This window comes from Carcharodon carcharias, chromosome 19 (assembly GCF_017639515.1).
Source record: "Carcharodon carcharias isolate sCarCar2 chromosome 19, sCarCar2.pri, whole genome shotgun sequence".
In the NCBI taxonomy this organism is placed as follows: domain Eukaryota; kingdom Metazoa; phylum Chordata; class Chondrichthyes; order Lamniformes; family Lamnidae; genus Carcharodon; species Carcharodon carcharias.
In genome coordinates, this window is record NC_054485.1 from 12,984,468 (window position 1) to 13,272,825 (window position 288,358).

General features: G+C 41.8%; 5 protein-coding genes across 20 annotated transcripts; 2 read left to right on the top strand and 3 right to left on the bottom strand.

The window, feature by feature from the left end:
- Window positions 1-36,921: 36,921 nt before the first annotated feature.
- mtfr1l (mitochondrial fission regulator 1-like) lies at window positions 36,922-61,033 on the bottom strand. Of its 7 annotated transcripts, none has more exons than XM_041213684.1 (8): window positions 60,962-61,033; window positions 56,383-56,543; window positions 52,418-52,522; window positions 43,108-43,232; window positions 42,323-42,549; window positions 40,908-41,241; window positions 38,530-38,682; window positions 36,922-37,679 (listed from the first exon to the last, which is right to left on the bottom strand). In XM_041213684.1, the coding sequence occupies exons 2-7, from the start codon at window positions 56,395-56,397 to the stop codon at window positions 38,568-38,570; spliced, it is 921 nt and encodes a 306-aa protein (XP_041069618.1). In that variant the 5' UTR covers window positions 56,398-56,543; window positions 60,962-61,033; the 3' UTR covers window positions 36,922-37,679; window positions 38,530-38,567. The 7 variants fall into 7 exon arrangements, with proteins under 7 accessions (XP_041069618.1, XP_041069616.1, XP_041069615.1 ...); XM_041213682.1 differs by having other exon boundaries at window positions 60,890-61,019; XM_041213681.1 differs by having other exon boundaries at window positions 60,764-61,019.
- Window positions 61,034-61,155: 122 nt separating this feature from the next.
- Window positions 61,156-147,005, top strand: si:ch211-15d5.11 (nuclear receptor coactivator 7). 8 transcript variants are annotated; one of them, XM_041212762.1, is made up of 17 exons: window positions 61,170-61,625; window positions 63,193-63,231; window positions 72,392-72,480; window positions 81,172-81,356; window positions 89,486-89,556; window positions 89,640-89,747; window positions 96,637-96,750; window positions 99,106-99,237; window positions 100,045-100,229; window positions 103,515-104,260; window positions 118,798-118,966; window positions 134,510-134,669; window positions 141,321-141,443; window positions 142,083-142,235; window positions 142,328-142,423; window positions 144,573-144,646; window positions 146,127-147,005. In XM_041212762.1, the coding sequence occupies exons 3-17, from the start codon at window positions 72,464-72,466 to the stop codon at window positions 146,257-146,259; spliced, it is 2,466 nt and encodes an 821-aa protein (XP_041068696.1). In that variant the 5' UTR covers window positions 61,170-61,625; window positions 63,193-63,231; window positions 72,392-72,463; the 3' UTR covers window positions 146,260-147,005. The 8 variants fall into 8 exon arrangements, with proteins under 8 accessions (XP_041068700.1, XP_041068696.1, XP_041068698.1 ...); XM_041212764.1 differs by having other exon boundaries at window positions 61,170-61,563; XM_041212763.1 differs by having other exon boundaries at window positions 61,170-61,443.
- A 3,467-nt stretch (window positions 147,006-150,472) lies between these two features.
- selenon (selenoprotein N) lies at window positions 150,473-171,578 on the bottom strand. The gene is made up of 12 exons (XM_041212176.1): window positions 171,197-171,578; window positions 169,814-169,931; window positions 169,478-169,608; window positions 164,001-164,213; window positions 161,891-162,015; window positions 159,703-159,840; window positions 157,649-157,730; window positions 156,172-156,360; window positions 155,936-156,041; window positions 154,271-154,383; window positions 152,509-152,610; window positions 150,473-151,379 (listed from the first exon to the last, which is right to left on the bottom strand). Exons 1-12 carry the CDS (start codon window positions 171,398-171,400, stop codon window positions 151,209-151,211), a joined length of 1,692 nt encoding a protein of 563 aa, XP_041068110.1. The 5' UTR covers window positions 171,401-171,578; the 3' UTR covers window positions 150,473-151,208.
- Window positions 171,579-189,949: 18,371 nt separating this feature from the next.
- Window positions 189,950-193,553, bottom strand: znf593 (zinc finger protein 593). Its single transcript, XM_041213166.1, has 4 exons — window positions 193,491-193,553; window positions 192,307-192,519; window positions 191,523-191,585; window positions 189,950-190,342 (listed from the first exon to the last, which is right to left on the bottom strand). The coding sequence occupies exons 2-4, from the start codon at window positions 192,504-192,506 to the stop codon at window positions 190,210-190,212; spliced, it is 396 nt and encodes a 131-aa protein (XP_041069100.1). The 5' UTR covers window positions 192,507-192,519; window positions 193,491-193,553; the 3' UTR covers window positions 189,950-190,209.
- A 32,624-nt stretch (window positions 193,554-226,177) lies between these two features.
- rlf (RLF zinc finger) lies at window positions 226,178-281,574 on the top strand. Of its 3 annotated transcripts, XM_041212642.1 has the most exons (9): window positions 226,178-226,313; window positions 259,701-259,855; window positions 260,499-260,580; window positions 262,774-262,909; window positions 270,847-271,049; window positions 271,850-271,986; window positions 273,890-274,031; window positions 275,207-276,890; window positions 276,987-281,574. In XM_041212642.1, the coding sequence occupies exons 1-9, from the start codon at window positions 226,185-226,187 to the stop codon at window positions 280,871-280,873; spliced, it is 6,555 nt and encodes a 2,184-aa protein (XP_041068576.1). In that variant the 5' UTR covers window positions 226,178-226,184; the 3' UTR covers window positions 280,874-281,574. The 3 variants fall into 3 exon arrangements, with proteins under 3 accessions (XP_041068576.1, XP_041068575.1, XP_041068577.1); XM_041212641.1 differs by having other exon boundaries at window positions 275,207-281,574; XM_041212643.1 differs by lacking the exons at window positions 226,178-226,313; window positions 259,701-259,855; window positions 260,499-260,580; window positions 262,774-262,909 and adding an exon at window positions 269,573-269,667 and having other exon boundaries at window positions 275,207-281,574.
- The last annotated feature ends 6,784 nt before the right edge of the window (window positions 281,575-288,358 follow it).

Genomic DNA, 288,358 nt, shown 5'->3' on the forward strand with positions numbered 1-288,358 from the left:
AGTGACAAAACATGAGGTATCCATCCACGCAAACGATAAAGAACATTTGTTTCCAAGACAGTGAATCAACAATCTTTCTTCCCGAGGGCAATCCCACAATGGGATGAGGAAATAGTCACAGCCCCACCACTGGAAACGTTCAAGGCCCATCTTTAGATTATTCCCATTTAAAAGTTTTCATAATCAGCAGTACTGTTATGACCGGTCCCAATCGGGACCCCAATTTTGTTATGTTCCTGGGTGAGAAGGAATGAGCTGGCTCCCCTTCTTCATTCAACCCCCTCAGTTGGTCACAACAAGGTTGATTGAAAAGGGATCCCTTCCCCCGTGGATACCTTTTCCCAGTCCAAATGTATTTATATTTTAGAAGGAGCCAATTTAACAAGGCATCCTTTAATCAAAGGAAGAGTAAGTTTAGTAGTTATTAAAAAAACCCCAAAAAATAATAAAATCACAACACACATACAGACAGATCAGAAATGAGAAGTTAAGAGTCCAAATAAAAGTTTAAAAAGACATACAAATCAGTCTTTGGCTTGTCCGTGGGGCATAGATGGTGAAACATTGTGGCTGTTAAGTTGGGTGATTCCGGTAGAGCTGGCTTTAGCAGTTGGTTTGGAAACACTTGGTGCTGCAGGTTGGCTGAAGAAGCTGTCCTATTTCCTTTTTGATTGTGTCTTTCCTGAGCCTTGCCTCCAACAAGAGACAGAGAGACTTCACCTGCAACTGCAGGGATGACTAGTTGGTCTTCCTGTGCTGTCACTCTCACAGCACACTAAAACACTAGCACTGCTCTGCAGCTAGCTTTTTAATCCATTTTCCCCTGTGTATTCCTGTAAGGGAAAAAAACCATGTCTTGCGCCAAGACTCCTTTTTCTTCAATCCTCTGCTTAAAGAAGGCCATGACACCTTTGCAGGTACGACATTCCATGGTCTCTCAGAACTGGTCTGTCAGTATAATCCACATAGGAATTTTTCCGGAAAGTGGTCACTTTACATTATCAGCCATCTTTTGCTCAGTGTCCTTGCTTGTACTTCTTAAAAACACACTCATCTTCCTTTTGTCAGTAATTCACGGCTGTAATCGGCTTTTCGTGACATTACCATCTCAGTAGGTCATGCCTGGTTTAGCTAGCGCTAACCATATAAATATTGGAGGAATGTGGATATTAGACTGTGATACTGACACAATTAAAGCAGAGACAGAAGTATTTTTAAAGTGTTGTCACTATTGTAATATAGGAAATGAGGCAGCCAATTTTCACACAGCAAGCTCCCACAAACAGCAATGTGTGACCCAATAATCTTGCGATGTTGATTGCGGGATGAATATTGGCCAGGGCACCAGATAACTCCCCTGCGCTTCTTTGAATGAGCGCCATGGAATCCTTTGCATTCATTACAGAGGCAGACCGTGATTTGACGTCTCGCCCAAAAGCTGGTGCAGCACTCCCTCAGTAGTGCGCTGGAGTGTCAGCTTGGATTTCACGCTCAAGTCCTGAAGTTCCCAGAGGAATGCTAACTCCAAAATCTCCCCTTACTTAAAAGTCAGGTCACTCAACACAAAAGATTCTGCAGATCTGAGGGGTAGAAAGGTCAGGGTCTTACTTTTATGGCAATTTCCTGACATCTTGCGTGAACAATTCGCCGTTTTAGAGAAAGCCTTTTTAAAAATAAATATTTCTCTCTGGATTGTTAAGTTCAGGTGCTTCAACTGAAACCAGCCAGTTGCTGTTAAGCATTGATTTTTCCATTGTGCCCTCCTGATTGCTGACGTCAGATGGTAAATTGGCTGCAGATGTTCACACAGACCAAATCTTACTGACCATGAGAGCTCCAAAAACAGCTGGCGCTTTGGAAATAAACACCCAAGTTTACAAAAAACATCAGGGCCTGGAATTTTGGGCTCGTTGGGCGGGCGCGCTCGACCGGCCCGGAAGCTGACACGAAATGCGCTTCCGCCTGCAATTGGCCCCTGACGGCGATCTTACTCCGGCTGGCCAATTAACGGCCAGCCAAGGCGAAACGCGCCCGGAGAAAGGCTCAGCGCTGCCGTTGAGGGCGGGAAGAGGGCGGGCGTTGACTCCGCTGCGAGTGCCGCTGGGCGCTTCCAGTGAGCTCCCTGAAGGCAGAGAGACGCCTCGGGGAGCTGTAAACCTCCAAATAATGAAAGAAAGCCCAAAAATGCTGCAAAAAAAATGTCCATGCAGCACCACCAAGCACCTGAAGGCAGATCTCATTAAAAAAGCGGTCCCCAGATATTTATTTCTGTTTCAAATCCTAACATCCCGCCCTTGGATGAGGTTTCATCAAAAATGTAGAGCCTGCCCGGCCGATTGGCCTGTCCGCCAACTGTAAGGTTGGGCAGGCCATGAAAAGCTGCTGACAATTGGGTTGTTAATGGGCTTAGTTGCCCACTTGATTGTTGGCGGGCGCTCTTCCGGCTTTTGCTTGTGCCCGCCGAACAAAATGTCACTCGATGACGTTGGGATGCTTGCCTGACATCACCTCACGTGATTTCATGCCTATTCAGATCAGGCGCCCGCCCAGGGGACATAAAATTGTGGCCCAGGAAAACGGACCCCTCTTGAAATTCTCCTGATGAGACCGTTTCTGTCTTAAGATCAATTTATTTTTCAGACAGTATCTGGGTCAGTGTTTTTCTCTCAAACAACATCCTACGCGAAACAGCGATCACCGTTGGATTGTCGCTCCGCCCGGACTTTTCCATGCCTAGATGCTTCTCCACCTTTCTTGCCTGGTCTGCAAATGCCTGGCTTCTCCAGAAATGCGGGCTGCAGCGTCCCTCGAAGAACTCAACAAACAGAGGCGGCTGCGCTGGCTCGGACACGTCCGCAGAATGGAAGACGGCCGCCTACCCAAGGACTTCCTGCACGGTGGGGTAGCTGGAGCCAGATGACCGGTCGGACGCTCAAAGCTCCGCTTCAAGGATGTTTGCATGAGTGACATGAGGACCCTAGTCATCGATTATCACACCTGGGAGTCTCAAGCTGATGACAGAGGAAAATGGTGGCACCTCCTGTAGGCTGGTGCGCACCACCACAATGACCTGTGGCTACAGCAGCCTGGCAACAGGGGCCAATGCCAAAAGCAACAACCCACAGCAACACTCAGTAGCTTCATGTGCGGCACCTGTGGCAGAACCTGCCTCTCGAGGTTGGCCTCTTCAGCCATCAGCCCCGTCTGAAGACCCCCCCACCTGAAGGTGGGATTGTTTGCTGTGTGTCCATCGCCTTTCATAGGTGGAAGGATGCCGATTGTGTTGGTCAAGAAAGGAATGTCGTTGTGGACACCAGCAGAAATTCCCTCATTGTTAACTGTTTTAAAGAGTTCTTCATATAACTTGTATAATCAGTTCCTTGTTATTTGATGATCTGATCTGTACACCATCCATATAAACGTATGAATTAGGAGGAGGAATAGGCCATTTGGCCCCTCAGGCCTGCTCCACATTCAATGAGATTATGGCTGATCTGATTTTAACCTCAACACCACATTCCCACATACCCCCAATTACCTTTCACCCCCTTGCTTATCAAGAATCTATCTAACTCTGCTTTAAAAATCTTCAAAGGCTCTGCTTCCGCCACCTTTTGAGGAAGAGAGGTCTAAAGACTCACTACCCTCAATGAGAAAAAAATTTCTCCTCATCTCTGTCTTAAATGGGTGAACCCTTATTTTTAAATAGTGACCCCTGGTTCACGATTCTCCCACAACAGGAAACATCCTTTCCACATCCAACCAGTCAAGACCCCTCAGGATCTTAAAGATTGCCTCTTACTCTTCTAAACTCCAGTAGACACAAGACTAACCTGTCCAACCTTTCCTCATATGACAGCCTGCCCATTGTATTAGTCTAGTAAACCTTCTCTGAACTACTTCCAACACAGTTACATCCTTCCTTAAATAAGGAGACCAATACTGTACACAACACTCTAGATGTGGTCTCACCAATGTTCTGTATAAATGAAGCATAACCTCCCTACTTTTGTATTCAATTCCCCTCACAATAAACAATAACATTCTATTAGTTTTCCTGATTACTTGCTGCACCTGCATCCACCACCTAAAAGAGACATTCGTGCCACACAAGTGCCAAGCAATGACCATCGCCAAAGTGAGAGAATCTACCCATCACCCCTTGGCATTCAACTGAATTATCATTGCTGAATCCCCCACCACCAACATCCTGGGGGTTACCATTGACCAGAAACTTCACTGCCATCTAAATACTGTAGCTACAAGAGCAGCTCAGAGGCTGGGAATTCTGTTGCACGCAACTCACCTCCTGACTCTCAAAGCCTGTCCACCACCTACAACACACAAGTTGGGAGTGTTATGGAATACCTTCAACTTGCCTGGATGAGTGCAACTTCAATAAGAAGCTTGACACCATCTAGGACAAAGCAGCCCGCTTGATCAACACTCCATCCACACCTTAAACATTCAATCCCTCCATCATGAATGTAGCAGCGGCAGCAGTGTGCACCATCAAGAAGCAGTACAGCAACTTGCTAAGACTCCTTCTGCAGCACTCTTCAAACCTGAGACCTCTAACACCTAGAAGGACAAGGACAGCAGAAGCATGGGAACACCACCGCCTACAAATTCCCCTCCAAGTCATGTACGATCCTGACTTGGAACTATATTGCCCTTCCTTCACTGTCACTGGGTCAAAATCCTGGAACAATGGCCCTAACAGCACTGTGGGTGTTACCCCAAAAGGATGTCAGAGGTTCAAGAAGGCGGCTCACCACCACTTTCTCAAGAGCACTTAGGGATGGGTAATAAATGCTGGCCTTGCCATTAAAACTCACACCTATGAATGAATAAATTTTAAAAAAGCAATATTTTATTCACTAAATAGTTTTGATTTGGCCTGGGAAACACAATCCTAAACTATGCCATGGACTATGTCTTCCAAAACCAAGTCAATCCTAATATAAATCTAGGGAGCAGAGACTGTACAATGGATAAAATGAAGTGGCCATGTTTGGGCACAGGTATTTTGCTCCTCTGCAGATGAGCTTTGCCATTTCTAAAGGGGACATCTTAAACCACCCAAATTGAGTGCAATTTGGGAAGTTAAGTCTGGAAATCAATCCCCAATCAACATAATATGGGGAAACACATTGCATGGAAGTGGAAATGACAATGTACATGTACACAGAGAAGATAAGACTTTTTTAAAGGCCAACACAAGTACAAAACTGGCAAAGTCCAGCTAAACATAATTAATTCTGGATAGACTTTGGTTAGGAACATAGGAACATTAAAGAACAGGAGTAGGCCATTCAGCCCCTCAGGCCTTCTCTGGTATTCAATTGACTCATGTCATGGCTGATCTGTTAGCTCAACTCCATTTTCCCACCTTTGCTCCACATCCCTTGATAGTCTTGCCTCACGAAAAACTATCACTCTCATTCTTGAAAGCTCCACCTGCCATCCACAATCTGTTCAGGGAGAGAATTCCAGATTTCTACGACCCTCTGTGTGAAAAAAGTGCTTCCTGGTTTCACTCCTGAATGGTCTAGCTCTAACTTTAAGATTATGTCCCTTTTATGCCGTCACCAGAGGAAATAATTTCTTAGTATGTACTCCAACAAATGTTTTAAGCATTTTAAGCACCTCAGTCAGTTTACTCTTCAATCTTCGATACTCACGGGAATACAAACTATGATTATGCAAGTTGTCCTTAGAATTTAACCCACTAAGCCCCAGAATATTTGGATCTCATTATATTTGGCTTGCAAAGGTAAGTGTTTCTTTGGCCTATTTCTATCACATTCCCTTTCTGATGTTACCCATTGCTCGTGACAGAGCCTGGGAAAGACACTGCACCCACAGAAGAATCTCAGACGGGAAAGGTTGTCTTTTCATGCCTATTCGCAGAATTTATCTCATAAAAATGCCGCAGAGGTCTGGTAACAGCCTCCTTTGTGTTTACACAATAGAAGGGAGTTGCTTTTCCAAAGAACAATAGAGGATCATCCTGGTTCTCATCATTATTGTAAGAAACAACATCGGCATCATCAAATATGAGAGGGTGAGAATTTTTTTGTTGATGAATGTGTTTCTTTTTAATTCAATGATAAAGGTGAGGCAGGGTCTCGTAACGCAAGTTTAGCCTGTGAACGCACTTTTGTGCTTGGCCATGTAATTGTCAACCTTTTCTTTGTACTGCTACTTCTTGTTTACTGCTTGGTTTCTTGTTTACTATCGCTTTATGTTTTGAGTTGTTTTTTCTTCAACCACCTCACAACCTCAGGTTTTAAAGGGAAACTGGAGTTCACTTTGTGAAACTGTCTGATGGTCACCTCCCTTCTTGCTGTGCTCGCTGACCCACGTTGGCATCTGATGCGGTAACTTCTGGATTTTAAAATTTTCATTCTTGTTTTCATATCCTTTTCTTTTTAGTTTCATCCCTCCGTAAATCTCCTCCGGCCCTGTGACCCTCCTGGATATCTGTGCCCCTCCCTAAATTTCATTGCTCTGCTGTTGATGATCATACCTTCAACTACCTAAGCTTAAGGTCTGAAATTCTCTCCCCAAACCTCTCCACCTCAATACCTCTCTCCTCCCGTAAGACTCTCCATACCTCTTTGACCAAGCTTTATGACCCCCTGTCCTAATACCTGCTTGATGTATATTTAGTTTGATAATGTTCTTGTGAACAGTCTTAGGACATTTTACTTCATTAAAGGCACTGTATAAATACAGGTCAATTTTTAAAGTTTATTCATGAGATGTGGGCATCGCTGGATAAGCCAGCATTTATTTCCCATCCCTAATTGCCCTTAAGAAGGTGGTGATGAGCTGCCTTTTTGAACCGCTGCAGTCCAAGTTGTGTAGGTACACCCACGTGCTGTTAGGAAGGGAGTTCCAAGATTCTGACCCAGCAACAGTGAGGGAACGGCAATATATTTCCAAGTCACGATGGTGAGTGGCTTGGAGGGGAACTTCCAGGTGGTGGTGGTGTTCCCATGTGTCTGCTGCCCTTGTCCTTCTAGATGATAGCGATCATAGGTTTGCAAGATGCTGACCAGGGAGTCTTGGTGAATTCCTGCAGTGCATCTTGTAGATGGTACACACTGCTGCCACTGTGCGTCAGTGGTGGAGTGAATGTTTCTGGATGGGGTGCCAATCAAGTGCGCTGCTTTGTCCTGGATGGTGTACAGCTTCTTGAGTGTTGTTGGAGCTGCATTCATCCAGGCAAGTGGAGAATATTGCATCACATTCCTGACCTGTGCCTTGTAGATGGTGGACAGGCTTTGTGGAGTCAGGAGGTGAGTTACTCACCACAGGATTCCTAGCCTCTGTCCTGCTCTTGTAGCCACAGTATTTATATGGCTGGTCCAGTTCAGTTTCTGGTCAATGGTAACCCCCAGGATGATGATAGTGGACGATTCAGCGATGGTAAGCCATTGAGGAACTCCTGCAGTGATGTTCTAAGACTAAGATGATTGACCTCCAACAACCACAACCATCTTCATTTGCGCTAGGTATGACTCCAACCAATGGAGAGTTTTCCCCCTGATTTCCAATGACTCCAGTTTTGTTAGGACTTCTTGATGCCACACTCGGTCAAATGCTGCCTTGATGTCAAGGGCAGTCACTCTCACCTCACCACTGGAGTTCAGCTCTTTTATCCATGTTTGAACCAGCTGATGTAACTTATCAGCATTTGTCAGCCAATTTTTAAACCTGGAAATTTTATCATGCATAATATTAGTGTGTGAACACTTAAATACATTTTATTGGAGGTATTAACCCATTTAAAGTGAAATTATAAATGCCTGTACATGATTTAGTCAATCCTATGTGGTTTTGCCTACAGGAAGTCACAATCAAGTGCAGATTTCAGGTGTAGAAGACAGATTTAATTGTTTCAGGATGTACAAATGTAATTAGTTTCCATTTTTAAGGCATACATAAGAAATAAAGATAAATAGGATCAGAGGGAGGATATGGTCCATGGAGCCTGCTCCACCATATGTTTAAGATCATGGCCATATAGTTCCATCTATTTTCAATTTTCTCACCCTTTCCCCATTTCCCTCAGTGTCCAAAACTCTATCAATTGCATATTCTCAACAATTGAGCAGCCTCTGCTCTCCAGAGTGGATAATTCCAAAGATTCACAATCCTCTCAGTGAAGACGTTTTTTCTCCTCTCAGTCCTAAAGGAACAAACCCTTACGCTAAGATTATGACTCCTCATTCTAGATTCATTAGCCTAGGGCAACAGCCTCTCAGCATCTATCGTTTCAAGTCCCTTAGAACTCTATATGTTTTAATGAGATCATCTCTCATTCTTCTAAGCTCCTGAGGACATAGGCTCATTCTACACAATCTCTCCTAATAGTACAGCCTCTTGCCCCAGGAATCGATCTAGTGAACCTTCTTTACACTTTGTGTAATACAAGAATATCCTTGAAATACTAAGATAAGCAAGGAGACCAAAACTGTACACAGTATTCCAGGTGTGATCTCACCAAAATCCTATCTAGAGTTCCTTACTTTTATACTCCAAACCCCTTACAATAAAGGCTAGCATACTATTTTCACCCATTTTTCAGTTTGCATGGCTCATCTCTGACTCTTCCCTACCCTTCCTTGACTTCTCTGTCCCCATTTCTGGTGATAGGCTATCAACTAGGTAACTAGACTTGCTTACATAGCACCTTCCAAACCCACAACCGCTACCACCTACAAGGACAAAGGCAGCAGACACATGGGAACATCACCACCTGGAAGTTCCCCTCCAAGCCACGCACCATCTTGACTTGGAACTATATTGCCGTTCCCTCACTGTTGCTGGGTCAAAATCCTGGAAATTCCTCCCTAACAGCACTGTGGGCAGTGGTGGATTTAGAGTTAGTGGAGGCCTGTGAACAGCTTCATTTTCACACCCACCGCTACCAGCCCCCCAGACTAGATTAAAAATATCTCATACCAAATTAGCAGACATTAATAAGCATTTCAAACCAAATGAGGATTGGAAAATGAAACTACATATGACAATGGGTGTATCTACACCACATGGACTGCAGCGGTTCAAGAAGGCAGCTCACCACCTCCTTCTCAAGAGCAATTAGGAATGGGTAATAAATTCTGGCCTAGCAAGCAACGCCCACATCCCGTGAATATTCATTATAAGCCCAGTGACTCCCACACCTACCTTGACTACACTTCCTCGCACTTCCTACACCCCATAAGGACACTATTCCATTTTCCCAGTTTCTCCATATCAATCTCATCTGTCTGATGATGCAACCTTCCGTAACACTGCTTCTGAGATGTCTTCTTTTCCTCAGCCAAGGATTTCCCCCTCAGGGCCCTCGACCATGTCTGCCACATTTCCAGCATCTCTGCTCCCACCCCTTCCCCTTCCTCCCAGAAGCACGATAACAGAGTTGTCCTTGTGCTCACCTTCCATCTCACCTTCCTCCGTATTCAACGATCATTTTCTGCCATTTCTGCCACCTTCAGCGTGATGCCACCACCAAACAACCCTTCCCCTCCCCTTTCAGCATTCCAAAAGGGCCGTTCCCTCTGTGATACCCGAGTCCACTCCTCAGTCACCCCCCCAACTTCCCAGCCCCTTCCACGGCACCTTTCCATACAAACTCAGGAGATGTAACATCTGCCCTTTTATCTCCTTTCTCCTCACCGTCCAAGGCCACAAAAACTCCTTCCCGGTGAAGCAGAGATTGTGTGTACTTCTTTCAAGCTAGTATTTGCTGCTGACAATATGGTCTCTGCTACGCTGGATTGGGTGACCTCTTTGAGGAACACCTGCGTTCAGTCCATAACCATGACCCCAAGCTTCCGGTGGCCTGCCATTTTAATTCTCCACTTTGCTCTCACGCTGACATCTCTATCCTTAGCCTGCTGCATTGTTCCATTGAGACTCAAGATAAGCTTCAGGAACAGCACCTCATTTTTCAATTAGGTACTTTACAGACTACTGGACTCAACATTGAGTGAACAATTTCAGACCGTAAACTCTGTCCCCCATTTTGTTTCTTTCTTTTGCTTGTTTTGGTTTTTTTTCCCCAGGCAGCAGCACAACTGCTCTAGGCACATCTTTTGTTTCTTTATATCTTTTCGTGCCTTATCACCATTCCCTTTAGCCCTGGAGGACTATGTTTTCTGTCATTCTTTCCTGTCTTCCACCCTATCACAGAGCTTCTTTTTGTCCTTGATCAAACCTATTAGGCTCTGATGAAAGGTCACAGATCTGGGACATTAACCCTGTTTCTCTTTCCACAAGATGCTGCCTAACCTGCTGAGTTTATTAGTTTCTCACCTTTTAAAAAAATTCTGCTTTTCCATTCTTCCTACGTAGTGGATAATTGCATATTTCCTCACATTATCCTCCATCTGCCACCCTCTTGCCCAATCACTTAACCTGTATGTATCCCTCTGCAGCCTCTTTGTGTCCTCCTCACAGCTTACTTTCCCACCTAATGTTGTATGGTCAGCAAACTTGGATATATTACACTCGGCCCCATTACTCAAGCCATTGATATGGATACATTCTGGTTAATCTTATATAATATGATTTTATATTGGTTTTAATTGTTAAATAGCAAAACAGGGTCATTTGGGGAATAGAGTTGATTGAAAAGTAGGATGTTCTTTACAGTAGAAGCTGTGAAGCTAGGAGATGCACAACAGTGGTGCTACAGAGCCACCAGTGGTAGAAAAGTGCAATTACATCACGATAAGTTGATAAATTGTGGACACAGAAATGTATAATATAAAAGACTGGGCTCAAAAATATGACCAAATATAACAAAAAATAATATTTTGCATGCCTTGCAGACATGAGACCTTTAATATGTTATACAGATAAATGTCGCACATTTATTTCTAGCTACATCCCCTATTCCAGAAGTGAAATAAAACAGGAAACAATATAAAGGAGCAGGTTAACATTATTTTTTCTCTCGTACTTCTAATATTCTCCTCTCAAAGCACGAACTTGTGCTAGGGTACGGACATCCTCCAATACCATACACAAGTGGTCATTCTTCACAGGTAAGCCTCACTAAAGAGTGTTATTTGGGCTCTTTAACAATGGAGGCCATCACCTGCTTCTTCACCGGTTGGTGGGGGTCACTAGATCGGGAACCTTGGCTGGCTTTTCATCTCCCAACCCAGAATTTGTACAAAAGCTGCTGATGTGAAAGAATTGTGCTGGGTATCAGACTTGGGGAGTGGTATTTGTATGGTTGTAGCCAAAGGTTATTGCAATCATCAATGAAATCACAGGTAAAATGATCACACAGTCCAATATGGAACAGAGGACTGCAGGCATGAATGGGATAAAGTCAATAAAGTATTGAAAACATTCATTGGCCTCCTTTGGAATCAGCATGACAGACGACTGTAGATAAACTTTAGTGATCTGGACAGTATCTTTTTGGAAGTTTTCACTTTGGTTTTAACCTCTACTAGAAATTTGAACAACCTATAAACAGGATTCCCTAAGTGCATCAGTATTGCATTTTTGAATAGTACAATTTGTTGGGAGGGTGTTGGTTGTAGAACAGTGTCTTAAAGGAGTCTCCATAGCCTTCAGTAGGTTAACTGCAAGTCTTTATTAACAAGTAGAACTATTTACACATGCACAGTAAAGGGTACAGGCAAGGAGCTATCTCCATGCTTAGGTCTTTATCCATCTCTGCTCAGCACCGCGCTGAACCCTGGGTCTAGGTCATGTGCCTTTTTACATCGGTATGTGGGCGGTACTGTACTCAGTCCTACATTAACCACATATGTGCCAGAACATTCTACCACACAAATCATTAGAGCATGTAATTTGTGATTGCGCAGGTCCATACTGCCTCCAGGGACTTCTTATAAAGAAACTCTTGTATTTATATGGCGCCTTTCACAACCTCAGGATGTCTCACAGCACTTTGCAGCCAATGAGGTTTCATCACTGTTGTAATGTAGAAAACAGTTTTGTAGTTTTTGCTCATTGTTTTTGTTCACATACCCCCTTCCCCTCTGCTGTCCAATTTGCTACCCGAATCTGAGATTCTCTGAAGATGCTAAATAAGCTTTTTAAAATCCTTAAATGCCCCTTTTACAATGCTTTTATTACATATTATTATTACATATCTCTCACACATGTTACATTGAGAGCAATATTCAGAGTAGCAGTAAAATTTGTAGTATCAGGACTGAAAGGGTTAATGTGGGACTGGGGAACCAGAACTGTGAAAATGTAAAGGGAGTCACAGGACTAGTCGTAGTCTGAATGAAGATAGCTCATGACTTGGACTGAAGAATCCTACTGTCTTGTAATATCTGTACAATATACAAGATATATTGTATATAGTTATGTTTGACAATAAATAGTTACTGCTCAGACTCAATGCCTTTAAACCTCTTCCTTAGATAACCGCAACAATATGGCTTCTAGCCAAGCTGTTCCAGTACAGCTACAACACTGGCATCTACCCAGCTATGTGGAAAATTGCCCAGGTATGTCCTGTACACAAAAAGCAGGACAAATCCAACCCGGCCAATTACTGTCCCATCAGTCTATTCTCCATCATCATTAAAGTAATGGAAGGGGTCATCAACAGTGCTATCAAGTGACACTTACTTAGCAATAACCTGCTCACTACGTCCAGTTTGAGTTCTGCCACTGCCACTAAGCTCCTGTTCTCATTACAGCCTTGATTCAAACATGGACAGAAGAGCTGAACTCTCGAGGTGAGGTGAGAGTAACTGCCCTTCACATCAAGGCAGCATTTGACAGAGTGTGGCATCAAGAAGCCCTTGCAAAGCAGGAGTCATTGGGAATCAGGGGGAAAACTCTGCGCTAGCGGGAGTCATATCTAACACAAAGGAAGATGGATGTGGTTGTTGGAGGTCAGCTCCAGGATATCACTGTGGGAGTTCCTCAGGGTTGTGTCCTCGGCCCAACCATCTTCAGCTGCTTCATCAATGACCTTCCTTCCATCATAAGGTCAGAAGTGGGGATGTTCACTGATGATCGTACAATGCTCAGCACCATTCGCAATTCCTCAGATACTGAAGCAGTCCATGGCCAAATGCAGCAAGACCTGGGCTATATCCAGGCTTGGGCTAACAAGTGGCAAGTAACATTCACACCACACAAGTGTCAGGCAATGACCATCTCCAACAAGAGAGAATCCAACCATTGCCCCTTGATGCTCAATGGCATTACCATCATGGAATCCCCCACTATCAACATCCTGGGGGTTACCATTGACCACAAGCTGAACTGGACCAGCCATATAAATACTGTGGCTACAAGAGCAGGTCAGAGACTAGGAATCCTGCGACGAGTAACTCACCTCCTGACTCCCCAAAGCCTGTTCACCAGTCAGGAGCATGATGGAATACTCCCCACTTGCCTGGATGAGTGCAGGTCCCAGAACACTCAAGAAGCTTGACACCAGCCAGGTCAAAGCAGCCCGCTTGATTGGCACCACATCCACAAACACTTACTCTCTCCATCGCTGACACACAGTAGCAGCAGTGTGCACTATCTATAAGATGCACTTCAGGAATTCACCAAGGCTCCTTTGACAGCACCTTCCAGGACCACTACCATCTAGAAGGACAAGGGCAGCAGATAGATGGGAACACCACCACCTGGAAGCTCGCCTCCAAGTCACTCACCATCCTGACTTGGAAACATATCGCCGTTCCTTCACTGTCGCTGGGTCAATAACCTGGAACTCCCTTCCTAATAGCACTGTGGGTGTACCTACACCACATGGACTGCAGCGGTTCAAAAAGGCAGCTCACCACCACCTTCTCAAGGGCAACTAGGAATGGGCAATATATGCTGACCCAGCCAACAACGCTCACATCCCATGAATGAATAAAAAAAATACAACAGCATTGATTATTTTTCCCCTGGATCACTTGGGATAGATCATGCCCACCTTGTGATGTGGGTCAGTAAACCGCTGGGACACAGGAGACAGGGAATGGGGATTGATGGTTGCTTCTCGAAATGATAAATGCTGTCCCACAGGAATTTGTACTGAGCCTCAGCATTTCACTGCAAATATTGGGCCTGAACTTCTGCAGAGTGACAATCAAAGTCATATTTCCATGCCGCTCGACTCCCTTACCTTGGTATTTTTTTGATCCTGTTGTTTTGCTTGACCTTCCAACTTAGGCTGGGCGAGAACTGTGGAGGGCAGTGTGATCTTGAGGCCTTCAGTCGAATGTTGCTGCATCAGAGGGAAGGATGCCATGCCTCACACCTTAAAGGTCCAGCCAGCTTATAGGTCCTTAACATGCCAGCGATAAGGTAAGTGGGTAGGATTTGGTGGGTCGGCGGGGGCAGGGAGGTGGGGGGTGGGAAATCCCCATAAGGGTGGGGGGGGTGTCCCTGTGGAGGCGGTGGAGAAAGAGTCCCATTGAGGTGGAGACACCGGTGGGGGTGGTGTGGGGGGAAAGTCCCCATGGGGAGGGGGAAGAGTCCCAAGGTGGGGGTAGTCAGGGGGTGCAGGAAGTTCTAAAACAAGAACAGAATTACCTGGAAAAACTCAGCAGGTCTGGCAGCATCGGCGGAGAAGAAAAGAGTTGACGTTTCGAGTCCTCATGAACCTTCGACAGAACTTGAGTGAATCCAAGAAAGGGGTGAAATATAAGCTGGTTTAAGGTATGTGTGGCGGGGGTGGGGCGGGGGGGGAGAGAGAGAGAGAGAGACGTGGAGGAAGTGGAGGGGGTTGGTGTGGTTGTAGGGACAAACAAGCAGTGATACAAGCAGATCATCAAAAGATGTCACAGACAACAGAACAAAAGAACTCATAGGTGTTAAAGTTGGTGATATTATCTAAACGAATGCGCTAATTAAGAATGGATGGTAGGGCGCTCAAGGTATAGCTCTAGTGGGGGTGGGGGGAGCATACAAGATTTTAAAATATTTAAAAATAATGGAAATAGGTGAGAAAAGAAAAATCTATATAATTTATTGGAAAAAAAACAAAAGGAAGGAGGAAGAAACAGAAAGGGGGTGGGGATGGAGGAGGGAGCTCACGACCTAAAGTTGTTGAATTCAATATTCAGTCCGGAAGGCTGTAAAGTGCCTAGTCGGAAGATGAGGTGCTGTTCCTCCAGTTTGCGTTGGGCTTCACTGGAACAATGCAGCAAGACAAGGACAGACATGTGGGCAAGAGAGCAGGGTGGAGTGTTAAAATGGCAGGTGTTAAAAGGTGCAGGAAGTTCTGTTGGGGAGCAATCCCCAAGGTGCATGAAGTTCCTGTGGGGGGGGGAAGGGTGGGATGCGGGGCAGTCAGGGACTGGGGGTAGTCTTGTAGGAGGTGGTAGTCAGGGGGTGTTGTGGGGGGAGTCCCCTGGGTGTTTGGGGCTGTGGGGGAGTTCCGTGGGTGGTTGGTGGGGGTCAGTACAATAGTTACCCAGAAGTTAGAAGTGTTTTTAATTCTTCCAACTTTTACTGGGTAACTATTAATGTAACGCAGTCAGAATCATCCGAAGTTTGTGATTTAAATTGCATTTTGGATGGCAATTGCCCAGGGGAAGTTTGCACATCCTGAGCGATTGCCATGCAAACCTTACCTGGGAACCTGTGAGGTGGGGGGAGGGTGGGGGTAGTCCCCAGCAGATCTTTGGGGGACTCCCCCAGTTACATTGCATTGGAACATGGAGGTTACAGCCCATTAATGACTTAGAAGTGTTGAGTTTTATATCCAAGTTGGTGGATGACGTTGCATTGGTAGGCACACGAAGTTGTGTGGATAGTCACAAGTTACAAAGGGATATGGATAGATTTACTTGGGCTAAGCTACAGCAGCTGGATTTCAATGTGGAGACATTTGAGGTCATTTACATTTAGATCTGAGAACGATAATTCAGAATATTTTTTAATAGTGAGAGACTAGGAGCTGTGGAGGAGCTACGAAATCTAGGTGTCTATGTACACGACCCACCAAAGTCTGGTGCACAGTTACAAAAAGTAATCAAAAAGGCTAATGGATTGTTAGCTTTTACATAGGTGTTGAATTCAAAAATAAAGAAATGATGCTTCATTTGTACAACACCTTGGTCAACCCCATCTGGAGTACGTTGTTCAGTTTTGGTCATTAGACCTCAGGAAAGATGTATTGTCCTTGGAAGGGACACAATGCTGATTGACTAGGATTGTACCAGGGCTTAACGGGTTAAATTATGAGGATGGGTAGTACAAACTAGACTGACATTCCTTTGAGTATAAAAGGTTTAGAAGGGGGTGATTTAATTAAGACATTTAAAATGATAAAGGGACTCGATAAGTTAAATACTATTTCCTCGTGTGGAATCTGGAACAAGGGGACAAAATTGTAAATTGAGAGCTATAAGCCATTTAGGAGTGAAATCAGGAAGAACCTAATCGCACAAATGGAATTGGAAATCTAGAACTCACTCCCCAAAAAAGACTATGGATGGTGAGTCAATTGAAATTTGCAAGACTGAGATTGATAGATTTTGGTTGGAAGAGTACTGAGGGATCTGGAAAAAAGGCAGGCAAATGGAATTGAGGTACAGATCAGCTGTGATCCAACTGAATGGTAGAGCAGGCTGGAGGGGCTGAATGGCCTCCTGCTCCTATCTACTTTAACACCCACAGGCAAATATGCTTCACAGGTATTTCATTATAAAGTGCTAAATTTGCCTTTTCGCTAATTTTATTCAGTCACCTTGCACAATTCTCACTAATTAATTTGAAGCGTTCCAGATTTATTTTTTCTGTAAAATTTACTACTGTAATGTTCCTTCTGTCGGGTTGCTTTGCTCAGCGAACACGGTTGCAAGCCTATCTACTGGTGAGTTTTTTTTTCAAATTGATTCACAGGATGTGGGCTTCACTAGCTGGGCCAGTATTTATTGCCCATTCCTAGTTGTCCTTGAGAAGATGGTTGGGAGCTGCCTTCTTGAACCGCTGCAGTCCATGTGGTGTAGGTACATCCACAGTGCTGTTAGGAAGGGAGTTCCAGGCTTTTCATCCAGCGAGAGTGAAGGAATGGTGATATATTTCCATGTCAGGATGGTGAGTGGCTTGGAGGGGAACTTACAGGTGGTGGTATTACCATCTATCTGCTGCCCTTGTCCTTCTAGATGGTAGCGGTCATGGGTTTGGAAGGTGCTGTCGAAGGAGCCTTGGTAAATTCCTGCAGTGCATCTTGTAGATGGTACACATTGCTGCTACTGTGCATCGGTGGTGGAGGGAGTGAATGTTTTTGCATGTGGTGCCAATCAAGCAGACTGCTTTGTCCTGGACAGTGTCAAGCTTCTTGAGTGTTATGGGAGCTGTACTCATCCAGGCAAGTGGGAGTATTCCATCACACTCCTGACTTGTGCCTTGTAGATAGTGGACAAGCTGTGGGGAGTCAGGAGGTGAGTTACTCGTCACACAATTTCTAGCTTCTGACCTGTTCTTGTAGCCACATGGCTAGTCCAGTTCAGTTTCTGGTCAATGGTAACCCCCAGGATGTTGATTGTGGGCTACTTAGTAATGGTAATGTCATTGAGCATCAAGGGGCGATGGTTGGATTCTCTCTTGTTGGAGATGGTCATGGCCTGACACTTGAGTGGTGCGAATGTTACTTGCCACTTGTCAGCCCAAGCCTGGATATTGTCCTGGTCTTGCTGCATTTGGCCATGGACTGCTTCAGTATCTGAGGAGTCATGAATGGTGCTGAACATTGTGCAATCATCAGCAAACATCCCCATTTTTGATCTTACGATGGTTGGAAGATCATTGATGAAGCAGCTAATGGTTGGGCCGAGGACACTACCCTGAGGAACTCCCGCAGTGATGTCTTGGAGCTGAAATGACTGACCTCCAACAACCACAGCCATCTTCCTTTGTTCTAGGTATGACCCCAACCAGCGCAGAGTTTTTCCCCATATTCCCATTGACTCCAGTTTTGCTAGGTCTTCTTGATGCCACACTCAGTCAAATGCTGCCTTGATGTCAAGGGCAGTCACTCTCCCTCACCCATTTGTCCATGTTTGAACCAAAGCTGTAACGAGGTCAGGAACTGAGTGCCCTGGCAGAACCCAAACTGGGCAGCAGTAAGCAGGTTATTGCTAAGCAAGTGCCACTTGATAGCGCTGTTGATGACCCCTTCAATTACTTTACTGTTGATGGAGAGTAGGCTGATGAGGCGGTAATTGGCCGGGTGGGATTTGCCCTGCTTTTTGTGTACAGGACATATCTGGACAATTTTCCACATAGCCGGGTAGATGCCAGTGTTGTAGCTATACTGGAACAGCTTGGCCAGGGGCACAGCAAGGTCTGGAGCTCAAGTCTTCAGTAATATTGCTGGAATATTGTCAGGGCCCATAGTCTTTGCAGTATCCAGTGCCTTTAGCCGTTTCTTGATATCATGTGGAGTGAATCGAATTGGCAGAAGCCTGGCAGCTGTGACAGTGGGGACCTCCAGAGGAGGAGGCCAAGATGGATCATCCACTTCTGGCTGAAGATTGTAGCAAGTGCTTCAGCCTTATCTTTTGCGCTGATGTGCTCCTCCATCATTAAGGATGGGGGTATTTGTGGACCCTCTTCCTCCAGTCAGTTGTTTAATTGTCCACCACCATTCACAACTGGATGTGGCAGGACCATAGAGCTTAGATCTGATCCGTTGGTTGTGGGGTCGCTTAGCTCTGTCTATCACTTGCTGCTTTTGCTTTTTGGCACACAAGTAGTCCTGTGTTATAGCTTCACCAGGTTGACACCTCATTTTTAGGTATGCCTGGTGCTGCTCCTGGGATGCCCTCCTGCACTCTTCATTGAACCAGAGTTGATCCCCTGACTTGATGGTAATGGTAGAGTGGGGGATATGCTGGGCCATGAGGTTACAGATTGTGTTTGAGTACAATTCTACTGCTGCTGATGGCCCACAGCACCTCATGGATGCCCAGTATTGGTAAACAATAGAGTTGGTAAACAATATACTGCAGACGCAGAGACCAATGTAAGATGAAGTACATGCTGTTTATTAACACAACAGACCACTAACAAATGTATGCTTCTCCAACCAGGCTCTATTCTAAGCTACTGGTTAACATTGTAGGACGCGCTACACAGCAATTGGGCAATACAGTCACGAGGTCAATCTGCTCACATTCTCTTAAAGGTGCATTGCACCTCAAATTACCACAGCTACCTTATTCCTGATTTCAATTAAATGTTATAAATTAGGAAACTAGTATAAATTGGAATGGCATTATTGATGCTCACACACTCAGTCACATCAGACGGGCTGATTCTATGGTTACTCAGCAATATATTGATTTTGTTGTTAACATGATGTTCTGTCTGATTAACAATACAGGAGTGCATAATTCAATTCATATTTTACAAATTGTCAGAGATAAGTCTTGGTATACTAAATCATTAATTGCATTAGGAGTGTACTATACAATGTCCCTGAAAAGTATGCCACTTGCATGTACAAGATTGTATCATTGTAATTTAGAACTAATGCAATTTTCTATAATGAGCAATGTTGTCGTGCTGAATAATTTTCAGGGAGGTTGAATGACTTGCTGTGAATTATCCACAGTGATATATATACCTTGGCTGGTTTGCATTGGGACAGACATTCTACTGGGAATCTTGTGAGACTCCATGCACAGGATGGAGCAGCAAGGATGGGTCAGTGGGTCAGAGATAAGTCAATTTTCCAATCTGTGCTCCCGCCTAATGAGGCTCCAGGGCAGGAAAGAAACTTCAGAAAATGATTCATCATTTCTGATGCACTACAAGCTTTCTCACCACAGCCGTTAGTTTATTTCTTAGTTTCAACATGAATGAAAATGATAATTATAGTAACAGTTGCAGATGATGGCATTGACATCATTGGTGTCCCTGTAAATTCAAAACTTATTGAATTCTAATCTGTGTAGGAATAGAGACTGAAATTAAACACATCAGAAATCTCATCAGGACTTGGGCACAGGGAAGTTGGATGCTGCATGGGTCTAAATAGAATCGTATAACCTACAGGAGGCCATTCAGTCCATCGTGTCTCTGCCGGCTCTTTGAATGATCCAATTAGTCTCATTTTACCGCCCTTTCCTCAAAGCCCTGTAATTTTCTCCCTTCCGAATAAATATCCAAGTTCCTTTTGAAAGTTACTGTTGAATCGGTTTCCACTATCCTTTCAGGCTGTGCATTCAGGTCATAATAAAAATTCTCATCTCCCTTCGGGCTCCTTATCAATTTTCTTAAATCTGTAGTTGCTGGTTACCAATGATTTTGCCACTGAAAACAGTTCTTCCTCATTTATTTTATCAAAACCCTTCATGATTTCTAACGCCTCCGTTAAATCTCCATTTAACCTTTTCTGCTGTGAGGAGAATAATCACAATTTCTTTAGTGTCTCCACCTAACTGAAGTCCCTCATCCTTGGTACTATTCTAGTAAATCTCCAAAGCGTTGAAAAGTTTCCGAAGGCATGACAAACAATACTTCTGGAAGCATCTACCAGTAAATCCATCTCCCCCACCTCAGTGGGCCTGAGATTCATCCCCTGAAATAAGTTAACACTTTTCAAAGGTCATGGTCAAACAGGAGTTTTAAAACAAAGGATCAAAGCTCTGTGAAACTTTGATCTCTGGCGAATGTGCGATGTTCTTCCAGAGAATACATGAAATACAGTACCCATAAATGGGCAAACTATTTATTGTGAATCAAAATAGAAAATCTAATTAAAGAGGGATTATCCTTTTTCCAGTCCTACCAGTTGGTTATAAATTCACAAGTATTGGCATTTGTCTCTAATCAGACTGCCATAGAATTGTTACATTACATAAAATCTTACACCATAGAAAAAGGCCATTTGGCCCAACTAGTCTATGATTGTGCTTATGTTCCACCTAAGTCTCCTCCCATCTTACTTCAGTTCATTTTATCAACAAACCCTGTTATTCCTTTCCTCATCTAGCTTCCTATTAAGTGCATCTGTTCTATTTGTCTCAATTATTGCATATGGTAACGATTTCCACATTCTCACGACACAATTAGAGAAGAACTTTCTCCTGAGTTGTGTATTAGACAGTAAGTGATGACAATCATTAAATGGTGTTAAGTTTTATTTCACCTGATTTTTGTGCTGCTGTTTTGAGAGACTTCTACTCCCAAACATCAGCCTTCTGCTAGATTCCATGAGAGCTGTTGCAAAGAATACATTGAGTTGATTTCCGTTCATTTTACTTGTAACCAAGTGTTTTATGATGATTAAAATTGCTTTTCATGTTGGATCAAACATGATGCACGCACTTAATGGAATAATTCATCCTCAACGGGTTTTTATTAATGTTTTCATGGGATGTGATAGCCACTGCGAAGGCCAGCATTTGTTGCCAATCCCTAATTCGCCTTGGGAAGTTGATGGCAAGCCACTTTCTTGAACTGTTGAAGTCCTTGTAATGTAAGTACACCCACAGTGCTGTTAGCAAGGGAGTTCCAGGATTTCAACTCAGCAAGCGTGAAGAAATGGCAGTATAATTCAAGTCAGGATGCTATGTGACTTGGAGGGGAACTTGCAGTTGGCGATATTGTCATATGCCTGCTGCCCTTGTCCTTCCAGTTGGTAGAGATCAAAGATTTGAAAGGTGCTGTCGAAGGAGCCCTGGCAAGTTGCTGCAGTGCATCTTACAATAGTACATACTACTGCCACGGAGTGCCAGTGGTTGAGGGAGTGAATGCTTACAATGGTAGAAGGGATGCCAATAAAGTGGGCTGCTTTATCCTGTATGGTGTCAGGCTCCTTGAGTGTTATTGGAACTGCACTCATTCAGGCAAGTGGAGACTATTCCATCGCACTACTGACTTGTGCTTTGTAGATGGTGGACAGGCTTTGGGTGGTGGTGGGGTGTGGGGGGTTTGCTGGTTATTCACCGCAGAATTCCCAGCCTCTGACCTGCTTTTGTTGCCATAGTATTTATGTGGCTAGTCCGGTTCAGTTTCCTTTAACCCCCAGAATGTTGATGATAGGGTATTCGACAATGCTACTGCAGTTGAATGTCAAGGACAGATGGTTAGATTCTGTCTTGTCAGAGATGATCATTGCCTGGCACTTGTATGGTGTAAATGTTACATGTCACATATCAGACTAAGCCTGAATTTTGCAAGGTCTTGCTGCATGCAAGCACAGGCTGCATCAGTGTCTGAAGAGTTGTGAATGATACTCAACTCTGTGCAATCCATCAGCAAACCTCCCCAATTCTATCCTTCTGTTGGATGGAAGGACTTGGTGAAGTATTTGAAGATGATTGGGCCTAGGACACTACCTTGAGGAACTCCTGCAGCTGAAATGATTGGCTTCCAAAATCGCAACCACCTTCCTCTGTGCTGCCAACCCATGGAGAGTTTACCTCCAATTCCGATTAACTTCAGTTCTTACTTCAGACATTCACTATACATGGAGTCATAGAATCTTTGAGTCATTGGCACTGAACTGCTGTGGAGTTGCAGAGTCAGGTCTATTAACCTACCTGGAAATTCAGGCGATCCTTTCTTGCCTGACCTTCCAAGTCAGGCTGGGGAAAACCTTGTAGGGCAGTGCGCTCCTGAGGCCTTCAGTCGAGGGCTGGAGAGTTGGAGTTAAGGAAGCCATGCTCCCCTTTTTATGGCACTAGCTGGTATAAAGCAGGTGAGTTTAAAGGTCCAGCCACTTTCAAACCAGGGAATAGGTCATTTGTAAAGTAAGTGGGTACGGCGGTGGTCAGTGTTCAGGGAAGTCCCATGGTGGGGGTCAGTACTATAGTTAACCAGAGTGAGAAGTGGTTTTAATTCATAAGAACAAGGAGCAGGAGTAGGCAATTCAGCCCCTCCATTCAATATAGTCATGGCTGATCTCATTTCGGCCTCAACTCCAATTTCCCGCCCTCTTCCCATAATCTTTCAACCAGTTACTAATTAAAAATCTGTCTATCTCCTCCTTAAAAATTTACTTAGCGTCCCGGCATCTACTGCACTCCGAGGTAGTGAATTCCATAGATTCATGACCCTTTGAAAAAAATAATTCCTCCTCATCTCTGATTTAAATCTACCACCCCTTAGCCTAAAACTATGGCATCTCATTCTAGAATGCCCCACAAGGGGAAACAACCCTAACCCTACCTTGTCTAACCCCTTTAGCATCTTAGATACCTCAACTAGATCTCCTCTTACCGTTCTAAACTCTAGTGAGTATTGGCCTAAACTGCTCAATTTCTCCTCATAAGACAAGCCCCACATCTTTGGAATCAATCTAGTGAACCTCCTCTGAACCACCTCCAATGCAACTACATCCTTCCTCAAATACGAGACCAAAACCATGCACAGTACTCCTGATGCAGTCTCACCAATGCCTTGTACAGTTGCAACAACACTTCCCTATTCCTTTAGCTAACTTTTCCTGGTAACTATTACTTTAAGACAATCAGAACCAAGTTTGAACTTCCTGGGCAACCCTTTCCTGGGAACTTATGGCGGGGGTTTTGCTAGTGTATCTTTGGTTACGACTCCCAGAAGCTACAGGCCATTACTGTGAGGAGGAGGCCATTTGGCCCATTGAGTCGATGGTGGAATGTTTAATGTAACTGGCCTATTAAGTTTGGTCATTCAAATTTTTATTATAATGTAACATGTATATAGTATCACATTCAGGCAGTCACAAATAGGTTCATAGTGATCAATGGTTTTAGACAAATTTTAGCTTTTAGGCAATCTGCCAGTAGCTAGTAAGAAAAATATAGTTTATCTTGGCATTGATCAAATAGGGGAGTACTGTTAATTTGCAGTGTTAAATCTTCATTGACCCCAGTAGAATTTATTTGGATCAAAGTAAAGAGAAGCTTGGCATGTTTTGACTGTATTTAACAGACCATGTAGGGTTGTTCTAGCCCTTGAAATATTTCTGTAATGACACAACTCTTCAGATTGAGATTCTCCTCATTTAACGCTTTGTGCATCTCTGAATTTCCAATGTACAGTCACGAACAACCAAGGGCCTTTGGGTCTTAAGACATATTTAATAATCCTTCACATGATCGTTTCCATGATCCACCAGCTATTTTCTATTTGCAGCAGTGAAAGGGTTGTGTTTACCACGAAGGCATAAGTCACGACCACAAACCAAAATGCAGTGCTTCTTGGTAATTTCTAACGCAAGGTCATCAACCTGAAACATCTGTTCCTCTCGCACAGGGGCTGCCAAACCCACTGACTACCACCACCATTTTCTTTTTTTATTTCTTGGATTGCTGTTTTTAAGGGTCACTAGTTATGTTATTTTTTCTTTCATGGGATTATAGGCATCACTGGCAAAGCTGGCATTTGTTGCCCATCCTTAATTGCCCTTGTACTGAACATTTCAGAAGGCAGTTAAGGGTCAACCACATTGTTGCGGGTCTGGAGTCACATGTAGGCCGGACCAGGTAAGGACAGCAGATTTCCTTCTCTAGTGGACCAGATGGGTCTTTACGACATTCAGTGATAGCTGTCTTGGGCACCATCACTGATTATTAGCTTTATATTCCAGATGTTTTAAACTGAGTTTAAATTCCACCAGCTGCCATGGTGGGATTTGGACCCATGTCCTCAGAGCATTAGCATGGGCCTTTGGATTACTAGTTCAGTGACATTCCCACTATGCCACCATCTTCCCTTTAGTTCAAGGTTGGTGATGAAAGAGTCTAAAGGCATTTTATTTTGGTAAAGTACCATTAGTTGCAGGTGCAAGATACATCAAACCAAAATATAAATCTGGAAGCATGGAATGACAAAGAATTTACAGAACAGAAACCAGTCCAACTGGTCCACGCCAGTGTTTGTGCTCTACATGAGTGTCCTCTCGCCCTATCAGCATATCCTTCTATTCCATTCTCTTTCATGTACATATCTAGCTTCCCGTTAAAGGCACCCATGCCATTCACCTCAATCACTACATGATAGCGAGTTCCACATTCTCACTACTCTCTGCGTAAAGATGTTGCTCCTTAATTCCCTATTGAATTTATTCATGACCATCTTATATTTGTTCATGACTAGTTAAGATTTGCCCACCAGTGGAAATATTTTCTCTCCATCCACCCTATCAATCCCCGTCATGATTTCAGGTTACCCTCCAACCATCTCTTTTATAAAAGATCCCATGGATAAAAAATATTTATTTTATTTATATAAATTAAGTGTCAAAATGAGAGAGACATCATTGTCGAGTCCTGATTGAGTATTTACTGCAGAAATAAATTTGAAAGATGAAGCAAAAACATTTAAAGAAAAGTGCAACTAAACAGTTAAGTGTGTATAGATTTAACTGCCTGCCAGATTGCTGATGCTATTTGCTCTTGCAGAATCAACCCATTAATTAGCTAGCCATTTGACAGCTCTCCGAATTCCCCAGGAAAAGCCCAGCCTTACAGGAACTAGCCCTCATTATAAAGCATTCTGTTGGATAAAAATATCAGGCTTTTGTTATCCATTATAAGACAATGGTGATGAGTAGGAACTAAGACTCCGCTTTCTTTCTTTGTGCTTGTGAACCGAGTACTAAATTTAGCATTCTGGATTTTGATGATTTGCACAACATGCATCAGGAACTGAAATGCACAGAAATAAATCAATGGGCTTCAAGTTATCCCCTTGAGTAAGTGTTTATTACGATATCTCACTTACAATGTATTTATGGCTATCCAACTTACTCTTTATGCATTAGTACAAAAATGAAAGATAAACCTTATAATACACTGTAGAGTAGTACAAGTGCACATTATAATGGCCGTAGTGTTTTTTTTCCCCTCAACATTACAATGGAATTCACTCATGATTGCTGTCAGTTAGATAGATAGATCAAGTCCAGTCAGACAAACGTAATCATGTACAACATATTTTTACCCCTGCATCTATACTGGTCAGTTAGTTACACTGAATAGCCTGTCCTGGGAAGAAGAAATTATCCTTCAGAGAGAAGGAAGGCCAAAAACATCAAAGTTATATTCATGTAATGAATTACCTGCCCTCAGCAATGCTCACTCTCACTTTTAAACAGCTGAGCAGTGTTGAGAGCAGTCGCGCTCGATTTAACTTTTAGGCATTCTTCCTCCTCCTTTAACGATATTCATATTTTCTACAGGGAGGATGCACTATTAGTCTGGTCACGCAACTGTCATCTTAGGATGCAGTAACGATTTGATCAGAGTGATCATTCAAACCCCTCAATGTAGTTTCCAGCAGGGGTCCCCTGGTCAGCAATAGGGAATGGGCACCCCAGCCAATTATCCTGCTTAAGCTTGGGCCACTGAGGACCATGGCCCCAGATGACTCGAGAGTCATTCCTTCACAGGAGGCTTCCATTCACCCCATAGGGTTTATGCTGGCTCAGTCCAATCAATCCTAATCTTTCTACCTCTGCAAGTTTCCCTCGAGTCTCCATGCAATTTCCTACTGAAGTCATCATCATCTCCACTTCCACCCACCCTCATAGGTAGCAAATTGTATGTCATTATCACTCACTGTGAGAGGATGTTCTTCCTCATGTTGTTGCTATTCCTTTTAGTTCTTTCCCCCCACCATGTTACATAGGGTCGCCATAATGCTGGTAGATCACATTCATATCAATCATTTTTAGATTTCCCAGGTGATTTTTACTACCAGGTGGCCTTCCAGCATTAACCCTCCCCCCCATTTATCCAGGCTGGGCGGTGGGGGCCCAGCGCCAATACACACTGGCTTGCCTGTTCCTGTGGCTGGGTTCTTTTCGTAGCCAAAAAGTCCTGGAGTGGAGCTTAAACCCAAGGCCTTCCAGCTCAGAGGCTGGAGAGTTACTCCACCGCCTTACCCCCTTAGTTTATTTTTAAATTATTTTTAATATTACAGTGCAATAACCATATAAAATCTGGACAGGTTAGAGAAAACATATAACACAAAAACAGAATTACCTGGAAAAACTCAGCAGGTCTGGCAGCATGGGCGGAGAAGGAAAAAAAAAGAGAAAATATATCCCTATTTCAAGTTTGCAAACTCTTGCTGAACGTATTCCTGCAGAATTCTATCACAACATCCTACTTCCAACATCCCTAACAGCCTTCACTTGTCTCCAATATTTCCAGGACTGACTGACTAAATTATATGTTTAATTTATTCATGCAGCAGTTCAAGTAGACAAGGTTGTAAAGAAGGCATATGGAATGCTCTCCTTCACTGGCAGAGGTATAGAATATAAAAGTAAGGATATAATATTGGAATTGTATAAAACACTGGTGAAGCCACAACTGGAATATTGTGTGCAATTCTGGTCACCACATTACAGGAAGGATGTAATAGCTCTGGAGAGAGTGCAGAAGAGGTTTACAAGAATGTTTCCAAGGTTAGAAAAGTGTAGCTACGAGGAGAGATTGGATAGGTTGGGGTTATTTTCCTTTGAACAAAGGAGGCTGAGAGGTGACTTGATTGAGGTGTACAAAATTATAAGGGGAATAGATAGAGTGGACAGGATCAAATTGTTTCCTTTGGTGGAGAATTCTAGAACCAGGGGACATGAAAAGATTCAAAGTAAGTGGCAGAAGGTGTAGGGGGGATGTGAGGAAGAACCTTTTTTTACGCAGACGGTAGTGGGTGTCTGGAATTCGCTGCCCAAGTTGGTGGTAGAGGCAGAAACTCTAAACTCTTTTAAAAAGTACCTGGATCTGCACCTTAAGTGCTGTAAGCTGCAGGGCAATGGGCCGGGTGCAGGAAGGTGGGATTAGAAAGGGTGTCCTCGGGTTAGCATGGAAAAATGGGCCGAATGGCCTCCTTCTGTGTTGTAACTTTTGTACAGTTGTGTGTGTTGAGTGAGGAGAAACTTGCTGCTGCTTATCCTCACGGCTGGGTGAGTTTACAAACCATGTGACGCACCATGTTTATAGGCTTGAATGCACAAAACACGTGATGCAAATCTCTCATGTTTCCTTTTTTTTTAAAAAAAGAAAACTAACCTACATCAGGTTTGTACTAGGTCTAGGCAGCCTCTAAAATCCTGGAAGAGTTTAAAGCATTGACTTGAAGTGATTAGGAACATTGATTGAAGCTATAATATTTGCAGCACCAACAAGTGCAAGCTTAACACTAAGTTCAAGCCTGCTGCAATTACAATTTGTGACTGGAAGCATTGTAGCTAAAGGAAAATTATCTTAAGTCATTTTTCCCTCCTTCGAGAATGATGCAGCACAGGAGGCCGCCATTTGGCCCATCATACCTGTGCCATTTCTTACATAGAGCAATCCAATTGGTCCCACTCCCCTGCTCTTGCTCCATAATCCTACAAACTTTTCCTTCAATCGAATGGAAAGTTACTATTGAATCAGTTTCCACCACCCTTTCAGGCAGTGTGTTCCAGATCACAACTCGCTGCCTAAAAGTAAAAATTCATGTCACCTCGGATTTTTTTAACCAGTGACCTCAAAGAAGTGTCCTTTGATTACCATCAGAAAGAGTTTCTCCTTACTTATACTATCAAAACCATTCATGATTTTGAAAACCGCTATCAAATCTCTTCGTAACCTTCACCGCACCAAGGGGAACAACCCCAGCTACATAACTGAAGTCCCTTAACCCCAGTACTATTCTGCTGAATTTAAAAAATAAATAAATCAGTATATAATTTGAGTTCAGTGCAAGGGTTATCAGGGTCAAGTGTTTTCTTGGCTAATAAGCAAGAAAGGAAATGACAACATTTGCTGGATCTACTCCAGTGTCCATTCCTGGTTTCTATTGAGCTGTTTGGCCTTAGCAAGGGTCTCACCACTTTTTGGTCAACAAAGGAAGGGTTGAAAGAAAATCAACCAATGGTCCTGCTGGAAGGGAGCATGCATGAATGCTAGGTAAAGGGAATTGGGCCAGGTTGTGATGTTCTCTCTTAGGCACAAATATCTGTTGGTGCCCACTGCACAAGCACTGTATACGAACAACCACTTGTGTGAGGTGTCCAAGTGATGTGCTGGTGCACCACTGAGAGCAACAGGAAAAGTTGATACTTAAAAAAAATTATTAAAAAAGAGACTTCCTGCAGTCATTGGAAGGAAAAGATTAAATTGATGTTTATTAGGATATCTGGTTATTATGTTGCTCAATTAAGTGGAAAGAGAAGCTACAGAAATAAAAGATTTAATCGGTTTCAGTAAATTACTAAAGGAAATCTAGTAGGATACTAAATCACATGTATTTCAATGTTCTACGATCTCATTTTTCCAAAACATAGCCGACTATAAAATAAAGTTAACTTGAGTGCTAAATTTACCACTTTAAATAGAAGCAAAGAGGATTATGAATTAAAATACCTTTGATGATTTATGTGCAATTTTGTTTTATAAGATTCCAAGAACAATTGAGACTCCATGAGGTGACTAGCAAACATTACTCAGTGTAAGGTAATCCTTCGGAGAACAAAAATAATCTTTTTCCATCCTGTGATGTACTAAGTAGTTTATGATTAAACAGAATGAAACAGTCCCTTTGGTCAGTATAATGCTGACCGAACACAGCTCAGAAATGACCATTTGGTCCGACTAGTCTCTGCTACTGTTTATGCTTCATATGAGCCTGCTCCTATTTCTCTTCAGCATAGACTTGTATTCCATTTTCCGTTGAGTGTTTATCTAACTTCAGGTTATTTCTCTCTGTGCTTTTTGCCTCAGCCACTCTTTGGTGGCCAATTCTTAGGCAAATTGGTGGAGGAGAGTATTGCTTCCAAGAGGGCTGGTGGGGTCCAACACAGTACTTTCCAATTTTTCAGTATATTTACAAAAAAAAATTAAACACCTGTTAAAGCCAGGACACTGAAATTAATGCCATAATAGTAAAACATTTCTTGGGGACAAAAAATAGAAAACGCTGCAGACACTTGGCAGGTCAGGCACAATCTGCTGAGAGAAAAAACACGAGTTGGTGATGTTTCACGTATGAACCCTACCTCAAAACTAAAACATGCTGAACAGCAAATTAGGGAGGAAAGCTGGGTGTGGGAATAAAATACACAATGATCCAGAATGACCTGTAAAATGCTCTGGTGGGCATCAAGAAAATGGTCAAAGAGCATAAACAATATATATAGGAGACAAAAAAAAAAGTGGGGAGTGAAGTATCAGTAACCCTGACTTACAGTGCCATCCATGGAGCTCAAAGAACAAGTATAAATGAAAACAAAACTCTAGACAGAATCCATATTTACACAGAAAATACACCAGTAAGCAGGATTAAGGTCAAAAGCTGGAGTGAAAACTTTACCACTTAATAACTGAATGCTTTTTCTAGGAGAGTGTGAAGCATTATAGAACCAATTAGCATCAATACAGAAAACATGGAGGAGGAGGAGGAGGCAGCAAGGAGGATACTGAAACAGCATTTTAGTCTCCCCAATCAATCACTCGTAAAGGTAAAGAGTAGCTGGTTGAATCTCTGATCTGTACTTAAGTAGCAGATATCAGCTGGAAACAGGAACACTATAGGGGTCTTCAGGGCCCCGAGATGATAGCAGGAGGATTGGGGAGGCACATGAAGAGCTGGTGGGGACTAGTTTCCATTCGACTTGCGCTTCTGATAGCGGGCAAATGGACAGCTGTCTAGACTTACATAGGAAAAGCCTTGCATTTATATAGCGTTTTTCATGATCACCAGACATTCCAAAGTAGATTGCAAGCAATGAAGTACTTCTGGAGTGTGGTCACTGTCATAACGAAGGAAAGGCAGCAGCAAACACCCATAAACAGTAGTTTGATAATGACCAGATAATCTGTTTTTGTGATATTGATTGAGGGATAAATATTGGCCAGGACATCGGGGATAGTTCCCCTCTACTTCTTTGAAGTAGTACCATGGGATCTTTTACATTCATCTGAAAGACGTCACCACCCCCACCCCCCCAACCAAAAGCGTAGCACTCCCTCAGAACCACACAAACGTCAGCCTTGACTTCTATTCTCAAGTCCTGGAGTGGGACTTGAACTTAGTATCTTGTGACTCAGAGGCAGGAACACTACCAATTGAGTCACAGCTGGAAGTTACCTGGTACCAACTAAAACGTACCCTAGCAAAAAAAAAGTACAGTGCCAACAGGACAGAAAATTAGCAGGGGAAAAATGTTTGCAGGTGAAATAAGAGCCCAGGAAAGAAAGTATTTTCAGCAAGAGGTTCACTCAGATTCAGATAATTTTTAAAATTAACAAGCAAAAAAATTGACTGAAAAGATCTTGGTGAATAGATATTCAAGTGAACACACAAAGGACAGATTCCTTTTAAAGGAACTTTAAGCAAAGAATTTCAATGGATCTTCACTGGGGAACTAGTTAAATACTACAAAATATTGTTGCTTTAATTAGCCACAGCACCAATGTGATGCTTTGCCAATTTTTGCCCCAACTACTGTAAAATACTACCCTCAGCTGGCACACACACGTTACTGCAGTTTTAAATTAAAAATTCTGTCACATATTAATAATACTAACTCCTGACGCTCAAAATTAAACATTTTATTTCAATGGGGTATGGTCCGAGAAACCCAATTTTAATTTGCTATGGAAATGGTTAGCTGCAATAGGTTTTCAAATCAACATCTTGGGAAAATGAATCTCAAAAATGAATAATAGCTGAACTAGCAGAGACCCCAAAACATTTACTGTGAAATTATCTTTATCACAACAGAGCTTATTTAAACACATAATTATTCTTTCAAAGTCTTCAACAGAATCAGAACATCTCACTCTAGGAAAAGCTACATAGTGTAAAACAAGTTTAGGAATATAAACTTTATCAAAAGTCTGGCCTTGTGACTTGTTTAGTCACAGAATATCAAAGTTTAATTGGGATCTGTTTTCTCCCGAGTTGAAAAGGCAGGTTTAAATCTGATGGGCTCAATATTATTTGCGGAATAAAAGCTCTCTTTCCCCCAAGTCTGCCTGTTATAAAAGCTTTTGATGTGTAAAAACAGGGCTAGGAAAATAAATGTGAACTTTGTCAAGCGTCTAGCCTTGCTGTGTGCTGACTCCACTAACATAGCCCCCAGCACCGCCACCAGCCGTTTGCACTCAACACACAGCAGAAATTTTATCAGCGCCATTTGACTGAAATCAAGCATCCTCCTCCTCCTCTCCTCTCCACCCCCCACCCCCTCTCCCCCCTCCCATGCTGTACCACAACATGCCTGGCTTTTATTGTAGGCAGGTAGGTTAATGGCTGAATTTGAGTGTTTACTAAACTCACTTCTCTCTCATGCCACCCCTCAAGTGCATATTAAACTGATCTCTGACTGTGTGTACGTGTGAAAAACTCAAATATATTCACTGTATACCTGATCATTCTTTTGGAGCCAAATCTAAACAAAAATGAATTTGTATTTCCACAACTAACCCCCGTCGGTGAAAAGTGGCACCAATAAACTTTCTGCTGGCTCTGTCCATCAATTCAATCCACTGACCAATCAGAAGAGTGCAGACAGACAAAAGTGAACTATTATTATAGATACGGCAATGTTCTAGAGGAAAAAGTTCTCTTTAAATTAAGTTTTATTTTACACACAGAACTTACACTGCATCCTAAGAAGGATTGGCAGCAATTTTTTTTATAGTTGTTCTTAAAACTATAAGTCACCACTATACTGAATAGAGTTATCAAAATGCAGGCGGGGGGGGGGGGGAAGAGAACAGAGTTTGAGAGACCACATTATACACAAAGTAACTGCCCTAAAGAGTCTGAAAACTAGCCTGTCTATTTATAAAGTTGAACAAAGCACATTCTATGGCTGAAGATATAGCAGAACAGATTATTAAAGGTCCATCACCATTATTGAGTTTTCTAGTTATGTAATGGGTGTATGCATGTATAACACATTTTTAAGTTGAAGCAGTTGGTCAGTTAATGCTAGGTAATTGAAAGAAAGCTCGCTCAGTGGTCAGCTGTGGGGTTTACTTCCCCCTTCTAGTCACCCCCCCCTCCAAACACACATCTCTCTTAGGACACTAAATCATCAATGCCCGTAGAGTTATAAAAGTGGCCATTAGTTATGTGTACTGACTTCCAGGGAGGTCTTGTGATGCAGTGGGTGGTGTGTCTGCCTCTGAGCCAGGAGCACCAGGTACAAAGTCCCAATCCAGGACTTGATGTCCAAGGAATGTTTAATGCAGCCAAACAGGTCGAGAGTCAACCTGTAAATCCTTCAAACACACAACAGTGGCAGGCAATAAGAGGAGGGGTTCCTGGTCAGCCACTTGATGGGAAGAAAATTGGATTCTCCACCATCCCTATCCATATCGTGTGCACCACAGCTGCATGTAAAAAGTGCATGTTGCCACAGCAACTCAGACTCCCCAAATGAAAGTAACACACCATCACAGGCTTCCAGAGGTCACTGCAATAATTAAAAACCCAATGCCAGTTTTCTCTACTGTGACTAGAGGTGCCAAGGTCAATTGTAGCTCTCCCGCTCTCATCTCAGCAAGTTTCAGCTAAGTCAGTAGCTTCCTGGAATGTGTACCCTGACTGCTCACTGGATAAGCTTGCTGGTCACTGAGGAAGCAGACTTTACTCAGAAATATTCCCCATACCTCTTCCAGGCAAACTGCGCTGTAGAAACCTTACCAATCTCAGAGATTCAAAGTCAGAGTGTTCTGGAACAGTGGCCAAAAGAACCAGTCAAGTGATAAGGAGATAGGGTTGCTAAATACTTATGCCATAACAATATACAAGTTCAGAGTCCACAGAAATCTCAAAAATGCTTTTGTATATTTTTTTATTGGTGTTATTTTCAGAAGTATCAGAAATGAACAAGAAAGTTAAACTTTAAAAACATTTCATTCATAGGCCGAAAACCGTTAATAGATCTCTCTCACATAAATGTAATAAATAGTCAACTAATTATGCATGCACAATCTGATATGTTATTGCTTTCAAATATTCACTTCACTCGAAATAAGCAGCTCCAGGACAACATATAGAAAAGCAGTTTATCAAGTTTAACTACTATAATTTATCTGAATAATATGCTAATTCCCACTCATCATCCCTTTTAAAGAGAGGCCTGAAGTATTGTAGGCATGCAGGATAGGTCTGAGGTTGCACCAACAAGCCCCATCAAGGCTATAAACTCTCAAGACTCAATACATTTTTAATTAGGATCTGAAGTATTTACTACAAAGAATCAGTTGTCAGATTTCTTGCCCCACCGACTCTGACCCTGGCAAAAATGAGCACTAAAATTTAGAATACTGTTTCTAAAAAAAGGCTTTGCAGTTAGAGAAAAACTTGGATGGGAGTGGGGGCAGTAGGGAGATGGGGCAGGCATTTCTCTTGTCGCTGTGTGCAGTAACACCATAAAGACTTTGATAAAGAACCAGTTTACAAGTTAATGTCGGGGGGTCACCTGCCAAAGTCTTCGAATCGATGAATGAAATGCAAGTTTTGCTGATAGGGTTAGATGAAGTAGTGCAAGGAGTATAAAAAAAAAGTATTAGACAGGTTGGGCTGAATGACCTATTTCTGTTTTGCAAGTTTATGTAATTGCTTAACTTAAAAAGGTAGCGTAACAGAAGAAAGCAATTATGTAACTTTAATTGCATTTTGTTGCTTATCATGGGTAGTGATGGCAGGTGCTGGAGGAGGGACCCTCCTTCCCTTTTTTTTAAGCAAAAACCAACATCAAGCAATGCTGAAGTATGCCACAAGGCTAATTCAGCTTCCACTCCAGGCCCCTTGTGCCAAATTGCTACGGTGTGGTCCTTCACTGAGATGTGCTCAATGGGCCCAGAGTGATTCATTTCATGTAGGGCTTTTGAGCCATTGGAGCACTGGGACCTTCGTCTATCATTTGAACTCAGGTCACAGAATTGAAAGGGCAGCCTTGTGACTCACTGCACCAATCATCATAGTATCTATTGTTCAAAGATTCAATCCTATAATGCTGCAGTGACAGATGTCAAGGGTGCAAACATTTTCAGCAAATGTGAACAAACATACCATTATATAATCATTAGATAATGGTATACTTGAGCAGTGGAGCAGTTGAGGGAGGACTCTTCAAAAGGAAAAGTGGACATACATGAAGTAGAGAAAGATGCAAAACCATGGGAACAAAATAAGCATAGTAGTGAGATTAATTTTGAATTAAGAGCTAGTAAAGACACAATGGGCCAAATGGCATCCTTCTGTGCTGTAACCACATATGGTCTCAAATTGTTAAAATTGCCCACAAAATGTAACACTTTGTTCATGTCTCAAAGTTTTGAAATTGGGACTGGGAATGAGGGGAACACCCTTCAAAGTTCTGAAAACCTGTTAGCCTGGAAGTACCTATGGATTACATGGCAGCAATAAGACAATTCTTAAGTGCTGATTTAGTGCTCTTTTCCTAAGGCCTGAGCAAGATTGGTAACCCCCACCCCAGTGACAAATTTCCTTATTGATTGTAGGAACAGTTTAAACATCTGTTACAAAACTGGAAAAAGACAGGTATCCTGACGCTTAAGTTTTTAAAATGGGAGCTGGTTATGGGATTTGAATCGGCAATTTTCATAGTGATTCAAACAACTCGGTAATAAGTCAATGGACCAATTTCAAAAGGAATGCTTTCTGATACCTCAAATCTAAATAATCCCAATACATTTAAGTGCGAGGAGGGGGAGAGGGAGAAAGGAAGGGGTAAAAGAATATATATCATACTTAAACAAAAACAAAAAGCTTATTTGACTTTAGACTGCTGTGGCTGAGCAATCAAAAGCACCTAAAATGATGAGGCATGTTTGCCCAGCCTTCCACAACACTGCTTTTATTTCTTGGTTCAAGAGTAAATGCAGACATTAAATCACTAAATTGTTTTTCTGTGCCAATCTCAATTATATCCCATGTTTTAAATGATTTCACAAATGTACCATGCAGTTACTGTATTACAACTGGCCACAGCAACACTTTGTTCTTTAATCTTATTGAAAAAAAAAGTCACATTGAAGCTTTTTGTCTTGCACTCATTAGGACACTTTGCAAGAATATCAAAATAAGGGGGAAAACAACAATTTATACTGTCTAAGTATGCTGATTGGTTGGCAAGGTGTTGCCATGGAGAATGCACTAGTGATGGTGACTGACAGTTAACTGCCAAGCATTGTTTAAAATTTAAACCAGCCAGCTTGACCCTGATTCAGGGCAGACAAATCAAGATCAAGCTGGCTGGTTTAAATTTCAAACAATGCTTGGCAGTTAACTGCCAGTCATCATCACTGGTTTATTCTCCATGGCAATGCCTTGCCAACCAATCAGCACTCTCTTCTCATTAGTATAAATTGTTGTTTTCCCCTTATAGTGGTATTCTTGTGAAGCATCCTGATCAGTGCAAGACGAAAAGCATTGACATGTCTCTTTTTTGTACTCAAGTTCTGTATTACCAAACGACTGAAACATATAAAGTACTGAGCTGCTAATCGAGAGTATGTCAAGCATGTGACCTTATGTAAACTACTAAAACTGTAACTACTGCATTACCATTTGCATCTTCAGATGTGCTTTCACTCTCATACAGGCAACTATTTACACATCAATATCACAAAACCTTGACAATGTAACAAATTGAATCCTATGGTTCCAGGCCAGCTACAGTAAAAATAGACCAACAGCAACCGGCACAGGAATTTAGTAGGTCCACAAAATATCTCCTTCAATAAAGATTAAAATCAGAATTGGTCCACAAAGTGTGGATAGCATATGGTCCATCAGCATCAAATTTTTTAGATTGCTAATCAAGCCGCATAACAGCTGTTAATGTAATATACAGGAGCGATACTATCGCTCTCTATCTATGATTGACATTCAGTTAAGGGACTCCTTAAAACTTCTAAACTGACTGGAACTTTTCTGTTCTTCTGTGCAGGTGAGGGAATGAACAATTAATAAAAGAAAATACTGATTTAATTACAGCTTTTGCTACAACTTCAGCTTTTCAATGAGAAAAAGGAAAATTATACAAAATTTTTCAAGCATAAATCTGCACTGCTGCAATCCAATCACAACAAGGATGCTATTATGTGATTCAGAGACAATTTGCCTAATTTTAGCGTATAGGGCAGTTGGGGTTTGGGGAAGCAAAAGACATTAAGAAACTGAAAAAGGATCACAAGAGCTGTTTTGCCCATCTGAATGCAAAACCAACAGTGGTGAAAAGAGATACCAACCATTGTTTTAAAACATTAAAAGAAAACAACTGAACCTTCCACTAATGTATGTGAAGCCTGTTTCAGGGCATACAAATGTCAGCAGGGAGAAGCAAAATGAAGTGGCAAAAAGAATAATTAGCGCTAAGTATTCATTAATCAAATGGTAAATCCTCAGTCTATCTTTTGCCACTGAACCCTACCCCCAAACCAACTCATTCCTTGTAACAGAACTAAACAAATAGAATCTGAGGTAAGGGAGGCTTTACTCCACATTAATTTTTTAAATGCAAGGCACAAATACAAACTTGCCTCACCTATAAATTTGTATCCACAACCTGTAATACTGCAGTGCAAAAAGTGTGCAGAAGGTGTCCTGATCAGCACATCATGTTTGTTCCAAGTAGCAGAGTCCACAGAGTGTACTGAACTGGCTGAGAATACAGAAGTCCCTTCCAAGTAACTCAGTTTCCCACCAACTCAATCCTGGTTTTAAATCTAGTGAAAAGGGAAATTAAGAACAGATCAAAAAACGATTTAAAAAATAAAAAAAGGCACCAATCTGTCAAACATAGAAAATAAAAATTGAACAAAACTTGTTTATGTTTGTTCAATAAACTGGAATGAGAAATGTGCATGCTGGATAGTGACATCTTCCCACCATTTGCTAATGTCGGCATCATGACTCCTTGGTCAGGAACTGAGAAACACGGGCGGGTCTCCATTATTTCAAATTGAAAAAAAAGTGTGCCATTAGTTGTCTTCCATCAATTGCTGCCCATGATGGGATTTCACAACTTACAACCTTAATTCAAATTCACTCCCACAATGCTCTTCTTTCAGAGCTCTTTTCCCCCCTTGACACTGATCATCTTCATCTGCTTGCATCTGACCAACTTTTTTTTTAAACTACTACTCAGATAACAAAAAGCATGTCAGCAGCAGGAGCAGATGCCCATTTGCCTCTCAGGCAAACTACTGCAATGCCTTCAGGAAATATCACCCACCAGTCTGACCGAAAGCTTCTGAATTCCTCCTAAGTACTCTAGCCATATTTGAGGAACAGAAGTTTAACTTGTTACCGGCATAACATAATTCATTCATTTCAGCAATCTAGCACAATTTCACCTCCTAGTACCGTGTGAAGGTCAGAGGTGTGGGTGAAATAAAAAAATAGAGGATAAGATGAGAGAGAGAGGAAGATCAATTTTAATTCATAATATATAACATAAACACACACCTTTTAATTTTGGAAACTATGCTTGAATTATTATTCAAGAAATGGAATATGTTGCATACCAATGGCCCGAAATCTCAGGCACGCAATATATAAGCAATAGAGACATACTTGCAGAGGGGTTACTACTGGATGAAGATCTTATTTGATCAGTCTTCCTTCTTGAAAATACAGCTGTCCTGAACAGTAAACTTGCGTTTCAATGCTTCCGATATTAGCACTGAAGGGTCATTCTCTCTCAAAAGCTGAGAACCTCTCCTGGACCTACAGTAATAATAGTTTCAGCAATTAAGACTTGATCAAGCCCATCAAGTTTTAGCTTTCTCTTGTAATGTACTGTCTGGTAAACATTGAAGGCATCGCCTGAAATCTGCAACAAAACTGTGACAGAAATTATTGAGGTGTACATGACAAATTGGAAAGGACTAACTGCTGTTCTGTTGGATACGCACCAGTTTCGTTTTGTTAGCCTATTTAGACATTTGCAGTAGGAGGACATCTATTGATATTGTACTAAGATGTTTGTGGTGGGAGGTTTGTTGGTAATGTCTAAGTTCAGAATTACCCACTGGTGACCCTGCTTCTCATGTCCTAAGAAGTGGCAGTGATACAGAAATGCTTTTGCTGCTATCCAAATGAAAGACAGAATAAACATTGGATATGTAAAAACACAATGCTCCTTATCTTGAACTAAAATGTTTATCAAGTGATGCATTCCATTTGATAAAGATGTCCATGCAGGACATGCTGAGATATACATATAACATAGATTCCAATTTTAAAAATAGATTTTCTGGGCTTCCCTTTGGTTTACGTTTTGGGGGTTGATGCAGGACAAGCTATAGAAGTTTATAAACATGTGGAAGCAACAGGATTGTGGAGTAAATGATTTCCCTTTGTTATTCCTTTAAAATAGACAGTCTTGAAAGAGCACAAGAAGTGTTTTCGAGTAAATAAGGAGAAACTGATCCCAGAAATGGCTGTAACTAGAGAACACAGATTAATTGCCAAAGAACAAAAGAGGTGAGGAAATTTTTAAAAAAACATAAGCAAGCTGTGATCTGGAATGTGCTGTCTGAAAGGGTGGTGAAAGCAGATTCAACAGTACTTTCAAAAGAGAATTTGCAGGACAATGGAGAAAGGGCAGGGGAATGGGTCTATTGAACAGCTCTTTTAAAGAGCCAACTTTGGTGTGATGAGCCAAATGGTCTCTTTCAGTACTATAAGATTCTATAAAAGAGCTTTTCAGATTTCCTGCATTTGCATTTTCCCCTTTATTTCAATAGTAACATTTTTTTTTTTAAAGTTTGGCTCATCAAGGTAAAGTCTATACCTAGACTTCAGGAGCTAAGGTCTGAACCTAAAACAGGAAGAATCAAACATTTGTACTCCAAAGCTACACATTCTAAAGCAATTAACAGGCCTAGTAGGCATAAGTGTGACAAAAGCTCATGTTGCTTGATAAGCAAGTCACCAGGTTCAACTTTCATACACATTTTAAAGGGCATTGCAGCTTAAGCCTGATCAAAATAAACTTATCAAAACACATGTGAAGACTGCTATGCAACGAACTAGTATGGCAAGATTCCCTACTGAAACCTGGCATGCATTTCGCAGATACTAAAACATCAAGATAATTTGTCTTTTTTGTTACAAGCTTTAACAAACAACATAAACCACATGCTGTTGAGATTGGTTGGGGGGGGGGTGGAATACATCTTGTTATGCAGGTTTTCAGCACTGTGGGTTGTCATAATAAAAGCCTGCCTGTGTCAATGCTATAAAATAGCAGAATTCTAGCTAATAAGTGTTGTGGGGGTGGGGCAGGAGAAATGGGGGAAAAGCACTGGAAGAATCCTTTGATCACAGAAGCAGAAACCAAGGGTGCCATGCACCATACCACATCATGATGTTCATTCCAGTGTTTGACAATTAGAGATTGTGACCCTCAGGGAGCACTAATCCAAATTTGGAAAAAATTGCTTTCTCTTCCTCTCTGGACTGAAAGAAAAGTCATCAAGCCCTAGATCCCAGTATACTAATGGTACTTAGCACAAGAGCTTCTTCTTTGATCTTGGCATTTGTGATTTAAGCTGGCCAGCAAACATATCCCTTTCAAAACTCAAAATAACAACTTCAGGTGACTTCCCCTCCCCTTCTATGTCTCCCACCCAACCACTTCTTCCTCCTAGGTTCAGGGACACCAAAGTTAAACCTGACTGACTCAGATAAATTAACTCAGTGTAGACCAGGAATTAAAACCAGAAACTTCTGGCATGTAGAGCTCATTATTACACTGGCCAATGCCTTTTGATTACATTTTCACAAGTTTGCCACTGGGTTGACCTGATGCACAACGAGAGACGTTCCTCTATCAGTCTGAAGCATTAGTCTCCATGAATATTTTGATATTTTACACTGTTATCAGTTAAAAAGTATTCACAGCATTACAATATTACTTACTGAAGTTATATTCATTTCCAACTCACCCCTGTAATGAGTTTAATTTGACCCTATTCATATCTTTCAGAATATCCATCATGTCCGCAAAGCTTGTGGATTTTGAAAGACAGGAGGTTTCGTCATCACCCTCATCGTTGATTGTTAAATCCTGCCCTTTACTTTCAAAATCAAAGTCAAAGTTTGATGAAGCAGCAATGGAAAAAGATGTAAGGCTTAAAGGTTCAGGTTCATCTGTCTCGGGAATGTCATCATTTATGGTAAATGATGCTAATGGAGGGTATGCTGATTCAAAATCTGGTAAAGAGCAGGCAATGCTGGATGTATCAGGAGAACAAAGTTCTGGCGTAAGAGGAGCAGATGCTGAAAAATAAAAAGGAAATGAATTAAAGATTCACTTTTCATCCAGCACAGGTTATTTATATAATAAAGTGTGTTCAGGATACTAATTGTGTAGCACCTATAAGATAATGCTGTAAACATAACTCTGTGACAGTTAATTACAATGAAGTTGCACCTAATATTAGGTAATATATCTCCCAAAGGATTACAAAAAAATAACGAGGATCAGCCACTTTGCTGGCAGTTATCCCCCACACTGAGCAAGAATTTTGCCCAGATGAAAAATGTTTCAGTTCCACCGTCCACTTGTAAGGAAGGAGCTTTCATAGCTGGGTGAAATTAGACAGTTACTGTTAGATCCCACTGAAGGGTTGTCAATAACCCAACCCTCACTGACTACAGTTGTTCCTCATAGACCATCTCTATCCCCTACTTAATTTTCCTTTTCACAGTAACCCCACCAATTGAATTCCTCATTCACTGCACCCTACAGCTCTCTGATGTAATAAATTCTTAGCTTTGCAACCTCCACACACTCTACGTTCCCTGCGTACATCCTTTATCCTTCCAACTCTGGTTTGCTAAGTGATCGTTCCTCCTTACACTTCCAACATTGATGTCAGAACCTTCAGCCATCTGTAAATTCTGAATTCTCTCTCCAAACCTTTCCTACCATAAAGTTTCAATATCTACCTATTCGACCAATTTTGCCCACCTTCCCAACTTACCCTTACAGCTGCTTGGGTCTGATCCAAAATTTGGGTCATGTTGCTGCAGTAAAAAGTCCTGTCTTAATATGTAAATGTAGAGAGGACATGCAGCATCAGCAAAGTCATACTCCAGCCAGGGCAGTAGTTAATTGCTGGGCAGAGGGGGAAAGAGGAGATGAAGAAAAAGAAAAGAGAAACTGACAAATCCAAATACCTCATTAAGTTTAGTTTGTCTTTAGACTGCTTATGACAAGGTGCCACATTCTTAATTACAAACTGAACAGACAACACATTCAATATTGCACAAGATTTTTTTTTTTTAAAAACTTGCTCTGTAATTAAAGTTAAACATCTTTATATAGAGACGAGTTATAATATTTTCAAAAACTCACTGGTGTCCATTTTGGTCTCTGGCACAGCAACTATTTTTGCAATCTGCTCTCGCAAACGGCTAAGTTCGTCTTGAAGTGCAACTGTGTGGTTCAGAGCAGTTAAACCTGGCTTCTTCAGGCTTTCATGTTTCCTCCCTTCCTTTCGGAAGTTAGGGACTGATGAATTTCTATGCATTATAAGTAGTGGCGTAGGGTGCCATTCTTCCCTGTACGGTCTGGCGTCAGCTCTAAGGACAAAAACAAAATCCGCCTGTTTCTAAAGAGTTGCCTCTCCAAATGATGTGTGGTATTTAAAAAAAAATTAAATTGACAGAGACCCATCTATTGCAGCCACACTTAATTCAGATTTAACTACTAAGTTCATGGTTCATTTGTCACCAAAAATCGTGACATAACATCTGCACTATTTGTTTGGGACTAACTGTGTTAGTTCCAGCCATAGGAACTCAGATTATGCTTTGTTTTTAAAATGGAAATGTCAGGCATGCTAAAAACCAAAGACTGGATAACGAAGTTACAATGTTTAGAATAAATTACCAGTAGCATATTTGATATGAACACAGTGTATAAAAGCTATAAACAAAAAGAGGCAATGAGAATGGTTATTTTCAATATCCCACCCCTAGGTCATACATTATTGTATCCACAAGACTAGGGAGATTAGAAGCACACATCCCTGGGAAAAAATGAAGTGTACCATGGCACCATACAATTCAGTCCTACACCAGGAGGTGCCAATATCACCTAACTACTTAATGTCAACTACAACATAATTTGGCAATCACCTCATCCTGGTGAAAGCTTCTCCTTCATCTGCAGCTATCCACGCAATGTCTGCCAAAGTTGGTACAGCCGGTCTATCTCCATGCATAGGATTCAGGGACTCAGCTGCAGTGAGCCCTGGAACAAGCTGTGGGGAAACAAAAACTTAAGGTTGCATTAACAAGAAGATAAACTTTTTGTCAGTTCAAATGAGCCAAAGTAAATTGAACTTTTTTTTAAAAAAAAATGATGGTTTTCCAGTATTAATAGTTACAGTTTTGAGCCGCCACTATTACTTTACACAAATTATAAAGATTCTTTAAATACAAAAACTACCTAAAAGTAATTCAGAGACTGGAGTTAAGATACCACAAGGAGGGTTCAAAGTGTAGCAGTCATCAGAACAGTCCAAAAAGATTAATTAAAAGCTATGAATTTCATCAGATCCAGGGTATTTTCCACACTTCATTCCGTATAGTAGCCATCACACTCTTTACACAATTAGGCATAAAGTAAGCTATGACATTCCATATACACATTCCTCAAATTAGTATTTACTTCTTCCTAAATATGAAGGCACTACTGTAACCACACAAATCATTCAATTAGACAAGAACCACCTTTAGAAATGGCTAACGCTAACACACCAAATGGGATTGCTAATTAAAATTGTTAAAAATTTGAGTAGAAGATATTCTCAAATGCTCAAATATTAGGGTGGTGGTGGGTCCTTTCTTTGGCACAATGAAGAGGAAAACGTTACAAAAATCAAACAGAATCAGAAAAACCAGATGTACAACATGGATTATCAAAAAAAATCATGTTTGCATCCATGGTCAGGTCAACTTAATTTTGGTTAGCACTGTACAATAAATTTTCCTGCATGTCAATGCTAAGTGTCTCCAAACCAAATTACTGTGAAGTCCAATATGAAGTATAGACATTCCCTGCATAGGGATATACTCCTAAAGTTGGAGAATTTAGGCATAGGTTGGAAAGCTACATGGCTTGGAGCTTATCCTCATCCTCCAGTATACACTGCTGTGCTGCCATAGTTTTACGAGCTTAAGCCTTGCAGCTTGCCAGATTAATTACAGCCTCTTCTCAAAACAGTTGTTAAAAGTCTGTTCTTACAAATTAGCTGTGAAGGAAGGCTCGTTTGTAGACAAGTAATTAAACATGCACCCAGAGCGATTATTTTATGAACAAGTGAATCACAGCTGCAGAAGAATTTTAAATTGCTTCCCCCTTAGAAGCAAACATTCTGTTAATTAATAACTGCTAAGCAGAAGCTGCCACACAAAAGTTGAGTTTACTCTATTTTAGTTGAAACTCTGAGAAAATTTAAGTCAAGAAAATGTAAAGGCCTAGAAATTTACCCCACCTCATCTTCATTTTGTGCACAAAATGGTTTCTCAAGCTTTAAGAATGAAGACAGACCACCCAGCATCGACCTAGGCACCGGAAATGACAACGGCAATCTCAGCCCTGTCGACCTTGCAAAGTCCTCCTAGGGGCTTGTGCCAAAATTGGGAGAGCTGTCTCAGACTAGTCAAACTTGACACAGTCATCCTCACGGAATCATACCTTACAGATAATGTCCCAGACACCACCATCACCATCCCTGGTTATGTCCTGTCTCACCAGCAGGACAGACCCAGCAGAGTTGGCAGCACAGTGGTATACAGTCGAGAGGGAGTTGCCCTGGGAGTCCTCAACATCGACTCCGGACCCCATGACGTCTCATGGCATCAGGTCAAACATGGGCAAGGAAACCTTCTGCTGATTACCATGTACTGTCCTCCCTCAGCTGATGAATCAGTGCTCCTCTATGTTGAACACCACTTGGAGCAAGCACTAAGGGTGGAAAGGGCGCAGAATGTACTCTGGGTGGGGGACGTCAATGTCCACCACCAAGAAAGGCTCAGTAGCACCACTACTGACCGAGTCCTAAATGACACAGTTGCTAGACTGGGTCTGTGGCAGGTGGTGAGCAAACCAACAAGAGGGAAAACATACTTGACCTAATCCTCACCAACCTACCAGCTGTCCACGACAGTGTCGGTAGGAGTGGCCACTGCACAGTCGCTGTGGAGACGAAGTCCTGGCTTCACAGTGAGGACATCCTCCATTGTGTTATGTGGCACTGCCACTGTGCTAAAAGGCATAGATTTCAAACAGGTCCAGCAACTCAAGACTGGGCGTCCATGAGGCGCTGTAGGCCATCAGCAGTAGCAGAATTGTACTCAAACACAATCTTTAACTTCATGGTCCTACATATCCCCCACTCTACCATTACCATCAAGCCAGGGGATAAATGCTGGTTTCAATGAAGAGTGCAGGAGAGCATGCCAGGAGCAACACCAGGCATACCTAAAAATGGGGTGTCAACCTGGTGAAGCTATAACACAGGACTACTTGCGCGCCAAACAGCATAAGCAGCAAGTGATAAACAGAGCTAAGCAATCCCACAACCAACAGATCAAGTCTAAGCTCTGTAGTCCTGCCACATGGTATTGGACATTAAACAACTCACTGGAGGACAAATATCCCCATCCTCAACGAAGAAGGAGCCCAGCACATCAGTACAAAAGATAAGGTGGAAGCATTTGCTTCAATATTCAGCCAGAAGTGCCGAGTGGATGATCCATCTCAGCCTCCTCTGGAGGTCCCCAGCATCACATTTGCCAGTCTTCAGCCAATTCAATTCACTCCATGTGATATCAAGAAACAGCTGAAGGCACTGGATACTGCAAAGGCTATAGGCCCTGACAAATTCTGTCAATAGTACTGAAGACTGTTCTCCAGAACTTGCCATGTTCCCTAGCCAAGCTGTTCCAGTACAGCTACAACACTGACATCTACCTGGCTACGTGGAAAGTTGTCCAGGTATGTCCTGTATACAAAAAGCAGGACAAATCCAACCCGTCCAATTACCACACCATCAATCTACTCTCCATCATCAGTAAAGTAATGGAAGGGGTCATCAACAGTGAAATTAAGTGTCATCTGCTTAGCAATAACCTGCTCACTGATGCCCAGTTTGGGTTCTGCCAGGGCCACTCAGCTCCTGACCTCATTACAGCCTGGGTTCAAACATAGACAAAAGAGCTGAACACCCGAGGTGAGAATGACTGCCCTTGACATCGAGACAGCATTTGACAGAGTGTGACATCAAGTCCTAGTAAAACTGGAGTCAATGGGAATCAGGGGGAAAACTCACCACTGGTTGGAGTCATACCTGGCACAAAGGAAGATGGTTGTGCTTCAAAAACAAAAATTGCTGGAAAAACTCAGCAGGTCTGACAGCATCTGTGGAGAGAAGGACAGAGTTAACATTTCGAGTTCGCATGACTCTTCAGAAAAAGAATCATACGAACTTGAAATGTTAACTCTGTCTTTCTCTCCACAGATGCTGTCAGACCTGCTGAGTTTTTCCAGCAATTTTTGTTTTTGTTTCAGATTTCCAGCATCCGCAGTATTTTGCTTTTATCTTAGATGGTTGTGCTTGCTGGAGGTCAGTCATCTCAGCTCCAGGACATCACTGCAGGAGTTCCTCAGGTAGCGTCCTGCGCCCAACCATCTTCAGCTGCTTCATCAATGACCTTCCTTCCATCATAAGGTCAGAAGTGGGGATGTTTGCTGATGATTGCACAATGTTCAGCACCATTTGCGACTCCTCAGATACTGAAGCAGTCCATGGCCAAATGCAGCAAGACCTGGACAATATCCAGGCTTGGGCTGACAAGTGGCAAGTAACATTCACACCACAGAAGTGTCAGACAATGACCATCTCCAATAAGAAAGAATCCAACCAACGCTGCTTGATGTTCAATGGCATCACCATCACTGAATTCCCCCACTATCAACATCCTGGGTGTTGCCATTGACCAAAAACTGAACTGAACTAGCCATATAAATACTGTGGCTACAAGAGCAGGTCAGAGACTAGGAATAGTGCGACAAGTAACCCACCTCCTGACTCCCCAAAGCCCATCAACCATCTACAAGGCATAAGTCAAAGTGTGATGGAATACTCCCCACTTGCCTGGATGAGTGCAGCTCCTACAACACTCAAGAAGCTTGACACCATCCAGGACAAAGCAGCCCACTTGATTGGAACCACATCCACTCACTCCCTCCACCACCAACGCACAGCAGTAGCAGTGTGTACCATCTACAAGATGCACTGCAGGAATTTACCAAGGCTCCTTCGACAGCACCTTCCAAACCCACAACCACTTCCATCTAGATGGAAAAGAGCAGCAGATAGATGGGAAAACCACCACCTGGAAATTCCCCTCCAAGTCACTCACCATCCTGACTTGGAAATATATCACCGTTCCTTCAATGTCGCTGGATCAAAACCCTGGAACTCCCTTCCCAACATCACTGTGGGTGTACCTACACCACATGGAGTGCACCGGTTCAAGAAGGCAGCTCACAACCACCCTCTCAAGGGCAACTAGGGATGGGCAATAAATGCTGGCCCAGCCAGCGAAGCCCACATTTCATGAATGAATAAAAAAAAATTGAAATTCCTTGATTAGTTTGGAATTGGTAAATCTTGAGGTTATGAGTATGAGAAGCACTTTGAATTCAGGAGTTTGTGTGAGGGATTTTAAGTGGCGAGACTGCAATATGGCTTTGGCAGTTGCTAAGGCCTGTCTGGGAGCTGAAGATATAACTTTGGCTGGTATACAAAAGGTAACTAAAGTTAACTTAATGGAATTAGCAGGTAAGTTACAATTGGGATTACCTGCAGGGGCAAAAAAAGCAGATATAATTGAAGGTATAGCACAGCATTTAAAGTTGGAAGTGATACCTGACACTACTGAGTTACAGCTAGAGGTAGTGAAACTTTGGTTACAAATGAAGAAACTTGAATTTGAACAAGCAATGGAAATGAAAAAACTTGAGCCAGAAGCAGCAGAAACAGGAAAGGAAAAAGGAATGGAATTTCAAAGGGAATAGGCAGTAGGGCAGGAGAGAGAAAGAAAACAAGAAAGGGAATTAGAATTAGAAAAAGAGGAAAGAGGAAAAAAGAGAAAAAGAGAGAGAATTCCAGTTCAAATGCTGGCAGTTAAAAAAGAAACACCAGAGGTGAGGAAGGATGTATTTCCAGATCAGAACCCAGTGGGGAGATGTTTAAATTTGTACAAGCTCTTCCGAAGTTTGAGGAAAGAGATGTTGAAGAGATCATTACTTCATTTGAGAAGATAGCTAAATGGATGAAATGGCCACAGGAAAACTGGACATTGTTGTTACAATCCAGGTTGGTGGGTGGGGCACATGAGCTTTATGCTTCAGTCAGAAGAAATGTTAGTGAACTATGATGTGGTAAAAAAAAAAGGCTATATTGAGCGCACGTGAATTCGTCCTAGAGGTGAAATTTAGGAATATGAGAAAACAGCCTGGGCAAACTTATATTGAGTTTGAGTAAAACAAAGTAATTTTGACCATTGGATAAAGGCATTAAAGATAGAGACAACATATACAGCTCTTAGAGAGGTAATTCTTTTGGAAGAATTTAAAGATTAAATTGCTTTGTAGTGGACTCATGTGGAGGAACCGAGGGTTGAAATGGTAAAAGCAGTAGAGGTAGCTGATGATTATGAGTTAGTTCATAGATGTAAACCTTTTATCCATCACCCTTTTAAATCAGAAAAGGATAGGAAGTAAGAAGGAGAAAGGAAGGTGGGTAATCAGGGAAGAGAAATAGGAGGTGGAAATTCACAGGAAGTTTTTTCTCAGAATAAAAAGGTGCTGAGGGTAGAAGTGACATTTGAAAATTGAGGTGTTTTCACTGTAATAAAGTTGGACACACAACGTCAGTGTGTTGGAAATTGCAGGGAAAATCTATTGGGATTACTGGGGTACAGAAAAGTTCTGGAAGTAAAAGTATGTGGATTCTGAGGTTCAGGCACAGGAAAAAAACAGTGGTTTGTGTACAGGTAAAACAGGCAGAATCAGTGATAGGTAAAGAAGTTGGAATGTGTTCATAATTTATCCAAGAGAATTGAGCAGGTTGCAGAAATGTTTAAAGATTGTGTATGTGAAGGGAAAGTCTTTCCATGTGTACAGGGTGGAGTAGGTAAAGATGTTAAAATTTTAAGAGACACAGGGGCTAGTCAATCCTGAATGTTGTGGGATAGTGACATTTGTTGTTCAGAGGGAGTATTGCAGGAACAGATGATAATAAATAGGGTTCATGGAGATGCTAAACCTATGTCATTGGGGAAGGCAAATTTAAAGAGTAAGTGGAAAACAGGTAAAGGGATTGTTGGAGTAGTGGAAAAATTGCCCATTGTAGAGGTTCAATTTATTCTGGGTAATGATATAGCTGGATCACAGATGTGGGTGATGCCTATGGTAGCTGAGCAGCCTGTAGACATGTTTTCAACAGAAGTGTTGCAGAGACAGCATCCTGGATTGTTTCCAGATTGTGCGATAATGACGTCACAGGTTCATAAGTTGAAACAAGAACAGCAGAGTTCAAAGGCAGGGAGAAGCTGTGGAAGTCCAATTAATTGACACTGTTTGGTAACATTGTTCAGGAAGAAAGAACAGAGGGCAATTCAGCTGAAGGCGGTTAGTGGAGTTACAGAAAAAGGATTCACAAATAAAACAGTTATACCAGACAGCTTACTCAGAAACAGAGGCAAAATGTGTTCCAGAATGTTATTAGCTTATGAGTAATGTTTAAATGAAAAAAACGGAGGCCACGTCATACTTCAGCAAATGAAGGCTGGAGGGAGGTGCGTCAGATTGTAATACCATTAGGATATCGAGGGTAGCTCATGAAATTCAAATGGGGGGACATTTAGTAATTAGAAAGACACAGGTGAAAATACAAAAACATTTTTATTGGCCTGGAATCCATAAGGATGTAGTCAGGTTCACGTCAGATGATAGGGTAACCACAAGCAGTGATTAAGCTGGCACCTTTAATTCCCATTCCAGCATTTGAAGAACCTTTTACAAGGGCCAAATACCATTATCGGAGAGAGAAAAGGAGATATCAGCTTTTGTGACGCCAGGTGGACTATATCAGTTTAAAGCCATATCGTTTGGTACAAAAAATGTGCCTGTAACATTTCAAAGACTGACAAACAAAGTAATTGCAGGTCTGAGCAATTGTGCTGTTTATATTGATGACTTGATAGTTTTCAGTCAGATGTGGGAGGAGCATTTACAACATCTGGAAGCATTATTTACTCAATTACAAGTAGCTAATTTTATGTTGAACTTGGCTAAAAGCAAATTTGCAAAAGTGCAAGTTGTGTGTCTAGGCCATACCATTGGACATTGTGAGGTGGCTCCGAGAGATGTGAAAGTCAAGGCTATCGTGGATTTCCCTGTGCATACAACAAAACAAGAAGTTTTGAGGTTTCTGGGCATGAGTGAGTTTTACCAGAAATTTGTCCCAAATTTTAGCAGCGTGGTGGCTCCTTTGATTGAACTATTAAAAAAGAACAAGAAGTTTCAATGGGCACAAGAGTGTCAGAAGGCATTTGACAGTTTGAAAACTGCATTAACTAAACCACCAGTTCTGGCAGTACCCAATTACGCCAAGCAATTAAGTTGGCCATTGACACAAGTGATATAGGCATTGGGACCAAAGTGTTACAAGATGGCGGCACTGGAATTGAAAAACCGATGGGGTATTTTTCACGAAGTTGAATGTACAACAGAGAAGATATTCAACGATCAAAAAGGAGACTTTGCGTTTGGTGTTAGAGTTGCAGCATTTTGAGATTTATGTTCCAAATAATTCATCAGAAACAATTGTTTATATAGGCCACAATCCTTTAAAGTTTCTGGACAAATTTTGAGACAGAAGTGCAAGTGGAGTTCAAGTGGATGCTATTAGTGCAACCATTTAATCTACAGATTATACATGTGACGGGACAAGAAAATCTGATTGCAGATGCATTGTCAAGAGTTTGAAGCTTGAAGGGAAAATCAATCTTTAAAAACCTGGATACTGGACTGGAATGAGTTCTGTTGATACCAAGGATTTGTAGACATATTGTTATCTTAATGCATGCATCTGGTAATGTAATAGAGTATTAAGTCTAGGAGGTAATGCAAGATGGGTTCAGAAAATGAAGCCATCTTTTTAATTTATGACAGTTTATTTTTTAATAGGGAGTGGGTTGTCAGAAAGATATAATTAAATTCCAATAACATTATGAAAATGTTGTTAAATAGAATAATAGTGAGGTCTGTGTGTTTGACTATGTGTGATTTAATTGAATTAAAGGCAGCTGGTCTAAAGGCTTTAATGTATCAGAAGATAAACTAGGTTTGAAATGTTAAGTGGGTCAACATGGGGGAAGTTTTAGAATGTAAGGTGTAATGGGAACATTTGCATTTTAAATAAACCAGGCTAGCTTGAATTCAAAGGAGGGGTGAAATGTTTCGCCTAGCCAGAAGGAGTTAAGAAACAGTGGGTTTATTTTTCCCCATAGATTACTGGTAAAATTGGTACTTTGAGAGATTTTTATTATTAGAGAGGTAAAGTCCAAAGACATAGTGAAACAATGGGAATTTTCATTCAAAGGGAAAAATATGTATAAAAGGAGAGAAGGCTGCGTATATGGGGAAGGCATTTTAAGATCTTTGCCTGGGTCTTTTATATCCTGTGTGTCTTACTGTTGCCTTAACGAAAGTGTAACTGGGAGCCAGATTAAGTAGGGGACTTAGATGTTATTGTAGTAGTAATTTGTACACATATGTATGTGCTTAAGAATCATTTTTCTTGTTAATAAATGCTTAATCTAGTTTTGTAAAACCTATAAGGCTCGGTGGTCTTATTACTACTGAATTTAAGGCGTGCATCTCGAAATTTATACGAGCTGCAAAACAGTTGTGGCAGTTGTTTCAAGTTTCCCTTTGGGATTTGAGCAGCTCAGCATTTATCATCAGCTGTCATAACAAAAGGAGAAGGCTTTTTAAATTAGTATTAAAAAAAACTGCACTCATGGCATGCAATGTACCCAGTCCAACAGAGATAGGCATTTGATGACGTTTGAGGTTTTATAAGTGGCTCCATATGGTTCCCAGAAAGGAGTTTGATTTATATGCTAAGAAGCATTGTTCAAACATACCCAAGGACTGAAACAGAGTAACCTGGGAACAAGGTTTCAGCAGCTTCAAAGCCAACATGCAAAGTAAACAAAAAAAAGTATTTTCAAATGAGGTAAAAACTTATTGACAGGGATTGTGCATTTTAGCCCAATTATTGAAACAATTTCAAAGTATACTCCAGTGCTAAAGGTTTTCAAAATCACACATCTAGAAGTTTAATATTTAAATAGCATTTGCTACCTGAAAACAAACACGAGGACATGGTTTCAAAGGGAGGTTTGATCCGATCATTCGAACAACACTGCGAGAAGATCCATAAGGTTTATTCTGCCATATTGGAATCATCTGCAAGGTGAAACATGCCACATAAATAGTAGAAAATCTTAAACAACACACAATTTTATGCAAAAGCCTAAATTCAGGTTAGTGACAGCCAAGCATTGGGAAAGAGGCAGTAGACACCTAAAACTGAATATGCAATCATAGAAGAATTTAATGCATCAAATGATGGCTGTAAACAGATTACTTGAGCATTCATGCTACAAAGTCTTCGTCACCTACAAAAAAAATCTGGGCACAGTCCAATTATGGGGAAGAAAGTGCATACATATAAACATCACTTCAAAAAATTGAAAAACATAAAAGCTCCATTAGCCCACTGACATTTTATTTAAAACACATCTAGAAAGCCAAGTATTAATTTAATAAAACAATGTTTTTCTTCAATAACATCAACTGTTTATCATGACAGAACTAAGTACGCTAAATGCATGGGTGTCTGTTAAAAGTATGTCTGAAACATGAATGTTGTCATGAAAATATGACTTTAATATAATAGTGATTTATTGTAAAGGTAGGTTAATAGTGAGGTTTGAATTAGTTTCTGTGTGGAGTTGTCTGTGGGGGTTTTGAGACAAAAACAGAAAATGCTGAAAAAACACAGCAGGTTTAACAGTATCTGTAGAGAGAAAAAAAAGTTAACATTTTTGAGTCCTTATGACTCTTGAGTCACAAGGGCTTGAAATGTTAATTTTTTTTCTCTCCACAGATGCTGTTAGACCTGCTGAGTTTTTCCAGCATTTTCTGTTTTTGTTTCAGATTTCCAACATCTGCAGTATTTTGCTTTTATCAGGGTTTGAATTGAATTGCAGACAGCTAGTCTGGAGCTTTTGAGTTATCAAAAGGGAAGCCAGGTTTGAAATGCTAAATACATAAACATGGCTGCAGTTTTAGAATGTGGGGCATGAGGAATATTTGCATTTTTAGATAAACCAGAGTTGTGAATTCAAAGAGATGATAAGATGTTACACCTAGTCAAGAGAAGCTAAGCCAAACAGTGTGTTTATTTTTCACCAAATATTGCTGATAATACAAGTACTATGGAAGATATATATTATGGAAAAAGTAAAGTTGCAAAGACATATTGGAACAAAGAAATTTACATTAAAAAGGGAGAAAAAGGAGATGAGGTTATACATAAGGAGAAGGAATTCTAAGATCTAACAAGTGTGAAAGCCTCCAGCCTGTATGCATCAAGTTGCTGTCTATAGGAACTGAAGATAATAAAATTCACTGTGAATATCACTGTCCAGGGTATTGTGTGCTTTGCTCTGTTGAAATCTATTTTGTTTTACTGTTGCCTTAATGGAGGTATAACTGGGAGTCAGGTTAATTAGGGGGTATAGGAGTTATTATAATAGTAATTTGTATACCTATGTATGTGTTTAAACATTTTTCTATTAATAAATGTTTAATTTAGTTTTGTAAAAAACCTCTAAGACTTGGTGGACTTAATACTACTGAATTCAAGGGATGCATATCGAAATACAAATTGCAAAACAGTTGTGGAGCTGTTTCAAGTTTCCCTCTGGGATTTGAGCAGCTCAGCATTTACCATCCACTGTGCCATAACAATGTACAAAGCAAAATATAATGCTCGTACAATGGCTCAGGAGGAAAGGACACTACCAAGGTGAGGAAATGAGCCATAGAGAGCACAAGACAGTGCAGTATTTGATCCCTGTGTTGAATTTGTTGCTCTCAGATGACACAGAAAATACCCCTGGGCTTTAATGCAGAGGAAGGGAATGCCAGACCCACTTTCTACTAATTCCTACTAGAACGTGGACATCATATAACTCCACGATGATAGGGCTTGGGTTTGATCTTCAATGATCCACCCTCCTCAGTGGCTCAGTAATCAGGAAAGATTGGATAAAGTGCTGGAGGAAAGTCAAAGCTCACAGAACCATATACCAGCATGAATAAACAAACAATCAAACAAAACTTTATTTGAGTGAAAATAACAAAGCACATCTATGAAAAAAGAAGCAAACTTTGGAAACTGTCTTTATAGCAAGTTTGGTACAGCAATAGTACCAAGGAAGTTAACCCTAATGCATCTATATTAAGTGCATTCAAGGGTAAGGTTAATACTAACATGGGAGAGAAGTGAGTCAAGACTCTAATTTTATGCATAAGGAAGAGAGTGATTAGGGGATTGTACAATGTAGGGCCATTTAAAGCAAGCAAGGAGAACAAAACCACTTGTAAAAGCAAGAGATAGAAGCTTGGGACATGGGTAAGAAAGCAAAGAAAAATTCAGGGTTATGATATGGTTGTCTACTATGGTATGGCTTTTCTGGTCTTCAGTGTAGTCTAAAGTGATTTCTGCTTAAATATCAGGGGCTGAGTCTTTGCTAAAAGTACATGGGGTGTGAGGTTTCAATGTTTTACAAGATACACAGATTCACATCCAGTTTCTAATACACCCATTTTCAAACTTCTGTATTCAAAGCGACGAATAACAGAACTAAAAATTAAAATGTTTGCATCTAACAGCTTGTTTGCTACAAGTACGTACTTTTGAGTTCTTTATATATATATCAAACACATGCCTTTACTTTAACTTCGAAAGACCATCAATGTGCAGTGCCAGTTTCAGATGTCTACTGTAGCCATCTTTACATCCTCAGTCAAAATGCTAATTAACATTGCAGTTTTTGATTTTAGGCAGGTCTCCCAGAATTTTGTATGCAAAGATAGCATACCGGGAAAAAAAAAACAGGCACACACACCAGTTTGTAATACTATACAAAATAATTCTAATGTTGTAAAGAACAAAAATGCTTAACAGATTTGCAGCATGATTTATAACTATCGAGTTCAAAATACAGAGCCACCATTTCCAGTGACAAGAATGGTACCTAAAATGCAAACAAACATACACAAATTGCTCTATTTATATTTTTAAAATAGGACATCTTTCCAATGCTTTTTAAAAAATGCAAAATAGGTATAGACTCAAGTCAAGTTGTCTGCTCTGAATTGTGGGAAGCTTTGTTCCTTTTTCTGGCAAAAAAAAAACATAAATTGAACAAAAACAGGAAAAGCTGAAAGTACACAGCAAGTCTTTCAGTTGGAAAGAACAGTCGATATTTTAGGCTTGTACCATTTCAGAAATTAAAAAAAGACCGGTGCTTTAATAGAATCATGAAAAGCAAATACAGGGAAACCAGAAAGAGAAGAGAAAACACCTGTGCAATGACTGTTAGATGATGCAATAGGGTCAATATATCATTCAATCATTATTCCACTAGTAATTTCTCTCCGCATTTATCATATTTGTTTCCTTTTCTACACTCCACTGTTTTAATGATTCTATTAATTGGGTTGTTCATCTCTTACTTATCACTGCCTGTGCTCTCTATAGATGCTGCATTTCAAGCTTTTCCTTTTTTTCCACCTTTGAACTGTGCTATCACATTCATTAAGAATCTGACGTCAAGCACACCCAGGCACTAAAAATTAGAACACATCAAAATTTAGTTCTGTACGTGAAAAAGTTTGAGTTATGTTCATCTTAGCTGAATTTCAATCCTGGTTCAAAATCGAGGAAAAGATTCAGCTAATCCATTAAACGAGTTCTCAGTGAAACATACTCATTTCCAAAATTCATCAAATGGTATAGCTTCCAAACAAAAATACCATTTACAGTTTTAAATCATGCAGATCAAATATTAGTATTCATAAAATGCAAGCTGCAAGTAATTTAATAGTTTGTTTATCCATCAATTTTGATTTGTCAACTTCAAGGTGGAAAAGTTACTGATAAACTACGTGACCAATTTATTTCATTACTGGTTCCATCGTACAGTGTTCAATGTTTATAAAATTTTCCCCCCCAAATAGTATACGCTACTTACAGTATCCGTCTCCATCTTAAAATTGCACTGAAGGATTCCAAGCTGGTACAGTTCAATGAAACAAGAATACTGTGGCTCTGAAGCAGACAAATTTGGAAAGAATACTACTGGAACCAAATTTCACCTATCCATACGCATCAAAGTGGATCAGCAAACTCTTTCTGCAAATTAAACAGTTATTTTATCAGTGCTTTATCAAGTTCTTTACATGTTATTCTTCTTTGAGAACATAAGAGAAAGTCCCGAGCAGAGAAGTTAATGGGCCATAACTTCCTCAGAGTGGCAATTAGCGTTGGATTGCCACTCCGTGTCCACTTACCTACGCCAAATTCCTTCCATAACTGTCTTGCCTGACTTTCCAACTCAGGCCAGGCAAGATGCGAGTAGCGCAGCCATCTCCGAAGTTCAGCACCATGGAATTGTAGGAGGACTAACGCCACTAGCTGCCGTAAAGCAGGTAAGTTTAAAGGTTCTGTTGAAATTGACAGGTCAGGGAGAAGGTAAGTGCCTAACTTAAGTGAAAAGGATTTGGAGGGTGGGGGTGCTCAGAAGTTGGTTGGGGGCAGACATTCGGGCGAGTGTGGGTTGGACATTAGTGGTGGATGGGGGTTGGGTTGGGGGTCGGGTCAGGTCCTGTGCAGGTGGGGGGAATCCCATGGGGAGTCGGCGGGTGGGAAGTACTGTGGGGAGGGTGGTTAGTCAGGCGTGGGTGGGGAGCCCCCTGGGGGAGAGGGGGTGAAAGAGTGCCATGGGGGTGAGCAGGATCAGTCTTTACGATAGCTACCTGGAAGTTAGAAGAGGTTTTAATTCTTTTAACTTTTTCTGGGTAGCTATTGGTATAATCCCAAAGGAACCATCCGAAATTTGCAATTTAGATCATATTTCCCAGCGCAGCGCAATTGTCCAGAGGAAGTGTGCACTACTGAGCAATTGTCGTGCAAACCCTTCCTTGGAACTTCCCAGAGGGATTCCATAGCGCATCTTTGGGGTGCCTCCGACACTGGGGAGCTCGGAAGTTATGGCCCAATGTGCCCATCAAGCCTGCATCTTCTATACAGCATGTAAAAAATCTAGCCTCATGTGGATATTAGCTCATCCATTCAATTTTCTGAGCTTGAGAGCCAGAAAGTAGAAAATGCAGCACAGCCTTATTTAAACTTATAATGTTATAGATTCAGCGAGTGCAAGACATTTAACAATTGCATACAAATAACACTGAAGTTGCACTTTGTGATAATAGTGCCTGAATGTTAATATATTGGTCTGAAATTCCCCTCTCTATAATTTTGGCCAACATGTTAAACTGCTTAAACTAAAATGGGTCAGCAATTCTTCATAGACTAGTGTCCCAAGGGATAAATTTATCACCACAGAGAATAATCAGAGCAAAATAGCCTCACAGTGGCCGAGGTAATATATCAACAGAAAAGTCTGGAGATGTAGGCCGGGGTTTTCCAGTCCCACTGAAGTGAATGGAAGTACGAATGGCCCGCTGCATCCAACATGGCAGAACCGTGTCAAAGCCAGAAAATCCCGCACGTAGTATTATTCTATACAGGATACGCAAATAAACAAAGCAGAAATTCACACAATTCAAAGGTAGAAACAAAAGAGCTACTTTGAGTAATAGCAGAGGTAAAATATAAAAATCGCATTTATTTCAAACAAATGTAAAGGGCACCAGGTAGAGCACACGTCAACCATGCTGTGTTAATTCAATGTTATTACAAATATGCAGCTCTTCCTTGAGGCTGTTCCATGCGTGGTTAGTGCTCTGTAACTACAAAGCTGAAAAAAGAAATCTTTTTATTAAGAGCACCCATCTTACTGAGGAGGCTTCAAGCCAATCCACATCCAACAACCTGCTCTGAAAACTCTGTTTACATTTTATTAGATCAGCTGTGACAAATTGCACCACAGCAGTTGAGACAATCCACAACATTCTAAAACAATCAATAATATTCAATATAAAACAACCCACAACATTCTAAAAAATCAATTCATCCCATCTTCTAATGTTAACAGATCCTTTAAAAAAATTCCGGGATTCAGGCCTGCACTTTTGCCAAAAAACGAATCAGCTCTTCCTTGGGCCATACCCTGTGTACCATGTTTCATTGAAATCTGTTAATTAGTTTTTGAGATATATTGCTTACTGAAAAACAGACTAACAAACAGGGGTGAATAAAGTACCTCTGCCAACTTTCAATGGCAAAGATAACGAACAGCTTTGCAAACTAAAACCCAAGCTGCTTTGCTAAAAGGTTGAATATCAATTGTTTCCACAGTATAGAATTCCTACTTAATTCTTCCAGCTTGATATCTTAAAATGCCAGTAAATATTCATAACCCTGCTTCAAATGCTATTTTGTTAATCACTAAAGAATCACACTGATCTCGATAGTTTTAGCTCAAAGTAAAAATTTCCCTAGCAATCTAAGACTTGAAACAAAAAGGAGGCACTTTTCTAACTACTTCTCGAGGGTTATAATCTCAGAGTAAGAGGATGCCATTTAAAACAGAGATGAGGAGGAATTTCTTCTCTCAGAGGGTAGTCAATCTGTGGAATTCTTTACTGCAGAGGGCTGTAGAGACTGGGTCGTTAAGTATACTCAAGGCTGAGATAGACAGTTTTTTTAATCAGTAAGGGAATCAAGGGGTATGGGGAAAAGGCAGGAAAAGTGGAGTGGAGGATTATCAGATCAGCCATGATATCATTGAATGGCAGAGCAGGCTTGATGGGCCAAATGACCAACTTCTGCTCCTACGTCTTACAGTCTTATGGATCTTGATTGTGATTTCAAAAATAATGAAAATTAAACATCTGAACAATGGTGCACTGCAATAAGCCACCATCACATCTGATGCAACAAGTGATTTTTTTAAAAAAACTTATTAACAAAACTAGGTATCAATAAACATCAAACTTGAAGAAGGGATGAGAAAAATAAGTGATTACGTAATGCCAGATTTGAGCTTTAACAGCCTGTAAACTATTAGGGGAAAATTAAGGATTTCCTTAGCATTGAAGTCCAGGGAAAGAATTGTTTATGAGTACACTAAGAATTTTAAGTTCAGTGTGTGGACAAGGAGAATGAAGACCACTTGAGATATCACATTGACTACAACACTAACAAAATTGAGACAAGATAGGCTGCAACACAAATGTTAAGAGATTTTAAATGACAAGCTTTTGTTATCATGCTTAGGCATGCAAGCGGCACAAGAAGAGACTCTCAGACATGGGGCTGCTATTCAAGTTTGTTGCAGACTTGACGTTAAAGTTTAAAATCGTCAAGCTCAGAAACAGTGTACAACATAAAATAGAAAAATAAGCTTCCTAGATGCAACTTTAATTAACAATGTGGGAAACATGAAATTTAATGAAGATCAGAGGATATAGTAAGGTCAAGGGCTTAGGATGGAGCCATCAAAGATATATGGTCTCTTGGTAACAAAGCTCAACAGTTTTTATCAAATTGAGGATATTTAATAGTGTGGATGGTAATGAAATTGAGAAAAATATACTTTTTTGTTAAAAAAAAGTTCTACTTATTTCAAATGTTAGCAATCTATAAAATCATTGTTTTCCTAAACAAACATTTTACACCATTTTTGAACCGTGTGACCTTGATAATACTAGATTCAAATATAATTTGGACATAAAAAGTTTCTTTCAGTAAAAATTGGATAACTTTGTACACTATCATTTTTCCCCTAATAAACAAGTTTTGACGAATCAATGCAACACATTTCAAACTTGCATTACGAAGTCCTCTAGAAGCTTTTCCCCCAGACCACCCAAAAATGCCATCCATCCTCAATTTACCACCAAAAATTTAAATTGACTAATGTCGAATGTTTTGGGTCAGCAGTTAGCATTTCTATAAAAAAAAGTTGTTACTAATATAAATCAGTTGGCCTTGACAAAAATAATCCATATTTTGAACAGTCTAGCATTAATAATGCTATATTGTCATTTAGACAGAAGCGGCTCTGAGCTCTGGTATTCAGGCCCTTGCAACTCAGACAATGTTGTCCTATTTATAGTTATTATTTGTTGGTTTGACCCAGTTGGAATTTTGTGGGCCTGGAGAAGCCCGATTCCAGCACTGTTGCCTAACTGGTGGTTAAATCAGAAATGTCAAGGGCAACCAGCTACTTGAGAAATTTGCGAACGAATGGAGTTTAAACTTTTCGTGTAGCTCCTATGTTCACAGCCCTGAGACAAAAGATGGTAGATCCCCCGAATGAGACCATTTAAATTTTACTACATGCCAGCTAAGGTCATTGTCCCAATAGGGCCCATTCCCCAGTTTTCTAAAACAAAGTTTTTTTTAACACATTAATTATTAACTAGAAATGAAAAGGCTAAACTCACTTTAGAGGTCAACATCGCATCAAAGTAAAAACAACAGCCTTTTGTATTTGGTTAGGACATTTGGTCCAAATCTCTAGGCCCGGTGTTCACTGCGCATAAAGGCTCCGTGCAAAGTCATAAATGTACCTTATAGTCAAAGAAAGGGAAGCCCTTTCTACATTAAATGCGCCAACACATTCGGATAATAAAAAAACTAACCCCGTCCCCCTCGCAGCTTCAGGCTCTAACAGGCCCTGCGGTGGGAGGGAAGGGCTCGTTTCCATGGGCCTTTTAACAAGCTCGCCGCCCATTGGCTGCGTGGCCGGCCGGCAGCCAATCGCCTTTACGGGATGGGGGTATGTGGGGGGGGGGGGGGGTTGCGTTGCGGCCTAGCCCTCGGTGCCAGAGCCTGCCCCTTTTCCAGCTGGAGTGAGAGGCAGCACCGCCCTCTTGCAGAGCTTGGCCAATCTGCAGCAAAAGCAATGCACCAGCATATATTATTTGCACTAAATGCTGATGAGTGTTTTTAGTGCGATATTATGCGGAATACGATTTCAATTCCAATGTTTACTTCCTTTTGGTCCATCTTTAATTTGTGACTGCCTGTCTTGTCTGGGGTCTGCACCTTCTATCAATGGATGGGGTTGGGTGGTACAAGGGATGGAAACCTATTGAAGATTTGGGGCGAAGGATTTGTTCTGGTAGGTGATTTGCTGTTGCTCAGATCCGGTATTTTCTCTTCCTCTGGGACTGTCCTTTCTGCAAAAGGTGCTAATGAGAAAATGGTGCGACAGATCGTCAAACTCAGGATCTGTTGAGAGGTCAGCCGTGCCAAATCATCTCAAATTCAAAATCTTAATAACTGATATATGATAAGACACAAGTAAGTGCAAACAAAGACTTCTGATTTGGAAATCATCTTTTTGTGTCCTATAAAGTGTATTGGATATAGCTTGTAACGTCATGTGTAAATGCAATATAAGATGTATTAGATATGGCTTTTTAATAAAAAAAAATAGACTGTCGTTCAAAAACTGACAGGTGAGGGCTGTTTTTTTGTGTGGGAAGGCAGGTTGATAGGTGAGCTCAGAATCTGATAAATATTAGACAAATGCAATCCATCAAATCTTTGGTGTTTAGAGTCACTGTCTAATTCTACCAACCGTGGCTGAATGGGAAGCATGCCAGTCTCTGAAACAGAAGGTTACAGGTTCAAGTCCTACTCTAGAGACAAAATTGAGGGTGTGTACTCCCTTGTAGATGTTTGTCAAGTTAACGTTCAGTACTCAGAGATCGACAGGGAACTTTAGTGTCCAAGGCCGATACATCCCTCAGCCAACATAAGGAAAGAATGGTTATCTGGTCATTATCACATTTCTGCTTGTGGGAACTTACTGTGCATAATTCAGCTGTCACACTTCCAACATTACAACAGAGTGACTACGCATCAAAAGTACTTCATTGGCTTTGGGACATCCTGAGGTTGTATAAGGTGTTATTCCTACCCTTTCAATATTCTTATTCAGGCAAATGTTTAATTCCCTTTCTAAAATAATTTTAACCTCTGCTGCAGCAATGTTTTTTTAGTAGAAAATTCCACATTCTAACCATCCTCTGTAAAGACATCTAAACCTTAAATTTGTGCCCTCTCATTACCATCTTTCTGACCAAGGAATATCTTTCATTACTCCACTATAATCATTAATAATCTTGAAGACCTCCATCCAGTAACCCCTCAATCTTCTAAACTCTAGCGACAAAAGCCCTGACTTCTCAAGTCTCTCATCAAAATTGTAATCCTCAGTCTAGTAACATCTTATTAGCGAGTGTCAGCTGGTTTTTTTTATAGAGTGGATCAAAGCTGGGCCCAATTTTGTACTATATGATGTCCATGCATACCCTTTCTTGGGGGGGAGGGGGGGGGGTGCTGGCGGTTAACATTTTAGGAATGCCAACTATTCTATTTAATGCAGATGTGTGCTGTAATATTCTATGATCTCTGATAAATAAAACTATTATACTTTCTGACATTAAACTTCTACCTGTATTGGAAGAGAAAGGTTCAGTTACCAAAAATTAGGGCTGAGGCGTCAGTGCAGTACTGAGAGAGCTTTGCACTATTAGAGGTGCCATCTTTTGGATGACATGATTTAACCGAGGCCCGATCTGCCTGCTTGGTAGATGTCAAAGATCCTGTGGCACTATTTCGAGGAATAGGGGAGTTATATCCCATGTGCTGGTCAATATTTATTCCTTAATCAACATCACAAAAAACAAGAGTATCTGCTCATTATCGCATTGCTGTTTGTGGGAATTTGCTGAGCGCAAATTAGCTGTTATATTTCCTACATTCCAACAGTGACTTCACTTTATTGGCTGTAAAAAGTGCTTTGAGACATCCGGTGGTAATGAAAAGTGCTATTTAAATGCAAGTCTTTCTTTTCTTTAAGGTGAAAAGAATAGAAGACAACAGCAGAAGTCATATTCAGGTGATTCCAAAGTTTTAATATTGTATGTGGAAGGAAAGAGAGCGGGCAATAAGAAATTTTGACGTGACGGGAAGCGATGTGTTAAGGAGATGCGCAATGGGTATTAAGTTCCCCACAGTGAAGATGTAGGGAGGAGAATAGGCATGTTAGAATGTTTATCTGAAATTTAGAAGAAACACAAGGGTTAAATTTTGGAGGAACAATAACTATAGCTGCTTTGATTAAATAGAGAAAGAAGAGAAACATTGTGATAAATGGCAACCAGAATTTAAGTAGCAAAACACCCCAAACCTTTCACAGTTGTGGGAGTTTGGACTCAAACAAAACAGGAGCGAAGTTATAGGAATTATCAATGGTAAATTTTAAGGAGACGAGGATGATGATGATAAAGATGGATGATGAGGCAGATGAGTTTAGAGAGAATATCCAGCGTGTGGGGTAAGAGATGACTTTTGGGGCTTCCAGCAAAATAGAAGGAGGTGGTATTGCACAGTCGACCAGAAATGAAACAGTGAAGCATGTTTGCAAAGGCAAAAGTCTGGAGGAAGTTGCAAATCTCTCCACAGCCTTGCCTCTAACATGTGCTCTAATGACATGTTGCTGTGCATACTCACTGTTGCTCTATTATTTCATGCTGCCTGCTCCATCACTGGTAACTATTCAGCAGCCACTACCCTATAAAGTGCCCCAGTAGCTTTAGCAATAATTCCAAGAGCCTATACAACTTTGTTCCCATGACTTAACATAGCATTGGTTGCTTCGCCTTCCTTTGGAAAGCTCCTGTAGATCACTTGGGATCTCAATGGTAAACCTCTGTCCATTGATGTGGTATCCATTTCCTTTTGAATCATCTCTTTCCTGGGTGGAGACACCTTACAAGTCGACAGCTATTTTTGGACTAGGACTAGTTGAATGTCGCCCTTGTTATTCTGGGAAACTTTCTCATTCATCTAAGTCTCACATTCTGAAATATGCATGTATGTAGATTGTATAAAACGTTGATCTTTGAATATCTCTCTGTCTCTTTCATCTTCAACTGACATCTAGACTTTCACCACATCTTATCACTCCATCCAAGCCCCCACTTTCATACCCAGTCAGCAGCACCGCCTCCTCTGGTGTTTTTCTTTCTCATCTCCAAATGTTTTGGTGACTGCATGTCTAGCTGTTTCTGCAGTCCATACGACAATATGTTAATACTGTTTCTCCCACTGAGATCAGTCAGTACAAAACAGCTTGGGTTTTGTTTTACATAATTTTTTGGAATGCAAGATACTGGAGAAGAATTTACTGGGGAAGTTCATTACCAGCCAACAGAACAACAGCCATCATTTGATGTGATATGAAAATAACCCTTGCTGTGATATAAAAGGCGTAAAAATCATAATTTCCACTTGCATTGCTTTAAGAAGCATTCTACAAGAAATGCAATTGCATTTGCAAGAGCATAGTGACTTCTATGTATAGTGTTCAGGCAAGATCTACAATTTCAGATGACACAAAAAACGTAAAAATATTCATCACCAATGAAAAGCAGATACAAAAAGGAATGCAATGTTGAAACAAATTGAATTTGATGTTATTCTTAATCACGAGCTCAAAAAAAGACTGCGGACGAACGAGTGATTTAGATATCAGACAATCCACGCAAGCTGAAGAAGAGACTAAAACATGACAAAATATGGGCTGGATTTGACTTATGACTGCTTCCTCGTGTAGGCAATAAAAATACTTTCAGTTCATTACTTTCACTCCAACATGTTGGGGAAAGATCTTTCTAAAATTAGCAAAATACTGTTCCATAAACTATTAAAATTGCAGATTATTTCTTGTCAATACCTGTCCATCTTAAACCTCCAAATAATGTATTCCAGTACAGTAAGGCACATTAACCTTTTAACTAGCCTTTGAGACTGGTGTCCCCCAGTAGCTCAGTCAGTAGGTGCACCTCTTGGTGTGGCTGAGGCTAGCCAGATACCAGATTCGATCCTTCGGCCGGAACCTTGTGCTGCCGCTGGGGGCGAGCTTGGAAGCGGGAATGGCATTGACTTAGGCGGGATGCGCGGTGTTCTGGAATCCCCCCTGCCAGACTTCAGAACTGGTCGGGGAGGTCCATGGTCCACCGTCAGTTGCCTGGTATTAACCCAGCTGCAGGCGGACCTGTCACGATGCGATGGGTAAAGGCTATGCAGCCAGCTTGACACTTCCTGGGTTGGGGGGGCGGGGGGGAAGCGGGGACAGTGGAGTGCTTCCTTGATCACTCAGGACATCGGGAAGTGGTGGGGGGGGGGGGGGGGGGGGTGGTTTCTGAAAGCTACCCCCTCTTCCCCACAACCTCCACCTTCCCCCGGCCACCCACATCGCTTATCAATGGCCTGGGCTGCTCCGCAATCCCGGAACTCCGGCGCCGCCTGTCCTTCCAGCAGCGGCCACTGCCTCCCTGATGGCACTGCAGAGCCCAAGAGATATGCCGGCCTCTGATTGGCCAATAGGTTTCAGTAGGGGTGGGACTTCTGGCTTGGGGAGGGGTCTTGATTCCTCAGCACTTCCTCACTGGCTTGCTGAGGCCAGGCTAGGTGGGCTTTCCTCTCGAGGCAAGTCCGCGGGTCTCTCACTGGCTCTCCTGCTGGCAAGCGGCCCCCCCCCCCTCCTCAACAAGGGGGTTCTGCCCCTTGTTTGTGTTGTCAGCTCAAATAAAATGCTGGGGCAGCACAATTTGCTTGTCCTTGGCCTATTATGAAAAAAAAAGCATCAGTGAGGATGACTGCTCTTGATCACTCTCTGCACTCGCCATTCCTAGCAGCAGTGTTCAGAGTTGGGGCTGCTGCCTGCTTCTCCCAACACTCCCGGAACCATAAATCAGTTTCCTGGACAAAAACAGAATTACCTGGAAAAACTCAGCAGGTCTGGCAGCATCGGCGGAGAAGAAAAGAGTTGACGTTTCGAGTCCTTATGACCCTTCGACAGAACTGAACTGTTCTGTAGAAGGGTCATGAGGACTCGAAACGTCAACTCTTTTCTTCTCCGCCGATGCTGCCAGACCTGCTGAGTTTTTCCAGGTAATTCTGTTTTTGTTTTGTATTTCCAGCATCCGCAGTTTTTTGTTTTTTGTTCTTATATCAGTTTCCTGGGTCAGGATCATTTGGTCTCCTAGGTAGGCTCCTGGCAGGATTCCTGCTACCCTGCAGAACAGGACAATTCTGCCTGCGCTGCGGTTGAATCACCACAGGCGAGCTGGGAACACACACACACACACACACACACAGGCAGGAAACAATTCCCCCACCCAAAGATTAGAATGGATCTCCCACTATTAGCCTCAGCCAAGACAGTGGCCTTCAGAAGGAAGGTATGTGAACACAGAAGAAGCTGACGCAAGGCTCTCTCCTTCCATCCAGGTACCTCAAGATCATTACTACTGCTTCCTCAATCATGCAGTCATGTGGGTCCAAGAAATGGAAACCAGACCTACACCAATATCTATCCCTACACCCCCACCACCACCACCGCCCCCCCCATTGCCATTTGCATTAGCAGGTGAGCAAGGAAAGGCCACTAGCATACTTGGTACCGATGGAGGAAAGGAAATATAGGTTGATGTTGAGGAGATAATTAGCCTCACCACTCAAGTTTTCCCTCTTTTTTTTCTGCTGCTTTCCTGCCCAATTTCTGATGGCTTCATCGAAGATAATCTAACCAAATAAATCTTGGTGTGATACCCTCAAAGTTGAAGAACTTGTCAAGACTCTATATCAGGACACGTAAGAATTGCCATTTGAACAAGATAAGACCATAAGACATAGGAGCAGAAATTAGGCCATTCAGCCCATCAAGTCTGTTCCGCCATTCAAGTATGGCTGATAAGTTTCTCAACCCCGTTCTCCCGCCTTCTCCCGGTAACATTTGATTCCCTTACCAATCAAGAACCTATCTATCTCGGTCTTAAATACACTCAATGACCTGGCCTCCACAGCCTTCCATGGCAATGAGTTCCATAGATTCACCACTCTCTGGCTATAGAAGTTTCTCCTCATCTTTGTTCTAAAAGGTCTTCCTTTTACTCTGAGGCTGTGCCCTCGAGTCCTAGTCTCTCCTACTAATGGAAATATCTTCCCCATGTCCACTCTATCTAGGCCTTTCAGTATTCTATAAGTTTCAATCAGATCCCCCCTCATCTTTCATCATCCTTCTAAACTCCATCAGGTATAGACCCAGATAAACAAAAAAGAAACTTGTATTTACATTATGCCTTTCACAATCTCAGGTTAAGCTGGTGTTTAAAGCAAGTGAAGTACTTCTGAGCTGCATTGTCATGTAGGAAAATACAAAATTGTGTCCTTGCCCTCACTGCTTCCTTGCAGTAAATTGGAATTTCCTCACTCTATAATACACTATGCTTCAGCAATTTGGCACAATGGATATCTGGCCTCGCCTTCACAGGGAGAAAGGGAAAAGATTGGAAGTGTTTGGTATTATTTTTTCCATGGACAAGTTACAAAGGCTCCACACCAAAGCAGAGAACCATAATGTTTTGGCAATGAGTTTTTATTTTAAACCATATTTTCATGCACTTTTTTTTCCTCTTTGGGGAATAATGGGGAGGTGGTGGAAGGATTCCTAGGTTGACTATCAGCCCTTTGAACCACATTATGAACACTCCTTCTGTGGCCAAGAAGTCTTGTTGTGAAACTTGAACACAGAGATTCTGGCCTAGAGGTAGAGACACTACCACCACACCTCAAGACCTGATCCTTCAGGCTTTACTCATCCCTGCCCCACATTCTTTTTCACTGACAAGTTGTGCTTCCTCTCTTTCAGCCCCATCACCACCACTGCCAGCGCTGCCCCACCCAAGCAGAAACCCAATATATGCCATTATTATACATGCCCATTTATGTAGATGGTCAGATCCTGATGGATCAGGCTGTCTTCCCACCAGTGGGATGCAATTCCTGATCTTTTCTTTTTATTCATTCACTCAACAGTATAACTGAGAGTTATTAATTCATCGTAGACCAGGGATCAAATCTGAAATTTTTCGAGATGAGACATGGGTCCCTAATATCTGTGATTCCCGTTTTGTCGCTGGGTCAAAATCCTGGAACTGCTTTCCTAACAGCACTGTGGGTGAACCTACACCACATGGACTGCAGCGGTTCAAGAAGGCAGATCACCGCCATCTCAAGGGCAACTAGGGATGGGCAATAAATGCTGGCCCAGCCAGCGAAGCTCACATCCCATGAATGAATTTTTAAAAATCCATAATGAGGCTCAACTGCCATATGCTCATGGTTGAACAGCCTATCCCAACACTCAATCTCCAGGCTCCCAGGTGAAGAATGGCCACTGAATCATTGCTTTCATGGGAGGAAGGGAGAAAACTGAGATAGAGCAAGTGGATACAGTGATAGCCATTAGACTTTGGATAAATTATATCATTATTTGAAGTGGTCCTGCTGGATATCATTACTTTTCCTGCAACAACAGTGCATGATTGATTATTAGCATATCACAGATAATTAACTGTTCCATTAAGCAGTATAGAAGTGTTAATGAAATTATTTAATTTTTCCAAAAGTACTTGACCATATGACTTATTAATGTCACTCCACATATTTGGAAATTTGACTGTAATCAATTCTCAATTGTCATTATCAGAATAATAGACGTAAAGGGCCCAATTTTAACTCACTCAAAACACATTCACTTAGACAATTAAAATTAGACCATATGTTCCTTTTGGACGCTCTATTTTTTATTTAATTTTTTTTTTGTTTTCCTCTATGACGTAGTTCTCCTTTCAGTTATGCACAAGTCAGCGCAGTCACATGGCTATTTCCTCTATTATTAAGTAAGTGTTCTACTGAAGACAGAAGTGAAATTCTCTAATGTCTAAAATAAAGTAACTTCATGGCCCTGTAATATCAACATAACCATGGATCCCAATGAACAGAGGAAGGAGAAACGGCAAGATTATTTTTCTGATGTGAAGACAAAGTAGGTAGTCAACTTTAACAAAGTAAACATTAGAACCCTGATAAAGTGGCAAAGGAATGACAAACAAATGAATTTGACTTGCTGCAACATTTCAGGGATGCAGACAAATCATTTAAAATGATTTTTAGCATCAAATTCAGTTGTCTGTACCCTCAGCTGAAACAGAAATTGGTAAAACTGCCTCTTAAGTACTTAAGGGGAATTGAAATTCATAGAGTAAGCATACGTTAATTCCATGAGTAATAATTCTAAGTGGAGAGAAAATACTTGTAATGAAAGGAAAATAGTCTTGCATTTATGTAGCACATTATCATGTTTCTTAGAGGCATCCCAAAGTGCTTAATGTGAATTATTTTGAACCGTAACTTTGGCAAATATGGCAACTGTTTTGCGCACAACAATGTCTCACAAAGACTTGCTGTTCCCCAAATTTGCTTTTATTTGTGGCAACGCTGGCAAGGTGGTATTCATTGCCCATCCCTGATTGCCTTGTGAGTCAGCCATATAATTTGAGACTAAAGTCACAGGTAGACCAGACCGGGCAGGGCTGGTAGGTTCCCATCCTGAAGGACAGGAGTGAATCAGTTGGAATTTTACAACAAACGAGCAGTTTTCATGGTCAGTTTCTGGTCGCTGCCCATAAATTGTTAGATTTATTGAATTTATTTTCCCAGTGAGATTGCATGCAAAACTCTCTCTCTCTCTTTCTCTCTTTCTCTCTCCCTTCTCTCTTTCTCTGTGAGTCCAGTACCATAATGACTGTGCCACAGGCTCTTTAATATGCTTACGGACAGGCAGAAATTGCCTCAGTTTAGTAGCTCTGCTGTAGGGAAGAACCTCTGGCAATACAAGGGGGCAGACTGTAAGGTACAGCAAGGAGCAAGTGATATCAGCATAACCACGCAAAAGATTGTGGAATTTTAAGCTCGAATTGCGTTCATCACAGCTTGAGTTTCTGCAATTTTTTTTGCAATAGTTTAAAAAATATTGGGCTAAAAGATGGCTCTGCCACAAAACTGGTCACACTCTCAGGGTAAATTTATCACCATTGACAGTTTGTGCTAATTGCATTTGTTTGTAAGCCTTCATGGGGGCTTTCCAAACTTAAACCGTATCTCTTGGATGGAAGGACGCTAATTGGTATGTTTTGAAAGGTTTTGAATGTTTTTTTTAATTTACTAAGAAACTCACTACACATAACTAGAAAATAATGTATATTTTTTAAACATTATTATCGGCAATCTTAAAATGGAGTTGGTGGATTGACACTGATCTTAAAGTGCTTATTTTTTTAGATTAACCCATTTTCGGATGCACTAATCAAGCTGCACTGATTCAGTACTCTTAAGAATATCGAGGAATGTGCTTTAAAGTAAAATATTTTAAAAATAAATCATGTTTCAAAATGTTAACCAGTTGTACTGGTTCATGGCAGATTTTGCATTCGACGATACACAATTGTGTTTGAACAGAAACTCTGAGGAAAAAATACACTTTTCAAAACGAATGCAATTTTGGGCACAACGGAGCAAGAATCACTGATTGTGTCCAAAGCAAAAACTCTACCACAACATATTCAGAAATTTATTTTGGAGCACTTATATGTCCGTCATTTCTCATCTGTATTTTAGTTTACCTGTTTGACACTGTCAAGGATAAGATGTCACTATTATTGTGGACAAAGCAGTCAGTAATTACACCATAATGCTCCCAGTGAAATACAAATGAATGTTTTTAAGATTCCCTTCTTTGTTCACTCCTAACTTTAACCAAGAAAATTTTAGCCTTTCAAAATAACCTAATTTTCCAGCCCCAAAACTCGTGCTTTTGTACGTGCTCATTGTATGAGTCAACCCCCATTTTTGGAATAATTTTTGGAGGCTTCAAAGTCAATTTACATGCTAACCTCTACGGTATTTCTATTTTCTTTTTTTCGCTAAATATATTTGCCCTTGGCACCTGAACACTGTAAATTCCGTATGCAAACCTAAAGGCTAAGGATTTTTAAAGCCACGCGGAATTAAAGCACAGTGAGGACAGGCATTCATTCAAGAATCAACTGAGGACAACTAAAATGGACATCATTCTGAGGCAGCTGATCTCAGCCAAAGTAGGAGTGGACCAGTCAGGGTGTAGAAATACCTTGGTATCCCTGTTATGTTCATTATCCACCAATCCCTGCTGTTAAATATTGGATAAGCAAAATGGGCTCACGATTGAATATCCTACTGACACCTAGGTTGGCACATTACTAATGGCATCTTTACTGATGTCCCGAAGGACTTCAAGCAGTTCATAATGGCATCTCAGTGTGAATTACTATACAAGTCACAATGCTCAGGGTAATGGAAGAATACACATTCAAAAGTATATCTGAACCTACAGGAGCAACTTAATGCTGTAATCTAATCTCACAATTCAAATGACACATATGAACTACTTAGTTTATATCAATTAAAACTTCTTGATTAGATTACTGCCATATAATTACTCCTCGCTGTTTACTTTCTTGTATTTAGTTTGCGGTTTAACATTCAGAAAGTAAATGTGAATACTAAACAGGAACCTTGCACTTACTTTTTGTTTTGGTCGAATTAGTGCACAGAGGAACATGCAGCCCATAGCAAGGTAACCAAGTGGATAAAAGAATGTACATAACAGAAACAGTGCTTTGTATTATCATTACAAACAATACATTACATTGGCAGGGCTGAGTGAGGAGGGTCAAAAATGCGTTTTCATAAATGTCTCGTCAGTATTTGAGCAAACAAATCTTTTCCAGCTAACCCTCAGCAATGCTTGACATTCACAAAAGCAGCAACAGGGCACAGTGTGTGCTTTCTGGCCACAATAGCGTGGGGATTACAAAGGAATTTCACATTGTAAAGGAATGATCAAGTAATGCTTTCTTCCCTAATCAAAATGCAGTATTACATTCAATGATTTATGTCATCTGAATTGGGTTATGAATCTGGTTCAACCACTTGCCAAAAATCAATATATTTTTTTTTTAAATTGTGAGCTTTGTTGAACTATTTTCAAGTGCTTCAATTCTTGCATTTACTTTCCTTTCTGAAATATTTCAGTAAGTTAATTTTGTGGTAAGTAGACTGATCAAAAATAGTACCCATTTATTTTTTACTGCTGTGACCCATGTCTTCAGGATTTTATTAGATGGAGTTGATACAGTTCGCCAAAGGCCAGTGTTACTCCAGGTGACTTAGGACATGGTGTGATGCCACCAACAGCGAGGTAAAAAAGAAGCTGCATTGATATAGCACCTTTCAGCATGACTAAAATGCTTCACAGCCAACTAAATACTTTTGAAGTAATTGTTGTATAAGCAACTGTAACTGAAACTGTGTGCACAGCAAGCTCCCACAAATAGCAAATTCGATAATTGACCAGTTAATCTGTTTTTGGTGATAATGTTTGGGAGATAAAAGTTGGCCAGGACATCAGGAGAGCTCAAAAGAAAAACTGCGGATGCTGGAAATCCAAAACAAAAACAGAATTACCTGGAAAAACTCAGCAGGTCTGGCAGCATCGGCGGAGAAGAAAAGAGTTGACGTTTCGAGTCCTCATGACACTTCATCAGGAGAGCTCACTGCTCTTCGTCAAAACATGCCATAGGATCAGTTATGTCCACACAAGCAAGCAGACAGGGCCTTAGCTTAACATCCAATCTGACACCTCTGAGAATGCAACACTCTCTTGGTGCTGCACTAAAGAGTCAGTCTACATTTTATATGGTCAAGTGCTGACATGAAACCATAGAACCATAGAAAAGTTACGGTGCAGAAAGAGGCCATTCAGCCCATCGTGTCTGTGCCGGCCAAAAAGAGAAAAAAGAAACTAGCTGCTCATTTTAAACCCAATTTCCAGCATCTGATCTGTAGCCTTTCAGGTTACAGCACTTCAGATGCAGATGAAGTTTGAATGCACAATTCAAGTGGCTACTTGTGGTTCTTTCTCTGCTGAATTCTTAATTTCAGCTAGACCTAGGCTGGGTTGGGGGTGGTGCAGGGGAGGTCAAAGAATTCAATCGATCCCTTAAAGGAAACATCGCCACCCCCAAGCAGGGGAACTGATGGTGTAGTGGTAATGTCACTGGACTAGTAATTCAGAGGCCCAGGCTAATGCCCTGGGACAATGGCAGCTGGTGGAACTTAAATTCAATTAATTCATAAAAACCTGGAATTGAGAACAATGTCAATTATGGTGACCATGGAACTATCATCGATTGTCGTAAAAACCCATTTTGTTCACTAATGTCCTTTAGGAAAGGAAATTTGCTAGCCTTGCCTGCTCCGGCCTACATGTGACTCCAGACCTACAGCAACGTTAACTGCCCTCTGAGTTGGCCCAGCAAGCCACCCTGTTGTACCAAACCATGATAGAAAGACTACAGTGGTTCAAGAAGGTGATTCACAATCACCACCTTCTTAAGGGCAATGAGTGATGGGCAACAAATACAGCCTTGCCAGCAGCACTCACATCCCACAAAAAGAATTTTAAAAAATTAATGATGTAAACATTTGAATGTTAATTCTGTTTCCCCCCAACCCGCTCCCCACAGCATGTTCTCACTTTAAAAAAAGGAAATGTACGCCAATGCAGAAAGGGGGAACTAATTCCAAAATTCCACAATGGATGATGATCATGTGAGCAGAACCCCTGATGGGGTGGGATGAGGTATCCAACAGTAATTTTTAAAAAAATAAAAATTTTCGGCATCATTTTTAATATGTCCCTGTTCATGTGACTGAGTCATATGTGTAATATGAGTCATATTAAAAATGTCTCTCTCATTTTGAAAATCTTTATTTTTGTTTCAACAATTCTTCAGCTCCCTGAGGCAGCTCTGTGCCTTCAGGGAGTTTTCAGTGCACGCTCCCCGGCGCATGCATTGACTTTTGTGCTTGCATTCCTCCCAGCTCCCCCACCCCGGCAGTGCTGAGCTTCTCAACGCACCCTTCACGCTGGCCGGCCATTAATTGGCCAGCCAATGTGAAATCGCAGTGGGGGGCTGACTGCGGGCAGTGGAGCGTTTCCCGGCCACTCGCGGGCCTGCCCGATAGCCGGAAAGTCCTGCCCTAAATGTCAGGTTGCTCTTAAAAATTAAAAAAAGATTGACAGTAACAGTGCCATCTTGCGCAGTTTTCAAAGGCCTATTCAAACGGGATTCTGTGCCTCACAGCAGGAACTGTGATGCATGGATTTGCTTTGTTCTGGTGGTGGTGACAGTTGTGGATGTCTGAGCTGGAGCTGGAGTTCGGTGGTGTTGGTTTGAGCAGCTAACGCAGCTCCGGTAGGTTCATGCTTTCTGGACAAATCATCCGTGGAATCTGTGGCTGCTAAGAACCATCACTAAAATTGCTTCCTACAAGTGCGTCACCTTGTGTCAGCTCCACCCACATCTTTGCTTCACTAGTAAGCCAGTGAGTTGCAACCTTTGAGCTAGATGCTTGTTAATATAGCCAGTTGGACACAGTGCCTGCATCTCCATTATAATGGCCTGAGTCACAGCTTTTGGTGTTGCTGAAGGCTGAATCTATTGCTAAGAAGGATGAATGAGTTTGAGAAAAGTAACCAATTCTGACCCTGAATTAAGTCCAGCATCAGAGAAGCAGAGAAAGGTAGAGAAGGAGGGAGAACAGGTGACGAGGTCCACAAGGCCTTTGATAAGAACAATCGCTACTTGCAGCTGCTGGGGGAAATAAGAAGTACAAGTTGAAATGAAGTCATGAATATACTTGATTTTGATCAACAAGAGGTTGGTTGTCTTCTTATGTGAGAGAAAAAAATTGCAAAATCTTCTGGCCTTCAGCTAGAGCCACTGTTACACAAGGTGGAAACCCAAACTGAGTGCTTGTGGAGGACGTACCAATGAATTTATCAAGAGAGGCTTGGAAGGGAATCCCCTGAAAAAGTTGGGAACTATTGTTGTGATGCACCATCTGAGTCAGGATGTTCAGACTGAAGCCCATGCAAACCTCCAAGCTCTGGATTTCTGGCCCCACAGTCCTATTCTTATATTTCCTATTCACTGGTTTGTCCTGTTTTAATTTCGAGATTCTGGAAGTTTGGAAAGGGCTCTTGCCTCATTGATGGATAAATCCGAAATCAAAATACTTTGCTCAGCAACTTTATGTATGTGTAAAGAAATTAATGGAACACTGATTTAAACTTTGGACGTGACCCTGACGTGACCTTTGGACGTGATCCATGGCACCTCTGTAACCAACGAAGACAGTAAGCTTGGATAAACTTCTGATCTAAGGGCAGAATCGTCCCAGATTTACACTAAGTGCAATAGCAGACATGAAAAAAGACAATTTACCCGTTGGCAGACTTTTGCATCATATCATCCCCTCCCCGCCTCATAAATTATGTTGGCACGGAAAACACACTGGATCGCTGTTGGCCGGCCACCTTCACATCTCCATCTGGCCTCATCTGCTCTGGAGATCACCTCATCATCCCATCCATGGCTCCACTCAGCACATAGGCACACCTGGCATCCTTCTCATTTGGCTTGACATGCGCCTCCTCACACTCTCTCCATCTGTCTTTATGCAAGACAGGATCATGCACAATCAACAGGAGAGGCCCTGGACTGGGGCTGCAATGTCGGACAGCAAGGTCCTCACTCCATTTGAGAGTTGCGCATTGGAGCTGGCCGGAGAGGACGTTCCTGCGACGACGGTGAGATCAGTGGCAAGCATCCACATGAGGATCCTGCACCATATCATCCCTCTGTGAATGCTGCACTTCTCAGATTGCAAGGGACGATGGAGGAGTCCATCCGCCTTCAGTCTGAGGTGATAGCGTTGGCATGCTGACGCACCAAGGTCAAATCTGGCAGGATGGCAGCCGCCATGAAGACCTTGATCCAGGACATTGGTCCTGCACTGCTGGATGGACTGAATTCCTTTGCTGCTGCCATAGTTGGCCTCCAACAGTGTCAACACGAGAGGGGCGCAGGGCAGTTCGCTCTCACCCCAGCTTCCCTTTCTCCTCAAGGAGTCAGCCAAGAGCTGTCAGGCACCCGTAGGGAGGAGGACCAGCACTTGACACCCTGGGGGCATCCACCCAAGTGACCTGGAATGTCCGGCCGATCCAAATCCCCTCTTCCTGTGAATCCATCATCGCCAGCCCCTCAGACCGAGGAGGGTGCAGGATACCCAAAGTAGACTGGGGCCTTCCAGGTCTCGGCCCTCCAGTGGATGCCCATCAAAGTCATCACAGACAACAGGGCGTAGCAGTCGGCAGGCTGTGGATGTTGGGGGAGCACCAAGATGTAGCAGCCGGGTTAGGAAGGTTAAGAAGATGAGTCGCACTGTCTGAGCACAGGTGTTAATCACTTGGACATAATGTTCACTATTGTAAATAAACTCCCGAATGTCTCCTTGTCTGTGGCTCCTTGTTATGATGAGCAGTGTTCATGTCAGTCAGATGTGAAACATTGGTAGCTGCACAAGATAAAGGCAAATGTCTCAGTCCAGGGCCTCTTCCCTTTGCGGTGTGTAACCTTCAGGGCAAAGTGATGGTCCAGCTTCACATTCACTGGACACATCAGTGATGCCTGCACCTCGATGGTGTTTGTCATTGCTGCCAGAATGTCATTGGCACAGAGTCCTGTCATTCTATGTGCTTTCAGCACCTTTGAAGTGGGGCTGGACCCCCCATCTCTTCAGCATCTGTGTCTGGTGACAGTGTGGTCCTGAAGGGGACAGATGCTGAAGGCTGCCAAAGGATCAGGTGCATTTAAAGTTTCAAGCCTCCATGATTTGACCCTGATCACAGAGCCCAAGTGAGCTGCCCTTAGCCACACAGGAATCAGACGTTCACAGAGGCAATTTGAAGATCTATGGAGTATCCTCACTGCATGTTGGCATCATTCCTCTGGAATCTTGGGACTATTAGGGTCTCCGTTGTGTCTCTATGTCATGAGCCTGATCACAGAGGGCATGTGCGCTGCCAACAGCCACACAGGAGTCAAACGTTCACAGATGCAAGGTGAGGATGTCAGGACTGTCCTCACTGCATCTCGTAATCAACCCCCATGAATCTTGCAGCTATTAAGGCCTCACGATCGCGCCTTCTTCCTCTGGCCAGTGCGATCACCTCATCACCTTGAGGACCTCATCCCCTTCAAAATCCTCCTCATCAGAGGAGACATGCAGCTCTTCCATCTCCTCCTCAGCCAGGTCCTCCCTCTGTTGCAGTGGCCGGCTGTGCTGCACACAGCAAGCTACAATGATGAGCAACACCCTCTGGGGACTGTATTGCAGTGCTCTATCAGACCTGTCAAGGCACCGGAACCTTATTTTCATGATGCCTATCGTTTGTTCAACCAAGGTCCACGTTGCAGCATGAGCCTCGTAATGCCGTCGCTCTGCTGCAGTCTGAGGCTGCTGCATGGGTGTCATTAGCCACGTTCTGTGTGGGTAACCCTTGTCCTTGAGGATCCAACCCTGCAACTTCTGTGGACCCTGGAAGATATCAGAGATCAGCTAAGGATGTGGGAGTCAAGGACACTCCCTGGGAATCGTGTGCAGACCTGTAGAGTACATTTGTGGTGATCGTAGACCAGCTGAACATTCAGCGAGTGGAAGGCCTTGTGGTTGACATTGTTGACTGCTTGTTGCCACGGAGATCTAATCGCCACATGAGTGCAGCCGATTGCACCCTGCACCTGTGGAAAATTAGAGATCGTCGCAATTCCCAGCGCTCTTGCTTCCTGGCTTGCCTGATCACGGTCGAAATGCACAAAAGTTCTGTGCCATCACAAAGATGGTGTCCGTGACCTCCTGGATGCACTTGTGGGTGGAGCTTTCCAGATGCCGCACAAGTTAACCTGTAGAACCCTGGAAGGAGCCACTGGTGTAAAAATTGAATGCCACAGTCACTTTCACAGCACTGGCAGTGGACGCATTCCATGTCCCCATGGGGCCAAATCCAACACAGGTGGCATACGTGACCGACCAGTTCCCTAGACATTTTCAGTCTTCAGCGACACTAGTTCTCAGTCTTCTGCAGGAATGACAAGTGCCTTCTATAGACCCTGGGTCTAGCGAGGCGCCTATGAGCGACAGCTCACTGTGGATCTTCAGCTGCGTGTGCAGGATGCTCTGCCACACCTTCATCTTGAGGGTGGTGTTCCTCCCATTGGCGAGTCAGGCACCTCCGTCTCACTATTTTTCTTCTCTGCTCCCTGTAAGCCCTGAAGCATACAGCTACATTACCAGGTGCCGTGATCCTGATGTTCTCCTCCTGCAGGATCAAAGAGAGAGATGCATGGGTTAGCATATGTGCCCAAATGACCTCTCTTTGGTTAAGTGTAAAGGCCCCCTCACACATGCTGGACAGTGCTGGCCACCAGTTGGATGGCCAGTGTGTAGTGTGCTCATTGGCTGTCTGAAACCCCACCCACCTCCACCCCACTCCACTTGAACAATTGGCGGCAGCTTCCCCCAGTGGACTGCATGCTGTGCTCTCAGCTCAGGCACAGGCATTCTCCTAGCCCACACTGCAAGGCTGCACTGTTAGCTTGAACCATCAGGGTTACAGGTCCAAACCTGAATAAAGACATTGCAAGAGGCTGGGAGTGCCCCCACCAGTGACTGCGCCATGGCCACTTTTCTCAAGGGGATTCTACAGCTTGCCCAGTTGTCCAATTGTTCTGCAACCCCCTAAAACACACATTAATTTGCAGTCTGCACCCAAAGGGTGAAAAGATCTGGAGCATTAGTGGCATATTCATGCTTTTGCGTTGCTTGAGTGGGCAAAAATGCTTCAGAGGCCCGACTCCAAGCATGTCAACGGAGCTGCTGCTGAACAGTCTCAGCTGCGGAAGAATGCACACTTTACCAAGTGTGTGGCCGCTTCCCTCACCCTCCAGCCCCTCTCCTCCCCCACCCCGGAATGTGCTTGTGAACTTCCTTCACTCTGTGCTGCCTTTCCCACCACCACCCCAGCCCCACCCACACGAGTCCTTGACCTGGCACTGCACTGAAAGCCAGCTGGGAAAAAAATGACTTGCCTGTGCACCACACCCCCCCCCCCCCCCCCGCTTACCCGAATGCGTAGCACCTCTTCCTTGATGTCCTACAGGCGATCCTTGCGATCACTGCACAAGTTTGTGTGCACTCACCTCCGAGTTCCCCTCGAAGTTCTGCTCGCCAGGCGCACGCCTTTTAAAGGCAGTCGTAACTCACTCTGTTCTGAAGTCGGGCCAGCGTGGGAGGTAAATGAGATGTGGAGGGATGATTTTGGCATGCAGCCACAATGATGAGATCTAAATGCATTAAAATTAAGCTCCTGATGTTGGATGGCAGGAAATGTGGCCCGCCACTGACGGACGGAGCGAACGATCACAAACTGGTTTCACAACGGTGTAACACCAATTTTTGGCCTCCTCGCCATATTGTCCATTCACGCTCACCATGACCCCCGCCACCAGCAGGAGTGGAATATTCCGGCCTAAGATTCTTTAACTTACTTCATTGTATTGCAGCTTAAGATCCAACCTTTATACAGTGGAAGCCTGTTTAAAAATAAAATACAAATTTAAAAGTAGGTTTAAAAAAAAGGGAATTACAATAATGGAGTGGAAGCACTTTATTCTCTTAGTTTAACAATGATTCTAGAGCTTTCTAGCTGTATTTTGAACTATTTGTCAGCTAACTTATTGCATCATCTTCATTGAGACCATTTGCTTAACTATTTTCCTTTCATAGAGCAACAGAAATTCCCGTGGAGCACAAAACGCTGATTGAATCATGTGACCATTTAGAGAGTCAGATATTATCTGCTCAATATGTCACATTTTTCTCACAGATGTGTCAGATAAGTATTTTCACATTGAAAATAATGGAGGAAGATTTCCTCGGTGCGCTTTGGAGCTGACGCAGTGCTCCCAGAGGGGAGCACATCTAGGGAGATCATGCTTGCCCTTGATTTTCCAAGCCGTGTTCCGACTGGAATGGCTGGAGAATGGGATTATCTGCTACATATAGCGAAATCTCAGGCCTTTAATGAAGAACAAATTTAGGATTGTGGTGCACAGCCTGCCCTTGTGAAAGCTTAGGGGGTAAACGATAGTGTAGTGGTAAATGCTACTGGATTGATAACATCAAGACTGAGACTTGTGCTCTGGGGACATGGGTTCAAATCCTACCATGGCAGCTGGTGTAATTTGAATTCAGTTAATAAATCTGGAATGTAGAGCTGGTCTCAGTAATGATGACCACGACAGCCATCATTGATTGTCATAAAAACCCAGCTTGTTCACTAATGTACCTCAGGGAAGGAAATCTGCCATCCTTATCTGGTTTGGCCTACATGTGACTCCAGACCCACACCAATGTGGTTGATAGTTGACTCTTAACTGCCCTCTGAAATGGCCTAACAAGCTACTTGTTCAAGGACAACTAAGGATGGGCAACAAAGGCTGGCTTTGCCAGGGATGCCCACATCCCATGAAATAATTTTTAATAAGCTAGTAGGTGTACAGAAATAATCCTCCTGAGGCAGAATGGCCTTAATACCTTTCATTCCAATTATTGTCAACTTGAAGGACTTTCTGTAAGAATCAAGTGTTTGTATTTCCAAGAATAAGAAAGGTAAAGTAATTTTATGTCCTCCATTCCAGGCCCCAGCCCTTCTGTGACAGAGTTACATTCCCAAGCAGCAAGAACACATTGTCACCACATGGTGTCCTTACTGCTCAAAACAGCAGAGCCCAACAAAACAGCAGCTTTATAGAATGACAGTGGGTGAATCTTTTTAAGTTTCCTTCATGGAATCAGAACTTGTAAAATCCCTTTATGGAATGTCTTTATCTCATTGACAGGCTAGGATTTGGAGAGTTGAGCAGTAGAATTATGTGGGCAATGATTGTCATAAGAATTTAATAGCATAATTTGCTTTCTCAAGGTTAAAGAAAAAATTTAAACAGACTAAAGCCATCTCAATAAAGTCTCCAGGGAATGAGCATAAAAACAACAAGATGGCCTCCTCTAGAAAGAATGCAACTGTGTTAAATGCTGCGCATTCTCCATCAATAATAAATCCATCAGGAAGAATACGGAATACTGATCTTCAACAATACTATTCAATGGGTAAATATTATTGTTTAATTTTATAAATGTGTCTGTGTGTTTATTATATCTGTGCCATATACTACAGCATCTTTTTCCTTTTTTAATAAGGGCAATATTTTTATCTGCCAAGCTTCCATCTCATCTTTTCTGAAGGCATTCACGTCAGTACCTGTTCAACACTCCAGCTCCTCCAGGTCCCTTAAGAAAACTGTTTTTTGAATTTACCTTGCTGGGTTTCTGTGGCCGGTCCTGGCTTCTGTTTCCAGTAGGTTTGGCTGGACAGCAAAGCCACTTGTTCTCCTTCAGTCAAGCCTTTGGTTGGATGATGAATGACACAATTGGAGCCCAACCTGCATGTTTAAAGGCTCCGCTAGCTTGGGGCAGGTATCAGGAAGGGAAAAGAATGGGCTAAATTCCCTGCTAAATTATAACAGCCATCATCCTCACCCCTCCCACCTCACTCTCCACCAGGCTGGAAGAATTAAAATTAACCCCTTAGATCACATAGGCTTTCCCAATGACTTAGCAATTTTATCTTATCAATAGCCGAGATGCACATGTCAGGGAAGTTCCCAGTTCATTCCCTAGTCTGTGGCAGTGATCTCAACTAGGGCAGAAGAAGGGTATTACAGTTGCTTTTAGTTCCCTGGGATGGGCAGGGGAGTGGGTGGGGCAACTGTCCTGCACCTGAACGCTACAGTGCATGGACATTGGTTGAGAATAGGATCAGGCTTGGATACCCTTCTCATTTGAGTAGCTTATTGATGCTCAGTGTTAAGTTTCCTACATGACTAATGCCGACCCGCATAAAGTAATGGGGAGTAACAAGTGCTGATGAAACCGTATCTTAATAAGGAGTCATTTCCTTTACAGGAGAAGTGAAAAAAACTGATGAGCTTTTTAAAAAATTGTGAATTGGTAATGGTTGAGATGTTTCTGGATGTTGCTTCTCATATGTCAGGAGGCTTTATCTTTTTTTTATTCTTTCATGGGACATGAGCCTTGCTGGCTAGGCCAGCATTTTTATTGCCCATCCCTAATTGCTCTTCAGAAGGTGGTGGTGAGCTGCCTTCTTGAACCACTGCAGTCCATTTTCTCTGCTTTGTCCTTCTGAAAATTCTGTTTGCAGCCTGCAGGAATCTACAAATCCACAGTACCAGTGATCTAGGGTCATTCACTTATTATTCTGTGTTTTATCAGTGTAAGATTACAGCTCACAATCTGATAATTAGTCTCAGTCAGAACAATAATAAAATGGAGAACCTGCTTGCACTTAAACTAATGCTGCTTTAAAAGTATATGAGCCATTTGCTAATGTCACAATTTCCAATGTGCAGTGTGCTATCAAAACCAAAATGGAGATTAGCTAAGTTCATGTACCAGAAAGACTCAGCAGATAAAACAAATGTTCTTGTCTCTGGCCTTGCAAATCTAGCTGGTTTAGTTGCAGTTGCTGCTGGCTGCACAAGACTCATGTGTCAGGAATCATTAGAACTAGAATAACATGTAATCTAATATAAAAACCACTTTAAGGAATGTTATTTTTTATGAATTAATTTACCAGCCAGTATACCATAAACTGCTGCCTATGTGTAATCCTGCATTCCAAAGCTTGTAACGGGTTACAAAAATATATTACATGATATTTTCACAGGATATTTGAACATTGAGTGAAACTAGGCAAAACCAAGGCAAACCAAGTTAACTGTGGTCCAAACATACACCTGCACCAAACTCAGTTTTAGATTTCTTTAAAACCCCATGGGCTAAAAATTGGTTATGGCCTATTTGCTGGGGCAGGGATCATGATGCACCATTATCCCATGCCCAATCAAAGCGATGCAGTCACCAAGCAATCTTCATTCTGCCTGCTCACCTCCATGATTATGGCTTGCAGCCCAGTGCTAAACAGGCTGCTGACTGACTGCATGCTTAGCAGGGGACCCAGGATCATGTGAGCAGGGCACAAGCTCAAGCACTTCTTAAAGGGAAAGTGCATTCTGGCTTCAGCAGGTGTTAGAACAGTTTCTGAAACCGTGTGAGCTCCACCAACAACACAGTACTTCCACTGGATCTGCAGCAACAAAAGAAAGGCAGAAGCACCAGGAAGTTCCAGAACAAAAACAAAAATACCTGGAAAAACTCAGCAGGTCTAACAGCATCTGTGGAGAGGAACACAGTTAACGTTTTGAGTCTGTATGATGAAGGGTCATACGGACTCGAAACGTCAACTGTATTCCTCTCCGCAGATGCTGTCAGACCTGCTGAGTTTTTCCAGGTGTTTTTGTTCTAGATATCCAGCATCCACAGTGTTTTGCTTTTAACCAGGAAGTTCCAGGCTGCTGCCTTTAAATAGCACTAGTCCCTTGTGCAGCTGTACTCTTGACCAGCTGTGTGTATTTAAGAGAGGGAATTAACAGGACCTATGAGATCTGAAATGGTAGATTGACAGCCAAGTTAGCATTAGGCGCTTACTGACATCACAATCTCTGTGTGCTTCTGGTGCATGCACGGTACACCTGCACTATCGCCCTTCCAAACATTCTGATCAGCAGTGGTCCCCCGCCATTATTATCCTCTCCAGGCTCACATACAGACTCACATTTTACAGCTCGTGTTTTTTTTCTAGTTATCGCTCCAAGATCCTAGCATCGATGGAGAGAATGGCTTATGTGTTACTGCTCACATTTTAAGCTTTCCTACATTGTAGACAGCATGTGGGAGAAATTGCTTCCTTGAGGGCTAATTAGATTATTGAGCTTGAAACAGTAAAGGAGTACTTTAAAATGACATTTTATGATTGTTTTCTCCTAAAGGTTCCTCAGCTATAACCCCTGTCCTGACTCAAACTCAGCTGGAAAAACTACATCCTGATTTTTAAGAATCTGAAAACAGAAGAGGGGGATCAGGAATGTTTGGGATATGAGGCTAGCACTGATGTATCAGCATGAGCAAATATCAAATTTCCACTTGTAAGTAATCAGATTATCCCTGGAAGTGAAAGGCTGCTGAGCTTCCATTGGCCACACTTCAGGTGGCCTTGGAAGGCAACCTCAAGCATTTCGGGGCCTAGAAAATCCGATTACAGACTGCATCATTTCAGTTTAGGCTGCAGCAGTTTGGGCCAGCTGGCTGAATGATACTAGAAGATGCACTGACAGAGAAGTGGCACAGGCAGAGTGGCTGGCCAGGGAGCAGGCATACTGTCATCCGTAGAGAGGACAAAAGGTGCCTCTGCTATGGATCCAAAGCACTCTCCTGGAACAACACGAGGATGCTGCTGGAGAACAGAACGCTGGAGTGATCTGACGCCTTGGGAATCCCTTCCAACACTGGTCCCCAAAGCCCAGATGGTAGCTGTCTGACCTTTCATGCCAGCAATGTGAGCTACCAGACGAGCCCAATTAGCTTCCATGGCTGCAGCCCGTGCTCACATGAAAGCTGTCAGAGTTGTCGAGGTGGATTCCACTGCGGTGCTGATGGAGTTGACCACTCGATTCATGGTGGGTAGAACAGTCTCCACATTCTGCATGAAATCTTGAGATAAATTGGAGCTTGACTTCTCCACGCATTGTATGCAGGCTTCCTGGTGGGCTGACCAGGCATTTCCGTATGAGCCTTCTTTGGTAGCTTAGGCCCTTGAAGTCCTCTGTAGCAGAACTAATATGCGATCTCGCCCTCTGCTGAGCTGGAATTGGTGCCATCCTAACCTCCAACCCAGCGTCTGTGCACTTGTATCCAGTTATCACCATGTGTAGATCTGTCCTCTAGCCTAGCTTCAAATGTCTACGCGATACCTTTGCGATACCATTATCTGAGTTGGTGCTTGCAAGATGAAGATTGAGTGACACTGGCACATCTTCCCTGGCACTGCACTGCCTTTCCTCCATTGGCTGAAGGGCATCAGCAGCTGAAATGAAAGAAAGGGACAAAGGGTTAGTTTGTGATGTGACGAAGAACAGAAAGAAAGAAGTGAGTGTAGAAAGCATCTGAAACTTGTCAAGCAAAGCATGTAGGGTGAGGGAGAGGTCAAAAGAGACAGAGTAGATATAAAGGAACCCCACCCGGTGTGTCCAGTGCCGCCACTCCTCCTTCCCATGATGGTCAAGATGCTTTATTCAAGGAACAGAGGGTGTGTAAAGTGGCTTTTTCTCTTCCAGTGGAAGACCATTGTTTGCTGTCGTGTGCCAATTTCTCATGCAAGAAAGAGTAAGTGAAAGGTCTAAAGAATATGACAGTCACAGTGGAGCAACCAAGGCTGGAATGTTCCATTCTGGAGTTTAAATTTGGTGACAGGGGCAAAAGTGGAAGTGATTTCCGCTTGGGAGGTGCAGGGAGGAACAGCTAACCACGTGCAACCTTGTGCTGTTCAGCTCATCACATTGGCATCTGCGATTCTGGCGTCTGAGACAGGCAGGAAGTTGCTGACTACCACCACTCCCCCACCCCCGACCAAAGCCCTGTTACCTAATAGGGTCGAAGGTCCAGGTGCCATATTTAAAGGGCACCCGGATAGCCTGCACTATCTCTTCCATCTTTGCCCAGCCACTGCTCCACTCTACCCTGCTAACCCTTCCTCCCTTCCTTGGTCATCTTCCACGCAACTCTCACTGTGACCACCTGGTCTCAAGCATTTACAGATGGTCCCCAAAGAGGATGATGCAGCGGCAACTCACCATTGAACATGGAAGAAGTCAAGCTTGTCAGGTGCACGCCACTTGGGTGCAGTCGTAAAAGTGAACATTCCGATTTCTCGCTGGCGGGAACTTAATTCGGAGGGGGATCTTAATTCTGGTGAATTGGCCTTTTAATGAGTTTGTATGATATGCTAATACATGCAAAAGGACTTCCCAACATTGTTCGTCGGGAAGCTTTTAAAGTCCCAAGAATATAATTCCAAAATTTCATCCTGCTGTTGGGAAGTTGATTTTTGGCCTCCACCAAATGAAATTCCCGCCACCTGCCAAGCTCCTCTCTGTTGGCGGGACCGGAAGATTCCACCCGTGTGCATGTGAGATGGGAGTTGTGGGCAAGTGAAGTTTTTAATAGTTGTAAGTGCGTGAATATGTGGTAAACAATGTTTAGTGAAGCGAGGTGGAGTGTGCAGAGGGAGTCAGGAAGGGAGTGTTCTGAGTGCTATATTTTAATGAGGCTGTGAGTGGTAAAGCTACGATGAGAAAGTACTTTAGCAGCCTTATTACCGCGACAACTTTGTTAGATCATTGTTTTTTTTCCCCTGGAGCCATGTTCTTGTGGCAAAAAAAATGGTGTCTCCTCTCTCTCTCCTTTAGCCATTTCCTCCAGAACTTGCACTCCAGATTTTACATCCACAATCCACCTCCCCTTTAAGAATTGCTGACTATCTTTAAGTAACATCTTGGCCTCCCTTCACCGCAAGCAACCGGTGAATAGAATGGGTTGCTCCGGCTGCACGCATAGATCATTATAATAGACAAGTGGTACGGATTTTGCCTGCATTGGTACCACCTGATGTGGGGAGTCTGTGCCCTTTTCTTTCCATGCACCCATTTTCACACATAATTCAACTTATAGTCCATAATTCAATTTATAGTCCAGTGACTTCAGGAGTGGAAGGATAAGCCTTCATAAAAAAATATCTTTTGGGTAGATCAATTAATTTTTTTTTTTGATCTGAGCATGTTGAGTGGAAAATTTGCCATGGTCTGCACAAGCATGAGTGCACTCGTTCAATACAGGGAGTTGATGTTGATTGCTGACTGTTCAGGTGAAAACATTGAGTTGACAGTGGCAACATACTGAGCCAAGATTATTGCATGCATTTCCAGATCAATTAGGCAGCTGTTGCTATAGGAAAGGATTCGGTGCCCTCAGAAGAATGAGCAAGTAGGATAATCACCCTAAAAAAATGTTTAATAGAATCTAAAAGCAAAAAGTATACATGTGCTTACATTTAGTCTATAGGATTATGGTAATAGGATTACTTTGATATTTCTTTTGTTTTTATAGACATTTGGAAGGCAATGGCAGCAGGATTTGCATTCCACTCAGCGTACCTTTTCTTATTGTTATGTTTTTGAAGTATAAGCAATGGATAGCTCAGTTGGACAAGGATTGCACTGCAGGCAAGTGGGTCCTGGGTTCAGATACAGGTTTCACTCACCCATTCATTCTTCCAAGGACGATAAAATAATACTTTGGAAATGGGGGTGGGGTCTGGGTATGTGGAAAGAGTAGGTTGCTGCACAAGCTATGCACACTGTCATAAATACTGTCTTTAGATACCCTTGAGTACTGGCAATAGAAACGGAAACCAGCACAGTCCAATGCTATTAAATAACAAGCTAAGATACGAGTGAGATCCATCGACTGTTTTGCAGAAGTGTCTGTTAGACAATAACAGGAGTCACACAATTTCTTCTTCAGCTTGAGTATCACAAAAATCTGTTAAGCTTGCTCTCTGATGTAATTGCTATCTATACCACAGAGCCATGATGCATTGAACTGACCCAACTCGAGCAACACTGCAGTTTGTGCATAAATAAATCAAATTGATCATTAAATCATTAAAAAGCTCAAATAGCTAGTATCATTAAACATGTGAATTCTTACACATACCTTTGCAGAAATTTCAAAACAAAGAGGAGCAGGTTCCTTCGTATGGAGGGGGTTAGAAGTAGAAAGCCAGTCATGCATAAGCATTTCAGGTGGGGAGCATATCTTAATCAGGGAGATTTTTATTTTCCCTCCCTTTGCTGTTTACTCTCCTGAAGGTGATTCTTGCTAAAATGCAGACCCACAGGCAGTGATTGTCAGCAGGCTATTATATTATGGAAGTACCACTGTCAACCCACACACACACACACACACACACGCATGTAAGATTCACTGGTTTACCACCTGAGTGGAGAACCTGACTGATTTTTCCTCTTCACAACACAGAGACAATGAGGTGAACTAGACTATTCTCACTGTCACCCCAGTTAAGATTAGGTAACTCTGGGATCACACCTGGGCCTTCCTGATCTGTAAGGCCTGTTACCAAACCACCTAGTGCCTTTGCCAACAGAACCATGGGAGATCCTAGTGCTCCTTTTTTAAATTTTCCATTGCTAGTCTAAAGCTGAGGAAGACTGGTGACAAGTCAAGTTCATTGCATGGGATGTAAATAAGGTAATGCGGGAAAGGTGATTAGACCCCAAACTCTGGAATACCCTTGCTACACCTTTCCACGTCTCTTACTTTGCTTTCCTCCTTTAAAAATCACCTTAAACCCCACCTCTTTGACCAAGCTTTTGATAATCTGACCTAATTTCTCCTTTTGTGGCCCAGTGTCTTATTTTATAATGCTCCTGTGATGTTTCTTTGTGTTAAAGGTATTATATAAATATTACTTTCTGTTGTATGCTACTCAAATCTTAGATTTTAAAAACCTAAGGATTGTAGGAAGAAGAGCAGACTGATGGATAAGGAGTTTCACAGTTCTGGAAAACAGTAGTTAACTCTAGGAATTAGTTCAGTGAGCTTGATTAATGCACTGAGGAGAAAGTGTATGTAGACAGATTGCAGCTGAGCAAGAAACTGCTTCTTTATTCTTATTATTTATCACATGAAATCCATTTCTCACCAACACCAGAGGATAATTAAATTATAATTGAAATCATTCTGGTACACTCATTCATATTTAGTTACCTGTGTGAAAAATGTTCCCATGAGATCAAACTAACTCATGTTTAAAACAAGGGGGGAAGATTTCAGCGCACTATATGTAACAAAATTCCAAATCCATTTTTTAAGAACATGCCACTTGCAGAAGAAATGGACTATAATGGCTTGTGAAGTTGGACAATCATTTCTAGCCAATCCATGCCCATTTTACATGGCGTTGGGGTTTGGACATGACAGTGGTGGATTCTGTCTGAAATAGGTGGAAGCTTCAATAAAAAGGCAAAGAGGGGAAGTAGCATTCTGACATTCAGAAGTGCAGGATCTACCATGCTGAATCTGTTTAACATTTTAAACATCTCAATTACATCACCCCTCAAAATTCTGTACTCGAGGGAATACAAGCCAAGTTTATGCAGAAGACCATATGGACTGGCCTCCAAGCCCAAAGTGAGAAACCTCATTTGATTTTTCACTTTTTTTGTATTTTCAAAATCCTTCAGAAAACAAAAGGGAAGAGAAAAATGGTCGAAAATTAATCCAAGAGAAACCAGTAGACACTATAGAATACAGAGTAAGTATTCTCCAATTCTATCACTTCCTATGCTTGTCTTTCTAATTAACAGATGGAAATACAGTGTGTGGTTCTTCTTACAGGCCAGAATGGAGGACACACTCTATAGCATTGCCCTGAAGTTCAACAGTACACCAAATAAACTGGTTCAATTAAACAAGCTGTATTCACAAAGTATTGTTCCTGGGCAGGTATGTGAATGGTTAATGACAAGAAGAACTCTACATCCAAATCCCAACTCCCAAAAAAAGAGCAGGAACTATTGAAAACACACAGTCGGTTAGACAGTGTCTATCAGAGGAAAATAATTCAATGTTTCCAGTGTAATGTTGGGATCTGTTTACAGTATTTTAATGTGAGTGTGTAACAGTGGAGAAAACATCTTTAAGTTGTCATATATACCAATAATCTTTTACTGTTCAGACAGAGCCTTTTTCCAATCCCAACTCCAAAATATATGTAGCTTCTTTCATCAGATGTGACGAGCAAACTGTGTTGAATTAGAGTCTGAATTTAAATGGGTCCTTTTCTAGACATTAAAATCCATATTTTAATGCATTATGGTGCGCATGCACGCACCAACACACACACACACACCCTATTATTATTAATTGTAGCTACGATTAATGATTGAAGTAAAGACTAAGGCTGAATTTTCAAAGGGGATGGGGCCCAAAAATTATGAGGCCAGGCATCATGCCAGTTTCCCAACTCCATTCCTGAGGTTGGCGCAGTTTTGAAGGCTGGCAAGGCCATCTGTCTTCACGAGGTGGGCAAACAGCTAGGCTCATTGAGAGCCTGGTTACCCAGAGATTAAGGAGGCCACCTGGGATTTTCCATTCACCTCCAGTTTCCCAATGTAATGAGGGGAGATAGTTTAACTTGAACTAGCTTGAACTGGTCTTGCTGTACCTGGGCTTAGCTTGTTCCTTTGTTTAGAATATATAAATTCAGACACTCTCAGCGTGACCAGTACGGGAGCACGACCTCAACGGAGTGTGAGAGTTTGGTGTGCTGAGGAAGTTCGGTGAGGAGGGGAGGGAGGTGCTCCTTTGTTTTTTCTAACTTTTTCACCCTGTAGGAGCTGGTTCTTTCTCTACTACAGGGAAAGAAGCTAGCTGTTTGGTGAGTATCTGGTAAGTAGTCAAGGTCTATTCTATTTCTAAGGTTTAAAATAGTACAGGAATTTGTGATAAATTTATTATTTATAAAAGAAAATAAATAATTGAATAAAATAATTAAGAAATTAATTAAAGCACATAAGTGTGGCAAGAAAGGTGATGTGTCATGGCTGCAGCATGTGGGGTCTCCTGGATTCCAGTGTGATCCAGGGCAAGTCTGTCTGCAGTAAGTGCCTGCGGCTTGAGAAGCTTTGGCTCAGAATCATTGAACTAGAGGCTGAGCAGTGGACACATCAGGGAGGGCAAGAGTTACCTGGACTCTTTGTACCGGGAGGCAGTCACACCCCCTGAGGATAGGGTCTTCTGACTTGGAAGGTGGTCAGGGACAGGAGGGTGTTTTTTTTTAAATTATGCATTCACGGGATGTGGGCTTCGCTGGCAGAGCCAGCATTTGTTGCTCCTCCCTAGTTGCCCTGGAGAAGGTGGTGGTGAGCTGCCTTCTTGAACTGCTGCAGTCCATGTGGTGTAGGTACACCCACAGTGCTGTTAGGAAGGGAGTTCCAGGATTTTGACCCAGCGATAGTGAAGGAACGGCGATATATTTCCAAGTCAGGATGGTGAGTGGCTTGGAGAGTAACTTCCAGATGGTGGTGTTCCCATCTATTTGCTGCCCTTGTCCTTCCAGATGGTAGTGGTCTTGGATTTGGAAGGTGCCATCTCAGGAGCCTTGATGAATTCTTGCAGTGCATCTTGTAGATGGTACACACTGCTGCTACTGTGGTGGAGGGAGTGAATGGTTGTGGATGGGGTGCCAATCAAGCGGGCTGCTTTGTCCTGGATAGTGTCAAGCTTCTTGAGTATTGTGAGAGCTGCACTCATCCAGGAAAGTGCGGAGTAGTCCATCACACTCCTGACTTGTGCCTTGCAGATGGTGGACAAGCTTTGGGGAGTCAGGAGGTGTATTACTCGTCGCACTATTCCTAGCCTCTGACCTGCTTTTGAAGGCACAGTATTTATATGGCTAGTCCAGTTCAGTTTCTGGTCCAGGATGTTGATAGTGGGGGATTCAGTGATGGTAATGCCATTGCATATCATGGGGTGATGGTTAGATTCTCTCTCATTGGAGATGGTCATTGCCTGGCACTTGTATGTTGTGAACATTACTTGCCACTTGTCAGCGCAAGCCTGGATATTTTCGAGATCTTGCTGCATTTGGACATGGACTGCTTCAGTATCTGAGGAGTCAGGAATGGTGCTGAACATTGTGCAATCATCATCAGCAAACATCCCCACTTCTGACCTTATAATGGAAGGAAGCAGCTGAGGCAGGTAAGGGGAGTCTGAGCCTCCTCAATTGTCCAACAAGTTTGAAGTTCTTTAAGCTTGTTCAGATGAGAATGGGGCTGCAGGGTGGCTGAGCTGACTAACCATGGCACTGTGGTACAGGAAGCCATTCAATGGGAGGAGCATAAAGGAATGTAGTGGCAGTATGGACAGTACAGTAAAGGGGATTGAAACTGTTCTCAAGAGTGAGGAGCAAGTGTCCAGACAGCTTTGTTGGCTGCCCGGTGCCAGGATTTGGGACATTTGCTCAGGGTTGGCGAGGAATTTGCAGAGGGAGGGGAAAGATCCAGCTGTTGTGGTCCATGACGGTACCGATGACATAAGCAGGACGAGCAAGGAAGTTCTGCGTAGTCAGTATGAGGAGCTAGGCACCAAATTAAGAAGCAGAACCTCAAAGGTAATAATCTCTGGATAATTACCTGAGCCACATGCAAATTGGCATAGGTCAAACAGGATTCGAGAAACAAATGCGTGGCTCAAAGACTAGTGTGGGAGAAGTGGTCTCCGGTTCATGGGGCACTGGTACTAGTATTGGGGAAAGTCAGATGTGCACCATTCGGACGAACTACACGTGAAATGTGCTATGGCTGGTATCCTTGTGAGCCGCATAACTAGGGAAGTAGAGAGAGTTTTAAACTGTATAGTGGAGGCAAGGGATTAAATTTGGGAAGATATGATAAACTAAAGAGTAGAGACAAGGCAAGAAAGAAAAGTACTATTATGGGAAATGATAAACAGACCATGACAGGAAGGGACAGAAAGTACAAATCCAAAAGTAAATCAGCAGATAAGGCTAGACATTTAAAATATTAATAAAAGGACAAAATTAAAGGCTCTATATCTCGACACAGTTAGCATTCAAAACAAAACAGATGAACTGATAGCTCAAATAGAAATAAATCAGCACGACCTGATAGCCATTACAGAGACATGGCTACAGGGTGACATAGATTGGGACCTGAATATTGAAGAAAACGTCACATTGAGGAAGGATAGGAAGTTCAGAAAAGGTGGAGGTGTGACTCTGTTAATTTATGATGGTATTAGCACAGTAGAGAGGGCTGATGACCTAAGTTCAGGAAACCAGAATATGGAAGGTGTTTGCGTTGAGGTGAGAAATGAAAAAGGCAAGAAGTCACTTGTGGGAATGATGTACAGGGCCCCTAATTGTAACTACACGGTAGGACAGAGTGTAAAAGAAGAGATAATGGGAGTTTGTCAGAAAGATGCGGCGGGGGAAAATTAGAGTACGAGAGAAAGATAGCTAGTAACATAAAGACGGATAATAAGAGTTTCTATAGATATTTAAATAAGAAAAGTGTTAACAAAGTGAATGTTGGTCCTATAGAAAGTGTGTCTGGGGAATTGATTAAGGAAAGAGGGAGGTGATGGATGAATTAAACAGGTATTTTGCTTCGGTCTTCAGTATAGAGGATACAAATAACATCCCGGAAATACCTGTAAATCAGGAAATGGGAGGGAGGGAGGACCTCGGGGGAAATTACAATCACCAGGAAAGTGGTATTGAGCAAATTGTTGGGGCTGCGGGCTGACAAATCCCTGGGTCCGGATGGACTTCACCCTAAGGTCCTGAAAGAAGTGGCTAGTGAGATAGTTGATACACTGGTTTTAATTTCCAAAATTCCCAAGATTTGGGGAAGGTTCCATTAGATTGGAAAATAGCAAATGTAACTCCTTTATTCAAAAAGGGAGGGAGATAGAAAGCAGGAAACTACAGGCTAGTTAGCCTAACGTTTATCATAAGGAAAATGTTAGGAAGTATTATTAAAGGTGTTATAGCAGAGCACTTCAAAAAAATCAAGGCAATCAGACAGAGTCAACATGGTTTTGTGAAAGGGAAATCATATTTAACCAATCTGTGCAGTTGGTAAAGGGGAACCGGTGGATGTACTGTACTTAGATTTCCAGAAGGCAAATGATAAGGTGCCATATCAAAGGTTATTGCAGAAAATAAAAGCTCCTGGTGTAGAAGGTAACACATTGGCATGGATAGAAGATTAGCTAGCTAACAGGAAGCAGTGAGTTGGCATAAATGGGTCCTTTTTGGTTGGCAGGATGTGATGAGTGGTTGTGCCACAGGGATCAGTGCTCAGGCCTCAACTTTTTACAATTTATATGAATGACTTGGATGAAGGGACTGATGGTATGGTTGCTAAATTTGCTGATGACACAAAGATAGGAAGGAAAGTAAATTGTGAAGAGGACATAAAGAGGCTACAAAGGGACATAAATAGCTTAAGTGAGTGGGCAAAGATCTGGTAAATGGAGTATAATATGGATAAATGTGAAATTGTCCATTTGGCAAGAAGAATAAAAAAGCTTATTATCTAAATGGTGAGAGGTTGCAAAGCTCTGAGATACAAAGGGATCTGGGTGTCCTAGTGCATGAATCACAAAACAATTGTATGCAATTACTGCAAGTAATTAGGAAAGTGAATAGAATGTTATGTTATCGTTTACTGTGAGGGAATTGATTACAAAAGTAGGGAGGTTATGTTTCAGTTATACAGGGCATTTGCGAGACCGCATCTGGAGTACTGTGTATAGTACTGGCCTCCTTATTTAAGGAAAGATGTAAATGCTTTAGAAGCAGTTCAGAGAAGGTTTACTAGACTAATACCAGGAATGGGTGAGTTGTCTTATGAGGGAAGGTTGGACAGGTTGGGCTTGTATCCACTGGAGTTTAGAAGAGTAAGAGGCAACTTGATCAAAACCTTTAAGTTCCTGAGGAGTCCTGACAGGGTGGATGTGGAGAGAATGTTTCCTCTTGTGGGAGAATTTAGAACTAGGGACCATTGTTTAAAAATAAAGGGTCGCTCATTTAAGACGGAGATGAGGAGAAATTTTTTCTCTCAGAGGTTAGTGAGTCTTTGGAACTCTCTTCCTCAAAAGGTGGTGGAACAGAGTCTTTGAATATTTTTAAGGCAGACCAAGATAATATTTTGATTAACAAGATGGTGAACGGTTATCGGGAGTAGGCAGGAATGTAAGGCTGAGGTTACAGTCAGATCAGTCATGATCTTATTGAATGGCGGAGCAGGCTCAAGGGGCTGAGTGGCCTACTCCTGCTTCTAATTCATATGTTCATATGTAACTGCCTGGAGGTGGACACCTAGCAGAAGGCCGGGGTGCCAGTGCTCCAGGCAGGCCAACAGGCCCTTCGTGTTTGCCTAGATGGGGGTACAACCAAAGACCATCTTGAAGAGGAACTCTCTCCCCCCTAAGTAGCTATTTTTGTATTTTTTAATTAAAATTTTAAAAATGTGACTGAGAGGCCACATTCTTCTTAAAGCGCCCTCTCATTACTTACTTTTTATTGCAACCGGGTGCTCCTTTGGTACCGGAAGATCTTTGATTGACCATCCAGCTTTAAGAACCCATCTGTTGCCCTTAATGGGACAGGGAACCTATCTCCATGCTAATTAAGGGACACCTGGTCAAAATTCCAACAAGACAACATTCCCATGGGGGCGTATTTGCAATCTGGAAACAGTCCCGACTCCTGTTTCCCATCCCCAAAGTGAAAATTCAGCCCCATGCCAGCTTTTCAGAGTATGTTGGATAAGGTGGTCAACGGAAAGGGAAATATGAGGATTTGGGAATGGAGTGGGCAAGTAACTTTAGGACTACTCCTTACATAAAGGATAAACACCAACATGGATGGGTTGGACTGATCAGCTTATTTTCAATTTGTAATTTTTATATAAATCTATGTTTGCAAGTGGCTTCAGCCAAAAGTGCTAAGTGGATAATACTAGTTGTCCTCTGCCCATAATCCCTACATCACAGATTTACAGCCATTTCAGTTCACTCAATGTAACATTATAAATCCTCTTGAGTGTACTGGACATAGCAAAGGTTATGGGTGCCAACAATGTTCAGCTGTAATGCTGAAGACCTGTACACTGCAGCTAGCTGTTACCCTACTTGAGCTGTTCCAATAGAGCTATGGCACTGACATATAGCTAAAAATTTGGAAGATTACCCAAATATAAAATCTGGCCAACCTCCTCCCAATTATCAGGGTGTTACAGAAAGAGTGATCAAGTGCCATCAAGTGACAGCCACTCAGTGATAAGCTGTTCTTCGTCACTCAGTTCAAGTTCCATCAGAGTCACTCAGCTTTACACCTCATTGCAGCCTTGATCCAGACATGGACCCTAGAGCTGAATGTCAAAGAAGAGTTGAGAGGGACTGCCCTCAACATCAAGCCAGCATTCTATCGAGTATGGGAACAGGATAGGCACACATTAGGAGTACTGTTGAGGTGGAGGACAAATGCCAATACAGACTGGTTGAGATGTACAATATTTTTCATACAGAATTATGTATAAATTACAATGTTTAAGTGGAAAATTCAAAACAAAACTGGACAGTTCACCAATTTACTGACTAAGGCTCGTTTGTTACTTAACAGAGTAATTATGCAAATGCAAGCTTGATAGATGAGTGTACATTTCCCAATAGCTTGAAGTGGAGGCTCTTGAACCGGGTAATGAGTGTCCACCTGTATCAGATCCAGCCCACTTAGAATAGAATGTTATGCACAAAACTCTAACAATGAATAAATCTGAATTGAGAATTTTTCCTGCAGCAATTATATGTTCCTGATCCGGGCACTGCACTGAGTGAAGACAGCCCCATGTCCTCAAGTCCCAGTCAGTCACAGATTCTTTCTTCATCAGATGCAGAGTATGACAAACTCTTGGTAAGTCCCGCCCAATGATCAGTACACCAGTGGAGTGTCCAGTTAAACTCCATCTGGCCTTTGGCCAATGCTTTCTTTGAAAAATAAGTTTTTGCTTCTGAGTGATTTTGTTCTAGAAAGGCAACAGGAGAAAAGGCAGCATGTCTTTAAGAAGCATTGCAGGAAGGGCAGGAGTTGTGAAACAGAAAATGTGGTAGATTTTTTAGAAAGGACAGGATAAGTTTATATTTGGCAAGTGGATATAAGGAACTATTAGTTATAGAATAATGATAAGGAAACTGATGGGAGGTTGGAGGTTTGAAAGGAACTAATGATTTTCTACCCAAAGTCTTACGATATTGTTAGTTTAAAAAGGCCAGTGAAAACTTGTGATAAATATATGAATGCAGTATTATTGCTAAAAAATGAGACGTTGAAGCTTTTCATCTTGCACTCATCAGGACACTTCTGGAAGCTACATATATTAATACACAGGGCCCTGTTCTTTGCAGACAGAAAGAACATGTACACACATTGCACCTGTTTCAGCTAAATAAAATAAATGACAACCATTTGCTGACTCATTCCTCGGGACAATGCCTTGACCAATCAGGGTCAAACTGCCTGGTTTGAATTTCAGAAAACGCTTGGCAGTTACCTATCAATCATCATCATTGGTGCATTCTCCAAGCAACGCCTAAACCAATCAGAGTCTACTTGTCAACCAATCAGCACTCTGTTCACATATGGTATAAATTGTTGTTTTCCTCTTATATTGGTATTCTTGTGAATTGTCCTGATGAGTGCAAGATGAAAAGCTAAGCAATGTCTCCTTTTTCACCAATACTCAAGTTCTGTACTACCAAACGATTATTTCATATAATGATACCACATCAGAAATGCATCAGAATTTTGGGATCTCGATAGAACCATAACTAAATGAGGACTAATTCGCAATACCCTGGTGAGTGATGTATTATTGAAGTAGGCTACTCCACATTTGAGGAAGAGGAACAACTGACAGATTTGCATCCATCCCACAGAAATTGTAGATTGTTTCAGCAGAGGGACAGGTAATTTGGCACCATCCTTTCCCTCCTACCTGGAGAAACTACTATCTGTGGAAAATAGAAACAAAATGGGTGAAACAGAAGAAAGAATTGTCTGGAGATTTATTGATGTGTGCACAATATGTTATTTATTACCTTGGTTGTGACCTGGCCTTAGTCCTTCCACTAGTTCTCTCAATAAAAAATGTTACAGGGCTGTAGCTAATCTGTCTATAAATAGAATGCAGCTGTGTGCCACTTCAGTGGCTGCATAATACATTCGGAAAAAGAAAGATTTGTCTTTATATAGCATCTTTTCTAACCTCATGGCTTCCAAAAATGCTTTACAACCAATGAAGGAAGCACAGCAGCCAAATTCACAGTTGGCTCCCACAAACAGCAACATGAAAATGACCAGATAATCTGTTTTAGTGAATTTATTTGTGGGATAAATATTGGCCAACAAACATAAGATACCACCCCTGCCCTTCTAAAAATAGCGCTGTGAGATCTTTAGTACTCACCCAAGAGGACAGTTAGAGCCTCGGTATAAGTCTCATCTGAAAGAAGGACCAATGGACGCAAGTAGTTTCTGAGATCATTTGCCATTCTCTCTGAAATTTACACATGGGATATATTCTCTCAAAAAATTATTTATGTAAAGACGCAACAAAGGAACACGGTGACACAAGAAAAAACATTTTACGCAGCGAGTGATTAGAATCTGAAATGCACCATCTGAGAATGTGGGGAGGCAGATATAATTGGGGCTTTCAGAAGGGAATTGGATAAGCAGCTGAGGGGAGAAAATGTGCATGGTTACAAGGAAAGGGTTGGGGAGTGGGACTAGCTAAGTTCCTATTGTAGAGAGCTGGCTCGGGTACAACAGGCTGAATGGTCTCCTCCTGCGCTGTAGCCATTCTATGACTCCTGCCCTTTCATGTGTAGATGTTCATAGCCCAAAGTGGTTGTCATCTACACCTTTTATTTGCAACCACACAATGTATGATTAGCAACGACAATCAAGAAACAATCTTAGCAACAAATGGGCCTTTAGCTCAGAATTTCACTCCAAACTGTGACATAAAAATGAAAACGAGCCAGACCATAGGCATTTCACTTTCTTCACAACAACAGCCTCACAAAACTATTAAAACCTGTGGTACCAAATCATAAGGAAATAGATTGTGTAAAGTGTTGGTAGGAATGAATAAACTCCAAAGTTATATTTTCTAAACATGCAGGAGAATAAAGTAACTAGTATAAAAGTAAATAAATAAAAGTAACTAGTATCATGCATTCATAACAATCATTCTGCTATTTACAGGATGCTGATTCAGCAGAAATGTCCAGTTTACAGTGGGGCAGCTCACGTCACTCCTCGTCTCCCATATGGGAAGAAATACCTTTTTCTGAAAGATTCCTAAAAATCTGTTGCAAGTATTTCACAGATGGAAAGGTAAAATATTTTATTTGTAAAAGCAAATAACAGGTTAAATGTCACAAACTCAATAACATTTTCAAAGTCGCTTGTATTTTTTTTCTTATTAATTTCTAATAGTCAGAGTACTTTTGTTGTGTGTTCAGCACATTTTATACAGTGAAGCTTATTTGACCAAATACCCAGACTTATGGATTGAAGTAATATTGTGCATGAGCATATATGAGAAATCTTCTGAGTCGCTAGACACCCAATTTTTGCGGTATTTGTACCTGCATCACTTTGGCCTTAACCGCATTGAGATCACACTTGACTTCAGGCACATTGCTATAGCAGAGTAGAGGGAGCTTTACTCTGCTTCTGCCCATGCTATATAGTCAGAAGTGCTTGATCCAGAAAGTGGGCTCAATAAGTGGGCATGTTGACCATTCCACTAGGCTGCCACCCCCTCAGCTGAGTGTACACAAAGATTTATCTCCTTCTTCCATAAATAACATACGCACAAAATTATTATGAAATCCAGTATCTTGAATTGAGATATTAAACAATGTAAGAGTGTGACTTATACAAAGTATACACTTGTATATTAATTGTTTTCCTATAAGTGAACAAAAATGGAATTCTTTCTCTGGTAAGTGGAACCAAACTGTTTAAATCCTAAAATTGAGTGACAACACGCCCAGTGATTCACAGCTTTTCTAATATTCAGCTGTCAAAAATAGATGATTTATGTATCATATTTTAATGGTTTGGTTTCAATTAATTAACTGGTTGCTTTGCAATAATCACTTCTCATTGCATTTATGCTTTCTGATCTGCCTGTAGGGTGTTGTAATGGGAATCCTGCTTGTCACTCCAAAAAAGATCTTTTTTGACCCATACAAATCCCATCCTCTTGTCATTGAAAATGGCTGTGAAGACTATTTATTTGCCTGCAGCGTTGAGTCAATCATTTCAGCAGTGTCTCACAAAGATGTTTCTCAAATGAAACTTTGCGGCTCTTCTCCCTTGTAAGTGATTTTAAATTAGCCTGTTTGAATTAGAATGTTTATTCCAGATTTTCTGTATTTCAGTTCATTTCAAAAGCAATGTAAATTCTCAATGTGGGTTTATTCTGCGGTCGGTGATTGATTCTATACATAACCGTTTATTTTATGGATGTTAAGCATGATAATATCTTTGTATGCTTTTAAGGAACCATGCCCTATAGATGCTGTCCCTGTACATTATAGATCTGTATTTTTTCTTTTTTAAAATTATTTCATGGGATGTGAACGTCAATGGCGTTTGTTGCCCATCCTGAATGGCTTGCTAGGTCATTTCAGAGGGAAGGTAAGAGTCAACCACATTATTGTGGGTCTGGAGTCACATGTAGAGATGTTACAGAGCAGGTAAGGATGGCAGGTTTCATTCCATTCCTGAAAGGAATGATTGATAGTTTCATGGTCACCATCACCAAGCCTAGTTTTATATTCTAGATTTATTAACTGAATTTAAATTCCACCAGCTGCCATGGTGGGATTTGAACCTATGTCCTCAGAACATCAGCCTGGGTCTCTGGATTACTAGTTCAGCAATATTACCGCTACACCACCGTCTCCCCAGTAGATACCTGCAAATTAAAAAAAAATACGCAAGCTACCCAGCAATGCTTTACAGACTTAATGGGAAGACATTTGATCCAAATAATGTCCAAAATTGTTGTAGAAATTGTACAAAATGTATGAGAGAGGAGGAGGGTCCATGGCATGATTTTATATTTGTGCATTTTCCCCCCTCTCAAAATTTATATACGTTAACGAAAGAATTTTACAGCAGATGATGCACAATAGAGGGACTTCATCAGAGATCCCTGGTGGGGGGTGGGGGGCGGTGGGGGTTGGTGGTGTGTGTGTGTGTGTGTGTGTGTGTGTGTCTCAGCTGAGGAGAGGATCAGGTTCAGCTGTGATACCTTCTGCACTTGCCTTCTGGAGTGCTCACACGTGAATTAGGACCGCCTGAATGGAGTACTGAAAGATGAATGTTTCTTCTGAATCCATACACAATGAGACTAAATACCTTTAGAAGAGAAAGGGGAAACTCAAGCAGAATTGACCTGTTAATTTATAGCAATGTTCTACTAAAGCAACAGTTAATATTTTGCAGCTGTTGCACTCTATTCTTATTAAGCATTAATATATAGCAGGTATACTTTTATAGTGGCAGATAAAATGACAGCTAACTAATGAATTATTCCTTTCTTAAGAGTCTTTTACTCCTCTAATTAAAACACAATGATGCTTTACTTAGGACTCCCAGATGCTTTGTGTTCACTTTTGAGAGGGCTCATAGCTGTTATGTCAAATCCACTCATGATTAAGTAGTTAAACTGACTTCAAAATCATGGTTGCTAAATTTTATTCACAGGGCTTTTACTTTGTGAAATTCCAAAAGCATTACAATAACTATATATATTTACTGTAGTGTGCAGAGTTCTATTTCCACAACACATTTTCACAATTGATTTAAACTAGCTATCTGCTTCCCAGCAGTAACATATAATGCTAAGATTATCGGATGAGCAGATCAAAGTTCAGCTATTAACAGCTTTGTTTTCATTTGCCTTAATTATACTAAATGCTATAAATGTATAGTTATCTTTGATGTTGAGAAAGTGCTGTATGCATTTAGTTTTCATTAAGATCAACCATATTCCGTTTTATTAACTTTGCAGAACAACTGCAGGTCAGAACTGAAAGAAGCGTATTAAGTTAGAGGGAATAAAATTGGGAGAGGACCTCTAAAGATTAGGCCAAATGATCATTGGTAAAAGAAGCAGACCATAGTAAAAGGGAAAAGCACCGGAGAAAGTCGTAAGGCTTGGGACAAAGTCAGGGAAGTTGGAGGAGAAACATTGAACTTGAGCAGAGCCTAACAGTGCTCTAACAGAAGTAGAGTGGCAAGCTTGAAATAGATTCCCTTTAAATCTATCTTATGATCTAAATCATAGAGCTTTGGGCAGATGGGGAGATGGTGTTTTGGCGGTAATGTCACTGGACTAGTAATCCAGTAGCCCAGGCTAATGCTCTGGAGGTATGGATTCAAATCCCACCATGGCAGCTAGTCGAATTTGAATTCAGTTAATAAAAGCCTGGAATTATAAAGCTATTCTCAGTGATGATGACTATGAAACTATTGTTGTTAAAAATCCACTTGGTTCATTAATGCCCCTTTCGGGGAAGGAAATCCTCACTTGGTCTGGCCTACATGTGGCTCCAGGCACCCACAGCAGTGTGGTTGATTCTTTACTGCCCTCCGAAACAGCCTAGCAAGCCTCTCAGTTCAAGGGATGGGCAAACAAATGGTGACCCTTACCAGCAACACCCACATTCCATGAAAGAATAAAGAAAAAAATCCAGAAAAGGAAACACAGGCCAAGTTAGAACTAAGATTAGAAAAGCAAATCTAAATAAGCTAACGAATTGTTCAGAGATAAATAGAGAAAACAGAATTCATTGTAAGGAGCATTTTATCTCACCTTCCTGACTGAAACTTGGAGTGATTTTGTAATATTCCTTCTAATTATGAAACTGTTGTATGAACATTTGAAGCAGAGGAAGATACTAAGCTATGGAGAGAGAGAAGGGCCATGGGATTAGTTTTGGATTGCTCCAGTGAAGAGTCAACACAAACACAAAGGCCCTGATATTTATGGGGAGGGAGCAGGGGAGACTGACAACGACCGAGTAACCTTAAAGCACAGGAAACATGGAGGTCCTGCCAGACTGCTGGGCAGATTGAAGGCTGCTCACGGGAAGTTTCTGCTATGAAGCAGGACAGCTGAAAAAAATCAGGTCGATGGTGGGTGGTCCCAGATCTCCTGTTCTTCCTGGCCCACAAGCAGTGCAGGAAAAGCACTTATCTTCTGAGCTGCCAGCTTCTGCTTCCCTTTGGCTGCTATAATTCCCAAGCTCTGAGGAACTTGGCCTGCAGCCATTGAAACAAAAGTTATTGTAAAATCTCACCTTACAAATAATGTAATTACCAACTCGCTTCTGCAGAACAGGCTACTTGGCTGACCCAGAATGGTCCCTTCGAAACCAGATGTAGGCTGCTCACAGCGAGTTGAAGTTGGGACTCCCATGTTTAAGAATTTAACCCCCTTATCATGCCCATTCTGGATAGGCGTGGTTACAGGTTCCTCACAATGGTTCCAAATGGCCTTGTTCTGTGCTGTAAAGTTCTACACTTCTATGTTAAACAATGCAACTTTGCTTGTCTAAATGGAACGTAAGCACTCTCTTCTTCTCCTGTAGAAAGAAAGCTTCAGTTCAATCTGAAATACAACAGACGGGAAGAAATACTGCAAACACCAACCAAAGGAAATCTCGTCGGGTTAGCATCTCAGCTCCGACCAAAGACAATGCCCAATGTACAGAGATGAAAAAAACAAATTCAATTCCCGCTGATCAAAAAGCTGAAGCTTTGACAAAACTTATCGGCATTTCCTACTCTTGTCCAGATTCTCTGTGTCAGGTTGATGAGAAATCATTCACTGAAATTGCAGAATTGCAGGACAGTGTAACGTGCTTGGACCTGAAAGAAAATAAAGAAACACTTCCCTTTTCAAGCAGAACAAAATGCGGAGGAGATAATTTAATGTCAGAGAATGAGGATTGTTATTGTTGTGAACAATCTATAAGGGAAAGAAAATTGGGACCAAATGCAAATTATCATAACAACCAACATCCATCCCATATGTTATATAAGGAAAACAAGTTGGAGAAATCCTGTGATTCCATCAACAGCACAGACAATAAAACAGCATCTTTTTGTGAGATAAACCTGTCAGATCAAGGATGTCCAGAATATCTATGGCCTCACATGGCAGAGAACACAGGAGAGAAACTGCTTTGCACTGAACTGCCTAGATTGAAGTCAGAAGAGGTTTGCTGTATAATGAACAAAGCCAAAGAAGATCAGTTTAGAATATATGATAAACAGGACAACAAAACAAATGATGGATTACTTGCACTGACACGGAAGCATGAATTGAAACAAGGTAAGGGATATTTGCTGCTGTATTTTGCTTTTTATCCTAACCCCTTGGAACATTATATTTATGCTAATAAAAATATTCAGTTCTTTTCCCTCTGTTATTTTTTTCTTTCCTCCATTTCCGTTCTCCCATAGACTTCTCCTCCTGGAAAAAAGCACCTGACCTCTGTTCAGCATTTCCTACAAGAGCATAGCTGAAGTTGTTCACTAAACCATGAACTCTCCAAAGTTATTTTAATATATATATATTATATACATGGTCTGAAGGGATTTACGGCCATCACTCTTTTTTATTCTTTCAATGGATTTTGCATCCCTAATTTCCCTTGAGAAGGCGGCAGTGAGCCTCCATCCTGAGTCACTGCAGCCCATCTGGTGTAGGTAGCAAGTTCCAGGATTTTGATCCATCAACAGTGAAGGAACGGCGATATAGTTCCAAGTAAGGATGGTTGGTGACTTGAAGGGGAACTTGCAGGTGGTGGTATTCCCCTGTGTCTGCTGCCCTTGTCCTTCTAGGTGGTAAAGGTCACAGGTTTGGAAGGCGCTGTTGTAGGAGGCTTGGTGGGTTGCTGCAGTGCATCTTGTGTATGGTGCACACTGCTGCCGCTGTGTGTCGGTAGTGAAGGGAGTGAATGTTTAAGGCGGTGGATAGGGTGCTGACCAAGTGGGCTGCTTTGTTGTATATGGTGTTGAGCTTCTTGAGTGTTGTTGGAGCCACATTCATCCAGGCAAGTGGAGAGTATTCTATCATACTCTTGACTTGTGCCTTGCAGATGGTGGACAGGTTTTGAGGAGTCAGCAGGTGAGTTACACACTGCAGAATTCCCAGCCACTTTGAGCTGCTCTTGTAGCCACAGTATTTATATGATCATTCGTCCCACATATACAAGCTTGAACCAATCCATGTATCTAATTAGTTCCCTGTATTCTCCTTCTTACTGACTGAGAATGGTCTGTATTGTGTCAAGCTTGGCTGGCCACATCAACAGTAGAACTATTTCCACAAACCTGTATAATCTGCAGTTTGCACTTGAATGTTCTGAAAAAGTGTGCAATGAATTAGTTCGAATTATATCCCAATAAAGGGAAATTGAAACTATCAAAGCGAAAAATGAAGATTTTATAGTTCACAAGGTAATTCAGAAAAAATATTCCAATGTTGATTAACAGAGATAGACTCCCATCAAATTGGCAGAGTTCAAAGATTTATCTCTATTGTAAAAGAAAAGGATCAATGACAAGTGGTCAAAAATGGAAAAAGCATTGTTATTATTCTTAGAATATGGGTGATAACCCATCCTTAGTTGCCGTGAGAAGGTGAATGGTGAGCGTTCTCCCTGAACCACTACACTGCTTGTGGTGATGTTGTTCCCATTATGGTGGTAGGTAGGAAATTCCAGGATTTTGGCCCAGTGGCAGTGAAGGAACAGCCATATATGTCCAAGTCAGCTCAGCTTGCGACTTGAAGGGAAACTTGCTGGCGATGTGTGTGCCAAGACACGACTACTTTTGCGCTTCATGGTGGCAGAAGTTCTGAGGCTGGTAGGGTGGGGGCTTGCAGTAATTAACTTTTCGTTGAGCCTTCCAAGCTTGGTTACTAAGGTAGGAAGCAGTATTGTTACTTATTTCGAAGAAACCAAACCCTTGGTCATTCTCTGTTCCCGCTGTAACGGTGCCAGCAAAAAAACAAGATACCAGTGTGTCCATTGTTTCCTCATGCATACACCATGGAAATTATGTATTGACCTCAAAAGGATTATGTATGTTCGTTGTGTAAAATAGGTATAGTTCCTCTTTTCAATTTAAAAAAAATGATTTTTAAAAATTGCAATAGAACACTATAGAGAAGGCAAGAAGGCCTCTCGTTCTACTTGCTTCTGTTTACATTTCTACCTATTTACACTTCTATCAGTTAACAGCAGAAGTGAAATAGTTACAGCTTGCAGGAGCAATGGAAAGTAGCTGTAAAACAGGTTTTAACTGCAGCAGATACCAAGATAATCATGCATTTGCTGTCAGCTGCATTTTCTTAACATAAAAAAGACTTAAATTTGCCAAAGATGTGTCAGCAAATTCTAATCCTGAAAGATATAATCTCCCTTTTATTTTCCCATTACTATACTGATTGAGATTTTAGAAGCTCTTGAGAATGACACTATTATTAAAGGAATTATTGACTGGAAATTATATAACAGACTTCATAAAGGAGATTTGACATTTGAAAGCATTAAAATGATTAGCCACTTAAAAAAGAACCATTTGCTTTATATCGAAGAATGGAATGCTTGAAAATGATAATTAACCTTGGCCTGCTAAAGCATAAAGTTTGGCATCTTATGTTTCCAGCTCACACACCATGACATTGAAAGACTCACTAATGAACCAGCAATAACACTGCTGAAATATCAGGACTTACCACATTAATGTAACATCCTTCCAGCTTGTTCTAACATCAATCCTGGATTATTATTTCATCTTTGCAGAACTAAACTTCAATGTGAATGTTTCTGACTCACTGCAAGAAACTGCTTATGACCTTTGAAATATTTATTTCCAAGTGTAACACAGGTGGGGAAAGACAACCTCTCTTCATTGTTGAAAGAAAAATGGGGAAATGGCATCTAAAGAACATTTTTACACTGTCTTCCACCTCATCTGTGGTATTTAGGAACAAAGTTGAACTTAGATCATTATTTGAAAAGGAATATTTAACCAAACTCTAAGAAAAAGAGTACAGCAGTATATCAGTTGGAAAACAGCAAAGAACGTGGTATTTGCTAAATTAAAAAATATTTTTTTCTTCTAATTCTTTCCCCTTTATCCCCCCTCTCTTAAGCATGCCAACTCTTGTGCTTTTACAGACCTCCTTTCCAAGTGACCATTCCCCACAAGCTAGAAACATGAAATGGCCAACCTATTTGGCCAAGAAAGGCATCACAACCAAGAACAAATCTCACTCATGCATTTTTCAGCGGAGCCGAGAGTTGACTGGAAGCAGGAAGCTAGGATTTTACCTCTTCCTAGCCTGGAGGGCTGAGACCAGGCTGAGGGAGTCAAGGGTCAGGGGCGTCTGGCAAGGAAGTGGAGTTAAGGCCATCTTTTGAATTGTGGAACAGGCTCGAGGGGCCAAATGGCCTACTTCTGTGTCTATTTCTTATGCTCTTATGACCACATGTAGTACTTCACCTGCTACTTGAGTGAGGTGACCTGGTTCAGTGCGATCAAGGATTAACCATGGGAATTTCCATGTCTCAAGGATTTAGTACTAATTGTTTTCTGACTGTTAATGTAACTGCAAAAATCCTTCTCATCACTATTGTAAATGTCTGCAGTCTTTTTTCCGGGCAGAATTTTACACTGATCGGGCAGGCGCACGCCCAACCCGATCGGACACGAAATCGCGCAAGATGATGTCGGGCGAGTGTCCCAACACCATCTAACGTTCGTGCGATGTTTCGTGCGCCGCAAAAGTCAGCACAATTAAGATGCCAATTATGGTTGTTAAAGGCGCAATTGTCTCCGATTTTTCATGGTATGTCCAACCTTACGGTTGGAGGATGGGCAGATCGGCCAGGCAGACTTTGCATTTTTCATGAAACCTCATTCAAGGATGGGACGAGGTTTCCGTTATTAAATGAAAGGAAAAGAAAAATCTGTGGACAGCATTTTCATCATGTATATGTTCAGGTGACGGATTGTGGTGCTTGGACGTTTTCTTTCCTGATTTTAAACCTTTATTTAATGCTTTTCAGGTCTTCAGCTCCCTGAAGCAGCTCTTTGCCTTCAGGGAGCTTTCTGTCAGCGCTCGTCCGCGCCCGCACTGACGTCAGCACCTGCCCTCCTCCTGCCCCCAGCCCGGCAGCGCTGAGCTTCTCAGTGCGCGCTTCATGCTGGCTAGCTGTTAACTGGCCAGCCAGAGTGAAATCGCAGCCGTGGGCCGATCGAGGTCGGTGGTCCATTCCCCGGCTGATCCTGGACCCGCCGATCGCACCCACCCGCCGACCTAAACATTCTGCCCCTCATGTCCTTTTAGCATTCCTAACACTGGCTTTAGTTATCCATAACCATTTTTATACTTGCCTACTATCCTGCCAAATCATTCAATCCTTTCTTTCTCTAAATTTACTGTCCCACATCAGACCACTTCATGCATTAATAGTTTAAAAAGCCATTTGATAACCACGAAACAGCGTTCTTGTCATTTGATTGCAAAGTTCCTTGCTTTGCTCAGCCTGTTGCTGCGAGTGGGGAAGGGTATTAACGCCAAGCCTGAGAACCTGTCCTCACTCAACATCTACACATGTGTACTTCCAGCAGGCATCATAAGGTAGCAACTTAAAGCAAGAACCCTAACAAAATGTTGCTGCTATCTGTAACTCAGGGATGGTGAAACCAATTGTACTGCCTATACAGCTGCCTCCTGCTGGGCTTAAAAGAACCTCAGCGCTGACCAAAGATCAAATTGGGACCTTCATATTTGGTGTGGTTCATACGTTATACACATTATTTTTAACAACAAAATCAACTTTGTCTGATATTGGAAAGCATAGCTGCACTAGGTATGAGAGAAGCAACATAAACATTACTTGTTGATAATTAATTTAACAATGGGTGGGATTTTGCTGGCAGGACTGGAAAACCCCACCCAAAGTCAATGGACTTTTGGCTGTTCTCTGGTCCTGACCTTGCCGATTCTCGGTGCAGGCGGGATTGGAAAATCCCGGCCAATATTTTCAGTACATATGATAACACAGTTCCTGTACAAGACTGTAGCGTTCTCTAGTTTCTGACCAATCAGGAACCATGAACATAGGCGTGTTTTTTAAATTCTTCTGTGGGTTGTGGGCATCGCTGGCTGGGCTAGCATTTGTTGCCCAGCCCTAACTGCCCTTGAAAAGGTGGTGGTGAGCCATCTGCTTGAACCACTGTTGTCCTTGTGGTATAGGTACACCCACAATGCTGTTAGGAAGGATATTCCAGGATTTCGACCCAACAACAGTGAAGGAACAGCGATATATTTCTAAGTCAGGATGGTGTGTGGCTTGGAGGGGAATTTGCACGTGGTGGTGTTCCCATGTATCTGCTCCCCTTGTTCTTCTAGACGGTACAGGTCGCAGATTTGAAAGGTGCTGTGGAAGGAGCCTTGGTGAGTTGCTGCAGTGCATCTGGTAGATGGTACACACTGCTGCCAGAGTGTTTTGGTGGTGGAGGGAGTGAATGTTTAAGGTGATGGATGGTGTGCCAGTCAAGCGGGGCTGCTTTATCCTGAATGGCATCAAGCTTCTTGAGTGTAGTTGGAGTTGCATTCATCCAGGCAAGTGGAGTGTATTTCATCACACTCCTGACTTGTGCCTTATAGATAACGGACAGGCTTTGGGGAGTCAGGAGGTGAATTACTCGCCACAGGGTTCCCAGCATCCGACCTGCTGTTGTAATCACAGTATTTATATAGCTGGTCCAGTTCAGCAGGATACTGATAGTGGGGGATTCAGCGATATTAATGCCATTGAGTGTCAAAGGAAGGTGGTTAGTTTCTGTCTTGTTGGAGATGGTCATCACCGGGCACTCGTGTGGCGGGAATGTTAACTTGCCACCTATCAGCCCAAGCCTGAATATTGTCTGAAGAAAATACTGCACAAAGAAAATATTTTCTTCAGGGTTTTATCTCATATTTCTCAAAATAATACATTTTTGTCAACATTATAAATTGCTAAAAGAAACTCATCATTAGCAGACACTTCTTTGAAATGATTTGTTTAAGCAGAGCTTGACATAACTAGAAAAAGTACATTTTAATCACCAAATTGGAGAAGCATCGCACAGGCACACAAGGGACTGATAATACTGCAGGGACTATTCAACATTAGTACCTGCTTTTGGAACATTGTGAGTGGGCAGCACTAAAGTTTACTATACCACCTTCTGCCATCAGGGGAAATCAAAGCTCCTTGCAAATTCCTGGCAAATGACTGGGTTCAAAATAAAAATGAAGAGGACAACACAAACATATGAACTAGGTGCAGGAGTAGGCCATTCAATCCTGCCCCATCATTTAATAAGATCATGGCTGATCGGTTTGTGGCCTCAAATCCACATTTCCCCCCCAATCAGCCATTTTCTTAAAATTAAAACTCAAAAACAGCCCAAGAATTGAATCATATAGGTTGACAATACACCGTTGGTACCTCAATCTACCAGACTATGGGGAAAGCTCTATACTAAATTCACCGATCCCATGCTAATAGTGAAGGAACTACCCCAGTAAAGGTGTATCACTAATACAGTGAACACTACAGTGTTGAAGCCCTAACTCTAGCTATCTCCCTTCAAGTCGAAATCTCTGCTGGCAGAGTGGAATTCGTAAATTTACCCTAACACACTTTTGGTAATCAGAAAATCAATATCATAGTCCCATTTATTTTCACAGCAATTGTTAAATTAACTGAAGAGTAGTCAGTTATCAGCAAGACATCCTAGAGTCCAATCAGCACTCTGGCCTCCCATATTCTACAGTTCCGATCATGTAAGTACTACTGGGTGATGTCCGCAAAGCTTGGTTTTACTCGACAGAAGCTTTAGATCCAGGCAAAGCCCCTCAGCACCAGTCCTTCTTACACAACATGATGCAAATAGGAAAGCCACATTCATCGGTGCCAATAGAGCAGTGACCAAGGTTGAGCATATACTAATCCAAATGGGACTTAATCCATCATTAAAAGCAGGTTTAAATTGATGGGCCTTGTGCTTATTGTCCTTGACTGGCTTTGTCTGTGCATCAGGCTCCAGCCAGTCCTCCAGAGTCATAAAATGTTTTTATTCTGGTGCTGCTTTAGCACTGATTCCAGGAGACTGCAGTCTGTGAGCTGATCTCATTTTTAATAATAATAAATCGAGCTCCCTTAAATGGCAGGTAAATCTATGAGAAACTTTCATCTACAAGTCTGACATCACAATAAGGGAACTGGATTTAGTTGAATAATGCAGACTTAGCTGATAGATGCCAGTCTCTGCAAATCAGAGCTGCAACATTTACAAGACAAAAAGGAGCTAAATTGTGCCTGGCTGTAATGATTTAAAAATAAAATATGATTTTCGTTTACATAGCATCTTTTAGTACCTCACAATACCTCAAAGCGCTTTCAGCCAAATAACACTTTTGAAGTGTAGTTGCTGTTGAAGTGTAGTTGCTGGTGTAATGTATGAGATTCAGTGGTGTTTAGTGAAATCCCTGCCCTGAGACAAAGCTGAGTTCTGAGCCCAGAAAGCCTTCTGGAAAGAAATTCGGAAGGGGAAGATTAGATTGGACTGAACATTCACCCACCTCATTGACACAGTCCTGACCCTATCCCACCTCCCAAGATCAAGCAATTAACATTTTGAGTGTGCGTCAATGCTATCTGCAATGCAACAATTATATGAAATAGACAAGGTTAATCCTGAACACAAATTGTACGAGTAGGGAAAGGGATGCTCTACACACCAAGAGGAAATGATGGTCCATCAGCCAATGGGCTGGATTTAACGGGGTGCCATAGCCCCGCCGGGGAGAACCAGCCAACAATTCCCACAGCTGCCCCAGCAAATTTTACAGCTGATTGGCCTTTACATGACTTGAGGGTGGAACTTCTATCCCTCAGCAACAGGAAAACCTGCCTCAGCGAGCTGCCAGACAATCAGAGGCCATCAGCTCTCTAGTACCAGCAGCACCATCGGGAGTGGTGGCCACTGCCAGTATTGCAGCAAGATCCAGGAGAAGACATGCTCTGCTGCATCCGGAATTTGAAGTAGCTTGGAGGGGGGGGTGCTCTCACAGAGGGAACCCCAACCTGCCCACCACCAGCCCATGAGAGAAAGCTGCCGAGCTGGACACTTGATGTGGGCCTCCCCCACTGCCGGTTAAATCCTGGCAGCAGCATGGGCAAGTGGGCCGCCCATTGCCCATCCCACCTCCAAATCCACAGGCAGGGGAGCGTTAAATCTAGCCCAACATGGCAGTAAATTATTCATAAATTGTTTCAATATCAAGCCCTATTCATTAATATAGAATAGCTGATAGAGATCTAATGATGACACAATACATCATTTAATTAAATTGTTGTAGTGCACAAGGTCAAACAGCAGCATTGGATTATTACTGACAACCTTCCTTTCACAAAAACAGACTATAATTCATCCATAATTAAATCAAGACCTTCTTTTAGCCTGTTGGTAAAGACAAAGGGCAATTTTTATAGTCTTTCTCAAAACAAGTTGGGACCTTGTTTTGTGCGGATATCGAGCCAATCAGCGATGGTTTTTAATGCAATAATGTAATCCAACGTTAATGGAATGCCTGAATAGAATCATTGAGATAATGGCCAAAATGTAAAAATCAGTGTTTAAAGGAAAGACATTGGCCCAGATTTTAATTTGGGATCAGGAAAACCTGACCACACTTTTGTGGTTCGCAAAATACACACCTGACCCATGTCTAACTTCATGCGGGAGTTTTGACTTTTGACACAGGGATTGGGTTCACAATGCAGTTACCAAACTGCAGTGGAGTCTGGGGGCAGAGACGGGCTGGTTAGAAGGACTGCCTCAGTTATCCAACACAGCGGCCCAGCACCTGACATCATTTAAAGGCTCTCTAACGCTCGCCCCTTACCTCCTTCAACCCCCCTGCCAGCCCATGCCCTGTCAGATCACCCATGCCACCTATATGCCCCAGGTATTCTCCATGCCACCTCTATGCCCCCATGTATCCTTCATACCCCCTCAGATTGCTCATACCATCCCATGTCACCTCCATGTATTCTCCTTGCTTCCTCATGATTCCTCCATATCACCCAATGCCTGCTCAGATTCCCCATGGCAGCTCTATGCATCCATGTATCCTACATGGCCATGGAATGCATTATGTATAGTCGTCAGGATTTTTGGAATAGCAATAGGAATTACTATAAAATTATTGGGAAAACATTAAACCTCTAATAATCTAAGGAAATCGTGAATTCAAACATACCATCATTGATACTGGACCAGAAAACCCAAGGGTAAAAAAGTTGTAATCCTTTAAGTGCCTGTGAGGTTTGTAACCAAACAAGAAACCACATCTGAGACATGCTGTATTATAGCCTTTTTCAATAATTCTTGGATCAATAAGAACACCTGCTGAGCTGAAGCTTTTAAAACTCAGCCAAGCATTCATAATTGCAAGGGTGTCATAACAAAATTTTCCAGCTACATTGCCTGAAACTGACAGAATGGATGACCATTTCCAATTCAAAGGAGCATGCTTGTCAATCTATGGATGGGGAGCAGGTGTAGAGCTTTTTTTCTAATTCCAGAAGCAGAGATTTTTTGTAACAGCCAGATCTGCCAGTCATTTAATTCACAGCTCAAAACATGATAGCAGAGGACTTTTTTTTTTCAAACATTTTTTAATACATTCTGGCACTTTTCACAATTAGAAAATACTGTAATGCATGACTATTACAGAACGCTGGCCAATGTAAGGGTCAACTTACCTTTGCAGGACAGATCCCTATAATGAATCACTGCATTAAAAAGACACCTACATTACAATACAGCATCTAATAGTGACATTTGAAGGTGTCAAAACATTTTACACTTACCTTTCAGAATGTTCCAGGTTGCTCGGCAAGCTTCCCCCAGTGGTCAGGGACTCTCCAACTAGGTGCTTTTTTTGAGGCTTCCAAATCCACACCAGCACACAAAAATAGTGTGAGGAAGGAAATTCAAATTTCCTATGGTCCTGACAATGGGGACCCTGATTTCAGAAGAGGTGTGTGTGTGGGTTTTCCACCCAAGGCCTTCCTGAGCCACCATTAGTCCACGCGAAAATGGCACTGGGCCAGGAAGGCATAGGAAAATTGATTTTCCAGCTAATAAAAAACTATGTTCAGTGTTGTGCAACAGGAGATGAAAATCTGACCCATTGTTTCAATGTGATTCACTTCTCCACACCTTTCAAATCGACACCAGGAGATAATATTTCATATTAATTTCCCCCACCTAAAGCCCATTTTTGACCTTCACTCTAACAGCATTGAACAGGTCGGTGAACCACTTTTGTGGACCCTTATCAGAATCTTTCTAATTCAGATTTGTCACAGTATCCTGCAGGAAAGAGATGATATCTATATTTTAAATGTTTCCAACAGGGCTGAAGGTTTTAAGCACCTACCCAGTTGGTGGGGGGGAAGCAATAGTTTACTCTGATAATGTGTTGCTTACACACTGAGCGACTTCTTTACCAAGAGTAGCTGCCCTCCAGTTTGAATATATTGAGTCCTTGTTTGTTTTGAGTATCAGGTTAACCTTTGTTTTATAATAGCTGTTAACTCTCCTTTCTTAATTTCACACTGTCCTACATCCTGAAAATATTATGGGCCAGAATTTTCAGGACTGGCCAGCAGCTCTCCAGTCATACCAGGAACAGTGCTGCAGTGGCCAGAAGAGGCACTGCAGCTAGCTGCCTGGAACTAAGTGCTGGGAACCGGAGCAGGGGTTGGGGGGTTGTGGGTTGGGATGGGTAAGGAAGGCCTGAATGGTCACGAGGTGGGGGGGGGGGGGGGGCGATTGGGCTTTTGGGTGATAGATCGGGTGGGGGAGACGGAGGTCCGGAGGTCACTGGGCCCTAAGGAAATGGTGCCCCCAGTCAGAAAGGGGCTTCTAATGGAGGCCCCCCCCCACCCAACTTCCCACCCGAGGTCGAATTGGGGTCCTCCCCACCCACGATCTATCATCTGCTCGCCAGCCTAAAAAGTGAGGCTGGGTGGGAGAAGGCCCTTAAGTGGCCATTAAGCTTCCCTTCTGAAGCCCTGCCCATCCCATTGCAAAATCGGGAGCAAGCTAGGGTGCATGGGATCCTGGAGGGAATCTCCTCGATGCAATTTCACACTTACCCCCCACCACCAGGATAGGAGCATAAAATTCTCGTCATGAAATTTAATGCTGTTTCCATCATTACCAGGTATTATTTTTCAATTGTTAAAGCAAATTTTTCAATTGAGAACCAAGCTGAATACAGAAGGTCCAGAGGGACGTGAAAAAGCAAATACAAGAAGCAAAGAGAGATTACAAAAAAAGACTGGCAGCTAACATAAAAGAAAATCCCAAAATATTCTATTAGCGCATCAATAGTAAAAAGGTGGTAAAAGGAGGAGTAGGGCCGATTAGTGGCAAAAAGGAGATTTACACATAGAGACAAGGGACTTGGCTGAGGTGTTAAATGAATACTTTGCATCTGTCTTTACCTACGAGGCAGATGCTGCCTAGGCCATGGTGACAGAGGAGGAAACTCAGTCACTAGAAGGGTTTAAAATTGACAAGGAGAAAGTAGTGGATAAGATGTCAGTACTTAAAGTTGTTAAGGCACCGGGACCAAATGAGATGCATCCAAGAATATTGAAGGAACTAAGAGTGGAAATTGCAGAGGCACTGGCAATAACCTTTCAATGTTCCCTGGACTCAGGGGAGGTTCTGGAGGACTGGAGAATTGTAAACATTATGCCTTTAGTCAAAAAAGATTGTAAAGATCTGCCCTGCAATTACAGACCAGTCAATTTAACTTTGGTGGTGGGGAAACTTCTAGAAACAATTATTCGGGATAGAATTAATAGTCACATGGAAAAAGGTGGATTGATTCAGAAGAGTCAGCATGGATTTGTTAAAGGAAAATCATGTCTAAGTAACTTGCTGGAGTTTTTGGAAGAGATAACAGAGATGGTTGATGAGGGCAAGGCCATTGGTGTGGTGTATATGGACTTCCAAAAGGTATTTGATACAGTGCCACACAACAGACTTGTGAGGAAAGTAATACATCATGGAATAAAAGGGACAGTAGCAACATGGATACAAAATTGGCTGAGGGATAGGAAACAGAGTAATTGTTAATGGGTATTTTTCGTGCTGGAAGAAGGTTTGTAGTGAAGTTCTCCAGGGGTTGGTATTGAGACCCTTGCTGATCTAAATAAATGATCTAGATCTTGGTGTGGAGGGGACAATTTCAAAGTTTGCGAATGACACAAAGCTTGAGAGAATAGTAAACTGTGAGGACAGTGTAGAACTTCAAAAGGACATTGACACATTGGTGGAATGGGCAGATGAAGTTCAATGTGGAGAAGCGTGAGGTGATACACTTTGGTACAAAGAACATGGAGAGACAGTATAAAATAAAGGTACCATTCTAAAGGGTGTGCAGGAACAGAGAGACCTGAGTGTATGTATACACAAGTCATTAAAGGTGGCAGGACAGGTAGAGAGAGCTGTTTCTAAAGCACACAGGCTCCATTAATAAGGGCATATAGTACAAGAGCAGGAAGGTTATGATGAACTTATATAAGACCTCAGCTGGAGTATTGTGTACAGTTCTGGGCATCACACTATAGGAAGGATGTGAACACAATGGAGAGAGTACAGATGATGTTTTTGAGAATGGTTCTAGGGATGAAACACTTCAGTTATAAGGAAAGATTGCAGAAGTTGGGACTGTTTTCCTTGGAGAAAAGAAGGCTAAGAGGAGATTTGATAGAAGTTTTCAAAATCATGAGGGATCTGGACAGAGTAGATAGGGAGAAACTGTTCCCACTCGTAAACAGATTGAGAACCAGAGGGCACTTTTAAAGTGTTTTGCAAAATAAACAAATGCGAGGTGAGAAAAAACTTTTTCGCACAGCGTGTAGTTAGGGTTTGGAATGCACTGCCTGGAAGCCTGGTGGAAGCAGGTTCAATTGAGGCATTCAAGGGGCCATTGAATGAACATTTAAATTGAAATAATGTGTAGGGTAACGGGGAAAAGGCAGGAGATTGGCACTAAGTTAAAATGCTCAGAGAGCTGGTACAGACATGATGGGCCAAATGGTCTCCTACACTGTAACAATTCTGTGATTCTGTAAGTGAGGGAATTTTTAAACTATTGGGCACTATGGACAGTTTTGTAATATTACCACCATTCAATTCAAGCCAAACTACTATACCTAGGTTGTTGAAATTCAGTTATACTTTTGTTTGAAAAATTGCTTCTTTTTTAAGTACACTTTATATTCTACATTACAACAATGACTACACTGCAAAAGTACTTAATTAGCTGTATGCGCTTTTGGATGCCCTGAAGTTGTGAAAGTTGCTACATAAATGTTCTTTCTTTACTTATACATAAGAGCACAAGGTATTGTGAATGAGGAAGTCCATTCAGCCCATCTAAGTGTATCCATTGCAGTATCTAATTGTTTCTTAAACGACTTAAGGATCTTTGCCTCTGCTACTTACCTGGTGGTCTATAGCAAACATTAATCACTGTGTGAAATATTTCACGATACATTACATTTTAGTAGCTTGAAGCTTTGTCCCTGCATCATACTCTCACAACTTAATTTAAGGTAATATCTGGACTTTTAAATGAAGAGTCAGCACATTATTACATCCTGTTCTATCTCCCGGTGTTCTCATTGTTTAGAATTGTATTTATATCTTTCCTGTGGCCTCTTTGTTAATATCTTATATTTTATTGCTAACTTTCTGTTTTCCTTTCCTGAAGGCAGTCACTGATGCTGGGGTACAGGTCTATAGATGCTGTCTGCCCTCCTGTACTTTACCCAACGGCCATTTTTCAGGTGTGAACGCAGGCAGTAAATTAGTGACAAGCAACCTGATGCATGGCAGATGATTCTAATTTTATTCTCATCAGACATCCTCATACAAACACATGCATCTTTGGAAGCGATATTGAATAGCAACTAGGAACTGTTTCTTTCCCAATTGCCCAAAGCTATTGATTACAAATTCTGGGTGAAAACTGACAACTGTTTAAAATAAAAACAAAAATACTTGGAAAAACTCAGCAGGTCTGAATATACGGACTCGAAACGTCAACTGTATCCCTCTCCGCAGATGCTGTCAGACCTGCTGAGTTTTTCCCGGTATTTTTGTTTTTGTTCTAGATTTCCAGCATCCACAGTATTTTGCTTTTATCTAACTGTTTAAAATGTTCTCTCTGCCTTCAGTCATGTAAGATTCTGTGCCTCAAATGACCAATTGCTTCAAGAATCTCTTCTTTCATGCAGCAACCAGGAGACGCCACCAATGTCTTTGACTGATAATGTTGTAGAAATTTCATACAAATTCCAACATGCCAGCTACTGCATTTGTTAGATCTGGGCTGGAAGTGGAAAGCAAAAAAGCAAAAGACACAAATATCAGATCACCAAGGTGTCTTCTGTTTACAAAAATTATTGTTTGACCATGCAAATGAAAAGCCCAGCCCATAACAGAAGGTAATTTTGAGTGTGTCAGTGTGATGAGGTTGGTGTTAAAGCTATAACACTGTAATTGCCCCTACTACTTTCCCTTCCGTGATTTCAATGTAATTTATTATAGGTTTATGTTTGTGTTCAAAAGATGTTTGCAAAGGAAGCACAATGTATCAGTAGTCGAGTTACTAAACTCTGTTTCATCTATTTCCCTTCCATCTCTACTTAATTAGTACTAAATTGTATAAGTTAACAAATATTTATAAAATTGGATCTTTCATTGCAGATCTGTATCATTCAAAAGATGACGAAGACAAATTTCGATTGATGTTTTTATGCCTGAAGGTCAGTTTGCCCAACAAAGGGACAAATTTGCTTCAGTTTGGAGTGACCACATCTCAGGATATGAGCCATGATGAGCCTGAAGAATACTGGTTTGCAATGTCCCAGGAAAAGTAAGTTCATAAATGGGAATACATCTCCCTTAACAGAAGTCAAAAACTTGTTGCTTATGCTCTTCCACGCATAACTATCAAATGTTAAATAATAGATTGGTCATGCCAGTTGCGTTCTTTTATGTATGATATAAATAATGTAAATCCTAGCCAGAAATTGCATACTGTATATTTATATCCTGTGAAATTTTTCCGTAATAGTTTAAGGCTGATATAAAGCTTGGAAGGAAAAAGAAGAATCTGCTGATGTATAAAGACGTGATATTTCTGGTGGGGTCATGTGGTGTGATTGACTAGAAGAGCTGGCAGGAAAGTGGAATTAAGGCCACAATCAGATCTGCCATGATCTTATTGAATGATGGAGCAGGCTCAAAGGGCTGAATGGCCTCCTCCTCCTCCTCCTCCTATTTCTTATGTCCTATCTGATGTTTTGATTTGTATCAGTCAGTTGTTGCTTTTTGAATAGTATTTGTTCTCCTGCCCCCAATATTTTCTCTCCCTCCACAGAAATCATCGATTCTCTGTTGATACATAACAGTCCTGCACTTCACTATCTCAATATGTGAGCATTCTGCATGTGTGACTCGTGGTACTCAGTGTTGGCAGAGTGTTTAGCCATAGGGAAGTCATCACAGCTGAGCCCAATCCTTTTCTCATCTGCCATGCATATACTTAATACACAAAACCTTCAGCTGCAGAGCTTCTGGATATTTCTTCTGTCCTGTCACAAAAATAGACCAGGAGTCACCCTTCGGACTTTCCTAGTCTATATGGCTCTGTTAATCACTGTTTGATATGCTGAGCCATTGGGGAACGTGGCAATTGTTCTGTTTGTAAATGGTAAAATAGCTGCCCTGCATGCTTGAGTGGTGCAGACGTATGTCAAAGGGCCCAGTTCTTCCAGTCTCCAGATGGTCATACCCCATGGAAGATGCGCTGGGGAGGACCCCTCACAAGTCCCCACACACTGACCACATGGGAATTGCCCAGTAAGTTTCAACTTCCAGTGGGCAATTACCCTGTGTCTGGAACCCTCTGAAACTCTGAGTTAGAGTTGGAGACATCATATGGTTCCAACTTACTTAGCAGAACAGTTATCCAGGAAAAGTTAGAAGGATTAAAACCAATTCTAACTCCTGAGTAACTGTACTACTGACCCCATCCCGGACTACCTCCCTGGCCACCTGACTACCCCCCTCCAACCCCCTTAACTAACCCTGACCACCCGACTATCCCCCCAACCCCGCCAACTACCCCCCCACCCTGACTACCACCCAACTAGCCCCCACATCCGACTACCCACTTGCCCTCCCTGACTGCCCACCTAGCCAATGATTCACCATAACCGTCAGCCATTTACTTGCCACTCTACCCTCCTCGCCCACCTGCCTGCCACCCCACCCTCTCAACTACTTACCTTACACTTGCCTTCTCTTCATGACTTGTCAAAGTGGCTTTGGTACGGCCACAAAAAGGGGGCAGGGCTTGGCTTCCCCCGACGCTCCTACACTCCAAAGGAAGGACTCCAGGAGCAGATATACTCCACATTTCTCAGGAGGTCTGGTTTGGAAGTCCGGGCAAGAAATAAGCTCTGAAGTAAAGTAGGTAAATAGGAACGGAGTGGCAATCTGACGGTGATTGCCACTCCTCGGAAGATCCTGCCCTTGTTTATGTGGCTAAAATTAGTTCAAGTTTGGACAAAGACACTCGTTTCATCTCTGAGGCCCAGATTCAAGCCCACCCTGGAGTGATTGGGTAAATGTCTGGCGTGTCCCGGTTCCTTTGAAGTGTGGGCCCATCGTACAAAAACACAACTATGACAAATTGGAAGTCTCACTCAGATTCCAGCCCATTGTATAACCTGCCTGATTTTCATCACATTGATTTTGATGGAGTGAAAATCTAACAACATTTTTAGCATGGGCGACCCACGACCACCTATTTCAGTTTCCCAGGGAAAAAAGATTGAGAAATAAAGCATTTTGCCCTTTTTAAGCTTATATTGCAGAGCACTGCTCAAGCTTGATGTAGTCATTTTGATATTGCAAAAGAATTATTAATTATTATAAAAAGCTAAACTTGCACAAAGAACATTTATCTCTGTCCAGCAGTGACCAAGGACACATGTATCAGAAAAGCTTAATGGATAAGTTTTTTATCTAACTTGCCTCCAGTAGATCAAAGTTTACCTTTGTTACCTTGCTGCTGCCTTTATTTTCTTAGCAGTAAATGCGGTCAATTGAGCAATGCAAAGAAAAGCTTAAAAAGGACAATTTTCTCCCCTCCTGAAGGTATCAAACTCTTGTTCTTCATCCAAGTGACCTTTCTTCAGATGTGAGCCCAGATGGTGAGCATAGTGGCAACACTGGTAGACTTTTTTCCTCTCCCAGGGAAACCCAGCTGTAGCACTTAAACCTCTGTCCCAGATGTGACCAGTTAACTCTGAGCAAACCAGGAATTAATCCTGGGACCTTCTTGTTTGCTATAATTTATGCTACGGAAGTCATTCTCAGCAAAAAAATAAATTGCAAAGAAGTAAGAGTAACAAAACTCTGAGTAAAGGTTTGTGTAAATACACGCAGCTAAAACGTTTGATTTGCAATGGTATTTTCATGTCTTTGTTCACTTCAAATTCTATTATATTTGCAGCAGCAGCAACACAATCAAAGTTGTTACCTGAATGTTTGTCAGCAGTATTTCAGCCATATCTGTGATGTCCACTATCAGGCAGAGTTCAGTGGAAAACAAATGCCCTACAACCTTGGCTTAGTTATTTAGATTCCCAGTGCCAGAGGACTACTGTATGTAATGTGATGTCATGCTGTGCGATGTAATCACATTGACAGGTTTATTACACAGGTCCAGCAACTGCATACAATTATGCAGAGAAGCCCATATAAAGACATGCAAAATGGAAATCCAGCTACCAACAATTGTAATATAACATTTTACTCGTATTTTTCTCTCCCTGCTCCCCCTCTTGTCCTCTTCTGAACGTTACCAGGGATGAGGAACTTCAATTATCTGAAGAGACTGGAGAATTGACCTTCTTAAAACAGAGAAGCTTAGGGGAAGATTTGAGGGAGGTGTTCAAAATTATGAAGTGGATACAGGGAAACTGTTTCCAATGGCAGAGGCTAGTAACCAGAGGAGACAGATTCAAGATAATTAGCAAATTAATGCTCTGGCTGAAAGGGTGTGGGAGCAGATTCAGCAGTAACTTACAAAAAGAAATTGGATAAATACTTGAAAAAACACTGCAGGGCTATGGGGAAAAAACAGGGGAGTGGAACAATCCCACAGTAGAACAAGCTGCTGAAGGACATAGTCACAGCCCCATCACTTGTAATCTTTAAGACCCATCTTTAAATTATTACCATTTATAAGTTTTCATTGTCAGGACTACCATCTCAGCAGATCATGTCTGGTTTAGCTAGCGCTAACCATATAAATGTTGTTGAAATACAGGTGTTAGTCTGTGATGCTGTCACAGCTAAAGCAGAAGCAGAATAAATCTATATTTGTGCTGTTCTACTTAAAGAGCATCTCAGTTACAGGGTGCAACTAAAGTATCCTTAAAAAAAAGCTACAATGGCCAAAAATAAATCCCTTTGCATCCTTTTGGCTCTACTTACAGTACAGTAACTCACCAAGACCCATTCAACAGCACTTTCCAAACCATGACCTCAACCACTTAGAAGGACAAGGGCAGCAGACACAGGGAACATCACCCCCTACAACATTCCCTCCAAGTCACACACCATCATGACTTGCAACTATATAGCCTTTCTTTCACTGGTGTTGGGTCAAAATCCTGGATGTCCCTCCCTAACAGGTCTATGAGTGTATGTACACCACGTGGAATATAGCTGTTCAAGAAGACAATGCTCACATTCCATGAACAAATAAAAAACAGGTTAAATTATGGCAAACTTCATATTGTTCTGTATATCATCTGATTTTGTTATTATAATACAATTCAGATCCTGGATAAAGCCTTTTTTTTTGGTCACTCTATAGTTATCCATTGAACTTCTTTGAGGCAGTAACTAAGTTGGTAGATCCCATGACACTATTTGAAGAAGAGCAGGAGAGTTCTCTCTGGTGTCCAGGCCAATCCTCAGCTCAGCTCTCTCTCCTTTCAGGTACCATGCGCTAAGTTGGCATTGGCAGCCTTGGTTATGCTTGGCAAAGTACTGTAGTGATTTGCTGTTGCCTCCTGCATGGTCCGGTTAACCAGGAGACTTTCCCTCACTTATCACCTGCCAAAGGTGTATTGGAACATAAGAAATAGGAACAGGAGTAGACCATTTGACCCTTCGAGTCTCTCCACCATTCAATAAGATCATGGCTGATGATCTTGTGTTTCAATTTCCATATTCCCATCTAAACCCCAATAATTTTTGATTCCCTTGCTTAACAAGAATCTATCTACCTCTGCCTTAAAAATATTCAATGACCTCGCCTCCACCAACTTCTGAGGCAGAGAATTCAAAAATCGCACAACCCTCTGAGAGAAAAAAATTCTCCTCATCTCTGTCCTAAAAGGGCAACCCCTGATTTTATGGAAGGATTCATAGGTTAATAATCAACCTTTTTGGCCATGCTATTAACATACCTTCCAGGGCCAGAACAGGACTTGAACACAGAGGTTCTGGCTCAGAGGTAAGGACGCTACCACTATGCCACAGACTATTTTAAATATGGGCCAGAACATTAGGGATAATTCTCCTGCTCTGTTTTTCGAAAGACTGCCATGGGTTCTTTTGCATTCACCCAAGCAGGCAGATGGGGTTTCATCTGAAAGTCAGCATCTCTGACAGCGCACACACTCAGTTCTACACTGGAGGGTCAGTCTTGATTTTTGTGTTCAACCCTGGAGTGGACTTGAACATGGAATCTTACGACACTAAATTGTTCGATGAGTGCAATTCAATCAATGCATTTTCCTTGAAATTTCAGAACATGTTTGATGAAGTTTTTAATTTGTGTTCGTTGTTTGCATGGATGTTGAACTGCAGCAGAATTCTTAGTAACAGCATTAGTTATGATTGTCAGTCCATGAGTGTTTGTTGTACTGAAATAACATTGCATGTATAACTACCCTTAAAGGGGAAGGGAAGTCGCAGGGGAGTGCTCCTTATTCAAAAAATCCTCTATTCTATACACCAAAATATAAGAAATAAAAAGAAAAAAAACAAAATTCTGGGAATACACTGTAGGCCTGAATTCACTTCTGGCCTGGGCACATCACTAGTGAAACTGGGAAACACTTTTTCACTCAAAGGGTAGTCGGAATCTGGAATGCTCCCAAAAGGCTGTGGATGCTAGGAAAATGGAGGTTTCAAGACTGAGGTTGATAGATTTTTGATGGATAAGGGCATCAGCAGATGTCCAAAGGTGGCTAAACAGAGATGCCAATCTGTTATGATCTAATTCAAAGAAGGAGCAGGCCCAAAGAGCTGAATAGCCTTTTCCTGTTCTTTATATTCCTGGAGTATCTCTGGCACATCTCTAGTGTAACTGCAAATAGGGAGCCAGAAAATGAAGCTGAACCCAGTTCCACTGGGATTTCACCTCATGGAGAAAATGCCTGAAAATTTCACTGAGACAGATGGATCTTTCACCTACACCCAATATGTCAAGGAACTGTTTCTGGGGGAGTTCTCTGACTTCCCTGAGAAATTTCACCCAGTACGCCGTCTGATAGACCCAACAGAATCCATGCCTGCACAGAGCAGCTGTGGGTTGGATTAAGGCTCAGTAAATGCTTTGCCGTTCTTTGTATTCTGACCAATCATCTGACCTGCCACTCATCTTGGTGCAGTTATATCCTTTTTCCTTAAGTTTGAAGCTTTGCTTAGCTTCTTCAGTTAACCACAGATGGTGGGTCGTTCTCCCCCCTGCCCTTAGAATTTTTCTTTATAGTAGGAATATACTTATTCTGAGTATTCTGAAATATCCTCTTAATTGTCTGCCACTGCTTCTCTATTGATCTATCCTCTAGTCTAGTATTGCAGTTCACTTCAACTAGCTCAGCTTTCATGCCCACATAGTTGCCCTTATTTAAGTTTAAAATACTAGTCTTAGGCCCACTCTTCTCCCTTTCAAACTGGATGTAAAATTCAATCATATTGTGGTCACTGCTAACTAAGGGTGCCTTCATTCTGATGTCAGTAATTAACTCTGTCACATTGCACAATATCAAGTCTAATATAACCTGCTCTCTGGTTGGTTCCAGAACATGCTGCTCTAAAAAACTATCTCAAAAGAATTCTATGAGCTCATTTGAGACCTCAGGGATGGTTGCCCTTGCCCTTTTGCAAATAACCCCAGGCCCAGGTAAGAGTCCCATGCTCAGGGTTATGAGCAGTAGCTAACCGAGGAACTAGCAAATTTTCAGTGGTGATGACAGAAGAGCTAGAACTGCGATGGACAACAGCTGCTTATAGGCGGTGGAACCTTTGGGAAGATGACTTGTATTTATTTTGCGCACACACGAGGAAGGCAACAGGAAACCACTTCATATATTATTTTCTCTAGTCATATTGCTTACTGCTCATTGAAGTTGAAAATCAGAGGCTCTTACGAGCAGCTGAAGAGGCAAATGCAGGGCCGCGATGCATGGAGGAATGAGCAGAGTACCTGCCTTTGGGCAGATCACTACCACTACTAGCATTAGAGGCCTACTTTTATCCAAAAAGGAAAATTTTCCCATTTACCTACTCCATCCGATAAGGGCCCCCAGCAACCACGATGGAATGACAGGATGGCAGTCTGATATTCAAAGCCTGCAGCAAAGGCAGATGTTGCTGATGGACCCTTCCAAGTGCGGGCTGGCCGACTGCCCTGGGCCCAACATTTGGAGCATGTTCTGATCCTTTCTGCATGGCTGCACTTAAAACTCATTCAACCACAATTCTAGTACTGGGAAATTGCATGTGCCCCTTTAATAGAACTGAACAAAGGGAGAAGGGGAGAGAAAAAGTACAATTAAAAGCCTCAGAATTTTAACTGGCCTTCTTTGTGAAGAAGACCAAAACCATAAGCCATAATTATAAGAGAAATCTAATAGATCCAATTGTGAATTCAGAGGAAAATTCTTTATCCAGAGAGTAATTAGAATTTGGAACAGATGATCATAAGGTGTAGTTGAGGCAACTGGCAGTGGAAGCTATGTTGGTATGTGAGGGAGAAAGAAATGGACAGTTATGCTGATGGGGTTATATAAAGAGGGGCTTTGAAAATAATAGATGAAAATTTCAAAAACTTCACAAAATTTGGCAAGAATTGCAGCTCATTTTTCCATGTTACTCCTTCCAGTATTTTATGCTGACAAATTTGACCCAAATAGTCACTATTTGCAGGTACAATCTTTAGTAAGATGGTAGCCAACAGGAATCCCCTCCCAAGGAGGGTTTTGGTGCTTTCAGAAACGCTGGTTGCAGCTTGTTCACTTATTGTCTACAATGACATTCATGTCCTTCAGGCGAATCTTGTGAAATAAATGAGGCAAGATAAATCGACAGAATCCTTAGATAAAAGCAAAATACTGCAGATGCTGGAAACCTGAAAGAAAAACTGCTGGAAAAACTCAGCAGGCCTGACAGCATCCGTGGAGAGAAAGAGCCAATGTTTCGAGTCCAGATGACTCTTGAAGTTTTTGCTTTTGTTTGAGAATGGAATCCTTACTCATTTACAAATGCAGTGTGTCCTTAGCAGTTAATAGCACTCACCGATGTCACAATTCAAACAAAAGTCAATGTTTAAAGAAAATAAAAGGCAGAAAAAAACAAAAGAAATCATGATAATGAAAATGGTAATTCTGTCTCACTAATAATTTTAAAATTGGAGCAGATAATGATGTCAGCTGTTCAAACAGACATGGTAATTTGACATTGTGATGAGCAGTTCTGGTTGAGAAAATGCTATTTTTGTTTGTACTTAACTTAATCTGCTGGTACAAATTACACTAAATTAAAACAAACAAATAGCTACATCACATCACTTTCCAGTTACCCAAAACATTTCCCTTTGAAAATATCTGAATTTGAGTGAGTAAATATGAGGTCTGGTTTGGAGCACCAAGAAATCCCAGACATGATCCCCATATATCCAGAGTTAGCTGATCTGGGGGGTCAGGTTGATGGTAGGGATGCTATTGTATATCGGAACTGGGGTGGGGAGCAGAGAGGAATCAGCCAGAATTCATTTATATGGTTATTAATTATATATATTATATATATACATTATTTATTTTCTATTCTTTCATATATTAATTTATTATTATTTACGTTAACTACATAATTCAGTTAAGTAGTGGCGGTGTTCTCATGTGTGAAGCTGCCCTTGTCCTTCTGGGTGGTAGAGGTCACGGGTTTGGAAGCTGCTGTTGAAGGAGCTTTGGTGAATTGCTGCAGGGCATCTTGTATATAGCACATCTGGCTGCCACTGTGCTTCAGTGGTAGAGGGAGTGAATGTTTAAGTTGATGGATGGGTGCTGATCAAATGGACTGTTTTGGCCTGGATGGTGTCAAGCTTCTTGAGTGTTGTGGGAACAGCACTCATCCAGGCAAATGAGGAGTATTCCATCACACTCCTGACTTGCGCCTTGTAGGTGGTGGACTGGCTTTGGGGTCTTCTGGGGCTTGCCAGGGTAGATGCTAACTGGAAGTTGTCCCTGGCTTGGGTGTCTAGAACACAGGGTCACAATTTCAGAATAAGGAGTTGGTCATTTAGGACTGAGTTAAGGAGAAATTTCTTCAATAAAAGGATTGTGAATTTTTGGAAACTACTGTCCAGAGAGCTGTGGATGCTGAGCCATTGAGCATATTCAAGACAGAAATTGACAGATTTTTGGATTAAAGAAAACTGGGAATATGGAAATAGTGTGGGAAGTTGGAATTGAGGTAGAAGAACAGCTTATTGAATCATGGAGCAGGCTCAAAAGTTTGAATGGCCTACCCGCTCCTATTTGTTATGTTCACACATCAGCATCCAGTGACGCTCTGCTGGAAAGTGCATATACGCAATTATCAGATGAATCCAGGATTGGACCTGCATGTGATGCACCAAAGGCTGAATAGCGTGACAATTCTAACAGGCTTGGCTCATGGGTGAAGAATGGTCGCATGGGTGAGGTCCTGAGTCCTGTGGATTATTATCTCAGCAGGAATACTTCAAGAGTGAACACAAGAAAATTGGGGAAATAAATGGGGAGAAAACATTCAGTCACTCTCTGCATGACAGCCAAGTTAAGTCAGGAAAAGTCATTTTATGGCTGATATGCAGTCGTAATGGGAGGGAGGAAACAGCAGCCTGTTGATCAGCAAATACCTGTTCCATAAATGATATGTATCTCTACTATAATTCAGATTGTTGTTGAGAGTGAAGATTAACATCATCTTATCTCTTTCATCTTAATCTGTGTACTTATCTTTAAATGAGTGTGGATGACATCATAAGAATTGCCTTGGAAGAGTGAGCCAAACAAAGCGTAAGTTGCATGACTTAAGTTCAATAAAGATCTGATCATTAACTCAGGTTGCATCAGGGATAGGCTCAGGTTCAAATGTTAACTCCCTCACAGTGACCACCCCAAACCTGTTCCATCCAAGGTTTTTCTGTTGCATCACGTCAAACCAGTTTACACATCACAGACTTTGAAGATCCCAGGGCAACAGCCACTTGCATTTATACTGCACCTTTTAATATTAAAAAAAGTCCCAAGGCCCTTCATGGATAGGAACAAGCAAAACATATGCCAAGCCAGGAAAGAACAAGATAGGCAGGATGACCAAAAGCTTGATGGAAGTGTTTTGAGGTTTTTTTAAAAGGGGAGAGGCAAAAAGGCTGAAGAAGGTAGCATTTGCACTAGAAATGTATGTTCTATTCCTTCTTCCTATAGCTACTCTATTCTGGTTTTCTCCTGCCCTCTCCACAAGGAAGTATCTGTGTGAAAGTGATGTAATAACGTTTAAATGTTCAAGTGAAACCCCTTCATTATTTCAGCAGAAGATAATCAGTTATTGTTTCTACGAAAATATCAGAGGGAAGGATTTGAGACAAATGTGTTCAGTGTCTTTAAATTAGTAACTGCAGCCTAACATATAAATTGGAGCTGGCAACCCTCCTGCTAGTGGCCCTGTCACTAATCCATGTTTGTTTTGTGAATTTGAATGTTTTTGACAGGGATTTAACGAGATAAGGGAACATGAAACATCCCATTTGAATTCTTGCTGCATGTCTTATTTCTTAAATTTTCAGCACGTTTAATCTGCTATTCACCTCTTTTTGAAATTGCAAATTGTGAGATGCAAATGCCTGCACCACATTATGTGTCACAACAGTCTACTATAGTGATTGCTTAATAACTTAATTGAATAGCAGTAATACAACTACTACTCGTTGCCAATACTTACTCCTGTGATCTATTGTTTTAAATTATGTGGCAATTAATATATTTTAACCAAATTGTTTCAGCATGATTTTCATCCAGTTGATGAAAGAATTATAATTAGAGTGGAGGTTTTTTAATTTTCATCCATCCCTTTAACATCATCCCATTTCAGGTAAAATCTTAAAAGATTAAAGATAAAGGAGAGAGACAAATTAATTGCAACTGCAGACTGTTCCACAATAATGGGAAATATTTTTCTGATTGGTGATCTCTGAAAGTAGTCACGTTTTACATTTTGTTCAGGCAGCTTTTTACGCAGTAGATGCACATCTCCAGATCGCAAGAGATGTGTCTCCCATGTTTATGTATAGCTGGTCTTGAAAACCAGGTAGACCCACTCTTGCTGACTCTGCAGGAGCATGAGTGGCTGTGACTCTTTAACTGCCGCTGCATTCACAAGGGAACAGCATCATGTTGTCCAGGCAGGAACCAAACTTCACACCTGCCAATAAAGGCAAAATACTGCAGGTGCTAGAAACTGGAAATAAAAACAGAAAATGCTGGAAAAACTCAGCAGATCTGGCAGCACCTGTGGAGAGAGAAACAGAGTCAATATTTCAAGTCCATATAGAAGAAGAGTCATACGGACTCGAAATGTTAATTCTGCTTCTCTCTCCACATATGCTGCCAGATCTGCTGAGCCTCTCCAGCATTTTGTGTTTTTATTTCACACATACTGAGCTGGTCCTCTGCTTCTGTGCACTTACACAATAATGGATGCATCATGCCAACATGCTAATAACAGCTCACTAGGTTTATACGGAAGTTATTGGAGTTCCAGGTAGCAGTGGGAGAACCAACAGTTCCCAGCTTTGTAAGAACCAGTTCACTTATCTTCAGTAGTGCCACTGGCTGAACTGGATGTAGGCGTGAAGATATGGTAATGTAACTAACTTGAAACATGATGTTTTCCCTAGTTGGGGGTGGGGCTGAGAACCAGGGGACACAGTCTCAGAATAAGAGTAGGCCATTTAGGACTGAAATGAGGAAAAATTTCTTCAGTCAGAGGATGGTGAATCCTTGGAATTCTCTACCCCAGAGCGCTGAGGAGGCTCAATCATTAAGTGTGTTCAAAGTAAATGTTGGTAGATTTCTAGATACCAATGACATTGAGGGATATGGGGATAGTGTGGGAAGATGGCACTGAGGTAGAAGATCAGCTCAAGGGGCCGAAAGGCCTACTGCTGTTCTTATGTTCCTTTGTTCCTATGAAAGCTGTATGTATGCAGCTACGTACATGTTAGCTGCATGTAGAATGTTGAAAACTAAGAAATAATTAGAATTCCAAAGTAAAGAAAGTGGCAGCTCCTGAGATTATGCACTGCTGAAGCACTAACATATCCAACAAAAGTGTCATGGCATAGTGCCAGTTGGCATTTACAAAGCTACAGAACAATTCGTATATCAAATTTAATGCAAATTCTTCAAAATGGACTAACACTATATTACCAAATATGCTGGGCGCTGGTAAGTCTGTGGCAGTTTAACTCACGATAAATTAAGAAATACGTTGAACCTTTTGAAAAGCACGAGTTTGCACATTTGTTAGGATACTTAATACAATAGTTGGAATTGTAAGTTTTTGATCATATTATAAAAGGCGACATATCTTACAAACAGGTCACAATCAAAAACAGGTTTGGAAAATATAATTATACTCCAGTATTTCTTCAATTTATTCCCAACAAAATTCAGTACTATTGCATCATGGAAGAAGCCACTTATTATTTTGGGCACTAAATGTCAATGGGTTACTTGATTGATAAGTGATTAAATCCAACATCAAAGTTTCCTCCAATACCCCTTTGACATGCAGCAATGTTATCAACACACACTACCCAGACAATTGATTTCCCACAGTTATGAAAGAATCGTTAAAAGCATTTGCAATATTTTGACAGATGTAATGCTCAACAAACTCAAAACCCTGTACTATTGCAAACAGGACAACCCTGCGTTGTTAGTCATGTTAAATCCCCGCTTGTAGAAAATTGTTTTTATAGAACTAGCTGCACAGATGGTAGTGCCTTTGTGGTCTCTATGAGGGTTGTGTGTGCTGCTTGTGCTGAATGGAATCCACTGTTGTATTCTGTTGTGAAGGCTGCATCTTGGGCTGTACGTGACATTGAGCCTGTTTTTCATTCCAGATTGTAATCATCGTCGTCTAGGTGATATAAGAATACCTTGTTTGTGGTGAATGAAAGCTGTGTGATTGAACTGGCACAAGAGGCTTAGTCAAGCTTGTTTTTTCAAGATTATATAGAAATGATTGAAGCCACTGTACATTTTGATTACTTTGTGCTGGCAGGAAGAGTGCACTGATAGAGCACAAGCATGCCAGGAAATCTTAATGTAAGTGTTGCCGGTTTACAGTGGATAAATCCACTGCAGTGCCTGTTTTATTTCTTCTAATTTAACCATGTGCAGGCCTGATAAAACTGGAGTTGGTACTGGCATTGAGAGGTGAAGGGAAAAGAAAAGAGTGGTGACTGGGAAGAACAGGAAAGATTGGTTTAGTTAGGGGGAAAAATCTGGTAAAGGAAAAGTCAGTAACATCAGTTCAAAAACTGTTGTAAGATCAGCTGCATTCAAACATCCACTCAGTATATAATCACGCTCAATTCAAATATGCCCTTAAACCTAAAACAGCATTAATAAAAACCTAGTTCATCCCTACAGAAGGGAGACCTATTAATAAACTCATGTACTAGTCTACCCAATCAGAAGACTAAACCAACCTGCAGAGCAGACTGAGCTTTCAAATTCAGTTTTAAGGGGTTGAATTATATGTGTGGGATGAGACTGCTGCCACTTTATATTGGTGGGTAACCCCTACCCACCATATCCCAATAATCATATCAGGAGACCAACCTATGAGGCGGGCCTGATTTATGTTCTTTTGGCAAAGTTGTAGTGGCAGATAGGAGGATGAGTATTTGCAATTCTCCTGGCAAATAAAATAACATTCCTTTAAGCATTCAAATATCATTTGTTCTACCTATCATTTTATGTTACACAAGCCTTAATGTGCATTCTTATTGCTGGCTGGGGTTCCAGATTTCTGTTGCTGACAGTGTCATTATTGAAGCAGTTTTGTTGCAATGGAAAAGAGCCAAGAGATTACTCTGTGATCATACAGGTAAAATCATTCAGTTAACACCATAAGCTTTTCTTAAGTTGTAAAAAATATTAGTTGTAACCCTTTTATATATAACGCTGCCTCTTCTGAAGATTATTCTTGTTGAATTGCTTAAACAGCTGCTATCGTATACTGGGGACCTGAGAATGTAGACTGCAAATGATTATCGACATTATCACAATGTTAACCAGGGCAGTCTCCTAATTAGTCAAGACAAGATTTATAGCTATGTTTACAGCCCACTTTAAAAGCTCAGTCTGTTCTGCGGATTGGTTTAGTCTTCTGACTGGAGAGACTAGTACATGAAGAATCCAATCAGTGAGTATGGATCCCTATGGGGATTGGCTAGGCTTTTATTAGTGCTGTTTTTAGGTTTAAGGATGTATTTGAGTTGAGGGCGATTATACTGATTGGATCATTGAGAGCAGTTGAATTGTAGTAGTTGTGGAACTGGTGTTATGGACTTTCATTAGTTTATAGGGTGATTTGCTTCTCTAAATCAATCTCTGAAATTTGTTTTTTTTTAAACCAGAGTCCTCACTTTAATGTTCTCGATGCTTGACAAGCAGCTCAATATTTGGGCTGAATTATCAGTTGCATTAATTGTGAATTATATGTACTGACTTGTGTGAGAATGACTTAGTATGTTGTCTTTTCAGCTTTGGATCTTGAGTTATTTTCCTAGTTAGGATTAACTGAATAAAAGTTTTCTCTTTAATCGTATGGGTATTGGGAGAAATGATTTTATAAAGTTCTCAGTCCAGTTCTAGTGAACTTGAGCCCAGTGTACAAATAATTTGTGTAATTTGGTAAGAGAGAACTGATATAGGAAATGGAAATCTTCATTGTGTGATATGAAATAAGTTTATTTGGTGTAGGACCAGCATACATGATACCTTTTGTTTGGCCCTCATTCTTTCAGACCTGATAATGCACAAGGCTGAGGTACAAAAAGAGGAAAATGTTTGGTTTTCTTTTGTCAACCTCCTCCTGTTAAGTACAAATTGATCCGGGAATTCTTCTTTTCTAAGAGTAACAATAATTACTTTTTTAAGAATTGTTTTGGAAAAACAGCCTTCACTTATAAACATCATGAATTATTCCCCATCATTATACAGATGGTGTCAACAAAGGAAGCCTGGGCTTTCCAACATTTGAATTGCTTTTTCTTCAAAAGAATTGAGGATATTAAAAGGTCAAATTTTCGATATTTTTAATGTCTGAATGCGTGAATCTTCCTCACCAAAGGACTGGTTTTATCCGGAAAGACCAAGATGGTGCTAGCAACTCTCAGCTGAGAGAGGAGTAAGCTCTCGACAAATTCTTCATGTTGTGTGTATTTAAATTTCCTTACTTAAAAGTGTAGAAGTCCTTATCTAACTTTGCGTTAGTAGCCTAGATTTGTGCAAGCGATGGGAATCCTACCAAATTTCTAGTTTGCGATTAAATCATAATTTCTAGTTTGCAATTATACCAAAATTGGGGGTTTTTAGATCTGAGCAGAGTTATCCTTGCAGGGCACGAGAAAAGATTTCTGGTTGTAGGCACTGTCATTTTGAATGAATGATGTTTCTTTTGAACTATTAACACTAGGTTTGAACACTTGAGTTGCAGCACCACAGAAGAGATTGAAGGTACCATCTTTTAGATGAAGTGTTGAACTATGTCTGCCCTTTTCAGGTGGACATAATTAATCCAATGCTACTTATTGAAAAGTAAAGGAGTTCTCCCAGCATCTTGGCAAACATTTATACCTTAACCAACACTAAAAACAGATCCACCTGGCAATTTATCTTGATGTCTGCCAAGCTTCCCTACATTACAAGAGTGTCCAGACTTCAAAAAGTACTTCATTGCCTCTGAAACACTTTGGAGCATCTTGGGGTTGTGAACAGTGCTATATAAATGCAAATTTGTTCTTTCATCTACTGTTCTGTCATTGCAGAGTGGCTGAGTTACATGGGTACCTGAAATATTGGCGACCTGATATTTATTTGCCTGAAAGAATGGATGACACTCGAGTAGATGACTTTGTTCTGCTGGATGGAAAGTGTGCTTTTTCCCTGGGCGAGAAGTTTTTTGATAGACTTTTTGATGAGTGGGAAGTGAGTTAAACCTTTTATTTAATTTATGGTACTGGAGAATGCATGTGCAAGTGTAAAGAAAAGTCACTCACTGACTCAATAACCTACTATATTGATGTGAAGGTAATAGAAGATCAAATTGCAGTTAGGATCTTATTGTTGAAACAGTTTTTGCTTGGCTAACTCGAAATCCTGGTTTAGGGCGAGCCTTCATTTAGGAATATCAAGCTTATATGTTTCTGTTCTGGTTTGCATACCATATGCTTCATTGTGCCACTAACAAAAAACATCTTTTGATCCTTGACTGAAAGAAGATTGCAGTTGCCTGAATACTATTTTTTAAGCTGGCTGTCATCAGCAAATGTGATTTCTTTCTTGTTGTCCTTATGGGCTGTGGCTCTACTTCGCCATCCTTAATAATTAAATGGCAACTCACCCTGGTGCCTACTGCCAATTTTAATTCTCTTTCTTCCTTTTAACCAGCTGGGGTGTCTCTGGCTTCCAAATGATTGTGGGAGCCCAGGCTGCAAGTTGTTTAAACATCACTGCTGGAGGAGTGGAACCACACCAATAGGAGTGCACTGGTATAGCATTGTTGCTGCGTTCATTCTTTTAGAGATACTGCTCTGAGGAGAGGGAAACCTGAGGGAAAATAGTATGAGGTGGGGCTTTCAAAACTGTGGGTTGCAACCCCAGTGAGATTTTGGGGTTGCAAGCTGCCGTGGAGATTGGACTGAGTGCGAGCAGCTGTGAGGCCCCTTTAAATCCTTTTTTAACGGTGGACATGGTATAATGGCAAGTCTTTCGAGGCCTGATTATTGCAAAAAAAAGCCTATGAAAAGTTAGGTGTGTGTTCCTTTTTAAATCCTTGCTATTTAAACAATTCCCACCACACTTGGGCTCAAGATTAGGAATTTAGTACATTTTACATGTGATGCTCTCACACCTGAGTGCAAGCTAATGTTAAACTGCTGGAACTTGCAAATTGGGTGAAAATTGTTCTTAAATCCTGGACGCTTTACAGTGGAGAGGCTGTTTGAGACTTGTACACGGGAACTGATAGCAGAAGTGGGCCTCTCACACAGTTGGAAACCAGTTTAATTATGATAAGTAATGCAGAATTGCTTTGTCCTTAAGAAAATGTGCCAGGGAGAAGGCATGCACTATGCTATTTGACTGAACTTGATTCAAGCCTCCAGTTGCTTGGCCTGGAAGCAATAAATGCATTTTGGGTTTTAGCCAGGCAGTTTTTATTTATACTACCTGACTGAAACTTCAGTTGTGCTCCGCAGGCACGAGCTCAGTGCGTGCCTGTCTAACATATTAGAAAATGGAATCATTTTTGTCTAAATTACCTGAGATGACTAATGAAGATCAGGTGGCAAGACAAGTCCCCTGACACTTAAGTTCTTAAAGAAGCTGACATGCTAAGCAGAGATGCTCTGATATGAAGATACAGCTTCAGTGGTCAGATCATGTACAAATGTCTGATGTACCAACCGTAAGCAGATTTTATTTTTATGGTGCTTTGACAATAGGGAACCAATTTTGTGTTGGTCAGCACAGGAGATATTAAAGACTACTTAAATGTGACTCTGAAACAGTGCAAAATAGATATCCATATGTGGGAACAAATTGTTCAAGATAAAGAAACATGGCAAACCTATCCATGAAGGTGCCTTTTCCCACAAGACCTGTCACATCACTGCTGAATGAGATGAGGAAGTAGAGTTTGGGAGGAAAAAAACAATATTCCCAACCTGGTGTTCCCGGGCCCTCTGTTCAATCTGCATTTGTTCCAAGCAAAAATAGATCTTGTCGGTCACCAAAGTACTAATTGCAAAAAAAAATAAGAGATTCTGGCTATCGTCTTCCATATCAAATGACTATGCACAAAGATTCTGGCCAAGTAACTAAATTTTAGATGTTTAGACCATGTGAGTAGCAGTGTCCGCACTGCTAAATATTTCCTACGAGTGCACCCACAGAGCTGTAACTGAGCCTTTCAATGGCTGAGAGCTGTGTGATCTGAGAATAGCCTTGTAACAAAGCATTTCAGAAAAGAAAGAACTTGCATTTTAAATGGCTCTTAACCTTGTATTGCACGCATTTCATCATTCCTATATTTTGGGGTTTCTATATTAGATGTTTTCCTCGATTTCAGCATAACCTGTCTCTCCATAAGAAAACCTTGTGTCCCTTATAATCCAGAGAGTGCCTCTCTACCTGCTCAACATATGAGTAAATCTAATGAGACCCAGGAGTAAAATCAATAAATCCACTATTTGGAATATATCTTGAGGTGCCACATGATCTCTTCAGTTTCGTATGCTAAAGGATAATACTTCTCAGGCTGTAAGTTACCAGATAAGTTTAACATGTACAATGGGGAAAAGATTATACCCTTGGCCTGCTGTCAGTATTAACTGTTTCCTTTCAAGATACCTTTTGTTGTAATTGAGAGAAATACAAATGAGGTCATTCTACTCATTTTTGCTCATCCATCCAGTGCTGCTTAATCAGGGTTTCTGCTACCTCGATCTGGAATTCAGTCCATTGTTCTTGATGTGAAGACTCACCCCCCACCCTCTTCGTTGAAATGTTTCAAATTACGATTTTAAATTCCACTTTAAGATGAGTCAAAATTTCCAATTAAACTAGTCTCTGTTAACTACTATCCAGCAAGGATACATTTGATCAGAACACAAACACATCTGGAAGCATTACATGTAGAAAATGTTGGTCAACACACAGTTTAGTGGGGGAGTTGGGGGGGTGTTTTGGGGGAGGTGGGGGGGTTGCAAGGCTGGTTGATCCTTTTTTTTTCACTTTTAATGTTTTTCCAGCAGGCACACTTGGAATGATGACTTGGGCTTGTTCCCAACATTATCTGTGCTCATCGCCAAGCTCCCATAAGTAACCCAGTCAACAGCAGCAAGCATTTATAGGGTTAAAAGTTAGTATTGGGAGGCAGCAAAACAGGCAGTTGCCTGTTTTACCCACCCGCCCAATATTCCAGAAGTTCAGAAGGGTTGTAAGAATGAAGGAGGTTACAGATGGGGAAGGATTTGAATGGGGAGAAAACTTCAAGGCTTCTGAGAGCCAATGAGCACAAAGTTTGAGTTGGTGAAATTAGGTGAAGGGGGTTACATCATGACTGGCTTCAATAATCCTAATGGAGTCAAGGACCGACAAGGTTGAATAGCCTGTTTCTGTGCCATTTAATCTGTTAACTGCTTTACTTTAGTTTGTTGTTGTCCTCAACAACCCATGCAAAACGACTGGGATAAATGGGCTGCTTTATTCAGGTAAATATAAACACACAAATCTCCATATGAAAATTATAGACCAGCTGTCGTCACTGTGTAAAACTGGGAGAATGTGCAGCAATAATATAGATATAGAGTTGTTTATTCTGGGGTTTGATTCTAATATTGACTGATGACAGCCCTCTATCTCTCAAGTGGCCATTCTTCACTTGCACTATTGGACGACAGTACACTGCTTGACTGGTTATTGCAGCTGAGATTGATCCCGTCCTGTATCCAACATCTAATGAACACCCAAGTGACCTCCCAGCAGGGTCATTGGATAGTGATCAGGAACAGATAGCTGGGTGTTTTTTTTCTTCTTTCTCCTCCCCCATCAACTTCCTAACTCTGGGTGCTGGTGCCAATTGGCTGTCTGCTAACCTGGCATAGACCACATATTTTTCTTTTCTGAATAATTTAGTAACCCCCCCCCCCCCCCCCCCCCCCCCCCCCACCTCCCTGAAAGCCATCCACGTAACTCATTGGTACGTGTTTTTATGAGATGTGGGTTGAAGGATAGTTTCTACTATGCAAATGTACACAAAGGAAAGGTGCATGTAATCATGCTGCATTCTATTTAATTGCATCTAAAATACTTAGTGTGGAATATAGAAGCTTTTTCTCTTAAAGGGCACTTTAATAAGCTGTCATCAAGGGGTTATTGATGAACAGTTTAAAAATTGCTTTCATAGAATTACACATGCTATACAGCACAATCAGGCCATTTGGCCCAGCCAGTCCATTCTGGTGTTTATGTTCTACATGAGCTTCCTCCCAACTTTCCTCATAAACCTATCATCTTAACCATCTAGCCCTTTCTCCCTCTTTTGCTTGTCTAGCTTCCCCTTAAATACATCTATACTGTTTGCTTCAACCACTCCCTGTGGTAGCAAGTTCCACATTCTCTCCATTCTGAGTAGTTTCTTCTGAATTCCCCATTGGATTTCTTGGTGATTATCTTATATTGATGGTTTCTGGTTACACTCTTCCCCACAATATCTCTCTGTATTAACTGTCAAAATCATTCATGATTTTAAAGACCTTAGAAAGTCAGCTCCCAGCCCTTTTTCTCAAGAGAAAAGTGGCCCATCCTATTGATCCTTTCCTGATAATGTATACCCTTGCATTTCTGGTATCATCCTCATAAATCTTCACTGCACCCTGTCTCGTGTCTCTATATCCTTTTTATAATACGGCAACCAAGGTTCAATACAGATCTAGCATAATAACTTCCCTACTTTTCAATTCTAAATTCCTTTATGCAGAATAGATAGTTTAATCGAACTTTTTACTGTAAAAGTAGAGCTCCTTTTTTTTGTATAACTGATTAAAGAAAATTGATATCAGCCACTCTTTTGTACATTTCGAATGTGCCAAATGTGGTAGTGCGGTTTGCTTTGAGGCACAACCAAACAAGAGGTTAATGCACGATTAGGGGAATGGCAGGATCTGTAGCAGCAGGAAGTAAAGCCCAACGGCAAAATATAAAATCATTTACAAAGCAAATGGGGTGCATGGACATTTTGTGCAGTACAAGGTCAGTACAAGGCAAATGTTCTGTAATTCGATAACTCCTTCCTTTTTAATGAATATTATGTTTAGTGCAAATGAATGAGTAAATCCCTGCTTACCATCAATAGCTAGCTGTGATCTTATGCCATTTTTCAACATTTACTCCTCATTGTGTTCCCTTCCATTCCATTTCACACTTGGATGTGTGTGCGTGCATGCTAGATGTGCACCCCGGCCCCACGAGTTCACAACCAACCTTGACCAACAATTGCATTGGAAATGTTATACATAATACTGTTGCAACCTGTCTTTCACTGTCCTCTTCAGAAGATGCTAACTCTTTACTGTGGCACAAATGGTAGATGCCCTCCACAGTCACTCACAGGGAACAGACCTCTGCATTGGTCTAAACGTTCTGACCTATTGTAAAGTTCTAATTAGGTATCCAGCAGTTGCCTGGGAATCTTATGTTTGGATTTAATGTTCTTGATGTTTTGTTTTTGCTTTTTAAACAAAGTCATGTGTTGTTCCCTGTTTCCAGACCCAGCAATGTGATTATTCTCTGCATTAAAAAAAATAAATGCTTATTATATGACCTGTTTCATAGTTCACAACACATTAAATATATACATGATTCAATAATGCAAATAATATTTTAAGATTTCTCCTCCAATTCTGGCCTTTTGCAAATCCGGAATTTTTATCTTGCTACCATTTGGAGCTAGATTCTAAGCTCTAGAATTCCATCTCTGCCTCTGTAAGTGTCTCACCCTTCACCACCCCTCTCCCCACCACCACCACCACCACCCCCCACCCCACAAGCCAGGCCTTTTGTCACTTTGCCTAATACCACTTTATCACCTTTTGTTTGTTAACATTCCTATGAAGTGCCTGGAGATGTTTTCCATGTTATAAGTGCTACATTATTGCACGCTGTTGTTGAATTTAAGATGCTAGTAGTTGCATTATGTTGGATAAAAGCAAAATACTGCGGATGCTGGGAATCTGAAACAAAAACAGAAAATGCTGGAAAAACTCAGCAGATCTAACAGCGTCTGTGGAGAGAAAGACAGAGTTAACGTAGCTCTGAAGAAGAGTCATACGGACTCAAAACGTTAACTCTGTCTTTCTCTCCACAGATGCTGTCAGACCTGCTGAGTTTTTCCAGCATTTTCTGTTTTTGTTTTAGAACTGTATAGAGTCACAGATTCTGAATAAGTTGTTAATACAGAATTAACCTGATCACGTGGTGGGGGGGCGGGGGTGGTCAATGATTGTGCTGAAACACAGCAGCAACCATCCATTGCCTTGCTCAAGTTGTTAATTTTTTGCATGAACCTAGATAGTGATAGCAAACAAGAACTTGAATACTTACTGTACCCTGGAATTGAGCAGCCTAGGAATCAAAGCTGAGCCCATGCTAGTGCGTAGAACTCAGTACCACACTATAAGAATTAATTTGCCAATGATTCATCAGGGCAGCACCAGAAGATTCATTCAGAAGATCTGCATGATTAACATTTAAGATCAAAGGTGGGCTCAGAATTCATAAGTATTACAAGATGGACTGTGCCAAAAGTGAGGTGTCGTATTGTGTAAGTCTTCAGAATGTATTCAATGTGCATTTTTTGCAAATTATTCTCTGCCTCCACTCCACTGCTGTTAGTCAGGGATGTAGATTTAGTTTTATGCTTTGAACATTCTCTTTTAATTCAAAGAAGGGAATTGTAATTGATTACATTTCTATATCGATATAGCACAGATGTAGGCTTGTGGCAGCGAGGAGGTTAACAGTTTAATTCCATGTTCTAGAACTGACTATTTACTGACCTGTAACAATTATTTCCAGATTATAACAGTGGAGGATGATCCAGTGAAACACTGCCAAGATATTTTTGATTCAGAATTTGGGAATATGGCACCTGTTCTTCAGGGAAAAAGCAACTTAATGGAATCTTTTCACGTTGAGAAGGTGAGATTACCCCTTTCCTTGTTCTCCTGTCAGTTCTTGTTTACCTTTCCTAGACTTCACTGTTCACACTATTGCTGCTTTACTATACATAGTTTCTAAAAAAATTCACAGTGAACCAAACTGGAGAAGGTGATTTATTGGAAATCTCTCCTGATCAAATTTGCCTTTAGCTGATTGATGTCATCAGATCAGCCCTTGTAAAAGTACACATGCTTAGTCCTGATTGCTTGTACCAAATCTTGGAAAGATATCAGATTTCAGTCACTGACAGATCTTGTGTCCTGGTGCCACTGGCTTTTGATGCTTGGGTCTTGTACAACTTGAAACAATACTAAAGATTAGCCTTGCTACTTTTCTCTAAGGCTGACAGCCAGGAAACACCTAATTTTTACTTAGTTACTATTCCTGGAAACAATAAAGAGAATGTTGGAGACAAAATTGACAACTGTTCCCCAGTAGAAAAATCTACAAATTTGCTCTTATTGTAGCTGAACATTGTCAAATGCGTAATTAATTGTGACATAAAGTAATTTGTTAAATTCCTTAACGGTTTACATATAAATGACAACTAAGACTTCTAGCTTTCTGGTTGGATTGGCTATGCGTTTATCTAGAGTGTTGTCTTACATTGCTCTGTAGATTTCAAAATATCTACCACCTAGAACAGTGGGTCATCCGTGGCTACTGGCATACAGCACATCATTGCATGGCTTTAATCTGAAAACCCTGTACCGCAGAGTGGCTAACACTGACTCCCCAGTACTGCTGGTTTTAAAGGACACACATGGTCAGGTAAGGGAGGTAACTGGTATTGAAGCATTACCTTCTGTCAAACCTCTCTAAGACTTAGCAACAACTCCTTAACCACCTTGTGTCAATTACAGGTATTTGGTGCTTTAACTTCTCACCCCCCTAGGCCAAGCGACCGTTTCTATGGAACAGGAGAAACCTTTCTATACACCTTTAGTCGTGATTTTAAGGTATGTTTGGGACAATATATTAACCAAATCATCATGAGCAAGTTGTATACTATAATGGAAACATAGAAAATCCCTCCCCCATCCCCCACTTTTTGAAGGCTTTCTCTTTTTGCTGGGCGTGGTTCAAAGGACATTGGCAGACCTCTGATACTACTCCCAAATGGCAGACTTTTCAGTGTTTAGTTGATGCCAAGCTGTTTAGTTCTAAGATGCATGCCAACTGGACTCGCTGTTTTATCTCCAGCTGTTAGGTGAGACCCGAGACATCACGCTGCTCTCTGGTTACGACTGTGAGTAGGTTTCAGTTGAGACTGCATGATTAAGACACAAGATTGGAGCTTGTGTCAATTTACGCTGCTCTGAGCACAAATCTAGCATGAAAAATCACAATATAATGAATGCATAATGTTCATAACGAGACAATCAGTGTTATGAATGATTTCTGAAGTGGCATGTGTTCAAATTGGCTTGAAATCTGTGAAACTGTCTTCATCTATAATACAGCATAATTTGTATTTTTGAATTGAAATGTCACTTCAAATAAATATCATCTGGATGATGATGATGCATTGGAACCCAGGAAGGAGGTGCTCTGATTATCTTGGGTATCCACTAAGTTATATACATTACTTTAATACCAGCAAGAGGCTGGTAGTAGTTGAAAGAACGTTCCAACAGCTTTCCTTTAGATTTTTTTATTATAGTAAAACATCTCAAGATCGTTTACAGGAGCAAAAAATTCTACCAGTCCAGAGAACCAGACATTAGGACATGTGACAAAATGATTGGTTGGAAAAGTTTAGGAAGGGAATTCTGAAGCTTGGAACCTTGAGAACTGAAATCATGGCCACTAATGGTGGGGAGATGCACAAGAGACCAGAATGGGAGGAACACACTGTTCTTGGAGAGCTAAAGGAGGTCAGAGAACCAGGGAGAGTGAGGCCGTGGAAGAATTTGAACACCAGGATGAGTTTTTAAATTTGAAGCATTGGTTAACTGGGTGCCAGTGTAGACTGGCGAGCACAGGAGTGATGAGTGAATGGGACTTGATGCCAGTTAGGATACGGGCAGCAGTGATTTGGGATGAGCTCAAATTTATGCACCATCAAAGGCCATTTCTTTATTGTTTGCTAAGGTAACCTGGGAAGTGGTGCTTAGTGACCTGTGATCTCTATGCACCACTCGGCTCCTTGTAATTTCACATGTGATTATCATTCCTGTTTTGTCTGCCACACCCATCATAGAGTACAGAAGTTCAGTTTCGTGTTTTTCATTCCTCTTTGAACAAAGTGTGGAAGCTCAGGAAAATCTGTTTCTCTACTGCTACTGGAGCAGAGAAAGTCAAGTCATTGTATATCTGAGTGCAGCTGACTGGTGGGAGTCACACTTTTGTCAATGTTCTATAAGATGCTGAGATATGTCTCCCAGAGTAAGTGAGCTATTTGGACTTAATTGGATAGCTTTGTTGGTCGTTTGTCCCAACACTTTGTTTAATTTTTGTAGGTGAACAATCAGGGTAGTTATGATCATTTATTTTAAAGTGCCACAATTCAGACAGTCCTTCAGTTTCAAACAACACAAACTGACTTGGGAGTACAAAAAAGCTACAAATATAACATTTTCTGAAATGGAAAATTGCAAATGTAAAGAGAAAAGCAATTAACAGTTCTGACAAGGTTTACATGGAAAAAGTATAATTTCTTCTACTTGCATATAGTGACCAACCTGTGTATTTCCAGCCCATTTTTTATTTTGGGTTGTGGCCTAGTTCGTTTGATAAAATTTATGCCTTGTATTCAACTCAATGACCAGTGGAAATACTTTTCCTTGTTTACCTCCTCAAAATGTTTCATAATTTGAACACCTCAGTTTGATCTTGGAATCCCTATTCAAGTCTAGCCCCATGATTAAAGCTTCCTCCCTAGTGGTGCAATGAATCTTCTACAGCTGCCATATCCTTGATATCCTTCCTAAAGGCACTGAAATGCTACTCACCATTCAAACTAACCAATGATTGTATAAGTTTAGCATTATTGTATGTCATTACATGGTGTGTATCCTAATTAAAAAATCTAAGATCATATAACTTTTTGAAGATTGTCTGGATATAGCTTCCTTCCAAATGAAAGGTCTTTTTTTGTTTGATTAGATCTTCCAGTGGACTGGAGAGAATTCTTTCTTCATAAAAGGAAGTTCAGACTCGCTTGCAATAGGAGGAGGAAGGTATTTTTTTTCATAAAGGACCGTTGCAATTTGTCTTGCTGGTGAGGGTGGGAGTAACTTTGTGTAGGTTTCAAAAATTGCCTACAGTTGGGGAAACCTGAAGAATTCCTAGGTTTGAAATATTTTCATTCAAACACCAGGCACTTCTCTGATATCTAGACCTTTAATTTCTTTTATCTAAACAGCAAAAATTTGTTTCATAGGACATTTTTGCACATGACAGAAACATCCATTCTCTCGCAAAGATCACTCACAACTTCCAGTACATGCAAAATTTTTTAAAATCGCCTTTTTAAGTATGTGATCCTTTGTACATTTGTATTTGCTTTAATTCCTTCACATTTTAAATTCTGTAAATATTCTCCACTGTTTGTTTTTGCTTAGCATATACTTATTCAATGCTTTATATATGCTTGAGCTTTTAAACACTAACCATAACTAGAGATTTTTACAGTGCTCTGCAGAGGCTTTGGTTAGTCAGTTGTTACCAGTGGCATAATACTGATACCTGGCCCACATTCAGGCACAATTTTATCCTCTGCCATTTGAGAAAGTGGTTGTTTTTAAACATGTAGACTGTTCTTCCTGCAACTGCCAGGTGCTGTATTTATTCAACTTCAGAACGAAGAATATACAATCTTAAAGTAGATTTTAATATGCCTGGGTTGGGTTGAAGGAGGGGAAAAAAATGTCTAGATAGCCTTGCTTTTGAATGAATCTCTTGCCGGGGGGTGGGGGCGGAGATCATAGATTTAAAATCTTTTGGCCTGAACTTAGAATTTTTGCAAATTAATTGTAATAGTGTATATCATAGGTCACTTGTGGCTCGATAAGAATAGCGATTACAAAGTGGAGCACTCCCCACTTGCCTTTACAGATCTCCATTTGAACACAAAGGAGAAAATGTTGTCTCGGCAAATAACCCTGTTGCTTTCTTTTTTAAAGCATTGACTTTCTCGGTTCTGAATGTTATGCCTTTCCATTTATCACGGTCTGGAACAGGCACAATGGTCAATAACCGCTTTGTGCTATAACTTCAGTGATCCTGCTCAGAACGCCACGAGAATGGAACATCTGGAAAGGAGCAGCCTGAAGTCTGCGTTTCCATTCATATCCTTATTGTGGCATTCTCTGCCACAAACCTACACATTTCCCAATTGCTGCATTTTACCAGCAAAACACTGAAGGGATGAAACATCTCGAATAAAGTTCTCTTTAACACTTTTGACCATGTAATGTTGTACAACACACATCCTTTTAATGTGTGGACCTTGCTCAATTTATCTTAATCTTTTTGATCAGGGATGGGAAATTAACAATCTAAGAATATGGTGCTGAATTACAAAGACACATTTGTGAGGAGTCTCGATGCCTGAAAGCAGCGAGACGCTTCTTTCTAGCCAGATAGATTGTTTTAATGTATTTCTAAACTTGGCTGACTGATAAACCATTTTTAAAAAAGTTTATCTCTTCTATTAAGTGGACATTTTGGCTTATGGTTGGATGAAGATCTCAATCATGGAAGAAGCAACCCCTGTGCAACATTCAACAACATTGTTTTATCCAAAAATGAAGATTTCAAGGTGCAGGATCTTGAAGTGTGGACATTCTGATAATTGTACAGTCATGTTTAATTTGCACATTCTCGAAAATATCACTGATAAATGCATGAGGACTCTGAGCCAATTCAGATTTTAAGAAGACTTTTCAGTACCACTGGGCCTGATAATTTAGTGAGGAAGTTTGCATAAGCAGTAACAAATTAACTGCGAGCAGCAGAGCAGGTGCAAATTTTGTCATAGCAGCTCAGGGCTTCCTTAAAATGTATTTTTCAGAGTCACTTAGATGTTTGTGTACTAATGTAAATGAGGTTGTAGTCTAAAATAGTGTTCATGAATTATCCTGCTGCTGAAACATCATATCCAGTAAAGCTTACTTTTGCATATTGATGTAATCCAAGGAAAATATGGGGACAAGCAAGTTTACCCACTCAATTTGCTTCTGACTTGTCACTGTACACCTTTTATCAGTCGTCTTACCAATCTAACGAAAATGAGCTGCTTTTGGTCTATCTCAACCTGCTGCATACAGTTGGGTACAACTGCATGTTTATATGGCCTTAAAAATCATGCTGCTAACTGGGAACTTGGATGTATGTTTTGAGGATTATTAAATATTTATTGTGTATTTATCGACTTGGTGAAACTATTAGCTTAAGTTCATAGTAAAAGCCTTGCTGTTATTATGAAGAACAATGTCATCACATTGTGTTGCTTTTAGTGACATCTAAAATGGCACTTAATTTTATGAATCATGATAACTGATAAGTCAGAAAAATAAATTACTGCCATTCTTAAAAGTGGTGTGACTGTGATTTTAATGGAGTTGTTCTAATCACAACTGCTGAGGGGAAGGAAAGAACCTTGAATATTCCACCACTTCCTGCATGCTGCCATTGGAGTTCATTTCCAACCTGCTGTCCTCAATTTTGCTTTACCGAAATTATGACAGCCCTTCAAATCCATGAAGTACAATTCTTACTCCACAGCTGAGTACTTTTTAAAAAAAATTTATTACAAATTTGAAATGGCATGCTTGTTAATTAACACGACAGATGAAAAACAAGTAGTATCGTCATGGGTCAAAACATTTAAGGACAGTATAGCCTTAGTGGTTTTATTTCCACCACTTTTAATGGTTGTATGAAGCTACAGAGAATTGTCTGTGATCAGGTTATTGCTTCTAATTAATACAGGTCAGAGATCCCAATAGACTAAAATTAATTGGAAATGTGCAAGATCCTTTTTATGCTTCAAAATAATTTAAAATTCATGGATTGTCAATATATACCTGCAAAACAACCAGCATCCAATCTGGAGGTGAGGTACTTTACACAGTGACAGAGCAAAAACAGAAGCATTTTCTAATACATTCAGTTCCTCTGGACTATCCAGAGCTAGAAAAGAACTGCCCTGATCCATCCTTCAAACTTGGTGCAACCAATCGGCTGAGGCTGTACTTTTTTTTTTAAACATGGTGACCACTCACCCAATTTGGCACATATAATAATGACTGCTCACCAATAGAAGAGATGGGACCAGGTGATTGCATGAATGGCAGAGGGTCCAATTCAAATCAAGCCTCACACAAGATAATCTATTTTGGGACTTAGTATACTTCGACACAGAGTTACTAACTGACCATGCTTTCTTCCATTTGGGTCCATTCAGTGCAAAAAAACCAATCAGAGAAAAAAAATGCAATTATGTATTCAAATTGAGACCAGAAGGCAACACAGTGAATTAAGTAAGGGTGAGACGAGGCAATCATTTCTGAACAGCAACTAACAACATCAGGCTGAACCCAATCCTTTCCCAGGCTTTGAGGTTGAGCCTTCACAAAATGTAGCTCTTTAGAAAATAAAAGCACCCTTGCCACCCTCAACCACTGCTCATTCATTGCGCACACAAGCCTAGATTTTTCCCCACTGGCATTATTTTAAGACGTTGTGTCACCACAAGCAAAAAAAAATAATGCTGATTGCAAAATCCAGCCTATAAATATATAAAAATGGAAACATTAGGTATAAAAAGTCAAAGCTACAGACTACACATTGATCTGATTCCTTACTACTATATACTGTAGAGTTGATAAAATAGAGCTTTAAATACAGAAATAATCCATAACATTTTGCATAGGTACAGCATGAGGTTGGTCAGATCTCAGCTGCAATGAGTACAGTTATTTGGAGCATGTGTCAATGGCAACCTGCAGTGCACTTCCAATGACTTGATGCCTTTGCCTTACTAAAATAGCCCTTCAAAAAAAAAGACAAACCAAGTTTTTTTGCATTTGTGCACAGGTATTCATCCAGTTCCAGGACATGTCCACCTGTTGCTCTCCTACTATCGCACCCCATTTCAACAGCTGGTGTCCCAGGACTCGGCTTTTGTATGGAGCCACACCGAGGATAAACAGATCACGCTTGCCTTACTAAAACACAAACTTTCATCCCAACAGCGGAATTCACATCGGTATTTTACAACATATTGGGATAAAGGAGCTGACGAACATCTGCACACAAGATGTAAATATGCCTGCAGGACTGTGAGCCAATCACCCTTTTTTTTTAAGACATGAAAATATCAAGCACAATGAAATAAAATGTCTTCACAATACAACGTGTAAGGGCACAAGAAAGCTGGTGGAAACAAGGATTCATTCAAATGTAAATTAGAGGTTTTTTAAAAAAATAGCATTTGGGGATGCAGTTTTAAAGCAATTTTGAGACATGAGATGCAAGTGCAGCTAGCTTGGAATGTATGAATTTTGGACTTATGGTTCTGAAAACAACCCCCCCCCCCTCCCCCCCAGCTGGAGTTTTTCCTCACCTCACGTCTGGGTCTGTTGTAGACTCATCGATAGACATTGATTGCTATGATTAGTCAACTGCTCCATTGTCATTGTCTCATGTCGCTACCAGGATGATGGTAGGCGCACTCAAAAGACCTTAGTCATTTTGTCTAGCAATTCCTCCATTCCCAAGATATTGTCTTTATAAATCTGATTTTAAGAAGGTGGATGGGGTGGAGTGGGGTGGGGTGGAGTGGGTCACTAATTCTTGCCATTTGGGGTCATTCAATGCAAACCAGTAGCAAACAACACAAGAGGCCATTCAGCTCATTGTGCTTAAGCCAGCATTGTGAAAGAGCTACTCAGTTAGTCCCGTTCTTTCCCCATAAGACTGCTAACTTTTCCTTTTCAAATATATACCCCGTTTCCTCTTGAAGGCTATTATTGAATCTGCTTCCACTGCCTTTCCCAGCACTGCATATTTCAGATCATAAAAATTCCCTGTGCAAAAAAAAAATCTAATTTCTCCTCTGGTTCCTTGGCCAATTATCTTGTCCTCTGGTTCCAGACTTTCCTACCAGTGGAAACAGCTTCCCTTTACTCTTTCAAGATTAAAACAAAGCTGTTACAGGGCTTGTAAGTTAATGCAAGAGTTTCGAAGGTCAGAACTCGAAACTTTTACGCAGCAAATTAGCACCCTTGAGCACAGAGGCTCTGTTGCTTAACCACACACCGAACCAGCTTCTGAAATTAAAATGTTGTGGCTCTGCAAATTTTCAAAGTGTGCAGGATTTCAAATACACACAGGAACCCTCTCCTACCCACAGTGGAATCAACATTCACAGTTTATATCCCTATCACAGAAAGTGGGAGGCTGCTGTGAAATGTTGTTCCTGGCCTTGGAATTGGGGGAGGGGTGACCTGCTCCTTAATGGGACAGACCCACCCCAAAAACTCAGCTTCAATCCAGCAGATTTGTCCTTATTCCTAAATACCCACCTGCCCTTTTTAAAAAAAAACATACATGTCCACTTATTATGGAACTTACTGGCAGTTTTCTCACTAGGACAGAGATATGGAGCAGCTTGAATATAGAGATGTTCAAAATTATGGTAAAAAAAAAAATTGAATATGTTAAATAGGGAGCAACCTATTCCCTAAATCCATGAATTGATTAATTTGAGGGTACAAATTTAAGATAATCTCTCTCTTAATCCTTTTGATGATTAAGAAAAATATTTTCTGATAGAGGGACATGTTCATTCAGGGATAAAAGCAAAATACTGCAGACGCTGGAAATCTGAAACAAAAACAAAAATAGCGGGAAAAACTCAACAAGTCTGACAGCATCTGCGGAGAGGAACACAGTTAATGTTTCAAGTCCGTATGACTCTTCATCAGAACTGAAGAGTCATACGGACTTGAAAAGTTAACAATATTCCTCTCTGCGGATGCTGTCAGACCTGTTGAATTTTTCCAGCTATTTTTGTTTTTGTTCATTCAGGGATTGCCTGATAAGAAACTGAATTGCTGAGACTTTTTAAGAATTAAGGAAGTGGACAAATAGCTCAAAAAGAAAATTGTAAAAGTCCAAGGGAATGGGGCTAAGTGTGGCTCTTTTCAGAGAACCCAATAATCTCTCATCTGCTGACGAACATCAATTCACCACATGTCTGTGGCTGATTCACCACAGGTGGTAAGTGGATTGGACAACTCTGCTGCCCTTCTCAAGGGCAATTAGGGATGGGCCTAGCCAGCAATGCCCACATCCCATCAATGAATAAAAAAAAGAGGAAGAGAGGAAAAGCCTAACTTTGCTAAGACTGACACATCCCCAAATCAGACTAAAAACATTACAGCTTGAGAAACACCAGCCATGGTTCAGAACTACCGGTCAGCTCCTCCAAACAATATTTAATGAAACTGTTCCTTTTCAACTATTAATGCACCATCATACCCAAGAGGATGTGGGGCAGCGGAGGAATATTTTAACATATACCCACAACTCCACTCGCATCACAGATGCAGTGCAGATAAAAGCAGTTCCTCGGAGAAAGTTTCAACAAGTTGTCATCCTCAGTGAAGCTTTGGAAAACACAGGCAGTTGCATTCTCTGTGCAAAGTGCAGTGAAACCGTTCTAAAACGATGCAACATAATGGCTGAAACCTGCAGTGAAGGAGCAGTTTCATTCAGCTGGATTCTCGCTAGTTAGGACGGTATAAACCGTTTGGCCATTTCTAGCCCTTCCTTCAAAAACGTGACATAAGCTGCAGCTGAGGGATCCTCGAAATGTGATGAACTAGTGAACAGACCTCTGTCCACCTCCTCGGGCTTCATTGAAGTGATATCCAGGAAGTAGTTGGCATTGATGTGGTGAATCTGCCAATAATAATCACAGGTCATTATCCAAATACAATTGGCCACAATATTGGGAATAAGAGCAGAAAGAGCGACCAAATCTGGGAAACACTTTATAATGTGAACACCATTGGAAAATCCCTGTGAAATGATGCAAGTTTGGACATGTACATAAAGTCTATGGGTTTTTTTCTGCTCATTAAAAGGGGGCAATGTTAGTGCTGGGGAATTCATGTGCTAGCCAGATCCACATTCTCACAACTCCCTGGGGAAAGAGATTTCTCCTGACTTCCTTATTATATTTATTAATGATTATCTTATATTTATGATCCTTAATTTTGGACTTCCCCAAAAGTGGAAACATCCTCTCTACGTCTACCCAACTGAATCCTTTCATTATTGTAAAAACCTGTCTCAGGTTACTTCTGTTTTCCAAAAAGACCTTCAACCTGTTTGGTCTCCTCTTGCCCATTATGAAAGAAGGCTGTTAAATTCACCTGCACAAAGACTTGCAATGGGCATCTCCCTAGTTTACAGGCGTACACCTCCCTTTCCAGGAACCCAACCTCAGCCACTCCGGGGTCAGGTATAGTACGGCCAAATGCAGAGCAAAGCTCTTTCTACACTGCCCTGACTTGTGTCAGCTCCAACAGAAGATGACCAGCTCCTACTGTCTAGCTTCACAACATGAAGAATGGGCATCATGGCAAGTGACTACAGGGCAGCAAATTATAAGTGTCAAGTCAACACCTTCAGGAAAGGAGGCGGAGAACATTGGAGAGGGGAGGGATTAATAAAAAAAGGGAGAGCCGCATACTTTCACTGACTTGATTTCTGAGAAGTGAGTTAGTTGTCACAAGGAACTACCAAAACACTATTCAAACCACAATGACTGAATGTCACAACAGGCAAATTTTACTTTATTTTACCTACGGCTGAGGTGGTTGCTACTCTAAGTGCAAAATGTTTGATGACCATTTAAAATCTTTAGATTCTTTTCAAAAACGCTCTGCATCAAAAAGAACCCTGGATTTTTTTTGCCTCCGACAGATACAATAAGATTCAAATGGCCCTAGGATCTAAACACTCACAAAATAAGCCCAATTACCAGCACAGCTTTGAACAGACCATGATAGACGATAGGACTTACCACTGTGCCATTTGGTAAAGCTATCATCATCTCAACGGGAAAGTTGTAGTGTTCTAAATGCAGGCTGGCTAACTGGGCATTGCCTTCATCTTCTTGGTTTCTCTGTGGAGGATAAAAATGTCGAGTACTCAAACAAGAAGCACATTTACTTTCATTTATAAAAAGATCCATCACAATATACAACTTGCTGTCCAACCCCAACATCAACCTCCACCAAAAGAACTGACTCGCCCAGTTAAGCATCAAGGAAGTGAAGAGGAAGACCTTCCAGAGGCAGCACTGGGTTGAGATCACGCAGAGTATGTTACCCCATCTGTACAAAATTTCTCTGCTGTTTAAACAAAGCCATTTGTTCATTTTAAATGGGGCCTTCATTCAAAGTGTGGACACTGGAATTTCATCCAAACACATCCAAGCGAGCGTTTAATGTCGCACAGCCATATTACAATTGAGAGCCGGTCTTATCGGGTGGTCCTGTGGCAGAGCAGGATATAGAAACCTGCAGCACCACTACGTGACATGACTCATGTCCACATCCATCATTTCCCAAAGGAGTCTGCAGCTCCATGGGGAGGATGTGGTGGGAGGGAAGTGGAGACATCAAGCGGAAAAACCTGGCATCTCCTATAGGGAAAGAAATAGGGTTGGGGGAGGGGTGTAAACCTGGACACCTCTCACGCAACTGTTCAGTATAAAGCATCACTGATGGAACAATCACTTAATGAGCACAGAAATGACGGGTGATTTGAACTGAATTTAAGGGAGGAAACAAAATGGAGGGGCTACATTACAGCATATTTTGCTCTCCTTACTAACTAATTTGTGTTTAAGATTTAGAATATCATTCCTTCAGAGGTGCAAAGAGGCTTTCTGATCTCTGAACTAAGAATCAGAACATTTATTAGTTCATCTTCAATTAAAATGAATGTCAATTGTGTAACTTCAAAAACCATTTAATCACTTAATCAGGATCAATATGCCTGGAGTTTAAATTGGGATTCATAAAAACAGGCTGTAAAGTTGCTTGATCTGGGCCTACGAAGAAATGCACCAATCAGGTGTCCTGTACAGCAACAAGGTCACTGGGTGAAAGAACCCACACTCATCCCTCCCGAGTCTATCCACACTGAAGCTTCACCTTTATTTCATACAGGATTGCACACAAAGCACACAGCCACTTAGGAGCACAGTGAGGACAGGCCAATTCAATTGTGAACAGTTTCAAAAATCGATGGGATATAAAGTGTCAAGTTTATCCCTCACAAATGAAAAAGTCCCAAGAACTCTTATGGGTTCCGATCTCAAGGTGATCCCAGGGACTAAACAAGCTCAGCATTTTCTGGTTTGTAGTTGGACCCATGTATTGAAGAACCACTGGGGAAAATGACACAAATTCACCCTCTAAAAAGTAACTTGCGCCTAGATCACTAATTTAATATTTGTATGCGTTTAAAAAAATCATGCTTTTTTTTCGGTTCAGAAGAGGCCACTCAGTCCATTGTGACTGTGCTACTCACTACTCACTCCACCAGGGGTAGCTACCATAAACACTTGTCTCCACCCTCTTCCTTCATCGCCTTCCATATTTTTCTTCTCCATATGTTTCCCCCAGTTCACTCTTAAATTTAGCGGCATCTAGAGCCACTGGTGTTCATTCATTTCATTTCTACAAGTCTAGCCTGAAACCAGAGTTTACCTGCTCCCTGCTGATTCGCTGAATGACCATCATCACTTACTCCCCTCAAACCCTTTGATGATTTACCTGAAGATCCTCCAGTTCTTTGACCAGGGACCAGCTGCTGACGAAACTCTCATTCAGCAGTGAGAGGACGGGCGAACTCTCGAGAACAGTTTCTCGCAGAGTCCGCCCCGATCCTGCATAAAAAGAAGGAAATAAAAGAGACTCAATCTGTTAATATGATGATGGGCGTCTAACAACGCATCAGTAACAGTAAAGCTCACTTTGCACTAAATAAAAAGACAGTGAAATCCAACACCGCAAGACAGCAGAGCTGGAGCTGAGAACTGAACTATTCCTGTACCAATACGCCAAAGCCTTCCCATTCCCAGCAAAATTCTCCCCACAGACACTGAAGAGGGAGGGAGGGGCCCGGGGGGGGTGGGGGGGGGTGGATTTACAACAATGATACCAGGGCTGCAAGGTTATACCTGACAAGAAAGGATGAAAAGGCTGGGTCCGTTTTCTCTTCAAAAGAGAAGGCTGGGGGATTGACTGAATGGAGGCTTTGAAAATGATGAAAGGTTTTGATAGAGTGGATACAGAGAGAATGTTTCCTCTTGTGGAGAAGAGCAGAACTAGAGGCCGTCAATATAAGATAGTCACCAAGAAATCCAATCAGGAATTCAGAAGAAACTTCTTTACCCAGACAGTGGTGAGAATGTGGAACTTGCTGCCACAGAGAATGGTTGAGGTGAAAAGGAGTGATACATTTAAGGACAAGCTAAACAAATGAGGGATAAACATATAGGGTTGTAAGCCTGTGGAGTTCTCTTCCCCAGAAAGCAGTGAAGGCACAGCCTTGACTAAATTTAATGACTGAGGTAGAGAGATTTTTGATAGACAAAGGAATCAAGGGTTATGAGGGGCAGCCAGGTAAGAGTTGAGACCACAATCAGATCAGCCACGGTCTTATCAAATGGCTGAACAGACTCTGAGGGCCGAATGGCCCACTCCTGCTCCTAAATCCCATGTTCCTCTGCTCCAATGGGAGAAGGGAATAGAGGATTATTGGGAGGAGGATCGAGTGGAGCATCAAAAGCAGACTGGTCTGGTTGGGCCGAATGGCCTGTTATTGTGCTGTAAATACAATGTATTTAACCAGAACCCTTGCCATATCTCTTCCCAAGCTACAGCAACTTTACAAACAGAACTAGATTCCTCACCCTCTTTTAGTCTCCCAGATCGCGCAAACACCAAAGGACTAAGATGAGGAGCAAAAAATCTGCACTCTTCATTACTTGGGGATGCATAATCTTGAACCAAGGTCACCGCCCTGTCCATGATTCTCTCCCTCGCCTTCCCGATGGGGAAAACATCCCCGCTATCTCGACCTACCAGCTAACAGCAATGCAGGAGTGTGGTCAGTGCATCGACTGCAATGGTTCAAGGTGGTGGCTCACTACCAATATACCCGCTGATTTTTTTTTTTGTAGTGCAGAGGTGATTTGTTTAAGAGCGTAGGCCCTTTAAATTTTGTTTTTTCTTTGGTATAGCCATGTAGCTTAAAGGGGTGGACTTGCGCACCGCCCATGTGGGAACTTCTGGGCAGCTTTGAGGGGGCTTCGCATAGGACCACCACCCCCCCACCCCAAGGGCAACTAGGAACGGGCAGTAAATGCCACTGGTGCCCGAATGCCAAGAACGAATCAATTCTCAAAGATTGAGCGATTGAAAAGCAGGACTCACCTCAGCAAGACTGATCATCAAGTGCACCCCAAAGTAATATGGAATGCACAAGTTTATCTTCCGTCCTCGCGCGGTCAAAGACTTCAGTAAAAGGAAGATACGACACCTGGAAAAAGAGAAGTATTCTGTTCAGTCTTAGTGCTGTCTTGCCTGGCAGCTGAATCATCAATACACAGGAAACAATAGGCATGAGTTTAAAAGCATTAAGAGTCGCCTCAATTCCATTTACCCATTACCTTCTTAAATGGATACATAGTTGTCTCCAGCTTGTTTGCAGCCTCTTCGAAGCTGATTTCTGACCTCCAGACAATCTCCTCGAAAATAAATTGAATGGGCTCCCCCGAACCATCTGCGCTGTCGATCACATTACCATTCTCGTCGACGATAATACTCGGAATAGATGGGCCCAAGGCCCTGAGCTCCATCTGCATCACAGACAGATGGATAGGCACTTAGGAGAAAAAAAAAAGCACAGGCCACTCTAGGGCAAAGGCAAGCATCTGAGGAAATGCAAAGCAGGTCGTCATTGCTACAAAGCTGTCTACTTCCCTTCCAGCCCGATGCTCTCCTGCTGCTACTGACATTCAAGTCACGAACAGATAAATTCTCAATCTTGTCCAGATTCCTGAATTTGCTTCAAAACCCACAATCCCTGAAGCCAGTCAAGTTACATTAGCTTAATTCAGTGCAACAGACTCTATTATTAGGCAGGACGCAGTCATATTAATCAGGTTATCATCAAAAATGCTGACCACTGTTGTACGGCACTCAGTAGATTGTGGCTCAGTAACTCTCCAACAGGAGTGTCAGGGAGATTGAAGAGAGATTGCAGTTGCCTCAGTATCGTCTCCTCTTTCAGAAGGAGAATGACTAATCAGCCCTGCTCAGACACTCAATCACAGGAACGGTTTCCTCACTGCATTCTCTAATGAAACTATGAAGATGTTCTTTAACAAAGAGGCTTAGGATTTTGTGGCACAAACAGATGGAGTCTCCTCCCCCACATGCTATTGACCATATTTGGGTAAAGCAGAATTCCCTACTCTCCTGGTAAAAGCTAACCTTTACCAGAATGCTGGGAATACAATTTAAAATATTGTTGAGTTATTTTATTTCACGAGCAAGGGAAAATTTGTCCTCAGCACCTATCCTAAATTAGTTCAAGAACACGGACAAAAGGGATTCATTTCTCCAAAAGACTCACCGTGAAACAATCATTTTTCTCCAGTAGATTCCACACAAATTGGAACTACGTACCTGGGAACAAACATTAAAGATGCCTCATGTCTTCTCCCCTCTTGCCCATGAAATAATACCAACTTCATGGAACTGCACAGCACAGGAGGCCATTCAGCCCATCATGCCAGTGCTGACTCTTTGGAAGATTTATCCAATCTTCTCTGCTCTTTCCCCAAATCCCTATAATGTTTTTCCTTTTTCAAATATATACTGAATTCCCTTTTGAAAGTTTGAATCTGCTTCCACCGCACTTTCAGGCCACGTGTTCCAGATCACAACAACTCGCTGTGTAAAAATTGAACTGATCTCCCCTTTGGTTCTTTTACCAATTATCTTCAATCTGTGTCCTCTAGTTACTGACCTTCCTGTCAGTGGAAACAGTTTCTCCTTATTTACTCCAAACACTATGTCATTTTGAACACCCCTATTAAATCTTTCCTGAATGATATGGAAAGCTACAAGAGCACAACAAACCTGCGGCAAGTAGCCTATGTCCACTTCCATGTTGCCATTTTCGCCTGCTCCGTACAGCCACTCCATGTCCACATTCAAAGACCTGGTACAGATTATATATACATAGGTTATTAATGGCTCACCAGCCATTCGGGAGATGCTTAAAGCTGTACACTTGTTGAGTGCTGGAATTGCCAATATATGAAGCTTGGAAAGAGTCATCAGGCACTCAAGCTACTCTTGTTGGGTAAATTGGATGAGCACTGGCAGCACTCTAGTGCAAAGCCCAATTGTTAATGGTATAATTATAAGAAGATATGGCATTGTTCAATTAAGTACCGAGAGCATATAAATAGACACTACTGGAACACTGGGAGGTGATAGGGAGAAGGCAGCCATCTGTAATTCTATAAATAAACCTATTATCAAGAAAAGGATTGGTGTCTAGTTTCATTCATCAGTTTGAGATCCATTAAACATCAGCTAGTCACATTTTGTGCGCAACAGTCATAGAATTCAAGCAGTGAAGGCATTACAGCCGATTTGCTGTCCAGTCTACACAAAACACTTGCATAATCTCCGGCTGGAACCCTGACTGATATCCCCCTCCCAGTTCAGAGAACTGAGTCCAACCTACAGGACCCTAACCCCCAAACCCGAGCTCAGATCATCAACCTCAACAGAGACTGGGGCTGAAATCATACAGCGACAGGGGGTAGAATCTCCTCTGGAACTGAACCCCTGAAACGATTGAACAAACAGAAAGGAATTTAATTCCCAAGCTAAAAGAAAGAACAAAATTGGGAAAATCAAGGTGAAAGAGCTGGAGTGCAGGACACCCCAATTAATGAGAGAGAGTGGAGACAGGATGAAGTAACTCAAGAAATAGTGATTAGGAGACACACAGGGCTGGATTTTGAAGTCTGAAGGAGCTCTGGGAAAGAACAAATTAGAGGAGGAGATTGTGAGGGTTTACAACTAAAAAGCAGCAAGGAGGAACAGGCATTGTTCCCAGATCCATGGGGTGGTCCACTAATTAATAAGGAGCCCACTGGAAACTCAAGTGTCAGCAGACAGTTGACAACCCCAGTTATTCAGTAGTGTTTCACACTTCCATTTGTGCTGCTCACTGTCAAAGTCCCAGTGTTTTGACAGCCATCATTCTCGCATACTGGCATTTGTTCCACAACCCTATTGAGACACGCAATGCAGCATGAACCAGCTGCGGCCATCAATACCCGGTCTGCTTCTGCATTCCAAACTTCAACAGAGCTGTGGACGGAAGGACTAACATGTTTTTTTTTAAATAGAAGGGACCAGCAGAGGAAATAAAAGGGAAATGCAGAAGGAAAGACACTGCACTATTCAGAGAGAATTAACACTCAGAACAAGAGAAATAATGTCAAATATTTTGACAGGTACTTGACAACGTTGAACAGTTTCATGCGTTTCCTGCAAAATCATTCACCTGTCTCCAGGATGAAAACATCTTCAGCAGTCTAATGTTTCCTGTGTCATTCTTGATGTGACTGCACTCGTATGGAAGAGAGAGAAGGAAAAGAGAAAGGAGAAAAAGAAATAAAGAAAAAAAGGAAGAGGAAGAGAGAGCGAGAGAGAGAGAGAAAAGGGCAAAAGAGAGAAAGAAAGAGAAAGGAATCAAGAAAGGTAGGAAAGGTGGCAACCAATTTGCAGAAAGTAAGCTCTCACAAATGACCACTGAGTCTGTTTTAGTGATGCTGCTGGAGGATAAATATTGGTCAGGAAGTCAAGACAACTCCATTGCTCTTCTTTGAATAGTGCCGTGGGATTTTCCTATATCCGCCTGAGAGGTCAGATGGCACCTCAGTTTGCCATCTCCGCCAGCAGTGCAGCAATCTCTCAGAAGCATCTCTAGAGTGGGATTCGAACACACAACTTTGACTTCAGAGCTGAAAGTCAACTGCGTCAAGTCTGTCCCCTTCATACAAGGGAACTTACTCCAAAGTGAATGAAACGGACAAAAAAAAAGTTACTCCTGCAGAGAATATTCTTAATCATTCAGGACCACAGAGCAAAACAAAGAAAATCCTACCAACCTGTCATTGGGAACGTACATCCAGAAATCTCGAATATGTGATGCATCTTTAGAAAGAACAATGTGTCCAGTAAACTGCCCTGGAGTGAACCAAAAAGGATAATCTGGTGGTTCGTTCAACTGAAATTCTCCGTGGATCCTGAAACGTAAACACAATTCACTCTCGTGGGCTCTCAAACAGACGGCCAATACTGAGTAGATAGTCACTCTATCTAATACAGGGTTGGAGACAATCCTCCATGTTTCATCACACCTTCTCCCGCCTCCAACCATCCCAGCCAACCAGCACTTTCCATCTCATAAGGAAGTCGGCCATTTAGCCCCTCGAGCCAGCTGAGCCAGTCAATAAGACCATGGCTGATCTAATGTGGCCTTAACTCCACTTTCCTGCCTCTCCCCCATAGCCTTCGACTCCCTTGTCAATCAAAAATCTGTCTAACTCAGCCTTGAATGTATTCAATGACTCAATGGGGAAGATAATTCCAAAGATTAATGACCCTCAGAGAAGAAAAATTCCTCCTCATCTCCACCTTTAATCTCCACCCTTTAATTTTGCCTTTGTCCCTTTGTTCTAGATTCCCCCACAAGGGGAAACACCCTCTCAGTATATATCCTGTCAACACCCTTCCTTCTCTTATTTGTTTCAATAAGATCACCTTTCATTCTTCTAAACTCCAGTGAGTATAGGCCCAACCCGATCAATCTTTCCTCATGAGACAAACCCCTTTATCCCAGCAATCTGTCAGGTGAACCTTCTCTGAACTGCTTCCAATGCAAGTATATCCCACCTTAAATAAGGTGACCAAAACCGTGCACTGTACTATCCAATATTTCCAATCTTTTTTCTAGCCAATAAACAAAAAAGTGAAAAAAAGACACACAATGCTTTCTAATGTCATGATGATATTTCTCTAGGGTTTTTGGTAACAGTGTCCAAAACATTAATCTTCAATTCTTGGTAAGTCCAGAGCAATCCTGGAGTGTTACCAACCCTAGTCCAGTATTACCAGGCTTGGGGCTTCTCTAACCTCATGAGGTGCTCCAAATAAACAGGGAACATAAAGATAATAAACAGGAGATTCACAAGAATGCTTCCAGTGACGAGGAACTTCAGTTATGAGGGTAGATTGAAGAAGTTAGGACTGTTCTCCATGCAGAAGAGAAGGCCGAAAGAGATTTGATAGAGGCATTCAAAATCATGAGGGGTCTGGACAGAGCAAATACGGAGAAACTGTTCCAACTTGTGAAAGCATTGAGAACAAGAGAGCACAGATTTAAAGTAATTATCAAAAGAAGCAAAAGCAACATGAGGAAAAATATTTTCACGCAGCGAGTGAGTAAGGTCTGGAATGCATTGCCTGAGTGTGTGGTGGAGGCAGGTTCAATCGAGGCATTCAAAAGGGAATTAGACTGTTATCTGAAAAGGAACAATGTGCAAGGTTAAGGTGGGGGGGGAAAGTGGGGGAGTGGAACTGTGAATTGTTCATTCAGAGAGCTGGTGCAGACATGATGGGCCAAATGGCCTCCTTCTGCACTGTAACAATTCGGTGAGATTCTAGAAGGAATCGAGCAGACTGGTTGGTTAAGGGTTGTGTATTAGACTCAGACCTGCTGGGATATTGGACCATGAGCATTGAAAATTGGCACAGTAGTTGGTCTTCCTCAGAGATGTGTCATCTTGTGAAGAGATGAGACTTAGTGAATGTTTATTTAAATGGGGGTAATGGGGAAGGGAGTGTATTTCAAAGCAGGACGAGGGTCCACAGTGAGTAGACTCAAAAGATGAAGTCTACCATCATTAGCCTTCTTCTAGTTTTTAAATGCAGAAGGATATAGTGTCGGGTCCATACATTCACCAATCTAGGGACTTCTCAAAGACAGACTGTAGGAAGCATATGTATTTGTAGTATATTTAATTGAACCTCATGCATCAGTGAAAGAGGAACTAGGGCCAATGCCAAGATTAGCTTCGATGGCAATTAAGAAGCAATTCCTGCAGTTCTATTATGCGTTAAAGAAAGACAGAACCTGCATGTATAACTGGCCTATATGAGATTCCAAAATGTTTTACACTTAAAGGATTACTTCTGAACTGTTATTATGTAACAGAAGCAAAACAGCTTGAACATGAAGAGCAGGGAAGCAAGTTCTGAAACAATTTGTGGAGCTGACACAGGGAATATACCCACCTGAACACAATGTCATAATAGAAGTCACTGGATGCTCGGATACAGGCCACTGCACCCTGGGGTGCAAATCTTGTCTTCACAAATGGCCGTGGGTGAAGCATACTTAGAAGTTTATGGATAATGACCTATGGACAAAAAGGAGGCATCTTGTGTCACATTCAAGAGATGAAGGAGTCCTGAATTTTGAATGTAAACTGTAACCTCTGGTTACAGGAATGTATCCTTTTCACCAGGACCAGCGATAAAGATATGATGCACTTTACTTAAGTGTTGGCAGGCAACTAAAAGCAGTAATTTCCTTGGCTCCCTGTCAGAAAGTTCCTAAACTGTGCCCCCTGCCTCATCCTATGGCTATAGTTAAGATCAAAAACATACCACACGTAAAAAATCACAGATGCTAATGTTCATTCTCTCGCTCCGACTTCAATCACTGAGAATCCAAAGAATCTCTGTGCAATGTCTTTGTAAAAAAAAAAAATTTCCCTCAGTTTTAATTGTTGATCTGTCTCTGTTTAGTTATTCACTTTGGCTTTGGGGGATCATTTCAAGGATGGCTTTCTGACAATGGGAACAATTATCCACAGTGCATAGTGTTGCTGAAAGTATTCTATTGAAGAACCGGCCTTCTTCCCCAATGTTCAGCAGCCCTTTGCAATGCTGAGGTGTAACATGGCCATAAACTATGAATAAACAGTCCTACAAATGGGGCAAGACTTGGCCCTTTGGGTCTGGACCCCAATGTCGGATGCAAATGAGACCACAATCCCGCACTGTGTGGAGAAGTCAGTCAGTCACCCGGCAGCGATTTTCTCCAAATTAGCTGTTGAATGATCAGAAGGCAGGCTCTCAAAGTAGGGGAGCAATGGAGGCCCTCCACAAGGTGGGTTGAGGCTGCAGCTGAACCCAGGTTGGCAGGGAGGGCTTCTATCCCTGCCTGGAGAGCTAGCCCTCTGGTCTGCCACCAGGGGGCAGCCTCCAGGCAGCTGACCGAGCTCCAATGCCTCAGAGTCAGGAGGGTGGCTGGAGAATTTCAGTTGGCCTCTGACAATCGGTCTTTAAAAGGGCCTTAATTGGATTCCCCACCACTTGCAGGGGTGTAGTTCTGACCCTCCCCCCACCTCTGGCAAAACGGGTCTTGGGACAGGGCAGTTCCGGCAAATCAGCAGACTTCCCAGCGGTGTGAAATTGCACATCCACCACCGCCCCAGCAAATTAATTGAAACCGGCAAATTACTAAATTTCCAAAGTCTGTTTAAAAGATTGCAATCGATATTTTCCCAGATTTGGTACTTGCACTTTGCAACTCGATTCCTTTCATAAATCTTCTGACTAAAACTGAAGGAACTGCCGACTCGGAATACAAGAGTCTTGCTAACCTGAGATTCAAATCCATTCCTATAAGTTGTTTTGATCTGGTTTGGGCTTTGTAAACAAGTTAGACACTGGATGCCAACATCTGCCCCTGACAACGGATAGTGTTCAAGCCTTGCCTGCTCCATTCAATTGATGGAGTATTGGAAGGAGCTCCCTCCATAGCAAAGGCCGTAAACAGGCAAAACGCATCAGCATTCAAATGACTGTCAACACTGTAATTCAAACTTTAGTTTCAAGGCCCCAGGTGCTAACAAATCACTGTTCACAAGTACAAGAGAATTTCCATTTAAATGCAGCTTCACATTCCATGTTCTTACCAGCAGGATACTGCACTGAAATTGTTACACAATAAAAGTTACAAACATTTTGGGACTAAAAGGATGATCATAAACAGAAAAGGCTCAAAAATTGAACTGATGGAAAATAATTATAAACCATTCTATTTTTGGAAAATAGACTTTCCACGTGAAAATATGAATAGTGCCACCAATTACCTGCAAAAACCTCATTTGAAAACCACGTAATGTACAAAGATGTCTGTAACTGAGGTGGTTCGATTCTGGATTTAGTACTAAAAATCACAAAGGAAGTAAAGAGTGGGGCAGTGTCTATAATCATTGCTGTATCATCATTAAATAGCCCCATCAATTCATGGTGACTTCACCAGCTCAGACGCATTGTTGTACGAAGGTGGGGAGGAAAAGAATAAAGGGCAGAGCCGTAGGGATTATGTTACCTCTCTTCCTTGTGGTGTTGGAGGGTAAAATCTATTATTGGAGAGGTACCCTGTAAAGATGGTCAGCTCACTGGGAATCATCCACCATGTATCTCCCAGCTCTACTTTATGCTTAGGAGGGAGAAATGCTTTAAACAGGCTGCTACTAAACACACTGGAAGGTATTTCTGCAGACTTCCAGTTTCTCAATCCTGACAAAGCACCATGGGAGACCTGAAACACAAGAAAATACATAGAATTTTCTTACTGTTCCCTTAAATGCACAATACACTGTTAACATATCGTATAAAAACCATGAAAGGATCACTGAAAAGCGTCTTACACTCACCAGGACAGAATCACAGGAATACCAAATCTCAAAGGGAACAATAGTTTATATTGCAAGAGAAGAGGATGCTAATTGGTTGGAAGTGGACTCTGGTAGAGGCATTGCCATGAAGAATGCACCAGGGTACAGATAACTACCAAGCTTTTGTTCCTTGGTGCAATCTCCATGGCAATGCCTCTACCAATCAGAGTCCACTTGCCAACCAATCAGCACCCTTTTCGCATGCAGTATAAATTGTTGCTCCCTTTGAAAGTTGGTATTCTTGTGATTCTGGCCTGATGAGTGCAAGATGAAAAGCTTTGACAGCATGTCTCTTTTTTTCAGTAATACCGAAGTTCTGTACTACCAAGTGACTACTTGTAAAAGGATCATTTAATAGCATCCTTCCTGAGGATTAATTAATTAAAAATTCCTCTTTACTGTCACAATCCGTATAAAAAATAAGCTATGGCCAGTCAAGGGTCAATTAGGTTCTTCTGGACTTATATGGCCTCTGAACCAAAAAGGTTCATTAATCTCATCTTAAAATAATTACAGTAAACCCTCTTCAATCACAATTTCTTGGTCCTATCTTAGCTAAACTATTGTGTTGTCTGAAGTTTCGTACATAAGGTTAATGGATTGGTATCTGACAAAAAAAGTGTCTTTTTTTTTGTGTTAACAACGACTGGGCACTTATGTGAAAATAGACAGGTAGATTCCACATCATGTATTAAACATCTCACTAGATTTTCATGATGTAACTTCACAAAATGGTTAATTAACTATTACCTGAACCTGCACTATTGTCTCTTTGATCATGATTTTCAACAGTTCTATCTCTGAAAGGAATTAGAGAGTATGAAATTGGAGAATCTGTCAATGTTCGGCGGTTCTGCTTGGAACTGTAGAGACTTACACAGAAGGAAAGATTCCATAAGCATTTGGTTCACATGTGGTTGTGAACTTTCTGTGATGAGTGCAGCGAGAGAGGTTAGCACTACATACATCATGAAGATCATCTTGGAAGTCTACTGAAAGGTGTTGGCTGGACTGATGCTACATTCCTAGGAAGAACATGTATTTTTTACACCACCTTTCGCTTATTCAGCATTTCTCAAAGTGCATCACAGCCAGTGATAGTGAGTCTAACCTGCAAGAATGGATTGTGCAGTGTGGTATTTGCTAAATATCTTTGTTGCTGTAAAACAGTTAATCATTGGTATTCCTCATATGCTGTTATAACCTGTATGAAGTTGCTCTGGCATGAGGTACTTTCTTCATGTCAACAGACAGATGATGTAGTGTGAATCCTACATAAATTCTGATAAGTAATTTACAGATTTATGAGCTGGACCTGGAAAGTGAAAGGTGCATATTTCAGAACCTGTTGTCTGGCCATTTGAGGAAGACGACAGCTTTACATAAGACTGAACTGAGAGTTATTGGTGTTTGAAAACGATTGTTGAATTCACATGATTTATGACGGAGCCTTCCTGGCCAAGAACACAATGTAGTAAGTAAGGACTTGACAATTGGGAGTCTATCGCTCCTAACATTTGGTCAGGGAAATGGTATGAAGCAGGAACAAAGGGATGTAGCCCGTTCAAACTAGAATGTTGGGGGCAGGGGAGGCACTGACAAAGCAAGGGTTTAGTTCTTCCTCACTGATTTTTCTGCCCTCTCCTTCTGAAGATATTAACTCCTTGTTGGGTTACACAGGCACAGTGAGCCCTCTAGTGCCTCATTCAAATGGCTATTATTTTTGCACCATACTAGTGTCAGGCAATGACCATCTCCAACTAGAGAGAATCTAACCATCTCCCCATGACATTCAATGGCATTTCTATCACTGAATCCCCCGCTATCAACATCCTGGGGGTTACCACTGACCAGAAACTGAACTGGACCAGCCATATTTATATAATTTTTTCTCTCTCAGAGGATTGTGAGTCTTTTGGGCTCTCTTCTTCAAAAGGTGATAGAAGCAGACTCTGAATATTTTTAAGGCAGAGGTAGATAGCTCTTGATAAGCAAGGGGGGTGAAAGGTTATCAGGGGTAGGCAGGAAGTTACCATCAGACCAGCCATGATCTTGTTGAATGGCGAAGCAGCCTGAAGGTGTTGAGTGGCCTACACCTGCCCCTAATTTGTATGTTATCTTCATATGTACTGTGGCTACAGGAGCAGGTCAGAGGCTGGGAATTCTGTGGCAAATAACTCACCTCCTGACTCCCCAAATCCTGTTCGTCATCTACAAGTCAGGAGTGTGATGGAATACTCTCCATTTGCCTGGATGAGTGCAGCTCCAACAATACTCAAGAAGCTTGACACAGTCCAAAATAAAGCAGCCCACTTGATGGGCACCGCATCCACTGCCATCAACATTCACTCCCTCCACCACTGACGCACAGTGGCAGCAGCGTGTAATATCTACAAGATGCACCGCAGGAACTCACAAAGGCTCCTTCAACAGCACCTTCCAAACCCACGGCCTCCAACACCTAGAAGGACAAGGGGAGCAGATACATGGGAATGCCACCACCTGCAAGTTCCCCTCCAAGCCACTCACCATCCTGGCTTGGAAATATATCGCCGTTCCTTCAGTGTCGCTGGGTCAAAATCCTGGAACTCCCTCCCTAACAGCAATGTGGCTGTACCTACACCACATGGACTGCAGCAGTTCAGGAAGGCAGATCACCACTACCTTCTCAAGGGCAATTAGGGATGGGCAATAAACACTGGCCCAGCCAGCGATGCCCACATCCAACGAACAAATAAATAAAAAAAGATACTAGCTTTGACAGCCTGTCAGCATGCTATTTATTCAACAGCCAGGCCATTTTAGCTCAATCCAATCCTGCCCCTAAAAACTTAATGTGCACTGAATAGTGACTGGGAACTGGAAATCTGACCAACTCTCCTCTCTCTAATCTGTTTTCACCTCCCCAAACAAGATTTAACAACCAGAACAGGTCAAACCAGATTTTCCTAGTCCGAACCAAATCACTGTCCACTAGCTAAACCATCCCTTCTTAAAAGCTTTTGGTGTTCCAGCGGCTCAGTGGGTAAACTGCACCACGTCTTGTGAAGTTTATGAAGCATGATGTTCCCAGGTTCAATCCCCAGCTCAAGCTAGGTTAAGCTGGGTGGATGGAGTACAGTTAATATCAGCAACACCAGACTAGAGAGTGTGGATCAAGAAATAACAAGCCACAATTTCCAGTCCAAATTTCTAACCAGAGAGTCCAGAGTAAGGCATCCACTTGAGGGCGGGAGCAAGTCAATATCAGTGCTCACAATGAAGATTGGGGTGAGGTGTTAGAAGACTCTTGGTACTTACAAGAGCGGTAATGCAGCTCGAGTCGCCAAGAAATGGAGAAATATCTACATTTTTTTATGACAAAGGCAAGTACTCGTGCTCTCTGTAGTCTAGAACGTGACTTATTATGTTTGTTTACCTTCTTCAGTTCTCTGCCCAAGGCAGCACCAGGAGGCAGGTACCGAATCCAACCCAGCCAGAACAGGGATCAAACCCCGTGCCACCCAGCCAAGCAGCCCCCAACACCACCCCACCCACCCCCGCTACCAAGAGTTAGTAGGATCCAAGCCAATTGGTGAAGCCGAAACCAAGACACTGCGATTTTCTTTACTGAGTTTATTGACTTGTTCGGTCTCACAGCTCTCCTCCCACACCACCCAGTGCTCCAGCTATCCCCTATTTATAGACTCTTTTTTAGAGAAACAAATCAATAAATTAAACTAAACTTAATAAAACGAGAGGGGGAGTAAACAGTCCCTGTTGGGGCACCGTAACTAAAATAAAAGCATGAAAGGAAACTTACAAAACCAAATTAAAATATCATTTCCGGTGGTGATGATGCACTGCAGCCCCCATGGAGCCCACCGGTCACAGAAGGCCTCTAACGTACTGGTGAACACCTCATGCTCCCTCTCCAGGACCACCCAGCTGCGAACATAGCCCCGGTAGATAAAATGACCGCGGTAGAACTCAAAGCTGCGGCCCTCTGAACATACTGCGACTTATACCAAAGCCAAATGCCTTATCCATTAGTCCACATGGCTAGATCCCTTATTTATATGTGCTCAAAGACAATTAACACCCATCACCTGTTTCTCTTAACTTTAAGGGTGTAATTGACCTTAACAAAACAACAATGCAATTGATTATACATTGGCAAAGACATCAGAGTTGCCACAGCAACAGGCACTTTTCCATGCATGTTGTAGCCTGGAGCTATGGAGAGGGATGGTAGAGGCCCCAACTTTCTTTCCATCGAATGGCTGACCAGGAATCTCTCCCATTCTGACCGCCAGTCATTGGTGTACGGTGGGAGGATTTGCTAATTGATACTCAGCCCGCCTGGCCACATTTTGAATGCACCTTCTGTCCAGCCCTGCCATGTCACTTAAACCCACAGCTTCTGGTTCAGAGGTAAGGATGTTAGTCACTGCACCCAAAAGACCTCTATATAATGTTCATATGAGGTTACGAACGGCTCATCCTGACTTGAAGCCATAGAAAGCAAAAGTTGGTAACAATTAACGTACAAAATAAACAAAAACCCCCTTTAGCCAGTATCACCACCATCAACACAAAAACAGAAACAGAAATACCTGGAAAGACTCAGCAGGTCTGGCAGCATCGGCAGAGAGGAACACAGTTAACGTTTCAAGTCACCATCAACGCCCCTTCGACCTTCTGTTTGTGACATCTTTTGCTATCTCTCCTTTGCCTCCACCTATCGCTGGCCTTGTATCCAGCTTCACCTGTCCCACCTCCCCCCCCCTCTTAAACAGTGTATATTCCACCACATTTCTATTTCTCTTTAGTTCTGATGAAGAGTCATATGGACTCGAAACATTAACTCTGTCTTTCTCTCCACAGATGCTGTCAGACCTGCTGAGTTTTTCCAGCAATTTTTGTTTCAGATTTCCAGCATCCGCAGTATTTTGCTTTTATAAAAACCCCTGTGTGCTCATGTCTCTAATGGAAATCATTTCTCGAAAGGCATTTGCTTTGTCAAGTTTCACACACATAAGCCTAGATCCATACAACTGTACAATGTGCCAACAGTCACAAGAAGAGCAGCGGAAAGTCGGGAGGGGGGGTGGTGGGGGGGTGGGTGGGACATGATTCATTCACTCACTCCAAGAAACCCGTCTTTACTCTTGGTCATAGTTTCCAGCAGTAGAGGCTGGAATTTTGCTTCAATCGTCAGTGTTTCTGAATTAGGATCGGCCTCCTCACTGCTCTCAAAATCAGGTGCTGAGGGAATACCTGCACAAAATAAAACACATCCGATGTAGGTTAGAGGTAACGCTAATTCAGTCACTATTTTCAGCTGGACTGAAGTCATTTTTTTTGCATCAGACAGGAATTAAATAGTAGAGGTCACATACATCTGGATTTTTACCTTGTGCCGTTAAACACCACAGCAGTCCACATATAGACAACTTTCACCTAGAATTTGGCCATGCTGTACCTGTTAGTTTTTCAGCTAGTGGCTTGAACTCTTCTGGACTGAGGTGCAGGTCATTGTTGGTGTCAAACGAGGAAAATAGGAACAATCCTTCGCTGCCAAGAGATTTCAGAGCATCTTTCTGCAAGATAAATATACTATAAATGTAGACAATATTGAACCATGAATTGAAACCACTCAACATAATAAACTGAGTTTAGATTTTTTGCAACAAGTTTCCATGTAAGAGCATTCTCTTCTTTGCCTCCACCTGTCGGGAAGGCGGAGGGGGTGGGAGAGGGGAGGCGGAGGGAGGGGGGAGAGGGGAGGCGGAGGGAGGGGGGAGACTGTGGTGGGGGGAGGGGGAGACTGTGGGGGGGGAGAGGGGAGGCGGAGGGGGGGAGAGGGGAGGCGGAGGGGGGGAGAGGGGAGGGAGGGGGAGGGAGGGGAGACTGTTGGTGGGGGGAAAGAGATGAGGCGGAGGGAGGGGGGAGAGGGGAGGCGGAGGGAGGGGGGGAGAGGGGAGGCGGAGGGAGGGGGAGAGGGGGGAGGCGGAGGCTGGAGAGGGGGGAGGCGGAGGCTGGAGAGGGGGGAGAGGGGAGGCGGAGGGAGGGGGAGAGGGGAGGCGGAGGGAGGGGGGAGAGGGGAGGCGGAGGGAGGGGGGAGAGGGGAGGCGGAGGAGGGGGGGAGAGGGGAGGCGGAGGGAGGGGGAGAGGGGAGGCGGAGGGAGGGGGAGAGGGGAGGCGGAGGGAGGGGGAGGCAGAGGCGGAGGGAGGGGAGAGAGGGGAGGCGGAGGGAGGGGAGAGAGGGGAGGCGGAGGGAGGGGGAGGCGGAGGGAGGGGGGGAGAGGGGAGGCGGAGGGAGGGGGGAGAGGGGAGGTGGAGGGAGGGGGGGAGAGGGGAGGCGGAGGGAGGGGGGAGAGGGGAGGTGGAGGGAGGGGGGGAGAGGGGAGGCGGAGTTTGTCAGGGACCAGAAACAATGGTTTGAGATCTTTGGACTAAATCCATGACCCAGATTATGTCGAGGTTCCCAAGCCGGTGACATAACAGAAAAGGCAGCGAGTGATCTGCAGGGAAACATATTCTGGAGCTGGAGGTTTCAATGTTGGTCCCTGGTGATCGGGTTTGTTATAGGGGGGGGGGGGGGATGTGTGAAACGTGAATCTTTGCAAATCCACCCCCCCCCCCAGCCCCACCCCACCCCACCCCACCCCACCCCACCCCACAGACTGTTTGCACAAACATTCAGCTCTGGACCCTCCCCCCGTTGATTTTATTCATTGAACTTTTTGCCCCATCAATGAACAACCCCCCCAAAACCCGCCAGTGAAACAATTGCCCCTGATAGTGTGGAGGGGCAGGGGGGGGGGGGGGGGGGTGGGGGTGATGTTGTGTCAGTTTCTCTTACTTGCTGTTTCGCACGCTCACGGTCCAGGTAATACTGCCATCCTGCAGCCCCCAGGCTTAGCAGCAGCCCGGCCCCCAGCAGCACCCAGAGGAAGAGGGTGATCTGTGCGGGCTGTGTGCTGGCTCCGGCAGCCCCGCTCCCTTCCTTCCCCGGCTCCCCTTCTCCGTCCCTCTGCCGCTTCCGCTGCCTCACATCAGGCGCCATCCCAGGGCCGGTCCTATCGCCCCCCTCTCTCACGGAACAAGTTCTCTCCCCCCCGGCTCTTCGGCTCGGCCTCTCATGCGCCAACTCACACGCTCCCGGCCGCGACCCCCATGGTCTGTTCCGCTCCGCAGTGCCAGAGCCCCCCCTCTCCTCCTCCTCCTCTCTCTCTCTCTCTCCTCCTCCTCCTCTCTCTCTCCTCCTCTCTCTCTCTCTCTCCCTCTCCTCCTCTCTCTCTCTCTGCAACGTTGGCGAGCGGGGACGGCAGGAAAGTCTGGAATGTGAGTGCAGCCTCTCCACTGGAACGGGGGGGGGCCCCTTGCAGATATTGATCAGTCAACCGCAGACCCGCCACAATAAAGACCTCACTTTCGACTGCAACTTATCTTGACGGATGCCCCCTCCTAGAGAGAGAGAGAGAGAGAGAAAAAAAAACAGGCACAACTTTCTACCTTGAAAACTGAGCACAGTTCTGGGGCTCCGTTGTTGCAAAACAAACTTAGGGTTGGCCTGGAGTCTGCAGGATTCAAAGCTCAACTTCCAGGACACTGGCTGTGTGCAAACCCTGGAGAAAAATCATAGGGTCATGAAAGAAGATTTTTCTCCCATTTTCTTTGAACATTTCCCTTCGCCAGATGTAAAAATTTGAAAATCGTCAAACATCATCCAATTTGGTAATTTTTGCTTTCCAATTGGTGTAGGAAGGCAGTGCATCACCTGGATGGATGTGTTGGCCAACTAATGGCAGGAGTGTGAGGGCAAGTCATGTGATGAAACCTCCAGGGATACATTTAATCACAGTTGGCAACCTTAAGTACTAGGAGTGATTGAACAGGCGTGGAGTTCTTTTCTCTAGAGAGAAGGCTGAGGGGTGATCAAAGAGGGGCCTTTAAGATTATGAAGGGTTAAGGTGTAGAGATGTCTTTATTTGTGGGTAAGTTAAAAACTAGGGGGTAATAAGTATAAGATAGTCACTAATAACCCCAATAAGAATTCAGGAGAAACTTCTTTATCCAGAAATTGATTAGAAAGTGGAACTTGCCACCACATTGAACACTTGAGGCGAATAGTGTGGATGCATTAACAGGGAGAATAAAGAAATAGAAGGATATGGCAATAGATTGAGACGAAGTGGCAGGAGCGTAGATGAATAGAGAATGGTAAAGATAAGTTGAGCTGAATGGCCTGTTTCCATGCTGTAAATCCTATACAATTCTCCATTGCCTTGCTGATTATTTATTTACAATTACCTGCATTATATTAAACATTTTACATCAACATGCACTCCTCAATTGTTCCATTGTCATGTTTTAACCATACTTTCGATGTTAATTCTTCTCTGTTATGAATTCTTATATTCACATTGATCATGAAAAGACTAATATAGAATCTCATCACTGGATTCCCACAGATTCTCTTAAATACTGTAGCTGCATTTTTAGAGTTACTTCTTCTCCTTTGTAACTGAAATATCTGTGGCCAAATAGGGTTTAACTAAAAAAAGAAAAAATCTCATTTAACAATAGCATGACTAAATTTAACAATTGCATTGTCTTTTAATGCCTTTGTTAATGTTTTCACTTGTAGGCCTCAGCATGTCCCAGGTACCTGGACTTGGATTTAATATTTTTACCCACAGTACGTGAAGCTGTGGGATAAATTTGGATTCTTCCCTGTGCCGAATTTACCAGGAGCCGTCTGTCACACCCTGAAGTATATATTTTTTTCAGACTCCAACATTTTTTGTTTTAAAATCATTTGAAGAAAACCTGGATGACAAATTTCAAAAGCTTTAGTGAGATATAATTCATGTATTTTTAAAGCAAGGCTGTATGTGAGATAGAGAAAATAATGACAGATGTTGCATATGTGTTGTAGCTGATGTTTTGTGTTCTATAAGTTTTAGAAAATGAAAGAGTGAGAGAGGCTGATGGCAGAGTCTCAGGACAGAGAGAGAGAGGGGTTGAAGAGGAGGAGGAGGGTGGTTTTTCTCCTTGCAATGTTTCTCAGTTTTTCACCAGAAAATACCAACTGAATTTTGAAGGCAGCTAATTACTTCACTGTTTTTAGGAAGTCTTGTGGTGCAGTGGGTAGTGTCCCTGCCTCTGATTCAGAAGCTCTGGGTTCAGGTCCTGTGTTGGGACTTGGTGGCCGTAGAAGATATGTTCATAACATGGCCAAGCTGGTTGATTATCAACCTGGAAATCCTTCCAATGTACCTATGGCAGGTGGTGAGAGCTTCCTGGCCAGCTGGAACCATGCAGTAGCTGCAGCACAACAGCCTCCCCCCAAGTTAAAAGATTCCAAATACAAGCTCTTACCATATCAGGCAAAAGCAAAATACTGCAGATGCTGGAAATCTGAAACAAAAATAGAAAATGCTGGAAAAACTCAGCAGGTCTAGCAGCATTCGTGGAGAGAGAAACAGAGTTAACGTTTTGAGTCCTTATGCTCTGAAGAAGGGTCATAAGGACTCGAAACGTCAACTCTGTTTCTCTCTCCCCAGATGTTGCTGGATCTGCTGAGTTTTTCCAGCATTTTCTGTTTTTGCCAAATCAGACTTGCAGCAGTCTTGTGCAGTGGCAAGATACACTCTGTGGCAAATGTCCTCCTTGCTTTGAGGGACAGCGGATGATGATTTCACTGTTTTGTTAAGATAATTCAAATTTCTAACACATATGAGTCAGAAGTGGGGAGAAAGAGGGAGGAAACCAAATAGGCAAACCAAACTCTAATTTGATTTATTTTTTAAAAAAAACTGATTCTTTAAACAGTAAGCAATACCTCCCTTAAAGACACAGACAAAGAAAAAGGAAAAAAGCAAAAAAACTGCGGATGCTGGAAATCCAAAACAAAAATAAAAATACCTGGAAAAACTCAGCAGGTCTGGCAGCATCTGCGGAGAGGAGCACAGTTAACGTTTCGAGTCCGAATGACCCTTCAACAGAACTAAGGAAAAATAGAAAAGAGGTGAAATATAAGCTGGTTTAAGGGGGGGTGGGACAAGTACAGCTGGATAGAGGGCCAGTGATAGGTGGAGATAACCAAAAGATGTCACAGACAAAAGGACAAAGAGGTGTTGAAGGTGGTGATATTATCTAAGGAATGTGCTAATTAAGGGTAGAAAGCAGGACAAGCAAGGTACAGATAGTCCTAGTGGGGGTGGGGTTGGGGGGGGATCGAAATAAGCTAACAGGTAGAGATAAAACAATGGATGGAAATACATTTAAAAATAATGGAAATAGATGGGAAAAGAAAAATCCAAATAAATTATTGGGAAAAAAGGGGGGGTCAGAAAGGGGGTGGGGATGGAGGAGAGAGTTCATGATCTAAAATTGTTGAACTCAATATTCCCCCTTTCTGATCCCCCCCTTTTTTTCCTAATAATTTATAGAGGCTTTTCTTTTCCCACCTATTTCCATTATTTTTAAATATATTTCCAGATATTGTTTTATCTCTACCTTTTAGCTTATTTCGATCCCTTCCCTTCACCCCATCCCCACTAGGGCTATCTGTACCTTGCTCGTCCTGCTTTCTACCCTTAATTAGCACATTCCTTAGATAATATCACCACCTTCAACACCTCTTTGTCCTTTTGTCTGTGACATCTTTTGGCTATCTCCACCTGTCACTGGCCCTCTATCCAGCTCTACCTGTCCCACCCCCCCTTAAACCAGCTTATATTTCACCTCTTTTCTATTTTTCCTTAGTCCTATTGAAGAGTCATACAGACTCAAAACATTAACTGTGTTCCTCTCCGCAGATGCTGCCAGACCCGCTGAGTTTTTCCAGGTATTTTTAAAGAAAAAGGAAAATCTTGCAACAATATAGCACCTTCCATGAACAGGACACCCCAAACCCCAAGAAAGGATTTTTGAAGTGTACTTATATTGTTAGAAATGCGACAGCTAATTTACACACAGCAAGTTCCCACAAGCAGCAATGTGACCATGACAAGCTAAGCTGTTTTAGTTATGTCAATTGAGGGATAAATATTGGCCAGGATTCCCAATCGTGCCATGGTATCATTTATCAGCATATCTCATCTGAAAGACTGCACCTCTGACAGCGCAACACTCCTTCAGTACTGGATTGGAGTGTCAGCATGGATAATGTGCTTTTGGTATTTTTTCCTGTTACTCCAATAACCTTTCCCACTTACTGCCTCTTTCTGCATTGATCTCTGCAGTCTCAATGATTAGTACATTTGGCAAATTAGGAAGATTGAGAAACCAAATCAGACTTGCATTAGTCTCGTGCAGTGGGACATCAAGGCATCTCTCGCATCAGGAACCCCCTGTGATCTTGAGATTTGCATGAGGCCTGACATAGCTCCACAAACCTTTGAGGTCAATTAACGTCCATCTATCAGCACTCAGCTGAGAACAGGTTACTCAACTGAGATTAAAGAGTTAGATGACACAACAGAGGCTTGAGTAAAGAGGGGAAGTTATCTTGGTGCACTAACTGAGCTGAGCACCCACTCATTCTAAACCAATACAGAATCTCAGGAAACAAATATTGAAGCAATCTCTTGTGCTAACATAAAACTATTAGGCCCTTGGCTCCAAAATCCGAGCATCCCACCCACCCACCTCATCAAACACTACCTATCCCACCTGTGGCAGAGTGTTTGCTTTTATTCGTTTATGGGATGGGGGTGTCACAGGTGAGGCCAGCATTTATTGCCCTCGAGCACTAAATGGCTTACTAGGCCATTTCAGGGGGCATTTAACAGTCAATCACATTGCTGCGGGTCTGGAGTCACATGTAGGCCAGACCAGGTAAGGGGCGGCAGATGGGTTTTTACAACAATCAACAATGGTTTCATGGTCATCATTAGACTTTTTTAATTCCAGATTTAATACTGATCCAGCATTGGACTTTTTAGTTACCTCAAGACCCACAACCCCGGAGTGGAAGAAAGTCATCTTCGGTCATGAAGGACTGCCTAAGACGAAGATTAGGTCCTATATAAACGCAAGATGAAGTTGTTGTAATTGCTCAACCATTTACATTGTAGGCCCATTGTGTTTTCTGTGTCTGCATCAAACATTCAAAGGCTCAAAATTGGGCTATTGAACAAATAATGTCTGAGCCAAACTACCTTAGTCCGTTCCTTCCAGGGACACAACACACATGCGACCGCTACCTTTTTGATTATTGGAGTTTTAATACTTTTAGATTTAAATTACTATAATAATTTTAATGGCTGATTTTTTTTTTTAATTGCTTGTCTAAAACAATGTTCCCACTGAATGTAGGTCCCACATATTTTCTTGTAATTACATTATTCCAGAAGCTCTGGTGTTAGTTTGGAAAGCAATATTGTAAAGAAAAAAAAACCCAGAAAGTGCTGGAAATACTCAGCCGGTTGAAATGGCATCTGTGGAGCGAAGCCGGGTTAACATTTCATGTTGATGACCTTTCATCGGAATGGACAGTGAATAAAAAGTAAGGTTTACTGATTTAAATTAATTTACTGAAGATAGCTTGAAATTCAGTGGAAAGTGTTGCTTTATAGTTTCACCTTGAACTGAAAAATTCCTTTTTTGGCTAAATGGTATAAATGAAAAGTTGACAATTGAAACTGAAGTGATGTCATCATATGAGAACATATATTTATTTAAAATCATCACCTTTTAGAAAATAGAAATTACTGAGAGTGAATTGCTTCCCTTATTTGAGTATATAAATAATACTGTTAATCTAAAATTTAAAAAAAAACTTGCACTTATAAAGCCTTTCTAACCAAGTCAAATGTCTATGATCATTTAAGGTGGGAGTTACAAACACTAAGCAGGAGTTAAGAGGAAATTTAGAGAGGTGACCTAACATTTTGAGTTTAAAAAGTAAGAAGTGAATTTTTACTGTCCCTTCATCACACAAAAAAGTTAAAACAAAACGTTGTATCCCTAAACTCTACCCAACAGATGTCCTAAACTTAACTACCAGCAACTATTTTCTGATAAATATGCAATGCTGATAATCTGCAACACCACAACCTGAGGCTTTGATGAACTCCAAAAAATCCCAGAACTTAACACAAATAACTATTTTGAATTCATAATTCCATACTTGGCATATGCAATAGGTGGAGATGTTGTGGTCCAGTGGGTAGTGTCCCTGCCTCTGAGCCAGAAGCTCCTGGTTTGAGTACCCCTCCAGGACTTGACCACAGAAGGTGTGTTCATAACTTGGTTAAATGGGCTGATTGTCAACCTGCAAATCCTTCCAATACTCCTACTCCATAACTTCTGCAGGTTGTATCACAGTGTCTTGCATTTCCTATTTAAGACATTACCACTCTATGATTTATGCACCTTGTAAAAATGCTGTGATGCAACTAGTGAACTAGCGCAATAAAATGGGTATGATTACTTTTCTATTAGACAAAATTCAAGAGCTTGGCAGCCATCTGGATGACAGCACTCAGTGACAATAAAGACAAACTTGATGTATGGAATGGAGGGAGACTGTTGCAGTTCTTTTGTCTAAATCTAATGGTAAAAAGCACTGACTACATTAGAATTACAGAGTGATAAATAGCAATAAATTTAATGCATACATTTCATAGAATTGTACAGCACAGAAAGAGACCATTGCCCATTGTCCCTGCTCTTTGATGGAGCTATTGAATTAGCCCCACTCTTTCCCCCTCAATGGGTATTAATTAAGAGGTTCCTGCTCCTGTTTGCCCCTTATGGGGATTTAGGATTTTTATAAAGGGCAAAATTGCAGACACAGGGTTTGGCTCAACCACAAACTTGTTGTTTACTTTAAAAAGCCTCCTAAAACCCTAATACAAAGACTTCTAAACTGGTTTAAATGACACCACGCAACACCTCAATTGGTTAGTCCAATTTAAATCCCTCCACGGTTTAACCTTGGCTCCCACCCAAACACAAAAAGTCCCCATGACTTGCTAGAAAACCTTTACTGAAAAACTACAGGCAAAACCCCACGTTTCTGTCCCAAACCTTCCTCAATTCAAATCCAAAAGCTTCCAGGATTTGGTTGTTACACTTAAGTTACTTTAAGACCTCAGCTCCAATGCCCCTTGGATTTGGCTGATAACTTATGATCCTCCCACGCGGTTGGTCCTCCTGGCGTCAATTGTAGGTCCACAAGCCAGGTTGACTGTTCCTGACCCTCCTTCTTGACTGCAGTGCCAAACCCTTCGATCTTGTCCTTTTTATGATGATCCTTATGAGAATATCATAAACCCATCTAGTAAGGCCATCCTGTTGGATGGTCATCAGCACTGAGCACCTATCGATCCATTCAGTCTATTACATGTCCTGGTCCGGACAGACTCACTCAGTGCTGATGTTAATTCTGTAACCCAAAACAATGGACTCCACCACGGTGAAGTATCTCTGGCTCCAAAGCCGATATGCATGTAAAAGCTTCTCTCCTTCCTTGTGCAGTGAATCCTGTCATGTGATGGCTGTTTCTTGGGGCCATTTGGTTGTAATAATGGCCTCCTCAATTTCTTAATTGGGTGACATGGTGGGAGTTAACTTGTGCCACTGTTGTGATAGTGTCCCCACTGCTAGTCTTTTAATTGTGTCTGTTCTTTTGCAATGTTGGAGTGTTTGAAATTAACCCCTTACAGCATGGCCTGCCTCAGTGTGTCTTGCACAAAAAAATAAGAAGTACCTGGAAAAACTCAGCAGGTCTGGCAGCATTGGCGGAGAAGAGTACAGTTGACGTTTCAAGTCCTCATGACCCTTCCCCACCGATGCTGCCAGACCTGCTGAGATTTTCCAGGTATCTTTTATTTTTTGTTTTGGATTTCCAGCATCCGCAGTTTTTTGTTTTCATCTCTGTGTGTCTTGTGTTGAGGTTTGGCTTTTGTTTTCTATACTTGTGTCCATGGGTTTTGGGGTTTTTAATATTGCATTACGTTCAACTGGAGGGGATTCCGACCCCAGTTATGACCAGGTGAGAAGGGGTGAAATGGTTGCCTTTTATTCAGCCTCCTTGGTTGGTCACAACAAAGTTTCTTTTTGACAAGGATGTGCCTTTTTTAAGCTGTGAGCGACAAGGAGCCAATCAAACAAGATTTTTTTGAGTTGAAGAAAGTGCAAATTTATTAACCATTAAACCTGAAGAGAAAAATGATAAAACTGTGACGTCTCTCACACACACATACACACAGGTATCAGAAATAAGGGAAGTTAGAGTCCTATTAAAAAGTTTTTAAAGAATATACGGTTAAGTGTCCTTGGATTGTCCTGGAGGTGTAGATTTTCAAACGTTCTGGCCGATTTGAATTAGCTGGTCTTGTGGATGCGGTCAGATGTGGAAAATGTTGCAATTATGACGAGATCTCGGTTTGCCGGTAGATTTCGAGTAAAGCTGGCTTCCGAGCTGGGTAATACACTTATTCCAAGTAGAGAGAGATGGGGAGAGAGAGAGCCCAGCTTTCAACCTGTTTCATCTGCTGAAACTTTCTTGCAATCTCTCTGCAGTGGCTGCAACCTGGCCTGTTATACTTCACCCATTGTGTATTTCCAAGAGGTTTTGGGTGGGGCTGTCTGTGGTAACCATTGTTTCAATATCCTTTGCACTTTTCATTTTAATGTCTTTTCCTTAGCATTCCCCTGAGAGTGACTTGTTTGATTTTTCTCCTTCACCTTGGAAGGTGGCCTTGCATTTTAAGCAGTTGGCTCTCTATCATTTCAAATTGCAAAATTTCCAGTCAGCTGGGAGTTTAAATCATATTTTCAAAATTAAAGGGGAATAGTCTCATGACAGTGGTAATTAGCCATAGTCCACAAGGGACCATGGGCATCTCTCTATTAGAGCGAGGCGATTGTTTATACAGGTTGAGAGGAACCACTCCATATCAAGCAAGGGGCAGGTGAGGAGGCAAGTCCAAGCCCACCTGAGCTGGAACAGAAATGGAATTGTGCTTTTGATATTATTCTGAACCAGAATACCCAGCTGAACTAACTGGGCCCCTCTTTCCCCATAGCCCTGCATAATTCTCCTTCTTAAGCATTTATCCAATTCCCTTTGAAAGTTCCATTATGTATTTTATTTTCTGAAGTTGCACTAATCTTTAGCATTAAGATGAGGCAGAATGTTGCCAGTCTCCCTCCTGTATGTCCTATACATCAAGTTTGCATCTTCTGCATTGCAGATGACTTGTGAATGAAAAGCTGAACATCAACACTCATGAAATGAAAGCAAGTATACATGTATAACTAACTATCCATCCCTTAAATATAAAAGCATTGTCTTTTAACACATGCCCATCATGTTCAGCTGTCATACTTCAGCTGGGCAATCTTATAAAAAGAGTAAAAAGCAAAAGTTATCTTTTTTGACCCTGATTATGCCTGCCTGGAACTGGCCATTTACAAACAGCTGCCAATCCACAGGAACTTCCCTTGGCAAGTAACCTCGAACTGGCCCCAGGATGTACCTATTTAGACCATTGTCCATGGTGAGCACCTGAGCAGGTATGTTGAAAGGTACATGCCAGGTGAAACACTGTCCCATTCTTCAGCTAATCATCACATCTTCCCAGAGGGTTACACCTTACCGTGCTGGACGGTTTTGTGTGTTCCACTGACCATGCACGTTAGGAACATAACATAAAAAAATAGGGGCAGGAGTAGGCCATTCAGCCCCTCAAGCCTGCCCCACCATTCAATAAGATCATGGCTGATCTGCCCCAGGCCTCAACTCCTTTTATGTGCCAGCTCCTCCTACCCACTCTTTAAACACTTTCAGTGATCTAACCTTCACAACTCTCTGGGATAGAAAATTCCAGACATTCACTACCCTTTGAGAGAAGAAATTCCTTTGCATCTCAGTTTTAAATGAGTGTCCCCTTATTCTGTAACTATGTCCCCTAGTTCAAGTTTCCCCCACGAGTGGAAACATCTTCCCAACATCTACCCTGTCAAGCCCCCTCAGAACTTTGTATGTTTCAATAAGATCACCCCTCATTCTTCTAATCTCTAATGAATAAAGGCCTAAACTGTTTAGCCCTTCTTGATAAGTCAACCTCTTCATCCCAGGAGTCAGCCTAGTGAATCTCTTTTGAACTGCCTCCAATGCCAGTATATCCTTTCTTAAATACAGGGACCAAAGTTGTACTCAGTACTACAGGTGCGGCCTCACCAACACCCTGTACAGTTGTAACAAGGCTTCCCTATTTTTAAATTCCCACCCAAAAGCAATACAGGCCAAAATTCCATTTGCCTTCTTAATTACTTGCTGCACCTGCATGCTAACTTTTTGTGTTTCATGCACAAGAACACCCAGACCCCTCTGTGCTGCATTTTTTTGGAGTCTCTCTCCATTTAAATAAGTCTGCCTTTTGATTCTTCCTACCAAAGTGTCTGACTTCACACTTTCCTACATTAAACTCTATCTGCCAAGTTTTTGCCCATTCACTCAACCTGTCTATATCCTCTTGCAGATCCCTTATGTCCTCATCACAACATACCCTCCCACCTATTTTTGTATCATCAGCAAATTTGAATACATTAAACTCTGCCTCCTCCTCCAAGTCATTAATATAGATGGTAAGTAATTGAGGCCCTAGGTCTGATCCTTGTGGCACTCCACTAGTTACATCTTTCCAACCTGAAAAAGACCCATTAATCCCGACTCTCTGTCTTCTGTGTGTTAACCAATCCTCAATCCTAAAAAAATTCCCAATTCTCTGGCTAATACATTACCCCCAATACCATGAGCATTTATCTTGTGCAATAACCTTTTATGTGGCACCTTATTGGATGCCTTCTGGAAATCCAAATACACATCTACCAGTTCCCCTTTATCAACTCTGCTTGTTACATCCTCAAAGAACTCTAGCAAATTTGTCAAACATGATTTCCCTTTCACAAAACCATGTTGACTCTGATTGCATTAAGCTTTTCTAAACGTACTGCTATTTCTTCCTTAATAATGGACTCTCGCATTTTCCCAATGACAGATGTTAGGCTGACTGGCCTATAGTTTCCTGCTTTTTGTCTCCCTCCCTTCTTGAACAGGGGTGTTACATTAGCGGTTTTCTATTCCACTGGGACCCTCCTAAAATCCAGTGAGTTCTGAAATATTTCAACCATTGCCTCCACTATATCTGCAGCCACTTCCTTTAAAACCCTTGGATGCAGCCCATCAGGTCCTGGTGACTTGTCTGCCTTTAGTCCCATTAGTTTCTCAAATAATTTGTCCCTTGTGATAGAGACTGTTACAATATCTTTCCTCCCATTAGCTCCTTGCTTATCTGATATCTTTGGGATGTTTATAGTGTACTCCACTGTGAAGACCGATGCAAAATATTGATTTAAATTATCTGCTATTTTCCTGTTCCCTGTTATCAATTCTCCAGTTGCATCCTCCAAGGGTGCTACAGTTATTTTAGCTACTCTCTTTTTATATACCCATAGAAACACTTGCTGTTTGTTTTTATTTTTGTTGCCAATTTACTTTCATAATCAATTTTCTCCTTCTTTATTAGCTTTTTAGCTACCTGCAGCTGGTTCCTAAAAAAATCCCAATCCTCTGGCCTACCACTAGTTTTCACTGCTTTATATGCCTTAGTTTTTGATTGGATATTCTCCTTGACCGCCTTTGTTAACCATGGGTGGTTCATCCTTCTCATCAAGTCCTTCTTTTTGACCAGAATAAATTTTTGCTGAGCATTATGAAATATCTGCTTAAATGTCTGCCATTGCTCATCCACTGACATTCCCCTTGGTCTATTTTCCCAGCTCACTTTAGAGAACTCTTTCTCCATACCTCTGTAATTGCTCTTAATTAAGTTGAGGACACTGGTTTGAGATCCGAGTTGTTTGTCCACAAACTGAATTTGAAATTCTACCATGTTGTGCTCGCAACCCCTTGAGGATCCTTAACTATGATATCTGTTATTAATCCCACTCCCTTACACGTTACTAGATCTAAAATAGCCTGTTGTCAGGTAAGATCTGCAACATATTCCTCTAAGAAACAATCCCTGATGCACTCTACAAATTTGTCTTCCATGTTACCCCTTCCAACCTGATTTGTCCAGTCAATAAAATCACCCATGACAATTGTAGCACCCTTCTTAAATGCCTCCATTATTTCTCGATTTATGCCTTGTCCTACAGTGAGGCAACTCCTTGGGGGCCTATAGACAACTCCCACCCATGACTTCTTCCACTTGCTATTCCTTATTTCCACCCAAACTGATTCCACATCATGATCCACTGCACCTACATCACTACTCACCACTGCGCTGATACCTTCCTTTATTAATAAAGCTACCGCATCTCAATTTTGCTTATTTTTCTGGAATGTGCAATATCCTTGAATATTGAGTTCCCAGTCCTAGTCACCCTGCAACCACTTCTCTGTAATAGTTATCAAGTCATATTCATTTATTTCTATTTGTGCTATCAACTCATCTGTCTTGTTACAAATGATGCATCCATTCAGATAAAGAGCCTTAAGCTTTGACTTTTTACCATTATTACTCAATCTGGTTCTAATTTCTACTGCACTCTTCTGCCCTTATATTTTGCACTCATATATTTTCTGCCCCTTCCTGTCACACTTTGATTATCGTTTGCCTCTTCACTACCCTGCACCTCTGCTCTCTCGATTATTTTTCATGTTCTAAACTTCCCTTCAATTAAACCACCCCCCGCCCCCCGCCTAACTAATTAGTTTGAAGCCCTAGTTATATGATTTGCCTGGACACTGGTCCCAGCATTGGGTTCAAATGAAGCCGGTCCCAAGGGAACAGCTCTCTCCTTCCCCAGTGTTGGTGCCAGTGCCCCATGAATTGGAACCCATTTCTCCCAGACCAATCTTTCAGCCACACATTTACCTCTCTAATCTTATTACCCTGCACCAATTGCACATGGCAAAGGTAGTAATCTGGAGATTATTACCTTTGTGGTTCTGCTTTTAATTTAGCCCCAAGCTGCTTGTAGTCCCTCAGGAGTACATCTTTCCTAGTCCTATATATGCCGTTAGTACCTCCGTGGACCACGACAACTCGATCCTTCCCGTCCCACTCCAAGTTCCTGTCCAGCCCAGAAGAGATGTCCTTAACCTTGGCACCAGGTAGGCAACACAGCCTTCGGGATTCTCTGCCTTTGCTGCAGAGAACAGTATCTATTCCCCTAACTATGCTATTCCCTATTACTACTACATTTCTCTTTTCTCCCTCCACTTGAATGGTGCCCTGTACCACGGTGCTCTGGTCCGTTCGTTCATCCTCCCTGCAGCCTGTGCCCTTGTCCACACCAGGAGCCATAACCTCGTTTTAGGAGGCAGTCACACCCCTTAAGGACATCTCTTCTAGGCTGGACAGGAACTTGGAGTGGGAGGGGAAGGATCCAGTTGTCGTGGTCCACGGAGATACTAACAGCATATATTGGACAAGGGCACTGCCTAAGGCTCTTCCAAAGCTAAATTATGGATCCTCATACCTGCCTTGCAGTCTCACCCTCCTGTCCCTGACCACAGACCAAATTTGATGTAATTAATCTAAGGGGTGTGACTGCCTTCTAAAACATAGTGTCCAGGTAAATCTCCCTCTCCCTGATGTGTCACAGTGTCTGTAGCTCAGACTCCAGCTCATCAACTCTGAGCTGAAATTCGAGCAGCCAACACTTGCTGCAGGTGTGGTCACCATGGATCACACTGGCGTCCACTAGCTCCTACATACTACAGTAGCAACATATCGCCTGCCCAGCTATATCTTATTCTATTTAATTAATTAATTTGGATGTTAAATATTTTAAAAGTGCATTTCTTAACTGTACTCCTCAGCTGTAATAACGTCTCTTGGTTTAAACCACATGGCCAATCAAAAGAGACAGGGAAGAGATACCCACCAATCACCTACCAGTTTTCCTGTCATGTCACACTTCGGTCAGGTAGAAACAGATTGAAGGGGCTCTCTGCTGCCACATTTTATCTCCCACCGCCACTGCCCTTCTCACACAGCTCCTGCTCTCCATGTGCTCCCAACTCTCCTCTCCCATTGGAGAATGTATTGTCTTGCAGTATGCTCCATTTGTTCTGATTATCAAAAATTTCCTTACATAAATGCACCATAATGTGATAATCAGCTAAGAGGAGCAACAACCATCATCAGAGATTATGTAGAGTAAACACAAGCTTCTAAGAATTTTCTGAAAGCACCCTAGGGTCTTTCTTAAAAAAAGTGGCTGCAGAGAAAGTAGAGGCATTGGTCACAATCTTCAAAACTTCCTTTGATTGGAAAATAGCAGATGCAATATCACTATTCTTTTTTTAATTCGTTCATGGAATGTGAGGGTCGCTGGCTAGGCCCATCTCTGGTTGCCCTTAAGAAGGTGGTAGTGAGCTGCCTTCTTGAACCACTGCAGTCCATGTGGTTTCATTCCTTTTAGAATTTACAGTGGTTTGATACAACTGAGCGGCTTGCTAGGCCATCTGAGAAAGCATTGGTGAGACCACATCTGGAGCACTGTGCACAGTATTTATTTCCTTATTTGACAAAGAATATAATTGCATTAGAAGCAGTCCAGAGAAGTTTCATTCAACTCATTCCTGGGATGAAGGGTTTATCTTATGAATAAAGGTTGAACAGGTTGGGCCTATATCCTTTGGAGTTTCGAAAAATGAGAGGTATCTTATTGAAACATGTAAGATCCTGAGGGGACCTGACAAGGTGGATACCAGGAAAATGTTTCCTCTTGTGGAGCAGACTGGAACTAGGGGGCACAGTTTAAAAATAAGAGTTTCCCTCTTAAGACGGAGATGAGGAGAATTTTTTTCTTTCAGTGGGTTGTTAGTGTGTGGAATTCTTTTCCCCAGAAAGCAGTGGAGGCTGGGTCATTGAATTTATTCAAGGCAGAGTTAGACAGATTTTTGATGGACAAAGGAGTCAAGGGTTATAGGCGGGCAGACAGGAAAGTGGAGCTGAGACCATTATCGGATCAACCACGATCTTATTGCATAGCGGAGCAAGCTCAAAGAGCTGAATGGCCTACTCCTGCTCCTAAGTCCTATGTTCCTGGGTTCACCATTGAGCAGTGAGCCAGATGCAGGAACCCCAGCTGTTCTTCCCTGGGTCACTGTGTAGGAAAATGTGATTGGTGTCATTTAGTCGCTTTACCCACCATTTTCAGCTGACACAGGGAATAATTCTTGAAGTGAAACACTATCACACAAGACAATACCCCCTGCAATATGGCGACTTGTTATCTTCTTGTGTTTCTTTTAGTCTTTGATGTCGGTAATAAAATGATCCACAGGTTTTTACTGACTCATTTGTGCAGTGTAGTGGCCACCAGAGAATACCAAGTCTGAGAGTAAAGTGTCAAGCTTTGGCATTCCTGGGAAACTTTGGACTAGATTTTAAAACTCGGGGAAGAGAATACAGCAAAGCAAGCAACTGTCCCATTGAGGGGCAGTATACTGCATGGGAGAAGGGTTGGCAAGTTGGCTCTGATTGCTTGAGATGTTGCCATGGCTCCTTGATGTATTTGCCATGGCAACCCATTCGCACCCTTTTCTCATGCAGTATAAATTGTTGCTCCCTTTAAGATTTGGCATACTTGAGTCTGTCCTGAAGAGTGCAAGATGAAAAGCTTCAACAGCTCTTTTTTCAGCAATACTCAAGTTCTGCACTACCAAGTGACTATTTGTAAACCCAAAATCTGATTCAGAAGCAAGGGTGCTAACAATTTACCCAAGTTGACACAGAGCACAGATGAGGAGAAATTGGTTTCAATCAGGGTTCTTTGCATAAAGAAAATGGAGTTTTTGGTAGTTATTTTCAATGCTAAGCAGTTTGCAGTTTGTGGGAAAGATATTGCTGAGTAGCACAAATGAATAGATCCATAAATATTCTGGAAAATGTTTTAAGAATGATTCCACCCAAATACTAATGAATTTTCTATTAAAGTCTTGTGCACTCACACCCCCTAGGCTCTCTTCCTGCAGCCCTTTAAAATGTAGCATTTATATTGCTGCTTCTTATTCTTCTGACCAAAATGAATCACATCACGCTTCTCAGCATTAAATTTCATCTGGCATGCATCTGCTCTTTTCACTAATGTCGATGTACCCCTGAAGACTGCTACTGCCCTCCTTGTTTATAAACAAAGGGTAAAGGGATAGTTAAAAAAAGGTGGAGCTGATTAGGGATCAGAAAGGGAATCTTGTGAAGGTAAAGCACATGGCTAACCCTCCAAGTTTTGTGCTATCTGGAAACATGACCCTGTATGACCAAATCCAAGTCATTAACATACATGAAAAAGCACAGCGCTCCTAATACTAAACTTTCTGGAAGACACTATTGTATACTCTCCTCCAGTCTAATAAACAACCATTCACCACTACTATCTGCTTTTTCTTAATCAATTTTATGTTTGTACGGCCAGTTCCCCTTAATATCATAGGCTCATTGGCAAAATCAAAGCCCATTACATGTCAAATGCCTTTTCATAGTTCATATATATCGGCACAATACTTTTCTAAACCTTCTCCACTATTATTTGAAGGCCTCTATCAATTGTCAAATACAATCTGCTTATAACAAATCCATGTCAGCTGTCACTTATTAACCCATTTTCTTTGAAGTGACAAAGATCTTCCTGGATTATTAGTTGGAAGTTATAACTTTAAGATATGATATGCCAATGACATTGTTCTTATTGCTGACTCTGAAAAGAAACTGTAAAAGGTTTTGGATAGAGAATGAAAGTGAGAAGATAGGGCTGAGCATAAATTGTAAGAAAACAAAATGTCTAATAGTGTCCAAAAAGAAAACCATACCAGAGTATAAGATCACAGTGAAGAATGAAAAGATCACACAGGTAGACAAATTTTGTTAACATACTGACTAGGTAACATCAGACATAAAGTACAACCAAGAAATAAAGCGAAGGTTTGGAATGACCGAAGATGCATTTCAAAAATGAAGATGATTAATGATCAACTCAAAATTAGCCATGAAAACAAAGCTGAGAATCCTAGAATGCTACATCACATGAATTTTGGCACACGGAATCGAGTGTTGGACGATCAGTAAAGCAATGTAAACAAGAATTGAAGCTGCGGAATTGAGACTTTTGAGGTGAATAACAAGATATCTTGGACAAGTCACACTACCAATGAAAAGGTACTTGTAAAATCCAAGACCAAAAGAACTCTGCTGACCAAGATCAGGAAGAGGCAGTTGGAATTTCTTGGGCACATAAGAAATGATGACTTAGAAAGTCTGATGCTGATGGGAAAGATCGATGACAAAAGAGATTGAGGTAGACAAAGAATGATCTTTTTAAAGAGCTTTGCAAACTGGAAGAATGCACCAACAAAGATGTTCCATGCCTCTCAAGCAAGATAAGCACGGAGGTCCATGGTCACTAATGCCCTCTTAAGACATGATACCTGAAGAGAAAAAGTCTGCAAGTTTCCTCAGCACTGATGTTAGGCTGACTGACCTATTACCAGGTTTATCCCTTTTCCTTTTTGAACAGAGGTGTTATACTTGCAACCCTCCAGTCCTGACACTACTCCCAAATCCATGAAGGTTGATTGTGGGCAGACCGTCCATGATTTTCATCTTTTCTTCCCTCAACAACTGAGTACGCATTCCATCCCTCAACAACTGAGTACGCATTCCATCCAAACCAGATGACATTTCTACTGAGTGCCCTCAACCTTTTTAGTACCTCCACTTTATCCAATTTCTATACCTTCATAAGATTTCCTTTCTGATCCTAATCAGCTCCACTTTTCTTTGACTATCCCGTTACTCTTTGTTTATAAAAGACTTGCGGCTTTCCTCTAATTTTTCGCTCAGTTCTCTTCATTTTCTGTATTCTGCTTGATTCTCTGTTGTATTAACCTGACGTTTATCAGAGGCCTCCTCTTCCTGTTTCATCTTAATTACAATTTTTTCCATCATCGAGAGTGTTCCAGTTTTGGAGGCCCATTTTGGAATGTGATTAGTCCACACCTGAATTATCTCCTTGCTTGAAGGCTTCCCATTGCTCATTTACTGTTTTACAGGTCAATCTTCATTTCCAGATCCTTTTTCACTTAGCTTATTCCAATTTTGTATTTTCACCTTTGGTGGTTCTTTGACCTATACCATAACTACTCTAAACTCAATATATTATGATCACTGTTGCCCAAATTCTCCACTACTGAAACATGGTCCATTACATTCTCCAGAACACAAATCTAGCACCGCTTCTTTCCTCATTGGGCTGGAAACATAATGATAAAGTTCTCCTGTACACCTTTCAAGAATTTCCCTCCCTGCTTGCTCTTTATATTCTTTTTCCCCAGTCTATAACTATCCCGCTTTTGCAGTATCCTATTGTTTCTACATCTTACTGAAACTTGCCTACAGATTTGCTCCTTAATCCCCTTTCCATTAACTGGTAAATAAGTGTACGCCCAGCAGCTTAACTTCTAATAGCAACAAAACTCTGCTTCTGTTGTCAATTGCCATTCATTCATTCCAAACTCTAATGAACAATATATCTAGTTGGGCTTCCAGCAATTTAAACAAACAAAATACTCCACTTAGCTTCTAATTGGAATTTATTTATCTCTGTAAGCAGTTTTCACAGCCTATACAGAAAGCAACAATACGATCCTATCAAAGGATAAAGTTACCAGTTTTAGGTGTATTTTTGCAAACATGACGCTGATATTTAAGATGGTTAGCTGAATCAATAAGATCAAAGCCAGAAAGTTTCTGAGATTGAAAAAAATATACAAATTCTGAACAATATTAGAAGAGCTTTCTTTGGAAAGAGTTTCATCTTTTTTATAAGATCAAATTATGATATTTTCATTTCTTCCTCTATTGTCTGTGTCTCAACTTTGACTTTCTTTGCTGGTATATAGGAGCCCATTCCTGCTGCTCGTTCCGCTTCTTCCTGAGTGTATGGCTCTTCACTCAGCTGTTTTAATCTAGAAAATACACAAAGCCACAAAAACCAGTATGAGAACTCAACAGTTGATTTGAGAGGTGAGCAAAGATCACAGGATGGTAAATTTCTTCTGTTCAATCAATGAGCCCCAATTCTTCCTATTCGGGTATAATGTTCAACATCTAAAACTAATGCATGCTTGCTTAATAATGCAGCAAGTTTATCCAGTAAGTGACAGATACGGACTAGGTCTGTGCTCAGACACTACAACAGGTCTCAGAGGAACCTGGCTTTGGGGGAAGAAAACTGGTCCAGCTTTCCATGATTGATCACTAACTGGCAATCTCTGTTAGTAGTGCACATCAGAAAAGAATAAAATCAGACTCTGATTTGAAGCCCCGAACAGTTCAGTAGCATATGAGCTCTCACGGTCAAAGCTCCTGTGAATCAGTATTATAGTGGATTGTGTAACTGGCTCATGTTCCTTGCCACCACTTCAGTGGTGGGGGCGGTAAATTGAGAGAAGAAACAAGTGCACTTATATAGTCAATGGGTTAGGAGGTCTTGTGGTGCAGTGGGTAGTGTCTGGGTTCACATGCTGCCTCAGGACTCGATGGCCAAGGAAGGTGCATTCATAATGCGACCAAACAACCTGCAAATCTTTCCAACACACACACACATGGCAGTAACAGCGGGACAGGTTCCTGATCAGCCTTGTGATGGAAAGAATGTTGGAGCCTCTATCATCACTATCCATAATTCAAGACTACAACATGAATGGAAAAGTGCATGTTGCCACAGCAACTCAGACTCCAACACACCGTCTAAAGGAGGAGAGGTCTGAGGAGTGGGAGAAATCTAAACTCAACGGGTACAGAATGATTCAGCCAGTCTGTGATTCCCCTCGCATAACCTGCCAGGGCTTATCATCTAGCTTTGTGCATCAAGAATGGTCATCTGTAATCCTCTGGTACTTTGTCCATCAGTCTTAGTCACTGAATGTAATCAAAATTAAATGAAGTATCCTCGCTCATGCTGACTTGACACAGTTTATGGGTTCATAATAATAAAACAGTCTTCTCTTTAGTACATGCTAAATAATGAACATTCTGTAGACTTCCCAAAGAGGTATAGAATATGTCTACAATTCACAATGTTGATCTTTATAATTATGCAGCATTAATTAGTCCTGGATTGCATTTTATAACAACTGACATTACCTTCGTTTGTGAACTTTCGTCTTAAAATGCTCTTTGAGACTTCTCTGATCAATGAAGTACCGCCTACAAATAAAGCATAAGAAAATGACTAAAAAGAAAACAGGAGGTCTGCAAATCTTGTGTGGCCACCCGGCAAACCATACTCATTCTTAAATTCACTCACAGGATGTGAGCGCTCTGGCAAGGCTACCGTTTATTGCCCATCCATAACCCGTCCTTGAGAAGGTGACAGTGAGCTGCCTTCTGGAATACAACTGAGTGGCTTGCTCGACCATTTCAGAGGGCAATTAAAAGTCACTACATTGTTGTGGTTCTGGAGTCACAAATAGGCCAGCAGCTCAAAGCAGTGACTCATCACCACCTTCTCAAGGGCAATTAAGGATGGGCTACAACCGCTGGCATTGCTAGCAACACACACATCCCATGAAAGAATAAAAATATTGAATTCTGAAAATATTTGTAAATGACTCTTTGCAAGCATATTTGGTCTAGAACAGATGTAAAACTGTAGGCAGAACAGCCTCAATTTATCAATATATCCACCCCGAGTGAGCTGGACTTCTTGTCCTTGCACATTCCCTCCCTTTGATAAACTCAGCCCAATTGGCTTCCCCGATATTCCAAGCTACAAAGTGTGGAGAAAGGACTAAGGCTCCTGAGTGCAACACATCTACGGTGACAAAGGGGTACAACATTCAATCAAATACCGACAGGCGAAAAATTATATGGTCCTTCCAAGGAATACTAATCAATCCAAAACGTAGGGAACACATTGTGCACTTACGCGCAGTGTAAACAATAGAACTGCGCACTTCCAATGGCATCATGATCTACTTCCTGGTGTAATAATTTGTTTGCATTTTCAGGTTTCATATCTTCGTGAATCTGGTCTAAATCTTTTGTTCGCCTTTTCGTTTTCCATTGCTTTGATACACTTTTCTTCTTGTCGCTGTTGTGATTCCGTATCCGCTTCGAGCGAGTCATTTCCGCCAACGATCTTGAAACAAAAACCAATAAAAAAAACTGTTTACACTTAAATATATACCCACTTTACGAGTCATTTTCGATTTTGTTTCCACCACTTCCCCTAGTAGGACACTCCACGTTCTTACAAATCGCAAAAAGCGCTGGAAAAACTCAGGTCTAGCGGCATCTGTGGAGAGAGAAACAGAGTTAATGATCTGAGTCCGTGTGACCCTTCCTTGGAACTTCAGTTTCTGAAGGAGTCATATTGGACTCGAAACATTAACTGTTTCTCTCTCCACAGACGCTGCCAGACCTGAATTTTTTTCCAGCGGTCTGTTTTTATTTCAGATCTCCAGCATCTGCTTTGCTTTTAAGTCCTTAACAATCCTATGTTTAAAAAAAAGCAAAAATTTGCACACCTTTTCCCCTAGCGTGGGGGAAGGACAGGGAGTAGGGGGGGGGGGGAAGTGGACAGGGAAAGGGAGGGAGGGACAGGGAGAGAGGGAGGGACAGGGAGAGGGGGGGAGAGGACAGGGAAAGGGAGGGAGGGACAGGGAGAGGGGGATGGGACAGGGAAAGGGAGGGAGGGACAGGGAGAGAGGGAGGGACAGGGAGAGGGGGATGGGACAGGGAAAGGGAGGGGGGGAGGACAGGGAGGGGGGATTTGGGACGGGGGGGGGGCATGCGGGGCAGGGAGGTGGGCGGGGAGAACGTGGAGAGGCGCGATTTACAAGGGGGTGAATGGTTACCAGGGTGGGCAGGAATGTGGGGTTGAGGCCACAATCTGATTTTATTGGATGGTGGAGCAGGGCCTAAAGGGCCGAGTGGCCTCTTCCTATGTTCGTGTGAGTAGGGGGGAGTGTGAGGAGGAGGAGGAGGATTGAACAATGTGCCGCTTCCCATGGTCGAACTGCCCGTCCAGACTAAGGGCAGGAGGGCCTATGGCGGGAGCCGCGGAGGAAAAAGCGCAAAAGCCGAGATTCCCGGGGTCCCGATCCTCACCCTGAGCCTCGCCGCCGCCGGCCGGAAACAGGAACTGCTTCCGGGGTCAGCTCCTGAAGCCCCCCCCCCCGGCCAAGTTCAAAGGGTCACCGAATGTCACGTGCTGCCTCCTGGCTGTTGCAATTTCACTGGAGTATCCGCAAACATCAAATATCCCTCTATGCTCAGAGAACAACCAAGAGGAAATATAAACCCTCTCTTATTTATTGCTGCTCTTCACAGTTTGTAAATATTTATAGTTTCAGGAATATAGATTCAAGAATCTTTAGTTTCAGACAACTATTTCATCTGCAAAATGTTCTCATTGAATTTATATAGCGCCTTTCAAGGCCACTGGACCTCTCAAAGGGTTTTACAGCCAATGAAGCACTTTTAAAGTGTGCTCACTGTTGTAGGAAACTCTCCCACAAACAGTAATGTAATAATCTACTTTAGTGTGTGATGTTGATTAAGGGATAAATATTGGCCAGGACACCCAACGGGTTAATTCTGCTTCTGTTCTTAGATGTTGTGCTATGGGACCTTGAGAGGCAGGCACGGTCCACCAGGTTTAGCATCTCATCCAAAAGATGGCACCTCTAACAGTGCAGCGCTCCCTCAGTACTGTACTGGAGGTCAGCCTTGTATCTGAATCCTGCAGTGTGAATTGAACCCTGAACCTTCTGCCACGGAGGGACGGGTGAGTGTTACTAACTGAACCATGTCTGACACTCTTTAAAAGAGAATAACATTTTTTAAGTATTTTAAAAAAACTTTAGTTGCAAACAAATTGATGTTGTAATTGCAACCTATGCAACTTTGTTTTGCAAAGAGATCACCTGTATCAATGGAAAATGTGATTTTTGTACCCGCTTGATCTCCTTCTTCCAAGAAAGTCCATTACGTGAATTGGATTTATGGTTTGTCTCCCTCCCTGGTAGCTGTGGGTAGTGTGCGTGGACACAAAATGTTGTGTCTGTTTATGAACACATCCATCAACCATTTTCCCAAAGGTTGTAACAAAACAGTTCGTTTGGGCTCAGCTCCAGTCTCAGATTTTCTTGTCAGATTTCTACTTCTCTTTAGCTCTGAAGAGTCGTACGGACTCAAAATGCTAACTTTGTTTCTCTCTCCACAGATGCTGCCAGACCTACTGAATTTTCCAGCATTTTCTGTTTTTATTTAAGGTTTTGTCGTGTTCTAGTGTCTCAAGTGGCTTATTACGTGCCCATGTGACAATGTATGAAATGGAAAATGCCTTAACGTTGCTGGTGGAACTTGTCATATTATAGAAAATTTTAAAAATCTAAAAGTGCAGATTCTTTGTTTTAAGGTATTTCATTGACAACCTTTCAGTACTCGAGCACAACTTACAGGGATGTTTCAAAGAGTGTAGTGGAAGTGAAATAATACAATTGTATATAATGTAGATGAACTGATATAAACTATAGCACAATGAATATTCAATGTGATCAATTGTCATGATACTTCTTTTGTGTCACACAAACGTACAAACATAAGAATTAGGAGTAGGAGTAGGCCAATCGGCTCCTCAAGCCTCTCCACCATTCAATTAAATCATGGCTGATCTCGTTGTAACCTCAATACCACATTCCCGTCTACTCCCGATAATCTATCATTCTTCGTCTTATCCAATGCCATAATGAGAAACTTTTTCTCTTCTTTTGTGTTAAGGTCCAACAGCTTAAGGATACCAACACCCATCCAGGACCCTCCACCCCTTCCCGTCCCTCTGTCCCCATCCCCCTTACTTATAAAGAACCTATCTACCTCTGCTTTAAAAATATTCAAAGACTCTGCTTCCACCACCTTTTGAGGAACGGAGTTCCAAAGACTCACGACCCTCTGAGAGAAAAAATTTCTCCTGATCTCTGTCTTAAATGGGCAATCCATTATTTTTAAACAGTGACCCCTAGTTCTATATTCTCTGACAAGAGGAAACATCCTCTCCATATCCGCCCTGCCAAGACAACTCAGGATCTCATATGTTTCAATCAAGTCATTTCTTACTCTTCTAAACTTCAGCGGATACAAGCCTAACCTGTCTAACCTTTCCTCATAAGACAACCCGCCCATCCCAGGTATTAGTTTAGTAAACCTTCTCTGAACTGCTTCCATCACATTTGCATCCTTCCTTAAATAAGGAGATCAATACTGTACACAGCCCTCCAGATGTGGTCTCACCAATGCCCCATATAACTGAAGCATTTTATACTGTTTAAGAGGAGGTGGAGCAAAATAGAAGGTCAAGGATAGGTGGGAACTGAGGAGAATTTTGACACAAGATGTCATGGACACAGGACAAAGGGAGTGTTAATGGTTGTGTAAAAAAGCCTAAAGAAGTTGCTGATAATGGCATAAAGGTAAGTAGCAGAATGTGTTAATAGCAGAACAAGCACTCTAAAAACAAATATAAGAACAAGTGACAGATAGCATTGCGTGGGGGGTGGGTGGGGTTTGAGGGGAAGATGTATTTGGTGGTGGCAACATGCTGGAGTTGGCGGAAATGGCGGAGGATGATCCTTTGAATGCAGATGCTGATGGAATGAAAAGAGAGGACAAGGGAGACCCTATCATGGTTCTGGGAGGGAGGGAAAGGGGTGAGGGCAGAGGTACAGAAGATGGTTCGGAAATGGTTGAGGGCCCTGTCAACCACAGTGGGGGGGAACCCTCAGTTCAAGAAAAAGGAAGATATGCCAGAAGAGCTGCTTTGAAAGGTAGCATCATTGGAACAGATGCAATGGAGGCGAAGGAACTGGGAGAATGGGATGGAGTCCTTACAGGAAGCAGGACGTGAGGAGCTGTATTTGAGGTAGCTGTGGGAGTTGGTGGGCTTGTAATGAATATTGTAGACGGTCTATCACCAGAAATGGAGACAGAGAGTTTAAGGAAGGGAAAGGAAGTGTCGGAGATGGAGCATGTGAAGGTGAGAGAGGGGTGGAAAATGGAAGCAAAATTGATAAATTTTTCCAGGTTGGGATGGGAGCATGAAGCTGCACAGATACAGTCACCAATGTACCAAAAAAAGATTTGTGGGAGGGGGCCTGAATAGGACTGGAACAAGGAATGTTCTACATACCCCACAAAAAGACAGGTATAACTGGGGTCCATGTGGCACCCATAGCCACACCTTTTATTTGGAGGAAGTGAGACAAGTTAAAGGAGAAATTGTTCAGTGAGAAAACAAGTTTAGCCAGTGGGAGGAGAGTGGTGGTGGATGGGGATTGTTTGGGCCTCTGTTCAAGGAAGAAGTGGAGAGCTCTTAGACCATTCTGGTGGGGGATGGAGATGTAGAGGGATTGGATGTCTGTAGTGAAGGGTAGATGGTTAGGGCCAGGGAACTGTAAATTGTTGATATGACGTAAGACATCAGAGAAATTGTGAATGTAGGCGGGAAGAAACTGGACAAGGGGAGAGAGAATGGAGTCAAGATAGAAAGAAATGAGTTCCGTGCAGCAGGAACAGACTGACATGATCGGTCTACTAGGACAGTCCTGTTTGTGGATTTTGGGAAGGAGGTAGAAGCAGGCTGTGTGGGGTTGGGAGACTATGAGGTTGGAAGCTGTGGATGGAACACCTTGAGAGATGAGGTCAGTGACAATCCTGGAAACAATGGCTTGATGTTCGGTGGTGAGGTCATGGTCCAGGGCGAAGTAGGAAGAAGTGTCTGAAAGTTGACGCTCAGCCTTGGCAAGGTAGAAGTCAGTATACCAGACAACAACAGTACCACCCTTGTCAGCAGGTTTGATAACAAAGTCAGGGTTAGACCTGAGACCACAGAGTGCAGCAAGTTCAGAAGGAGGCAGGTTGGAATGGGTCAGAGGAGCAGAGAAATTAAGACAGCTGATGTCACACCAGCAGTTCTCAATGAAAAGGTTAAGAGCAGGTAAGAGGCCAAAGGAAGGGGTCCGGGTAGAGGGGCAATACCGGAGGTGGGTGGAAGGATCTGTTGAGTGGGAGAGGACTCCTGCCCAAAGAAGTGAGCACGGAGGCAAAGGCAGCGGGAGAAGAGCTCAGCATTGCGCCGAGCCCAGAATTCATTGAGGTGAGGGCGTAAGCGGATGAAATGGAGTCCTTTGCTGAGCACTGAACATTCACCATCAGAGAGGGAGTGTCAGAGGATATAGAGAATACACGGCAAGAGCTGGAATTAGAAGAAGTGATGGGGACAGAGGGACAGGAAGGGGTGGAGGGTCCTGGATGGGTGTTGGTATCATTAAGTTGTTGGAGCTTGCATTCCTTAACACCCGAAAGAGAGAAAGTTTCCTGTTATGTCATTGGATGAGACGAAGAATGAAATGGAACTGGGGACAAGGACAGCTTTGAGATAGGGTGAGTCGATGCTGCTGGAGAGAGAGGTTGAATGTGTACATATGGCGGCGCATGGCATGGAATGTGGATCTGAAGATGGGTGAATACAACAGTCTGAGGAACATTGTATGTCCTGGAGGTACCTGTAATCCTGGGTGGATTCGAAAGATGAGAGATGGAACTTCAGGAACTTCAGCTACTCCAGGTTTGGTCTAACCACGGCTTTGTAGAGTGCTTCTACTCTGCTCCTATAGATATAAAGGTTAGTATTCCATCTGTCTTCTTGATAATTTTATGTACCTGTTCGTGATATTTTAATGATTTATGTACATGGATCCCCAAGTGTCATTGGACTTCCACTGTATTGAGCTTTTCGCCACTCTCTGGTCCCAGGAGAACTTATTCCTGTTGCAGCCTCCTTCTGATCATACTTACATGTTGCATGTTCCCTGTGGATGCACAACTATTTTACACTTAGCAACAAAACGTCAAAATGTGATGAATAGTAAAAATGTCTTGTTCTATCAACCTGTAACATACCAGTTGCCATGCTGGCATCCATAAGGCTTCTGTAATTTGCATGGGAATGAACAGTCCTGGAAAAGACCATTACAATTCATCAGCTCTGCCCCAAAGGTACAGAATGATGACATTCACTGCTTGCTCCTTTGCAAGATATCTGAAAACAAAATGGTAAAGTGGTTGATGATATGGAGCTTAATCACGAGACTGGGAAGGTCTCAGTTCTCAGCAAAAGAACAACAAATTCACAAAATGAAGAGGGGAGCAGTGAATTTGGAATTGAAATAACACAAACGTATTTGATATATCAGTAACGGGATTAATATTCAACATGATCAATTATAGCGGCAATTTCGTAGTGCATATTTTGAAAGCCCCTAGGGGCAAAGAGGATTCTCCAATGATTAAATTAAACTAGGAAACCTTGAATGCCACATAACAATCCACCAGTTAAAGTGTGCCACAGGGCATAAAATTATTCATTTATCAATTCAAGCTGCAAATTAGATTCTGTACTGGAGGTAAAATAATCACCCTTTTTACACAACAAATGTGACCTGAAGCCTATGCTCATGAGGGAGTTTCAGCCATTACTGAAATCTGAGGCCGGGTGAAGGCTAAATAGACCTGGTGAAGAAACTCTAATGGATCAGAATAAAATAATCCAGACGTGTATCCAAATGCCAGATTGCTGAACTGTCCTCTGATGGTTTAGCTGGTAAAACGTGATTGATTTGCTACCAAGTGACCCAGTTAACAATGGTTCCCGGGATTAATTTCTGGACTGCGCTTGTGGGTTGATTGAAGAAAGTGATTGTGGTCTTACATGTTGGCCATATTCCCAATGGACCAGGAAAATGGCGGGGGGAGGGTGGGGGAGGCCGGTGGGGGGAGGGGAAGAGGAGGGGCGTGTGTCGGAGAGGGGAGGTGGTGGTGTGGGAGGGTTGGAAATCAGCCAGCATTGTTGATTATCCAATAATTGCTGATTGAAAGTGTTTGCTGAGTGGGAGTAGAGTTGTGTTCAGAAGTGATAATCCCAGTGGCAGAATAAGTGCCGACAACGATTGTAACAGTGCATTCAGGAAAAGGGTGGCAGAAAACAATGGAAATCTGTACACAGTGCCATGTTGTTGATTACAGTGGATTAACTCTGAACATTTCTGAGGTTGTTTTATCTTTCAATAATGCTTCAGTTCAAAAATGGGTTTGCAAACAACTTTTGTCAGATACACCTACAGTCAATGAAAACTCAATCTACGAATTTATTTCTGTCTTTTTGAATTTTGTCAAGACTGTAGTTTTTCTTCCCCAGTCACATTCTTCATTTTTTAAGTGTCTTTTATCATTATCCTTTGTCTCCCTCGTGAATTAATTTTATCCCTAATTCTATAGCAGTTGTAAAGGTTAAACAGGACAAGGTCAATGACAGAACATGGTAACAGAGGTTGGATTTACTAACTTCCTGTGGGAAAAAGAACGTGAATTATTAGGCAGAATGCCAGGTAGTCTGGCTACAAGATAGCGACGTGTTAGGTAAATGCACTCAAGTATATTAGTTATTGTTAAGACGTGATGATCTAGAGATGCAGCAGCAAAGTTCCTCAAAGACATTTACGACTTTTTGCTTAGACCAGTGTGAGTAGCCAAGACAACACCCTTACAGCACCTGATTAGTCCATTGCATTACTTTTGGTATCAGTCTCATGGGCACAGCATGTGATGGATTATATCAATTATTTGATGAAAAAAAAATATTAATCAGAAGTTTTGGTATTTTCTAGTCCTCAGCATTGTATTAAGAATAAGGATAACTCATTACCCCATGAATACAACAAATAGAATTGTCACAAAAGATAAAGGATAACAATGTGCAATGGAAAATTGTTCTCTCGATCTTTGCCTATATATAAATAAAAGTTTTCCAATATATATCAGCCATGAGCTTATCAAATGGTGGAGCAGGCTCAAGGGGCTGAGTGGCCTACTCCTGCTCCTAATTCATATGTTCGTATATATGGCACTTTATGTATCAATTTAGTCAGACATGCAAGTTTCTGCATCGCTTAAAAAAACAGAATTTTAAAAATCTGTGGACAATTTTTCCTTTGAACAGAAAATACCCAATAATTGGCCCCAAAAGCAAAAATTTCCTGAGAAACAAGTAGCCTCAAGTTAATCGAAGGATTGGATTAGGAGTATTCAATGTCTCTTACTTGTTTATTTTTCTTATTAGTTTTCTTAACATTTCATGAGGCTGGAGGTTTGGAAAGGACTTTTACATTGCTGCCCCATTAATGAATAAATCCAAATCAAAACGCCAAGACTTCTTTGTGTCAACTTGAGAGATAAAAGAATTAATAACAATGTTCTTTTCACCCGTGACTCAGTTGGTAGCACTCTTGCCTCTGAGTTAGAACATTGTGGGTTCATGTTCCACGCCACGGTTTGAGAATAAGAATCAGGGTTGATACTTCAGCGCTGAGCCAGTGCTGCATGGTTGCAGGTGCCATCTTTCTGATGAGATATTAAACCGAGGCCCTGTCTGCCATCTCAGATGAACATAAAAAGATCCCATGGCACTTTTTCGAAGAAAAGCAGGAGAGTTATCCCTGGTCTCCTGGCCAATGTTTATCCCTCAATCAACATCACAAAGAACAGATTACCTGCTGGACATGATCACATTGCTGTTTGTGGGAGCTTGCTGTGCACAGACTGGTTGCTGTGTTTCCTACATTACAAAAGTGACAACAACTCAAAAGTATTTAATTAGCTGTAAAGTGCTTTGGATGTCCGGTGGCCGTGAAAAGCGCTATAAAAATACAAGTTTTTCTTTAACTTTACATGTGGCCTAAGCTATTCATGCAACTGACAAAGACAAAAGCTAAGATATATCTTAATGATAGAAGTTATGATCTTAAAGGGACAGGTCAGTTTACAGCAGAATAATCCTGTCTCTCACACATTTTTGTAATGTTATCAGTGACCTGCTTAAAGTAAAGTAACTGAATTACTGCAGCATTAAAATAACATCAACTTGAAAATCTAGGTTGCATTATTAGCTGACAAAATACACCTGTATTTATAAATAAGTATATCAGCTAACTTGAACAGAAAATACTGGAAAAACTCAGCAGGTCTAGCAGCATCTGTGGAAAGAGAAACAAAGATTTGAGTACGTATGCTCTGAAGAAGGTCAAACAAACTCGAAAAGTTAACTCTGTTTCTCTCTCCACAGATGCTGCTGCACCTGCTGAGTTTTTATAGCATTTTCTGTTTTTGTTTCAGATTTCCAACATCTGCAGTATTTTGCTTTTATATCAGCTAACCTATTGTGAGCAATGCAACATGAGATCTACAGAGCATGAGCTAACAATTTGAAGACAGGGAAATTGTAATTTTACTGTAAATTAACTGAAGACTCTACTAGAACTTACCTTTATATACAATATAATTTCCTACATACATATTGCACTTAACAATGTTTTCATCTTTACTGTGGTTTGTTGAGAAGTTGGGAGCTTAAGTTCATCTTCTTCAGTTCTCTGCATGAAGGCAGGTCCAACCCCACAGAGCCACAACCTCTACCATAGCTAGGGAAAGGAGGCAGGTCCTGAATCTATCCCAACTGGAACTGGGATCGAACCATGTGTTGTTGCCACTAATCTGATACACACTGGCTGACCATTCCACTAATCTGATCCACACTGGCTGACCATTCCACTAATCTGTAATCCACGCTGGCTGACCATTCCACTAATCTGTAATCCACGCTGGCTGTCCATTCCACTAATCTGTGATCCACACTGGCTGTCCATTCCACTAATCTGATCCACACTGGCTGTCCATTCCACTAATCTGATCCACACTGGCTGACCATTCCACTAATCTGTAATCCACGCTGGCTGTCCATTCCACTAATCTGTAATCCACGCTGGCTGTCCATTCCACTAATCTGATCCACACTGGCTGTCCATTCCACTAATCTGATCCACACTGGCTGTCCATTCCACTAATCTGTGATCCACACTGGCTGTCCATTCCACTAATCTGATCCACACTGGCTGTCCATTCCACTAATCTGATCCACACTGGCTGTCCATTCCACTAATCTGTGATCCACACTGGCTGTCCATTCCACTAATCTGTGATCCACACTGGCTATCCATTCCACTAATCTGTGATCCACACTGGCTGTCCATTCCACTAATCTGTGATCCACACGGGGTATCCATGCCACTAATCTGATCCACACTGGCTGTCCATTCCACTAATCTGTGATCCACACTGGCTGTCCATTCCACTAATCTGATCCACACTGGCTGTCCATTCCACTAAACTGATCCACACTGGCTGTCCATTCCACTAATCTGTGATCCACACTGGCTGTCCATTCCACTAATCTGTGATCCACACTGGCTGTCCATTCCACTAATCTGTGATCCACACTGGCTGTCCATTCCACTAATCTGATCCACACTGGCTGTCCATTCCACTAATCTGTGATCCACACTGGCTGTCCATTCCACTAATCTGTGATCCACACTGGCTGTCCATTCCACTAATCTGATCCACACTGGCTGTCCATTCCACTAATCTGCGATCCACACTGGCTGTCCATTCCACTAATCTGATCCACACTGGCTGTCCATTCCACTAATCTGATCCACAATGGCTGTCCATTCCACTAATCTGTGATCCACACTGGCTGTCCATTCCACTAATCTGATCCACACTGGCTGTCCATTCCACTAATCTGATCCACACTGGCTGTCCATTCCACTAATCTGATCCACACTGGCTGTCCATTCCACTAATCTGTGATCCACACTGGCTGTCCATTCCACTAATCTGATCCACACTGGCTGTCCATTCCACTAATCTGTGATCCACAATGGCTGTCCATTCCACTAATCTGATCCACACTGGCTGTCCATTCCACTAATCTGATCCACACTGGCTGTCCATTCCACTAATCTGTGATCCACACTGGCTGTCCATTCCACTAATCTGATCCACACTGGCTGTCCATTCCACTGATCTGTGATCCACACTGGCTGTCCATTCCACTAATCTGTGATCCACACTGGCTGTCCATTCCACTAATCTATGATCCACACTGGCTGTCCATTCCACTAATCTGTGATCCACACTGGCTGTCCATTCCACTAATCTGTGATCCACACTGGCTGTCCATTCCACTGATCTGTGATCCACACTGGCTGTCCATACCACTAATCTGATCCACATTGGCTGTCCATTCCACTAATCTGTGATCCACACTGGCTGTCCATTCCACTAATCTGTGATCCACACTGGCTGTCCATTCCACTAATCTGTGATCCACACTGGCTGTCCATTCCACTGATCTGTGATCCACACTGGCTGTCCATACCACTAATCTGATCCACATTGGCTGTCCATTCCACTAATCTGTGATCCACACTGGCTGTCCATTCCACTAATCTGATCCACACTGGCTGTCCATTCCACTAATCTGTGATCCACACTGGCTGTCCATTCCACTAATCTGTGATCCACACTGGCTGTCCATTCCACTAATCTGTGATCCACACTGGCTGTCCATTCCACTAATCTGTGATCCACACTGGCTGTCCATTCCACTGATCTGTGATCCACACTGGCTGTCCATACCACTAATCTGATCCACATTGGCTGTCCATTCCACTAATCTGTGATCCACACTGGCTGTCCATTCCACTAATCTGTGATCCACACTGGCTGTCCATTCCACTAATCTGTGATCCACAATGGCTGTCCATTCCACTAATCTGTGATCCACACTGGCTGTCCATTCCACTAATCTGTGATCCACACTGGCTGTCCATTCCACTAATCTGTGATCCACACTGGCTGTCCATACCACTAATCTGATCCACACTGGCTGTCCATTCCACTAATCTGTGATCCACACTGGCTGTCCATTCCACTAATCTGTGATCCACACTGGCTGTCCATTCCACTAATCTGTGATCCACAATGGCTGTCCATTCCACTAATCTGTGATCCACAATGGCTGTCCATTCCAACTGTACCAACCAGTCCCCCGCAAAGCTTAGGTTCATAGAAATTCTTAAAACCACCACGAGCAGCATAAGGCTGTTGAAGTAATTGACTACACTTCCCAGCATGCTTGAATGATGTCTCCCTTAAAATGTTATGATTGACAGCAGGGCTGACCATTCCTAGAACATGCTGTGATTTGTTTGTAAACTCTGCCCTATCCTCCACTCCCGTACATCTTTGGAAAATTACTGTTTAGAATTCTTTGACTGTTTGAAGAACAGATGGGGATTCTCCTCATCTCTGGGCCGATATTCCTGCTTTAGCTGACACCACCGAAAAGATGAATTAGCCATTCATCTCATTTGCTGACCTGTGCTGTGTACAAACGGTCTATTATAGTTGACCACACACGCCCAAAAGTGACTGGAATCCAGCAGTGGTTAATTGGTTGTGAAGTGCTTTGGGAGCCCCTGAGGAGATGATTCTTCCTGAGAATGTAAACCTCCCAAGGAAATTATTTTAAGGAACAATGAAAGTAAAGATTTTGTTTTGTAGAAGACATCAAAATACCTTGAAATTCTTCAACTTTTCCCCAGTTAACCTTCCTAAAAACACAATGTTGGTTGCTATATTCCAGGAGGTGTTTATTTGGCAATAACAGCAGACACCATTTGTGTCAAGTCAAATGCATTACTTTAAAATTTTGCACTTTTTAATGTTTACATTTTATAATGTCTTCTAAATGGCTACACCAGTTGCATTTCTGGTATTTCAAAGGTCAAAAAACAAACAATAGATATAAACATAAACTGTAGAAATGGTGGGACTGTGTCATTATTTAAATTTGGAAGGAGGTTCTGGACAGAAGTCTGGCTTTGACCAAGCTTCTGCTCTAATATCTCCTCCATATGGCTTGATACCAAATTTTGTTTGATATGCTTCTGGAAAGCACCTTGGGATGTTTTATGACATTATAGGTGCTATATAAATGCACGTTGTTGTTGAATTTAAATAGGCTTGTTGAAGTAGAAACAAAAACAGAATTACCTGGAAAAACTCAGCAGGTCTGGCAGCATCGGCGGAGAAGAAAAGAGTTGACGTTTCGAGTCCTCATGACCCTTCGACAGAACTTGAGTTCGAGTCCAGGAAAGAGCTGAAATATAAGCTGGTTTAAGGTGTGTGTGTGGGGGGCGGAGAGATAGAGAGACAGAGAGGTGGAGGGGGTTGGTGTGGTTGTAGGGACAAACAAGCAGTGATAGAAGCAGATCATCAAAAGATGTCAACCACAATAGTACAATAGAACACATAGGTGTTAAAGTTAAAGTTGCAGTCCTAATCCGGCCCCCTTCCACAACTCTTTCTCCGGTACATCGATGATTACTTTGGTGCTGCTTCATGCTCTCGTCAGGACTTGGAAAAATTTATTAATTTTGCTTCCAATCTCCACCCCTCCATCATTTTCACGTGGTCCATCTCTGACACTTCCCTTCCCTTCCTTGACCTCTCTGTCTCAATCTCTGGTGATAGACTGTCCACCAATATCCATTACAAACCCACCGACTCCCACAGCTATCTCGACTACAGCTCCTCACACCCCACTTCCTGTAAGGACTCCATCCCATTCTCTCAGTTCCTTCGCCTCCGTCGCATCTGTTCCGATGATGCTACATTCAAAAACAGTTCCTCTGACATGTCCTCCTTCTTCCTTAACCGAGGTTTTCCACCCACGGTCGTTGACAGGGCCCTCAACCGTGTCCGGCCCATCTCCCGCGCATCCGCCCTCACTCCTTCTCCTCCCTCCCAGAAACATGATAGGGTCCCCCTTGTCCTCACTTATCACCCCACCAGCCTCCGCATTCAAAGGATCATCCTCCGCCATTTCCGCCAACTTCAGCATGATGCCACTACCAAACACATCTTCCCTTCACCCCCCTTATCGGCATTCCGTAGGGATCGCTCCCTCCGGGACACCCTGGTCCACTCCTCCATCACCCCCTACTCCTCAACCCCCTCCTATGGCACAACCCCTTGCCCACGCAAAAGATGCAACACCTGCCCCTTCACTTCCTCTCTCCTCACCGTCCAAGGACCCAAACACTCCTTTCAAGTGAAGCAGCATTTCACTTGCATTTCCCCCAACTTAGTCTACTGCATTCGTTGCTCCCAATGTGGTCTCCTCTACATTGGAGAGACCAAACGTAAACTGGGCGACCGCTTTGCAGAACACCTGCGGTCTGTCCGCAAGAATGACCCAAATCTCCCTGTCGCTTGCCATTTTAACACTCCACCCTGCTCTCTTGCCCACATGTCTGTCCTTGGCTTGCTGCATTGTTCCAGTGAAGCCCAACGCAAACTGGAGGAACAACACCTCATCTTCCGACTAGGGACTTTACAGCCTTCCGGACTGAATATTGAATTCAACAACTTTAGGTCGTGAGCTCCCTCCCCCATCCCCACCCCCTTTCTGTTTCCCCCTTCCTCTTTTTTTCTTTTCCCAATAAATTATAAAGATTTTCCTTTTCCCACCTATTTCCATTATATAAAAAAAAAAATTTTAAAAATAAAAAAAAAAACCCACTAAAGCTATACCTTGAGTGCCCTACCATCCATTCTTAATTAGCACATTCGTTTAGATAATATCACCAACTTTAACTTTAACACCTATGTGTTCTATTGTACTATTGTGGTTGACATCTTTTGATGATCTGCTTCTATCACTGCTTGTTTGTCCCTACAACCACACCAACCCCCTCCACCTCTCTGTCTCTCTATCTCTCCGCCCCCCACACACACACCTTAAACCAGCTTATATTTCAGCTCTTTCCTGGACTCGAACTCAAGTTCTGTCGAAGGGTCATGAGGACTCGAAACGTCAACTCTTTTCTTCTCCGCCGATGCTGCCAGACCTGCTGAGTTTTTCCAGGTAATTCTGTTTTTGTTTTGGATTTCCAGCATCCGCAGTTTTTTTGTTTTTATCTTGTTGAAGTAGAATTGTTTATGAACACGGAGTACTTGTTATAAAGGTAAAGGACAACAGAGTGACATCCAAGATAAAGTAGCAATTCCCCAAGAACTGTACTTTGTAACTAAAGTACAGCATGGAACAAATGTATTTATTTATCAATCTGCCTTTAGTGGGGAATGAAACCACTATTTATTTTCCAAGGTCAAATCAAAGATCACTTACTTCACTGTTTCTGAGCTCATCTCGTGCAAACTATTTTCCAAATTCAATTCCTCTCAGTAGGGAGCTGAACCATTGTCCTACACCCCAGCCCTTACAACAATCTAACCATAAGCAATACATTACTGATAATGGGACATAACTAGTTAATTTCCCATGGCATTGAACATCAGGTGTCCAGACTATGTGTAGTCTTCGGGTGGAGTGGGGTCAGAGGGCAGGGGCTATTTGGACAACTGCATGGATGTTTACTTAATGCCTCATCTTTAAAGTTATGCTTACTATCCTTATTTTTATCTGATACTTTGATTTTATTGGGAATGAATTGCAACCATAAAAGTTGAGAATAAGCGATTTTGTGAAGATTAAAAGACAGTACTTCCCAGATTTATTCACTTTATATACTGAAAATATTCTTAGAGAGATTGAAGACCTCCCTGGATTACTAGTTGGAGGTTATAACTTTAATGATATAGGATACTCCAATAATATTGTTCTTATTACCGACTCTGAAGGGAAACTGCAAAAGATTTTGGATAGATTAGTAAGTGAAAATGAGAAGAAATGGCTGAACATAAACTGTAAGAAAACTAAATAGGGGTACAAAATTATGAGGGCAATATATAGAGTGGACAGGATAAAATTGTTTCCCTTGATGGAGAATTCTAGAACCAGGGGACATAGATTCAAGATAAGTGGCAGAAGGTGTAGGGGGGAAAAGAGGAAGAACTTTCTTTTACACAGAAGGTAATGGGTGTCTGGAATTCACTGCCCAAGTTGGTGGTAGAGGCAGAAACTCTAAACTCTTTTAAAAAGTACCTGGATCTGCACCTCAAGTGCTGTAAGCTGCAGGGCTATGGGCTGGGTGCAGGAAGGTGGTATTAGAAAGGGCACCTGGGTATCTTCGGGCTGGCATGGACAAGATGGGCCGAATGGCCTCCTTCTGTGCTGTAACTTTTCTATAGTTCTATTTAGTAGTGTCCGAAAAGAAAATCAAACCAGAGTGTAAGATTACAGTGAAGAATGAAAAGGCCGCACAGGTGGCCAAATTTTGTTACTTAGGAAGTCTGTTAACATCAGACAGAAGGTACGGCCAAGAAATAAGACGGAAGATTGGAATGACCAAAGATGCATTTCAAAAAATGGAAAGGATTATGATCAACTCAAGATTGGCCATGAAAACAAAATTAAGAATCCTGGAATGCTACATCACACCAATTCTGACATATGGAAGCGAGTGTTGGAGTGAAGTATGGCAGAGAAGAGTTGCAGCTGCAGAGTTGTGAATTTTGAAGTAAATAACAAAGATACCTTGGGCAAGTCACACAACCAGTGAAGAGGTGCCAGGAAAATCTGAGACCAAATGAACTCTGCTGATCAAGATCAGGAAGAGACAGTGGAATTTCCTGGGCACGTCCTAAGAAATGATGATTTAGAAAATCTGATGCTGATGGGAAAGATCGATGGCAAAAGAGATTTAGGTGGACAATGAATGATCTTTTTAAAGAACTTCGCAAACTGGATGAATGTACCACCAATGAAGATGATCCACGCCTCTAGAGCAAGATTAACATGCAGGTCCATGGTTGCATGGAGGAGGGAGAGAGACTTTGATTTTATATCTTTATTATCTATAGTTAGAAAACAAAATTGTGCTGGCCAATATTTATCGCTCAACTAACATCACCAGAGGCAGATTACCTGGTCATTGTCACATTGGAATGTCCCATGAAATGTGCAAATTGTGTTTGATTATGCTCCTGTGAAGTGACTTGGATTATTTACTATGTTAAAGGCATAGATGTTGTTATATATAAATACAAATTCCCTTTTTCCTTTCTCTATGGAAACTGATCTCTAATTCTTTCCCTCCCTGTTTTCAAACATCACCTGAATTTTATGAATATAATTCCTCTCAACTCAATTTCTGTTTCCCCTTTTTTTAAACTCCTGCTCCATGTTCAACTTTTTGCTTCCATTAGGTGAGGTGATCTGAGGCACTGATATACTCTCCTTATTCTATTGAGAAGGGCAACTTTGTTGTTCTCCCCAATATCCATTTTGCAGGTGGTAATTTTTAAAAAATAAAATAGGTCTATATAATTTGTTACAAGCAGCCTCCAGTTGTTCTATTTTTCAGATGGTCAAATGAAGTAGACCTGAAAGTCAACTTGGGGTGGAATCGTCCCAGATTTGCACTAAATGCAGTAGCAGGTGGGTAAAAGGACATTTTACCCACCAGCCAATGCTGTACCTGTCCTGGGAGTCCATAAGATGTTGGAGGAGAAGTAGGCCGTTCAGCCCATCGAGTCTGCTCTGCCATTCATTGCGATTATGGCTGATCTGATAATCCTCAATTCCACTTCCCAGCCTATTTCCCACAACCCTTGATTCCCTTACTGATTAAAAATCTGTCTATCTCAGCCTCGAATTTACTTAACAACCCAGCCTCTAGAGCCCTCTGCGATAAAGATTTCCACAGATTGACTACACTCTACAGGAAGAAATTACTCCTCATCTCTGTTTTAAGTGGGTGCCCCCTTACTCTGAGATTATGCCCTCTGGTCCTAGACTCTCCCACAAGGGAAACAACCTCTCAGCATCTACCCTGTCAAGCGCCCTAAGAATCTTATATGATTCAATAAGGTCGCCAATCATTCTTCTAAACTCCAATGAGTACAGACCCAACCTACTCAGCCTCTCCTCATTAGGAAGTCCCTCCATACCCGGAATCAACCTAGTGAACCTTCTCTGGACTGCCTCCAATACCAGTACATCTTTCCTTAGATAAGGGGACCAAAACTGTTCACAGTATTCTAGGTGTGGTCTAACTTAGTGCCTTGTATAATTTTAGCAAGGCTTCCCTATTTTTATACTCCATTCCCTTTGAAATAAAGGCCAACGTTCCATTTCCCCTCCCTATTACCTGCTGAACTTGTATGTTAGCTTTTTGGGATTCATGCACGAGGACCCCCAAATCCATCTGTGCTGCAGCTTTCTGCAATCCTTCTCTAAGTAATATTCAGCTCCTCTATTCTTCCTGCTAAAGTACATAACCTCACATTTTTCCACATTATATTCCGTCTGTCAAGTTTTTGCCCACTCACTTAACCTGTCTATATCCCTCTGTAGCCTCTTTGTGTCATCCTCACCACTTGCCTTCCCATCTGCTTTTGTGTCATCTGTAAAGTTGACGATAGTACATTCACTTCCCCCATCCAAGTCATTAATATATATTGTAAATAATTGTGGCCCCAGCATTGATCCATGTGACATTCCATTAGTTACAGGTTGCCATCCTGAAAATGCCCCCCGTATCCAAATTCTCCGTCTTTTATTAGTTAGCCAATCCTCTATCCATGATAATATGCTACCCCAAACACATGGGCTCTTATCTTATTAAGTGGCCTTATGATAATAAGGTATCTTATTGAATGCCTTTTGGAAATTCAAATATGTTACATCCACTGGTCCCCCTTTATCTATCCTGCTTGTTACCTCCTCAAAGAAATCTATTAAATTTGTCAGGCATGATTTCCCCTTCATGAAGCCTTGCCATGATGGCAGGTTTTCATGCCCAAATGTCCCAATCTCACCACATTATTTATGCATTTGCGGGAAACACGCCGTTTCCATGGTGGGTGGACTCTTATTTACCTGCCCACCATCACCTTGCTGCTTCATCACACCAGGTGCCATTTTTAAAGTCCAGCTGTGTGCACACATCTCGGTGCTTCCAGCCCATGACTGCTGTAGGTAAGATGTCCATGAAAGGCAAAAAGACTGCAGCCCTCAGGTTTAATGGCGCATCACTGGAACGCCTTTTGGATGCCTTGGAGGCCCGCTGTGATGTCCACTATCCCAGCTCTGGCTGCAGAATGGGCAGAGGTGTTACCAACCAGGCTTGGGAGGTGATGGTCGGCGCCAATGCTCTGCAGAAGAGGACAGCCACCTGGTGCCACGACGGAATGAATACTCTCATCTGTTCCACCAGGTTAACTCACTCATCTCATCACTCTCAACTCACGCACTCACAAACCCATCACACATCCATAGGGATCTCACACCTCAAGGCACAATGCCAATAACTCTCACACACACCCTCACATCTCCATCAGGCTCATATCCTCTCAAGCTCACGTCCTTGTTCCTGTCCATGGCGCCGCTCACCGTACAAACATTCCACGCAGTGCCATGGGTCCTTCTCACACTCCATCTGTTTTCATGCAGGAGAAGCCTGCTTACATCCGCAGGGTGAGGTCCCAGACCTGGGATGGAGTGGCCCACATTAGGCCACTCACTTTGAGGAGCGTGTCATCATGGCTGACCGGTGAGGATGTGGACCCTGCCTGTGGCGATGGCAAGGTCAGTGATGAACACCCATCTGAGGATCCTGCACCACATTATCCCTCCCTCAATGCAACTGTGAATGCTCTCTCTCCTGCTTTTGACTCTGCTGTCATGTACTACTTATCTCTATTTTGGTCCACAGGGAGCTCTGCCAAGGGACAAACACCCTCAGCCAGCCAGTCCCTCAGCTCCATCCATGACTTCATCTGCAGCAAAGAGGATTCATCCTCCAGTGAAGAGGTGGAAATAAGCAGCCTGGAAGACCAGTAACCGCAGAGGGAGCAGCCAGCCCACAAGTGATTCTGGAGGGAAAGGTGTCCATGTGGCAGAGCCTTTTGGAGCCTTGTGCAAGCTCTCGCCCATGCACGCAGATCCTTCATGTTTCAAAATCATCTCAATATCCTGAGCTTTTTCACTGCTGCCTGCTGGGGTTTGCTTTCAGTTGTCTATCTGAGCCGACCTGCATCTCCGCCCACCCACTGATCGCTCCCCCAAGCAGCACCTGATCTCACCCAACATGGTTCTCGTTTCACTTTCAATCTGGACAGCATGGCCTGGATTCGCATTTTCGTCAACTCCCCCTTCTTTTCCCCTCCCCTAATCAACCATTTACTTTCCCCCTTCACAGTTGACACTCCGGCATCTCCTTCCACCTCTCCTCCGTGACCTACCAGCTGAAACCTTTTACCTTCGGGAATGTCCAGGTGAACGTGTATGTTCTTTTGCTTCCCGAAAATCCCACCCCATCCACATTCACCTCCGCAACCTCCTCCTTCCCACGCCAGGGTCTGAGTCTGCCTCTGAGTCCCCACCAGCTACCCTCGTTGTCCCTTCTACCGCTTCCGTCGAACCCTCGCCCTCCCACCCTACTGCCTCACTCTGCCCTCGGTACTCCATACCACGCCCACCCTCACTTCGCTCCCCAGTAGGCAGAAAAGAACCCATCTGACCCCTCCCGTGCACATTGACTTGCACATCACCCCCTCTGCACCCCTTCTGCACCGCCCTATCCCCCCCACCCCAGAACCCCTTTGCCCCTCCGCACCCCTTCACCCTCCACACTCCTTCCCCATCGGAACCCCTTCCCCTCCCACCCCACCCCCGACTCCACCCTGCTTAGTCTTTCCCCCTCCTCCAACCTTACCTTTTCCAGCCTCACTCCTATCCCCTTCCTGACTCCTTCCTCCACTCTTACTTCTTCCTCCACCCTTACAGCCTCCCCTCTTCACACTCCTTCCTCTCCCCAGACACCCTCCCCTCTCCGCACTCCTTCCCTTGCACCTTCCACCTCCCCTTACACCTACCTTCCCAGTTGTAGTCTTCTCTCCCTGATACCCCCTGCTCCCCCTGTTCTCCCTCCCCTCAACCTCCCAACACCTTCATTCCCCCCTCCCAAGCTCACCACCCCCCCAACGACATGTCTTCCCCTCTCAGCCAATCGTAGCCCTTCCTCTCCCACCACCTCGACCATCACCCGTTGTGAGCATCAGTGGTGACTATCCAACGTATGTGCGCTGATTTGGAGCTGAGCCATGCCCATGAGAATCCATCCAGCGTGCCATGAACATTCCTTCAGTGTACTGTTGGTGTCGGCCTCCAGCATATTCTGCTGCTCAGATGTCAGTGATATGAGCAAGGCCCTGACGCTAAGTCCAGACTTCTGTATGTCACACTTGTCAAGATGCGTTCCACGCCGGCGTGCTTTCCCACCGACATGGGCGGACGATCCAGCGGGATGGAGGACCGATTCCGGCGGGCAGGCCGAATAATGATTTGCTTCTGTATTACAATGAGGTTCCTGACCCCTGATGGTGGAGAGCGCAGTCAGCCATCGGCGGACTGAGCGGACGATCGCAAATTGCCTTCGTGCCGTTGCGAAACCGATCGTGCCATATTGTCCGCTCACGCCACCGAACGTGCCTGAGACTGGGTCGGGGTGTGGGGAGGGGGAGGGGGAGGGGGAGGGGGAGGGGGAGGTGGGTGGGACAGAAAATCCCAGCCTTGGTCACATAACAGACTTGTCCTTGCTAATCTTCGCTGTACTGATTTTATTCATTCTTGAAATCTGAGCATTGCTGGCCAGGCCAACGTTTGTTGCCGATCCCTAGTTGCCCTTGAGAAAGTGGTGGTGAGCTGCCTTTGTGAACTGCTGCAGACCATGTGTGCAGATACGCTCACAACGCTATCTGTAGTGGTTTGATGCAACTGAACAGCTTGCCAGGCCATTTCAGAGCACAGTTAAGAGTCAACCACATTGCAATGTTGGCCAGGCTGAGTAAGGATGGGAGATTTTGTCCCCTGAAGGACATTACTGAATCAGATGGAACTGAATTTAAATTTGAACTTGTGTCTCTAAGTCATTAGCCTGAGCTTCTGTATTACTAGTCCAATAACATTACCATTATGCTCACTTCCTGTGTCAAAAAGGAATGGTTGCTGACAATTGAATGATTCTGCCTTTCCCAGAGGATTACATGCCAACAGTGTGCTTGGAAGTGTCTAGTAACAATGCCTCAGGCATCATGGGCAGAATTTAGTGTGGGCGATGGGAGTCTCGCCCGTCGGCTGGAGAGCCAGTGAGAACCTCATGAAGGCCTGCTGCATTCACCGGGGTTAAGGGACCCTGGGGTGGAAGACCCGCTCACCAAGAGCTGCCGGCCAGTCAACGGTTGGCAGCTCTACACGGCTCAGCAACTCCACTGGGGAGGTGGTGCCTTCTCCTGGTGATACACCCACCTGAGGCCCAGGATTGCAGAGGGATCCAGGCCACAGTTGAGTGTGAGCGGGAGGGGGGGCGGGACAGGGTGGGCCGGGGGAGTGGTCGACAGCAAGGGCAGGGGGCAGCTCTCACCGGACCCCACTCTTCCTTATCGATGCCGGGTCCCTCAACCAGGCACTGAGTGTCTTTGAACAAGGGATGACCACCACACACCCCCCATTGGAAGCCTGCAAGCAGCCCCAACAGGATTTGCTTTTCAGGCTTCTTGCAAGTCATCTTGCTGTTGGGTGAATACCAGCAGCGGCAGGTTGAGACCCTGAAGTGGGCATTAATTGACCACTTAAGGGCCTCAACTGGCAGTGGGGCAAGAAGGCTGCCCATAAGCCTTCCCAGCATGAACTTAATCAGAGCAGAGGTGGGAAGGTGTGAGGTGCCCCACCGGCCACTCTCCTGCCCAATGAAATGCCTCCCGCCACCAAATTCGCCACAGGGGAGGGAATTAAATTCTGGCCCATGAGTGTGGGCAGGGTTGGTGGACCAGTTGGGCATTTCTTGCTGGGTATTTTCATATTTTTGCAAACTATTCAGCAGCCCTTAAAACCCTGCACTATCCCAACAGGGGAATTCTACTTTTTTAAAAAAAAATTACTTTATAATGGGAGGTTTGTTCTCCTGCTCCAAAGTGAGAGATTTTTTTTTCAGTTTGATCCTGTTTTCTTGGGCTGCGTGTGTGCCACAGTATCAATAATAGCTAGGTAGAGTTGGAACCATATAGATTAAGGCATCCAGTTCACAACTGTGCCATTGCTCCTTGCACGATAGACTATATAAAAACACTTTGCATTTATATAAAGTATTTTTGAAGTGTTGTCACTGTTGTAATGTAGGAAACACAACAGTCAATTTGCATAGAGGTACCACAAACAGCGATGTGATAATGACCGGGTAATCTGTTTTTGTGATGTTGATTGAGGCATAAATATTGGGCAGGACACAGGGAATGTCTCCCATGCCTGTCTTCAAGATAGTGTCATGGGATCTTTTAAGTCCACCTGAAAAAGCAGACAGGGCATCGGTTTAATGTCTCACCTGAAAGCTGGTACCTCCAATAGGGCAGTACTCTCTCGGTACTGCACTGAAGTGCCAGCCTTGATTTTGGGCTCAAGTTTCTGGAGTGAGAGCTGAACCCACAACTTTTACAATTGGAATAACAGGCACTGATGGTGAAGCAGGTAGAATGAGAACAAACTTGGTGCCAGATGACAGGAGGAGTCGCAGAAATGTATGGCTGACAGAGAGTTTGAAAATTAGACCAATAATCTTAAATTCAGGCCCCAGCTATGCCTGTCTCTTTATGGGGTGCATGGAACATTCCTTGTTCCAGTCCTACTCCAGCCCCCTCCCACAACTCTTTCTCCGGTACATCGATGATTACTTCTGTGCTGCTTCATTCTCTCATTGAGACCTAGAAAAATTTATTAATTTTGCTTCCAATATCCACCCCTCCATCATTTTCACATGGTACATCTCTGACACTTCCCTTCCCTTCCTTGACCTCTCTGTCTCAATTTCTGGTGATAGACTGTCCACAATATCCATTACAAGCCTACCGACTCCCACAGCTACCTCGACTACAGCTCCTCACACCCTGTTTCCTGTAAGGACTCCATCCCATTCTCTCAGTTAATTTGCCTCCGTCGCATCTGTTCTGATGATGCTACCTTCAAAAACAGTTCCTCTGACATGTTCTCCTTCTTCCTTAACTGAGGTTTTCCACCCACGGTCGTTGTCCGGCCCATCTCCCGCACATCCGCCCTCACGCCTTCTCCTCCCTCCCAGAAACATGATAGGGGCCCCCTTGTCCTCACTTACCACCCCACCAGCCTCCGTATTCAAAGGATCATCCTCCGCCATTTCCGCCAACTCCAGCATGATGCCACCACCAAACACATCTTCCCTTCATCACCCCTGGCAGCATTCCGTAGGGATCGTTCCATCTGGGACACCCTGGTCCACTCCTCCATCACCCCCTACTCCTCAACCCCCACCTATGGCACCTCCCCATGCCCACGCAAAAGATGCAACACCTGCCTCTTCACTTCCTCTCTCCTCACCGTCCAAGGGCCCAAACATTCCTTTCAAGTGAAGCAGCATTTCACTTGCATTTCCCCCAACTTAGTCTACTGCATTCGTTGCTCCCAATGCGGTCTCCTCTACATTGGAGAGACCAAACGTAAACTGGGCGACTGCTTTGCAGAACACCTGCGGTCTGTCCGCAAGAATGACCCAAATCTCCCTGTCGCTTGCCATTTTAACACTCCGCCCTGCTCTCTTGCCCACATGTCTGTCCTTGGCTTGCTGCATTGCTCCAGTGAAGCTCAACACAAACTGGAGGAACAGCACCTCATCTTCCGACTAGGCACTTTACAGCCTTCCAGACTGAATATTGAATTCAACAACTTTAGATCTTGAATTCCTTACTCCATCTCCACCCCCTTTCTGTTTCTTCCCCCTTCCTTTTGTCTTTTCCAATAATTTATGTAGATTTTTCTTTTCCCACCTATTTCCATTATTTTTAAATCTATGTCTTTTGTGCCCTGTTAGTCTTTCCACCCCACCCCCACTAGAGCTATACCTTGAATGTCTTGCCATCCATTCTTAATTAGCACATTCGTTTAGATAATATCACCACCTTCAACACCTCTTTGTTCTTCTGTCTGTGACATATTTTGGTTATCTGCTCCTATCACTGCTTGCTTATCCCTACAACCACACCCCCCCCCTTCTCTTCCCCCACCCACCCCCCCCACCTTAAACCAGCTTATATTTCACCCCTCTCCTAATATTCACTCAGTTCTGTTGAAGGATCATGAGGACTCGAAACGTCAACTCTTTTCTTCTCTGCCGATGCTGCCAGACCTGCTGAGTTTTTCCAGGTAATTCTGTTTTTGGGACCTCACTCACTGCCAGCTCAAGGGACATAACCATTCACACTCTCACAGACACCTTCACGTCTCCATCTGGGATCATATCCTATGTTGTTCGCGTCCTCATCTGGTGCATGGCTCCACTCTCCACCCACACGAGGTACGCATCCTTTTCCTCTGCCTTGGCATGTGTCCTACTCTCAATCTCTCCATCTGCCTCCATGCAGGACAAGCTTGCCCACAATAGAAGGGAGAGGTCCCAGACTGGTGGAGGAATGGCCAAGATAAAATCCTTCACTCCCTTTGATGAACAGGCTATTGAGCTGGACGGAAAGGACCGGGTCTTATTATGTGGTGATGGCGAGCACACACAATTAAGGATCCTGCACCAGCTGATGCTCAGACAATGAATCTGTGAGTCCATTGTCCTGTTTTCAAGTCACCTGCCATGCACTAATTTTCGCTGCTATCTTTCATAGGCAGCTCTGCAAAGCGCCCTAGGGACACCAGGAGCCAGGCCTCCATCTCCAGCCCTGAAGAAAACTCGGATGAGGATGCTGTAGAAAGACACGCAGAAGATCCATCACAGCGCTCACCCACACCATCCACCAGAACAGAGACAGACACCTTGGTGGAACTTAGTTCTAGAGTAGCATTGGGGGCACAGCACACAATCTGGTCCACGGCAGGCAGAGGCAGGCATATCCAAGGTAGCTGGCACAGAGCACTGCTGGAGGCCAGGATTCTGCTGAGTCTGAGTCAAGGACATAGCACCTGTGCTGCTGCAGGAGTTGCACTCCATCGCTGTAGGCATTGGAGAGGGGCCAGGCCACCTTGATCTCACTCCAGCTCCCCATTCCCCTCAAGGAGTCAGCCAGGGGCCCTTGGGCCCCCATTAGGAGGAGGATCAGCAGCTGGATACCCTGGGGCCATCCACCCAGGTGACTTCAGGAGTGTCCAGCCGATCCCAATCCCCTCTTCCTGTGACTCCATCATCTCCAGCTCCACAGGCCGAGGAGGGTGCACCTGCACCACAGTGGGACACCCAAAGCAGGCTGGGGCCCTCCAGATTTTGGCTTTCCAGAGGATGCCCACCAAAGTCATCATGGACAACAGGGTGTAGCAGTCAGCAGGCTACCTCCACCTCTGCTTGGATGTTGGGGATGTAACAAGATGCAGCAGTAGGGTTAGGAAGATCAAGAAATATTAGGAGAACAATGGTGGCATGGGTGTTCACCACATGTATATGCTGCTCACCACTGTAAATAGAAAAGCACCCAGTTCACATCTCTTGTGTCTACCTCCTCTTTATGCTGTGCTGTGTTGTATTCAATCAGATGTAACACCGTGGTCCCTCCCTCCACTTAAGGCAGATGTCGCTATCATGTGCCACTGTTCTATGTTGTCTGCATCCCTCTCACCAAAGTATGTGTCCGTTCTCATATCATTTCTGACAACAGTGATGCTTCACCATCAATGTAAGGTGTTCTTGGGTAAGGCACCTCATTCACCTGCTTTGCTGGGTCATGATATCTTCATTCTAGACTGTGTAAAGTGAGGTGTTCACCCACCTCATCTTCATTCTTGAAAGGTGAAAGTGTAGAAGGATAGATGTGGAAATGCTTGGAGAAGGGGAATAGTTCCAGGAATTCCATGTACTCACTGTCATCCAGCAGGGTTTTCAAGCTATGAGCCCATTCTCAGAGCTTGTGTGCTCTCTTTTCTGCCTTGCACATTGCAGACTCTCCAAGCGTACATCTGCTAAGTTCACCTATAAGTGTGAGCACCTTCCCACCTCAATGTGCTGAGATCTGCCCATTGTAGCCACATTATTGTCCTGGCATTCGAGGGTACAACATTGACCATTTCCCACCTTGTGGTTGTCACAATGTAGAGATGCAGCGCTGGGCCATATGTTCGACTTAGCTTCCCATCACCAAAACACCTGCCGAGGTCAGTGATGATGAATCCAAATGATAATGTGTCATGGTCAATGGAGCCTTTGAGCATGCTTTCAATGTGCGTATGTTAGCTTAATGGGAAGACCATGTTAAGGGCAGCAATGGGTTAGGAGTGATGATGTAAAGAAGACTATGTGTGCTCTTTCTTATTAACAAGTTGCCACCTTGAGGGCTCATTGGTGTGTTTACATTTTTGAGTTTGCAAGGGCCAGGGCTGGCCATTATGTGTTAAGCATTTTGATGTCTGGCAGACAAGTGTGTGAACATGGTCACCCTGAGGTGCTCCACCTCCTTTGAAAGGTGCGGCTAAATGCAGGCCCACATCCCTAACTGACATTGCCGGTAATGAATATGATGGATATGAAGGTGAGACAGAAGACTGAGTGTTCTCAAAATGGAGTAACACCTGCGGAACATTCTCAGCTGCCTGGGCACAAGTGCCAACTACTAGTATCACCATCAAGGTTTCACAGACTGCATTATTTTGTTGCTGGAGATGGATCTCCTTGAGGACCTTTGACAGAATGAAGGCATACTGCTAGAGGCCCACTGATTTCTTAGAACAGCTCCTGCCTTTTGTAGGCTAATGTCATGACTGAGATCCTGGAGACACTCTTGAAGAGGCAGCACCTTCTGGCCTGTGGTGCTGGGACATCCTCCTCTAGTTAGTACTTCATCTCAGCAAGGACACATGCTCCCGAGGCTTCATCATCCTTCAAAGGAAGAGGACAATGATGAGCCTAATGTGTAACTGCTCATTCTCAGATTAATGTGGAAGGCTAAAATGAGAGGCATAGCAATGCTAGTGTTCATATTGGCCCATGATGGAGGGAACTTGTACAAGGGGAAACCGAACTAATCATCATCCTTCCTGTGACTATGAGGGTCTCGCGTGCACACCTGCCTCGTCTGGCCTATGCTATGTCCTCTTCCCCTGCAGCCTCATCTTCCTCAACCTCATCGCCCTCATCCCTTTTGGTGTCCTCCTCATTGGAGGAGACATGCAGCTCCTCTATGTGGACATCTGGCAGGTCCTCCCCTCTTTGTAGCGCCAGATTGTGCAGAGCGCAGCAAGTCACGATGATCCATGAGACTGTTTGGGGATTGTACTGGGGTGCTCCACCAGATCTGTCTCGTCGTAGGAATCGCATCTTCAAGATGCCAATGCTCTGCTCTACCAATGTTCAGGTAGCGGTATGAGCATCATGTACCTTCTCTGAGCTGGATTTTGTGGCTGCCACACGGATGTCATCAGCCATGCCCTTTGCTTTCTCAATGATGACCTAAACCTGGATCCTGTATGGTCCCTTGAAATGCCCGGGATCTGCGGTCTACTCAAGATGTAGGAGTTGTGGCAGTTTCCTGGGTATCACGAACAAACCTGCATGATCTGTTTTTTTGTGGTTGCAGACCAGCTGCACATTGAATGAGTGGAATCCTCTCCTGCTGATTTTTTGGAGTGCCTGTTGCCAAGGAACTTTTATAGTCGCATGAGTGCAGTCGATGGCATAGCAGCAAAGCCCAGTGCTCTGGCATCCTGCCTAGCTTGATCTCTAGTGAGGCAGACGTAATTGTGGGTCTTGGCAAAAAGGGTGTCTGTGACCTCCTGCATGCACTTGTGAGTGGAAGCTTGAGAAATGCTGCAGATGTCCCCAGTGGAGCCCTGGAAAGAGCCACTCGCATAGAAGTTAAGAATGACAGTGACTTTCAGAGCCACTGGCAATGGATGTCCTTCTATTCCCCGTGGCGTCAACTCCCAGAGAATGTGGCAGATATGAGCTACCGGATTCCTGGGCGTGCAGGGAGTCAGCAACACTGTCTCTCACTCATCTGCAGAAAAGACATGCATGGTCTGTAGACCTTTGGTCTTGGGAGGCACCTACAAGCAATGTTGCCCTGAGCCTCATCCTCTGCATCCAGAGGGGCCTCAGTTGCCCTTGCTCATCAATATCTTTTAATTGGTTGGCTTACAGTCGCAGTTAACTGCCCTACTGAGAGTAGCTGGGTCATCTGTTCTCTTCTTTCTAATCATTTTTTGGATGCGGCGCTTATTTCCCTTTCTTGTTGCTCCTGAGAAGGTCATAGAGTCCTTACAGGACAGAAGGTCAAAAGGTCCAACCATGCCTGCTCTCTGTAGAGCAAGCCCCTGCTCATCAAGGTGAAGCTCCTCCTTTTGGTGAGCCTGGCACCACCGTCACAATCTTCTCCAACTTCTCTCCTGCCTGTATGAGTTTATGCAGACAGCAATAAGTGCAGCCTCCATCTTCCTGAAGGTCTCCTTTCTGCAGGATCAATGTGAAGAAGACATGAGTGAGAATCAGACTCCAAAGGTTCTATTTCTGTCCATCACTAAAGAGCGACTGCGGATTCAAGGACTTGGTGCCAGTGTGACCCCCGCCCCATTGCCCACTGAAATCCTGGCTAGCACAATGTCTATTTCGAGCAACACACTATCCTCCTGCAACACCACCTCCCCCCGCACTTTACATGACTGATTGCAATGAGATTACTTTGACGAGGTACTTAGATGTGCTGCTTATAAGGAGATCAGGGCAACTGCTTATTAAGGAAATGAGATTATTTCAGGGGGCTGAAGGCTTCCTTATGTGAACCTGCCAGCACCAAGGTTGTGAGCTCCTACTTTTCACACACAACTACAGGTAATCTATTTGCCCAATTGCTCTTGACTTCTTCCTTGCTCTGGGGAATTCCAATGCTTAGAACAAGGGCTTATTACAAAGAGATTGATTAGTGGCAGGATTCAGGATTAGTCTCGCATGAATGAGCTTCAGTGTTTAATTCTCCTGATTCCCTGCCTTGTCATTGAAAAGCTCCTAACATTTCTCAGCTGTGCATCTCTTCATTTGGTAACACACAGTTCATTTGGGTGTTCCTTTAATCACCACCACCCTCAAGACCCTCAGAGCTCTGCTCACCAGAGTTATTCGTCACTTTAAATTTCTGCTGCACCTTTGCTTCGGGTTTCAAGATGGTGGTGCTAAGCTTTCAACAACTGATGAACTTGGAACCCCTCCCTGTGAATCTGTGGAAACCCCTCCCATCGTCCTGGAGGAGCATAATGTTCAGGTTTCACTCCCTCCAATAACTCAGTCCTCCTCCTGTAATGCTTAATCCCATTGTCATTATGGTGGACATCCTTGTATTACCCCCTGAATCTTTTGAGGTGGATATGTTTATGCCCCATGTGGACCTGATCCCTCCTCATCTCGAGGCCCATTTCAGAGTGAAATATGGAGATGACTCCCCCTCCCCCCTCTCTCCCCCCCCTGCCAATGAGACCTTTGAATGCCCCTACACAACCTTGTCCCCATCCACAGGCTGTAGATGCCTCCCCTGTGAATGTGCCATTTGTAGCCCAGTATTATGCCAGAGGCAAAAGCCCATGAACCACAACCTGCACACAACATGCTGGGCACGACTGACACTGGACTAACATGCCCTTCCCCTCCCTGGACTGGGACAAGGACAGTCTCTGCAAGGTCAGTAATGTAAACTGAAGCGCTTATTCACTCCGTGAACCTCCCATTCTAGTCCCAACTCGCTTATGTCCTTCTGTAAGAGATTCTCTCCCCATTGTGGACCAGAGGATGCTTCACCCCAAACCCCTCCCCTCCCCTCCCCTCCCAACAAACTTTCCCAATTATGTGTCTGTGTAACCTTTCCCAATCTCTCCCCAGCACCCCACCCCCCAGTCAAGGCCTCGCCCTGCAGCCCCTTCCCTTGCCTCTGGTCTTCCCCTGCTGCCGTTGAGCCCTCGCACTCCTGCGTTTTACAACCCACCCTACCTTACCACTGGTCTGGTATGCAGACCCTTGCCTCCAAAAGCCCCCTGGAAGTGATGTAGCGCTGCTCATGAAGCCTGGTGCAGGTTCCGAGGTGCCGCGAGCGCTGTGCAATGCTAGGTTGGTGAACAAACTTGGAAGTCACAAGTGAAGTGCAGGTCTCCAGGTGCGCATCACTTATATACGGTTGTGAAACACGTCGGTCTAATTAGACGCTGGTGTGGCCAATTGATCTAGTGTGGGGGGTGTGATTCCAGTGAGGGTCTTTTATAATGAGCATTCAGGACTTTCAAATCTATTCAAATTGCATTCCTAACATGGTGCGGTGGGAAATGGGGAGCGGACGATCACAAATTGTTTTTACGATGACATAAAACTGACTTTTCTGATCCTGCGATGTTTTCCGCTCCTGCCATGAAACCTGCAGCGGGAAGGAATGGAAAATCCTGCCCGGAGTAGATGGATTCAAACAAAAGTTTCTGGGAAAGATGGATTTGGGAGGTGACAACACTTTCAAGGACTTTAGAGAGGAAAGGGACATTGGAAATAGGGTGGTAGTTTGCAAGGATGGAGGAGTCAAGGGTTGCAGAGGTGTTTTGGTGAATGGAGGATCAAAGACTTTAAAGTTGGGAATTTGAAAGTGCAGATGTAAATGAGTTGGGAGATTTTTTTATCCATTTAATTAATAACAAGCAGACTGTTTTAAAAAAAACTTGCGTTTATATAGCGCCTTTCAGTGCTGCAGGATGTTCCATAGCATTTTACAGCCAATGAAGTACTTTTGAATTGTTGTCACTGTTGTAGGGTAAGAAATGCCAATTTCCATTGAAAGTTCCCAAGAAAAGCATTGTGATAATGACCAGGTAATCTGTTTTACTGATGTTGATTGAGGGATAAATATTGGTCGGGATAACAGCAATAACTCCCATGCTCATCTTCAAAATAGTACCATTGGATCTTTTATGTCCACTTGAGAGGGGCCTCAGTTTAATATCTGATCAGAAAGGCAGCACCTCTGACAGTGCAGCGCTCCCTCAGTACTACACTGGAGTACTAGACTTGATTTTGCACTCAAGTCCTGAAGTGGGGCTTGAATCCATAATCTTGTGACCCAGAGACATGAGTGCTACCTGTTGAGTCAGGGCTGATGTGATTAAATAAAAAAGATTCCTACAACAACAACTACAGTTCAAAAGTACTTCATTGACTATAAAGCCCTTTGAGTCAACCTGTAGTCATGAAAGGCACTACATGAAACTATGCCACATGGACTCCAGCAGTTCAAGAAGGCAGCTCACCACCACCTTCTCAAAGGCAATTAATGATGGGCAATAAATGCTGGGCTAGCCAGTGACACCCACACCTCCTGTGAATGAATAAATTTTTAAAAAATGAACATGAGGTTTTTTTTTTGAAAATTATTAGCAAGAATTGGGCTGGAGTGCCAGTGGAGAGCCACAATGGCACATGGAACTCTGTAGTTGATGGTCGCATTAGTTTAAAGTTCAACAGATTTTCCTTCAATGAGTTTTTTAGAGGACATAGTGATTAAGGTTATGGAAGGTTGTTCCAGTCCTTAATTGTCTTTGGGGGGAAAAAGGAGCTAGCAAAGGAAGCAAGAAACACAAGAAATAGGAGCAGAAGTAGACAATGGCCCATCAAGCCTGCCCCACCACCTAGTCTAATCATGGCTGATATAAAAACAGAAATTGTCAGAAAAACTTAACAGGTTTGGCAGCATCTGTAGAAAGAGAAACATAATTAATATTTCAAGTTCAATATGTCTCTTCTTTGGAACATTATGATCATGGTTGATCTCTGGTTTCAAATCCACTTTCCTGTCCACTCCCCATATCCCTTGATTTCCTGAGAAAACAAAAATCTGTCTTTCCCAGCCTTAAATGTATTCAGCAATGGAGCATCCACAACCCTCTGAGGTAGTATACCCCTCTTGGGGTGTGTATATGGTTGCCAACCCTCCAACATTGGCTTGCAGTCTCCAGGAATTGAAGATCGATCTCCAGGGCACTGGTGTATTCTGCCAAGGAGAAAAATCATTGGAACATGAAAAAAGATAGTTTTTATTTGTCATTTTCCCTGAACATCTCTCTTTGCCATATATAAAAATATTGAAAATGGAGGGGAGAAAAGACTGTTTGCCTTACAGTCAAGCATAATCCAATTGGGTAATACGTCTCTTTGCTTTCCAATTGGCATAGGAAGGCACAAGGATGGGTGTGTTGGCCGACTATTGGTTACAGTGTGGAGACATGTCATATAATGAAACCTCCAGGAATACATTTAATCACAGTTGACAAACATTGAGTGTGTAAAGTTGGAGCTGTTGGTTATGAAGTCTTCAAGCTTGGTCACTTTTGGGTTGGATATACTGCAGAGAAATATTGAATTAAAAACAAAAAACTGCAGATGCTGGAAATCCAAAACAAAAACAGAATTACCTGGAAAAACTCAGCAGGTCTGGCAGCATCGGCAGAGAAGAAAAGAGTTGACGTTTCGAGTCCTCATGACCCTTCAACGTCAACTCTTTTCTTCTCCGCCGATGTTGCCAGACCTGCTGAGTTTTTTCAGGTAATTCTGTTTTTGTTTTGAAATATTGAATTGCCCATTCAATATTTTGTAGAACTATGTGGGCAGGAGGTGGACAATATGATTTTGCTATGTAAACAGATTGGGTGTCACAGGCCTGAGAGCCAAGGAAGAGAGAGAGAGAGAGAGGAGGTGGGACTATTGTGACGTCATAAGAAGGCGCAGAACGGGCGCGCCCCTGCGTGCGTCGTGACGTCACAAAGGGGGAGGGGCGGGGCGCTTCCTTCCGCGGGGCGGGCGGGCTGCTCACGTGACCGGTGTCTACGCGCAACAGTGGAGAGCGAAGATGGCGGACGGCGAGAGCGAGCAGGCCCCCGAGCCTTTAACCGAGCGGCTCAGGAGAGTCCAGGCCGAGCTGCGGAGGCGAGGCCTGTCCGAGGAGTCCTCGGCGCAGTACTGCCAGCGTTTCTGCGAGGTGAGCCCCTGGCTTTCGAGCGGCGCCGGAGCGAGTGGCCTTGGTGCTGGTTTGGAGGGAGAGGGAGGAGGAGGAGGAGGAAGGGGGGGCGGGTGGTGTGGGGGTGTTTTGTTGGGAGGCTCGGGGACGGAGGAGAGGAGGGGAGGGGATCTACTCCAGCAAGGTCTCTCTCTGGGCCCGAGTGTGAGGGGTCAAATCCGCATCATAACCTTCCCACCCCCCCCACCCCCCCCTTCCTTCCTCATTATTTCGATTGGCTTCTTTTCAGAGAGTATAATATCGCCTTTCAAAAGTTAACCGTTAAGCTAGCGCTTGTTTTTCTTTTGCTCAGCTCACGCTCTCCAGTCCCTAATAGTTAAACGTGTTTCTTCCACCCGCCCCCCTCCCTCGCCCCCCTCAAGTGTTGCCTCTGCACCGAACAATAGCCTGAGTGAGCAACCTTTCCACCACTCAACAGGGGAAATGAGGGCTACAAATGATCAAGCTTTTTTTTTCCAAAAAAAAACTGTCCTTCCAAGAAAAGGGCGCAATCTCAAGCCTTAAAACCTGGTGGTGAAGACCAACGTTTTATAAGATGATTCTGATGTAAGTAGATCTAGTGGTGCTGCAGTGACTGATTGGACATTTTATCCTTTCTTCGACTGCTGTCTGTTCAGGATCGACAATTCCCGATTCTCTTAACCGCCTCCCTACAAATGCTCCAAATCTGTTGAAGTTTTGTGGATTTTGTTTTGCATAATTGAACTTTTGAAAAGTTAGTCTACGGAGAAGTTTAAAAAAAAACACTGAATTTTAAGTCTTCGTTTAAAAAAAAATGAAGTAGCTGCAGTGGTTTGTTTATATTGCACTAGAGTAATGGTGTTTAATTTTATTGGTTGTGTATATATCGCATGTGTGGCTTGTTTATTTAGAAGCGTTACAAGATTTTGTTAAATACATCAAAATATATGTCAGGTTCCTAATCTGTCAAAGGATAATGTGAAATGGTCATTTCACCTTTAAGTAACAATATTGCAATAAGGTTTAATAGTTTGAGATAATATTGTTCACTTTGTCTAATCTTTAACTACAGTTATTGACCACAGTGCCACTTTTTTGTCTTGTGTATAATTGTTTTTTGTTCAGTGGTTTGTCATGTTTCTTCTGACATCCTACACCTAATGGATGTTTGAGTTTGCTGTAGTTTGTAAGTTAATGATGGATGCAACATTGAATATAGTTCAGTGTAAACCACATCCATCCTAATTACTGTTTGGTAGAAATGGGAAGTCATTGTCTTGCTTCTTAGACTTACCTCATTTTAATCTACAAGTGCAAAGCAATGTCATACTAGCACTGTGGGTATGTGTGATGAATGTAGAAGCTGTGTGTTAAATTGAGTGCTTCAGAATTGCAAATGTTATAGAGCACACTTCTCTGCATCTTAATTGCTAGTGTTTAATCCTTATTTTATGCTTTGAAGCTGGTTGGGAGCAGCCTGGAGTCAAGCACTTTGTGTCGAATTCTGCTGCTGTAATGTTTTGAGATTCCACTCTGATATCATGATGGTAATTGTTCACTGAATTCTGGAGCTTTCAGGAGTAGAATTTATTGAGGTCACAAGGAGAGTGTTACACAAGAGCTGATCTCAACTGCAATGAAAGTTTTAAAATGTAAAACGTTTTGAGGGGTAGTTGGCAATTTGTGACACTCATGATACTCTGGTTCTTGAAAATATTGTACTGAATTCATTAGATCATGTTTGTTTAGATGCCCCATCACCTTCTCCTTCTTCTCCACTCCCTTCTCCAAAAGAGAATTTGTGCACCTAATATCGCTCTCCTGGTCCACTTGATTTTAAACTGTTGGACTCCATTCAGACATGTATACTTCCCTTCCTGCCAACAAAGAAACAAACCAGACGGAACTGATGGAAGAGTTAATTGTGGATTAACTGTGGATGCTGTAAATCTGAAATAAAAACAGAAAACGATGGAAATACTCGAGGTCAGGTAGCATCTGTGGAGAAAGATGAAAGGTCACAGATCTGAAACATCAACATTGTTGCCCTCTCCACGGATGCTGCCTGACCTCCTGAGTATTTCCAGTGTTTTTTGTAAAGATTTAGGTGTTTTTAGCTCTGCTATCTGTGTAGAAATATAGTGATCTTGGACAATTAATGAAGAAAATCTGAAACAAAACGCTTCATTGCTGTTCTCGATTAAATACGTCTCTGAAAAAAATAGATGTTGTAATGCTTGACTGTAATATATTTTATCAAAGTGTACAGTATAATTAAGAGGAGTTAAAATTTAATGAACTTAGCATATGGCCCTATTCAGATGGCAGTTTTGGTTAAAGGCACATTTTGACAACAAAACCTTAAGTTTACATCATTTGGAGTTTATATTGGCTGGAAAATTCTTCCAGCTCCCAACATCCAGCACCCCTAACAGGTTCTGCTTAGGCCAGTACAAACTGCTGCTTGAATTGTGCTAGTGTATCCTGTGAGGTTGCTTGGAATATTAATATTGACAAAATGAAAGTATCACCCTGGTGTCATGCTTCTCAGTGAATTGGTAGAGAAGTAGTTGGATAGAAGTGTATTGTGTATTAGGTGTTTAATGTACATTAATGTAATACATAGTGCTGGGATGTATTTGGGCACTCCAGTTCTAGACTTCAGAATGAAAGTTGCACCAGCATCTCTCTCTCTCAATCTGCGTTTATATCGTACATTTTAAAATATCGGCAACATTGACCCAAAACACATTGTTAAGTTCCACGTGTTAGCTGATGATACCCTGTTCGACTTCACCACTGTCTCTGATTTGTCATACTGCTTGTCTGACATCCATTGCTGGATGCGCAGAGGTTTTCTCCAAATCAAAACTGGGAAGACCAAAGCCACTGCCTTAAGTTCCTGCCTCAAACTCCACTGATGACCACTAACTTCATCCCTTTCTCTGACCACTATTTGAGGCAGAACCAAACCACTTGCAACCATAAGTTCTCTTTTGATCCTGAGCTGAGTTTTTGGGTCCACATCTGCTCCATCACCAAGAATGGCTACTTCCATCTCTGCAATGTCGCCAGTCTCTGCCTAAGCTTACCTGCTGCTGAAACTCTCAACTGTGCCTTTGTTACCTTGAATTGAATTTCAGTGCTATCCTGGCTGACCTTCTGTTTGTTGATAAAACTCCCTGTATCCTAACATCACTAATGCACTCATCACTGCTGTTTTTCCTGGCCTACATTGACTCTTAGTTCCAGCAATACTTCAATTTTAAAATGATCCTTATTTTCAGATTCCCTCATTGCCTCGCCACTCCCCATCTCTAACTTTTCAGCCATACAACCCTTTCAGATCTCTGTTCCTCTAATTCTGACCTCTTGAGAATCTTTGAATTTATTTGCTCCAGGTGGCAGCTAATGGCCTTGGGCTCTGGAATTCCCTTCCTAAACCTCTCCGCATCTCTACCTCTCTTTATGATGCTCCTAAAAAACAACTCCTTTGATCAAGCGTTTGGCTATTCATCCTAATAGCTCCTGATGAGGTTCGGCATCTAATGTTTGATGATCCTGTGAAGCACGTTGCAACTATGTTAAAGATGCTATATAAATGCAAGTTGTTGTATTGCCACGCAGGCTCTTAATGGATGCAGCCAAAGGCAACACAAAAGTAAAAATGTCTGACTCACTAAGACAGGTGGTTGGCCTTAGAGTCTGGCAAGTTTTATCTTTGCTGCTGGCTGTGTCGGACATCTGGTTGTTGTCAGTGGTACTAAAGCAAAAGATACTTGTTTTCCTTTGAAATGACATGATAGTAATGATTAGAGAGGCATTGGTCATGGTAGTAAATTTGCTAGTTAAGAAAACAAATTGTAACGTGGCTGATTGGTGCAAAAAGATGTATACTCAGAATAATGCCTATAACGTGGCCAGTTGTGAAAAGTTACCTTCATATCAAGGTAGACCCGCTTTAAGGGCTTGCCTAATGACTGTTTAAAAATAACAACTGTGCACATATTAGAGTCCCACATGTAAACATAACTAAATTTCCCATTTGCAGTATGAACTTGCATCCTTGTGTAGCATTTGTTGGAACTACCTTAAATAGAAATAATTCTCCGAGGAAATATTTTTCCTTTTCCCAACGGGGAATTTTTACTATGCAACACTGAGTAGGCAATGGTTCACTGAGCACATGTGCATTGGGTCTCTTGTGGCAACATATGGCACTTGTCATTTAATTGTCGGAAGTTAATTGATACAGTTAAGTGAAGAGGATTGTTTGGTTACAAGATATAAAATAGGAGGCAAATTAAAGTCGGGAACAGACTCCTCAGAATGCAGCAAACTTGCAGCAAACTTATCAAGTGAGCAGCTGAGCCAGTCATTACAGAAGGGCCCTAGGTTTGATTCCAGGAAGATGCTAGGCTCAGTTCCTCAGTTTGTGTTGAACTGACTGATCTCAATCAGTTAGTGGGGGAATGGCTAGGATTCCTGGTTCTGATCTCTCTCATCAATGGAAGTGTAGGTGGCTGGATGAGAGAAAAACACAGTACTGGACTTGGCAGTCATGCCATCCATTTAGACGTAGGCATGAACACTGGCCAGTTATTCCTGTTACTTTCCACACCACCGAGATACTGACTTTCACTGGGATGCAGACCAACTGATGTCAGCTGTCTTCCAACATTTTTTTCAGGAAGTCATTCTTCAGAGGTGAGCTGAGAAAGTGAGATTTTCTGTGGGCATCATAACAAGATTGACTCACTTTTTGATTATATCCTCACCTAAATTCTTTACACATGCAGTTGTCAGCTGCACATGAGGAAAGCCATTCAGCTCCCTCTCTTCAGGTCCAGTGTCATAGGAGGGTATTGATGACCTTGGACCCCAGTGCTAAAGCTTCCTCTGGAAGCGTGGATCATCTTTGGTGATACATTCATCCAGTTTGTGAGGCTCTTTAGGAAAATCATTCTTTGTCCACCTCGATCTCTTTTACCATCGATTTTTCCCATCATTATCAGACATTCTGAGTCATGACTTCTAATGACATGCCCAAGAAAACTGTCTCTCCCTGACCTTGGTCAGCAAAGTTATTTTGGTTTCAGATTTTGCTAGCACCTCTTCATTGGTTGTGTGACTTGCCCAAGGTATCTTCAAAAACCACAATTCTGCAGCTTCAATTCTTCTCTGCATTGCTTCACTGATCATCAAACGCTCGTTTCCATATGTCAAAAATTGGTGTGATGTAGCATTCCAGGATTCTCGGCTTTGTTTTCATAGCTAATTTTGAGTTGATCATCTTTTTCATTTTTTGAAATGCATATTTGGCCATTCTAGCCTCTGTCTTATTTCTTGGTCGTACTTTCTGTTCGATACTTCCTAGGTAACAACATTTGACCTTTTCATTCTTCACTGTGATCTTACTCTCTGGAATGATTTGCTTTTTTGGACACTACTAGATATTTTGTTTTCTTGCAGTTTATGTTCAGCCCTTTCTTCTCACTTTCACTTACTATATCCAAAATCTTTTACAGTTTCTCTTCAGAGTCAGCAACAAGAACAGTGTCATTGGAGTGTCTTATCTTAAAGTTGTAAACTCCAACAAATAATCCAGGAGGGTCTTCAATCTCTAAGAATATTTTCACTATACAAAGTGAATAAATCTGGTGAGATAATACACCCCTTTCTGACCTCCTCCACCCTGCACTTTTAATTTTCTCAAAATTGCTTGGATTATTCTCAATTTTTATGGCTGCAGTTTGTTCCCCGTAAAGATTTCTTATTGCTCTAATATCTTTGCCATCAAGGTCAAGCGACTCTAACATGCTCATCAGTTCTTCATGTTTCATCTTATCAAGTGCCTTACTATAATCAATAAAACTCAAGAATGCCCCTTTTTTCATCTCTATGCCTCTTTCTGATATGTGTACCATTAAAAATATAAATAAATTTAAAGTGGACATTCAAACCATTTCTAAGAGCTTGAAGAATAAGGAAACCATTCAGCTCATCATAGCTTATTCACCTGGAATACCCAAATAGTTCCTCCCTTCCCGTCCCACTGCACGTTATCCAGAAAATAATGAATTTTCCCTCAGTCTACCCAGAGACCCCTTTTTTGTGCCTGATCTGTGTGTAAAAAAAAAAAAAGAACCTTCTGACAGTGTTGCTGAATTTGTTTTCTTTTGCCTATTTTATTCACTGCCACCTTGTCCTACGGTCAGGCTTTTGCTTGAAGCGGTGTTTCAATGTTCCTTTACATTCATGTTAATCTTGTATACTCTCACCTCTTATCACCTTTTAAAGCTGAAACAACTAAACTCGCTCTGTTTCCTCAACGCAGTCATCTGATGCTAGGTATTAGCCCTTGCGGCTCTCCTTTGGCTGCCACCAGAATCAGAATTCCTGTCCAGTAATAGACATGATTTGACCAGAACACTGTACTGGTGGAGCAAAATTCTATTGTTTTAACTCTATCATTGAATTATCTGTTTGCTTTGATTGCTGGCCTGCAGCAGTCAGACATGTTAAACATTGAGTATGCTGAAACTTGGCTATCTCAACTTCATTCTTAGCTATTTTGACACCGTTCATGGTTTGGTGGTCTTCCCATGTTCTGTAGTTTACACTTGTATTTTTTAAATTTAGCTGTCACTCTTTTGCCACTTAAAAAATGAGTTTGGCAAAAATATATAATTCCTGTGTGCCACCTCTGATTCGCGTGCCCTTCTTACTTTAGTAGTGACTGAATTTGGCTAATTTGCAATGATTATCTCTCAATTAAAGTTTGTAATGTTGATAGCTAGAAGTGGAGGTCCCTGTTCAAATCCTTGGAGTCTTCCACTTGGCAATTTTTCCCCCTTCCTTTCACCTGCCTATCTCGTCCAAGTACCTGTTCTGAAGAAGTGTCATACGGACTTGAAACGTTAACTCTGTCTTTCTCTCCGCAGATGCTGTCAGACGTGCTGAGTTTTTCCAGCAATTTTTGTTTTCGCCCAAGTACCTGCTCCTTCAATCCTTCAGTCAATTTGTCCAATCCCATTGTTGTTTTGAATCTCCGCTGCTCTAATTTTTAGATTCCCCCATGTTGAAATTTTGCCATTTCTTAAATGAAGTCACGGGTTTAGAGCCAGATAGCAGAGTTCTCACCTGAGTCCACAGGTAATCTGTCATCCCAGCAGAGATTGGCTCAACCCAGACCCCCTTCCAAGCACATATTATCCTGACGTGGTATTATATTGCCGTTCCTTCACTGTTACTGGGCCAAAAACCTAGCGCTTCCTAACAGCGCTAAGTGTACCTACACTGGATGCACTCCAGTGGTTCAAGATGGGCTCACCACCACCTTCAGGATGATTAGGGATGCACAGCAAATGCTGGCCTTGCCAGTGATGCCCACATCCCATCAAAGAATAATAAAGACTTAGAATTTCCTCATTTGTATATTTCAGTACACTGAAGAATACTTTTAAAGTAAGAAGTGGGAGCAAGAGTAGACTATTTGTGCCTGTCCTACTGTTCAATATGAAGGCTGATCTACCTCATTCTGCTGTCCTGCACCATTCCCATACCCCATGATTCCCTTGTTATCTGTGGATCTCTGGCTTGTATGTGCACACCTGTTAGACCATCGCAGTATTTCCAGGCTAGCATGTTTGATCTATACATCGGGAATAAATGGAAGAGAAAAACAGGTTCAGGGCTGTTGTTGGGGAGCTTAGGAGGCGTGACTGAGAACTTGGTGAAAAACATAAGTTTTGAGATGGTTTTTAAAGGTATGAGGCAGACAGAGAGTAGGTGTGAGTCTGCTGAAGGCTCTCACCATTGGTGGGTGAAACAAATGCTGCACAAAAGGACAGAGTCAAAGGGTGCTAGAAAAGATATAAGGCAGGGAGAGGTTGTGGAAGTAGGGTGGGAGGAATGAAGTTGGGGAGGGGTGAGGATTTTAAAGTTAAGACTTGAGAAGAGAAGGGAGCCACGCTAGGTTAGTGAGGAAATTGGGTTAATTGCCCATAGGACTTATTGCAGGACTAAATATAAATGGGAGTGTCACCAATGGGGGTATGATAAAATTGGGACTGAAGATAGCCATTTACCTAATTTCTATTCTCATGCTGTTGGTTCACTTGTATTTGGCAGTAAATCCTGGATGACATTAAATTGTCCCTCACTTACTTGGTAAATGGATGCACTATTTAATCTCTACCAAGTTAGGCAATGAAAATCACCTACGGTATTTTAAACTCAAGCACGTGGGATATTTGAAAGGGTGTCATGACTGGTTGAGACTGGAGCTTGATCTCAAACTTCATTTCTAACTAATGGCATGTTCATCATGTCACTAGGATTTCAGTTTACTTGTGAAACATAACATTCTGTGCATTTCAGCTGTGAAAAAACTCTTAGAAACATAGAAAATAGGAGCAGGAATAGGTCATTTGGCCTTCGAGCCTGCTCCACCATTCAGTATGATCATGGCTGATCCTTTATTTCAACACCATACTCCTGCTCTTTCCCCATACCCCTTGTCTTCTTTAGAGTCCAGAAACCTATCTATTTCCTCAAATTTCCTCCCCAGCCTTCTGTGGTAGAGAATTCCATATGTTCACCACTCTGAGTGAAGAAGTTTCTCCTTATCTGAGTTCTAAATGGTCTACCCTGTGTCCTGAGACTGTGACCCCTTGATCTAGACCCCCAGCCAGAGGAAACATCCTCCCTGCATCCAGTCTGTCTATTCCTGTCAGAATTTTATGTTTCAATGAGATCCCCCAACCACCCCCCCATTCTTCTAAACTCCAGTGAATATGGGCTTGGTTGGCCCAATCTCTCCTCATGCGACAAGCCTGCTATCCCAGGAATCAGTCTGGTGAACCTTTGTTGCATTCCCTCTATAGCAAGTATATCTTTTTTTAGGTAAGGAGACCAGAACTACACATACTTCCCAGATGTGGTCTTACTAATGCCCTGTACAGCTTCAGTAAGACATCCTTGCTCCTGTACTTAAATCCTTTCACAATGAAGGCCAAGATACCATTTGCTTTTATAATTGCTTGCTGCACCTGCATGCTTGCCTTCAGTAATTGGTGTACAAGGAGTCTCAGGTCCCTTTGTACATTAACATTTCCCAATCCATCATCATTTAAATCATACTCTGCCATTCTGTTTTTCCGACTGAAGTGGATAACTTCACACTTTCCCACATTATACTGCATCTTCCATGTATTTGCCTATTCACTCAAACTGTCTAAATTGCCTTGAAGCCACTCCTCATCGTTCACATTCTTAGCAAGTTTCGTGTCATCAGCAAACTTGGAAATATTATATTTTGCTCCCTCATCCAAACCATTGATATATATTGTCAATAGCTGGGGCCCAAGCACTGATCCCTGCGGTAACCCACTAAAAACAGCCTGCCACTCTGAAAAAGACCCATTTATTCCTACTCTGTTTCTGGTCTGCTAACCAATTTTCAGACCATGTCAATATATTACCCCCAATCCCATGTGCTTTAATTTTACACAGTAACCCCTTATGTGGGACTTTATCAAAAGCTTTCTGAAAATCCAAATACACTACATCCACTGGTTCTCCCATATCTATTCTGCCAGTTATGTCCTCAAAAAAACTCCAGTAGGTTTGTCAAACATCATTTCGCTTTCATATTCATGTTGATTTTATTTAATCACGTTGATATTTTCCAAGTGTCTTGTTATCACACCCTTTATTATAAACTCCAGCGTTTTCCCTACTGCTGATAGGCTAATTGGTCAGTAATTTGCTGTTTCCTCCCTCCTTTTTTAAGTAATGGGATTACATTTGGCAGCCCCAACCTGCTGGGACTGTTCCAGAATCTCTAGAATTTTGGAAGTCACAACCAACGCATCCACTATTTCCATGGCCACATCTTTTACTTTCCTGGGATGTAGATTATTGGGCCCTGGGGATTTATTGGCTTTCAGTCCCATTAATTTCTCCACTATTGTTTTAGTAATACTTTCCTTCAATTCCTCCTTCATACTAGATCCTTGGTCCCCTAGTATCTCTGGGTAGTTATTTGTGTCTTCCTCTGTGAAGACAGAATCAAAGTAGTTGTTTAATTGCTCTACTGTTTCCTTGTTCTCTATTATAAATGATCTCCTTTCAGACTTTAAGGGACCTACATTTGTCTTCACTAATCCTTTTCCTTTTAATACTTAAAGCAGCTTTTATGAACCTTGCAGGTTCATTCTCATACTCTATTTTTCCCCTTAATCAATCTCTTAGTCCTCCTTTGCTGAATTCTAAACTGCTCCCAATCCTTAGGCTTGCGACTTTTTCTAGCAACTTTATATGACTGCTCTTTGGACCTAATACTATCCTTAATTTCTTGGTAGTTTAATTGTAGATCTGATTTCCAAAATTGATGTTAGTTGAAAACATCTCAAGATTTTAAAAAATTAGCTAGGTCAACATTTATTGCCTATTTCTAATTGCCCTTGTGACTCACCCCCATCTTGAAGCTCTGCATTCCAGGTGGTGTAGGTACACCCGCAGTGGTGTTAAGAAGGGAGTTCCAGGATTTTGACCCAGTGACAGTAATGGAAGGGCAATATAGTTCCAAGTCAGGTTAGTATATGGCTTGTAGGGGAACTTGCAGGGTGGTGTTGTTGCCATGCACCTGCTGCCCTTTTCCTCCTAGGTGGTAGAAGTTGTAGGTTTGCAAACGAACACACATTTGAGCTGGAGTAGACAATATGGCCTTTCGAGCCTGCTCTGCCATTCAGTATGATCATGGCTGATCCTTGGCTTCAGCTCCATTTTTTTGCCCGCTCCCCATACCCTTTAATTCCCTGAGCGACCAAAAATCTGCCTATCCCAGCCTTAAAGGTATTAAATGATGGAGCATCCATGACCCTCTGGGTAGCGAATTCCAGAGAAGTAATTTCTCCTCATCTTGGTCCTAAATGATCTTGAGGCTTTGCCCCTGTGTTCTAGATTCTCTGACCAGCAGACACAATCTCTGTGTCTACCCTATCTAGCCTCTTCAGAATTTTGTAGATTTCAATGAGATTGAGCCTAATTCTTCTTAACTCCAGAGAAAATAGACCCAATTTACTCACCCTCTTATCATAGCACAACCCCCTTATCCCAGGGGTCAACTTAGTGAACCTTTGCTGTACTGCCTCCAATGCAAGTATACCCTTTCTTAAATTTGGAAATGAAATTGTACAAGGTATTCCAGATGTGGTCTGAGCAAAACCCTGTACGGTTGTAGCAAGACTTTATCTTATACTCCAGTCACCTTGCGATAAAAGCCCACATGCCATTTGCCCTTCCAAATTGCTTGCTGCACCTGCATGCTAATTTTCTGCGTTTTTCTATGAGCGCACCCAAGTCTCCTTGAACATCAACACTTAGAATTTTCACACCATTTAAAAGGGATTCTGCATTTCTACTTTTATGACTAATGTGAATAAGTTTACGTTTCCCTACATTCTACTCTGCTGTTTTGTTGCCCACTCACTTAACCTGTCTATATCTGTTTGCAGCCTCTGTATCCTCCCCAAATCTTACCTTCCACTTAGATACACGACGGTCTCTTCATCTAAGTCATCAATATAGATTGTAAATTGCTGAAGCTCCAGCACCGGTCTTTGCGGCACTCCATTATTCACTCCCTGCCGACTTGGAAAAAACATTGTTTATGCCTGCTCTGCTTTCTATCCATTAACCAATTATCCATCCATGCTAATGTATTACTCCCCAACCCAATGAGCCCTAATCTTGCCTAATAAACTTTTGTTTGGTACCTTTTAGAGAATGTTGTTTTTCAAAATCCAGGTATACGACATCTTACTGGTTTCCCTTTATCTACTCTACTTGTTACATCCTCAGAAAACTTCCAATAAATTTGCCAAACAAGATTTCCTTTTAGTAAAACCATGTTCATTTATTCTAATCATACTGTGGTTTTCGAAATGCATTGTTACGGTCTCCTCAGTAATGGATTCTAGCAGTTTTCCAACAGCTGATGTTAGGTTAACTGGCAAGTAGTTTCCTATTTTCTCTCTTCCCTCCTTTCTTGCCAGTTTCCAATCTAATGGGACTGTTCCCAAATCTAAGGACTTTCGGAAAATCATAGCTAGTGCATCCACTATCTCCTTTAGAACCCTTGGATGTAGGCCATGGTCCTGGGGATTTGTTGCGTTTTAGATTCTTGAGGCTCTCCAATACCCTTTCTCTGCTGATATTAATTTCCCCACTCTTTTTGGCCCCTAGATTACTGTCTATTTCTGGTGTGAAGCTTGTCTCTTACTGTGAAGACAACATATATTTTGTGTATTTGTCTCTGCCATTTCTTCATTCCCCATGATAATTTTTCCTGCCTTTGCTTCTAAGGGACCAACGTTTACTTTAGCTGCCCTCTTCCTATTTATATACTTATAAAAGCTCTTACAATCTGTTTTTATATTTCTGGCTAGTTTATTCTGTCTATATTTTTCTCTTTATCAACTTTTTGGTGGCTTTTTGCTGGTTTCTAAAACATTCTCAATGCTACTGTTTTTGCAACATTGTAAGTCTCTTTTAATCTAATACTATCTTTAACTTCCTGAGTAAGCCGGGGATGAGTCTTTCTTGCTGAGTTCTTGTTTTTCCATGGAAAATATTTTTGTTGAACATATTGAATTGTTTATTTAAATGTTTCCCACTGTTCAGTTACCTCCATACCTTTGAGCCTATTTACCCAAATATCCTTAACCCGTTCTCCCTTCATACCCATGTAATTGGCTTTGTTTAAGTTTAAAAGTCTCATATATGATTGAAGTATGTGACTTTCAAACTTAACATGGAGTTCAGTGGTATTATGATCACTATTTCCCAATGGATCTTTTACTATGACATTAATTAACCCTGCTTCATTATACAATATTCGATCTAAGATAGCTTTATCCCTCGTCAGTTCCACAACATAGTGTCCCAAGAAACTGTCACAGAAACATTCTATAAACTCATCTTCTCGACCACTATTGCTAATTTGATTGACCTCCTCTATATGAAGATTAAAGCCCCCCCCCCACAATTATTACATTTCCTTTGTTACAAGCTTGAGTAATTTCTTGTATAATGCTCTGTCCAGTGGTATAACTAGTGTTAGGGGGCCTCTAAACTACTCCCATCAGTTTTTTTCTGACTCTTGTTATTCCTAATTTCCATCCATACTGATTCAACTTCATGATTTTCTGAGGCCAGATCCTTTCTCACTAAAGCCCTTATGTTATTCTTCACAACCCTTATCTCCTATGTGATTTTGGCTGTCTTTCCAAATTATTGTGTACCCTGGAATATTTATTTCCCAACCGTGATCACTTTGTAACCATATCTCTGTAATGGCAATTAGATCTAACTCATTTACCTCTCATTTATGCCATCAGTTCATTTATCTTATTGCAGGCACTTTATGCACTCAGATTTAAAAAAACCCTTTAATTTCATATTTTTGTTTCTATACCTTGCAATGACCTTAATTTTCTGATGTACGATTTTTGGGGAGTGGATGGCAAAGTGTAGTTGAGATTACTACCAGATCAGCCATGATCTTATTGAATGGCAGATCAGGCTTGATGGGCTGAATGGCCCAAATCCTATATTCTCTGTCCATTCCTGTCCCACTCTGCTTGTCCTTACCTACATTGCTTTACTGTTCATATGCTTCAACTTTTCTCTTTAGATTTCTAAATCTCCCTTCACTGAACTCCCCCTGCCCAACTCTGTTTAAAACCCTGTTCACAGCCCTAGTTATATGATTGGCTGGGACACTGTTCCCAGCCTCGTTCAGGTGAAACCCATCCCAACAGAATAATTCATTCTTCCCTGAGTACTGATGCCATGTCCGATGAATTGAAGCCCCTTCTTCCCACAGCATTCTTTGAGGCGCACGTTTAATTCTCTAATCTGTTTTATCCCATGCCAATTGGCTTAGGTAACAATCCAAAGATGATTAGCTTTGATATTCTGCGTTTTTAATTTGAGCCCAAACTCCTCAAATTCTCTTAGCAGATGTCATTCCTGGTTCCACTAAAGTCACTGGTTCTCATGTGGAACCAACTTCATTTCTACATGCTTACATGCTCGATCCCCATACCTGCCTCACTAGCAGTTACACAGTCCTGACCCTTGACCAACTCCAAAGTTCTGCCTAATCCAAGGGGCATGACCGTCTCCTGGAACAGTGTCTAAATAGCTTTCCCACTTCCTGATACATCGCAGTGCCTGTAGCTCAACCTCCAGCTCAATGCTTCTCAGCCAATGCTCCTCAAACTGCAGAAACTTACTGCAGACATGTTTGCCTTGGATCACAGTAGTGTCCAGGAGCTCCTACATTCTGCAGTCGCAACACATTACCTGTCCTGTGTTAATTACTTATTTGTCTTAATTAATAAAACCTTACCAGTCCCAATAAGCTTTACTACTAGTAAATTTTACTAATAAATTGTAAACTTGAGTATTTTTCTTGTCTATCTTACAATCAGTTACCTGTTTCCATGTGAGGTCTATGTAACCATAGTATCTATATAGCTGGTCCAATTTAGCTTCTGGTCAGTGGTAACCTCCAGGATGTTATGTAACAAAATGGAGAAGCCCAATCGTTTTTTTAGGTCTGTTGGTTATGGGAGTGATGAATTTAGAATATCTCAAGTGTTGAAGTGTATTAGCTAAGTTTATTTATGATTCATTAAAGCTGGTTGAAGGCAGCTATGATGTCTGGTTTATAAAACTGCACACTTTGAGAATAGAGGATGACATGCTTTTGATTCCTCCTACTATCTTGTACCATCTTCAGCAGTGGTAAAAGAATGGATTTGTTTGGGCTTCAATTTGCTTCCCACTGCTTCTAGTAATGACATTCCACATAGACATGAGGGACGCATTGAATAACTGAAGACTGCATTAGTGGGTCCTTTATTGTGTGAACGTGTGCACTTTTCGGACCTTTTTCTTTGATTTGACTAAATTGGGGACAGAGAATTATGTTATGAGGCTCTTATCAGTTTATATAGGTACTAACTTGCTATCTTGATATTTTTAGTTGAATAGGGTTTACAGATAAGTATTAAATCTGAATCTTTCATGTGCCTTCTGTCAGACTACATGTATTTTAAGATGATGCAAAAATATGTTTGAAAGGGTGGAGTTCAAGCTCATGAAAACCAGTTTGATTATTTGCACGTAGAGGAATTGTATGATTGGACATTAATTGTAATGCCACTGCAATGCTACCAGGATTTTATCAGTATTAAGTGCCGTGAACAATGAAAATTACCAGGCAGCACAATTAGATTGTGAATTTTTTCTTTCCAAATATCGGTTTTATCTGGAATGAAAATTTTAAACTGTCATGTGTCAAGTAGCAGTGATTATGGGTCTCCAGTGGTGGCTGTGGTCTTAAAGGTAGTGAGGTGTAATGTATCAATATTTTGGGACATAATTAAAGATTATTGATTTGGGTTTTTAATTTGGGTGGCTTTATTTTGGGACTATCCTATGTTGACAACCTTACTAATATGTAGCTTTCTGTGACAGTGCTTTTTGCCCTCCTGTAAGAGGGTTCATGAATAGTCTTTGAAGGTGGCAGGTTGAGATATGGGGTCTTTGCCTTTATGAAAAGTGGCATAGAGTACAAAAGCAAAGAATTGTATATCAAACACTGGTTAGGCCCCAGGTGGAGCATCATAGCCACTTTTGAGCACCACGCTATAGGAGGGATTTCAAGATCTTGTGAAGGTGCAGTGGAGATTTACTAGAAGGGCACCAGGGATGAAAGAGTAATGTGGTGTAAGTAGGAAAACAAGAATTGTTCTTAGACCAGAAAAGACTAAGTTGAGATTTATAAAGGTATTCAATATTAAGAGGGGGTTTGATTTGAGTTGAGGAGAAACTTTCTTTGCAGTGGGGAAAGATTGGTAACCAGAGCAAGGTAATTGTGAAAAGAGCCAGAGGTGAGAAGAATTTTTTTTTTATGCAGTGAGTTCTGACCTGAAATGTGTTGCCTGAATGGATGGTGACAGCAGATTCAATAATTTTCATGGGCATTGAATGAATATTAAACATTTGAAGGAGAAACATTTGCAAGGCAACGTAGGAATGGGATTAATTGAGTAGCTCTTGCAAGAAGCTGGCGCAGAGAAGATGGACTGAATTGCCTCTTTCTGTGCTGCTTCATTGTGATTTTTTTTGTTGCTGTCATCCTAAGCAGCTGTGTTTTACTTGGTTCTCCCTATCTGCCTGCATAAGGATGCTTGTGGGCTGTGTTCTAGTGTTGCTCCATTATGTGCAGCAGCTGTATGCTGCTGTTGCCTGTAGAAAAGTTCTCTTTGACACTTCAGAAGCAGGTGTTACTTTGAAAATTAATTTGAAACAAAATGTATTCCTTTAATTTAGTTACACTGGCTAGTGTGTGGTTTTTAACATTTACTCCCATAGTGGTTTACTGAAGCATTACTGTAGCCAGATCTTCATTTGATGCCAGTATCCTGCTTCAAGATATTTGTGAATGTGATGGATCATTTCCAGTTAGTAACACCCCCACACCTGTCTTTGTTTATCAACATTGAACAATTTCCAACACTGGGCTTGTACAAAGTTCAGCAGAAGGACTCATTGCTGCTAATTGTGCCTAGTTTACTTAAGCTCAAAGGGTTACCAAGTAACTTTTTGTCATATTCTAGGAGATTTTATTGGAGCGTAGCCTGTGAACTTTAAAAGTTCATGGTAACTGTTCCTTAGTTAACTTCTGTGTAGAATTTAAATTCAGTTCTGAGCAAAGTAACTAGATTGTTTTTAGCTTGTGCTTTCTCATGAGCTCAAGTTTCTTGCACTTAAGCACTCGCTTGTGCATGTAGGCTTGTGAACTTCAAACTTTGGCTGACCCACCTTATCCTGTTTGGTATATGATCAGATGATGTCTGATTATGCCAAAACCAGTATCTGAGTTTTATTTATCTCAAAGTCATGGTGTCAGTTTTACCAAGGCTGTGGGAGTTGAGTCATTGAGCATTCGAGACTGAGAACAGTAAATCTTAGGACACAAAGGAAATCGGATGTGAGGATAGGGCAGGAAAGTGGAGCAGTGGTAGAACCAATGTGATTTGATTGAGTGGCAGTGCAGATTCAGGGGGCCATGTGACCTCCTATTGCTTATTACCTGTGCCACTGAGGGTGGGCGGAGGTAATATTTTTGCCTGTTTGTCTATAAACAATATATCTCAAAAACTAACTGATTTTCGACAAAACTTGGTACACAGTGTATGGCCTAATGAAGTACTGATTAGTTTAGGGCAAAGGCTCAGGTCTGGATCCTAGAATTAAGGATCTGTTAACATTGGGCGATATAGTGAAATACTTATTTTTAGAATGCTGTGGGATGTTTTATTTCAAATGTTGGTTATTTTAGAATGTTGCAGTTTGTTTCAGCTGCTGTGGTGCAATTTATCACAGCTGTCAAAATGTGAGCAGAGTTTTCAGAACAGATTGTTGGATGTGCATTGGCCTGAAACTATCTCAGTGAATGGAATTTCTTCATAAAAATATTTCTCTTTAGGGAAAAAACCTAGAGGAAGAGCTGGTAAGTATAATAATGTAAAGTGTGGTGGAGGAATGCACTCTACTGAGTGCCCTCTTCACTTGTGTTCTTCTGTGCTGGATGATGCTTGAGTAGGAAATTTGGCTCTTGATTTCTCCCCTTCCTGAGCCCAGAGCTTTACTGAGGGTAAACTGATGCTTGTACTGCGGTCTTATGAGATCATTTAATTTTATACAAACTGGGAACTTCCTGATCTATATAACTCAACTAACCAGACAGATCAGGTCACTCTGGTGCCTAACTTTTTAGTAGAACATATATTCATTTTATTTAGCTTATATGAAATTTGCCAGTGAGCCCTGATGCCTTGTTTGTGCTGCCTGGGTTATACTCGCCTTTGGTTTGGCTTAGTGTGAAAATAAAAGTTAGTGAGCTTGAGTGAATTGAGTTTTCCAAATTGATTTGTATATCAAGTGAATGCCATTGAATTTATATGTCAGCCACGACGATTTTGTATTCAGTTCTCTGGTTGTCTTGACCTGAATAGGGTTAGAGTTTTCTTTTTGACAGTTATCTCCTGTTGGAAGGTTAATTGTCTTCACATTGTATCTACACCCAGAGACCCGGGCGTACACGAATGGCGAGAATTAGACACTTTTTCTTAAGTTCTGGTTGTAAAGAATGCTGATTTCCTTTCTGAATGCACTGGTTATGTGCAATGCTGCTTCAGGATGGTAACCTCCTAATGGTATTATAAATGGCTCTCCTGGATTGAGCTGCAAAACTGAAAGCTTGCTATGGATACCGCTAAGACTTTAGCTAATGTCAGTAGTAAACTTTTCTTGCCTTTTTTGTAGTTCTTCTGCAAGCTCCATAAATCTATTCAATTTCATACTAATAGGGAAGGAATTTACTTATACTCAACAAAACCTACCTATACTCACTGTACTTGTTCAGTGCTTTACTCTCACCTGAGCAGCATGAATGAGCTCTTCCCATTTGCATGGAAAAATAATGACATCCACACTCATTAACTCCAGAGCTATAAGCCCAAGAAGCTGACTATCAATTCTGCTGGCTCAAATGTAAATTATACACTGCTTACAGACCCTAAGGACTAGATGTGTCCCTCAATTATAAAATGCGATGTATTAAAATTAAATTCAAAACATTGATTACAGAGGGAAATTCCTGCATCTTGAGTGTTTATTCCCATTCTGCTAGATATTTGTGATGCTTATAAAAACTTTCTCATGGAACATGAGAAGGAAAATTACATGTATTAAGGATGGAAGCCTCAGCAAACCTAAAACTGTACTTCCTACTTAATGGCCCCTTGCACAGTAAACTTCTGGAACTGGGGACCATTGGATGTTTCCAGTTGGGAATAAAATTCTGTTTCTAATGGGCCACCCAATAGATTCAAATGTTGCAGCAGTAACTGATAGATATTACATGCATGAGGAAGAATCCACTTGAACTAATTGCATCCTAGTGACAAAATGGTTCAATGTACTAAAGGTAGGTTAGAATTGTTCAGAAGCCTAGTGTGTGTGTGCCCTGTGATGGACTGGCATCCCATCCTGGGTGTACCCCTCGGTGCCCATTGCCTGTCGGGATAGGCCCTGACTCCCCACGATCCTGAATTGGATAAAGTGGTTCTGGAAAAATGTGTGTGTGAAAAGAGTGTCAAAATGCCCGGACAGAAGTGTAAGTAAACTGAGATGAAAAAGTGAAATCCAGTGTATTTTTGTTTGGATTTCTGATTCTTAACGTAAATAATTGAGTTCTATAGATCAGTGGAAGTTTTCCATATCCTCAGTACTTCTGGTACTGGGCCTGATACTAGAACTACAGACATGAGGATTTCTGATGAAGCAGCAGTTGTTGCTTGAGTGTTTGTTTTTTTTTGCTTTCTGTTCTGTGTGGGCGTTTGTTTTCAAAATTTCAAAACAACAAATAGTAATATGTTAATGCCCCATTGCAATGCATTAATTGCTGCGCCTTCCCATTGGATCGGTTTGCTATAGCCCCTGAAAATTGTTTTGTAAAGTGTCTTCGGATCACTTCTGTCAACCATTGGAATGTTTGTCTTTTCAGCTCACAGCAGAAGACTTACTTTTGAAGCCTGAAATTGTTGGCAGTTGTGGTATTTTATGATGAAGCTTGAGCTTTAATGACCTTGCCTTGCTATTTGATGTGCTGCATCAATTGTAGGTGATGCACATGGAATTCATTTAGTCCCTTTACAAGAAGTCTGTAGCAGGTTCGTAGCCTTGCAGCTGTACAAGAGACTTGGGAGTAATACTCTGTTATAGACTCAGCTTTTTAAAGATGATGCCAGATACAACTCTACAGAACCTTGTCGACAAGTTTATGGTGACCATTTATCCTTGATATATATTCATGCTTCCTGATCAATAAATGCATTATCAAAATAGTTTGTGGATAGGTGAATTGAGCCATACAGACCGCTCAGCTATCAAAGGCTATGGTCGGAACATAAAGTTTCCTGATGTGAACTGGTGCATAGAAACAGGAGTTTAGGGTCCTTCACCATTGTGGTTGACCCTGCGTAGTTCCACTCATTCATTCTTACTTCAATGTACTTTGTAAAACTTAAATGGCATTCACTAACAAAACATTAAAGTTATTCAGGCTTTACTTGCAAATTGAAATAGTTTAGTGATGTCCTAACATGTTAAACATGGAGCTAGCTCCTCAAACTTAGGTAAAGCAGTGACATTGCATAACTGGGGACAAAAGCATAATGCTCACAGTTCATTATCAACAGTCTTGGTTTTTAAAAAATAGTTGAAGCAGTCCTCATTAGAGTTGCCATTGTCAATGCAGCTGGACAGTATCTGCAAGTTCCTACCCACCTGCCATCTTGGGTGCTTTCACAGGATGCCCTTGAGACCATACTCTTGGCTCGTGCAACATACCTGTGACTCCATCTGATGGTGATAGAGCCAGCTGGGTTACAAAGATGAGGGTATGTCACGCCTCCCATATACTACTCTAGTTACACTGTACTTCCAACACGGGAATTGCTCAGACTGAGCTGATTTCTGGTTAAAATGCAACGCACTGAGCTCACTTCACTCCATAAAGAATTTGTTGTTGTCATTGGTTCCAGCTTCATGGTGATGGAGTTGTAGTGTAATTAAGCCTGTTAGTTTCAGCATTCCATGTCCCAGAACTATTACTTAGTGTTGTATATAATGTGGAGATAAATTCTAGGGCAACATGGTGGTGTGGTGTGTTAAATATTTAAGGGACTGGTTTTAATTGTAAAATCTCCTTGGTTGGAAATCCTGTTTTAAAGAGCCCATTGTTGTGGCTTTGAGCTGAATTTAGTGGTGCAGAGTCCTAGGTCCCCTGGGACAAGTACATCTTTAGTATTCACCACAACTTTTCGACCTCTGTTCTGCAGAAACTCTGGCACTATGATACAAGGACTGTTGGTTTGATCAAAGCATCTTGATCTTTGGTGCAAAACGATGGTGCTAACTGCCTTCAGCACAGTTATTACCATCATCTAAAGCAGTTGCTTTGCAGCTCAAATGCACAGCAGGAGGAACCAAGTTGAGAAGTCCTACCTCCCACACGTTTCTTACAGCAGCAAGTTGTTGGCAGTAACACCCATTCAGTATTTCTGAAGATTTCCCTTGATATTACTTGCATAGATGGCCATCACAGCACCACATACAGTTGCAGTACCAACTCGCATGTTAATGCTGGCATTCATGGATGGTAAATGTTTCATCTAGTGTTGGCATTGTGGCACTTGAAGGTGTCACGTCGAAATATAAGACCAGTTTAGTTTTCAGACTAGGTTGGGGGTTGTAATGTGCTGATAAGGAGCATCAGATTGTAAATTGATTTTTGTTTTTGCTTATCCATTTATTATTCAATAAATTTCTAGTTTTGAAACCTAAGTAATAGTCTGAAGTACTGTTTCCTGAAGATAGAAAAACATTTCTTTGGAGGTCTGTATGTTGTCTGTGAGATGTGACTGTAAATTTACTTGGATATCAAGGTCATATTCTCCAAAGCTCGGGTGTGGAGGTTAGCATAGAGTTCACACTGTCCAATAGTAAAACTCAAAACAAGTAGAATATTGACATTGTACGAATACAAAGAAAAGTTAGCTTGTATAATTGCAGGGAGAGCGCAAGGGAATGAATTTCAATCAAAATTGCTAAAAATTGGAGAGCTATCAAATTTTATAAATGACTATTGATTCTAGGGCTTCTGCATTGGCAAAGCGTAATAAATGGAGCAAAGAAGTTTTGAAAAGAACATCTCATATCTCTAGATGCTAAAACGCTTGCAGCTTTTTCTTCAATCTGGTGGACAACGTGAACAATGAAACTGTAAAATGTGCTATTAATTCTTGATGCCTGAGGCAAACATATAGAAATTGAAGAAAATGTATATCATACCTTTGTAGAACTAGTTAACAATGTGCATTTATATGGTGTCTATAAGGTAGAGAAAAATCCTCAGGTGCTTCACAGAAGTTTAATCCAACAAAAACAGAATATTTGGAATTATGGCCATAAGAAAATGATTGCTTCAGACCCTGAAGCATTTAGGCAGATGGGTTTGTTACCTTGTGCCAGGATCACAGCAGTCAAATTCCTCCCACAAGTCAGCCGGGGAGTGGTGCACTTAGCTGGCATGCACCCAGAATCCTGAGGGTGTGGTTATGTGGCCTAATAAGGAGCCATGTGTGACACCAGAGAACTTGGGTGTCACAGTAATATTAAAATGCAGCACAGTATATACGTTGATTCTGGTGCGGTTAGCCATCAATTGGGAAGACCAAACCCAATCGCAAGACATGAGCCTGCAGACAATAAAAGGATATGTCATCATTCCTCCATCTACCTTAGTTGCCCTGAAGCAACTCACTGAAGCACCCATACATAAGAATATAAGAAATAGGAGCAGGAGTAAACATCTTAACACTGGAATGCCCACACCTGGTGCAGGATGCTCAGTAGGACAGCTGACATTTGTGGTCTTGTTGGTTCAGTTGCTGTACTAGTGACTGGAATGTCACTCGGGCTTATGAATGCAAAAGTAGGAGCACCTGCTCTAATAGTACTGTTCAGTTTTGCTGATTTGAATGTGACTAATGCAAGGGAGAAAAGCTTTGTGGCGAGGATAGACTTGTGGTCCAATATTGCAAATCCAAACTTTTTAGGGTCAGGAACCAAAAGGTTGCCATTTAGTGGCATTGTGGACATATTGCAAAGATTTATTAAAGGCACACCATGATATCACTCTTGCAGGACAGCAGAGCATAACATTTATGAAATAGCTGGATGCTACAGCACTTTTCATTGGCCCAGTATTATTAAGCATGTGACAGACTTTTGTAGGATGGCTGAGTATGTGATAAATGTCAGCACAGTATAGGTTTACAGTCATGCATTTTGGATTCAATTCTGATGGGATTGTGCTGTAGCAAGTTTTGCTGCCTTTTTAGTTGGCCATGGGAGGAGCATCCAGTTAAGTTGGATTAGGACAGTAAAAGCTTAGGTATTCTATTGAGGTTACAGTCCGTGGGGGTATGGGGTTAGGGCACAGCAATACAGGTGTGACCGGACGAAGGTGGATTATCGAGCTGTGCACGCGCTCTATGGGCAAGACATCAATTCATGTTGACCAGCTGTTGTAGATTTATTAATCATCATAGCAAAATAGCCATGCCATTAACTGGCAGTCTTGAAGGTGACACCCAGACTTTGAATTTATGGAAAGTAAGGAGGGGAGCAAAGACCCTGCAACATAACCTGATTCCCAAGGTAAGGGCCATTTATTTGTGATACAAAAGGCATGTTAAAGATGTTTAGCGTAGAGAAATTCCTATATGGGATAAAATGCCCCTTGAGTCAAATAAGCTGGATTGCTGTTCTAATGATTGCATGGTTATCTGTGAATTGATTGCTGCGTACTCATTGGGCAAAGTTTATACATCAATTAACAGCAGCCAGCCTGTTCTTATTCTTCTGCTGGAATTGTATAGATGATGCCCAGCCTAATGCAATAGTCTATTGTAGATGTCATGAAGACACAAGCTAAACGCATTCTGATCAGCAAATGTACAAGGCTATTAATTTCAGCATTTTGTGTGAACCTCGAAACAAAGTCCAAGATAAAACCTTATTAGAAATCTAATAGAAGTAATAATTGAATTTTGCCTGAACTTGCAAACCATAGATGTGATGAAACCTAGTGGGGGACAGTACCTCTTTTGAAGCTTTCAGTCAGAAAAATGTGAACAACCTTCAGCGGAATTCAAGGTGATTCTGCAAATATGAGAATAGATTGCACTCCATTGATCCTGATGTTTAAAAGTCAGGATGGTTATTTGAGTTTGACTTAAAATTGTGAATTGGATTGCTAGTCCCGACTTTATCATGCCATGTATGGAAGTGTTCTATTTAGATTTTGAATATATATTGATTTTGTTAGAGATTTCAAACAAGTTATCGTAAAAGCTTAAGTGATTTATTAACTTGTCTCCATCTGTAAATAAATACAAGCATACCACATGAAACAATAGCAAGCCCCACTTTAATTTCTATTAAGTTAAGATGCATTGGGAAGATGGAAGAAACTGTTTTTGGTCCCCTAAACCCTACTGGTGCCCACTCCAGGTGACATTCCAGCATTTGTATGCTACAGAGGCTAGCAGCACTAGCTACTGCACAAGAACAGATGCCAACAGTGATTTAGTTTGTTTGATTTGATTTGCTGGGTGCAGGCAAATCGAGCTGAATGTGTGGATGTGATCTGATGACTAGTCCATTCTAGCAAAACTTAGTTTAGAAAAAAGACATGATCTGTGTGCATTCATTTCCCAAACTGTCTTTGTTCACGGTGGTTAGTTTTCACTCTGGAATCTTAGCTTTGACTGCTGAGATAAAGAGATTCCATTTTAATCAGCTGCCAAAACCTTTGAAATGGGTGATTGGAAGAGGACTCTAAAGCAACAACGGCAATTCCAAACCTCTTTCACTGCATGTTCCTACAATTCTCATGGATTCAAAATGATTTTTTTCCAGTCTTCCTAAAAGTCAGGCCCAATTTTCTTAGTGTACGTTCAGTGTGGTTCAGAATTTCAGCCAATTCACACCACCCTATTCCCAACTCTCTCCACTGGAAAAGGAAAAAGCTCCAATCAAAAAAATCTATGATGCTATTCAATTTGAAGGTTGGGCATGATTCTTGTGTGCTGCTTGTCTGTGTCACTTTCTTGGGCGCTTCTTGACTGGATCAAATTTTCAGGTGGATATAAAGTATTTATCGTCTTACATCAAGTGGAACATTGTTGCAAATGTAAAAGTGGGAACAAAGCGAAAGAATGGACCAGAAAGGCAATGAAAAATTTTATTTACTGGAAAAAAAAATACTGTCAATCATATCAACAGATTGGAGAGCTTTATCTTTTCAACTGCCCAACTAAGCAACCATACAATTTAAAAGAAAGCTAAATTGAGAATTCAGCATTTATTTAGTATGAATGTGGCTGCTGCCTGGCCCTGTTTTGTGCTGAAACTTACGTTTTGAACATCTCCAGGGTCTCCTTACTGTTGAAACTACTGAGCGAGTGAGGTCTGAATGCCATTGACAGAAGTTTGTGAAACGAATGCTTTGAACAGTAAATGTAATATGAATATTATTTTTGGGGCATTGTGTTTTAAGTACTGTTAAATTTGTTAGTACTGACTCCAGATTTCATGGGTTTCTTTGATTCTGCAGTTGCTATTTCACGCGGCTAAAACTGACTTTGTGGAGATTTCCACTCTTGTGTACTGCAACATTTATAACTTTGTGCCATGGTTCCAAACGTGGGTCAATGTTTGGATCAGTGATTAATTCTGAGCATAGAAGTGCAGTGTAGAATCCTCTTTCCTTGTGGAATTTGTGCCAGTCACGCTGTTTGTGAGGCTTGATGTGGGTCAGCTGAATTATCTGATCCTTTACCATATTGTACTCAACAAAAAATGAGACTTTTTGGTAACCTGTGCAGTGAACACTACATTTGGATGAAATGTCTTAACTGATTTGGAGTTATAAGCTTTCTATCACTATTAAATTAGGCAGATCAGTCACTGGCTGTAGTCCTAGTTTAATGTGCTTTTGAAAGAAGAATAGTGTTTAAATAAGAATCAAGCAATTTTCATGATCCAACCCATATTTAACTTTGACTGCAGTTATATTTACGTAAATATGAAAATTTCCAAATTTTCTATTTACATTTTGTGAACAGTATTTTTACATCCAGTGTTATTGTCCAGGCAGAGAATTGTCAACATGAACATGTTCATGGATATTTAGCACTTGTGTATTCGATGTAAAATTTGGTTCATGTGATAGAAAATTTGAACATATTTTTGTCATGATCAGTTTCTGATATAAACAACTTCAAAACTCATTCTGCTAGTTTTGTGGATAATTCCTCCATTCTCTCAAATTCTGCTTGGGTGCAGTTGGAATTTTTTTCTTTTCAAGCTTAAGATTCTCGGCCTTAGTTGTTGGGCTTCTTTCCCAGCTATGTAGCTGGGGGAGGAGGTGTTTCTTTCATGGATGTAAGAGATTCTGCCACAGCTGTTGACCCTGCAGTTCATGATTCAACAAATAAACCTCACTACTCACATCTTGCCAGCAGTCAGCCAGGCTGTCTAGTGCCTGGTCAACTTTCTATCTTAATTGCAACTGAGTTTGCCATGTGGTTTACAGAAGAGAGGGCCCTGTTCACTTTGTGAAATCTTTGCCATTAATCACTTGGTTTAGTAGAACAGGGGCCAGAATTTTTTCTGGGAGAACTTCATTAACTCCCAGAGTTTCCACTGAATACATGACTTGTGAGGGACAGCATGTTACAGCAACTATGATAAAAGCAAAAAACTGCGGATGCTGGAAATCAAAAACAAAAATACCTGGAAAAACTCAGCAGGTCTGGCCGCATCTGTGGAAGGGAGCACAGTTAACGTTTCTGCATGACTCTTCAACAGAACTACTCGTTGAGTCATGCACACTCGAAACGTTAACTGTGCTCCCTTCCACAGATGCTGCCAGACCTGCTGAGACTTTACAGGTATTTTTGTTTTTGTTACAGCAACTATGTTTTGTAGTAGGCATTGTTTTGACACTCAGTAAATCTCCCACTTGAAGCATCTAGTGCAGAATGGAAGAGATTAGTTTTCTGTTGAATGGAAGCCTTTGAAGAGTGTGTGAAAAGTTGCATGTGTACTTTGTCCCAGTACTGTATACCATTATTGTGAAAGATCAAAATTCAAATTCATTAAAACAGTCGAGCTTTATTTAATTCTTCAACAACCCTATAGGAGTAGGAGATGGGGAGAGAGAACAGGGGGAGATGGAGAAAGAGAACCTGAGAGAGAACAGGGGGAGATGGGGAAAGAGAACCTCTGAGAGGACGGGGAGACGGGGAGAGAGCACCTGAGAGAACAGAGGGAGCTGGAGAGAGAGAACCGGTGGAGATGGGGAGAGAGAACAGTGGCAGATTTTCCATTTTTAAAAACACATTCCCATAAATTGATCTCAATTTGTGATGAAAATGTTACATTTATGCAATAGAAATGTTCATGACATTCAGGACACCATGCAAACAATATGAAATGAACTGAACTTTAATCATATCCCATTGTAATCATCTTGATTGAAAAGCTATCAAAAGGATGACCAGACACTACTTCAAAAGGAAAATAAACAGGAACAGTCAGGAAATCACTTTCTCCTCTTGTCAATCCTGATAATGATTGAAATGCTGTGGGACACCAGCCACCACAACTGTTGCCATGGTTTTGCTGGTCTAGTATCTTGCCTGCCCTTTTGTGACACATCCATATCTTTTTTCTCAGGATTATTGGCTACTCTGATCACATTGTTTTCCTATCATTGTTTCAACTGCCTTCTAATGAATTATCTTAATTGTATTCAAGTTAATGTTTAAATGCCATATGTTGGTATCCATCTTTGATGAAAACTAGAGTGTAATTGATTCATCACAAAATATTGCTTCGATGATCACAATGTTAGAATATATGCTGAATGATAGATATAGCCCTTCTAATAAAATAATTCTAATGTTTTTACTCTGACATTCATATCAGGTCAATTTTAAACTACCACTAAATCTCCAGTATTGAAAAAATATCCTTAACTTTATCTCTACGTTAAGATGCACTGTACCTTTTGATCATGGATTTACCATAGTCACTGATCTACAGTGGGGCTTAACATCATATGGCTTCAAAAATGTCACAGAGAGCAAATGGTTGTCAGTTACTATTGGGACTGCCATTTTTTATGTTGATCCCCATCCACTGTTAATCATGTGTGATTAGGCATTGGAACTTAATAAACAGCTTCGTGAAAGTAGTCATGTTGGTGCTACCAGTCCAAACACATTTCTGAAACTGAGCTGCTGAAAGAAATAAAACTAATATAGCTGTGGGAATGGTTGGGGGAGGGGTGCAGGGGAGTGTTTGGACATTCACTGCCAGGCTTAACTGAACAGGGCTGTTATTGGGCCCTGTTTTATTTTTACCTCAATTTTTAGAAGAATTTAGTTCATCCTAGGTACACTACTCTCTGCATGAACTTGTTGAGGGAGGTGTAAGGAGATGGTTTTCAACTGAGCCAGAAGGAATACAATGATAAAATCCTTCCTTCTCCAGCTATGTTCAAACATCCTGGACGGAGAGCTCAATTTACAAACTAGTGAAGGGAGGCATCATTCATGTTGAAGAGTCATACGAACTCTAAACATTGGCTGTGCTCCTCTCCACAGATGCTGTTAGACCTGCTGAGTTTTTCCAGGTATTTTTGTTTTTGTTTATCCATTCATGTATATCTCCTTTTTGTTTCTCTCTCATCTCTTCACTCTGATTTGTTGTCCACCATTCCATGCCTGATTTCCTGAGTGTTTCTAGCATTTTCTGTGTTTAATTCTGATTTGGTGCTTGGAGAGCTTGCTGGTTAATTTGAAATTTAATGTGACCCTAGTCTGTTCTGGTGCAGGTTCTCTTCAGTAGAACTAAGCCACACTTTTGAGTTCTAAGATTTGGGAGCGTTATCCCCTAACCTCCCCCAACCCTGAACCGAGGGTACTGAGGCCAATTTGTAACAGTCCCCTCTGCCCCCCATTGCCCCACTTAAGGTATTAACATGAGGAATGCATTTAGTGCATAGAGTCTGACCACCTTTAATCTAATATTCCTAATTTTTTGAATGTAGTTTATCCTTTGTACCATAGTTTGTTTCATTGTGTTTGTGTAATGCTTCAGGACTTCAGCCTTTGAAGAATTTTTTTTGTGTGCGCATGCATGTTCTACTGTATAGTCTGTGTATCAATTGGTGCCACTTCAGTGAGTGGATCGTTTCAAGTTTGAATAATGTGAAACCAGGTGCTACCATTTTATACAGACATGCAAAACAATACTATGAATAAATTTAAATTAGTAATTAATTCAGTATATTTTTAACTCTTGCCATGTTAAACTGTACAGCTCGCGTGTATTGGGTAGCAGGGATGGCAGAATGGTCTTGGAAGGATCATGACAGCAATTCAGCTACTTTGTTTTTAAATTTAAAGCCAGGCAAGATCTTTTTTAGGCTTGTCTTTACTGTTTTATCTACATTCTGATTTCACTAAACAGCAACATCAGAAACAGTAGTAGATCAGAAAGCGTCGTTAATCATAGAACAGATCAGCTGGTTTAAAAATTAGCCTTTTGACATGTGAAGAGTGAAAATCCCATGGACAAAATATGTTTTCTGTAAAGTGACTGGAACTTCAAGAATAACTTGAGTCATTGCAGCTAGAGCCAATAACCTTTTTATTAATATGAACAATACTTAAACAGCCTGCAGTGTTAACACCTGCTTTTCAAGTTCTTTACTAGAAGCAATTGCATTGATTTTATCAGGTACTGTCACATCAGGCCTATCTGTATCTTGGGTAGGCATCCCTGAGACAATTAACCAACTCAAGGGAGGATGGCATAGTGGTATTGTCACTAGACTAGTAATCCAAAGACCCAGGGTAATGCTTTAGGGGCTCAGGTTCGAATCCCACCATGGCAGATAGTGAAATTTGAAGTTAATTAAAATCTGGAATTAAAAGTCTAATGATGAATGACCATGAAACCATTGTCAATTGAAATATCCTTTAGGGAAGGAAACCTGCTGTCCTTGCCTGGTCTAGTCTATATGTGACAGCAATGTGGTTGACTCTTAAATGCCCTCTGAACTATGGGGCAACTAGGGATGAGTAATAAATGCTTGCGACCCCCCCACATCCCATGAACGAATTAAAAAAACTTTTGCTGTAAAAGGTGCTAGATGTTTTCTCCGAATGGGTCAGTGGGTTGGTGAAGTGATCTGTGTATTTGGCTCATCTAAAGCCATGCAAATCAGTACGGTTTGGGGTAACTTTGGGTATTTCCTTCATTAATACATTTTTCTCTCAAAGCAGCCAAACCAATTTTTTTGGCTGATCATTTGATCATAAGACATTTGACTCTTTCTATCTGCACAGAAGCTGCCGATCTACTGAGTATTTCTAGCTTTTTCTGTTTTTATTTCACATTTTGGCTGCATTGTTATATGCAGTTTAACCACAAGAGCTTTGAAAATGGCAAAACCCTTTTCTTTCTGCAATTGACTGATTTTTAAAAAAAATTGAAAATGAGCTGCATCATAACTAAGTTTCACACATTGCTGTAAACTATGATTGTAAAATACGTTCTGAATTGACTTCATGCCATTTCAGGCTGATATTTACAGAATCACAGAATGGTCACAGCACAGAAGAGGTCATTTGGCCCATCATGCTCATGCTAGCTCTCTAAGAGCAACTTGGTCAGTCCCACTCCTCTGCCTTTCCTCATAACCCTGACCTTTTTTTTGCTTCAGGTGTTTATCTAATTCCTGTTTGAAGGCCACAATTGATTCTGCTTCCACAACACATTTGGGCAGTGCATTCCAGGTCCTAACCCACTGGCTGCATTTTTTAAAAAAAGGTTTTTCTTTATGGAGCCTTTGGTTCTTTTGCCACTTGGCTTAGATTGATGTCTTCTGATGTTCTACCAATGGGAGTAGTTTTTCCCTGTCTACTCTGTCCAGGCCCCTTATGATTTTGAATACCTCTATCAAATCTCCTCTCAACCTTCTCATCTTTAGGAATAACAGTCCCAGTTTCTCCAACCTCCAATCAAGTAACTTACGTGTGGTGAGTCAAAACTAAGGAAGAAATTATGTTTCTGCACCAGCATGTGATTTTCTGTTAACATTTCTATTTAAAAATTCAAATGTCAGTACTTTTAATGACAATTGCTTATATAACTATCTCACACTAATTATGCTTCCCTGTAGTAACGTTCCTATAATTAAACTGCAAATAAGTACATGAGATGCTTCCTACTTCCTGTTGAACTCTTTACACTTCAGATGCCTTCATTTGGCATTAGGTTGTGCATCTCAGATGGTGTTGAGGTTTCAGAACTAAAATGCCTTTCTTGTTGCAAATTTACTTTTATGGAATAAAAATGAGATTTTAGGAACTATTATTTACAATGTACATGGCTTGTTTTGCATTTTAGATAACTTGTGAAGTTCATTTTTAGCTTTGAGAAGGAAATCACTGAACATAAACAAAATTGTCTTGAGGTTTCAGTCCACTTTTTTGAAAGGAAGTATGGCTACGTGGCCTTGAACCACATTTTAAACATGTTGCTCGGTATGCACAGAAGCGCTGTAATGCAGCAAGGAAATGCTGTACCACAAATGAGTACTGAGATCAGACTAGCAATATAAGGAAAATGTTGAGTCAACTCTGGTGATTTCCTTTGATAAACTGAAATAAAACAGCCTTGATAAACGCCACTTGGTATTCACTCCTAACAAGTCTTTCTCTCTGCTAAAAGTTAGGTATCTATGCATATTAGCAGCCTTACTGGTAGCAAAAACAGTACAAGAAATATATATTTCCTTCATTTGCTACAGCTGTGGAAGCCTATATATGTTGTTGTTTCATGTTGTTTGTAAGTCTTTTACTGTTAAGTCAGAAGCTGCTCAACTGATTTTTGGGCGCTCTTACATATCTGTTCCATTGTTAAGACTGCCTAGTTTCATGCCGTAACAGTACCCAGCTCCACCCGCCTCAGCTCATCTGCTGAAACTCTCATTCCATGCCATTGTTATTTCTAGACTAAGTATTCAAACTCTCTCCTGGTTGGCTTCCCACATTCTACTTTCCATAAACTTGAGGTTACCCAAAGCTCTTCCCATGTCCTAACTCTTCTCTATGCTTGCTGACCTACTTTGGCTCCCAGTCAAGCAGTGTCGTGATTTTAAAATTTTCATATTCCTGCATGGCCTTGGCCCTCCATACCTCTGTAATCTCCTCCATCCCCACAACTCTGAGATGGATGTTCTCATCTAATTCCGGCCTCTTGAGCATCCCCAATTTTAATCACCCAACCACTGGTCACACTTTCAGTTGACTAGGCCCTAAACACTGGAGTTCTCTCTCTCTCCACCTCTCTTTCCTCCTTTAAAGCATTCCTCAAAACCTACCTCTTTGGCCAAGCTTTTGGTCATCAGATATCTCCTTATATGGCTTGGTATTGTGTTTTGTTTTATAACGCTCCTGTGAAGTGCCTTGGGGTGTTTCATTACGTTAAAGGTGCTAAATAAATATAAGCTGTGTCATGAAGCATTCTGGGGTATGAAAATTGAATGAACTAAATTTGCACTTTTCCTGCATTTTAAAGCTTAACTTTGGGAAAGAGCTAGTAAGCCAATTTCAATGCACAACTTTGCTTCATTCTTTGCTTTTGGCCTGTATGTGCCAGAGGTCATTTCAGACCTTATTTTTCTGAAAGTGGGCCTGCAAGAGAAATGCCTGGGGTGTTTTTTTTTCCCCCGATTTGTTTCTGAAAATTAGGGAAGTTGGAAAAAATATTTGTTGTAGACTAGAAAACTGTCAAGTTGATTTCTTGCATCACTGGTAGCCTATGATACTATTTTGCATAGTGACCCAAGTGCAGTGAACCAAATCAGCACCTTGAGCAGGCAGCAGAGGCAATTGTTCATCGGGCTAGGGAACCACAAAAACGTGAGCCTTCACTGTCATTGACTGTGTGGGTAGATATCTGGTCATAAGCAGCATAGGATATGTGGATTGATGGTCAGCACTCAAGGTAAAAACAATTTTAGATGCTGTTTGGCATTGTTTAGTTTTGGGATATTCAATGAACAAGGATGATAGAGGTGATTTTTACTGGCAAAATTGAGAACTACTTTGAAAATCTAATATAACTAGGATGGAATTTTAAAACAATGCAAACTGGCAGCCTGCCCAGCTAGAAGAACAGCTCTATTCTGTTATGGAAGAAAAAGGAATTGACCCTCTAGCATAGAATCTGGGAAATAGAGGAGAGAGTAGAAACGTTACTTGGAAATTAAATGGCGATGCCAACTCTGAACCATTGCCATCTTATTTAAATTAACTTGTTGTATCGATGTACTGAAATATCTTGTGCTGTCTTTTTCTTCCAGTTATGATTGTGTTTCAGTTCTTGCCGTGCTGCTTTGAATCTGTCCAGTGGAAGGAGTTAAAACTTGTTGGCTACCTAGAGATTTTCTAACTTACTGTATAGACTAAAAGCACGGTTTAAAATGTTTCCATATCTGTGTTTGTAGATTGCAGAAATGCTGTATCATTTGGGCAGCTAATTTGACAATTAGGTTCTGTAATAACCAGTTACCTTTTTTCACTATAGATCTTGGTACAATATGGTGAGAAGTGCAAAGCTTCTGAGGAGCTCCTGCCTTTATTGGAGGTCTATCGGATTTCTATCCAGAGCTACACAAGCGCAAGGCCTTACCTGACCATGGAGTGTGCTCATATTAATTTTGTACTTAATCGATTAGCAGTGTAAGTGTTTCTGTATTTTATCGCATTTTTCTAAAAAATTGGAGCTGTCAGTATCTTAAGTATGGAAAATATGCTTGGGATAATTTCTTCTTTACCACCTTGACTGAATAGCTAATTTTGTGGCCCATAATGCGTTTTGATCTCTTGCAGAGGGAGATCAAGAGATCTCCTGCTTGTGTCATTAGTAACACTGCTAAATGGATGTTGGGTGATACATAAGTTTATGCATCCAAACACATAATTGGAGGGAATTACCTACCTGTATTAATGAGTAAGATATCTAAAACCACCTAAATTGCACTTCATCAAAAGCATTAGTAAGGCCTGTGATATTTTGGAAATACAAACAGCTTGCCATTTAGCGGTTCAGTTGCTTGGTCACGCATTCCATCAAAAACTGTTTTTGGCCAGGTTTGTTGGCAGAATACCTTGTGGCATCTGATACTTTCCAGTTGTATGACAGAGTAAATTAAACTTGTAGGCTTCTTAGTCATATTGGCAGCAAAATAAATATGCTTTATTTTCAAAGGGCTACATAGGTCTTTTGTTTCTTTCAGTAGATGTACATATCCAGTAGAAGAATTCTGAACCATTAAAAAGGAGCTAGCTGACTCATGTTTCTTAACCCTGTTTAAAATTTTAGGAGTTGTTTTGAGCTACTACTGTCACTATCTGAAAAAGAGGTTCCACAAGAAGTATGGCAGAGGCTGCAACAGACATTGCAGGTGAGTGATCATTTGGAAACGGCAAAGCTTTTTTGTTAAATCTAATGTTTGGGATTTGCACTGGTTCTAAGTGAGGGCCTAATTTGCCAGTGATGATCTAAAAAGTGAGCCCCGTATTTGGAGTTCTCAAATACCCGTTTGTGTATTGATGCTCATTTTCAGAGGAAACTTTGCATATTTAAGTCTTAACTAAGTTTGGTTAATGTCTTCTGAAGCTTATTTATTAATTTAAATGATTGAAAGGCCAGCAGGAATAAACAAGATAAAAGCAAATTATTGTGGATGCTGGAGATCTGAAATAAAAACAGTGCTGGAAAATATAAGCAGGCCTGGCAGCATCTGTGGGGAGAGAGAGAATTAATGTTTCGAGTCCAATTTGACACCTATTCTGAAGAGTCATATTGGACTTGAAATGTTAAGTCCATTTCTCTCAAGACTAAACAAGAACTTGCACATATATAATCACCTGCCATGTTATTTAGAGCTTTGGTGCAGGCACTTGCTATGTGACAAATGCAGCAATGCCCCAATGAGCTGAATCAACCTGGTATACTATCTTGCTGGTGTCAATTGAAGGAAAAGTTTTGGGCAGGACACACCCTGTTTTTTGAATACGGGCCATAGATAGGATCCCAATTCTCCTGGACAAGCAGATAGGATCTTTGTCTAACTGCTGATCTAAAGGGTGGCAACTCCAAAGATGTAGCATTATTACCAGAACTGTACTGTGCCAAATTAGATCATGTACTCAAGCACTAAAGGAGGCTTGAACCCATAAGCTTCTGCTTTTGCATAGAAAGCCACATTGAGGTTTGAATTCTACACATATCAATGTGGAACTTAAAAGCATGTTTGTGAACTGATTAGTTTTGTCCTGAGGGCAATGTCTGAGTTACTTTTTGGCTTATCTGTTGACCATCTTTACATGCAAACTTAAATAGTATAAAACTGGGAATTGGAGTAAGGGAATATTTTACCATTTTATTCCTTTTGACAAATGTACTGTCTCCTTGTTTCTCTGTTAATTCAGCAGATAGAAGCTATTATGCATAATACACATAGGCAATACAGAACAATTCCCCCAGCTTTGATACCCCAACTGTGATCTCAACCAAGGCAGCAGTAGGATAACTGCAGTTGGAGTTGGTGTGAGGATCCCACTCCTGATTGTAGCCCAGAAGCTGCTGCTGGAAATGCAAATGTGAGGAGAGAACCTGGCTCAGTTGTTTGCTTCCTAATGTCAAATAACTTAGTAGCACTAAATGTCATACACTGATAATGGGTGACAAAGCAGAGAAAAATCAATACCTATTGTACTGGAATTGCTGGAAGGAAAAGAGTGGGCTAATATTTCCCCGGAAATATTCTGTAGTACAGAATGTCACGGCTAAGCAGAGTGATCTTTTATACAGCATGCTTCCATTGATTACTGAAATTGTGTACATCTTGTTTTAAGATTGAGATGATCATTCTCAAAGCCTTTACTTCACTAAGTGCTTTTCAGACTGTCACCTGTGCCAGAAGAACATTCTTCTCCTTTATGGCACAAAAACTGGTGTAATAGATGGAAAAATTGCTTCCACATTTTTGGTATGAGCAGTAGTAGTTCTGGAGCTGTTCATGAAGTTGAAAAAACCCTTGTAACGTGAATTACCCATTTGCCACCATAGGAAACTGTCAAAACGGATTAATGAGCCACTCTTTACAGCAAATTACCATGCATTTTATTACAAAGCTTCTCAGTCTGGCAGTTCCTATGTTTACTATGAAGCACATATTCTAAAATAGCCCATGATTTACGTCTTAATGGATTTAATTATTTAATGAAGCTAATTTTATTTCAGTCAAATTTGTAGCATAGAATGTACAAAATTGTAACACTTTCTTGTTTCCTAACTGTGAAAGTCGGCACGAAAGTTCAGTATGGTCTAGCAGAAAGCAATGATGCTGCTGTAATATTGCTGTTGATTTTGAGCCTAATCAAATTGTTGAAAAAGCTGTTAACTTAAACGTGATGTGAATTCTAAAAACAGAATAAAAGTCCATTGCTATGATTGACTCTTGCAACCTAGTTGCAATTCACTTGTGAATAAATTTACAAGGGACATTGCTGTAAGGTAAAGCCAAGCAACACCTACCTATTCAGCATTTTGTATCTGTACTCTTAAATTATCACTGATGTCTTTTTGACAGGATTCTCACGTTGCATTGCTGGAATTTGGGCACAATGAACTGCAGGCGCTTGTTGCTATCAGTAGAGAGGGTGGTGCTTGGAAAAATCCAGTCCTACAATGCATTCTTTCCAAGCAGCCAGCAGAGACTGATGAAGGTAAGCAATGATGTAGCTTCACAATAATTTTCTTTGCATGACCAGCCTTTTACAAATAATTCATGTATCCAGATTTAAATTGTATGATAAATAGCAAAGGTAAGAAGTCACTTGTGGGAATGGTTTATGGGTCCCCTAACAGTAACTATACTGTAGGATGGGGTATGCAGGAAGAAACGGGGGCTTGTGAGCAAGGTACAGTGATAGTCATGGGTGATCAATCTACATATAAATTGGACAAATCAGATTGGCAAAGATAGCTTGAATGATGAATTCATAGAGTTTTTGGGACAGTTTCTTAGAGCAGCACGTTTTAGCACCAACCAGAGAACAGGCTATACTAGATCTCGTAATGTGCAATGAGACGGGATTAATTAAGGACCTTGTAGTGAAGGTTCCCCTAGGTAGCAGGCTATTGAGTTGGATGATCATAATGAATGGCGGAGCAGGCCGAATGGCCTACTCCTCCCATTTTCTATGTTTCTCTAGCAGTGATCACATTATGATTGAATTTCACATTCAGTTTGAGGGAGAGAGTAATGGATATAAGACTAGTGTTTTAAACTTAAGGGAAATTATGAAGGCATGAAGACAGAGCTGGCAAAAATCAACTGGAAAATTAGGTTAGGGAAGGGATAGGTCAGTAGAGATGCAGTGGCAGATATTTAAGAAGATATTTCAGAATACTCAGAAAAGATGCATTCCAATGAGAAAGACTCTAAGGGAAGGGCACACCATATGTGGCTAACTAAAGAAGTTAAAGATATCAATTGAAAGAAAGAGTGTAATTCTAGAAAGATGTGTGGCAAGTCACAAGATTGGACAGAATATAAAGAACAGCAAATAATGACAAAGATTAATAATGAGGGATAAAAAGCTAGATTAAAAATATAAAAACAGTAAGAGTTCTACAGATATTTTAAAAGAAAAAAGTGAAGTGAGCTTTGGTCCTCTGGAGAGTGAGAATGGGAATTAATGGAAAATAAGGAAATAGCGGATGAACTGGACAGATTTTGCATCTGCCTTCGCTGTAGAGGATACAAATAACGTCCAGCAATAATTGTGAATCAGGAGATGAAAGGGAGGGAGGAACTTAAAACAATTACAATCACCAGGGAAAGGGTACTGATAAAATTATTAGAGCTAAAAGCTGACAAGTCCCCAGGCCCAGATGGACTTCATCCTAGAGTCTTAAAAGAAGTAGCTGCTGAGATAGTAGATGCATTGGTTGTTAATTTTCCAAAATTCCCTAGATTCTGGAATGGTCCCATCAGGTTGGAAAATTATGGATGTGACTCTTCTATTCAAGAAAGGAGGGAGACAGAAAGCAGGAAACTACAGGCCAGTTGGCTTAACATCTGTCATAGGGAAATTGCTGTCATTATTAAGGAGGTTGTAATGAAGCACTTAAGTCTCAGTGCAATCAGGCAGAGTTAAAATGGTTTTGTGAAGGAGATATCATGTTTGACTAATTGCTTGTTACTTCCTCAAAGAACTTCAATAAATGTAAATAAAGGGGAACCTGTGGATGTGCTGTACTTGGATTTCCAGAAGGCATTTGACAAGGTGTCACATCAAAGATTACTACACAAAATAACAGGTCATGGTGTAAGGGGTAACATATTAGCATGGATTGGTTAGCTAACAGGAAACGAGTAGACATAAATGGATCATTTTCAGGTTGGCAAGTTGTGATGAGTGGAATGCCACAATGCTTGGGCCTCAACTATTTACAATTTACCAGTCCTGGACCCTTTACCTGGCGTCCCAAAATCCAAAAGGGCCGAAAACCAGGTCCTGCCTTGGAAACTACAGTCCCCATCAAGCATTGCTCTTCGTCACATCCAGGTCATGGCGCACTGATCCGCTGCTCTTTGGGCCCGGGATTAATGGCGGAAACCGGCCTGGACCACCCCTCATCCCTTCCTTTGCCCATCCCGGCTGGGCCCAGCCCAGCTTTACGTTATCCTAATTCTGCCCAGCCCAAGTCTCAAAACCTGTAAAATCCCCATATCAGGTACACGTCCGGTCCCAGGCTTCCCAGATAAAGGGTCCGATACCTATATGTAAATGACTTTGATGAAGGGATTAAATGTACGGTTGCTAAATTTGCTGATGACACAAAGATAGGTAGCAAAATAAGGTGTCAAGAGGACATAAGGAATCTGCAAAGGGTTCATGGATTAAGTGAGTGGGCAAAGATTTGGCAGATGGAGTGTGATGTGGGAAAATGTGAACTTGTCCACTTTGGCAGGAAAAATAGAATAATTGGATAGAGATTGCAGAAGTCAATGGTACAGAGGGATCTGAATGTCCTGGTGCATGAATCAGGAAAAGCTAATATGTAGGTACAGCAAGTGATGAGGAAGGCAAATGGAATGCTGTTTATTGCATGGGGAATGGGATATAAAAGTAAAGATGTTTTGCTACAGTTGTACAGGGCAGACCACATCCAGTGAACTGTTTGCAGTTTTGGTCCCCTTATTTAAGCAAGGAAATAAATGTGTCAGAAGCAGTTCAGAGGATGTCCACTTGACTGCTACCTGGGATATGGGGGTGGGTTATCTCACGAGGAAAGGTTGGACAGACTAGGCTTGTATCCACTGGAGTTTAGAAGAGTAAGAGGGGACTTAATTGAAACATATAAGATCCTCGGGTCTTAACAGGTTGGATATGGAGAGGGTGTTTCCTCTTGTGGGAGAATCTAAAACTAGGGATCAATGTTTAAAAACATGGGGTTGTCCATTTAAGACAGATGAGAAGAACTTTTCTTCTGAGGGTAGTGAGTCTTTGGAACTCTCTTCCTCAAAAGGCAGTGGAAGCAGTGTCTCTTTTCAAGGCAGAGTTAAATTCTTGATGAGCAATGGGTGAGAGGTTATCAAGGCTAGGTGGGAGGTTACAGTCAGATCAGCCATCATATTGAATGGTGGAGCAGGCTCAAGGGGCCGAAGGGCCTACTCCACCTAATCCGTATGTTTAAATATAAAATCCTGAGGGGCCTTGACTGGGTGGTGCTGAAAGGATGTTTCTTTTCCCTTGTGGGAGAGACTAGAATGAGAGAACACTAGTTTTAACAATAAGGAGTTGTCCATTTAAGCCGGAGTTGGGAAGAACATTTTTTCCCGAGGATTGTGAATCTTTGGAACTCTCCCCAGAGCACATTGGAGGCAGGGTCAATGAATATTTTTAAGGCGGAGGTAGATAAATTCTTGACTAACAAGGGAATCAAAGGTTATTGGGGGTAAGTAAAATGAACAGTTGAGGCCACAATCTGATCAACCATGATCTTTTTGCATGGCGGATCAAGCTTGAGGGGCTGAATGGCTTACTGCTAATTCGCATGAAATCACGTTTGTATGTATTTATCTAAACACCTAGGTATGTACATAGATGAAACAATCCATATTGTGGTAATTCATTTTCTGATATTCTGTATTCAGTAAATATTTTATAGCAAGATAATGGTAATTTTAAAGATTATTCAGCTCCATGGGCTCATGGATCATCTGGCCCATACTTGCCATATACCCCCTTACCATTGTTATCAAGAAAATTGTAATTATAGGACAGGGTTGTGTCTTCACCTGTGATCAGACTCAACTATCCACCACTGGGAAATGTCAGCAAATTTTGCTACCTTAGATCTGCAGTGACAGAGAATCTCTCTTGACTAAGAGACCTTGGAAAGGCAGCCAGCAATTTTTGCTGACTAGCAAAACAGGCATGGTAAAAAATGGCAAACTGACCTTCCGCCTGTTAGCATGTGGCAGAGACCTAGACAATTTGCAACTACCAAGAACAGAGACTCAATAACTCGCATTTCCAGTGTCAATGACACTGCATTTGGCATTTGCATCATATTGAAAGACAAAGTAGCTAATAGAACAGTCCTTTCAAGGGCAAGCATGCTAGTGCTAGTAAAGCAAAGAAGGCTTTACTGACTTGGTCATGTGCACAGGATGGAAGATGGCCCATCCCCAAGGGTATGCTATACTTGGAGGTAGCCCTTGCCAAGAGACCAGCAGGTGCCTAAAGCTCCGATTCAAGGATGCTGTCAAAAGAAACATGAAAGCCGTCAATGTCAATCATGACAAATGGGAAACTCTAGCTGACGATCGATGTAAATGGTGATACCAGCTGGGGCAGGAATTTGCCACTGCGTGTGACAACTTCATGTGTGGCACTTGTGGCAGACTTTGCCTTTCCAGAATTGGCTTGTTCAGCTATCAAAAGAAATGCAGCAGATGATCTCATCTGAGCTCAAGTTCTGAGGCTGCATTCCCGTCATCTTTCACAAATGGAAAGATGCCAATCTCTAATTGTGAATGCATCTGAGGACTTAATTGATACCTATGGAAAGTTAGATAGGAGGTTTATTGTGCAATCTGCTATTCAAAATCTGAACTGCGTGGAAGCTAACCTTTGGTGGCTTCTGTGCCTTACCATTGGTTTTGCAGCCTGAATTCTGCTACTGGTTTTAATATGAGAAGACCAAAGACATGAAGCAGAGTGGCTGTTCAAGCCTTTACTATTATTTCTTTTACTCTCAATTGTATGGATAAGCATCTGGAAAAAGGATTGGCGATTCATAGCCAAAATAAATTATGCCAGTTGTGAGGTACATAATACAACAGAGCCAAGCTGAATATAGAAAGTGCAGAGGAGATCTAAAAAAAATACAATGTGCAAAGAGAGACTATGAGAGTAGATTAACGGCTAGCATGAAAGGGAACCCAGAACTGTCTCGCATGAGAGTAGATTAATGGCTAGCATGAAAGGAAACCCAGAAGTGTCTCGAGCACGTAAATAGTGGAAGGTTGGGACTGCTTAGGGATCAAAAGGAAAATCTGTGGAGGCAGAAGGCATGGATGAGGTGTTAAAGAGTACTTTGCACCTGTTTGCACAAGGAAGGATAATGCCGAAACAGCAGTAAAGGAGGACGCAGTTTAATGGCATTGGGTAGGATTAAAGTAGTTAAAAAGGAGATACTGAAAATGTTGGCAGGGCTCAAAGTAAAAAAGTCATGCAGTCTGCATGGGATGCATCCTAGGTTACTGAAGGAAGCAAAAGTGGAAGTTGTAGAGGTTGCTTTAAAAACAAAAAGGGTAGAAGATAAATCCAGCATCTACAGGCCAGCCTAACATTGGTGGTGGGCTTTGAAGACTGTACATAAGAGATGTATTGGAATGGTACCAGGGATAAAGGACTTCGCTTAATGCTTACTGACTGCAGAAGCTGGTAGCATTCTCCTTGGAGTAAAGTAGTTAAGAGGAAACCTAATAGAGATGCTTAAAATTATGAATTAAGAGTAAATGAGCAACTTTTCCAGTGGCAGAAGGTTTGACAGCCAGAGGATACAGTCTTCATGATTACGTAAAAAATTTCCCTCGTGTCATCTCTGGTTCTTTTGCCAGTGACTTGTGATCTGGAATGTACTGCTGAAAGGCTGGTGAAATCAGTTGTAATATGAACGTTCAGAGAATTTGTTAAAGACTAGAAGGGGAAAAAAATATAGGGCTGTGACGAAAGTGCAAGGGAGTGGGATTAATTGGATAGCTATCCCAAAGAGCTAGCCCAGGCACACTGCTGAATGGCCGCCTGTGCCGTATCATTCTGATTCTGCGGTCGTGGATTAGATTTGATAGATAATAGCTTGTTTAAATCTGAGTCAATGTGCTTATTTTCCAAAATGTAGGTTAGCTTTATTTCCATGCCTTTTTTCTTTTTTAATTTGTTTACTCCCCATTTGAAAATTTGGATGTGTGAAAGATAGGCAGCTTAATGTAGTAGAATCCCTTTTGTGCTGATTTAGATATTGACTGCTACTACTCACTGCATGGGTGCCAGGTACCCTTGGTACCGCCCAAGTATTGACCAAACTTTCCAACAGGAATCATTGAATAGCAAGCACCTGGCTGATTTTCTATGTCTCTCTTTCTGGCCCCTCTGCACCCCACATCTCAAATGCATGGCCTGGGGGCCTATAGACCAATTGCAGCACACCCAACTTGCTGCTAAAGCTAAAATTAACTCAGCAGAGACAGAATTGAACCTATTACATTCTGGGCATGCAATTCCACTGCATATTGACTTTAGGAACTGAGCTACTGAGAAAACTACTGAATAGCCTGTAATTTGCAAGCAGTTCTGTAGCAGATTTGTAAACATGCAGGATATTAGGGAAATGCAATTGCCTTATGTTGTAGACACAAAAGTCTTAATTATCCATAGTTAGGTACCTGAATGCCCCATTCTTTACAGTCAACTCCTGTCATTCGCAGCCCCCTCATCGTGAATTTGTTTACCTGTGTGAATGTGTATGTACACCAAATTGCAGTTTGTGGCCCCAAAACTTTGCTTATCTGCTATGTAAAATGTTAAACTCTCTCATTTCCCATGTAGTGCGTACTGTGCACGTGCTGTTGCTGAAGTGTGGAAGTTCACTGTTCGCGATTTCACCCTTCATGAAATTTTGCGGGAATGGAACCCCTGCCAACAATGGGGGTTGACTGTATTGTGCTTATGCGACTGTGTCCCTCCTAGGGTTTTATGCTGTCAGAAGTTGTGGATCATGGGATCTTTTCTCCTCCAGAATCCCACAGATTGGATATTCTTCTGGCCAGGAAACCAATTGGAACAGTTTTGTTCAAAGCAAGACATCTGCATCCTTCTCCTGGAGGGCTGCTGAGATTCTGGCTATAGTACTGCATAAAAGACCATCCATAGATCTGTTCTCGAGTAATTTATCTCAAAATTGGGTGATTATTTTATAACTACCCTCTTTGGTGTTTGTATATATTGTATTTTTTCCACTATGAAACAAAGGCTTTTCAAAAGACCTATTAGTTTGATAATGAAGAATAAAAGCATTTAAGGAATACTTTGCTCTTTTGTTTAGAAGGAACTGTCATCTGGTATGTCATCTGGTACAGTTTTAACACTTAGTGTAGCTAGTAAAATAAATCACTAGTTTACAGGAACTTTTTTTTTCTTTCTGGGGTGATACTGAAGTAAAGCTATCAATTGATTAGATTTTGCTTAACCTCTTATATATGCAGCACAATATAAAACTTACTGGAATGCTTAGATAAATGAATTGATTTGTTCTCTGCTGAACAGTTTCTTTTAAGAAGCATTGGAAATATTGTGAGAGAGAGAGAGACTGGGATAGGTTGCTGGTATGAAGGACAATTTAGAGACTAGTAAAGGTGATGCTTTGAGAATAGATGCAGAGAGATGAAGTGGGATTGGGATTGTAGGGAGGAAGTCATAATAAATACCCAAATCTGGAATTGGCTTTTAGAAAGAATAAGCCTACAGGTAGAAAGACTCAGGTAATATGTATTATGGAGTGGAATAATTCTATTGGAAATTATCTTCTATCAGTAATCAGTGCAAATATGGAATAAGGGCTGAAACTTTCACATAACTACAAACCCTACTATTCAAACTTAAAAAAAAAAAACTTTTTATTTCAATATTTCTGGTTTTTTTTCTTGATCCTAGCAGAAACTTTGTAACTAAGATCTTTGTATTTTTGAGATTAATGTGGAATGTAAGTTATTGACACGCACAAGCTGCTTGGGGTGTTGCAGCTGAGAATTCTTTTTTACTTTTCAAGCTGCAGCCCCTCAAATTTTATTTTGATTTATTCAACTAAAAGGACTGAAAGGTAATTCAAGCCAGAAATGGTTCTTTAGTCATATTTTGTGATGATAACCCATCAGGATTTGGTAGATTCCAGAATATAAACCACTATGGCAGACTTAATTTTCTCATGTGTCAGGTGCTAAAGATAATTTTTGTAAACTAGTCCCTGATGTGTATCTTTTTGTTTTATCTAATGCCAAGGTGCAATCTAATGCTAAGATGCAGAAGTCAAGGATGCATCATCCAAGGCATGGATTATAGCCTGATTATCTTTTCTGTTCATATAGTAAACAATTACTTGATCCAAGAGGGGCCTGCATTCCTTGAGATACGCATTAAACATCTGATGAAAATAGATCGCAAGTTTGATGCAACACTGCTAGCAAAGTGTTGTGCAGAAAACTCAGAAATTAACAGCAAAGGTGCTTTTCGACAAATCTACCTCACTTGCCTCTGCACTATGGGACCCAATGAGGATGCAGCAAAAGAGGTAAAGAACCTATTATTTAATCATGTATACCGCCAGAAAATAATTTGTTTTTAAAATTGGATCTTCCTGTTCTGGGAGATACATCACTACACCAGGGAAAGTGGGTCCCCACTATATTCATAAATCTTTCACAGAAAAATAATCGATTCTTAATTTAGGTAAGTGGTTTAAACATATCCACGGTTCTCTGGCAGCCAAGGCATGAGGAACACCACTTACTGATGAACCTACAAGATTGACCTCTCGCCTCAAGAGCACAGAATTTTAAGACAAAAGAAACTTGAGTTTTTCAGATTTGAAAGATGTCCTGATAGATGTATCTAACAAAATAACATATGGAAAACCCAAGTCTAGAGCTTGACTTTGAACTAGATCATAATTGAATAAAATTCACATTCAAATCCATGCAAGGTAATTTTGGGACAGATGTCAGGATGTTCTTAAAAGTAATGAACACATGAATCAGACTTAAGGCAGAGTAGTGAAGTCAAAAATCTTGGAATCATTTTAGGAACTCCTTTCTTTTCTGGAGTTGAAGGGCCTTTCGGGAACACTGCTTGAATGAGCTTCCTTATCTATATCTGACTTGTGATCTTGTAATATAATGACGTAATATTCTAATGTATTTGAATAATGATATGCAAAGAACTTTGAGCATTATTAATTCATTTCCAACAGAATTGGGAGAGGTTGTCTGTTTAGGTTATCTACCAGGTTTGGAATGAACTTGAGTTAAAATGTCCAAATTGGAATTGCAAAGATGATACATTCTATTATCTAAAACATTCGGTTTCTGATAGATTGCACGTGTTGATTGCAAGGAAGTACTGGATATTATTTGTAATTTGGAGTCTGATGGCCAGGATAACGCTGCCTTTGTCCTATGTACAACGTTCCTTACTCATCAACTGCAGCAGGAAAGCGTCTATTGCTCTTGGTAAGTTTTTTTTTAGTTTATTAATGCTTTACATTTTTCAAGGTAGCAGATGCATGTATGTTCACACTTGTTGGACAGGGTTGTTACTGATATTTTAACATGGTGTAATAAGTGTTTGTGTCACTGCCTAACGTGTAAAGTACTTGTTTCCATTGTCCTTTCGATTGTTTTACTCTTGTATTTCTGTGGGTTTTTTTATTTGCTCAAGAGATGTGAGCATCGCTGACTAAGCCAGCATTTATTGCCTGTCCCTAACTGCCTTTGAGAAGGTGGTGTGTTGCCATTTTCGACCACTGCAGTCCATGTGTTGTAGGAACACCCACAGTGCTGTTAGGAAGGGAGTTCCAGGATTTTGACCCAATGACAGTGAAGTTGGGGCAGCTTGTTGATTGTAATTGTATTTGTAAGTTGAAGTTGATTTCATTGAGCACTTGTGTTTTATCTCTGCTTTGAAATAGTAACTGTAGCTTATTGTCTCTCTGACATTCTCCTCCTCTCCTAAAGGTGTAAACTCTTTGGGATTTTGCTAAGAAGTGTGAGGTGATGCATTTTGGCCAGAAGAACATGGACAGACAATATAAAATAATAGGTGAAATTTTGAAGGGGGTGCAGGAGCATAAGGCCTTGGGTGTATATGTGCATATATCATTGAAGGTGGCAGGACAGGTGGAGAGTGCATTAATAAAGCATATAGTATCCTGGGCTTTATTAATAGGGACATAAGAGTACAAGAGCAGGGAGGTTATGCTGAATTTATATAACACAACTTGTTAGACCTCAGCTGGAATATAGTGTACAGTTCTGGGCACAGTATTATAGGAAGGATGTGAACACATTGGAGAGAGTGCGGAAGAGGTTTACAAGAATGGTTCCCGGGATGAGAAATTTCAGCGATGAGGATAGATTGGAGAGGTTGGGACTGTTCTCCTTGGAAAGAAGAAGCCCAAGAGGAGATTTTCAAAATCATGAGGGGCTGGACAGAGTAGATAGGGAGAAGCTGTTCCCACTCATAAAAGCATCAAGAACGAGAGGGCACAGATTTAGTGATTTGCAGAAGTAAGTGTGACATGAGAGAACTTTTTCACACAAATTGTTTTGGTCTGGAAGGGTGTTGGAGGCAGGCTCAATCAAGGCATTCAAGAGGGCATTAGATGCTTGTTTCTATTCAAATAATGTGCAAGGATACAGGGAAAAGGCAGGGCAATGGCATTAGGTCATATTGCTCATTTGGAGAGCTGGTGCAGACATGATGGGTTGAATGGCCTGCTTCTGAGCTGTTAAGATTTTGTTCTTCACCCAACTAGCCACATTGTACATTTGAGCCAAGATTGGCACAGGATCAGTGGAGAATTAGCCATGCATTGCTTCAAAGCTGATTCTGATTTTATCCCCAGCTAATTGCTATTCAGAGAGAGTGGAAACTGGGATTCGTCTTCCCTCCCTAACTCAGGAAACTTCAAGCCAAATGTAACGACACTCTTGCTGCCACGGTTGTGATTAGCTATCTCAGTACAGACCAGAAACCAAAGCTAATGTCATTTATCTGTTTGTTTAAGCTTCTCACTGGGGCAGATTTAATAAATCATCAGAGGAATTAACCAGAAATGTTTTGTCATGTTTCATTTAATAATTTAAGTAATATTTTGGTTCCTGTTCAAAATATGTAGTCATTATGGATCAAAATTTGTAACAGTCAAACAGATGCCTTCTATTGTCACTTGTGGGTTTATTTCTGTGCGTGATATAGCCGGAGCAAGCCTCAAGAGAGGCAAACTATTTTTGGCTGAATGCAGTGATTGTGAGAGAATGGAATCTGGTTATACTGCCACTTTTTTAAAACTTCTGGGTTTACATCTGGAAAGGTACTTGAACAGAAAATAATTTTATTTTCTTTTCCGCAAAGGGAACTCACTCTGTTTTGGAGCAAGTTGCAGCGGAGAATGGATCCCTCTTTGGATTCCTTCCTAGAGCGCTGTCGGCAGCTTGGTATTATTGCAAGAACAGTGTACCACATATTCTTCCTAATAAAAGTTATCCAATCTGAAGTAAGTAACCAGTTGATCTCATGGAATTGAAAAAATATTTGAAAACTGTTGGGTTTAGTAGTGCTTTTTCATATAGTAGTGCTTGTACTTCTGCACTGAAAGTTGTCATTCTAGTCCTTTTTGAGTTACTTCAAAGGCTCTTAATTGTTTGTTTCAGTTGTAATTTTCACATATTTCTGTAGCCAATGTTGATCTTTTTTGACTTTGAAATTGGAGATTAATTTGTGTTAACCTTCCCTGACCCAAAACCTTTCAAATATTGTTTACTACAATGCCATCTTAAATTTGATGTTGGAACACACTAGGCCTTTCTAGTGGTCAGCTGTCTTTATAAAATCAAGAGACATGTACTCTTAGCTGTACCATATCCTGAGACTTAATTAAAGCTAGATGGGCTTGAGATGGCTGAAGAAGTTGCAAGTTTTTCCATGGTCAACTTTTGAGTGACACTAGGAAAGGATTTTTCTAGTCAGTAGATGAATTTTATCCCAATTCAAAGTACACCTGTGCTTTGTGAGTAAATTCCAGCAACTGTCTCTGTCAATACTATTTTGTTTGAGGAAATACTTTCCTTAAGTGTTCCCATTTCATAAGTCCTCTTCAGTTTCACCCTGTTGCTTACACATGCACCAGTCTTGCTCCAGTTCCTACCAATGCCCCCGCCCCTCGACCAAAAATAAAATCATAAAGTACCCCACAAAATGCCTTAAATGTACACGCTCTGGCTCTCATCCTTTGGAGAGTTGCACTCCAAGTTGACTGGGTGATTTCAAGATCATCATATTGGTACATCAATACTGTTTAAGAGTCCCTCAGACTCAGATTTCAAGGGCCGTACATAAGAAAGTTATATTCAAGAAACTGTAGCCTGTAGGACATCGCAAGCATCTGTTATGGAGGAGGCCAACAGATTATCTGCTCTTAATACTGTTCTGTAATGATTGCTAGAAAAACTCAGTGGCTGGTTGTTTATTCTCTACCTCCAAATGAAGCACTGTTTCTCATGTAATGACTGCCGTAATAAGAGACTAATATGGGTAATTTGCATATTCTGACTTGAAGCACAATATTGTCTTTTAAGTGCATTTTAGTTGATGTTACCAAGAAACCCTAAAATGGTACACATTTCTTAAGAAAGGAAAGAAAGAAACTATTTTTTCTGTTTGTTTTTACAGGCAGAAGGAGCTGGTCTCCCCATTTCTATTGAACTGTGTGTAGGAGCCCTTCGTATTCAGTCTAATGAAAATGCAGAGATGAAGATTTCCATTTGTAAAACCATTGCATGCTTGATGCCAGATGACCTTGAAGTCAGACGTGCTTGTCAACTCACTCAGTTCCTGCTGGAACCCACAGTGGATGCTTACCGTGAAGTGGAAAAGCTGTATAAGCAGCCTGATCAAAAATATGATGAGGAAAATGGCCCCATCCCCAATTCGTTACACTGTGAACTTTTGTTGGTTTTAAAATCCCACTGGCCTTTTGATCCAGAGTTTTGGGATTGGAAAACTCTAAAACGTCATTGTCGGGGGCATCTGGGAGACCAGGCTGGTGCTATTTCAGAAGATGAACTCAGTGAAGATGAATTGGATGGTAATGAACTCTTTGATCAGATGAGCAAAATCCCAGAGACAATGAATGACGGAAGAGAGAAAGATGGAGAAAGTCTTAAAAAGAAAGAAAAGGTGATGTCTGAAAGATATTATAGATGGCTTCAAAATATGTTCTTCTGTGTGCTGTGCAAGAAAGATTACGTTGTGGCTAGAATTGTACATCATGCAAAGACTCACATTAGAGATGGAATATTTTCCTGCCCTGTTTGTGCAAAGAAGTTTAAGAAAAAGGAGCAGTTTACCCCACACGTAAAGGAACACATAAAGAAACCGAAGAGAGAGAAAAAACAGAAAAAAAAACCAGAATCGGCTGAAAAGTCTATGCTCCCTGCATTAAATGTGAGTCCACCTCCTAAGCAACAACTTCCTGTCGACGAAGTGAAAGGATTGGTTAAAAAAGAGGTTGAGGAAAATGACTATATAATCTTCAGCGGAACTGACTCAGTGGAGGAAGGACAAGGTGATATGTCCAAACCTGAAGTGGATGAAACTGCTGTATCACAGTGGACAGAAAGTTATCCGTGCCCAGGAACAGATTGCTTGAGGTCATTTAAATACTATAAAAATCTCACGGCACATTTGAAAAATGATCACTTGGACAATGATGAAAATGTAAAGCACTTCCTTGAAATGAATAACAGGAAGGCACTGTGTAAATACTGCCGGCGCCATTTTGTCAGTGACTACCATCTTAAAGCCCATTTAAAGGTACACTCGGGGTTGCAGCCTTATATTTGCATTCAAATGGACTGCAATGCAAGCTTTCAGGCCTTTGCTGATCTCGTGAAACACAGGAAACAGCATAAAGAATTCCGATCCAAATGTACATTTAAAGGTTGTAACAAGGTTTTCAGTGGATCTTGCTTGTTGTATCACCATGAAGCTCAGCATTACCGGGAAGCAGCCTATTCCTGCAATTTATCTGGCTGTAAGAAATTCTACTTTTCAAAAAGCGAATTTCAAAATCACCTGCAAACACATGGTATAACAAAACTGGAAGATTTTGAGGCCAAATTTCTGAAGAAAGAGAGTGACACCACAGAAGGTCTGGTCGATGATGGTCCTAAACTTGTGACAGCAGAGGAGAAACTTTGTCCCAACAGTTCCACAGAAAATGCAAATGAGAAGTTGAATGAAATTGCAGAAAGATCTTCACAAAGTTGCAGCTATTCTCTGCCCCAAGATATGGTAAAAAGGGAAAACGAAGCACAGTACAGTCCAGGTGGCTCTTATTACCCAGCAGTACAAGGTACTGATATTGCAGATTCAAGTTTTGTCAGTAAGAACCAACCTGGAAATAGCAATCTGCAGAATGTTTATACTGAAAATCTGCTTGTACCCTTAGAAAAGTTGGCATCGTTTAAAGAGCTAAGTGACATTGAGGATATGATGAAAGCGGCTACCCTTCATCCAGAAATTAACAGGAGCCTGGCTAAGCACAAAATCACAACAGGGGCTGGAGGTAACTTGACCACCTTAAATAAGCTTGCTTGTGGGATAGATGGCTGTATTATGATGTATGCCTTGACAAAGGATCTGAAGAAACACATTAAAGTGGCTCATCCAAACTACTACAAGGCTAAGAAACGAATTGATAAACACAGTAGAGAGGCGCTGAAAGGTTCTGCACCGAATCAAGTCAAAGTTAAAACTGAAACAGGGCAACAGGCACCGCTGCAGTCATCATTGCAGGGACAAGAAGGCGAGTCAGTACTGCCTGCAATTGATGAACTTTGTGGAAATAAAAATGTGTTGCTCAAAACTCAGAGAGCCAAGAAGCCCAAGAACAACAGAAATGCCAAGTGGCCTGCTATTTTTAAGGATAATAAGTTTGTATGCTCTAGGTGCTTCAAGGAGTTTTCGAACCCTAAATCACTTGGTGGCCATCTGGCTCGCAAAATAAAATGCCCGTTACTCGCTGAGAATAGTACAGAGACCACTCCTGTGAAGAGGTATGAAGGCCAGCCTCCAAATGGTGCCGGTTGTGCTCCTGTAGTGCCAACACTGGAAGAACTTGTAAGGGCTCTGCAGAAGCTTCAGTTGGATAAATCTGAAGCATTTAGAAATGATGTGATGGTGTGTGCTTCCACTTTATCATCGCCACCTTCGTCAAAGCCTCCTCCTACATCGATCCCTACCAGCGATGCTTCTGTTTCCACACCTTCAGGTAATGATTCCCAATTGCAGCCACATTCTCATGAGCTCTTCCAAAGTGATTCATCTAAAGAGGACTCTGGAATCATTAAGCCATTCGTCTGTGACCATGAAGGATGTGCCTTTAAGGCAATGACCAAAGATGGCCTCATCAACCATTATGTTAAAACTCACAAGTACTCTAAGGAGAAGGTTCTTCAGTTAAGCAGGTTTCAACTCAGGTTTGCACCATTCAAATGCCACATCTGCCTAAGAACATTTACAAGAAAAACAAATCTTAGAACTCACTATAAACAAATGCATAGGTTCAGTAAAGAGGACATGCAGAAAGGAAAGTTTTCCTACATTAACTGTGTTTCTGTTCCTAGCAATACAAATCCACAGCTGAATGTGCCAAATATCCTAATTAAAACTGAGAATGACAGTCCACACCTGCCTGAAGATAATTTGAGCAGTACTCAGAATGTCACTGAAAGGTTGAGTTTGTCTGAGAATGCTGGGCCTATTAAGACAGAAGAGGGTTGCCTTTACCCAGTGAGTGTTTCCTACCAGGCAAAAAGCTTTAATTTATTTGGGGATGATGAACATGCACACCTTGGCGCAGTGAGTGGAAGTTGGCGCCAAACTGGGAGTGATTCAGAGAATACAATGAATGAGTCCTTCACTACTGAAAGAGAATGTTCTGAATCCACAGAATCTTTAAAATCTGAGGAGATGCGTTTGAACGGCAGCATGGAATCTAGTATGATGCCAGATAGTGCAGACGATTCAGAATCCAAGGAAGAAGGTCGAGGGAGCAGAAGAATTGGTGCTAAAAGTAACTTGTGCTACATCTTGAATAAATACCACAAACCTTATCACTGCATTCATAAGGGCTGTTCTGCGGCTTTCACTGGCCAGCCGAATTTGATACGTCATTACCAGACCGTACATCAGTACAACCGGGAACAAATGTGTTTAGAAGAAGATCAAGGGAATGCCAAGAAAGATAATACCAAAGTGAAGAAAATCTTCAAATGCAAATTTGAAGGTTGCACCAAACGCTTCCAATATCCTAGAGTGCTTCTGAGACACTACAGTGAAATTCACAAGCTTGCAGGTAGTGAAACTGGAAAGTATGCTTGTAATCAGCCAGACTGTCTAGCTTCCTTTAATGTATATAGCAACCTTAGACGGCACCTGCAACAAGCTCATGAGATTAATCTTGAAGTCAAAAGAGAGGCCCCAGGTGACTTACAATTTAAGTGCAGTATAGATGGTTGCAGCCGCACTTACACCATCCGCTCCAGCTACCTGCGCCATGTCCAAAGACAGCACAAAGCCCACTATAAGTCAATATTACTGAGGCCGCGCAAGAACTTTCAGTATGATTATAAGCCTGACTTGGAAAGATGTGACCACAGCCATCTTATTGATGGGGCCACACGCAGCTCTCCTCCTACGGTTAAACCTGATAAACTATTTGGGCAGGAACATCTCACTGACGAAGACAGCTGTGGCTCAGCACTAATGAGTGAGCCTAATTTGGAACGAATCAATGTAGAGCGTCTTACTGATGAAGGCAGCAGTGATTCTGAATCCGAGGTTGATCCTGATTATGAAAGATACCAGAAACACCTTGGCTCATACAGTCCAGTGCTAAAGCTTGAGTCTAACTGTGAAAGCCACAATAGTGGGGACCTTGAAGGCAAAACATACAGAAAGGCGTCAGAATTGGAGTCTGATTTAGAAAAGGGTGTTACTGAACATCATTCTGATGACACAAATGACTCTGTACCACAAGAAGACGACTCTGAGAGAAATGAATCTTGTATGGCCTTGGATGGTTCCCTTGTGGATGACTCTGAAAAGGATCCAAGAAAATCGGGCAGATGTCGTGATTTCTTGCTGAAGAGTACAGACCATGGATTTGCAATGTGCAAAGTGGAGGTTTTGAGGGATCAGTTTCCATGCATGGTTGATGACTGTCAAACAGTTGTCCTGAGTCGTCGCAGTGTTTTGAGACACTACAAAATACAACACAAAATGACCGCTAAATATATCGAGCAGAACTTGGACGCTCTCCTAGTGTGCAAGAAATACTCTGACCCATCGCACAGTGAAAAATTGGCATCTGATTCACCAAAGCTTCCCAAAAAAGTGATCTCTGAGCAAACCGAGGAAACCCCGGGTTGCAGTGTTCTTAGGCAACAAAATGGAGAAACACCTTTGAAAACGGAGTTTAAAGTTGACCCTGAGCAAATTGGAACAGGACAACAGTTGCATAACTGCAGTGTGGGAAATGGAAATAATGCTATTTCCGGTAGTGGAAGTGTTCTGTTTCCTGGGAAAACTGTAAGTAGCAATTCTGCCACAGGGATGTCAAATAGAGGTCCAGGCTTCAAAGAAAATGATGCAAATCAAGCTTTTCTACCTAAAAATGGAGGGGTAATCACAAATTTAGCAAAGCAAAGTGTGAGCCAGAATGGTTCACTTTTCCCTAAATTAAAGCAGCCTTTGAAAAGAAAACCTGAAATGGAGGGACAGTCACAGAGAACAAATTCCACTTTGACACAGGGCTCACTCTTTGGCACCAAAGATGGCCAACAGAGCCAGAATGGTCAGCAGAAACCATTTGACTTAACCACATACAAACCTATAGGCTTTGAAGCCTCATTTCTGAAGTTTATTCAAGAAAGTGAAGACACTGAGAATGATGTTGATGAAATGTGGCATTGGGAACCACCTAAACGCTGCAAAAAGTATACTTCACAAAAGAGGGAGTCAGCAGTTAACACTGGATCGAAAGAATCAACAATGGAAAACTATAAAGAGTACAGTGCAGACTGTGATAAAAATGACTCTGTGCATAACAGTTTTCCAGCAATTGAGCCTCTAATTTCACCGGGGCCATCTCCATCTTTGGAGAACTTACGAACAATATTGGATAAGGCACTCACAGACTGTGGAGACCTTGCCTTAAAGCAGCTTCACTTCCTTCGCCCAGTAGTTGTCCTTGAAAGGTCTGAGTTTTCCACCCCCCTACTAGAACTGTTTCCAACAAAAAAGAGTGACGAACTCTGTGTGGGAAGTTCATAGAACTATGTGTATCTATTTTGCAAACTGAAATCACTATACTGTAACCTATATAGAGTGGTGAAAGCAGTGCTGCAGAGAATAAAAAGTGAATACACCTGGAACTTCCGTTTGGGAAACAAAACCTTGGTTTGTTCTGGTTTTTGTGCATGATTGTGTGTGTGTATATGGAACAAGTATTAGGGTACTTATCGGGGATTAGTAGTTCTTACTAAAAGAACTTGACTTGAATGTGCACGTACTGGTGCTCTTCTGTAATATATTGTACACTACATCTCCTTTATGTATGGGTTTTGAGATAGTACACACTGTCAATTAAATGGCAATTTTTCACAAAAACATTGTACTGATGGATTTGTACTATGTATTGATGCTTTTGGGGAAAAACACGTTGGTCGCCCAATTGATTTCTGGGGATCAATATAGTCTTGACAGTTATCAATAAAGAAAAGATATTTCTTATGCTGCAACAGAGCTTTGGCTACCCAAATTTTAAGTTAAACCTATAGTTTACTCTGAAATTTTATTGCAATGATGTAGAAAATAATCTATAAACTAGAACAAATAGTGTGGCTAACTTTATTTTTTGTAGATTTCCACCTGTTTCACTTTTACAAGACTTTCTACACAAAAGTTGACTCGAATCTGACCCGAAATGGGCTCCAAAGCTTTATTGCTGTAAATGGAATTCTCCCTTTAGCTTACTACTGTGTAGCATTTCTTTTGTTGTGGATTCCGTTTTCTTTTTAAAATGGACTAAATAGACCAGTGCAGTCAGTATTTTTCTGTGTATTTCAATTAACTTTTCCATCCTAATGATATAGGTCTTGATATATAAGAAAGTGACACCTTGAAGAAAATGTGTGTTGGGGATGGCAAGATAACGGAAGTTATCCTGTTTTAAATGTTTTGAATTACTGCATTAATCATTCAACATGAAGTTTCCAGTTTGAAATTTCCAGTCTTTATACCAGTTTGGTTTAAGCCTAGATGATTTGGCCAATACATTATATAAACCTTTTAGGAAGGTCTATCAGAAGGCATTGGATGATGTACACTAATTTGAATCAATCCAATGCATAACAAAACAGACTTAAGTGACTTCTGGAAAGTGCTGAATAGGCCTTGGTAATTTATTGGGTAGATAATTAAGTTTGATATTGTGCAAGTTGTATTAGAATGGCCCTTGTTACACTGTAGATTTTACAATGGGACTCTTGAAAAATATTTCAATAGAAACTGATTTTTAATGTACTAAATGGCTATATTAGACTAATCTTGTGGACCCTTGAAGCATAGTAAGACTTATTGAGTCATTTGTTGAATACAAGTTCTTTGCTGTCGGATCACATTGCACTATGATGTTTTGTGATTACAAAGAATTGCAAAATCGACATCGGTTCAGTCAACTCAATAAAGGGTGCTATATATTGCACGTAGAATCTGGGGAGGGGGGAGAATCATTAATTGAGAGTATCTCGGTTTCTTTGCATTTTTTTTAAGAAAGCACACAATTCCTTGGACTACGTCATTGGGAATTCTAAGCAGCTATAGGGGTCGGACATAGTTACTCCTAACAGTTGGGATTGAAAATTAAATTTATGATGACTAACTCCAAAAGGCTAAAGTAAACTGTGAAGACTCATCTAGTTAGCCTGTGGATTTTTTTTTTGTTTCCTGATTACAATGTGCTCTTCATGTATATTACACTTTACAGTTGTAAAAACTTAAGGTTTTTTTGTACAAATTTGAGTGGAATTCTATTTTTATCCTGATTTTATGTGATAGCTGATGACGTTACCTGAGCTATTAGTTTTCTGTTGAGTTTGTGAGACTTTTACAGTGTTGGATTGGCTCATACAATGAAATCCATTAAGCTAATGAGATGCAGCCTAATAGGTTCACAGTATTAAGTTTTGATGGGGTAGTCCCAGCACACTGGGCAGTATTTATCCTAACATATTTGTTCAGTTTACAATTGTACGGCATTTCTACTATGTAACTCTGCTTTTTAAGTACTGCAGCACCAGCTTTAACCAAATGTACTCATGCTGCTTTTGCCAAGTTTCAATCAAAATGTAAGTGGAAATTTTAAACCTTCCAAATGAAGAGTAATGCACTTACAAGCATTTTACTTTTGACGTGAAAACTGAGCTGAGCGCTTTATTTTACAAGCACCTTAAATAACATTGCGACAAATTTCAGGCAGACCTTTCTTCTGTTGAGCTTCGCCATCTAACTATCGCCTTACTGTAAGATGCCAGAAACATCATGTCTCCATTTTCTTGTTGATTTCACTGCTAATAAACTTGCCGAACAAAAAAAGTTCATCAAATCAAGATTCTGCTATTGTATACAATATGACAATGCAACAGTTGGATCTTCTGCCAGTTACCCATTCTGCTTAATTAAGGCACAGATGCTTTGCTTGAAATGTATAACTCAGTCTTTGGCATGGGGAAAGGGAAAGAGATTGAAGTTGTTCCTTATTTTGACACAAATTAGCTTGATTACAAAATAGGAAATCTTGTTTTATTCAAATGCTGACTTTTCTCTCCCTAAAATGATCAAAAGGAAGGAAGGGTGATACTTTAACAATTAAGAGTTTGTGTATTAAATTACCATGTTGGCATATGCTTAAAAATTAACAGGAAGTTAAATTTAAATGGGTTTAAATAAACTGCTGAGCTCCTGTAGCACTACACACACTAAGTCAAAGAATGTGATCGATCGTTCTTGCTAGCCTTAATGGGCCCCTCTCCGCTTTTTGTCTTCTCTCTTTAACTTTTCTGTGTCTCTTTTGCTTCTCTGCCTTTCCTTTTTGTTAGTGGTGTGGCAGTGGAAGAAACCAGCAATAGCTGTAGACAACATATGGGTGGCAGAATGTGAGGCAAATATAGCATTAGCAACTCCTTTTCCATCACTTTCCTCAATAACTAGTGCTTCTAATTACTCGCTCCTCTTCCTTGTTGCCATCTATAAAATCTAGGAAGCACTCTTTATCTCTTATGCCAGCCTCAAGGAATCTTGTTCTGATTTGTCTCTTTTATTTGTCCCCCATCTGCACACCGCAATCCCTTTCACTTTGAAAGGTTTATGTAGCACAAAACTAAAGCTACAACAGACATATCAAATGTCATTTTCCTTCATACACCTTCCATTTGCAAAAAAAATAAAGCAACTGGAATAAATCACAGGAATAACATCCAAAGTTTTTTTTCAAACATAAAAGTAATTGCCTTCCCCTGTGTTTCACAACAAATGCCAATTTAAGGAAGTGATTTCTTCCTCTGTTGCTAGACACTTTTTATTTTTGTGAGAAGCCTACAAATTATATATAATCCCAGGTTACTGCCACTCACTTGACTGTTCATTCTAAAATTAATAAAAACCTAGTGACCTTTTTGGGTTTTGTGACTTTAAAATTTTGTAGTCAATATAAAATGACAACCTGGTAACTAATATCTTAATTGAGTTATTTCAGCTTTGAGGACACAATGGAGAGTAAAAGCTTCAATAACTGCCTTTCATCTTGCTGGGTGTTAAATCAGTCCACTTTTGTTATTGCATTCGCTCTTGCCTTGGGGACTATAGGTGAACAAATTATCTCAGCCATCTCGCAACTTGTTGGGGAGTGTAGAATTTGGAGCATAATCATATGATCAACCCTTCGTAGTTTGTCAAGGATTGTTCCTGCTAATTTTGTCTTGGATGCTCAATCTGAATGTTGAAAATTACCTCCAGCTACCAGGGATTAGATTTACAGGTCAAATATCAGATGTTGACATATCAATCTCAGCACCAGTTTGGATCCCAGGCATGGGAAAGACATTTTGGAATGGAATTTAGAACTCGTTCAACGAACTATTTTCAGGACTACCAAAACCAGCTGAAAATGTATATAACAAACCTAACATCCTGACTAACCATGTTTCATTATCCTTCGGGGTAGTCCAAATAGCTGAGTATTTGCACATTGATAGGCAGAAACAGAAAATGCTTGAAATACTCAGATCTTGCATCATCTACAGAGAGGGAAACTGTCAATGTCTCAGGTCTACGACCTTTCATCAACAGTTATTGACCTGAAATGTTAACTCTGTTTCTCTCTCTAAAGATGCTCCCTAACTTGAGTTTTTCTCATCATTTTCTGCTTTTATCTCAGATTTCTAGAATCCGGAGTATTTTGCTTTTGTGCCCATCTATATAGAGTTGATTATCTCAAGGTGTCTGGAAGGCAGATTGTTCTTGGTTCCCACTAAATTACTGACTGCCCAACTTTCCTTCCTGGTTCCCATGCTATCTGATATTGTAAGCAATTCCCTCCCTTCAGGTACTGTTCCTCTCTCCTTCAAATCTGTCATCATCACCCCTCCCCTCAAAAAAAGCTAGCCCTTGATCCCATCGTTCTTGCAAAAGTCTGCCCCAACTCCAAACTCCTTTTCCTCTCAAGTCCTTGAATATGTTGTCACTTCTGAAATCTGTGCTCATCTTTCTTGGAATTCCATGTTTGAATCCCTCTGATCAGGTTACTGGCCTGTCACAGTGCCAAAAAGGTTATGATACATGTGATTATGATAAAGGTAAACTATCCCTCTTCGTCCTTCTCAAACTGTCTGCAGCATTTGACGTGGTTGAACACAACGTCCTCTTCCAACGCCTCTCCAGTGTCGTCCATCTGGGTGAGACTGCACTCTGTTCCATTCTTGTCTATCAAACTGTAGTAAGAGAAGCACTTGCGATGGCTTCCCTTCCTGCTTCTGCGCAGTTAGCTTGGGTGTCCTGCAAGGATCTATCCTTGGACCCCTGTGTTTCTCATCCACATGCTGCACCCTCGGTAAGATCTTCTGAAAACACGGCATCAGTTTTCAGATGTACGTTGATGACACCCAAATCTACCTCACCACCACCTCTCTCGACCCCTCCACTTTCTAACTATCAGACTTCAAAGTACTGGATGAGTAGAAATTTCCTTCAGTTGAATAATGGGAAGACCCAGTGTCTTTGGTGTCCGCTGCAAAGTTGTTCCCTAGCTATTGATTCCATCCAGACCGTTTGCAACCTTGGTGTCATGTTTGACCCAGAGATGAGCTTCCAACCAGACATTGCGCCAGCACTTAAGATCGCCTATTTCCACCTTTAACATTGCCCAACGCTACCCCTGTCACAGCTCATCTACTGAAATCCTCACCCATTCCTTCGTTACCTCTTGACTATTGCACTCCTGGCCAGTATTCCACATTCCTTCCTCTAAACTTGACATTATCCAAAACTCTGCTGTCTGTGCCCTAATTTGCGTCCAGTCCTATTCATCCATCACCCCTGTGCTCACTGACCTGCACTGATTGGTGAAGTAACATTTTAATTTTTAAAATTCTCATTCCTCTGGAGCGTCACCCTTCCCTATCTCTAATCCCTTCCAGCTCCACAGCCCTTCAAGGTATGTGCACTCCTCTAATTCTGGCCTCTTGAGCATTCCTGATTTTAATTGGTGGTCATACCTTCAGCTGCCAAGGTCCAAAGCTCCAGAATTCCCTCCCTAAACTTGGTGCTTTTACTCCTTTTAAAATGCTCCTTAAAACCTACCTGCCTGACCAAGCTTTGAGTCATCTGCCCTAATGTTTCCATATGTGGCCATGTCAAATTGTGTTTTATAAAGTTCATGTGAAGCTCCTTAAGGCATCGTATTGCATTAAAAGCACTATATAAAACCAACATTGTTTGTTGGTATATTTGTGCCTCAAGTGGAGTGGAAGGCCACACAGTTGATGGCGTGTGAATGTGTTGTGAAGTCTTCACATTTACATTGCAATTGCCGCTATTAAGTTGAGAGCTTGCTAAGCATGATGCAAAAGAATGTTCAGGTAAAGGAAATACAACTACAGATATCAGTGAGTGTCAATTGGTTGACACCATCTAAAGAATCTTAAGAATAATTGGCAAGTCTGTTCATGGCCTTACTGCAAATCTTATTTTTCAAGTGCTTTTTATAAGTTTTCAAATGTGCTTCTAACTCAGGTTTCCAGCAATTGTATTTGAAAGGAAAAAATTTTTAATAACCAAAGCTTTGTGTAATGATTCTCGGTGCTTATGTCTGCAAGCTTAAGTGTTAAGGCTGAACTCGAACACCTCTTCTTGCTGGGAGACGATAACAGCCAGTACTGGAATTGAACGATTGGTTTGAAGGAGTAAAACGACTTGCATTTATATAGTGACTTCCATGACCACCAGACGTCTCAAAGCATTTCATAGTTAATGAAGTACTTTTGAAGCACAGTCATTGTAGGAAACACAGCGACCAATTTGGGCTCAACAGCTCCCATCAGCACTATGATAGCGGTCAGAAAATCTATTCTTGTGTCTTTGATTGAAGGATAAATGTTTTGGCCAGGACATGGGGGATAACTCCCCTGCTCTTTTGAGTAGTGCCTTAGGATCTTTTGTGTCCACTGGAGAGAGCCTTGGTTTAACATCTCATCCAAAAGATGGCACCTCCAACATTGTAGCGCACTCAGCATTGCAGGGGCATATTAGCCCTGATTTTTTTGTGCTCAAGTCCTGGAACCCTGTGACTCACAGTCAGGTGAGAATGCTACCAAATGAACAGCTCACCTACTGACAACTGAGTATAGTAACAGTAGACCATTCAGTGTGACAAGCTGTTTCAGCACTCAATTAGATCATTGCTGATCTGTATTTTAACTTTATCTTTGATTTGGTGCTGTAACGCTTGCCTACAAAAATCTGTTCTCAAATTTTCAATTGACCTGGTGTCAGCATTGTTTGGAGGACAAAGCTCCAGCTGTCCCACTGTCCTTTGAGTGAATAAGTGCTCTCACATCACCCCTGAATGACTCCTCTTTCACGGGTGTTCTCAGATACTGAGTTTTGCTGGCTACTTTGGGCATCGCAGCCAAGCCGTACTTGCCCAACCTCACTTAAAATCCCCACGTACTTGAACCATACAGAATCAGTTACTGAACATTGATCAAAGTTTGGATAATTGTTTTCCCTTTCTCTTGTCCTCCCCTGGCCCCATCCCCCAGATGCTCTGTCCAGGCTGGGAATGCTGCATGCTGTTGGTCTAGCTGAGGCATCAGCCCTGGAACCTTGCCTGTGTAGCTGAGTACCACTACATCCTACCCCCGCCGCCCCCCTCACTCCACAGATGGTATATTAATCTAATGAATTGTTCCCAGGCATCATTTGCAAGTTACTGCTATTGTACTTAAGTCACTTTCTCTTCCCAACATCAACATAAAATATGCTGGTTTAAAATGTAATATTTAATACTTTGTATTAAATTCTAGGTTGTAGCCATATCCTGAGGTTTGGATCATTCTGCACTGCATTTTTGTTGTTTCATTTCTGTCCATAATTGGGCCATCTGTAGGAAGCGAAGTGAAAACATTCTATTTGGGTAAATCATTTTAACACAGACTCAAATTGAGCAACACAGCTGTTTCCCCAAGTGTCTGGTGGTAGTTG

What these genes read in the sequence shown, in the direction of transcription:
- mtfr1l (XM_041213684.1), bottom strand. An exon ending in AGAGACCAAAATGGACACCA is followed by an intron (nt 41,242 to 42,322) that starts GTGAGTTTTTGA and finishes TTTATTTTTCAG; the next exon opens with CATCTGCTCCTCTTACGCCA. An exon ending in AAATTAAACTCATTACAGGG is followed by an intron (nt 38,683 to 40,907) that starts GTGAGTTGGAAA and finishes TTATTACTGTAG; the next exon opens with GTCCAGGAGAGGTTCTCAGC.
- si:ch211-15d5.11 (XM_041212761.1), top strand. Translation starts at nt 69,167, where the DNA reads ATGGATCCCAATGAACAGAGGAAGGAGAAACGGCAAGATTATTTTTCT. An exon ending in CAGAGTATGACAAACTCTTG is followed by an intron (nt 96,751 to 99,105) that starts GTAAGTCCCGCC and finishes TGCTATTTACAG; the next exon opens with GATGCTGATTCAGCAGAAAT. An exon ending in CTTTGCGGCTCTTCTCCCTT is followed by an intron (nt 100,230 to 103,514) that starts GTAAGTGATTTT and finishes CTTCTCCTGTAG; the next exon opens with AAAGAAAGCTTCAGTTCAAT.
- znf593 (XM_041213166.1), bottom strand. Translation starts at nt 192,506, where the DNA reads ATGACTCGCTCGAAGCGGATACGGAATCACAACAGCGACAAGAAGAAA. An exon ending in TTCTATTGTTTACACTGCGC is followed by an intron (nt 191,586 to 192,306) that starts GTAAGTGCACAA and finishes CTTTATTTGTAG; the next exon opens with GCGGTACTTCATTGATCAGA. An exon ending in ACGAAAGTTCACAAACGAAG is followed by an intron (nt 190,343 to 191,522) that starts GTAATGTCAGTT and finishes TGTATTTTCTAG; the next exon opens with ATTAAAACAGCTGAGTGAAG.
- rlf (XM_041212641.1), top strand. Translation starts at nt 226,185, where the DNA reads ATGGCGGACGGCGAGAGCGAGCAGGCCCCCGAGCCTTTAACCGAGCGG. An exon ending in GTACTTAATCGATTAGCAGT is followed by an intron (nt 259,856 to 260,498) that starts GTAAGTGTTTCT and finishes TTAAAATTTTAG; the next exon opens with GAGTTGTTTTGAGCTACTAC. An exon ending in GCCAGCAGAGACTGATGAAG is followed by an intron (nt 262,910 to 270,846) that starts GTAAGCAATGAT and finishes CTGTTCATATAG; the next exon opens with TAAACAATTACTTGATCCAA.